Source organism: Oryzias latipes, chromosome 23 (assembly GCF_053564925.1).
Source record: "Oryzias latipes strain Hd-rR chromosome 23, Olatipes_Hd-rR_3.1".
Lineage (NCBI taxonomy): Eukaryota > Metazoa > Chordata > Actinopteri > Beloniformes > Adrianichthyidae > Oryzias > Oryzias latipes.
The window spans coordinates 8819443-9107800 of NC_136259.1; the positions used below are offsets into that span (position 1 = coordinate 8819443).

General features: G+C 40.0%; 1 protein-coding gene and 1 long non-coding RNA gene across 5 annotated transcripts; one reads left to right on the forward strand and one right to left on the reverse strand.

Moving 5' to 3' along the window:
* Nucleotides 1-7475: 7475 nt before the first annotated feature.
* tafa5 (TAFA chemokine like family member 5) lies at nt 7476-229071 on the reverse strand. Of its 4 annotated transcripts, none has more exons than XM_023952178.2 (5): nt 228601-229071; nt 106598-106747; nt 34716-34843; nt 25673-25868; nt 7476-8966 (listed from the first exon to the last, which is right to left on the reverse strand). In XM_023952178.2, exons 1-4 carry the CDS (start codon nt 228701-228703, stop codon nt 25860-25862), a joined length of 390 nt encoding a protein of 129 aa, XP_023807946.1. In that variant the 5' UTR covers nt 228704-229071; the 3' UTR covers nt 7476-8966; nt 25673-25859. The 4 variants fall into 4 exon arrangements, with proteins under 4 accessions (XP_023807946.1, XP_011489254.1, XP_023807947.1 ...); XM_011490952.4 differs by lacking the exon at nt 228601-229071 and adding an exon at nt 164555-165172; XM_023952179.2 differs by lacking the exon at nt 25673-25868.
* Nucleotides 229072-275992: 46921 nt separating this feature from the next.
* Nucleotides 275993-276414, forward strand: LOC105357042 (uncharacterized). Its single transcript, XR_911071.3, has 2 exons — nt 275993-276144; nt 276227-276414. It is a non-coding gene; the product is annotated as an uncharacterized LOC105357042 (long non-coding RNA).
* Nucleotides 276415-288358: the final 11944 nt, after the last annotated feature.

The following is a 288358-nucleotide window of genomic DNA, read 5'->3' on the forward strand; positions in this document are numbered from 1 at the left end:
CTCTTAACACTTAACATACCTCATACATCAAATTTAGCCAGGAACATCATCTCTGTTCCTCACAAATGAACATAACAGGAGGGTTAACAATATATTTATTTCAATTTATTTCTAATATAAGTCGCTGCGGAGTATAAGTCGCACCCCTTGCCAAACTATGAAAAAAAGGTCGACTTATAGTCCGGAAAATACGGTAAATCATTGAAGAAGCGCCTGTGATCGAGACTGTGGTTGGGGAATGGTGTTTTAACAAAAAAAAAGATGGGGCTTCTCCATATTTACAAAAAGACTTCTTTATATTTACTCTGGTGTCAAAAGCCTGTTTTCTGCCTGACAACTTAATGGATCAGGACGGATTTCAGCTTCTTTTTTTTGTGACAGCTTCACAAATATTCCTCAGGGTATAATGTGAAATACAGCACACAAATGCAACAAATGCTTTCTCTAAACCTGCGACAGCCTGTCATGGATCTGAGGAGTACAGGTTGACTTTTAAGAGCTACAGAGGTTGTTGCTGACGGTGCTCCGCACTGCTAGCGTATTGCATAGGGAAGCTCGTAATTTTCAGCCTTGAGAGAAAGCAAGAGCTCACAAGCTTGTTGAGGAGGAGATTTTGTCGTCTGGTCCTGGTTTTTAGAAATCTCTTTAAAACCCTTGTGCTATCTTAGATGACCCCACCCTTACATTGACGTGTTCTTCCTACCATGAAAAAAGTGGATAAAGGTGGAAAGATTTCATGTAATCCATGGACACCAGTGAAGATCACAAATCATTGAAGAAAAAAGGTTCAGCGCACTGTCTAGTGGGTCTAGATGACCCAACTCCCAATGGTAAAGTGCCTAGGATAGCACAAGGGTTACGAAGAATCAAATCTATACTTCATAATGCCACAGTCACACCGGGCTTGGAAATGGGCGTTCAAGCGACCACTGGTGGCAAATTCCTAATCTAACAGTGAAAGCTCCTACGGAGATGTTTCTGCCCAGGAAAAATGAACTGCATCCACTGCACGGTCGAAATATCTGAAAAGTTGTATGTCCTGTATTTCTTAAATGTTTAGAGAAAAATGATGCAAAAAGAAAAAACAAACAGAGGGAATATATTTATGTTAATTCCCGCGCCACTTCTAAAAGAAAGGTATTTTTTTAATTTACGTTCACACCACCCTCTGCAACATGCAATAAAGCGAACACTTTCAATGAAAAGTCTTTGCAAACGTGCAAATATGCCTTTTTCTGGCCTCTATGTTTAAAACTATCCTGTTTACATGTCACTACGCTAGTTCTTAAGGTTTTTTTTAGCTCTACATACAAAATGCACAGCCATAGAACACGTGTTGCAAATTAATACAGTTGAATTTTTTACCAATCAGGGACTCGGATTTTGGTAGTGATGGTGTCCTTTTCAAAAGTGCCAACCGTTTTGTGCGGTTTGTGCCCGGTGTAGGTACCGGATGTTCTTGGGTTGCCGGATGTTCTCGGGGTCCTTCAGGGTCCTTCCAATGAGTTATATCACTAGAGGAGACATCACATGGTTCCTCATGGGAGGAGATCACCGCCATCTTGGTCAGGTCAAGTTTTGAAGACCAAACCACTTTTATAACATTTAATAAAGAGCTCTGTTTTTGCTTTCAATCACTTCATTATATGAAAAAGAAGAATGGCTTGAAATTGCTTAGTTTTGTTCAGAAATACAAACTTCACGAGTACCCCTAACTTAACTAGTACTAGACTACTTAGATTTTTTCTATGTTCCTTGTTCCCCTATTTTATTTTACTTATGTTTTTATTTATTTGTGTGTTATGTTCATTGTTTTGTTTTTTTCCCCTCTATTCTTTATTTTCAATGTCAATATGTTATATTTGGCAATGGTGACTGATCTTCGAGGCAATATTGATTACATCGTTATTGTTCGTTGTTAACGTTAATGTCATTGTTAATGTATGATACCGCAATTGTCAATAAAGTTTTTAAAAAAACTTAGCAACGTTAACTCATTGGTCATGGCAACTTACAGCCAATCAAATAGTGTGACGTCATCACCCCGACCCCGAGAACATCCGGCAACCCGAGAACATCCGGTACCCACACCGGCTGGAATTACATGACACCAAGTTGTTCATATATCTGAATAGAGCTGTGACAGAAAAAACCTGTAGCAGGATTTGTAGCACATTGAGATTTTGTACTAACTGTGACTACATGCCCTATTATCAGGTAGCGACAGTCCAGTGAGAACACTAATTGCTAAAGTGTGAACCAAAATGCCCGTTTGGTGCGTGCTTGAACGTATATCACATCCCCAGTGTGTAGGTTGCTTAATAGTTTCTTTGTAGGATGTTTTTGTGGTTATTTTTATCAAGTGTGTTATGGTATACAGAGATGAATACTTTACTGAGTTGCCCTGTTTAGTCTCAAACTAAATATTTCACAGAAGACTGAAATCAACATGAGTGTTCTTTGTTTTCCTTTGTCCATTTTTTGCAGTATGTTTGGATGGATCTCTGTAGATTTTAGATACAGAAGAAATTTAGTGTTCGTGCACTACAGCTTGTATAGCGGCTTTGTAGTGGCTAGTGTACGGCTATGTATTTAGAGGAAAGAGGGTGGTAGTGATGAAAGTTGACAAAAACATATCATAGTGATGCTCTGAGTACCTGCGGTCCCAGTATAGCCCTGTGCCATACACAATTCCTTCAAACCCATGTGGAATTTTTCAACAAACAAGCTGTCAAAACAAAAATGTTAATCAGCTGCAAAGCTTGAGGTGAACGGCTCTCACCAATACCGCAATCCACAACCTACTGGTACCAAAAAGACTTATACACTGACACAAAGATGATTGATAAACAGGCTTTCTCCTCCAAAAGTTCTCTGATTGGCCCTTGTAGGTTGTAAATCTGATGGGAACAAGATGGAGTATATCGTTCATCATGGACTGGATTGGTGTGAGAGTGACCAAAACACCAGTAATACTACATTCACACTAGGCATGTGTTGCACATTCAAGAATGCACTCAATGTTGTTTTTATGCCACAGATTGGTTTAATGTCAGACAAAATCTTTACGGAATGGGCTGTATGGCTTCTAGTGTCTGATAGATTTTGTGTGGGACAAATTAAAATCCCAGCCAGAAAGACCAACTGGGCCCATATGGTTTAAAAGTAGGCAGAAAATGTGGGCCCTGAATGTGCTGGCTGCAGTTTCTATGGTGCGACCACCTATGTTTGCCCTTGTTGGCTTAAGTGCACACTCAGTTGGCTGGTTTGCTATGCTAGGCAGCCGCCCAGTGGACAGTGTAGCTAGCTCTGCCTGGGAAGTACCGCTTGCTCTGCCTGATCCTGGTCAGTGGACGCTCTCCACCCAGTGGCTAGCATGCCCACTTAAGCTAGTTTGGGCTAACACAGGCTGGGCCACCATGGAAACTGCGGACAAACCCATTTGAGACCCACATTTCCTGCCCACTGTTAAACCATATGGGAACCACTTGGCCTTGATGGCTGGGATGTGATATGGATAGTCCCTTAGCTCTACTTTCTATCGTCAAAGTGGAAACAGACGCCAACTTAAACCTTGTCTGAATTGTAAAGTTTTGAGGATAAAATTATACAACTATCACTATTATTGTCTTAACCCTTGAGCTATCTTATGGGGTCCAGATGACCCCACCCTCACATTGACATGCTATAACTAACATGACTAAGGTGGATAAAGGTGAAGAGGATTTCATTTAATCCATGGACACCAGTGACGATCACATGTCCTTTAATCTTCCTCCGCTTATCCGGAACTGGGTAGCGCGGGGGGGGGGGGCGCAGTCTAAGCAAAGATGCCCAGACTTCCCTCGCCCAGGTCACTTCCTCCAGTTCCTCTGGGGGGACCCCGAGGCGTTCCCAGGCCAGCCAAGAGATGTAGTCTCTCCAGCGTGTCCTGAGTCTTTCCCGGGGCCTACGCCCAGTGGGACATGCCCGGAAAACCTCTCCAGGGAGGCATCCAGGAGGCATCTTGACTAGATGCCCGAGCCACCTCAACTGGCTCCTTTCAATTTGAAGGAGAAGCAGTTCTACTCTGAGCTCTCCGCGGGTGACCGAGCTTCTCACCCTATCTCTAAGGGATCACAAATCATAGAAGAAAAAAGGCTTAGTCTTGTGGGGTCCAGATGACTCCACTCCCAATGTTAAAGTGCCTTGGATAGCTTAATATAATTATAACCATGAATCCACTGTGTTTGAAAATGTATTAGGAGTGTCTTTGCTACAACGGCAAGTCGGTCAATGGATATATTACGCAGAGCTGGTTTGATGTGTTGAAACAATTGTTACAGTGATGAGATTTTTTGAATAAAGACTGTTGGTTTTGCCTGTTAAAGGGTCTTCTGTTTTCTAACTGACTCTTTTCTGTTCAAAAAAACGTTACAAAGACTTTTGTTTTTGCTCAATTTGCTAACTTGAGGTTTCAATTTAGCATCACTGGGAACTGCTTTTGGAAGGTAACCCAGGCTTGCTTTTTTATTTTTTATTTGAAGAGGAAGATATTTACCTCTGTTTGCACTTTTTCACACGTGGGTGGTGTTTGAGTGATTTAATAATTGATGGGGCCTTTCCCTATCTTTGCCCTGTTTGGGTACCTGCAGGGCTGACAGGTGGCACCATATGGACACCTTTTGGGTGGCAGTAGGCTACTCCTGGGGGGGGGGGTGTTAGATGCTCATAACACCACTAGCGATGCCACAACCTTCTTCAGGCCCTGGTGACCTTTTTTAGGCATGGACCCTGGAATGGGGAGGGCCCAATCTCTGCCCACATTTGCTTGAGCTCTTATGTCTTCCTCTCCAGCCGTGGTTGCTCCTGTGGTGGTCCATCCAGTTCTGTTTGCTGCCTCTTTTACATTCAGTAACGTTCCTGTAAATTTTAGTAAACACTCACTTACCGGAACACATGTCTGCTTATCTCTGCACAAACTCAAATGTTTGTCCACACAATGTGTTTGACATGTGTGCATATCGATACATGCATGTGTGTGGGTCTCCATATACAACAGTTGTATTTGTGCTTCCTTGTGTTTGTATGGATGTTTAAGTGCTTGGATGTTTGTTTCAACAACAACATATCATTGACATTGTTCAGCCTCAAAACAACTTTTCCTGTCTGTTGTGTTGCTGTCTTATACTTTTCTCTCTCGTTTTGTGGTAACGTATGTTTTTTCCATGTATTTTCAATATCTCCACCAAGCTCTGGTTTGACTTCAGTTTGGTCCAAACCTTCAAAGAAACTAATACTGATAGGAGAATAATCACAAATAAAACAAATACAAAAGTGATTTATGAAAACAAATGCCTTGTTTGCCCAAAAAAGGGAGACATTCTAGCTTATTCTAACAATGAAACATATCAACCAGAGATGATCCTAATTCCTGTTTGCTCAGCTGCTGGACAGTGCAATTATGAAACAATAAATAAAGCACATAAAGGTTTAAAACGTTAAATGGAAAATAAATAAATAAAAGGGTTTGAAGTAGGTACACGTGCCCAATGCCTCATGAAAAGGTTCAGTTTTCCAGACCGTGACTGTCACTATGTCATTATTCTTAATAACTTAGTGAAGATCTTAAAGGATGAGTGAAACCATCCCCCATGAAATCTCGTCAAACCTTGGGACCAACTACAAAAGAGTCCAATATTAGAGTTCTGTATCTTTTCTCTTTCACATGATTCGATACGCATCCCAATACATTCACCAAGAATCGATATATAAAAGATTCAACTAACTTTGAGGCATTACAATACAGTCCAAGTTTTTTAACTGAATTGATGCAATCTAGATATTTAGTATTCGTTATGTATGTAACCCTTGTGCTATCCTAGGCACTTTAACGTTGGGAGTTGGGTCATCTAAACCCACTAGACAGTGCACTGAACCTTTTTTCTTCAATGATTTGTGATCTTCAATGGTGTCCATGGATTACATGAAATCTTTCCACCTTTATCCACCTTTGTCATGGTAGGGAGAACACGTCAAAGTAAGGGTGGGGTCGTCTAAGATAGCACATAGTATTCATACTGGTCCGGATTTGGTCCTGATCAAGTCCCGTTTGGCCTGTATTCAGATTGCCTTCTAGGTGGACATTAAAGTTTCCAACCGAAGCTTGTAAACAAACGCATGTGACAAAACATCTATTCAGTCATTGGCCAGGAATTACAAGGGCGGGGCAAAGCAATGAGAGAAAGAATAATGAAAGTTCTACGCTTTTTCTGGATTGTCCAGTTATTCAAACTATACTTTGCTGACTAATTTTGAACATCTGTTTCAATGTCAGGTACAACACTTTTTAGTTTAGTATGCCAGAGGCGCGCTGCAAGGCGGTTACTGAATAGACGATGAAGGAGATGCGCAGATAGGTGTCTTTGACGTCTAGATTGTTAGGAAAACAGTGTGAGAAGCAATGTGTATCACCAAATTTCAAAGAGTTGCTGTACCTCATTGTTGCTCTATGTTTGTCCGCAGCTCATCAGTTGCTTCCTTCCTAATCTGTTTACATCCCCTAATGCCTTGCTACAGTGGGCAATTTAGTCCAGTTGTTCTGCTTTAGCACTTTGGCTTAGAACACTCAGACTGAACTGAAACTTAGTCCGATTAGCGACTAACTGACACTACCTCAAAAAATGGATCAGAGAGCGCTTCCTGGTCATGGACTAAAGCCCTCTTGGGTCAATTCAAACTGAAAATATGTATTGGATTATTGGAGGAAACAAACTCTGGTTCACTAAGTGAAACCAAATGTGTCTAGTCTGAATACACACTGAAACAAAAATGCCTTTTAAAAGAGATACTCATTCTTTTCTTACTGGCACTTTTTACATTTCTCTCGAATGGCAGCTTCAAACATAAAAACCTGGTATTCTGAGTCTTTTAGACTGTTTAGTTCTTTGTGGTTAAAAAAAATGTGTGTCATGTTTACGCTTTGTCTTGAGCCATTTGTAACTGACCTGACTTGGTAGAAGAGAGATTGTGATTGGATATCTTTTTGCTTGCAACACTCATACAAAAGGCAAAGACAATAGAGAACAAAACAAACTGACATTGTTTGGCACAAATCGATTATCGACTTCACAATCGATTTTATACCTTTTTACCAACATACTTTTGTTCTTAACTGTACTTTTGAACCAATACTTGTCTTACTCCCAGTATTATTTCAATATGCATGGTATCCTTTATATCTCTATACAACATGTTTAGGTAAAAAAGTTATTTTTGTTGGACTCTTAAGTTGTGAATGTATCTACTGTTAGAATTATAGACTGAACATTTCATTTTAAGAGGGCAAACAAACCAATCAGAATGGATTTGAATATTCGTTTTCGTTTAAAGTAAAATATATTCCAGACCCTTTAAGTTTAAGTCTAAGCTTAATCACATGCGTCCTTCAGCTCCAAACCCAAAATTGCTTAAATTTACAGTTAATGACAACATTCTTTTCATGTATTTGATTTATTCTTAAAATATGTCATGATAAAAAAAAATGTATGTATATGATTTCTTCCACAGAGCTCCCTCTTCTTTCCTCTGGTGTCCTCTCTCCACACTTTGTCTCCATCGCCATCGACGATTTGTGCAAACGACTCACGAGCACAGAAAAAATAAATTAAGAGATCAAAACCCATAGAGAGGAAATGGTTCAGTATTCCACACCTTGTACAATACAATATCATAGCAAATTAGCAGATTTCAATGGCTTCCACTGACTACCATAGATTTACAATGATCTGCAGATCAGTCCTTGATAAAATTGTGTCACTTTCCCCCCCCCTTTTTTCTTTTTTTCCCCCATGAATGGTTTTGATCGAGTCGAAGATGACCATGAAAAGAAAGCAGCTACCGAGGTGTGAACAGAAAACCGGAGACTACGAGCCAGTAGTAATGAGGACGACAGCATTTGTTCACATCCTATTAAACTGCCATTGTGACCACATTATAAGTCCAGTAAGCTTCTCTACAAAGGTACAACATATAAAACTGTTAAATATATAACTTTTTAGGGCCTCTCAAAATACATTTACTGACATTTCTCTTTCCCATCCCCTTTTCCACCCATCTATACTCTCTATAGGTAACTTTCACGTCTGTGATGCAATTTCTTTCTTCTTTTGCGATCTACCTGACAGTTCCTCCAGCTAACTGTTCAGACCTACTTAAAAATGCAAATCAGATTTCTTTTTTCAATACACAGTAATATGTATGTTGTATGTATATTTCCAGTTCCAAAATACAGAGGTGGATTTAGTCTGAAAGGGAAAAAAAAAAAGATCCATAAAGTTTTGAAGGTACTCCAGTGTCTGTGTACACTTAGTCTGCCACGGGTTGGAAAAAGTTGAGTTTGCATCGGTCCACTTGTGCACCAAACGTCGGTGGGGAAAGTGGTTGGTTGGTGGCAACAAGTGAAGAGCATTTTCACCGGATGCGTCTCTCTCTGTCAGACTGAACTGTTTTGTTCTTTGGTCTATAAAAATATGGGGGGTTTACTCCAGCAGAAGGCCTATTCACAGCAGAGAGCACTCACTTCCTAATGGCCTTATCAGGTCCAAGAAGCGACAGAGATCCCATCGACGTTCCCCAACTCCTGCACCAAAGAGATGTAGGGACTTCTTTAGGTTTAATGTTGCTAGCAGCTCGCAGAACTGGGCTTTCAATGGCAAAAACCATTCAAAGGACTTAAGAAGTCCAACCCTCCGTGGCGTGAGCAGGTTGCTGCTAATTTCACAGAGCAGGCAAATGCAGTGGCGAGGAGGTGGATAGGTTGACCCAAGGACAGACAGCGGAGGGGGACAGGGAGGTCAGAAATGCGGACAGGCCGACCCCACGAGAGGAGAAGTGTTTCATTGCCAGTTTGTCAACAATCCATAGATGGGTTTGCAGCCATCACACAGTCAACTTCCCAGAGTTCCCATTTCTGACTGTTACGAAACCTGTAAAGGTACAAAAAGAAAAGGAAAGCATTAGGTAATGCATAGAGACAGACATTACTGATAAGTTACTTGTTCTTTCAATTATGACAAATAAATTATCACAATTTATTTTACAATTCTTCTTTATTAAGTATATTTAACTCTGTAAATATATTGTATATTTACATTTTATCTTTTGTTTACATGCATAAAAATATAATGTAAATATAAATTAAATAAAAAGTATGTTTATTAAACACAATAGTTATATAAAAAATTGTATTATATTTTAGTTTCTATTAGACTTAACGCCTCAAAGCCACTGGACAATAATTATTATTGTTATTTATTTTTCAAGTTTAGTTTTTATCCTTTTTCTATCTGCTGTTTTTAGTAAAGCTACAAGGTTATTTCCCCTTAGTGGGATCAATAAAGTTTTATTCAATTTTATTCTAGTCTCATTTACTTTTAAAACATGACCTTGCTACTGAGAATATTATCCAAGCAAAAGAAGGCTGTTAAGTAATTTTTGTTTATTTATAAATTACATTTTAACAAAAAAAATGAAAATGCAAAAATAATGAACCAAGCTAGTAATAATGCAGTTTATAGCATATCATCAAATTTTCCTTACTGTGTCGGGGACAAACAGATTGCATCACGAAATTTCGCGTGTAATCTTCTGCTTTAGGCACACATTTGTGTCCACTTAATTTGACACTTGTGGTCACAGAGAAAAACAACTAAAAGGTCTAAAAGATGAACATTTAAGCATGATATTTACATTTTTTATACACAGGTTAGGCAAAAAGAAGGGAAAAAAGTACTTTTACGACAATATCATATAATAAAACATGTAGACTAAATCTTTTTTTTATCTACACTTAGTGAAAGCAACTTAACTAATAATTGCAAAACCACTGCAACAGGTTCTGTCAATCCCTTTCTGTTAGCTAACTTTGTATGAAGGTACTAATGTGTCTAAATGGACGAGCTTGTGGATTTGATGTGAGAACTTGTAAAACAGAATGTGAAAACTTGTGCACCAAAAAGCTGCATCTGTGTGCAAAAATCTTCTGCTGTGAACCGACAAATTGCCATTTGCATGTGTTCATTTAAAGTTACAATGTCAAATCTGTGATCCAACTGCTCAAATGTGCTTCTGCGTGAAGCTGCTGGCGCATATCACAAGTGCGCTACAACTGCGCTCGGACTTCCGACGCAGTCCTTGTGAGAAACTTGTGTCAAAACTGATCTGTGTCCAATAATGGAACTAGGGGGAGGGTTAGAGGAGGAAGGAGTCAACCAATCAGAGTGCAGCACTCAGAGGACTCGGTAAAGTTAGAAAAGGCTTCACAGATTCTGACTTCCTGCTTCAATAACTCTTCTGATAAACGTTCAAATGTGACAAAAGTATCTCAATCCTTTTGTATTGACACAGAGAGTGAACTACAAATGCATTTCTTAAAAAAAAGGGCGTTTTTTCCTGCCTTTTAATGAGAAGTCGACCTGTACATGCAGACAGTGCAGCAGCGAGACGGCTACCAAGGGACCGTCAACAAAGTGCAACCTCCGTGAAAACATCATTCTGTAAAAATCAATCTCTCAAAAATGAATAAATGTCTACAGTTATATAAGCTAGTAATGAAGAATTGTCAGAATATTCATGCTACAATCAATATTTTGTGAGTAATTCCATCTTTAGTATATTTTATAGTAAAGTAAAGCTAGTTTTGCCAACTAAGCTAAATTTAGGCTAGTTTTAGTTGTGCTGATCGTGTGACAAAATGAAGTTAAAATTGTTCGGCTACCAAAGACAAAAAACAAAGGTATTAAGATAATATTTAACCCCATAAAACTGATGCCAAAATAACAAACAATTTTTGACCTTTCATAACTCTTAAACCATGAATGCAATCTATGATAATGACAAAAGCGTTGCTTATCAGCTTTGTGCCGATGTGCAACACCGTAAAGTTTTACATGACGGCGCAAAAGTTGCTTTTTTTCCCCCACTTCAAAATAAAGTTAAGTGCGTAAATGATTGAAGAGTTCTGGTTGTCGAAGGAACATCAACACTGGAGCTGGAGTTCCAACTTTCAGAGTGAATTTATTTGAAAACTTTTAATTCTCTTCCTCAAAAATGTTTAAGCAATGAACCAAATCCAGACTTTTGAAGAAGCAAATTTATTCCTCTTAGGAAGGAAAACACCTCTGTATTTCAGGTAGGGTGCATCTTTGTGTGTTGTGATTGCCTATTGCTTCATAACAAATGAGGATGTTAATTACGGCGCACTGATTGCATTGTCATTGTGTTTAGCAAGTCAAATGTTATCCAGTGAGTGTTACTTCATAAGAAAACAAGTCTTGTAGTGTATCCAAAAAAAAAAAGTATTTTTCATTTAAAACTTTTTTAGAAAGTCCTCTGATCATATTTGGTTGTGGAAGACTTCTTGAAATAGTTAGGGGTCCTTAACCAACAGAAGCTTAAATCTCATTCGTATGCACTGGTACAGGCGTTAACCCTCGCGGGTAGTGAAGGTTTTTGCGTTGTCTGGGCCTGTGGAGGCTGGTAGGGCTGCATCTTGAAGGGACCACTTGTGTTTCTTGCAGTTTCCTTAACCCTTGTGCTATCCAAGGCACTTTAACATTAGCCCTTGTGCTTTCTTGTGGGGTCCAGATGACCGCACTCCCAATGTTAACGTGTCTCTAAGGTTGGGAGTGGGGTCATCTGGACCCCACAAGATAGTCCACTGAACCTTTTTTGTTCAATGATTTGTGATCTTCACTGGTGTCCATGGATTACATGAAATCCTTTATCCACCTTTGTCATGGTAGGGATAACACGTCAATGTAAGGTTGGGGTCATCTGGACCCCATAAGATAGCACAAGGGTTAAGGCTCATACCACCACCTTTACGGACGTCATAAAAATGGTACGTATGATTGTCATGCATGTGGTAAATTATTTGTATGGCTAATGTAGGTTGCCCGCCACTTATAATGTATGGGTGGTGCTGTCATACATTAGACATTAGTAAGGTGCGGGTACTGGCTCATCACTGACTGTGAGCAAATGCTGCAACATGGGGTGTGCCCATTAGATCCTAAAACCGGACGACGTCGCTGCGTCTCAGCTACTTCCCCCTTACGTACCATTGCGTGTTGCCTGTTGCTCGCAGAATGCCTATGCAACAAAATATGCATGAACATTTTCACTCTATGGGTTCACCGAGCAGTCTACGACCCTGCTATTTCATGCGTACAGGCTTCCTCGTTCTTCACCTGCGGACAGCCCATATCCATCCACAAGGGCAGCTTTGACTAAAGGTTGATTTACACCGATTTGTCCGCGGTGCGTCTCCGTTGACACCCAAAAAGAAAAAAAAGGAATGTTCATCAATCAACGAGAATGTTTACATCCCTTCTGTAATGTCTGATGTCTGTCCCTCCACAAAGCAAGCTTTACACAGGAGTTCTATTTCCAGTCCGTTGATGTAAATTTTGTGGCAAAAAAACAGAGAAACTGTAAATAGCCCCTGTTCCAAAATAAAACTTTTGTTGTTCTTTCAAAAAAAAAATGTAAAAAAACGTTTATGTATTTAAGGTGACATAAACACCATGGATAACACCGTCATCCATTTTCATCGTCGACGACGAACGATGTATTTTGGGAGTACAAAAAAATGACGTCATTTATTACACAAACATGCATTTCTACAAGGACTCAGTGAAGGAGAGGGCAAGGGGGCCAGATGAACTACTCGACATGGTAGTGGCAAGACAAAACCGGTCCTCTAGAAGCCGTGGGGGAGAGGCGAAGGACTGGGGACGCAATGGGGACAATGTAAACTAACTGATGGTTGTGAGACCGACCAGTGGAAATCTACCATAAGCCCCTTAACTTACAATAATGTACTAATGAAAACAGGTAAAACAGCAGGTGACTTGACTAAAATAGCATGGATCATAGATGAAAAATTCTCAGAGAAGATTTGAACATCCTCAATGAGGCTTGGTTTAAATGGAGATAAAGATTTTGTTTCGCGTTAGAGGTTTATTAATTTTTAGCTGCTGCCTAAACTGGTGTCAGATTTCCATTTATCCCTTCTGCTATCATATGGGGTCCAGATGACCCTACAATTATGTGTTATCCCTACCAGGACAAAGGTGGATAAAGGTAAAGAGGATGTCATGCAATCCATGGACACCAGTGAAGATCACAAATCATTGAAGAAAAAAGGTTCAACTTGTGGGGTCCAGATGACCCCACTCCCAATGTTATAGTGCCTTGAATAGGACAAGGGTTAAATCCAGTTTTTGCCTGTCAGTGCCTCTTAGTGGAAAGGGAAGAAAACAGGAAGAAGCTGTAACATCCTGGAAAGTAATAGAGGAACTGCTTTGTGAATTCATTTAGGTAGGAGTGGGGCACAGGCACGGCATTGTTATCTGCGAGCTGCTGCTATGTCCACATCAGCCGAGGTGATTTTCTTGCAATGACTTCATATTCTGTTCCCACTCCTGCTCTGTGGCAAATGCCTCCCCATTAATCTCACAAGCAAATCTCATCTCAGTAAATCCAAGCCTTCCATTAAAAACAGGAAGGAATGTCAGATGAATATGAAATGAATTTGCCCTATGAATCAAGCTAAGCCTCAAGTGATTATTATCTGGGGTTTATGACAAAGTTACCTGACTTTTCCATTTAATAGCATATATAAGAGTATATTTTCCATTAACCAAGGTGCATGAAGGCTACTTTTGTTCAAACAGGGTTTTGTGAAGTGGGAGTGGTTTGTCGCTCATTCCAAGGCATAAGAAGAAGAAAATTTCAAATCTATAGGCATCCCTATTTCCCGGTTAGTGCACTATATAGGGCGTTGACCATTTTTCGGGGTGCTTGAATCTACAATTTCACAATCCAGTGCTCAGGAATTTTATAAAAGTCTGCAAAAAAACTAGCTCACTAAAATGGTGAATATAGACCACAATGCATTGCGTTTGAACAATTTGTCATTTAAAAAAAAATGTAAGTACATTTTTTTTATAACTCATCCAAGTTTTCAACATCATAACACGGTGGGTTTACAAATAATCTTTGTAAAATGTTCAATTTTTACTATGCTTTTACTTCAGTAAATGGTTGACATCATATCTGACATTGGATAGTCCTGCACTACAGTCTTCTAGGTATTAGGAAGTAGTGAGGAAATTCAGGTATACCCATGATGTTTGCCTGTGTGCTTACGGCCCAACATAATGGAGCTCTTAAAATGACAAAAACTTTAAGAAATGTATATAAATGAATACCTACCAAAATCGATACAGTAATAGAAATGAAAAACTCTTTTATATGCAAATTAAATAATTTTGGATATTCTTGAACTGTATCCAGTCAATATGAAATTCCTATAAATTCCTGCTACATATGTAATACTATATTTGTTTTAATAAATGTGCAACTTTTAGCTCTTCATACAATTTGGGATGCTGCTTAGAAAAATGGAAAAGCAGACTAAGCTGCAGCACAAGCTGCTTAGAAGCAAAAAAAATAAAGGTTAAGGAATTTTTTATTTTGAGATGAGAAAATCAAGTTTGTTTGCTGTATATCAAGCACACAGATCATCATAGACTGTAGCGAGGACTGTTCCATTAAAATGACTGTTAATGCAGGTAACATAGATGGCTTTATTTTCTGGTCCAGCAGTAACAGCCTGGAATCACTGCAGTGGAACACAAGAGAATGGAACGCATCGGGAAGTGGCTTCTCTGGATTCCTGGAAAACTTCTTTGATGGTTTTTACACAGGATGAAATATGGAAGTGTATCCTTTGAACTCTGTAACCCCAAGAACAAGCAAGCAGCCTTGATCTGATGAAATCCTCAGTTTTAAATGTGAAAACTCCAGTGTTTCATCTGCATAATAGCACTGTTTTTGGGGGGTTGGGTGGCCTCCCCCCCCCCACACACACACACACTTTTTGCCTCTTCTCATCAAACAATTCTGCGGTGCCCTTAGTAGCCTTTTTTCTTATCCCAATCCCCCCCAATTTTCCTTAGATCTTAACAAAAGCCTTGCTACAGTTGCTGTACCTTAGCCGAGTAACCTGCCGCATCTTTTGGATGAATGGTATTCGCCTGATCAATGGGACTTTTGTGAAGGAGTCCCAGCGCAACAAAAGGTCTTTCTCTCTCTCTCTCTCCCTTCCACACAGCGCCTTATCCAACACTTGACATTTCCTGGTGATCGGTTTTGATCTCTCAACTGGCTTGAAATGAAGTGGAAAAACACTTTCATCCGAGGTTGTTTTGGTTAAACGGCATGTAGAAAGATTTCTTGTCCAACGGGTTTCTTTGATGTCAATGGAAATGACATCGTCAATGGTCTAGGAAGTCGTACTATAACGTACTAGACAATGCTACGAAGACTGTGGACAAATCACTGTTTACCTTAAGATTTTTGCTTTTTCCATTCTAACCAGTATTAGAATGGAAAGTATTACTGCTGCTATAGGTACATTATATATATATTTTAAGGCTTGCTTGTGAATTCCCACCACATACAATACCAAAAATGGAATAAATTAACATATTTTTAGACTATACTTTCTAGTAACTGAAAATGAGGGAAAAAGAAAACAAATAAGGAAAGATGGAAAGAAGACAGTGGGGTAGTGGTTAGCACTCTTGCCTCACACAAGTTCAAATCCCAAGCAGGGACCTTTCTGTGTTGTTAAGTTTGCATGTTATCCTTGTGCATGCGGGAGGTAATGCATTTACCCAGGAGGTCCGGTTGTCTTCCCACAATTCAAAAAACATGTCCTACAGGTTAATTGACTATTCTAAATTGTCCCTTAGGTGTGAATGTGACTGTCTTTCTTTGTGCTTCTCAATGATGGACTGGCAAACTGTACTTGATGAACAATACATTCATGCTACAGTCGTTGGGATAGGCTCCAGCAACCCTGTGACCCATAAAGAGTTAAGCAGGTTTAAAAAAAAAAAACATTTATGCAGATAAAATCTCTTTGGATTAAAACGATCCACTGAGTTTGCTTATATTGAATGGCAAACGCCAACAAGTGACACCCCTCTCTGTTTGGTTTAGTCTGCTTTCCCAATGCATTTTGGGTGGTGGGCCAAAGTGGTTGTTTATTTTAAGACTGTATGGCCCAGGGAGGCAACAATTCTCGGTTCAAAACCGAATCATTTGTTAAATTATTGAAGAAAAAAAGGGAATCGTTGGATCTCTACTGCATACCACTAAGTTTAAATTGACACTGTCAAACGTGTTGTTGTAAATAAAGTTTTTTTTGTTAGGTACCAGGAGGGGCCAGGGCGGCCGATATTGTTTTTGATTCACTTCCTGTTTTAGTTTGACACCGTTTTGATTTTGTTGTTTCTTACCGTCCTGGCTCCAAGAATGTAAAACCTGACGCCCTCTCTTGGCAGCAGGAACTTATAGTGAAGGATCAACAACCAAGAACAGTCATACCGGCATCCTGCATTCTAGGTGCCCTCACTTGGCGGTTGGAGAGGGACATCAAGGCTGCTCAGGCGCAGGACCCAGACCCAGGTGAGGGGCCGCCTAATAGACTTTTTGTTCCCAGGACCTGTCGCAGCCAGGTTCTCCAGTGGGCTCATGCTACGCGCCTGACCTGCCACCCCGGCATCCGCAGGACCATCTCATTCCTACGCCGACGGTTCTGGTGGCCAGTCTAGCAAGGGACACCCGGGAGTTTGTTTCTGCCTGCACAGTCTGTGCCCAGAATAAGACCACCAACCAACCTCCTGCTGGGCTCCTACACCCTTTACCAGTCCCGAGCTGTCCTTGGTCCCACATTGCCCTGGACTTCGTCACCGGTCTGCCGTCCTCAGCTGGCAGGACGGTCATCATGACAGTGGTGGACCGGTTTTCGAAGGCAGCCCACTTTGTGGCCTTGCAGAAGCTGCCTTCGGCCGCGGAGACTGCCAAACTCATCACTGATCATGTTTTCCGGCTGCATGGTATTCCGGTGGACCTGGTCTCGGACCGGGGTCCACAGTTCATTTCCCAGGTGTGGAGCTCCTTCTGTGCAGCTTTCGGTGCCACTGCCAGTCTCTCCTCAGGGTTCCATCCTCAGTCTAACGGGCAGGCTGAGAGGACCAATCAGGACCTCGAGGCGGCCCTCCGATGCATCTGCTCTCGTCACCAGACCTCCTGGAGCTCCATGCTTCCCTGGGTGGAGTATGCCCACAACACCATGACCTCGTCTGCTACTGGTATGTCTCCTTTTGAGTGCTCCCTGGGTTATCAACCTCCTTTGTTCCCGGAGCAGGAGACAGAGGTGGCGGTGCCATCCATCCAACACCTTTACCGCCGCTGCAGACGAGTCTGGAGGGAGGCGCGTGCCGCACTGCTTCGCTCTTCCGCAACCAACAAGAGGCTGGCTGACCGGCCTACGGCCTACGCGCCAGGTCAGTCAGTCCTCCTCTCCACTGCTAATATCAAGTTGCGGACAGAGTCGAGGAAGCTCTCCCCCAGGTACATCGGACCTTTCCAGGTGGTGAGGGTGATTAACCCCGTGGCGGTCCAGTTACGCCTACCACAAACCATGCGGATCCATCCAGTTTTTCACGTGTCTCAGCTTAAGCCACACATCACGAGTCCCCTGCATCCGTCCCCCAAACCACCACCGGCGCCTCGCATCATCGATTGTCAGCCCGCATGGACCTTCCGGCGCATAATGGACGTCAGACGGAGAGGACGGGGCTTCCAATACTTGGTGGACTGGAAGGGGTGTGGGCCTGAAGAACGGTCCTGGGAACCGTCGTCCCGTATTCTGGACAAGGACATGCTCCGGGAGTTCCACCGGCGGCACCCTCACAAACCTGGTGGTGCGCCCAGGGGCGCCCCTTGAGGAGGAGGTACTGTTAGGTACCAGGAGGGGCCAGGGCGGCAGATATTGTTTTTGATTCACTTCCAGTTTTAGTTTGACACTTCTGGTTCTGGTCACTAGTTACACTCGTTGTCTTTACCTCATTGATTGTTTTCACCTGTTTCCACTTTAGTCACTGTATATATTCTTTGTCAACCCAGTCATGGTCACAGGATCGTTTCGTTTGTTTGTACTCTCAGAAGAATAGTCGATTAAATTCGAGTTATACGTATCCGCTGGCGTCCTGCGTTTGTGTCCACCACCCGACCCTGACATTTTTTTAATTAACTGTGTTTTTATATTACACCAGGCTTACTTTAAGCCAACTAAAAGGTTTTTCTTCGTTGTTACTTACTTAGTAGCAAATAAAAAACAACTTTACTGTTGTTGGTTTTTGTGTGTTTTACCAAAACTACACAAATCATATAACAAACCAAAACAAAACTGTAACTCAAAATCAAGGTTTGACCCAAATTGTGGGAAAAAGTGAATTGTTACATTCCTAGCTTGGCTAACATGTGTAGCTAGGAGACAAGAAACAAAAGCAGAACAAAATAAGAGAACGCAGATTGGACAGTGTGTGCAAACTAAAATAACTGCTATCCTACAATCTGCGTCCATATTTATGTCTCCAAGCATATGAAGCGTAGTTTGCAGCAACAGAGCTGGAGAGTACTTTGTTAATGTTTTCTCTGCCTGCTTAAACACATCTCCAACAGGAAAACGTAGAGATTGTTGAGTGAGACTTAGACTCTACCATTTGTGTCAAAAGAAGGGACAGATGTTGCGTCTTTTGAAGTGTTATGTTAGTGCACGCCTTTCCTTGTTAAGAAACCGGGCAATATATATATATATATATATATATATATATATTTTTTTTTAAATAGACATCAATGTATGCCCTGGAGTAGAGGGCTGCATTGGGATTGGGTCCCGCGGGACCCAACGCAAATCTCGCGGGATTGGGCGGTTTGAATTGTACTGCGGGCGGGAGCGGGCGGCAAAAAAAAACTCTGCGGGATCAGTTTTGCCATGAATATCTCATGAATATATAATAGTGGACTACGTTAGGCTGTGCGGCTGTTGGAGTCTTATGTACTGAAGCTCCGTGAAGGCACCAGGTAGAGACGCCCAATGGCCACTGTCATCTAACCTGTTGTTGGGGGTGTGCAGCGCCCCGCCCCGCCTCTTAGATATTGTGTTCTTTAAAGCCTGATACCGCGGTCGCGTATGGGCGGAGCTATCAGCTAAAGTTCTGGTCTGATCGCTGCATGGAGCGATGTGTGCATCAATGCATGGTAGACACGAAGAATGTGGAGAGATCAGGTTTATTATTTTAAAGAGATCTGCTTGATAATCATGTTTCCATGTTTGAGTTCATAGAATCATCCCAGAGAAAGTCTCTGCTTCAACTCCCGCAGTGAAAGCTGCGTCTCAATCTGACGCCGTGTTTCCATCTCTCTGACAGAGTTTGAAGCCAAAGCCCCTCCCCCGCCTCTTTACCTGCTTTTACTCTCTACCTGTTCACCTGTTCACATCCTCTGCAGCTTAGAGTTATTTTCCCCGCGCTCCCAGTGTGTTCTACACAGAGAGCGCAAAATACGGTCATAGCAGGTTAACACGTTAGTCGGAACGCTCTAGCGCAACAGAAGGATGAAAGAGCTGTCAATCTATCTGGCAACACTGCGCGGGATAAGGAAGAAGCAGAGGTTTCCTGAAAGGGACATGATGTCAGTTGATGAAGCAGAAAAGAACCTCAAACGAGGTTCATCGTGTTCAGATCTGCGTGCCAATGCCCCACTGAGGCGCAAAACAGCAAAAACGGGAAAAGGCTGAAGCTAAAAAAAGAAAAAAAGTATTTTTCCGTCAGGAAAAAATTAATTCATAGATTTTCAGCTCTGTTGAACCATTACAATGTTTTTCTTCCTGCAAATGACTTTGACCTGCATCTATCCCAGCTGGTTCATCGCGCTTCAGGCCGTCTGTCGTGGACAAACAATGTCGCGGACACACGCACACTTTTTTTACCGAACAGGATTTGTGAAAATATATTTAATGATTATGTTGCACATTACACAAAAGAGGAATGCATGAAAAGATGATACTGGAGGAGGGACATGAATCTCTTTAATAATATCAATAAAAATACGTGTTTTTTTCTGCGGGACGGGAGACGATACAAAATCAATGCATCTCTATTACTGTGCGGGACTAAATTCTATGAGTTTTGCGGGTGCGGGCGGGAGTGGACATACATATTGCGGGTGCGGGCGGGAGTGTAACGCATACGTTGCGGGAGCGGGCGGGATTGGTCAGAAATTTGGCGGGTGCGGGCGGGAGCGGGATGAAGAAAATAGTCCCGCGCAGGGCTCTACCCTGGAGCATTCGACAGCATTTGATTTCAGCTGTGGCTGTGTAGCACTTCCTGTCTCTAAGGTGTGAATGACGACGTGCTTGCTGTGGAGATGAGAGAAACTCCATTAATGTTGCACACTGAGCCTCTCTGCAGCTGACTGTATATGGAAGCAAATGCAGAACAACTTGAGGTTCCTTTATGACATTTTGAACAAGTCACTGTCATCTATGTGGTATTAAGCAGGCATGTAAAATATTGTCTTTTTGTCAGATATGTATCAACTGCAACTAACAACAGTTTTGGTAGTTGACTTATCTATCTCTGATAAATCAGGATAATCTTGGCAGCATCTACTGTATTTTAGCTTTGATTATTTTTGGAGCTAAACAAAAACCAACTAAACAGACAAAAATGGTTCTGAGTTTTTTCAAGCACCATCAGCTCCAAAACTGCAGCAGACAGGGTTGCTTCTCTAGTTTTTGGGATCTAAGACATTTTTTTTTTTTAAATCAACACGTACAACTCTGTGTATTCTGTCATGACATTTGCTTTAACATCAAAGAGGAAAAAACTTACCAAATATACAGTGGAGCTTGTTCTAAAGGTCTTCCAGCAACAACAACAATTTTATTTCTTTTAAACACTTCTTTTCATTTATTCATTTTTAAACCCGTTTTGTCCTTTTCGGGGTCACGTTTTGTATAGATATATATTTTTCATTGTTTTGTATTTTTTTCATGGGAGACATATTTCTTCATGGTACTCTGTATAATTAAGCTTGTCCACATCCTACTGAAACTATTTCTTTGATTTAGCAAAAAAAAAAAAAGGCAAAATATTCTTTGCAAATTTTTGCAGTTTTGTGTAGGTAAAACCTAAAATTATTACCTTTTTTCTCTTAAAAACTTCTACCTTAAATCAACCTGAATATATTTAGTAAAATACCTGTTCTAAATATTATTAAATGTGAGTAAATGACATTAAATAACACTTTTACTACCTTCTTAGAAGGCCCAAAGCACTTTTCACATTCAGCCACTGATCCCAGCTCCTCTGCTGAACACTGGCCCAACTTACAGTATAAACACCAGGAGCAATGTGGGCTTCAGTGTCTTGCCCAAGAACACTGCAACACTAGGCGAGAACCAAACCTGCAATCATCTGGTCAGAGGTCGACCACCCTGCCGCTGTACCTCTGCTCCATGACTGCCCAAGATTTAAGTCAGCAATCTTTGATGAAGGAATCCCATAGCCCTTTTTTATGGTTCTAATCCTTTTCCACACATATTATGTTTTCCTGTAGATGAGTTCTTAAATGACTGTACTTTGATGCCTAGTGTGACAAACCCTTGTAGCTGTAAATAATGTAACATCCCACTAGTATGCAGTTGATTAGCTAACACAAGATAAGATCCTTTTCCATATTTATGAGTCTTTTGCTCAGGAATATCATAGAAGTCTTGTGCACTCTTAGATCCCAGCCTTCGCAATAACATTCCAGATGAATATTCATGACTGAACTCGCAGGTTAAGAATGATACACAGGTTAATAAGCTACAGGAAATTGCTCATTATGTGCTGTGAAGTCAGATAATGCCTGAAGCAGATGCCGAGATCAAAATGCACGAGCGTGTAAGCGAGAGCCTCCAGACACCAGTCCCCATTCCACTTCACGGGAGGAAGTTCAAAGCTATCTATGGTATTATGTCATTATCAGCCCTTTTCTTTGCGCATGTCCTCAGAACATCAAAGTAAACACATTTCAGTCTCCATGTAGTACAACACAATAAGAGATTTATGCTCATAAAGGAGCGCTGGAACATATTTCCCCATGGCGGCACCAGGTCGTATCAGCAAGATGGTAATGTCTTGTTTTTGACGCGACCTCCCTCAAAGGTTCTACTGTGATGAATGGATTTGATCCTCTCAGCCATTACATACAATAACATACCTGCGTCTGATGTAAACCACTTTTATTTGATGTTTTATTCATAAAAGCCAAATCCGATGTTTTCTTGCTTTTATTTGTGGACAGATATAGTATTTCCCTGTGATTGACCACCCAACGTACCTTCAGAGGTGTATCTATGTATAGCGTTCGACCATATAAAGACATTGTCTGAACAGGTTTATTTTTTTCTCTAAAACAAGTATGCTGTGATCTGTGGGCCATAAATGTTGACAGTGTTTTCCAAAGCGGGCTCCGCTTTGGAAAACCTCTATATGATCATCTTTATGTCTTTTGGTCCGTTTTTATGGCAGTGTGCTTCAAATTTACCATGCGGGTACTCTATTTCCCGGTCACATGTATTTATATGGGAGTCTGCTGGGTGCCTTGTCTTCTTTGTGTGCTCAGACGCCATACGAGGCAGTCTTTTCAAAGACCCAATAAAAAGGTCTGCCAATAACAGAGCAAACAGAAAAAGAAATTGGATTTATTGGTTTAGATTAGAATTTTTTTATGTAGTAGTTATATAGTTATAATACACAGGAAGAGAATTTATGGGTAATTCAACTGGTGCAATGTTTGAGTTACCGTTTTATGGTACTGAAGCTGAAGCATAATGTCCTGCTGCTGTGTATTAAGAGAAAATTGTCTTTAGAGCTATGTACACATAGGGCCACGTGATGAAAAACACCCTAAATGGGAATTTTTTAACACGCTTTTAGCATATAGTTTTCAAACAGGTCTGTCGCTACCCGATACTAGTGCATACACTGTTGGAAGAGGCTAGGTGCGAAATTCAGAGCGGTGTCAATCTTGCTCAAGGTTTTTTCTTTCACAGCTCTTTTCCGATATATGAAAGACTTTGTGAACATAGCCTTAGGGATGGACTAATGGAATGTGTTTTTATTTTCAACCACTCTGTTGTTAGCATAGTATTATTGTGATATTGGAAATTTGCGACTTTGGTCCTGAGAGGACAAGGTACATGAAGCGTGGTAGAGAGGAGCAGCAGCATCTAAAATTTGTGTTCCGCAGTTCCTTTGAGGTTATACATCAATGGACATCATGGAATTGGAAACATCCGATGGTCACACGTGCGGTAAGTGTATCGCGAAGTATCTGTAAGTGCCCTTACGACTCACCCTAGTGGATAGTAATGACTGTGCCAATATCCCGTACACACACGGGGTGTGCAGATAATACACAAGTGCCTGTAGGACACCCACTCAGGAACTACACACGAACTACACTTTCCAATTTCTAACAGTCAGGCAGCACACAAGGAGCGGATACTTATCACATGACCAGCACTAACAGGCTCCTTCTGCAGGGTTTTCATGGGGGTTCAAACGAAAAATCAGTTTGAAAAACCTACACTTCACCAACTTTACTCTTACTCACCAGTGGTTGTGTAAGTGTTCCCTACGACCTGTTGCTCACAGCATGCCCGTAGGAAAAAAATGCGCATGAACACTTTCCCTCTACGGGCTCACCAATCGATTTACGGCGTTGCTATTTTGTGCGGGCCACCTATATGCCCTGTACAGGTTTATCCATTTATCACCTTCAGACCGCCCATATCCACCCGTGGAGGCAGTTGTCACTAAGACTAAAATACATTTAAAACCATTTGTTTGCAGTCATGTGCTGTCTGAGGACAATTGAGGGAAGTACAGGCTGTATTTTTTTGGTATAGTGTTAAAAAAAGATCAAAGTGGAAGTGCATGTGGGTTTACTTCCATGTCCTGACAAGATGCTTCAAAATGTATTACTTTCTTAATTAGATTTCTTGCAATCTAAAGGATATTCGAAATGAGCTATTTGGTAGCTTCAGGGTTTAGGAATCTGACAGTTTTTACACATGTATCTGCTCATATCTTGGTGTGGTATGGGTTAATAACCACTTTATGCCCATGTTGAAGGTTACATTTTATAATTAGGTGTCCCGACAATTACCAAATGAGGTTTTGTCCCAAAAAAAAAAGAAAAATCACAACTCAATTGAACTTTTGGTTTGGTCTTAGCATGAGGACTAAATATAGTTGAAAGTTGAAATGTTTTGGCAGAGAGGAAACAAAGAAGTCATATCAAAAATGTGACCGTTAGTTAAAATATGATTCAGCTTCTGAAATGAGCTGCAATGGATAAACAGACCAAAATGTTTCACTACACTTAAAAACAATTTTTTTCCCCTCTTTTGGTCCACAACAGTAGATCATTCTTTTTTTAATTTGTGCTACAGACTATCAACTATCAGTACTATCAATGCGTTGATAGTTGAGGACTATGAATGCATTGAGTTTGGTGTTGACAAGGTAATTGACTTCAAGCACATTGGGGTGAACGATCCTTTGAACAAGGTTTCGAGGACCCACACTTCATCCAGTGTGGGTCCTAGGGTAAGACCCTTCGTGCTACTGCCTAACTATGTAGCTACAAGGGGACCCAAGTCAGAGTGCCCCTGTGCCAGTCCCCAGTCCGGATAAAATACAGGGTTCTGTCAGGAAGGGCATAAGGCGTTAAAGTCTTTCCCAAACCACCTATGTCAGGGGTGTCAAACTCATTTTCACTAAGGTCCACATCAGCATAGGTGCTGTCCTCAAAGGGCCAGATATAACTTATACATGTAACTAAATGTAATGAAAAATAATTGTAACTACTCCTTAATGTTAAATAACTAATTATTTATCTATTATAACTTTTTAAAAGTGACAATTACAGTTGCATAGAAAACATATGTTTTCTTGTCACTCCAGCATAAATCCTTTTAAATTTGATTCTGTCAGGTTATGTTATATTTACTGTGTTTAAGTCCTAATGTATAGTTGCCCAATCCGATGTTTCAAGTCTGATTCCTCCAAGATATGAATAAATACACACCAATTTTTATTTTTCTTCTTCTAAGGAATTAAAAACTTTTATGCTCTCATACTCTCATGCCACATAAAATGACATGGCGGGCCACATTTGGCCCGTGGGCCTTGAGTTTGACACATGACCTATGTGAATCAGTGGAAACTTTGACTTTCACCTTGACTTTTCCCATGCCGAAAAGTGAACAACAACTACAAAGTACCGTAACTCTTTGAGCATTCACACAATTAACATAATTCCAACTGACACTTTACTGACATAACTTTACTAACTAACATGAAGTGTTGCACAATAAGGACACTTTTCTCCGAGTCGGAATCCACTGATTTACTACAAATCAGTTTGAGACATTCACATCGGCCTATCATAACAAATTTAGACTGTAATGCAACAGTGCAAAAGTTGCTTTTCTGAGCTCCAGAATCCGCTGTAACTACGTTAATTCCGTAAACGGTTAAAGTGTTATGGTAATTCAAAGAGCGCTAAAACTGGAGTTAAAGCTCTGATGTTAAATTCATATTTTTTCTGTATTTCACACCTTGTCAAACCGATCCAGCTATCCTATGACTATGACATATGACTATCCTAGCCATAAGAAGCACACTACACATTTCAGGGCCGTTGTCGATACCTTGTTGCTTTCATGAAGCTTTGGGTGTCGGTAAGCTGCTCGTGTTTCTTCGTGTCTTTGTGGCACCAAGGGGTGTTGATGGAGCTGCTGTGATGGTGGTGGTGTTGGTAGGTGGATTTTGGCTGTCTGTCAAGGGGTCATCAATTCTTTCCACAGTGCAAGAATGTTGAGGGGGACTCTTGTCGCGTCATAGAGCCTGAAGGGGGGAAAGAGGAAAAGCGGAAGGCGCTGTGGTTATCAAACCTTTGATTCTTATTTTGCTCGTCAGGTTTAGACACAGTCACATCCAACACCACCAGTATCACTTTTATGAGTGACTGTCTGAACTTGCTGGATTTAATGCAAAACGTATTTCATGTCAGTAAAATAATGTTGTTAAACAGAGCATATTTCCTTGTGGTTTCTTTCAGTTGCTAACAAGCCAAATTTATGTCACATATCACTTACAATTGTGCTAATAATGTAAAATCATAAAGAAGTAAGAAATCTGCAATCTTTATAAGAATTTTTAACTGTTATAAAGTATAACCGGGCTAAGTTTTAGTTTCATTTTTTTTTTCAAAAAATCATGAAAAATGAATTTACTCTAAACCTTGTATTTTGAAAGGATACTTTAAATTGTCATTTCCCGTTTCAATGGATTCCAATGTGGAGCATAACCTCTTCCTGCATAGAAGTGCAACATTACAGAGTGTTTATAAGTTTTGAGCTCAGGTTTAAACGTGGATCAAGCCGGGGCGCATTCGAGCCAATCAAAGCTGCTACCATCTGTGTGGAGCATAGCAGCTAAATGCAGCTTCACTTTGTTCAGTTCTGACCTGCGGGTCTACCATCTGACTGCTTCCCATCTCAAGTTCCTGCAGGGTTTGTACGAAGACATCAGACATGCGGTTGGACCCCACACAACAGTTAGCGGTTTTTCTTTTTTTTTTAAACATCAGTTTCACTGTGCAGCGATTTGCAAATTCATGTGATAAACCAATAAAGTATCTATTGGAAATGAAAGAAAAGTAGGTTTCACCATGTCCACGTTTCCAAAGGAAGAGTTTGTTTGATTTGCCTCCCAGCAGAAAGAAAGCTGATGGACACAGCTAACGGTGTCCTTTCAGCCAACAACTCTCCTTTATTGCTGGTTCTGGTTAGCCGCCGAATGTGTCTGACAGACCCAGAGGGATCAATTACAAAGGCTGGTACCGACCTATATCCACCGGGGTTAAGAAGTCGAGAGGCGGATCGAGAGTCTCCGCCAGGCCCAGCCTTCAACGGACCAATGCAGTTGAAATAAAAGAGGCAGGGAGCTGTGGAGGGGTGAGTGCATCGTGGGTAAGATGCTCAGCACTTGCTTAGCTTGTCATTAGAGGGCTTTTCAAGACAACTTTTACCAAAATGCAGAAAAACATGCTTATGCAAGAAGAAAAGGATCCTTCATCACCGAGCACATTATGCACACTAGAGTACCCTACTGATACCTACAGAGAGCATAAAATATGCATATTCATCCAGATGAGCTTGTGCATTATCAGATATTATAGTAGTCTCTGCTCGGCAGCAGCTCGGAGTGCAAAGTCTCTTCACTTCTCTATTTTCCACGGGAAAAAAAAACCTTGATTACAGTAATCACCTTCCTCCTCTCGGTAGGTGCCACTTTGGCTCTGGTTCACGTTCTTAACACGCCACTTAAGACGAACACAATAGAGCGAATCATTAGGAAGTGGTTTTTGGATTATCAGTCCTTCCACATGTTTGGTTCTTCCTGCAGAAATACTGTGATCCAGTAAATGTCCTCAAGGAATAAAAATGGGTGATTTGCAAAGAATAAAAAAAAAGTTACAATAGTTAGCACTGACTGTAAGGGCCATATTGTTTGTGCAATTTTTCTTTCTTAAATGCACACAGTACCGATGAATTTTGGGCTTAGTTAACAACCTTCTCCCAAGAAAATGATGACATCACAGAAGGAAAAATGTCCAAAAAATTAATAGGGCTAAAATCTCTTATGGGGCTCCAAAACATATGTCAAAATTCATAAACGAAACAAAGCACAAATGCCTGGGATATCTAAAAGAAGCTTAGAAATTAAGGGCTAGCCACAGGACCAACGGCTTGCCGGTCATTTTGTGTATATGGGAAAAGAACATTTTTGTCCGAGCGATTATTATACGAAAATTATACGAAATCTCACAGACATAGCACCAGCTTAAGATTACTACTACAACCGAAGTTTTGTCGGTCTTTGACCTCGGGGAGGTCGCTAAAAATCCCTTTAGGTACACCTACAAATTTAAAGTCCTCCTATTGCCTCAATTTATCACCTCCGAACTCCTTAAGCATCATTAGTAAGATTCATTCATTTTCTATTCCGTTTTGTCCCTTTCGGGGTTACGAGGATGCCGGAGCCTATCCCGGCCACTTGTGGGCGAAGGCAGGGGACACCCTGCACAGGTCGCCAGTCTGTCACAGGGTAGAATGTCCACAATCATACACCCAATCACTCTCACACTCACACCTATGGACAATTTAGAGTTGCCAATTAACCTATGAAGCATGTTTTTGGACGGTGGAAGGAAGCCGGAGATCCCGTGTGTATATATATATGTATATATATATATATATATATATATATATATATATATATATATATATATATATATATATATATATATAATACACACATTTGAAAATGTGTGTAAAAATGTGTACACAAATTAATGCACTAAACAATATGACATGCGTCATATAGATATCAGGAATGTGGACATGGTTAACAAAAAACTCTGTTGCCACGGAAATCCACAACTCTACTTTTGCCATTTCTTGTAAAAAGCACGTAGACCTGTTCGTCACCTTGGTGACCAAACCATGAAATGGTTGCCATGGAAATACAGCAAAATCAACAGAGAAGCTGCCATTAAAAATATATATATATATTTTTAATTTAAAAAAAATATATATATTTTTAATGAATTTGTGGTGTGCAGCTCTTTCATCTTGTTAAATTTGGTTTCCTTAGGAAACAAAGAATGAGATTGAATCTTTGTAGTTGCTACATCTCCTTTTGTCTTTCCCTCCATTGCCTTTCTTTTTTTCAGCTTTTTTCTTTTTCTTCGCGCTTTGTCTCATCCAGCAGTTATGAAAGCAACAAGATAGCTGGAGGTGATACCCCTATTCTTCCCTCTAACGGTGCACCCCATGTGCCTGTTTCTCACCTGGTTCTGCCCCCCACGTTGGCTCACACAGGGAGAGACTCCTGCCAGTCTAAAACAGTGGAGGCCACAAAACCGAACATCCTCCTCTGTGGGAAGGCAGCAATGAGCCTTTCACTCAGACTGGAAGGTAAATGTTTGAAAAAATGATTTTTCCTGGGGAAAGTCAAAGGTTTCAATTTTGCAACATGGGATAGAAAACTGGAATAACATATGTTTTGCATACTTTTTTCTTTACAGGAAAATATTTTTAAGTTTTCACTGAAAAATGTGACAGCAAATCTATATTTACAAAAAAAAAAAATATATATATATATATATACATGCATATATATACATGCATATATATATATATATATATATATATATATATATATATATATATATATATATATATATATATATATATATCAGGTTACATTTATAAGAGAAGATATGAAAAAAAATATATAATGAAGATGACGATTGAGAAACCTAATTAAATGTAAGAACCCAAAAAGACCGAGACAAATTTGTGTTTCAATAAATCCTCAAAACATTACTGACTCATTAGTTAATATAGTCTGCAATATTTTAAAAACCATCACTAGCGTGCATGTTTTGTCTCTAATCATGAGAAGCAGTGTGTTTTTCTTCAGGATATTTTTGTGGGACCCATTTGTCATGATCTTGAAGCTCATTATTTTGTTTTTATTTTATGATTTTAGTGGCTAATCCCTCAGTATTTGCTTTTTAAAGCATGACCATGAATTCAGAATGCAGTACTCCCACATTAAAATGGAATCAGAGTAGTAAAATGAGAACTAAAATATCTGATCTTGAGTAAATTCATTGTCTTTGTTGTAAAATGTTAAAAACTCAATGTGGAGGTGGATGGAACAATGCGCCATACATACTGGACACGAACCAGGTGAAGTGAATACGATTAGTCTTAGTCAGTGAAGGACCCATTGGGATTTAACCCTCGTGCTATCTAATGGGGTCTAGATGACCCCACCCTTACATTGACATGTTATCTCTACCATGACAAAGGTGGATAAAGGTGAAGAGGATTTCATGTAATCCATGGACACCAGTGAAGAAAAAGATACAGTGCTCTTGTGGGGTCTAGATGACCCCACTCCCAATGTTAAAGTGCCTTGGATAGCACAAGTGGTCCAGAGACTGCGCTGTGGCAATGTGGCAATATACACATACATACATACATATATAAATAATAATAATAATAAATATCTTTATGGACGGACACTTCTAGAGATACAAAACATTTTAACAAACACACAAATCTCTTTTTACAAGCGCAAACCTTTTTACGAACAGATAATACTTTTGCAAACAAAATCTAACTTTATACATCATCTTATTTTAAATATCTACATCTACAGATTCCATGTACAACCATTTTAATGTGGAAAATTGAATTTCAAGAAGAAGAAAAAAACAGTCACCATTTTCAGCCTCGTCCAGTTTGGTCCTTGATTTTCCGATATTAAACCGGTCCGTAGCCTAAAAGAGGTTATGGAGTACTTTGTAACTAGAATCAGATATAGACTGTCATTGGTGTCCACTGTTTGTTGCCTTTTAAGAACACTTTTTGTCACTTGTTTTTTTTGGTTTGGGGACCCCTATTCAGAGGAGAATCATGTCACCGTATAATAAATGATGTCTAGCTTCTACCTCTACTTGATAACTGTTCTCCTAAAAGTAAAACTCAATCAAAACGTCACTGTCAATCTGAGGCAATGTACATATCAATCTTTCCGCGTTTCTCCTGGGGCTGGCCTCGACTAAATCTATAGTGTGCTTTTCAGTGACAGGAATAACTGGGCACTCTTTAAAGCAGGGTCAGACTAAGATGAATGCATCCACCGGGCAGAAGGGAGGAGGAGAGACAACTGAGTGACACAGAAGTGGGGGGAAAGAGTCAAAGCATGGGAAAACACGTGTGTGAGGGAGTTATTTTTACAGATAACAGGATTGAACAGCGGCAGCTGAATGACATTCGGTAGGTTTGGGGAGAAAGTCGCTGCATAAATCCAACTTTTTCTGCAATCCAGCTCTTGGCTGATGTTTGCCAATGCTGCAAGTATCTACAACAGAGGTTGGTGGTTTTGTTTTAAAAGAGTCTACAACAACATGTCAATGGTTAAACATTGGTTTGGGAAGCCTCTTTAGGCTTTAGTCATATGAACCTGTATGCGAATTGACCCATCTGGGTGCTGTGGAGTTTTGGGTTGTCCAGGCCCGTAAAAGGTCAAAGACAGAAGGGGCTGCATCTTAAGATGAGCACAGCTGTGTCTTTCAGTCCTTTGAGCCTCATGCAGCCACCTTAAGGGACATCTTTACCGGTAAATGTATCGTGAAGTATTTACAGGGTAATGTAAGTGATGCACACTTGTAACGTACAGGGGATTCTGTCATATGGGCTCTTTACGCAACACTATTCCTGGGGTGTCCAATTCCAGGCCTCGAGGACCGGTGTCCTACATGTTTTGTAACCAACCTGCCATTGAAGCTCTTTATTGGCTAAATACTCCTGATCCAGGTAATCAACAGCAGATAAGGTAGGATTTCTAGAAAAGCAGCAGGAGCCCGGCCATCGAAGCCTGGATTTGGACACTCCATGCTCTAGTTGATAGTAAAAATGAGTGCATTGGGTCCTTACTGACCATGTGCTAATGTTTCACGCCTGGGGTGTGCAGGTGATATGTAAATGCCAAATTAGATCCACTTAGGATGCCCGCACAAACTAAACTCTGATAGAAAAAAGAAAAAATCTGTATGATGTGCCTGCATCTCACCTACCTTACCCTTACGTGTTGCGTAACCCTTGTGCTATCCTAGGCACTTTAACATTGGGTCATCTAGACCCCACAAGGTTCAGTGCGCTGAACCTTTTTTCTTCAATGATTTGTGATCTTCACTGGTGTCCATGGATCACATGAAATCCTCTCCACCTTTATCCACCTTTGTCATGGTAGGGATAACACGTCAATGTAAGGTTTGGGTCATAGGATAGCACAAGGGTTAGATGTTTACTATAACCTGACACACCTAAAAACAAATGTGCATGAACATTTTCTCTTCAGTGGTCAACGATCTTAAAATCTCCTGTTTTCCCCCTTACAGATTTGCCCAATTTTCATCCACAGATCCACATATCCGCCCGTAAGGCCAGTTGTGACTAAGGCATTATGGGGTCATGGGGCCAAATCAGATTGACCTAGTTTAGTAAAAAAAAAAAAAAAAAAAAAGCCCTGTGGGACGTGTCTCTTTGACAGCACCGATGTTTGGGCGAGAACGCCAGAGTTGGACAAGTTCACTTGACTGTGCAAGCTGGCAGTCATTCTGGAGCTACATCCAGGTAGCTGCAGATTGGGTTTCAGCTCGGAAAACCTCAGAGACGGAAATATTCTCACTTGACCAGAGGGGACTCTAAGATTTGGTTGGTTTGATGTTGTTAGTTGATTCTGTCTTGGGTGTACAGATAACAAGTAAAGAATAGGCCTTTGTTTGGTGGATCCAAGCAATTTGATGTCCTAAATCTTACAGAGTTAACCAAACTCCAAACTAAGATTGGATATATATTATACTGGGACAGTTTAAGCTGCTTAACGGACACATGTGCACTCATGCAGAACACTACAGATGAGTGGGTATGGGTGTCCAGCCGTTTGACTGGCTGTCACCAAGTTTAAAGTGGCCAAGGAGGCAAGCAAGAAATACCTGTCACACTCTGCATACTGTCAGCCGCTGAGTGCTGTGCTGACTGACACCCTGGGCGGGAAATGAAACGCACCACGGAGGCCAAAAGCCTACGAGGCCGCACTTTGTGGAAAAGCAGGGACACATGTTCGCAGTTCTGACACCCGTAAATAAGACAAAAAAAAAACTCCATAACCATCAGGTGCCAGTGACATGACCCACGTCAAAACACGCGCTTCCGACGACTCAGCGGACGCTACATTTGCATACTCAACAGCAGCCCACACATAAACTCTGGTGATTCACGTGCCGCTGGTCATAAATGGAACCAGTCTCTGCACGTGTTGGCTCTGAGGATGTGCTTGGGGGTATATCCCGCAATAACAAATTATGCTGAAGGTATCATGAAAGGCCTGTCACTATGTTTATGTGTATGCTGCAGCAAAATCTGCGTTCGTCCTACTGTAAATCACATCGGGTTCTGCAACGTCTGTTATTTTTTTTGTTTTTGTATTCCTCATTTTGCCCTTTAAGTATTCATGCCTATGTATGTATGTACGCATCTCTCAGCAAGTAAGACATAAACAAGTTTGTCAGCTGATGACTAAATCATGACAGATGCATTAATGATGCCCCACTGGTCCTCATTGACATTCACAGATAGGGCAGCAGCGTTGCGTCTGTGTTTGTTGCGCAACATCTTTCGTAACTGAAGACTCTTAAATTGATGCGTTACAGACAGGCGGAGAAGCGGCGGCGCTTTGTGCCTCCGGTATAGCGAGCGTGGGGGGTAAAAACAGGGAAAGGTGCATGATGGGTGCGAAAGAGAGGGGAAGAGTAGGGGGAGGGGGGCGCGAATGAATGGGCGACATCCCAACAAACGCAAGCTGCGGCTCCCCATCTGCTGCTATCATTAACATTAAGAGTCTCTAATTCAGGCTAATTGCTGCCAATGAGGAAGTAAACTAAGCACATACAGTTTGTGGAAATGAGTTGAAGATTAGGAGGGCATGGATACGTTATCTAAGGATCATAGAAGTGAATTTGTGTTGTTTATTTATTTTTTTTGTTACTTTTAACTATTGCTAATGTCCTTGTGGTGATGGAGGGGAAGCTAACCCAGAGTAAAAGACAGGAACAGTTGGAGAGGCTGCTTGAAAAAGTGTTTAAAGCTACGCAACACTGGACAACATTGTTCTTCCCCAACAGTGGCGATAATAGTATCATTTGTTTACATTTGCAGACAAACCACATTAGCATCTAGCTAACGAGCGCAGAAGACAACAGAAGGGGAGAGACAGAAGACGAGTAAGAACTGAAAATGAAAGGTTTTACTCGAGATTTCGTCATTATTTCGTAAAAAGAACTCGTTATTTTGTTCCCTTTTTTGCTGAAAAAGGTGTGGAGCTCACGAAAAAATCTGAACGAAAATAAATAGATTTAAATAGAATTTTATTTTATTGAGTTAAAATTCACAAGGTTTAAGACTATTCCATCACATAAACTCTCAGAAGCATGTTGCTGGAAGATATAAATAGGTTTTTCGCAAATGGTTTATGAAGAAAGGTTAGTAATTTGATATTTACCTTTATTATGCTACCATGGTAATAATAAGCAGCACAGACAGTTTTGACAGCAAATCCAATGTAAAACAAAGGTAAAAGTAAAATAAAATCACTACACTTATACAAGACATTCTGGAAAAAATATGCATTTGGGTTTAAACAAAAATATTTACGAATTTTGCTATTTCGTAGTCCTGGAGCCCCGATTAAACTTTTAGTTTTAGGGCGAAGTTGATTCTTTTAGATGAAAAAAACGTCAAATCTGTATGACAGTATTACTTTTTTTTAATGATACTTTATAGGGGGAAAAAAGAAGGTACATTAGATCTTTTTTTGATACTTTTCGTAAAAAAACAAAAAAAATGGAACCTAGCCAGGCAATAAAAGCAGCTAAAATGAGCGCCTAGAGATAATTACTGTCATCATTTGGTCGAACAAAGAAAGGAATAAAATCACAGCTTTTCTTTTGATAGTACTTTTTTTTGTTTTTTTTTTCCGTGTGTGTGTGTGTAAATGTCTGGTTGGGTGGACATTGCAATACTCGGAGCCAGAGGGGACCCTCAGACCTACCGTGGTGGTTTTGACTCGACCTCCGGGCTGTGTACAAGTCCATCCAGATTTATTGACTAACAGGTCACAGCCCTCGTCCTCCAAACACGGCACCATCTCACACCACTGCTTCTTCCGAACAATGCCAGCTGCAGAAAAAGAAAGACGAAAAAAAAATACAGAGGGGCCGTTAAGAGAGGCAAACGGGAACATCAAAGCAGAAGAGAAATGAAAGAAAAGATGGATCGATTGAGATAAAGTGAGCTGAGGAGGGACAAATGGAGCAAGACACATCTAACAAGACTGACAAATGACAGAAAAAGGAAAAAATATATGAGTGAAGCAAGAAAAAAAAAGGAAGATAAAGAATAGATTGGTGTGAGAGTTGAGAATGACAGTAGAAATGGATGAACTCTGTAAATGAAAACATTTAAAAAGCCGAGTTCAGTCAGGCAAATAAAATTAAAATGTCAATGATTCTTTTGGTGGTTTTACAACCTCCTTGCTGTCTGCAACATTTAAAACAAGATAAAATTTTCCGAAGACCGTGGAAAAAAAACATGTTTTTAAAAAAGTACACATCAGTCAAATGTTTCGAAGGATCTGACACGCTTAATGTCTTCTACCTATATTTCCACCATTTCTCACCACACTTCCTCTCAACCTTTTCTGCTTTTGCTCCATCTTTTGCTTCAGTGAGGTTTTACATTAACTTTAACAGCTGAGTCGTTCATAGCTGTGTCTGCTGCTGGCTTTCAAGCGTCCGTATATAGGCTTGCCAGATCATTTCCAGTAGACCTAAACTCTAAGAAATGTTTAAAATCAATCTATTTACCTTTATTGGAGTTCATAAAGGTTTTGGTACTATTGGATGATGGTTTGACCTTTGGTCTCTCAGCTAGACATTGGCAAAAAAATGCAGAATTGACATTTACTTAGTTAATTTGACTTGAATTACATTGTAAAATATTGGTTAAGTGAACAATAAAGGACTTTCGTCACGCCATATGCATTAAGATACAATAAGATGCAATATTTTCTGTTGAAAAAAAAAAGACATGAGTGGAGCAACTAGAAATTAGAAAATATGAATACGAAATATTGGGATGGTACTGGAACTAGACCATTTCATCAATGATTTTTTTTTCATGCATAGTGTTCTTATATTCTTCCAATTGGTTTATTACATGAGTTTGTGTACTTTAAAAAAAAAGGATTTGCCATGGTAACGCAAATATCACTGTGCGCTGTTTCCATACCGTAAGGAAAACGTTTTCTTGCAGTCGTGTCAAAGGTCATTGATAGGTTGAATATTTTTAATGTTATTGCTTTTAATTTTTTGAAGCCAACCTTTTTTATTTGAATTTTTTGTATTTTTCAAGCACCGTAGGACTTCTAAGACTACTGTGTGCATAAATATAACTGAGTTTATGTGAGGTCCAGAGTTTCCTGAAATCATCTTAAGGGTTTGGCAGGTGTGAAAGCCCTTCTAAAACTCTGTCCTGCTTGAAAACTAGATGTTTGATTTTACAAACAAGTAAAAGGAAAGGTTCCCCAATAAACAGAAAAGAAGTTACTTCACTAGAGAAAAATAAAAAGACATGAAGACATTAGAAGCCCACGGCCAATTTGAAGGTTAGGTTTATAAATATCTCACAGGTACTTGTGATTTAGTCAAGCAATAGATGCATTTACTGATCCATCTTAGTGATAGGAATACTTGGTTTTTCTAAATATTGTTTTCTTCCTGGAAATGCTTAGAAGATTTGCTTTTAGGCACCCAACAGTTTTACACCAGGCTTGACGAAATTGTTCCAAAGTGACACAAAGGATGAAGAATTCAACAGATTTGAAGTGATATAAAGAGTTTAGCTGACTTGTTAGCATCTTCTTTCTGCTATGGTTATCTAAATAATTGTTCATATGTTGCACTACTATACTAGATTCCTTCTATGCTTCAAAAACCTAAATAAGCATCAGTGTGTAACAGTGGTGAAGCGTGAATATATTCAGTCTAATATTGTTATTTATTCTGGTATGATTTGCCTTCAAGAGTCTGTTTTTGGGCCCATATTTTTGTTAATAAAGCTTCTCCCAAAAGTGCGACTTACTGTCTGAAAACAGAAGCTCTGTAATGATTTCTCATTTGAGGACCTCAGGAAAATGCAACTTGAAATGTTGTTGAGTCTAATGGCGGATGGGAGAAATGACCTGGCGTATCACTCCTTCCTGCGCTAAGGGTAGAGGTGTCTGTTGCTTAAGGAGTTTCGACAGGGTCCCCCGGGGGTGCGAGGTTTTATTCCCGATGAAGGTTAGCTTAGCAGTAAAACACGAGCAGGATACTCAACACACTAAAATGAACAAAACTCAGGAAGGTAGTTAGAGCAGAGAATTCAGCTCACTCTGCAGGTACCTGTGTTTATGAGAGGCAATGAGGCGGAAGTACCTCATCAATCTAAGATGTGGACTAAACTTGCTCTCTTAGATGTTTTTTTTGTTTTTTTTTTTTTTGCTTGGTCAACAATGTTGCTGAGGCTTGAAAGACGAATAAAAATCTCAAGCTTAGTGACAATCAAAGAGCCCTAAGGTCATGTATGGAAAGCAAATTCAGTCATTTTGTCACACAAAAGCTCAGCAGGGTTCATGAAAATTACACCTGCAGGCCAAAAAAGCAGTTAGATTAGGGAAAAAGGAATGCATGTGGGATAATGATGGAATTTTTTTGTATTATGTTAGAAGATGAGGTATTTGATCACTTTTACTAAAAACATAAACTACAAATAGACAACATAAACACACAAAAAAATCTTAAAAGACAATCTAGATATCAAATTTGGCAACTGTTGGAATGCAGAAAGATTTAAAAAAAAAATAATAATAAATTAACACTAACATGAAAATGCATTTATGGATGGCTAACACCATTCATCATTTTATAGGAGTGAAGCCTGAAGTGACTATCAGTGCCCGTGTGCCAAATTTGCACTAAGGGCACCCTCTATAAGCTGTCTCAGTCTCTGCCTGTAAATACTCAGCCGGCACTTGAGTTGATGCTAATGTCTGTCCACCATAAACACTATGTGTATTTTATGAAATGCATTTTCCATTCTTGAAAGGCTTGGCCACATAATGTAAGCAGCACGCGTACCGTGTTAGCGCAGCAAAGGGGAGAGCTTTGAATTTGACACCATTGTGAGGAATTATTATTGCTGAGTGCTTTTGCTGACGTGTCACATGCGGCTGAATTACTTGGCGCCAATGTTGTTTGCCTCAAGGCTAGCTGGACGCTATAAAACATAATCAACTTTAAAAAAAAAAAGAATGCACAGAAGTCAGCATGTAAGCTTGTCGTTTTATGGAAGGCGCGTTTCATAAATGATTGCTGCACTTGAGTCATTAAACGGCTTCAATCCAAATTTTGGCTCTTGTCATTTGGAAATTTAAACACCAATAGGACAGAAGCAAAGCCTGAGTCACAATTGCCCTTAAGGGGTGGATACGGGCTGGGTGATCAAACCTGTACTGGGCACACATGTGGCCTTCACAAAGTATCAAGGTCGTAGGTAGCTTAGTTAGACCGTAGAGCAAAAATGTATGTGCACATGTTGCTTACTGGCATGCTGCAAGTGACAGGTCACAGCCAACACAAGGGTGAAGTAGGTGAGACGCAGGCAGTGTATACAGACTACAGTTTTTGTAACTTCCCCAAAGCTCCTGGCACATCTGTTGTGAGCACCGGGATTACTGTTAGAAATGGGGACATAGGACAATCAGAATGTAATTAGCGTGGGCTAAAGGCACTTGCATGTCATCAACACACCCCGTGTTGCGGTCACTAGAGTCAGTGAGCACCTTACCAACAACTAGCATGTTGCATAAGGGCACCGTGTGACAGCACGACCAGTACATCATTAAGGGGGCTGCAGAGGTTTCAAGGGAACTGCAAGACACCCTTGAACTTCCTTTAAGATGTGGCCACTCCTCTCTAGGACCCTTGACTGGCCCAGACAACCCAAAAATCGACAGAACCTGTATGGGTCAACCCCAATACGGATAGATGTGACTAAGGCACAAGATCTTCTCCAAACCAAGAGTGGCAGAACATGTTGCTGTACTTAATAATCTAAAAAGAAGTGGTTAGTTGCTTGCAAATCCAAATTTAGGGTTTGCAAAACCATAGCAACAAGTTTAAAGTGGCATCATTTACGTAGACATCATAACACTGCCTTGAGAAATACCCAGCTTTAACATTTTCTCTAACTAGCTTTTTCCAACTGCTCCATGGGGATGCCTTTTATCTCCCCCACTGTTGCACATTAGCACAAATTGAATCCATTGTAACAGTGGTGATCACCCCACACTATGGATATTGGCAATAAAAATCCAGCAGCCAGCTGAGCGCAAACTCAGTAGAGACAGTTGCAACCTTGATATTTACATCTATGTCAAAAGTAAGCATGATTTATGTCATTTATTTAATTCCAAGTGGAATATTTTTTGTCCATTGTTAAAACTTTGTGGAAATATGTACAGATATATTTTCCTTAAAATTAAATAAAATGACAAACTGAGCAGGAAGAGATTAAAAATGCATTATCACATGAAGACCTAATTTATCTCAAAATAAACAGCAAAAGTGTATAGTAAAGTTATTTCATGACTCTTGTCAAAACATTTACCTTATTTGCTGCAGTATATAGTGTGCCAGATAATAAGGCACACCATTAATAAATGGTCTATTATTGAACTTCGGCCATAAAGCTTATAAGGTGCACCAAACTGAAGTGAGACAAATGAGTCAGAGTTAAGTCCATCACTCAGTCAGACTTTACTAACTCCGTTCACAGTAAATTCTAGAACCTTTTTGTAAACACGCTACGTTAGCCATGTTTGAGGCATTATTCACAATCCCTCTACCTCCCAACCTTGTTTGCTACACATAAATAACAGACTAATACTGCTAAAACAAATGTTTTTTTGATTATGTTAACTCACAACCTTGTTAGTAACACAGTCCGACACTGCTACACGTTAGCGCTACAAATTGCTACATGTTAGCGCTACATACTGCTACACATTAGCGCCAGACACTGCTACATGGTAGTGCTACACACCGCTAAACATTAGCGCTACACACTGCTACACATTAGCGCTACACAATGCTACACAGTAGCGCTACACGTTGCTACACATCAGTGCTACACACTGCTACACGTTAGCGCTACACCCTGCTACATGTTAGCCCTACACACTGCTACTTGTTAGCGTAGTCACAATATTACCTAACCTGGTTTGACATTTTGACTAGCACTGGGTACCTCTCAAAATCGCTTCAACATAAGTAAAATAAACCAGATTCAATCCCTATATAAGGCAATCTGGATTATAAAGTGAACTGTTGTATTCTTTTTTTTAAAGTACGGAAAATATGGTATATTTAACTGCTGTGGGATCTTTCTGTCTTCAGTTTCTGGCATGCTCACAATTCTTTTTTTGTGCTTTATTGTTGCAATGCATTTTAATTATCAAAGAAAGAAAAAAAAATTAGGTCATTCTATGAGATTCTTATATTTTTGGAATTTAGGGTTAGCATTGAGCAGCTCCTTTTAGTTGTGATAGGGCATCTGCTCATTCAGGAAACACGCTGGTAAGAAGACCCTAGGGACTGAATCCAGGCTGATGAAAATTTTAATAAATGATTAAGCAAAATAAGCTTGAAAGAAAGCAGAGGACAGTAACAGACACTAAAACCAGAACTGCAAAGAGTCTAGCAGAGAGGTGAGGAGGTGAACTCATGCCAGATAGGAAAACATAAGACATGGCTGTGCCAAAAAATTACAATAGATATGAATGCAATGTATTCAAACACTTCAGTAAAAAATATTTTTTTTAAAAATCAAACTCTATGAAACTGCAAATCTTCCCATAATTTATTTACAGTGTTAAGTAAGCAACAACAGTTAATGCATAGTTTCTTAACTGGGAATGTTCTAATTTCCTGTTCCCTATAAGTGTTTGTTGTGTTAGTAAAATAAAACATGTTTCGTGATTTGGAGCCATATGTTGTAGCCAGACATCGTCAGTAGGCGGCAATTGGTCCATGTCATTGTTTCTATGGCAACCTCTTTTTCCAATCAGAAGTGAGCTTTTTGGAAAAACACATCCCTACCACTTGAAAGCAAGCTATATGAAATCAAACGTTTCGAACGGTCAATGGGGGCCAACAGCCATCACATGCTTTTCTTGAGGTATCTGATTGGTCAAATTATAACATGACTAACTAACAAAAAATAAATCATGAAAACAATCGGATTCGCAAAAACATGTTACACATGTAAGAGCAAGAAAGGAACGTCCTGTTTGGACTGCCAGGGGGGCACTCAGTCCAGTTCTAATATACAGTAAATGGTTGAATCCTAGAAAAAATAATGGAACAAAATATCAAAAACATGTTCTCACTTACTAACCACTCCAGTACCAATTCACACTAAACATGCTAGTCTGTCGATTAGCATGCTAGCTCCTCTGTTTCATTGAAAATGTAAATGCCCAGCTCCAATCTGCTCAGTTAATATTTCTTAATTAGTCGTGATTAAAAGTATTTGTGTTCAATGTGCCTGGTAGCTTTGTTGTTGTGGGGTGGCCCAGACGCAGTGTCACATATGCTGCTACGCTAAAGATAGATGCGGTGCTGTTTAGCGCTGCTGCTTAGGGTAAAACATCAATTTATGTGAATTAAAAAAGTAAATGAAAAAAATTAAGGACTGTATGCTGACTATGTGTACTCGTTTCAGTTAGCCTATTCAAGTATTTGTGTTTTGAGTATCAGGGCCTTTAGCTTAAACAGTTTATGATCATTTCCTCTCTTGAAATTAACACCCTTCGAGTACAGCAAGTTAATTTTTGGGGATTTTTTTTATAGGTTTATTTCTGTGATGATATGAAGTGTGCCGCTGCCGTGGGCAAATTTCCATTTTATGTTAATCTGCCTCTACAACCAGCAGCAGTAAGTATATCACCGGGCGGGGGATGTGAAACGGTAAATGGTAAAAGGAAGCAGGAGAGCACAAAAGAAAATTAGAGGAGATATTCAGAACACATTGTTCACTGAGGTGAATAGAAAAAAAACGTTGGTAGATGTAATAGGCAAAGGTCTGACACTGTTCTCAAGAGTTTTTTTCCCCCCTTTCTCCTTTTGTTATTCAACGCAATGCCGTGAATTTATCTAATGAATGCTGTCAGCAAGGTCACTTATTCAATTCACTAACGGGTTTTGTTTCGGCTCTGAATTGCCATGCAGAGGGGTGACCCTCAGCTGATGAAGATGTATGGCGGAGCCCGGTAAACATCAGTAATGAGGGAATGAGTGCTGCTCCGTGTGCTCCTCGCCGCATGAGTTTCACCGATATCATTTTTGACAGTGAGATCTATGCATGCCTCCGTCACTGATGACACTTGATAGTTATGCAGGTCACATTACCCAAGTTTTAATGATCAAATAATTATGAGGACGGAAAAAAAAAATTCAAGGCAAATTTTTATGAATACAATTTTAAGGAAAATTAGTAGAAATAAGCCATGCCAACATGGTAGCATGATAGCACCATAACTACCCCATCTTCTATTATTTCTTATTCCTAATTTATTTATTACATACCTAAACAGAAATAATTTGTTAGAATTGGGAATTTTGTTTCTTTTTTTTAACTTGTCCTGTCCAACAGCTGGGAAGACAGATGAGAGCTGAAGGCCTCTTGTGTTGGACCTATTTTACTTTAACAACATGGGTTATTAATCTTCAGACAAACTAGAGGTATGTCTGAATAAAACCATTTTGTAATTGAGGCCAAACTTTATCCATTTTAATCATATTTGAAAATCTTTTGTGTTGGACCGGACGGAAAAGAAGGGAAGAAGAGAGAGGGATGTTGGGGGGGGGGGGGGGGGGGGGGGGGGGGGGTAGGAGGGTGATCATAGGAGGGGGGGATAAAACCATGAAGCAGCATAAAGCAACGAGCTGCTGGATGTTTATCATTATGGAAAGGTTCAGATGTAATACAAATCTCAAAGGGCGGGGCCTGTCCACACACACACTCAAATGTTATAAGCACACCTGCTAGCTGCAAAAATGGCCACATGTCAACATGTACACAAAACAGATAGTGTTCACACATGCATTCTTATGCCTTCAAACCAACTAGTGTAAAAATATTTCATTCAATCAATCACGCAAACTATTAGTGCAAAGGTGAGCTAACACAACTCAATTGAGTGTTTATGTTCTTCTAAAATGGATGGTGGAATGTGAAAAGAAAGAGGGGAGAGTGCCCAGCCATCCCCACACCAAGGCCATCCTCGGCCACAGTTGGAAATTTGACGAGGCCCAGCACCCGGGGGCAAGGACCAGAACCCACCCCACAGGGACACGGACACCCCCGGCTCAGGTGTGATGTGATCCTCGGCTTCTGGCCTTGCCAGAAAGCTCAGGGATCCCTCTCCCTGCGTGCAGAGAGGACCGCCGGGCCCAGGAAACCAGCACCCAGGCGACACGGCCGCCATTGCCAAGGGTCCAGTACCCCCTACCAGAGATGGGGTAGGGGACAGATGGTCCAAGGTCCCACCTTCCTTGCGAAATGCGTGTGAGTGTGTGTTTGTGAGGGTGTGTGTGTGCATGTGTGTGTGTTTATGTTGGAATGTATATTTTGAGGGGTGAAGGGTGTGTGTACTAAGTTGGTGCAGTTAAAATTGGCGGGTAGGGTACTGAGGGGACTTCTCCTGATTACTCACAGTGATGTCCCATCACCCTCCCCACCAAGGGGCCCCAAATGTCTGGGGTGCGGATAAAATTGGCGGGTAGGGTGCTTAGAGGACATCTGCTGCTTGCTGGCAGTGATGTCCAAGCACCCCCCCCCCCCCCCCCCCAAGGGCACTACATGTCTAAGGTGCAAATAAAACAGAGAGAGGGGGGGCCCACTCCATACGGCAACCATGAAGGGGGGGCACTGCCAAGTAACTCCTCCCCCCAAGGTGCATCGCAGGCTAAACCCCCCACCCCCTCACCCTAATATAAGATTATATGACGAAGGGGGTAAGTTGGGGGTAAGTCAAACAGCTGTCCCCCAGCATAGGGCCCAGGTCCCAGGTCCCCCCAGCCCAAGAGTCCCACCCCCCGAGGCGCAGACACCCCAGGCCCAGCACTACCCACCCCACACAGAGTGAAAGGAGCCAGAAAGCGCCGCCCCCCCCGGAGCAAGTCCAGGCCCCCACCCCCAGGCGCCGGCCCTGGGAGAGCGATGTGTTATCCATACCATGACAAAGATGGATAAAGGTGAAGAGGATTTGAAGTGAAGATTGAAGAAAAAAAGTTCAGTGTACTGTCTTGTGGGGTCCAGATGACCCCACTCCCAACTTGGAAGTGCCTTGGATAGCACAAGGGATAGTCAAGAACCATTTGCAACATGTCTGAGACATTCATGACTTCTCTGAAACTCATTTTTTTTTGTTTTGCTTTTCCATAATAAAACATAAACGGGCCATGTCTAAGCATTTATAACCCAAGTAAAGAAATGAAGAACTTAAACAAATTGTATTTTCATTTTTATAAATGTGCCCTGGCAGCCTATGTCAAAACTCAATGACATCTGACTTCTTCGCGCAAACTTGATGCATCCAGTAACCGAATCAAACGAAAAAACCCAGCCATAACCTATTTGTCAGTTCATCTGCAACGTCTTCCCTCTCACTGACACTATCTCACTATCTGATCCCATTTGAGCCTTTTGCTGCTGCTAGAAGGGAAGCAGCATTGATGGAAACCTATCATATCAAAAGGGATATAAAATAAATACATACAAGTCTGGCTCTAGCAAGCCAGGACATAGACAAACATGCAGCTTTATATTTATGTGTGTGAGCAACTTAAAGTGGTTTCCTTAGCGGGGAATACAGAAAGGAGAAGAGGGAGCATCGCTTATCCTACTAAAAGCTTGGCAACACTTATGTTAAACGCTAATAAAACACCTTATTACAGCCCTATTGGGAGAAAAAGATTTAAGGAAATCAAAGAAAGGTATCTAAAGAATCAAGGTGACTTTTTCCAAAAAAGATTTCAACACTTTCAGATGATTAACCGTTTCAAAGTGTTTCCAATGGCCTTTTAATTAGGATCGTGGCATTTTTAGCCAAAACCCGTTTTCAGGACACAGTTTCTGCAGAGCAGCAGTAATTCATAAGAATTTCACCTTTGAGTCATGGGTGGGACCGTTGGTGCAGAGTAACCCTGCCCAAACCTCCTGTCTGCCATCTGTTTAAACTGTCTCCCATTAGCTACAGCCTACACCCCCCAACCTATCATTACTGGTTTAACACAAATATTAAGCAACATTGGAGATTCCAGCATGTGGCCCGTCAAATGAATTATCTACATAAGAAATGCAATCCTTTTCTAACTTTTTTTTCTTCCACTCCTGATTCGCAACGATTTAAATGAAGAAATACTCAAAAATGCAATTTTAAGCTTAATTTTTTCTGTAGATATGTTCTCCAATATCAGAAAAATGCCACAAGAACATGTTAAAAAAACCCAGAACACATTTTTTTATCTAAGTACGTCTTTTACACTGTAACCAGCGACACCTAACTGACATATGCTCTTCGAAATACCGCAACTCTTTACCATTCCTACGTATAAGAATTCCAACGTAATGTGACACAGACAAAAGTCTCTGTGCATAAAAGCAAAAAAGAATTAGATTTTACGTTTATTTCTTAAATACGTTAAGTAGCGTAAAGTGTTGCGTGTTAGCGCGCAACTGCTTTTCTTTGCTTCAGACATGACGTTAATTGCGTAAATGGTTTGTAGCATTGCCAAAATTGTCGAGAAAAAATGACAACTGAACTACAGATATGAATAAAGTCCACAAGGTTTTGAAAAAACAAAACAATTGCTCTAACACAAGTAGAAACCGTTTCTTTGTTTGGATAAATTTTGTTTTTATGTTGGATTTTGTGAATTATGGAGGAAGTGGGGTGGAGTCACCAGCAAAAGAAGAAAAATGAGAAAAGTTTGGGAGCTGTGAAAGGAGGAAATAAGGAGAAAGACGGGGGCAAGCAACGAGGGACCCCAGGAAGAAATAAAATAAGAAATTATCTACCCAAGAGAAGGGTGGAAGCTACAAGCAAACACATTTGGGTGAGAGGATTCCATTTTATTTTTGGACTTACATTTTCTTGTGGATTTATATTTTTTTGGACATCTGAATTTCTCTTTGAACACTAAAAGAGGGACTAAAGAGCCTAAAAAGACTGAAAAGAACAAGAGGAATTGTTTTATTTTGTTTTAGGGAATATGGAAATTGTGTGATTATATGTTTGACTTTAGTTTGTATTGGGTAAAAAGGTAAATAACGCTAATTCCTGTAAAGAGTGTAATTGAAACAGCTTGTTACAGGTTGAACAGTTAAGGTAGTCCAAAGAATGTCAACACTGGAGCCAAAGCTCGGGCGTGGAAGGGTTAAACACCGTAGCACAGGGGTCCCCAACCCCCAGGCTGCGGACCGCCACCGGTCCGTGCCCCACTTGGTACCGCGCGGTTTCATTTATTTTCTGATTCTGAAGGAAGTTTTATTTTGGAAAACTACTAGATTCTGTTCTAATAATATCACTTTGATTGAATTTTTACAATTCAGAGACAAATTCTACAAATCAACAATTTTCCTTCACCGAATCCTCGTCATCTGCCAAATAAAAAAACTACTAATGTTTACAGATTTAAAAAAAAAATACATTTCTTATAGTAGCATTTTAACAAGAAAAATAGTTTTGCAGAATCAGGAAGCGAAAAAAAATTAAACGCCAAGTTCAGACCGGTCCGTGAAAACACAGAGCTTTATCTCCAGTGTTGACAGGCTTTGAACTACCGTAACTCTTCATTTGGTTACGCAATTTATGTAATTCCAACAGATACTGAGACGGAGAAAAGCAGTCTTGCACTGATTAGCAACACTTGACATTATGTGTTACATAGCCAATATGCAGCGCGAAGCCCTTTTCTCTACCTCAGAATCAGCCGGTTCAGGTAGATCTCGTAAATGGTCGTGGAGTTAAGGTATGTCAAAAAGTGCGCTATTTATGTGTTGCCAGAGTTAAGGAGATAACCGCTGGTCAAATGGTTAGTCGGCGCTTTTTAAAAAGAAACATTTTTAAGGTTGTTTACATTCAAATTAAGGACAAAAGTGAAATTAGCTCCTCTGAAATGTTAAAAAACAACACTTAAAAATACGTCTAGATTTTTTAAAACCTGGGCTAAAGTTGAGTGGAAAATTCAATAGGCTTCATAACCAGCAGATCAATGATTTGTAACCAGAAAAGTAAGCAATTTTAATTTATTCATTTGATTTTTTTTTAAATGTATTTAACGCAGCAATTTTTTTTCTTTTTTAGCTTAATGGAAACATTTAACTTCAGTAACAAAAGTAGCTAAACTAGCATGAAATCTTAGCTGTAAAGCACTGCACTATAATAATAGTCACCATTTTAAATTTTATATTTTTTTCATTTTAATTTAATGTAACAATTTTTTCCAGTTAGTGGAGAAATCTTTTTAACATAAGAGGCAATTAATTGGTGGACAGGCTCCAGTAATTTCACTCAAATTATTGAAGAGGACCTCAGGCATTTGCTATTTTGATATTTAAATTATTTTTTTTGCTTCTCAGCGATATTGGGGTTTTACCTCCAACAAGCCACACTTTTTTTTTCTCTCACCTTCCTTTATTTTAAAGCATTTGTCATGCACGATCCTCGCAAGACTCTGCAAAGCCTCCTACCTGCCCTACCCAGACAGGGGCGGATCTGCGTCACGCTTCCTACCCCGCTGCAAAATGGAGCCGGCACTAGCTCGTGCACATTCCTCCCTCTGCCATTCGTCACTTTGTGGCTGCACGCCGTAGAACCCTGCTAATGCATCAGCACGCCGAGGCTCAGGCCTCGCAGTCAAAATAGCCTTTTTAGCAAATTCCGTGCGTCTTCATTTTCGCAAAGTACCGCCGACAATACGTCTGCATTTTCCCTCTGTCTGGCTCCGCCACATTCCCACACTCGAGGAGCATCCACGCCCAATTTCATTGCTACTGATCTGGCCAATAAAGATCACTCAGCGCAGCACTTAATTTACCCCAGTAGGAAGTACATTATATTTTAGGATGTGCACTCACAGAGGCACGCACGCAGAATCTCTTTGCTGACATGTTGGGCAACAAAGTCAAACAAAAGACGACTTTAAGGAACTCGACTGAGCGGCGTTAAGACTGCAAGATTCGCTTTAATCATGAAAATCCCACTTCCATGTCTCGTTTTACGTTGGATCCACTATCTGGATAATTACCCGCGCTATCTGACCTGCCACGGTGGGCCGACGTTCCCTAAAACGGAACCAAGCCTTGAAGGAATTAGGAGGACGCTCTGCGGCGTGTACGAGAAAAAGAAATAAATCCCCCACGCTTTGTAATTAGCTTCCATTTCACCATACACTTCCCTCTGCTCACAGCTGAACTCCTCTTGGCTAATTTCCTCTTGTCTGTTTTTTTTTCTCCCCTCTCATCATCCTTTCCTCACAACCATTATTTTCTCTATTTGCACTCCTTTGCCCGCCTCCTGCTTCTGCTCTCTTTTTTCCGTCATCTCCTCTCCTCTGCTTTCCCTCTCTTCACCTCCTCTTCTTCTCCTTCCTTTCCAGTCTACTGCTTCGCCTGATTTTCATAAGATTATTCCACCCGTTTGGCGGCCTTGATGAGTATCTGCACACTAAAAGCTGTCAAGCCCTCTTTTTTAAAAAAGCCTGAGGTTTTTCTTTCTTTCTTTCTTTCTTTTTTTTTTGACGGAGTAAATTTGTGTCCCAAATAGCTCTTCTGCACTCATAAAACTTCAGGAGGCAGAAATAATGAGATAGCATGCTGACTGACATTTCCAGACCTCAGCCCTGTGTCTGTGTGCATACATGTGCGTTTGTGTGGGTGTTTGGTGCATGCGAGGGGAGCCACCTAATACTTTTCGAATGCAAAATGCATCTTGATGATCCCGAGTACCGGGAGAAAAAAACCAGCAGATTTTCTGTCAATGTGGCATTTAAAATGATGACACTACAAATAAGGAGCAGACGTTTTATGTCCTAAAGTTCCAGAGAAAACGAGACATTAATGTAATATTCATGACTCACATTTCACTAAACAAAGAGACTAAATCCTCAAGCTATGTTCGCTGTGCCCTTAGCAACAAACGTTCAAGTGGTGACGTCCAAAAATAGGTCTATGTAGCCACGCATTTGTGCTTCCGCGTTCAAAACTCTCGTGCTCACGCGTAGCCATGCAAGTGTTTACGATAATTTTCCGTCTTAATAAGAGCTTAATAAGAGCTACAGAGGTCTAAAAGAAAACCCTTGGAGCAAGATTTACGAGATTTGGACCGCTTTGACATTTCGCACCAAACCTCTGCCAGTTGTAGGTGCATGGGCTAGTAAGTAGCAAAATAAAAGGGAAAGAAGAAGCCCCTCCCTGCTGGTCCAGTGTAAATACCATGGGTGTACAAGAATCCACGTTAAGAACGTACGTGAAATGGCTGGTGAGCCCGTAGATTTAGATGTTTCAATGTTATAAATGATTATAATAGAAACATCGCAACAGGATGTAACAGACTGAAATTACATTTGGGCTAGAAGTGATAGGCAAAATCCGTGAAGTAGAAACCTTTTTTTTAACAATTATTATACAATTAAACCCTTCATTATACATTGAAAAGAAAGAACAAACCATTTTACAGGCTCAAGCATTTGTTTCACAAATAAAAGTACTCTAGAAAAGTTTTTTTCAACAAATAACTGCTGTACTGTACTTTCAAATAATAACTTTAATCATCAATGTGAACAGAAGGCTTCAAATTGCGGAGATTAGCCCCGCCCACCACGACCCAAGTAATTGGGGTCGCGGTTATTATCAAAAAAAATACAAAGTACAGTTGGACAAATAGTGACTCGGGTGTATTTCACTGCTCTTCAGAATGAGCCGCTGCATCCTGACTCCCTTCTGCAGTGTTTTCTTCTGTTGAAGCCCACGCTGCAGCTGTGTGTTTGTTCGGGAGAAGAACATAGTGATAGGCAGTTGTCGCTCTTTTTTCTATAGGTTTTAGAGAAACTCAAAATTGCAAAAGAATTTGCGCGTACGTAATGTAAATTTGGCAAGCTGTTTTACGTACGTGTACATATTAAACTGCAACGTTATTGACGCACAGGTAGAGAAGAAGCGGAGTGACTTTTTAGCCAATCAGAATGCAGAACACAATGCACGATGCAAATCCGTGAAGTAGCGAAACCGTGAAAAGTAAACCGCGTTATAGCAAGGGATCACTGTATATAGATAAAAACAGAGTATCTATCTATCTATCTATCTATCTATCTATCTATCTATCTATCTATCTATCTATCTATCTATCTATCTATCTATCTATCTATCTATCTATCTATCTATCTATCTATCTATCTATCTATCTATCTATATACATACATGGTATATAACAAAATAGATGTAGAGTATATATACAGATATATATAAATCGTTATTGCCGATTTTTCAAAAAACTGATTCTCGTGAGCCTGCTTCCAAGTGGGTGTGGACTTTCAACAAGTTCATTTCTTATTGGCTAGAATGGTTGTGATAAAAAGGATTAGACCAATTACTGCTTACTCCCTGATTCTGGTCACAACATGGCTGCGTCTGCATGGCGAAAGAATCCCAACTGAATTTCGATGGAGGTGGAAGCAAGTCATTTTCAATTTTCATTTTCAGTTTTCATCACACTACATCCCGTTCTCATATACAGTCAATGGTTCGGACTCTTCTCAAGGAATGACACCGCCATAGGCTCCTCCCACTCCCTAAGCAAATTCAAAGTAAACGCTGCAAAGATCAGGCATTGATTAAAAAAACATAAAAATAGTCCTCTTGTTGAGTCTTTTGACATTTAAAAGCAGCAAAAAAGAAAAACATATGTCTTTAACAAATGACTCACAACATCTAAAACATAAAAAAATGACCCTGATCTCCTAGTCTGCACTTCATAGTCACAAGTGATACACAAAACACATTTTCAACTTAAGTGCATGCAATAAAATCCTTCATCCAAAATAAAAAAGGCTGACCTCATATTTTATAAAAATGGGCTGGAAATAGATACGGCTCTGCTAAGAAAATCAGCAAAGAATTTACGCTAAAAGGTTTTTGGAAGCATTTTAGATCTAATTTAGCTTCCTGTTTTTGTTTTGCTATTCATTTTAGTCTGAAGATTTCCCGCTGGGCTGCAACTGCACCAATTATCCGCTGACAGCAAAAGCAGAGAACGTGTTCAAATTAGCAAGGATTTTTTCTTTTTTTTCTCACTGTTGTCTTAACTATATACAGTCGTTTGATTTAACAGTAAGTATGAGGAAAGAACATGACTAGATGGTGGCATTATATTTGCGGGAGAAATCTTCATCCACCATTCAGACGGGGCACGGAAAAGAAAAGTTTTATTTTTCACTCGAAAAGAAGCTTCATCTTTATATGGAATTTCCTCTGCTAGTTACGTGCTGTAATGTGCATAATGCTAGAGCTTCTGACACTGTGCTCTATTGTTTTTCTCAGTTTATTGAACAAAACAACTGAGTATAGGCGTGAAAATTGTGAATATTGGAGATTAGAATAAAATAAAGAATAGGGGATGAAAAAAAAATCTACTGGGTGCCTATATCTTCAATGGAATGCGAAAAATATAAACATATTAGAAAAAAAGAAAATGATGGCATTTGCTACAAATACATTTAATTGGTCTTTTCACCCACTCTCACCAGAGTGCAACAAAACCATTCAAGCATTAATACTTCTGAGTTAAGTGACTCATACTGTTGACTTAAAAAAAATAAAAATTCTGGCAGTCTTTTGGAACTACAAATGTCATGTTCGCAAACTGCTTCACTGAGTGAGCTAGAGAAGAGTAGGCAGGACATGTGGGGCCAATACATGCAATTGCGCTTCCTGGGTTGTCTATCCTGCTTTCACATGAGTGCTTAACCTATGCGGCTGTAAGAAAAGGGGGAAACACACATCATTTGAAGTGGGTGGCAGGAAATTTCAAGAGAATAGAAGATGACTAGCCAAAGCAGGAGGAAGCGCAGCTAAATCATCACCCACTTTACAGATGACCAATATGTAATAATAGCTAAAAATATTTGAGTCTGTATCCACAAATTGGAGAAATTTGCATCGGCACATAGAATGACGGCACTAATGTTGAAGATGGAGGAGTTGGTAAGCGAAATAGCAAATTATACAATATTGGTAGGAATGATCACCATATGTCTAAACAGTAACAAGGAAACTGGGGACAGACAATTACCTCCAATTAGTAAAGCAAGTCTTAAGAAGCCAGCTCAATGGCAAGATCAAAACCCGGGCGATAAACAGCTTTACCGATTTTAGCCAGTCATCAGAAAACCTGCAGGAGTAGTAAGGTGGCCAAAGTAAGAAATACAAAACCCTGGATGTTAAGACACATGCACTCATCACCGTACATGGAGGGTACCATCCTAAATCCAGCACCCTGAGACTGTACGGTAGCAGCAAGGAAGAAGGGCGAGGACAATGGGAGCCACTATCCAGGATGAAACATCCATGAATACATCAAGCACAAGGCCCAACTGACAGTGTGATCAGTAAATGCCTCAGGCAATGGAGAGCATAGGAAGCAGTGTTGGAAGACAGATTATCAAGTGAGGACAAGCCCTTGCATGCGATGTACTTTCGAGCCATAACCGAATTGGCTGATATTATAAGTCCTACCAATGGCCAGAAGGGGCTAGCCTACAGGAGAGCACAGAGACAGGCCCTGAGCACCAAAGCTATAGAGGCCCATATCTACCACACCAGACAAGACCCAAGGTGTAAGCTATCCAGAGAGATGCCTAAAACAATCCAGCACATTACTGCGGGGTGTAAGATGCTGGCAAGGTAAGCATGCATGGAGTGCCATAACCAAGTGACTGGAATAATTAATATACAGGAAAATGTGTGTGGAATATGTACTGGAAACCCCAAGGTCAAATGTGGCATGTGGCAATACCAAATGATGGCAACATCAAGAAGAGGGAACATGCAAAACTGGAGAAATGCTAGGGACTCGGGAAAGAAAGAATTTCCCTTCGTGGGATAAATACAGTGTACTAAAAAAAAAAAAAACTAGAGAAAACTTGGTGATTGGAGCTCTCCAAACTATAACCCCCAAACTGAATGAGTAGCCACAGCAGATCCCTAGAAAGGCCTCGGACATATCAGTCCAGAGAAGCGCAGTGCTAGGAGCAGCAAAGATATTTCACATCACCCTAGAGCTTCCACTGGTACAAGACCTACTCTTGGATGAGAAACCAACCGCAGTCAGTCAATATTTTCATTGACTGACTAACTGATGAATGATGAGGTAGAACTGTGTTTTTCAAAGGAATGGATCAAACTGAAAAATACATTTGTGTTGCATTACAGTATTATGTTGCCTTCCAGTAACAAAACCTAAAAAAATCACTGTACATTATATTTATTCAGTCTAGTTTAAGACTAATTCTCTAGGGGATTCAACTGTTTTCTCAAGGATGGATGAATTAGTCATATTTAAATATCTGAGACCCAGTTACCACATCGCTGATGCCAGCTGCATCCTTTTTCTGCTGCCTGCTATCTATGCTAGGTGCCAGTGTGGTGCATAACAGCCAGGTTGTTTGACACATCCGTGCTTGAGGCTTCTTTTTCTGTAGCTTGCATGCATACTGTGTGTGTGTGTGTGCGTATGTGTGAATGTGTCCTTTCACCAGGTACAGCTGATATCGGTCTTTCACAGATGTGTCCTGACATTTTCTCACAGCTGAACGCAGCCTGAGAATGGTGGACGCACGCTTTCACATAGAGCCACTGTACACACACATGTACAAGGATGGAGAGCCCAAAGGCACAGGCAGCCAGAGGATGAAATGTCAGTGTGAACAGGAGTCTTTTGGAAGGAGATCATTTACCAGCAGTGTCTATAGAGACGCCAGTACAGCAGCTCTGGGCCGTAAACCTGCAACAGATACACCTGGAAGCGGCTCAGGAGCATAGAATGCAATGCCCTGCAGGCTGCATTTGCATTGTGTTGGGAATCCAAGCCTTGTAAGTCTGCTCCGAAGATTAAAAGGCATGTGTTATACTGAAGCTCTGGGTCGGACAGCAGCGAAATTGTTTGACAACTGAAAGGTCAGTGCTTCAGATCCTGACCTCTTCGGGGCCACGTGTCCTTCAGCAAATCACTGACACGCTTTTGCTTTGCTTTAACTGGTGTCTATAAAAGAAAAAAGAAGTTTTTTGACCACCAAAAAAATGAATGGACAAGTAAAATGCTTTGAGTACCCACATATAATACTAATGAGTAAAGTATCTCAAAGGAAAGGGTTGAAGTGGTGTTGACACAAGAAAAAAGATTATACTAGTCCCTTAATTCTCACTGCTGAGTACCATAATTTTTGGAACCATCGTGAACATTGAAAATACTTTCCAACCATCAATCCCTCTCGGGGTCACAGTGTAGCGTAAGCCTATCCCTGCTACTATTGGGTGAAGGCAGGGTAAACACCATTGACAGTAAAATAAGAACTGGACTGAACAATCCCTTCCTCTCCCTCGTATTCCAAATAGGAAGTACCTGCCAGTTCCAAAAACCCAAAATCCTATAGACTTTATTGAGAAATAAACAGCTATTACTCAGTCATTATGTTGATCAGAATAACCATTTTTTTCTCTGTTGCCATATATATATACACATATATATACATATATAAAAACGCCCCCCCCCCACCCTCCGCGGGTGGTTTCTCCTCCAAGCTTGAGTCCTCTACCAGAGGCCTGGGAGCTTGAGGGTCCTGCGCAGTATCTTAGCTGTGAATGACATCCCAATGTCAGTACTGTAGATCCTGGTGGTGTGGATCAGGGAGTCAATGTCACGCTCGCTCTTAGCATATAGCTTGATATATCACTAGTTATTCAAGTTATAAACTGATCAATAAGATGTCTTAAAAAGTATGTGGCCTCGCAAAAAGGTTTTTTAAACCCTTCGATGAAATCCACAAAAATGTTGCAATATCATTTTTAATGAGACATAGATAATATCAAATTAGCTCCATTGGGTAATTTGTTTAAAATGTTAGTTTAAGCTGCTAAAATGATGTTGACATGAGTGTTCACGAAAATAAAACACCTTAATTATCCACTGTCTGAAATTTTATCCACACATTTTTAGCATTGTATAGTTTTTTTTTATAAAGAATCAATTGAATTGATTCTTTATAAATAATTATCCATAAACGCTATGCATATTTTAACAATATACATAGTGCTAGATAAGTTATTCTCACCACAAAGTTTAGAAAATTAGCTACATTTTTCCCACCAAAAGTCTTTCTGAGATCTCACGGAAGCAGCCATTTCGAGGAAAAGCATTCCACTGCCTCTAGTGGAATGGAGATGCACTACAGGGCAGAAAATATGGACCAAGTTATATACAATAGATTTTTAAGGAAAATTTGAGTCACGCAAATGAGATGGGGGTTTCAGAAATGGATATATTAAATATTATATGAATGATTATATACGGTTGACTACTGCAGAGATAAGCAGCTACAGAGGCCGTGAAGAAGATGGAAGACAGGGGAGGGACTCTAGAGTCTGGCTTCTTTGTTGTTATCTTGCCTGCCTGATGCCTGTCGAACAGACTTCCTGCCTTGTGTGATGAGCCAACTCTGACAGAGCCAACTTAGACTGAGTGACAAAAAAAAAGCCCCTGTGCTTATAGTGCCATTATCGGCAGCTGAGTGAACACGTCGTAAACAATGCACGGAGAGATAGGAAATGTGAAAAATGGACACAAGTGGCAGCTAGGGTTGTATAGGGCTGTGATGACGGCTGTGATCATGATGGTAATAAGGGTGACTATATTGAAGCTGATGATGAATGACATAGTGACATACTGAAGCAGAACAATAGCTTGAGGCTGCAAACACAAACAAACACTGTTATAATTAGCTTGCGTACATGTAATGTGGCATCTAAACTACTGGCGTGGACTGACATATAAGCAAAGGTGTGTGTGCGGATGAACATTGGAGGATAAGCTAATGCGCGCTGATGTTGGAGGCGCGGACCCAACAGAATCTCATTATAGCTTTTTCCAGATGTTGAGATTTCTTGTCTATTTACCCTGTTTGACCTCTAAATCTAGAGTAATCCGCCTGAAATTATACATAACCTTTTACTTGGCAGACCCCCCCCCACTTCCCATGAATCGGTTTATTCCCCATTTGCTCTCTTACAAAGCGGCATAAAGCAATTCCAATTAAGCAAGTACAGCATGAATGTTAATTCAAATGAGCAAGAACCCCAAAGATGATAAACACTCAATTATTGCTCCTTCTTTTTGTAGGCAAATCATGTAAAGAAATAAGAGTCCCTTTAATCTGGTTACTGTTTAAGGTCTACTATTTAAATTAGGAAATAATTAAATACAGTGGGTGTGCCTGTGTGAGTCATGTTACTCGATAATGCTACAGTCACAAATAAAACTGCGCAATTGGGATGCATCGGCAGAGAATTAAATGCTGCCGCCGGATGTTTTTTGAAAACCGTTGGCGTGGTCATGAATGTAGACGGCAGCCATTTCAAAATCCAGCAACATCTGGGCGGCCAACAGCAGCTCTGATTGGACGATGTGTAAATGTCTCCAGATGGCAGCTGTCCAAATCAACTGGCACCGGCCAACAGCCGCCCGGTAGTCCTAGCGGTATATAAAAAAGCAAGCCATTGTGAACTACTGGTCATTTGTAACTCAGATTCTTCTTCCTCTTCGCCGTTTTTGTGATTGTTGATCGTCTGTAACCCTTGTGCTATCTTAGATGACCCCACCCTTACATTGACGTGTTATCCCTACCATGACAAAGGTGGATAAAGGTGGAAAGATTTCATGTAATCCATGGACACCAGTGAAGATCACAAATCATTGAAAAAAAAAGGTTCAGTGCACTGTCTAGTGGGTCTAGATGACCCAACTCCCAACGTTAAAGTGCCTAGGATAGCACAAGTAGTGCAGTAAGCACAACATTCTGTCTTTGTTTTCCTTTCAGCAACAACCACAATTCGTCAATACGCAGGTCTCTGAGTCACTGTGGTGCTATCAACGCCACAATGGGTTTTGTGCAGCATCAATGCCGTCTCCCCGTTATGCAGAACCCACGGTGGCCATTCGCCAGGTTGACGTTTCTGTCATCGTCAGCCCCCTGTCAAGTGCCCTTGCTGCTACCGTACGAGATGCAACTACGATTTCTAACATAATCGTCCGATCATCAGTTGATTTAGGGCAGGGGTCGGCAACCTTTTTTACTCAAAGAACCATTTGGGACCGCCCTTAATGAAAAGAAAGCAACCGGAGCCACAGCCCGTTTTGACATCATTATATATATTATGCATGTACTGTATATATTTTTCATAGGTGCTCATCACGTCGATCGCGATCGACCGGTCGATCTTTAAGGACATGAGTTTTGATCGCTGGCCAGAAAAGATTTTAAAAAAAAGGACTTCTTAAAAATCCACCAGCCAATCAAAATCCTCACTGAGAAGTACGGGACTTGATTGACTTGGGACTTGTAAATTGGCCAATCGGAAATCCTCTGAAACTTACGTCACTGCAAATGCACATTGTGTTCTTTAAAGGATGATACTGCGGCCGCGTGTGCGGAGCTACCAGCTGAAGTTATGGTCTGATCGCTGCATGGAGCGATGTGTTTGTCAATGCATGGTAGGCACGGAGAATGTGGAGAGATCAGGTTTATTAATTTGAAGAGTTCTACTTGGTGATCATGTTTCCATGTTTGAGTTCATAAAATCATCCCAGGGAAAGTCTCTGCTTCAACTCCCGCAGGGAAAGCTGCTTCTAAATCAGACGCCGTGTTTCAATGTCTCTGACAGAGTTTGAAGCCAAAGCCCCTTCCCCCGCCTCTCTACCTGCTTTTCCTCTCTACCTGTTCACCTGTTCATATCCTCTGCAGCTGAGAGTTGTTTCCCCCGTGCTCCTCAGTGTGTCCTACACAGAGAGCGCAAAATACGGTCATTATAGGTTGACACGATAGTCGGGGCGGTCTGGCACAGCACACGGATGAAAGAGCCGGACGCAGGTTATAGCGGGGATAGAGCAGGTTAAGAAAATGAATGGAAGAAGGCGCTCCGCTGAATAAATATTCAATGGTGTACACATTTTATTATTCGTCTGAACTATCTTTTATTTTGCTAAATCAGTCCAGTACGAAAAAAACATCAACAAAAGCTGTGTTGGGGGTTTTTTGGCTGGGTCTGGCGGTTTTCAGATGACTTTTGGGCTGGAAAACTGTGACTATCTGGCAACACTGGCGCAAACTCTCTGTCATCAGAGAGTTGCTCTCTGCCCCGCAGCACGTCAAATCCCCAGCAGAAGATCACTCCGGACAACCGGAGTGTTTATTGAAGGCGTGTCTCCTCCTGCTATCAGCAGTTCTCGCCCAATAAATACGAGCTCAAAGGAAGCTGTTTTTTATGTGGCACACGCTTCGTACGGAGCCATCAGCGCCTTTGAAATGCCATGAAAAATGAACAAACTAAAATAAAATTTAATTTATTATAAAATACTCATCATTTTCCAAAATCACAGGGAGCCACAAGAGAAGGATGAAAGAGCCACATGTGGCTACGGAGCCATGGGTTGCCGACCCCTGATTTAGGGGAACTTGAAGACCTTCCCATCAGTCAATTACCACCACTGGTGCCACCGAATGATCTCCAAATGTTCCTGAGCGGTTACTGACCGGTGTCAAAAAATCATCTCGTTGACATAAAACTTGAACTTTTTCTTTGATAACGCAGTGTCTAATAACAGCAGCAGTGCAGTGGCATTTCGGGATATGTCAGCATAGTCAATTACATTGCCATTTTTTTTAGGGTGAAATGATCATTTAGGCTATTTTATTTATGCAATTGAATCTTTTTGCTAAGTTTTTTAAAATGGGAGCATTGCACAAAATCGTTAAGAGAACACAGCAGCAGATCAATGCCGGTCACACACCCTTCTAGCATCAATGCATTCAAAATCCAAACTTTGCAAATCCTCAAAGTATAACATTTAAATTCAGCACAGGAATATCTAACTCCCCCCATAATGTACACTGCTGCACAGAAAAGTAATTGGAAAATATAAATATACTAGAGTGCTATTTATGCGAAGGGAATGAATCATGTAGGATGCCGAAAAAATTGGACTTCAAGTGTTTAAAATAAATTAACTTAGGACGTTACTGGTGTGGGTAGACGATGGATGCTGACTATTAACACACATGAAAATGTATTTGTATTTCCACGATTAAAAACTTTTGGCTTCTTATGCTGTGAAAAATGAACACAGACACTCTTTTGTAATCAACTGTGTGCACATTATTTTGCTGCAACCTTATCCCACCTATTTCAAATTATTTTGACGCTCAGAAGATTATAATCCAATTTAGTGTGTATATATCTGAAACGCAAGTGCTCCTGTAGTATAAGACAGTTTTTTGTAGAATGACTTACATTTTAAATGACTCTTAATGTCAAAGAAATGACTTGCAAAACATGTTCTTGGAACACGGCTTTAAACATAGGTGTAAAATGTTAGCGCTTTCGCTGTTGCCTGGAGCTTGTGTCTTCATTTCCATTGGCGCTCCGCAACCGTAGCAAATCAAATGTCATTCTTTTGTCGCTGGGTCCAAACGTAGAGACTGCTCAGTCATTTGAGTGCGTCAACACGAAATAATTACAAAAAAAAGCAACACATAATGAAATAGTAATAGAATATGCGATGCTCTGAGCCAAAACACTTTGCCATGTAAGATAGAAGAGACTCATTAGGTGTTACCGTGAAAGTAAGAGGACAGGGACAGAACATGAATAATGCTTGAGAGAATCGAAAAATGCTCAACTAACTCATCTAAAAAAAAACTAAAAAAAAACAAGAATTTATTGCTGTCATATTAGCATTATTTTATTTTGTTTAATTACTTATTTTTCACACAGATAATTACTTAAAAGAAGCATGTTACTAGTCCCTGGTGATGTAGTGCTTCTGGGGTAAACCAGTATTTTCTGTTTTTTTCTTGTTTCAAAAAGGATTTTTCACACAAATAATTATTTACAAGATACATTTTACGGTTGTTAAGTGCCTAAAAAGTGAACCTGTAACCTGCAGTATTTTATTATTTTTGTCACTTGTTCCATCATGTATTATTTCACACAGATACTTATTTATAAGGAATGTGTTTGGAGAGCACTGTCAAATTCCATCTTTTTTACATGTATCTCTTGTTTATTAAAGTAATTCATCTTTGTCATGTGCTTTATCGATATTTTATGATTTTTAATTCTGTCTGATAAAAACTGGGAACCGGATATTGATAAATCATGTAATAAAATGGTTACAGTATAATCGGGGTGGGATTATATAAGTTCGCTTCCTCCCACTCCCTTTCAAGCAATATTTATTAATATGTCTAATTATCCTAAGTTTGATTAGTTACTGTATGCATGTATAACTGATGTTTATATTGCTGTTGTGTATTATTTCTACTTCATTGCTTGAAATAAACCATTTCAAATCAAATCAAATCAAAATTTTCTTCACTCAGATAAATATTTATAAAAAGCATTTCACCAGGGCCCAGTGTTGTAGCACGTCCTGAGTGAACCATAAACTCTGGTATTTTTGTGTGTATTGTCTTGTGTAGCAATTTATTTTTTCATACTGATAATTAGTTCTAAAATAGGGGTCACCGGTGCACGGTGGTGTGGTGTAGTGCTTCTGGGATGAAATGTGAATTCTGGTATTTTGGATTTTGTCTTTTATTTAATGAGGTTTTTTTTTTTCCTCACACAAATAGTTACAAGGTAGCACTTGTGCTATCTTGTAGGGTCCAGATGACTCTACTACCAACGTTGGGATGATAGATAGAGAGAGAGAGAGAGAGAGAGAGAGAGAGAGAGAGAGAGAGAGAGAGAGAGAGAGAGAGAGAGAGAGAGAGAGAGAGAGAGAGAGAGAGAGAGAGAGAGGGAGGGAGGGATGGATAGATGGATAGATAGATAGATACAGCCACAGTCAAGTGGCTGGAATATATATATATATATATATATATATATATATATATATATAAAGTTCGAAGAGTTACGGTAGTTTAACTAGCGTGTGTTATGTAACACTTGTGCTATCCTAGGCACTTTAACGTTGGGGGTTGGGTCATCTAGACGCACTAGACAGTGCGCTGAACCTTTTTTCTTCAATGATTTGTGATCTTCACTGGTGTCCATGGATCACATGAAATCTTTCCACCTTTATCCACCTTTGTCATGGTAGGGAGAACACGTCAAAGTAAGGGTTGGGTCATCTAAGATAGCACAAGGGTTAAGTGTTGCCGGTGACATTTCTTTATTTTTTTTACCTACTTATGACTAACGTGTTTATTTTTCAATTATATTAAATTAATGAGCATACTTCAGGATAAGTGTTTGCTCGGACAATTACACAATTCGAATACATGATAGATAATCAAAGTACTAAGGACTTAACTGATGTTTCTCTCTGTGCAACTACGGCCCCAGCTCATTAATTATATTTATTAAACTTGGTCCATGGCCTCCATCCCCAATCCCAGAAACACTGGCATGGGGGTTTAAAAACAAGATTGGGATGGAGGGGAGTACTTTATGACTACATGGTCAATGCTAACTGGTATTTACAGTAAATATTACAACACTGTTTCTCTATGTATCGATCCGGTGCTTTCTAAATTGCCCTAAATTTCCCCTCAATCCTGCTTTTGTAAAGCCTGCACTTTAAGTACAATTATTGCTGTCATTTTGTGCCTTTATTTAAAGCTACCTTGCGCTCGGTCCAGATGCTGCTGTGATGATTCATTTCTTTGAAGAGGCTTTCACTACTGAAATAATTAGGAGTAGGCTGACTGCCTTTCTTAAGGATTTTCTTTGCCCTCTTTCTATTCCTTTTAGGAGAGGCTTTCATTTAATGCTAAATAATGTGCTTTTCACTCAGTCTATGACAAATGGGAACACTTGAAAAACCAGAGACAGAAAAGGACAACAATAAATTGGAGTCGAATTTGTAGAGGAACAGGAACATAAGACTCATCGTGAACATTAACCATTGATATTTATCTGGCAAGGTTTTTAACACTGTACTCTAAACTGTGCATAATGGCATGCTGAATGTCAGGATACGACATAGCTTAAAAACTAGCATTAGCCATACTTTCTCCCAAGAAACTTTATTTTAGTAAGATCATGGTAAGGTTGTCTTAGCCTAATCCTTTGCACCAGCATGAAATTTATCATCATGTTCATGTTATTCCCCTTGTGCTATCCAAGGCACTTTAACATTGGGAGTTGGGTCATCTAGACCCACTAGACAGTGCGCTGAACCTTTTTTCTTCAATGATTTGTGATCTTCACTGGTGTCCATGGATTACATGAAATCCTCTCCACCTTTGTCATGGTAGGGAAAACACGTCAATGTAAGGGTGGGGTCATCTAGACCCCATAAGATAGGACAAGGGTTATTGTATTTTTAAGAGTGATGGTTTTTCGCATAGTTTGGCCAGAGTTATGACTCAGTGCTATCTGTCCCCTCCACCCCAGCCTTGATTTCAAACCCCACCCAGTGGTCCTGACCCAGATGAGAAGGGTTCTGTGACTGATAACCGAAGCGGAGGCCTTAGGACAAGTTTAATAGACACGATATGGTAAATGGCGCATACTTGTATAGCGCTTTTCTACCTACAAGGACAAAGCGCTTTTAGAGTCACAGACCCATTCACCCAGTCCCACACACATTCACACACTCATTCACACACTGGTGGCCGCTCCGCTGCCAAACACAGGCGCCCGCCTACCACCAGAGGCAAGGTGGGGTTCAGTGTCTTGCCCGAGGACACTTGGGCATTTGGGCAAGCAAGGCAGGAATCGAACCTGTAACCTAACGATCATGGGTTGATCGCCCTACCGCTGCACCACGGCCCTATATACAGCCCCAATATATGAATTGGGGCTGTAGTTGTACAGCAAAGAACATCAGTTAGGTCTTTAGTACTTTAGTACTGTGAATAGTGTTGCATAACGGCGCATAGCCGCATTTCTCCATGTGAGAATCAGGTGACTGATTTTTAAGAAGCTTGCGATTATTAAGAGTCACATATCAGTGCAAGCCTGTTTTATCTTTGCTTCAGAATCCACTGGAATGACAGTGTTACTGTAAATGGTTGAAGAGTTCCAGTAGATGAAAGAGTGTCAACACTGGTGCTGAAACTCCAGTGTTAAATAAGCCAATGAGCTCCTACTCTGCTGAGAGACCTACACACAAACGCTAAATGTAGTGATGACTACATCAGTACTTTTGGGGAAAACTGCCACTAAAGGAATTGGTTAAGGCTTATTGATGGTAATGAGCAGTGATATCCGGAAGAATAGACAGATGATTACAAGTCGTGGCTTTTTTGTCACCTTCCTACACGTGTTCAAACCTGTTACAATTATTTCTAACTGTTGTCACCATTGCAAAAATGTATATCATTATGTGTGATCTCCCTGATGTTTCTGCATTGTGGGTCAGTCGCATGCCTTGTGTGGGCGGCAAGTCTTTCGGAAGTGTGGAGTTCTTAACTTGACATTTGGAAGGATCTGTATGGATCAATAGGGAAAGGTCAGGGAAGCTCTAACCTCTGGTTTGTTTTGACTCGACGAACAGAAGTCTGCCTGCGGCTGGCCTGTCAACCGGCTGACGAGTTTACAGTGTGTTCTTCTCGCGTTTGGATCAAGCCTCATGGTCTGTTATGTTTAGATTCAAGCAACCTGCTTGTGGAATAAATACAAAAAAGGAAAAAAAAAATAAGATACTATGGTTTTTGTGAAATTTTGTTCATATAAATGCATTAAAGTCCTACTCTATTCATCTTCATATCCATTTTAAGAGTACTCCCAGTGGTCTATGAATTATGAATGTGCTGTATCTAGACAAAATCTAGGACATAGTTACTGCACAGTGGTAGTAGTTCAATATGTCTCTGAATTGGTGTGACCTTTGGTGTGAAGCAGCCCAAACCCCTCTTCCAGTTGCCCATACTGAGAGCTCTCTGTTTCCACTCTCTCTCGTTAGCTGTGCAACAAACTGGCGAGCCATATCAGAGCTGTCCCGCTGTGCAGTTTTACGCCAAATGCCAGCTCGGACGAGCAAAACAAAGACGTACATGGACCTAGTGGATGCATCAGAATGGAGCAGAACAGGGGGATTTTCAATGTCACAAATAGGATTTTTGTCAAACATCAAATTTTCGTCTGCTCCTGATTGACCCTGATTTGAGTAAAGAAATATTCTGAAATGCCATTTTAACCCTTGTGCTACCTTGTGGGGTCCAGATGACCCCACCCTTGCATTGACGTGTTATTCCTACCGTGACAAAGGTGGATAAAGCTGGAGAGGATTTCATGTAATCCATGGACACCAGTGATGTGAAGATCACAAATCACTGAAGAAAAACTGTTCAGTGCACTGTCTAGTGGGGTCCAGATGACCCCACTCCCAATGTTAAAATGCCTTGGATAACATTAACTAGGAGGCACGTTAACGTTGGGAGTGGGGTCTCGAGACCCCACAAGACAGGTATCGGCTTGTTCAGTGCAGTCTTGTGGGGCCTAGATGACCCCACTGCGACCTCACCGTGCCTTGGAGGCACGTTAACGTTGGGAGTGGCGACATCTGGACCCCAAAAGATAACGCAAGGCTTAAGCTTGATTTTCCTCATTTATGTCCAAAAAAATGCGACAAAAACATTTGAGAAACATCAAGAGTTTTTATGGCAGTGGCTCTTTAACATTTAAAGACTAAAAAAATCATACATCAGTTCTGGTGGGCTTTGGATAACGTGGTCGAGTCCAACGCCGTCACGAAACCTCAGGGAACCGGCCATTATGAGGTCCATCATGCACACAAACAGGGGTGTATTGTGTGGCCTAGATTGTAAACAACAAATCAATAGCTCATTTGTCATTTGGTTTGGAAGGAAACAAGTTTTTTCTTTTTTTTGGGAGGGAGAGATCCACTTCTCCAATCCAAATGAACCAATCAATCTCAGCTCTCTCCTGGGGCCTCCCTGCCAGCTTCCATGGTGCGGAAGGACCACGATAAAACCCCTCAGCTTCCTTTTTTTCTTTTTCTTTCTTCCCCCCACTCCTGTCTTATCTCCTCTCTTTGCTCATCGCTTTCTCCCATAATAGTGGCTCAGCCTCCAAAGCACCTCTCTGTCTGTCTCCTCCCCTCTTGAGTCCGTCTGCGTCTCCCGTCTTTCCACTCCCACCACCCACGTTCCTTTTTTTTCTTCTCTTTTTCCGGAGAACAGAAGAAGAGGTGAAAGAGAGTGGAGGGGAGAATAGGTTCCACTGTTCCGCACTGATGGCATTTTGTACTTAAGTGGGGGGCAGAATGTTCCTGCCAGACCACCGCTGATGCTGAACGGGACTGGCAGGTGGATTATACCCTGCGCTGCTTTGTCCCCGGACAAATTTAAAGGCAGCCCAACAACCGGGCACCATGGGAGAGAAAGGTGCGAGGCTGGATTGCTTGGTCCTTTTTCTTCCCTTGGTTTTTTTTTTTTTTCCTGGGACTTTTTGTTGTTGTCTCCCACATGCATTTTTGTTTTTTAAATCCACTCACATGAGCTTGGTTGATCCGTTAAGTTTCATCTCCGTAAATTACACAAATGCCATATCATAGCGTCTGACAAACGTTTAAACATAAGCGAGATGCAACCCCCATTCCCTGTTCACAGCACCCCCTTCTCTTTTTACATAAGAGATTGTGGGGGCTGAGATCAAGTGGCAGTGTATGAATATGATAATGACTGCAAAAGATAAGCTGGAACAATCTCTGGGGGAAAAAAACAACAAGAAGATATTCAGGAATTTGGATTTTTGCTGTGAGATTAAACATTTTCTCCATCACAAAAGTTTCCTGTGAGATGTAGCATGTTCAGGGATGAGTTTCAATGATACAGTTGAGTTTTTTTTCCCATTCTTCTTTTCGTGGGTTTAACCATTTTTTGTTTTGTTTTATGCAGCTTGCAGTGAGAGGAGGGGACTTTTCCGGATTTTGCCAAAATTGAAATGAGGAATCAGTATTTTTCCTTTCTTGGCCATTGACTGTATATGAGAACTGGACTGAGTGACTCCTCCCCCATTCATTTTCCAGAGCTGTCCATTTTTTTCTGTCATGGAATGATGAAAATTACAGCCCTTTCTTATTTTTTTTCACTTTCTTCATTTCAAACACAAATAAACACAGTAGTTGTGTGTGTTTTGTGTAGTTGTGATTGAAACGGAGCGGGTTGAAGAGAAATCTTTTCTGATCCCACCCCTTTTTTACACCTGATGCGCGTATTTCTATCTACAGATTTGTACATTCACATCACATTCTGCATGCCAACAGTGCAAAAGTGACATTTTTGGATTTATTAATCATTTCTGGCCTTAGAACGTTCTATTAGTGACTTCTTGTAGGTTTTTTTGAATACATGAAAACTTTTATTTTGTTTTAAACCTTCATCCGATCCATTCCAAAGATCCACACCATAATATAATGAACATATTTTCTTTTTTGGAATGCAGATGCACTGCAAAAAACTGGGAAAACTTGCACAATTTGTGGCTGACCAAATTATTTTTTCCCCCCACTGTATCTGTTTACATGCACTCGCGCAAGCATACAGCCCCTCACATCCCTAAACTAACATTGCCGGTGCAACAAAAATGGCGAGCAATATCGGAGCAATCCGGTACAGTTCAGACACGGATCTTTGTCATCCGCAAGTGGATTCATTGGAATGAAGCGGAGCAGGAAGCTTGAGGCCCGCAGTGACCCAACGTCATCAGAGTGATGTACGTCACAAGAAAATTAGCTAAACAATAAATAACAAAAATGACAATAAATGAATCAATAAAACCGAAAAAAAATAATCGAAAAATGTCAAGTATACAGGCTGACGCTCAATGTTTCAGGCTGTGGGGGGGTGTCAGGGGTGGGGTTAAGGTCTGTTTATTTTTGCACATAACTTAGTGCTTCATTGTATCAACAGTGTTATATAAATAAAGCTTGATTGGATTCATGTAGAAGCATTTAAAGTGCTGGTGTTGTGTAGATAAAATCAAACATTTGCGTTATTGAACTGAACATTACATAGCTGTAACTAATGAAACACAGTGTAATAATAATGTAACTACTAAAGCTAATTACGTATGCTATGTAACTACACCTTCAATAGAGTTCAGTGGATTCCATGACTCGAACCTCTATAAAACCAACGAACTTAGAAAAGTAACATTCAAAACAACAGTTAAAAAAATTTAATTAATGAATTAATAGCCTTGTTTTGGGGGAAATCGTGTAAAAACTCTGACATAAACAATGTTTTTTTACAGTTTACAATCATTTTATTTTTAGAAAAATGTCACTAAACTGTCAACTATGAACAAAAAAAACAAATCCAAACACATATTAATTAAAGAAATGTTAAAATGGATGATGGGAATAAAAGAAATCTGATTTTAATGCGGGTTTTCACAGTTTTTGAGCTGTACAAGTAGGATAAACGAGCAAGGAAAACGAAACCACAGAGATTTTGACACTCGCTTAAGTGGCTAAAATTGGTCAAGTGAATAGAAATCCCGTCAGTTTTTGTTTATTTCAGTTTTAAATATTTGCAAATCACTTTTCCTGAATGATGTTCAATTCCAAGTTTTCATATTTTCCTTTTAGTTGTGTTATTCTTAAATTTCAAAACTAACTTGGAACACCACAAAAAAAATGAACAAACATCACTTAAACAAATTACAGTTTGCTTAAAGCGCACGCAAATCAGGAGATGAATAAATAAATGGAACGCTAACTGCTTTTAATGATGTTTCTGCTCGGAACGGGTGAGATTCTGAATCTCACGCAGAGCATGCTAATGTAGCTTTGTGAGCACTAATGGACGGATTTGTCAAATAACTTGACAGATTTAGTTGTTTTAGATGCTGGTAGAGTCATTTAAGAAATTATTAAGAACATAAACACAATTAGAGAAAACATTGATTCGAATATGTACCCATGCGTCGGTCTATTAGAGATCGGAGCTTGTCTTTTCATGCAGTCACACACACACACACACACACACACAAACTAACACACAGAAGAAAAGAAAATCTCTAAAATGTCACTCCCTGATGGGTAATGGAGGGGTTTGAAAAAGGATGACAGTGAAGTCACAGCGACTACACAAACATTAATTTAGCATATAACTACCTGTCTGTTTATGTAGAATAAAAACAGCAGCATGTATCCACGGATACAGTAAACAAGCTAATGTCTGGTCCAGCTCACTTCCTCTTGCTATTTTATCCTTTTTTGGCTGTTGTTGTACACTCTTTTTTGTCTCCCACCTACCTACCCACACACACCCACACACACACATCTCGAATTCTCCACACACTCTCCCTCATCAGTCAGTCTGGCCTCCAGTGGCCTGCTCCCTGTGGGCTCTCTGTAACTCTCCATTTTGACTTTGTCCTGTCTCGAGAGATGATTTCGTCTCCCACAGGAATCCTCCTTTGCAAGTGCATCTTCCTGAGCGCATTTTACAAAGGAGGAAAAAAAAGGGCACATGCATACGTTTGCAAAGCTGTGTTTTTTGGAACATTGTATGCCTAAATCCACGCTAATATATACTATTTATATGATCTATACCCATCTTGCCTTGAATCTCAAACTTTAATGATAAATAAATAAATTGGTAGGTCACTTTTTGCAAGCTCAAACGTAAAAAAAAAAGGGAAAGGATCTTCACTTGTATATCACTTTTCTACTCATTTTACTCAAAACCATTTTATGCTATTAGTTGTTTATCAATTCGTGCAAATATATGCTCAAGCTCACACAAATAGGGGAGCATAAACCAGAAGTAGTTAAGGGTTAAATGTCTTTCTCAGTGACACTTTAGCACAACTGAACCCTAGCTACAACCTTCCTACACATCGGGGATGTGTGGCACATTCAAAAACGCTCTAAACACGGGATTTGGTATGCACTATTAGCATACAGTGCTCACACAGGTCTGTCGCTACCCAATACTAGCGCCATGTACTCACAGTTGTCGAAGCCGTGCAAATCTCAGAAATCTCGCTCCAAACATTTGCGTTGAATTTTGACAAAAAAAAAGACCTGAAAGCGTGCAAAGCCAAGCATGGACACAATAGTTTTGTCCTTGAAAGCTTGAAACGTGCGGTTGTGTTTAGACCTTCCACATAACCCTTGTGCTATTATATAACCCATCCTTACATTGACGTGTTCTCCCTACCATGACAAAGGTGCATAAAGGTGGAAAGATTTCATGTAATCCATGGACACCAGTGAAGATCACAAATCATTGAAGAAAAAAGGTTCAGAGCACTGTCTACTGCGTCTTGATGACCCCACCCTTACTTTGACGTGCCTAGGATATCACAAGGGTTAAAGAGGTCGCTTGAACGTGTTCAAGCCCGGTGTGAACAAAGCATTGAAAAGCCAACCTTTCTGTTCTACCTTTGAGATACTGCTGCATTCAACGTCTCATATTCCACGTCAGGTGTTAAGTCTGTTGTCTGTGAGACTAGACAACAGCTTAAGTCAATCTGAATAGACACAAAGCATACTGTCCAACAAGAATCCCACAGTTTGCATTTTGACTGCATTCCCCTGATGGGTAATGGTTGTGCCAACTCCCAGGAACCATTTGGTCCTTTACTCTTCCAAAAAAAGCTTTGCTTCTGAGTCTCACAAGGAAATCAAACAATCGGTCTCTTAGGCATTAGTCACAACTGCCCTTATGAGTGGATTGGGTCTGTCTCCTGGCAAAAAAATAAGGGCAAACCTGTATGCTGCACGTAGGTGACCCACATGAAATAGCACAGCTGTAGACCACTCTGTGAACCCGTAGAGTGTAAATGCTTGTGTACATTTTCATCTACAGGCATGATGCAGGCGACACGTTGGAGCAAACACCTATATAACCTGCAAGGGTAAAATAAGGGCCAAGTAGGTAAGACAGAGGCGTGTTGTGTTGACTTTTGCTTATCAACACTCCCCCTAAATCCTGTGCAAGGGGCCTGTGGAAGGTCAGGCACCGTACAAACAATTAGGTGTGGCGTAAAAGGGCAAGACGACAGGGTCATCGTACAATTTACGAATACTTCAGTAGACACTTACAACACGCGCAACAGACATGTGCTCCATTTCTGATGAGCCTCAAAGGAACTGCAGGATACATGTGCACGAAGATGCGCCATAAAGGCCCAGGCAACCCAAAAACCTGCACCTGTACTGGGAGTGGAGACAATAACTTTAGCAAGAATTATGCTTTCACGTCAATAGGTAGGAAAACATTGAAATTTTAAACAAACAAAACAAAAAATATCAAAAAATCTGAAATACATTTGACCAATATGTCGATTTCAGGAAACTTCCAAATACAAAAGATCCATGATATAGAAATAGATGTACCGTAGTTATTTATTAATAAAGCAGCTCCATTGATACATTGCACCGTTTTCCTTTTTTGATAAGTTTAACTCCAGTATTTGACCAATAGGGCAATCCATTTGCATTTACACTGTTGTGAACCACACCAAGTTTCCTTTGCAAGTGAGGTCAAATTCAGCTTTTGGATCCTAGCAGAGATGCGATGACTTTTCATGCATGCCCAGTCATAATCACATGTTCAGGGATTTAAAAAGTAATAGATTACTTATTTTAAAAAACAAATAACTTTCCCACTGTGTTATCTTTTTTTTTTAAGTATTGAACAGTTTATAAAGTCACCCCCTGATAATTTTCAACAGGATGCTTAACTCTTTGGGGGTAATTTGTTCATTGAGATAGTTGACAGACATCTGGTACTTGTGGTTCCTCCTAATGACGTTAATGATGCAGTGATTCAATGCACCTGATTTACACCAAAAAAGGTGCGGCCGGGAACAGACTGGCAGCTTGAGCCTCGCTCAAATGCCTCAGCGTCAGAGGAAAGTCTGTGAAGCGAGCAGTCAGCAGGAATAAAAGAAGTTTGTCTCCCTCCAGGATAATGAACATTCTGTTTGTCTGGTGAAAAAGCAACCACTCACTGGGATCGCTAGTGCCCACGTAGCAAGCAAACGCATCTCCTAATAGCTGCACTGGCACATAAGTTACTCCCACTTCTCCCTAATGCTCTGTTTACTTCCTTTAGACATCTTTTTTTTTTTAAGTGAATGCTTTAAAGCTTTTAAAGTTAAGGCTGGGGTTCTGAATCCTTTTTATGAACAAACACAAAAGAGACGCAACTATGAAAAGAGGCCCAAAGACACAAACAAACAATGACTCACAATAGGCGAGTGTGGAGGTATAGGCACATTCGCTGTTTCACCTGAGTGACCTCACTTTCCTGTCATCTCAAGCACCGCTGTGAACGTGGAGCTGATAAATAACACACATTCTGTCACCATAATGATCTCATTCATATTAATGTGTATAATTAGAGTCAATGATGAGGGGGCAGGTTCATTTGTTCTGTCCTCCACAGCTGGACTTGACATTCTAATAAAAAATCTACTTTACTGTAAAACTTTCTTTTTGGGAAGTTTTCCTCCAAATGAGGCTTTAGAGCTTTCTAAAACGTTATTTTGAAGCAGGATGTAAGAACTTCAGGGAACTTAAGAAAGTAAAATCTCTTGTGTTTCAATCCTATAAATAAGTTTATGTCGCTACCATGAAATAATACAAACATTTGATTTATTTATCTATTTTTATTTTGCTTTCCCAATACAAGCAAATTCTCCTTAAATATACTGCATACATAAATTATTCATTTAACTTTGAGTTAATCCCCATCTTTTCAAACGTCATCAGCATAAAAACTACAAGGACTGATGAAAACTTTGTTTTTAACATGTTCTCGTAGCATTTTTCTGATGATGGAGGACATGTATAAAAAAGATTAAGCTTAGATTACATCGCCAATTATTTCTTTATTCAAATCATTGTGAATCAGGAGCAGATGAAAAAATAGCGTTTGAAAACAAAAATGCATTTGTGAGGTAGAGAATTCGCTAGGCAGGCCACGAGCTCCCTGCTCCGCTTCATTCTCATACGTCCACTTACAGACCAAAAAGATCCACGTACGTCTTTGTTTTTCCTCGTCTGAGCTGACATTTGGCTCTAAACTGTACAGCTGAATAGCTCCAATATTGCTTGCCATTTTTTTTGCACAGGTAATGTTAGGTTGGGGGTGTAAGGGGCTGCAACCTAGTGGAAGAGGGTGTAAAAAGAAAGCACCTAGCAATAGAGAGGGGAAAAGGGGCGGGGTCTGCCCAGGAGGGGGTTATGAATCTTCTGACACACGAGGTGTATATTTGAATAAACCCGGTTTGTAATTTAGGCTAAAATATATTTATTTTTATTTTATTTATATTGATTAAATTTGTAACCTTTTTTTGTTGGACTAAATGGAAAAGAGGAGAGGGGGATGTTGGAGAAAAGGAGGGAGGGTAGAAGGAGGATTATAGAAGGGGGGGCGGGTTAAAAATCATTATAAATCATAAAGCAACAAGTTGCTGGAAGTTCAGAATCGTTGCTGTCAAGTGTAGATGTATGATAAATCAAACAGGGGCGGGGCCTTCCACAGACACAATCAAATGCTACAAACATACCTGTTGGCTCCTAAAATCTTCACGCATTCAGACCAACAAAAATTTCATTTAGTCACGCAAACTGTGACTAAAAAAAAAAAGAAAAAGAGGGAGAGTACCCAGTCATCTCAAAACCAATACCCCTGCCGAAGCAACAGTGGTAGCCAGGACCCCTAAACCTGCATAGTGTTGTAGATCGAGGAAAACTGCACGGCGGGCAATTGGGTCATCTGCCACCTAGGCTAGGCCCAATCAGGACCGCCACAGGGCAGAGAGCGGCAAGGGCACAGAGAGTGCAAGCCCCAACCCAACCAGAAGACCCACCCCCTCCCCGCCACACCCAGGGGCCCCACCCTGGGAAGGCACCCCCAGCCCCAGACGAACAGCCCACCACCACCCAGGAGTTCTGAGCATCCCCACACCTCAACCCCACGGGAGACCCACCCCATGCTCCAGGCAGTCACCCACCCAGCCCATGAGAGGTCCAGGAGACAGCAGGCAGGGGCTGCCCACTTCCACCCAGGGGGAGGACGCCCAAAAAAAGTAGTGGGGGTCCCTAAAGAGTGTTGTAAACATGGCACATCTGGGCTTACCCACAGTTGTAACTTTGGAGAGGCCCAGTACTCAAGGGCAAGGACCTGAACCCGCACCACAGGGACATAGACACCCTCAGGCTGAGAAGTGATGTGATCTTGGGCTCATGGTCTTGCCAGAGAATTCTGGGATCCCTCTCCCTGGACCGCCGGGCCCAGGAAGCCAGCACCAAAGGGCCGAGGGCCTGGCTCCCCCCACCAGGGATGGGGTAGGGGACAGAAGATCAGAGGTCCCACCTTCCCTGTATATCTGTTTGTATGTATGAGTGTGATGGAGTGTATATTGTTGTGGGGTAAAGGGTGTGTGTACTAAAAGGTGCAGTTAAAATTGGCGGGTAGGGCTCTGACATCTCCTGATCACAACTCAGAATTTCGAATGAACTCCTACTGCTTTGCAGAAACTAGGTCTGAGAAAACGGCACAATCATAATTAAAATACCACTGGGAACGCTTTTACAACAGATCAACAAAATGATTGAAGCCGGTCTTTAAGCAAAAAAAAAAGAAGTAACCTGGGGAAACTACACACGTTCCTGGCGCTGGCATTTCCAAAAGCTCACACAAAGAGTTGTCTTTGGGGCCCAACCTTTGGCCTCTGTTAAAACTTCAAGAGATTTGCAGGGAGCAAAGTTTGCTTGCCTGCGGCTGTGCATGTAACACAAAAATCACCTGACGGGAAGCCTCACCGCTTCCTGCTCCATCTATCAATCAGGACATGCCCTCTGCTCCTTCAAATCAGTCTAGCCCGGTCCCATTACAATTCAATGTGTCCATTTTTCAAAGGAACTACAAGCAGCAGCTTCAATTTCTTTTTTGTGGAAGGGATATGCTTCTAAACTGCTGTGTGTGTGTATATATATATATATATATATATATTATACTGCAATCCTTATGTTCTCTTTTAATCCTTATGTTCCCTTAAGCAATTTCTTGGTACATTTTCTAGCACGTTTGCTTTCTTTTTTGTCATATGCATTGTTTTTTTTTTTTTTTTTTTACCTCAACCAGTTGTTTAAACTGTATTGAAATAATTTAGAGACTGTTTTTCAAATACACATTTCCTCTTGATATCTTTGTGTCAAAAAATACCAAATTTTTACTTTCATTACAACCACAGACTTTTTAACCTCAGAGGTTGGAAATATGAGCTCTATTGAAGGATAATAGCATATAGTGTTTGTTTTTGCCTTACCCTACCAAATAAAATAAAACAACACAGAGTGAAATGAACGTAAAGGCATCCATAGACGTACAACAGAGAGTAAACAACTAACTAATCAAAAAAACTAAAGTAACACTTTTTTTCGTCTGTACCTTAATCACCATAGTAACAGGAAAATAAAAAAAATATAGAAATTCTTGGTTTATATGTTGTATTGTTGTAAGTGTGACAACATTTTTACTTTAGTTCATACCTAATCTTAGTAGGAGTGTAATGATTCATATCATTTGTGGTTGTTGATATGATCCAGAGTTGATATTGGTTCCTTTTGAACGATCCCATTGGATCAGATTCACTGACTTAAGATCAATCAGGGACATCTTTAGCCAAAAATTCAACCAGTGTGACTAAGAGATAAACACAAACGCAGCATTATGAGAACAATATGGTGATATGTCTTTCATCGTCAATTAATTTTTTATAGCGCTTTAAAACATTTAAATTTGAATATTAAAAGCTATACATAATAAAAATAGGTTAAATGAATAAGTTAATAAAAACACAAAACCAAAATAAAACAAAAAATTGAAGGTAAGATCATAAAAGAGAATATAAAACACAATAAAACTTTTAAATCTCATATGAGACTAAAGGCTTGGCTGAAAAAATTAGTCCTAAGACATTTAAAAATGGATTGTGAAGACGCTTATCTAATATTTAGTGGCAAAGCATTCCAAAGCTCAAGAGCTTGGTCAAAGGCTTGGTCCCCCCTGCATTTTCTTTTAGGCCTCAGTACCTCAAGGAGAAGCTGAGCAGCCGGACCTGGGCACACCGGGCTGGAGTGTAAAGAGAGAGAAGCTCAGCAAGGTAAGGCGGGGAGAGACCACTCAAAGATTTAAAAACCAATAACAGAACCTCAGAGTTAACTATAAAATGAACAGGCGGAGGGAAGCCAGAACTGGCGTAATGTGGTCGTTCTTCCTCGCTCCAACCAAAAGACAAGCAACAGCGTTTTGAACAAGCTGCAGACGTGAGAGGGATGATTGGCTGACCCTGAAATAAAGTGAATTACAGTAGTCCAACCGGGATGTGATGAAGGCATGGATTACTGTCTCAAAATGCTGTTGGGATAAAAATAGCTTCACCTTTTTAAAATGCTTCAGCTGGAAGAAGCTGGTCTTAACCCCTGAGCTGATGAGAGAGTCCAGCTTAAAATCACTATCCATTTTAAAACCCAAGTTTACAACAGACTGTTTAACATGTGGAGCCAAGGGACCCAAATCCACCTTGGAGGGGTCACAGGAACCGCTTGGACCAAACACCAACACTTCTGTTTTATGGTGGTTAAAACTTTAAAAAGTTGAGGTCAATCCAATCTTTGATGTCATATAGACAGGACAGGGGTCTTGTTTTAGAGGAACCTTTCTTGTTAATGGGAACAAATAACTGACTATTATCAGCATAACAATGGAAAGGCAACTCCATGTGTTTTTTTTTGATGGAGCCCAGTGGAAGGAGGTGTAAGGAAAAGAAAAGAGGCCCTAAAATTGAGCCCTGAGGAACCCCACAAGACAGAGCTGCTGAAGCAAATATAAATTCAGAAACACTCTCGGTTCTGTCTTTCAGATGTGATCTGAACGAGTCAAGAGCAGTACCACAGATCCCAACCACGGCACTAAGTATGGACGATAAAATATTTAGATCTACTGTATCAAATGCAGCAGATAAATCCTGTAGGGTAAGGACCACATGGTCTCCTGCATCAGTTGCCCGCAGAATTCAAAGTATTTCCTCAGATTGCACTGACGACCTGATCATTTTTAGCCGCCATCACATGTGTGTTGTCCGCTGTAAATGTACTTGGTCATTTTATAGAAAAAAACTCAAACAAAAAACAACTTTCCATATATCATATCCAAATGGTTCGATTGGTTGATTTGTTTAAAAAACTTGCCTCAGACAGATCGATCTGAGTAGGGTTAGGAATATAAATCGAATAATCGATTAAGTTGATTAATCGTTAGACCCCTGAAAATTAGACATCAAAATAATCTAGGTTTACATGTTGGATTTCCCTAAATTCCTTTTTTCATATAAATATTTTTCTTTAACTTATGATACAATGACTAAAACATTTTAATTTTTAAGAAGAACCTAAATTCCTACAAATGCTATGATCCACTAGTCATCAGAATAAGACATGGATAAATATTAACTAGATAAACAATTTAGACTTATTTATCCCATTTTGTAAGCACAGATAGTCTTTGAAAAGTCTTTACAAGCCATAACCATAATCGCAGTGTCCGCAGTGCCCGGGCTTGCATAATTCCACAAACCATTTAGTTTGGCTTCCAAGTTTAAGCATCTGTCAGCTGGTAGCATGATTAATCCATCTTTGGACAGGCTCATAATGTTGCAGTTTGTTCTTGAGTTTCATGCACTGGCTTAATGCCATGCATGTCCACATGCCCAAAGCTACATCTGGAAAATGTGAATCTAAACCAGTGTCAAATAAACATCTCTAAAAAAGAAAAAGTCATCAAGTGAATGCTTCTGAATGAATACAACTAAATGATTGAGGGAATAGTGCAAGCATCAAATTATGAAAATTAGTGCTGAAATTGCATATTGTTGTAAAAGGAAAAGAACAAATAAAAAATATCCTTTCAAGCTAATTATTTTATACTTTTGATTAAAGATGCATCTGTTTGGAAAATCTTCATGAAGCTAAAGGTGAACTACATTTTAAATAAATGAAATCTGAAGATTTCTTGTCTAAAAAATAATAGCCATTAAAAATGTTTGTAGAATTTAATATTTGGTAGCATTTGCTACTCTGCTATGGCTCCCTTAGCATTAGCTTAGCCATCTTGTTTATTTTTCCTCTAATTATCTTACATTGTACTTATCTAAGATAAAATACTGTATTATAATGTTTTGTAAAAGTAATTTAATATATTGACATTACAGTGAATAAATAAAGCTTTAGCAGAAACAGCCCACTTTTAGTAGCTTTGGAACTAAAGGCTAATGCTATTGTTATCCAGCAAACAATGTTTTAAGATTTGTTATTAATTAATCTTGACTGAGTGTCTAGTTTTAAACCTAAGTTAAGTTCTAAAGTATAAAAATAGAATAATATACAACTAAACCAAACAAAATTTATCAGCACAAAGGCTAGTTTGAACTAGCATAAATGGTATGGAATCTTTTTCTGACTAAAATTTAGGGTCAATATGTTTTGTTTTTTCTTAACAAATATTCAGAAATAATTTCATAACTGACACTGTTTACATGTGATACAGTCAAAAAAAAAAATAAAAATAAAGAATGAATACATGAGTTGCTATTAGCTAACAGGACTTGGAGCTGGTGTAGTAGCTAGTCCAAATAATTCCACGCATTTGCCAGTGAGCAATGAAGTTATTCCCAGAACTGACCTTACCTTTTAAACTACGTTCACACCGACCTGTGCAACGTGTGCTCAAGCGGCCACTTCTCATGAAAAGTCTCTGTAAAGATGCACAGACACGCGTTTTGGGCTTACACGTTCAAAACACTTATGGTCACGCATAGCAACATAAGGATTTACAACTGTTTTTGAGCTCTACATTTCAATCAGGGACTCGAATTTGGTAGTCATGAATTTATAACATCCCCTTTTAATTCATGGAAGTGCCAACCGTTTGAAAAATGGTCAAGAAGGAGAAAAGGGTTAGAGTTGCGATTTGTGCCCAGTAAGAATTAAATGACACCAGGACTTCTATGTATCGGAATAGAGTTGTGAAAGACCAAGCATGGTGCAAGAAGCCTCTGCCTGCTTGTTCAGTGTGAACACCATTGGCTTTATGCACATTCAAGAACCTGCGTTTTATGCTTTCTTCAACACGCGTCACATCCCAGTTTTAATGTATCATTAGACCAGTGTTTTTCAACCTTTTTTGAGCCACGGCACACTTTAACCTTGACAAAAATCCACACCAGCATCCAAAAAAAAAAAAAAAAAAAAGGGAGAAATTCATAGTCTGCATTGATCTACAGCCCCTCCACAATCTCACATGCATTTTTGTGATAATTATTGTGACAGAAAAAGCTGGAAGTTGCAGCTGTTTTTTTCTAAAAGATGTAATAAAAGTTAAGTTAGAAGATTTAAAAACTGTTTGATGTGTGTTCGTTGTGGTTTCAAGACGTTTAACAAGAAAGACTCATTGTGCGCTTAGACACTGTCACTTTAACCAAACGCATCATGGGAGATGCAGTGTGAAAACTGCTGCAAAAGGGCAGAAAGACTCGCGTCTCTTGCTTCATTGTTTTGTTCACTTGTTCCACGGTCTGACAGCGGATTCTGTGGAAAGCTACACCGCTAAATATGAGCTTTAGCTGGTATTTAGAACTGAGAGACTTTATGAGCTAAATCGGAACAAGGAAGTGAAGACTTTAACCACTTCTGATTGGTCAGGCTGATGACGTGTGATTAAGCCTCCAAGAATGATTGGTGTCTCCACAGTTAAGGGGGCGGGACTTTTCCGCAAGTAGTTTTTTTGGAAAAACCACAATCATGAATCAAAACAGTCCTTATGGTAACAAATCTGGCTTAGTTCTTTTGAGTGGTACACAAACAAAATTAACAATAAAGGAAGCACAAGAGATCAGTGAGTGTTAGGTTGTCACAGCAGCCTTGCAGCCAAATGGAAAAATATTTTTCTCTTGGTTAAATGCATCACTCGAGTAAAAGGGCACAATATAAATAAATACATTGACAGCCTATTTATTAGTCTTTAAATTCTGGACATAAGTACATAAACACAACTGAAAGGAAAAAAAACCCAACATAAACTCCATTTAACACCACAAATTCTGTAGGAAACAAGGTGCTGCCTTTCTGCAAGGTTACACCGTGACACCTATGTACAGAAACAAGAGTGTGAAGGTCTCTCTGAGTGGTTTATTAATACAAAAGGACGCTGTAGCTTACTTAATCAGAGGAAGTGAGTTAGGGAGTGAAAGGCAACAAAAGAAAAAAGGAAGCGAATGGGCCAGCATCTGTGTGAGACGACAAAAAAGTGGCCAAGAGAGGTGAGACAACGCGCCACATTACTCCACCTATGATTTATTCCCCCCTCTAGGTGAAGGAGACACCATTTGTATTAATTTGCCTTTTATTTTTATCCTAGATTCATCTTGCCTTCACATGCCTGTCACCGCCACGCTAATATTATTTCGGCCATCCAATGTCCCATAACTGGCTCTTATAAAAATTGCCCCCACGCGACAGCAAAGGATGACACATGGGGAACAGGGAAAGGCTCTATTTTACCTTGTTTAACCATTTTTTCTTTTTTTTTTTTACTGAGATTAACAAGTTCTCCTGGACAGAAGAGTGTGAAGGGTGGAGATAATGATGCCTCTCACGGAGGGACAGCGATACTACTGTACTGCGCAGACATCCATTTTAATGTGGACACACCGAACAGGAAGGTCTAGCTTTCTGTTTTTTAAAGTGACAAGGTGAACCGGTGATGTTTCAACGCAAGGGCAAATACAATTGTGAGCATGATCTTCCTCAAAGGGCTTTGCGGAGCTGCTCGGTGAGATTCGAGGGGGGGGGGACTGTTTACCAGGATCGCACACACAAAGAATATGAGGCTGAAGGGGATTCATATAAGCTGTACAAGAACAGTTCACTAGTAGACAAAAATTTGAGTTCATTTATGTTCTTAAATAGTCAGGTCTTTCAATGATCAGGGTAGAAAATTAGCACTTTTGCATCAGAGCTTTAGCTCCATTGATGACGTTCTTTCAACTACTGATACTGTTTAATCGTTAAGTATTAGGGAATTGTTGAAAAGAACTTTTATTAAAGCTAGCAATGAAAAAAAAAACGTAACTGTTACGCTGCATTCACATCTTGCACAAAAGAGGCGTCCAGCTTTAATGTTAATCTAATGTACAGACACGATTTGAGGTTCTGCGGCACGATTTTTTTAGTTTTCTTCGTTTCTGCAGAGCAGCAGTAAATCATTAGAATTTTGCCTCTGATGGAGCAACCCCGGCCCCCATCCCATCCCCCATAAAAGCGCCTAACATTACTGGTGCAACAAAAATGGCGAGCAATTCTGGAGCTATCCAGCCGTACAGATGCTAGCCCGGACGAGGAAAATACAGACGTACGTGGATCGACCAGTCGTCTACAAGTGGATACATCCGAATGGTGCAGGCAGCTGTCCCCTGCCCAGCGTACTTTTTCTACATCACAAATACAATCTTTTTCAAATGTTTTTTTTTTGTTTTTTTTGTCTGTTTCGGATTCACAATGATTTGAATAAAGAAATCTTCAGAAACACAATTCTAATCCTAAAGTTTGAGGTACAATATGTCCTCCATCATGACTACAGGTAGGCCCCTGATACAACCTAAAACAGTGAGGTGTCTTATTAAGCTAGTAACACTTCCTTTTACGGTATGGTACTTCCTGGGCATTTATATGGTACCTACAGAGTACCTACTGGGTATTGGTATGTCACTTAAAGTGTGTATTTACATGCAATTAATGTTGTTCCTACGTGCCACATACATAGTACCTACTGATTTTTATGAGGTACTTATGTGGTAATACATCTCTCTTGGTGGTTGGCATTTATGTACTACTATTGTGGTTCATTATTACATGTGTCTTAGTACTTACCATATGTAAGAAGAGAGTAGGTACACAGAAAGTACCATTTGAATACCTTAAATTCATGTGGTAATCTGTGTTTCATGGTACTTTCCTGGTTCAGATGAAATTGCAAAGCCAGTCAATAAAAGGCAAATTACCAAAGACAAAACTGGAAGACAACTGCGCATCATTAATGAACATAATCCTTTCTAAAAATAAAAAATGGAGGGACACAGAGTCGGAACTATCGGCATAAGACATGAGAGCGAGATGCAACACAACACTGACTACCTAATTATGCATTTTATCATTTCAGTCACAATAGAGTGGTTCTCTTCTTCAGTTGCCCGGTGCGCTCATGGAGCTGTTCCTGCACTGCTTTAATGAGGAAGATAGAGAACAATCAGAAGCATGTTATAGTTACACCCACTGACCGACAAATTGCTTCCTAATACTGCGCACAAACAGGTTTTGTGCTTGCAGCCCCTTTATATCTGGAGCCACTGCAGGGCAAAAACATGAATATAAGCAATTAGTTTGATCTTGTTTTTGTTGGTCAATTATTTGTGCTGAAAATTAGCCAACGGGAGCTAAAGCAGATAGTACGAGGCAGGCGGATAATTGCTTTTACAGTGTTCCTGCTGGTGTTGTGACACAGGAGGAACGGAGGGCCGGCTCCAGTGACCTCCCTTCTTCCCTCCGCGATCAACTTTCCCCTCACGTCTACGGCAGTCAAAGCAAGCACAGATCTTTGACTCCCCACAGAGCTGTAATATCGTGTGTCCAACTGGCACCGCAGCCGTCCGATTCCCCCCTTCAGCTTTCAAAGAAAGGAATAAAAAGCAACGTCATAAGAAGAGATGGAGGAGAACAGAGGAGATGGACGCGTAGAGATTCCGAACAGCAGTCATATGGAATTAGCAACTCCCTGTAATGGAGGTTAAAAAGGGAAAAGCTTTCCTCTTTTTGGTGCCAGATGGGCCTCATATGCGTTGGATCAGAGGGAGTGGATGAGCGGGTGAACACTTGCTGGCTTTTTCTTTTTTGTTTTTTGGCATTGCCCTCCATCGACAGCCGAAATCGAATGGTGCACGGGACTCGAGCGCCGGGTTGGCCCACCTCTTGCGAGCTTCCATCAAAAGCTGGCAGGGTGGGAGGCTTTACAACCCAGAATGTGGATGTTTGACAGAGGCTGTCACTAACTGACATTCAAGCTGTCATTTTATGAAACTAAGAGCATGCCAGAAATATTTACAACTATTGACTGCTAGGAGACCGCCACACTTCCTGATGATGTTGGATTCCCTTGTGAGGAAGTGAGGGATATATATGATCCAAAAACGGTTTCACAATAGTAGTCAGTGTTACTGTTATTGTTTTGTTTTTCATCACGCACCAGCTGTATTATGTTGACTCATAATCTAAAAATATAGCTAAGCTAAACATGTGAAAAAAATGTGCCATGACTACCAACAGATTAATTGTAAATATTTTCTTGGGGAGAAACTATTTTCAAACCAGATTAATTCCTTTTGGGGAGTCTATCCAAGGCTCTGGGTGGGGTGCACCCTAAACCCCCCCCCAGGGTCCAATTGGCTGGACACACCTGATCCAGGTAATTAGTCATGAGGTGGGCTTGGATATATGAAAATCATGCCAACACACCAACCCTCAAGGCCTGGACTTGCCAATCCCTGCCCTAACAAGTTTACCAGATCTACTGACCATGAGAACTGGATCGAGTGAGTGTGACGTCATCCATAGGAAATGACTTACCTCTGGCTCTAATGTATGGAAGCATTTGTGTAGCATAATTAAAAATAAAAGTCAAAGTCTGCATAACAGCATTTCCTCCTTCTGCGCTTCGAAGCTATCCCAGACTAGCTTTGTCTCCGGGCTAGCGGGCCGGGTTTAGCTCCATTAGCTCCGTCCGAAAACAAAGCTAGTCCAGGAGAAGCTTCGAACCAGTGTCTGTGGTCCTAAATTCCAGACCGCAGAAGGCGGAAATGCTGCTACGCAGTCCTGAGAAGCTGGAAAACATCATTTCCGCCTTCCGCGTTCTCCCCGGACTAGCTTCTTCTAACATAAGGCTACAAGCCTGTATGCACTGCTCCTAGCATGTGTCTCTCGGCAGTCGGACACACGGAGATAGCACTGACGTCATCGCCCTGCCTCCCCTCTGGAAATGCTAAGTCGAATTGAATAATGTGACAGTCTTCGCAGGGTGGATGTTAAAATGAAAATGCAATCCCCTCTTTGCATTTTCGTTTTAATTATGACACAGAATAAGTGGTTTTTAAGTAGAAAATAAAAATATATATATTTGGAGGAATTGATTTTTCATTTTAATTTTGAGTCATTTGATGCAGTTACATTTTGAAAATGAAAAAGCATTTCTGTTAATCCAGTTTAATTGTCAAATTAGACATTTCTAAATGAATTTTGCTACACATTTAACAGAGAACTTTTTGAAAAATGAAATGTCAAATACCATTTTCTTTATTATTTTAATTTAGTGACAGAATAGGCAATGTTGAAGTAGAAAAGGAAAAAGAATTTTTCGGATTGCTTTTTCATTTTAATTTTGAGTCAAAAAATGCTTTTTCATTTTGAAAATGAAAAACCATTTCTGGTTTTGACTTTTATTTTTAATTATGCTACACAAATACTTCCATACTAACAAAACAAAGTCAATTCAGTTCCATTGTTTCACGATACGGATGCCGCCATGTTTGAGTCAGATGTTGTCAGTAAATAAGCAATGATTGGTCCTAAATCTGTCAAATATTTCAAATGGTCGACGTGATTGCTTTGATACAACTGATTAGCCAATTTATAACTTAAATAACTTCCAATAAAGAAACCATGTAAAAAAAAAACATGAGAAAATTTTGATCAGCAGAGACATGCTAAAAAAGTAGCAGAGCAAGAATAGTCACTCCGACAGACATAATAACTGAGTAATAACTGTTTATTTAGATAGAAGTCTATGGGATTTATGGAACTATCGGGTACTTCCTGTTTGGAACACTGGGGGGAGGGGTCACTCAGTCCAGGTTCTCTTTTACGGTCAATTATCAGTCCATTGCACTATTCACACCCCTGGCTAGTCTAGTCTCCAGGTAACCTTTGATCCATATTTTTGGAGCCCAAAAGAAGAAGAAAAATAAACATTCCGCCTACAGGTTGAGCATAAGACATATACAGCAATCGGAAGCAGTTGAACAATACCAATACGGTCAGTAATTTCAAACTTCAACAGCTGTAACGACCCATTTTATGCTAAATATGCCAATATTTGTCTTAACCCTCCGGTCGTGTTCGCATTCAGCCCCCTACTTTAGTGTTCCCGGTCAAAATTGACCGGTCTGTTTTAACTGGTCTTAAATTAGCACACAAAAAAAATTTCACCACCAATTTTTTTATTAAACATTCTTTAGTTGAGAACAACATTTAAAAGTAGTGTCTAACGCCAATTTGTAGATGTTAACATTAAATAACATCAGTGAAAATACAATTGGGCACTGAAAATGAACTACAAAATGAACATATAATACAAAAAATAAATGGAAAACCAAACACCAAACTCAACAGGGTGTGTGTGGGTATGTGTGCGTGTGTGTGTGTGTGTTTGTGTGTGTATTCATGCACATGAATGGCATGTGACACTCAGGTCAGAGTGGGCCTTGCAAACATAAGCATTACATTTGCAGCATGTCAGGCTCGTTTTGATGTCTCTAGGGGCACAGAGGCCACAACGCTTCCTTTTCTGGCAACACTCCAGCTAAAATCAACAGACCTATGTAGGCTTGGAGGTCGACCAGGTCGATTTCTCTCCAGGTGTCCCCAAACACACGCTTCCCCTCCAGATTTGTCATCTCAAGTATAATTCCCTCAATGGACTCTGGTAAAAAGAGTTGGAAGCTGGACTTGATGTCATCCACACGAGATGCTGCATAACGCGTTGGTCCTGGTGTCATCTTTATGATGTTTTCCACTCTCGCTCTACCTCCTCGGTCCTGGGGGGATGATGACCAGAGCAAGTGTCCACTTTTGGACTGAAATGTTTCCTCAGGTGCCTGTTCTTCAGGTGCCTTTCCCTCTCCATCTGTTGACTGGTCAGTCTCCTCAGAGTCTGGTTCAAAATCTGTGATGTCTTCCAATTCCGAGACATCCTCCTCTATCTCTGGTTCAATTTCAGTGCCCTCTTCATCATGCCCAAGAACCTGGACCAGAACCTCTTCCACAGAAAAACGCTTCAGTCGTCTACTCATTGTGCTCAGAGTAAAAGGAATGCAAGGCAAACATCGAGCTATATATATTATGGGGTTGTGTAAAAATGATACATTGATTAGTCTGGAAGGTGTGGTTCACGTGTGATAGGTACAGAAGCGTGGGAAAGAAATGGGTTCAAAAGACACCTGTCTAGTCTGTGTAAACATATGATACATTGTATCATTAGGAAGTTGGTTCACGTGAGAGGATCGGCACATAAGCAGAAAGACATGTGTACCCACAAAAGAAATTGTGTGTGTGTGTGTGTGTGTGTGTGTGTGGGTGTGTGTGTGTGTGTGTGTGTGTGTGTGTGTGTGTGTGTGTGTGTGTGTGAGAGAGTGTGTGTGTGTGTGTGTGTGAGAGAGTGTGTGAGTGAGCTGGGGCAGTGTGTATGGGGATGTTTTCTGTATGTTGAATGAATTTACTCTGGATACCCATTCATTTCCTATGACGGTCACTTTTGACCGGGAACACCACAGGTGTAACAAGGTTGATTAAAACACTCAAAATTGAATGAAATAGGTGATCATCACTTTTATATGTTCAAGTACACAGTGTGAAGGATATCATAAGGTCTTGAGGTAATCAGATGTAAAACATAATATTTATGAGTATTATAAGTTGTAAAACGGTCAGATTTGACCCGAACACGACAGGAGGGTTAAAGATGTGAGTTGAGAATTTATTTACACGGTTTAAAGTTTTTTGTTCCATCCACCCATTGAGGATGTAGCATTAAGGGTCAGGGTCCTCATTTTTAGCTTGTTGTGTCCTTTGGTTCCAGATTTGTCTTTTAAAAAACATTTTCAAGATATGTTCACCTCTGGGGTTTGCGTCAACATCAGGTAACTTTTCTTCAAACATTTGTTTTTTTTAACAATAAAAAATGCTTTAACTATTGAACGATAAAGACCTTTAAAGTCACACAACGGCTGCATTGTTCAGATTGTTCAAGATGTAAAAAAAATGATTTTTCTTTATTTCAAAATTATCTAATGCTTTTCTGCATAAGCCTATTAGTAAAGCTTATTTCTACAACCTGAGCAAAACTTGAAGACATTAAAAAAATGTGTTTCATGGAAACATTGGTACAAGTAAACCGGACAGCGATACATTCTTGTTTTTCTCCCTGTTTTTCAACATTTCTGAGCTTTTTCAATAAATCCAGTGCTGTGTTTCAGTCACAAGAGGAACATATCATCATAAATAACAGAGGAATTTAAGCCTGAGGTAAAAATCCCCTTCTAACAGCCACATGATTTATGGTCACTTAGCCTGTCATTTAACACATTCAAGGTATCACTGCTGCATTATGGGTGGGCGTTATGAGATTATGCCATACAAACCATCAATGTTACGGCTTTCATGTCTTGCATTACTGTGTAATAACCTGCTGGCTTCTCCTATAAATTGATACAGACCTGTGCAGTGGTGATACATTTGATAAACAGTGAGGGTGAAAATGGGGACGTGGAGCTTTAAGGGTCCTAAAAAAATGCACATTAAGGTTTTCAGGCAAGAAAAGAAAATGCAATCATTTTATTGCAGAGGTGGATACAAGAAGTGATTTCAACAAAGGCAAATGTGTTTCAGATACTCCCTTTAGGGTTTTTCCCACAACAAACTAATTTTCATGTTTGATTTGCATTCAGTTTTCATGTTGGATGCACTTCACGACCCTACCCTGTATCTACCCGCACTTGGGACCTGCACATGGAAGCACTGGAAGGTACCAATTATGTGGTTGGATTAACCTAAGCATCTGGTACACTCAGGTGGTTTCCCATCCAAGGACTAACCAGTAAAGATGCTCACAAGTCCTGTTTTGCAAGTCAGGGTCAATTCCTAATCCTTTACCATTAGGTCAAGTCTTAAAACTTGTAATTAAAAAAATTACTGTCACAAATTGTCATGAAACGACTAATGAAAAACTTGTTGGGGCAGATAAAAGGGCAGTTGGTGTTTTCTGCACTCCTGATGCAAAGGATTTTATTCTTAGACAGGGATTAGGATTAGGCAAGGGGGCAGCAAAAAACTTTGCCCATCATTTGCCCCCCCACCCCACACACACAGTTTTTGAGTCAATATTTAAAATATTAGTAATAGCACCTCAGCAAGAAGAACTGCTGTTTTATTAATATTAACAATATGAAATACATATTTTTGATCCTTTCATTTCTAATGGCTGTCCACTCTACTAAAGTTTTCTGCCCCCCTTTTACCCAGCCATATAAAATGGTCTAGCTTCACCACTGTTTTTAGACCTGACAGCAATGACCTGCAATGAAAAAACAAGATCAAACGAATGAACACGGTGCTCAAGTCCCATGACCTCAAACTCAGGTCAGTATTCAAGTCCCTGAGGTCAAGTCTCAAGTTTCTACAAGTGAGACTTCGGCGCGACTCAAGTCCGAGTCTCAATCTCTGTAAACCGAACATAAGCCTGTTAACCCTTGTGCTATCTTACATGACCCCACCCTTACATTGACGTGTTCTCCCTACCATGACAAAGGTGGATAAAGGTGGAAAGATTTCATGTAATCCATGGACACCAGTGAAGATCACAAATCATTGAAGAAAAAAGGTTCAACACACTGTCTAGTGGGTCTAGATGACCCAACTCCCAAAGTTAAAGTGCCTAAGATAACACAAGGGTTACACATCCAACATCAGACATATGTCAAATGTAGCCCCAGCATTGTGTTAACCCTTGTGCTATCGTGTGGGGTCCAGATGACCCCACTCCCAACATTAACGTGCCTCCAAGGCACATTAACGTGCCTTGGAGGCGTGGATTTGTGAACCTCACTGATGTCCATGGATTACATTAAATCTTTCCACCTTCAGCCACGTTTGTCATGGTAGGGAGAACACGTCAACGTAAGGGTGGGGTCATTTTGACCCCACAAGATAGCACAAGGGTTAACAGTAGGTGGAATAGGTTTAAGGAACCCTGTGACGCAAAAGGAATCAGGCATGTTTGGAAAATGGATGGATGGATTCAAGTTTGTAGTGTTGTACATTATGGTGAGTTTCACTGAGAGCTAATGAAAAACCTACTATTCTGTCTTTACAATGTAATATCTAACGCCCACACATATATCATCATCTTTTTGTACGTATTGTCTTTGTCTTTTAACTATCTCTTGATGTTTTAAGGTCAGTTTGACCTCTCATCAGCTGAGAGATGAGGTCCAAAGTGGACTTCCCACCCAAAACTAAGTGATTTCCAGAATGACCCACCAACCTATCATACGTATTTTTGGATGGCAGAGGAAAGCCAAAATACCAGGGGAAAAGCTGTGAACACACTAAAAAGCCTTAGTCAGAATTCAGAGCAGGCACCCTCTTGCTGTGAGCCAAAGGTGCTAACCACCATGTTACCATGCAGGCAAAAAAACTCTGTGAATATCTCCCTTTTGTAATGTACCGATGGATCTCAATCTATCCGCCACGCTGGACTGCATTTATTTCCAAGATAAATGTTCAGAACTTGTACAAAGCCGCAGCCAGCATTATTTATGGAACATTTAGCAAATATGGTAAAAAAAAAATGTAAATGATTTACTAGCAACAGTATGAGTTGTGTAATTTCGTAGTCTTCATGATAATTAACCTCTCAAGTCCTTAGAGACCTGCTGTCAAGAGAATGTTTACTTGCGTGTGATATGAAATATTATTTAAATGTGAATACTTAGAATTCAAGCTTGGGCTAATAAAATCTATGAAAAGTCAAGGTGGCTCGTGTTTGGTTTCAAAGGGAAAGGTAACGGAGTCAAAGCCTTCCACTGACAACAATGACGACAAAATATGAGAATCCTGCCGCCAGTTCACCGTCTTTGTCCTTTTCTTTTAGTCTTCTGATTAGGTATATTCTCCATTTCTTTTTATTTTTTATCGTGTATTTTAAATAAATGTAGGTGATACTAGCAGCAGAGTTGGATTGCTCTTATCTTTTCGTTATAGACTTACCATTGAAGACTTTGCCTTTAAGATGGGTCATTTAGGCACCGTTTGGTCTCAATGTCTCAGCAGTAGTTATGTCTACAGACTCACTTGACACCCTCCTACTGCTGTAAATTGTGGCCGGGGCCCCACGAGGTTCCGCAGGAGCAGTAATTATTCATTAATTGTTCACTGCCCGTAGCCTTGTGAACAGACACAGGCCCTTGGACAGGCGTTCACGACGGGGGAACTTTTCTCTTCCAATTAGGCCAGCGAAGTGAAAAGGGGGAGAACACGGACCATCAACTGCGACGGTGCCCGTGAGGAGACCTGCGGGACATGCCGAGGACAGGCGGCGGGCATTTAGGTAAAGGAGAGCGCGTGCAGACGGATGGTGTCCTTCTAGAAGGGAAACTTGTAGGAAATGGAGATGTGAAGAGAGGAGGCTTCTTTTTTCTTTTATTTAGTTTGTCGATATTTTCGGACGTTATGACAATTTTTCTTTTGTGTGCTTGCAACGGTCCGCCTGCTTGCCTGTTCCTGGCTGTATGGTCTATTTCTGTAGTGCGGTAGGTGGCAGGAGCAGGCCATCAGGATAATTGGAGGCACAGAAGCCCAGAGCTTCCACGCTATAAATCCCTAGCCTCGCTTTGTCCGAGTGCATTTCAGCATGTCTAAAACCACATTGGACATATTCATCCCCTAACGACGAGCACACACTACAAAAAAAACAACAAAAAACCCCCACATCCTTTCACAAAATGGAAGGTTTTCTAGGTAATTGTTATTAGCTTTCGTGCTACATCTAAATCTTCTGGCACACTACATTGATAAGTCGTAGATGTCACACATGCTACAGTTTCTGCACATTTAAAAGGCCCAGATGTTATAGAGTGATTAGTGCACTGGCCCTGCTCACAGTGTAGCCCATTTGAGGCACTCCGTAATATTTCAAGGCAACAGCCCAGTGGCCCATTTGACACCCGACAGAGCCCATCAAGGCAATCTACCGAGCCAACATCCCTCTTCATGAACACTTAGTGCGGAGTTGATCATCGGCTAAGTGATTTGGTTTTAAATCAGCACCAAACTGAGCGAGGATGATAAGTCGATGAGTTAGTTTTTTTTTTTTTTCTTCCTGTACATCCAGGGCAAAATTACTCATGACTCTGTTGCTGGGGTAACACCAGACTCCTGAATAAAAGCAGTCAACGCTTAGAGGAGAAGAAAACCAAAAAATGTAGCGACTTGAAGAGCAAATCACAGAAACATATCAATCTAGGGAAAAAACTTCATAAAGATCACAATGACAATCAAAAAAAAAAAAAACAACAAAAACAAAAAAACGGTATATTTTAAAAATCAAAACAAAATCCCCCAAAATTAAACAAAGTAAAATTTTAACATTTCAGAAAAAAAAGTAATTTTCAGAAATCAAAATGAAATGTTAAAAAATGAAGCAATTGATTTGAACAGGTAGATACTATTGGACATCACTAATTAGATGAGGATCTTCATTATCTCTTCATGCCAAAAAACCTTCGGTTCAAATGAACATCATCATCAATCAGTCATGTCCCATAGTACCTATCGTTTCTACTTTTTTATCATAGTCTTTTTTTGAACATTTTGTTGAGATTTCGGGAAATTACTTTTGTTTTTTAAAAATGTTTTTTCTTGTCTACGGAAACGGGCAAAGGTAGGTACTATGGGACATCCCTGACTGGATGATGATGTTTGTCCATCATTTCAACCAAAAGTTTTATTTTTATTTTTAAAGTTTCCTGTTCCTGTGGAGGCTCGCCAGGGCCGCTCCTCTTCATGTGTCTATTTCTGCGGAGGGGTGCCCGGCCACGGTTCATGTTCCCTGTTCCTAAGGATGGTTGCCGTTTGTTACGACCCCAGGGCTTTTGGTGTGTAAATATATACACATATATATATATATATATATATATATATATATATATATATATATATATATATATATATATATATATATATATAAGTGGGGGCTCGTCCAGGATAGTGATAGGGTAATTGTTGCCGTCTACTCTGCAGTTTGTGTAGTTGGCAGCTGCACAGGTTTGCTGACGTGTCTTTGTGGCGGTTCTGTATGTGCCACGCATGCATTGCTGCAAAGGGGTGAAAACCATGGCGACTGGGCCATGGTTTTCATAACACTTGGGCAATTCCCCCTTGGCCATGTTTCCTGTTCCAGAGGAGGGGTTCTCTGATACCCTCTCACATCTGTTTGGCTGCAGGAACCTGAACTGTTTTCTGGTTGAGATTCGGTTGGACACTGCAGGTCTCTTCCTCTGGAATGTTGTGTTGGGTCTGGGCTTCTGGGATCTGCCCTTTTGGGGAGGGTTACTGTGAGTATTCTGTGGTTTAGTTTTGTTTTCATGTTGCTTTTGGTCATGGCTTGAGTTGGCCTGAGTAACCAGTATAAGGTTAATCACGATTCACAGCTGTCTTCATTTCAGTTAAATGTCTTCAGTGTCTGGTCGTCCATTTCTCCTCGTCGGGTCATCTGCTGAGTCATCTTTTTGGTTCATCGTGGTTTTTGTCTTGTTCAAGTTTAAACATCTATTAAATGTTTACATTTCTCCCAGTCAAGTCTTTTTGTTCACTCACGGTACCTAACTTTTCCAGTTTTATATTGTTTCATTTTGTAACATTTCATTTTAATTTCTGGAAATTACTTTTGTTTACTAAAACCTCCTTTTTTTTCCTGTTTCATTTCTTTGTAAATGTATTTTGACTTCTGGATTTTTTTGTTTATATTTCAAAAATGTAGTGTTGCTAAATTACAAAAGGGGTTTATTTAAATGGACACCCAGTGTGTCAAATGTTTCAGAAACTCCTATTGTAACGGTAAAATGTGTCCAACACAAGAGGCTTTCAGCTCTCATCTGTCTGCCTAGCCATTGGACAGGACAAGTTAAAATAAATAAATAAATAAATTAAAAAATGTAACGTTTTTGTATTGTTTGTATTGGTTTTTTAATTGTTGAATTAAAGTTACTGAAAGCTTTAGGGCAAGGAGTGTGCTTAAAGTGACTGTGTTTTAATAGACCGATCCGCGCTTCTGTCGCACTTCAAGGCGACTTCAGCTGCCTCATTCTCCTTCGCGCTGCATTCATTATCATAAAACATAGAGAACAACGCACGCAACAATGGGGCATCAGTAACGGCTGACGTTATCAACATCACACAACCTTGGAACACCTGGGTCCACTTCATCACGCAGCGTCTGCAAATTTATGAATGTACTGGACGGGTTCTGGGCAGAACGGATAAAGCAGCTTCATTAAGAGGGAGCATAACTGCACGCCTGAAAGCATCATCACACATCTGTATGAGCTATATCATCCGGAATATTAAACATTTATTGTTAGTGTACACACGCTGAATTATTCCAACGCACACAGCCAGACGGGTATTTATTCATCTTTGGCGACACTAAATCACGGTTCCGCGAGCTCAGGTTTTAGTGTCTCATCTAAATTAAAGGCACTTTCTACATGCACCCTGGATGATGAAACGCACAGATGTATTGCTGGCACACAGAGAAAAAAAAAAGATTTTGGCTCAAGAAGTCATATTTTTGCAGAGCTCCATTTTCCCAGAGAATCAGGTCGAATCCTTTGGGGATATGGAGATTGGACCTCAGAGTATGTTTTATCGTCTAAACGTGTGGATTGTTGCATTGAGGAGGGTTGTAAATCAAGTTTTAGTGTTCTGGTGTATCTTGCAAGAGCTTCATTAGTTTAAAATTTGTCGGCCAATTGATTCTCAGGGCCCGTCTAGAGCTCTTTGCTGCTTAGATGCTACTGCTGAAAGGTACTCCAGAAGCTACCTTTCAATAGCAACAACAGGAAGACTTGCAAAAGCAAAGTTGCATGTAAACTGATAAGTAGGAATGGGTACTGAGTCCCGGTATTGAACGAGCCCAGGGGCAACATTCTTCAAGACCGCAGTTTCGTTAACATCTGACCTCAACGGTTCTGCCATCGGTACTGGAAAAGTCGCCTTTTTTTGTGTCCCACAAGATATAAACTTTATCTGACATATTTAACTCACCAAGTCAGTCAATTTTCCTGTAATTAATGATGATATTAATTTCGCTATTCTCGCTGAAGAGGAGAGGTCTGTCTGGCTATTTGGTTGCACAGGGGGGCGGGGCTGTTGTTCAGACAGTACATGGCGCGCGCGTAAAATTAATAAAATCTGCACTGGAGCGCCCCGACTATCGTGTCAACCTGCCGCAATGATGACCGTATTTTGCGCTCTCTGTGTACAACACACTGGAGGGGCGTGGGAAATAAACGACTGGCTGCTGCAGAGGATGTGAACAGGTAGAGAGGAAAAGCAGATAGAGAGGCGGGGGAGGGGCTTTGGCTTTCAGAGAGATGGAAAAACGGGTGTCAGATGAAGACGCAGCTTTCACTGCCGGAGTTGAAGCAGAGACTTTCTCTGGGATGATCTTATGAACTCAAACATTTATTTAATTTGTTTTATATTTACATCATTGACAGCAATATGTCAAAACATTGCTGTTTATTTTTCTTTAAATAACTTCTTTTTTCATGTATTTTACTTTTCAAGTTGGAAAAATGTATAAAGTAAAATGTTTTGCTAAAAAAACATTGTTGCATAATGACGAAATAAAACACTATGTTTTTAATTTGTTATTTATTTTTCGTCTTCAAAAAGTATCGATAAGAGTATCATTAAAATACCGGATTGATAAGCAGTAAGAGTAGTAGTACCGTTAAAACCTTAACGATACCCATTCATATTGATAGGGGTAAAAATATTCCATCCATCCATCCTGATTCCCCTTCAGGGTCACGGTGTCACTAGAGCCAGCCCAGCTACTGCTGGGCGAAGGCGGGGACACCCTGAACAGGTTGCCAGTCTGTCATATGGCCAAACACTCAAACACACACTCACATGCACTAGAGGTAATTTAGATTCACCAATTGACCTATGATCCAAATTTTTGGAGTGTGAGAGGAATCCCAGAGAAACTCACACGTGTAAGGAGAGCAGTGGACCTGGACTGGATTCGAATCTACGGCTTCTCGCTAACCACTCCATCACCGTGCAGCCAGTAAAAATATCAAATTGGATCATTAATATTTAGCCTCATTGATGTATTTCTAATTTGATGCATTGAGAGCAAAAGCAGAGTTTTATAGTCAATTGGTGTCTTATGTGATTTACAGGCAAACTCTCAAGTTATCTGTTAAAAAAAGGTATCAGAATAGGTGAATATGACATGAATGTGAACAAACATAAAAAAAAAAAATCCCCAGTTTTACCATTCCAACATGAATTCACTTCTCAAATCCACTTTCCATCATCATCAATTAATTTTATTCCTCCTCATGCTACGTTCATACCGGGCTCGGAAACGTACCACTATCAATGAAGTCAATGCAATTGCGCATGAACAGGCCTTTTGGGCTTTCATATTCAAATCTCATGCTCACCCTTTTTTTTACCAGCACTTTGTTTAACCCTTGTGCTATCTTAGATGACCCCACCCTTACATTGACGTGTTCTCCCTACCATGACAAAGGTGGATAAAGGTGGAAAGATTTCATGTAATCCATGGACACCAGTGAAGTTCACAAATCATTGAAGAAAAAAGGTTCAGAGCACTTTCCAGTGGGTCTAGATGACCCAACTCCCAACGTTAAAGTGCCTAGGATAGCACAAGCGTTACGAATGCACCACACGTACCCCGTGTGTATTTAGCTTTAACTACACCTTCTTCTCATCTATTAAGTTCTTTATCCAAGCTCAACATTTTTCCCCCAATCCATCCATCCACCCTTTAATTTTGGTCCATTCGTCCATCCCGCAAAAAATCCAGTGTAGATACCTAAACAACCTCAAATTTACATTTTCCACTTATCATTCATGTGAGGTATTTATGCACTGTGTTTTCTTATAGGTTGCTAAATGTCATAGATAACATAAAATATGTTACACAACATATGAAAATTTGCCCCAAAAATTATCATCAGTTTACTTGATATTTTAAAATTATCTTTATTTTTCCAAATATATCAATTTTCACCATCTGTATTTCATCATTTAGGACTTTCATTGTGCACTTTTTGGGTACATTCTTTGTAACATTATGCTGCATCTCTGAATAAACCACCATCATTTTTGTACTCAACCTTCACAGGTTTTAATGCTACAACTGATAGGACATAAGGAAAAGAAAAAAACAATCTACATTTTTTTAGGAACTGTGAATTTGACTAGAAGTCCCAAAGCATCAAGAAAAAAAGGCAAGGTTAACACACTACAAAATCTCCATGACTCTCTACGTTACATATGGAAAGACAGAGAGTGGCACTTTGCATTATTTTTATGCTAATGTGCTCCACTTGTCAGCCGTTTCACCCTGCTGGGAAAATACAAGAGTTCCTTATATTATATTTGTGCTTGTCATGCGACAGAACACAAACCCGTATGGTATTTGCCGGTGAAGTTGTGTGAACTAACATAGAAGCTGTTATGATACCAGCCCCTCTGGAGGGTGCAATGATAACTTCCACTGAGGTACAGGGAGCAAAAAAAAAGAAGTAAGAGCCTAAAATAAGAAAGAAAACACAAAGATACCAGGCTGATTTGGGACCCATTCCTTTGTATATAATGAAACAAAAAAACAATAGTTGATTCTTAAGCTATGTTGACATCACCCTCGGCAACAGACATTTACCCGTCCACTTCCAACTCACATTCTGTGTTCAAAACTCTCGCGCTTATGTATAGCTAAGCAGGGTTTAACAACCGACTCCCAGGTATGGCGCCCCTTTTAATTCACAGAAGTGCCAACCATTTGAAAATTGATCATGGAGGTGAAATTAATATTTGCGGTTCGTTTCAGCCTGGAATTCTAAGACACCAAGTCTGGGATATATCGATGTAGACCTGTGAAGGATATTCCGTGGAGCAAAAGTCACGAGATATACGCCACTTCAACATTTCATAACAAGCCAGCTCCCCCTGTAGATGGCAGACATACACAAGAAACAGTAGAAAAAGAAGAAGAACCCCCTCCCTGCTTGTCCAGTTTGAACACCATGGGCTAAACGCGGGTTCTTGACCGCAGGTCACATATCCTGTCTGTCCGTAGCTTCAGAGGTTTATGACAGATTATACCATGGTCAAGGTGAATACTCGATTCTGATTGGCTGCTGGGTGTGCATTAAGTAAGGGTTAATGACCTTTGAAGTATGCATTATCACTTTTTCATGCACTCCGTGGAAGCCTGAACCGTCCTCTGCATTGCTTCCGCGAAGTGCATTAAAAAGTCATAATGCACACTTCAAAGGCCATTAGCCCGCTTATACCATGATCACTTACAAAAAAAAAAAATTAACCAGTTTTTAGTCCTTAATTCTTGTTTTTTTGTCCGATTTGGATCACTTTTTTCACGAAAAGCGGACTATTTGTCACGTCGTCATGGTAACTTGACAAGGCGCCGCACCACTGCTGCACCGTGCATTATCACTTTTTAAAGCACACCCAGCAGCCAATCAGAATCGAGTATACCCAGACCATGGTTTAAAAAGTGATAACGCACGGTGATAACCGCACGCCCCAAAAAGAATTTCCGATCTTAAATGTTCTGTATCACTGCTCTGGCTTCTTTAAAACGCCCTTTGGCTTCATCATCTGGTCAAAAACAAGCGGTAAGAGGTGAACTTTCTCTATGAACTGATGCTTTATTTGACCCATCGGGACGATCAGCATAGATATATCGCTTTATATCGCCAACTGCAGCGGGGGTGCCTTGTCACATTACCATGACAAGACGCCGCACCACGTAACAAATAGTCCGCTTTTTGTGAAAAAGGCAATCCAAATCGGAATAAAAACAAGAATTAAGGACTAAAAGCTGGTTAATTTTTTTTTGTAAGTGATCATGGTATAAGCGGGTTAATGGTCTTGGAAGTATGCATTATGACTTTTTAACGCACTTCGCGGAAGCAATGCAGAGGACGGTTCAGGCTTTAAAAGCGAACGTTTAAAAGTGATAATGCATACTTCAAAGGCCATTAACCCTTACGAAATGTATAGGAAGAAGAAAACAAATCTATTCAAGATGTCACATTCATCTTTACAACAAACATTTAGAGCATTATTATTGGTTGTGGGAAAATAAGATAAAGTATTTTATTTTTAGGAACGATCCGTGCCAGGCTCTTCTTAAGAAAAGAAAAAAAAATACAGAGAATATTTGACAGACAGTAAAATGTATTTCTTTCTTGAAGCATCATACTTTTATCTGCGTTTCGGAGAGGTCGCTATTTTGGGATTTCCTTGCCTTCAACTTTATTGCATAATACCACTTCAGTTTCAGACTTTATTTTCAAAAGGAAGGTAAAATCATTTATTTAAAGCCTAAATATGAATAAGTAATGTTTAATTTTGAATCATATCCTATCCTTTTTTGTATAATAAAGTGTCAGATGTCTCATTATAACCCAAAAGAAAGTTATTCACAAAATGATTAAACATATCTGACTTTTAAGCAAAAAAAACTCTGTGCATTGTATTCAAGTTTGAGGGATTCAATGTATTTTTTATTGTGCTGTCATAGCCCTCATTAAAATATTTTTCAATACTGAATGATAAATAGATTTTGTCAGTTGAGAAATGTAATCTCTAAAATGTCAATAGCACTAAACTGAATAGGAAAAAGCCAGCAAGTTAAAAGGAGATGTAGGCGTTTGAAAGCGGCATGTCCGCTGAGAAATCAATACAAAGAACAATACAAAATCCCGAGCTGCATGGCCATTTAAGGCAGCACATCCTTGGAGAACCTGCCCTCCCAAGCTCCCAAGATTCCTCTGGCTTCCTGTGACAAGGCCCCCGCCCTCAGTTGTCAAACTTCAGTTCCAGTCGTTCTAGCGAGTCTCCTTGTGAAAAAGAACGGAGAGGAGTTCACATCCAGATTCACCTTCGGATCATCCGAATCCCCTCGGAAAATGTGCTGCTAGCTATTAGCTCGTAACCGACTACTGAATATTACATGACATGTTTCCCCCAACAGACTAGTCCTCCTTCCTTTTCTCTCTGGATCACATCAGACCAGTGAGCTGATGCTGTATGATTGGAGCAGCAGGATTGTCTAATAGCCCGGAGACCCAGTCTGACGCATACTATTGTCTCTATCACTGTCTGATTCACTGGAACAATTCTCGTATGCAAGTCCACCCAAAGAAAACGCATCTGTAGAGAAGAAAACATCCACAATGGAGATGTTTTTATTGATCTAATAGTTAAAGAAAAATACTTTTTCACATAAATACATTACAATTTGAAAGTTACTTGATTCTATAAAGGAAATCCACACCCTAAAGCTAACAGACGAAAAAAGGTCAAATGAGAAATGACTGAAGACTATCACAGTCTCGTCATAACTGCTTTGAAACTTTCAAGAGATTATCTTCTAATAATTCCTAGTTTCTCAGCTAGATTAGAATACCTGTCACTTAAATCAAAACAGTCTTTTTTAAAACATCCTTTTTTAATGAGTCTGTGATGAGATACTGGAAAAATGTAAAAGTATTCTCTAATATCAGTGAATCGATGCAGAGGAAGATACAAATCTGAATAGGGGAAAAAGCTTCAGAACAGAACTACCAAGTTACAGTGTGTATATATATATAAATATATATATATAAATAAAACGCAAATACATCTCATGTGGATAATTATGTATTATATTTCGTATGTATATATGTATATATATATATATATATACAAACACATACATCCATACATCTGAATCTAATACTCATATATATATATATATATATATATATATATATATATATATATACAAACACATACATCTGAATCTAATACTCATACATATATATATATATATATATATATATATATATATATATATATATATATATATATAGACATTTTAACAGGATAAATTGAATATGTTTGTTTACAGCCTGTGTTGTACGCAGCCAGTGATTTTACTAGCAGCAGTGTTTCACTGGCCTTTTAAATGACTTACATTCCTAAATTGTAGTGTTAAAAAATCTCCAAAACACAGCAAAGAGTAATACTTTCAAGTTCATTCATTCATCTTTCCCTTTCGGGGTCACGGGGCTGCCGGAGCCTATCATGGCCACTTGTGGGCGAAGGCAGGGGACCCCCCTGGACAGGTCGCCATTGTGTTGCAGGGTAGAGTGTCCGCAATCACACACCCATGCACTCTCACATTCACACCTAGGGACAATTTGGAGTGACCAATTAACCTTTGACGAATGTTTTTGGACGGTGGGAGGAAGCCGGAGTCCCCGGAGAAAACCCATGGATGCACGTGGAGAACATGCAAACTCTAATCAGATGTTCTGTTTTAGGTCCCCCAGCCAGGACTTGAACCAGGGGCCTTCTTGCTGTAAGGCAAGAGCGCTAACCACTGCGCCACCGTGCAGCCCTACTTTCAAGTTATGTTGTCATTTATAATCCGAATCCTGAAGATATAAATGATTCTATTTAATGCCATACAAGCAGAAATGTAAGAATAAGGTGACGTTGAAAAAACGAGAGGTTTGCCTTTTTTTTTTAAATAGAACCTGGCAACACTTTCTTTGTTTCAAAGTCTACCAGAACCCCAAAGGTCTGTAATCCAATGTCATTTTCATCATAGAAGGATATGGACAAATCCTCTGCATGTGTCTGCATGTCAAAAGCTGCAGGTGAGGAAACATCCTAAAAAACATGAGCTATCATCTCCACTTTGCCTTTCATCAGCTCAAACATCTTAGTAGAAGGACATCAAACACATTCAGCTGAGACAAAGACTCCCCGTTGATCCTTAACAACCACGCGAAAGGGCTATGAGCCCCTCTGGAGTCTTCTCTTTCCTCCTGCACCATCCCTGCAGCCTGCGCCGGTGCGCAAAAGCCGATCATCTCATGCAGTCTCATCCTCCCTAATACAAATCAAGATCTGCGCTCTTAAAAGTTGCCAAGTGCAGATGCGATAAGGCTTAAGAGCATGAAATTGCAGATACTAAAGGGAATGCTTATGCAATACCAGTCTCCACTACAGGCCTCCAATGGGTGCCAAACACATAAAGCCGAGAGAGGGAAAGAGGAAAAATTGTAGTGTAACCGAGAGTGTAGAGAAAAGAAGAACACAGTACAAGCTGCCCCCCCAAAAGGAAAACGAAAAAAAAACAGCTTGAAAGCCTTAAGTTTCTGTTTTCTGAACTGGATGTCTTACCGTGTCGATGGCTTATCTTCTATATTCGCCTTCTTAAAGCCATAAACACGCAAAGCAGGTGGAAGATGAGAGGTGCACAACAATACAAGACGACTTTTGGCGCTCCCTCTGTTTTCATTACCTGCTGCTGTGTGAGGCTGCTGACAGAGCTGAAGATTATCCTGCGCGCACTGGATGACCGATGTCTGAAGCATGAAGGACACGATCATGTAGGCCAAGGCAAAAGCATATTACAACTGCAAGCAGGCCTCAAGGACTCCAGTAGATTAAACCTGATTGAAATCCCATTCGTGGCATTTGACGTTTTATCTGTCAGCTCCGTTGGCCGCCTCCTTTTTTATTTATTTTTTGAAAGACCCAGCGCTGAGAGGAGGCTGCTTCCCCATTTCAATAAACAAATAAGATTTGTGCATTACAGCTTTGGAAGGCAATAATAGCAGGCGGCGAGGTTTTGCACTGTGAAAGGCGTGTGTCACCAGGAAGTGGTATGACAAAAAGAACAGCGGAGAGAAATTATTGTAACGTTTAGGCCTACCTAAAAATCTTAATAAAAAAAAAAAAGGAATTCAACACTGTTCCTTAAAATCTGGAGGGCCTCATATAAGATTAATGCCAGTTGTGCTTCCTGATGTTGAAGCAATTTTGAGAGGCAGTATGTCAAAACGCCCATCTGATTTCTTTTTTATGAGTTGCAAATAAGGTTGGGTGTTACGGTGCATATGCTATCGCGACTAACGTGTAGCTGTGTCAGACTTTATTGTTTTTTACGTGTTGCTAAAAAGGTTGGGAGTTAGCATAGTGACAGTTACGTCTGTTTTAGCGGCACGAATCTGTTTTTTTTATGTTGCAAACAAGATTGGGAGTAAAAGATATAGTCAATATGCTAAAGTTTCTAATGTGGCTAACATGTAGCATGTGTCACAACCCATTCCCAAAAAACAAGAACGCAGTTAATAAAATCTGACTGACAAACTTTTCTCTGACTTTTTTGTCCCGTTTAACATGCGTTATGGTTTGGTGCGCCTTATATATAACAGAGTTCAAAAATAGACGATTCGTTGATGATGCAACGTCAAATGTGAAAAAATGTGGTAAAGCGTGGGTCTGTCCAAGTTTTCTGCATATGAGAACTGAACTGAGTGACTGAGATGTCACCTATTAAAAAGGGCTTTCTTCCATCCCCACTGAAATACAGTCAATTAAGTCAAAATCTTTTTGCGATCTGGACGTTGCCATGACAACGTCAGTAAGCACTGATTGGTCCGAGTTGGTTACGCGTCCATGGCAATAACTGTTGCCAATCCGAGCAGCTGCTTAAAGTCACGTAACACATGATGAGGTGAACAGAATCCGGTAGTTTTCTAAAATAAAACTTCCGTCAATATCACCCAGTAAATTAAACGGAAATAATCGAAGTTTGCGTGTGCATTTTTTTCTGTCTGCGGCTCGGTACCAAATGATACACGGACTGGTTCGCGGGCTGGGAGTTGAGGACTACTGGGTTAATCGTTAGCAATATTGCATACTTTTATTGAGGCATCTGATTGGACAGTTTGTAACTTGAATAACTTGCGCTATAGAAAACATAAATAATAAGAATTATCAAAAACGTGTTAAAAAAGATGTAAAAGAGCAAGAATGATTATTCTGACTGAGTAATAGCAGTTTATTTATACATACAAAGTCTATGGGATTTTGGCTTGTTGGAACCAGCAAGTACTTCCAATTTGAAACATGGGGGGGGGGGCAATCAGTCCAGTTCTCATATACAGTCAATGATCCAGACAATGGAGTCTCTCTCCCATACCTTAAGCTTAAAAATGGCATCGCGAGGTAAATTTAAGAAAAACACTTAATATGCTCAAATAGTTCCTTTGATGCCAGGAAATAAAAAACAACAAAAAAAAGATTATATATTCAATATTGCAGAAAATGAAGCCTCATCATGTAAGCTCCACCATAATGATGTGTAAGGCAATATTTTGCAGCACACTGCCAGGAAGCAGGTCTAAGAAGAAATTCTTCAGAGTGCCACAATTTGCAACTGATTATATGTAAGTTGGTTCCTTGCAAAAAAAATAAAATAAGGATCCCTGCACTTACGTTCCAACATGCACTTTCACATCGTTAACTTTATTTTTATTCAGAAACTAATCAAGTTGTTTTGGCTGCATGCGACACAGACAACAGGGCCAATGTGGCTCTGTGTATAAAGGATAGATTAGGTGCTTTGAGGTTCATTCACACTAGGATAGTTTACCAGACTTGGTTTGATTGGGTTGGGGGAAGCAGGAAAATTTCCTGCCTTTGTTTGGTTTAGCTTACTTCCAGAGTGCTGTGGAGCAGAGCGAAACACCTGGACACTTTCACTAGCAGGTTGTTTCGGGGAGGTACTGCATAGAACAAGAAAAAAAGGACTTTAACTCTTTAATGTGTTTTTTTTAATGCATAAAATATACAGAGAGGGTTTTTCTTAATTCAGTCGGGCTTTTGCACTAGGACGGTCTGACATAGTCACCTTAAATGGGCAGTATGAAGAATTCCACAAACCATTCTGATTTAGTTTCCTCTGATCCACTGTAATAAAGTATGCTTATAATCAAAAACGAAAAAACATATGTACATATGTCAAAAATCTATTTTTATAATGACTGTTTCTTTGCTTTTTGAGCACATGAATATTCGGACAAAATTCGATTTAGTGGGCAGCAAATACCAAAAAAATCCCACTCATGACTTATTAGGTTGCCTCCTGCAAATTGTAGTCTCTAGAACAGGCCACATAAAGCAACGATTTGAAGATTTGAAGCTCACCAGGAAGTATGCTGCAGTTCCTGAAGTGACCACTAAAGGCTGGTTTCAGTGGGGAGCAATTTCCTTTTGTCTCTCATGTTAAAAATGTATTCTTATACACCCAAAAACAACATATATATATCAAAAATTGTTTTATAATAATGTTCTCCCCGTGTTTCATTTGAAACGCATTAGTGCTGGGAGGGGGAATATTTTTTCTTTTTTAATCAGCAACTATAAGATTAATAGATTTCGGATTGGGACAGTATGTGTGTGTCTTTAATGGATCCATTTTTATTTTCAATTGTTCCCCCCATTCTCTCATTTTTCAAACAGTCAATGAAGTTTGCCAAATGGTGGTGTGCCTGAACCAATGTAGCCTTTTTTTTTTTATGGGATGAATTTTGAGCAGTGGTCACCAACCCTGTGCCCGCGGGCGCCCATGCACCCCAGAGCATCCTTTGCGGGGCCCGCAGGGAATGCTCCAAAAATAGCACTGATCATAGAGCAAATCAATATATCGTGGCAATCTTGGGGTTAGCTCCACCTTTAGCTTTTAAAACTCATGGGAAGTGGGGAATCTCGGGTGTGTTAAATCGCTCACCATAAGTGAGGGAGCTGTGAGCAGAAGTGAGGTTAATGCTGTTTGGCTGGTGGTGGGTGTGTTCAAAATAAACGGACAGATATGATCTTCCGCTAACTAATGTGAGTGTCGGTCTCAACAAACCAGGATTGTGCTTTGCATGGGGCACGGAAGTGGCGCCCTTCATACTACTTAGTGCCCATGATATAGCCCTCAGTCTCAAAAAGGTTGGTGACCCCCAATTTAGAGGCTATACATATTGTGTATATTTATATGTCTGGAACAAGCACCATTTCATTGTAATGAAATGATTTGAAGTAGAGTTGCCCTACTTTTAGTAAACTGCATTTAAGTTTTCTTTGAAAATTTACTCTGTTTGGACTGCATTTATAATCTAGATAAACTAAACTAGGTTTCATATAAAGGATGACCCAGAGCTCATCTATCAGTGCAAATCTGAGATTCTTATGTTTATTCACTTCCAGAATTCAGATTAGCCTTTTTGGGATTCTCCTTGGAAACAAAATCTAGTCTAGATCAAACATCCCAGTGTCAAAGAGCGCCCTTAAACGGATTCGAAGGACACGGTTGTGGCAGCTATTCCTCCACAACTCATTGGTCGATTACAATTCCTCTGCAGCAACGCAGAGCTGCCTCCTCACGCGCTCACATGTGAAAACAGAGGAACTGAAGATACGAGCGACAACTGTGAGGACACAGCCGGACGCAGCAGAACAAAGACATCCAAAGACATCCTGAGTTATGGCTCGCCACAGGTCCATCTCAGTAATGTGTATCTTTTCTTCACCTGAGCACACACACCCTCCAGTCCCTCCACGGGTGAAGGCTGCATCATGAGAGCAGCCACAAAAAAAATAAAATAAACCTAGTGAGATGTTGGCAAAGATGTCATATGAAGGTATAAACTGCTGTAGAGTAAGAATAGCGCCTGGAGAAAAGACACCATGGCAACCACTACCGAGCATTTTCTGCTCTAGTTCACCATTACAAAAAGTCTAACAACAGGAAGCTGTCATAGATCGTATGAAACAATTTCATTTACAAACACAAAAGAAAAACAGGTGATGCGCCGTGACCCAAGTATCCACTGTGAACTTTGAAAAACGAAACCAGGCCAACACATAAAAGTAGAATTGAACTATATAATTAAGTAAAAAAAATTAAAGCTATGAGTAAAAAGTCCATTTTCTTTTAAAATTAGGCTAAAGTTGTACATGTTTAATAAATAAGATTCAAATAAACATATTGTTTTTTTATATGGATTATGGTATTGTGGGCCTTTCCTTTGGGCGGTTTGCTCATATATTACGATTGAAAATTCATGTTATAGCTTCAATCTTCAACAGATGGCCTCAAGCTGTCTTTAAACATTCCAATTTAGGGCAGGAATCAAAGCGGAAAATATTACTCTAATATTACTGTAAATTATTTAAAACTTTAAAAAGTGTTTAGATGCGTATAGGTGCAAAGGATTTGCTCCATTCATTAGCTTTCTACAAAACTATAACTTTGTGACTTTTCTTTGCATCAAAAAACTATTGTAGTTTAGTTTACTGCGCAAACATTCGAAGGGTTAACATTGTTTGTTATATACTGGCTACATCTTTAGTGTAAAAGGGTTCAAAAGGGGCGGGGCCACAACATACTAGTTGTCCAATGGCTATTTAGACATTCCTCACAATATCATTTCTTTCCTAAAACAATTGTAAAACTTTATCCGTTTTTTTTTTTTTTTTTTTTTTATTCCTTATTACATGTATGCATTTTATAGTATTTTTCAAATTCAAATGTATGTAAAAGATGTTTTCTCCACAGCAAAAAAACAGATGTGGTTTAATGCCCACACAGCTTAAAATTTTCATAAATAATAAGGTTTTTGTCTTCATTTTAATTTGATGTTTTCCTTCTGTAAAGCACTTTCTGTTGCTTTGGTATCAAAAGTGCTTTATTGTTAAAGTTTAATTTGATTATAGTTCTTTGTCTTTTCTTTTTTTTTTAGACTTCAGTAAATATATATTTTTTTTACGCATCAAAAAGAAAACTGTTTTTGCTTTTAACAACTAAAGATTATTTAGATATCAACATAGAAAAAGCACAAAAATACCGTCTTCTCCGAAATGATTCTTACCCTAAAGCTGTGAATGACTTCAGAGGGCACACGATCATGCAAAAGTGTTGCTAGCCAATAAAAACAAATCATATTTTAATGATGTGGAAAGATTTGGTGCAGTGTTTAAGTACTCCTTCTTGGTTGATCCCCTTAACCCTTGTGCTATCCTATGAGGTCCAGATGACCCCACCCTTATGTTGACGTGTTATCCCAACCATAACAAAGGTGGAGAGGATTTCATGTCTGCCGTGGACAACCAGTGAAGATGCCAAATCATTGAAGAAAAAAAGTTCAGCGGACTGTCTTGTGGGGCCATCTGAACCCCACAAGATAGCACAAGGGTTAAAGCTACCAGTAAAAACTGAACCAACCCCTTCTTTAGGACAAGATTGTGCTTTGCATGTTTCCCCATCAAAAATGTACTCCATTTGAGTGCTAAAGTCAAGCACACATCAGGAAGTGCGTGTTCATGTATAAGTAGTTCCCACTGAAGCAAAGCTACTTACTGGAATGGAAACTACTTAAACACCAAGTGGCCCTTAAAAAAAAAAACAATGCAAGCAAAGCCAGGATCTCCCCTCCTCTTACCATCCACGCAGGCGGGCCTGGCTCTCGTTGTCCCAGCGATCTGGCCCTTCTTACAAGCGCAGCGGGCCGTCTGCCTGGCGATGGTTCTCCGCGGTTGGCTGCTGTCCCTGTCCAACGTCACAATCTCGCACGTCCCCGCTGCCAGCTGGCCTGGAAATGACATTGCACCACATGATGCGAGGTCAGAGAGATTCAGTCATAAACAGGGCAGAAGGCACTGTGCCGTCTGCGCCTTCGAATTTGTATGTTCATGTTTAGAGGAGGAAACCCTCAGTAGGCTCGGTCAGAATGATGCCTTGTTTTGTGTTTCTTTTTTTTTATGCAACACATCATTAACATAAAGAAGCTTCATCACACAGGATGATACACACTGCATTGTTGTACCGAAAGGGAATGAGTTTGACTGTTCATACAAAAAAACAGGAAGCCCCAATTTCCTTAACCTTGTGCTATCCTAGGCACTTAAACGTTGGGTGTGTGGTCATCTAGACCCCATAAGACAGTGCACTGAAACTTTTTTCTTCAATGATTTGTGATCTTCACTTCACTGGTGTCCATGGATTACATGAAATCCTCTTCACCTTTATCCACCTTTGTCAAGGTAGGGATAACACGTCAATGTAAGGGTGGGGTCATCTGGACCCCATAAGATAGCACAAGGGTTAACCAATGTCATAAAGTTGCTTTTAGAGTTAGAATTTATACAGTTTCTTCAAACCCGAGAGGTCTGGATCTATGAAGTTTCTCCAGGAACTAGAAACACTGCAATTGTCCCCCAAGCAATTGGGAAGACTTTTAAAGCAAAGAGGTAGTCAATAAATTCAGCCATCTTTAAGTTCCCCAACTAGCTATTTCCCATGAAGGCCACATCCAATCAGCAATCCTCTTTCAAAGTAATGCACCTATTACCAACGAACGAAGCGCATGAATACTGATGAAGTTTGTAATTGCTGCCAAGTCCTACCATCTTGCACACACACCACCCTCAATATATTCAATCAGGTGACCTTTGGCCTTGTAGCTGGGCCCTTGCTGCTTGCAAATTAACCTTTGTCTGTGCGCGGAGGCCCCCCTCCCCGGTGCCATTCTGGAGGGGCTTCTCTGGGTCTAATTGTGATTGGCAAGAGGATGGAAGTCGTGATTAAATCTGGACTTGAGTCCCGAACACTTGGGTGGCTAGCTTAATGAACTGAGCTGCGAGGGGTCACATCCAGGGTAATGGGGATCTATCAGGATTCATCCACACAGAGGTGCCTGTGGTGACCGCAGTCAGCGGCTGAGTTAAATATCGCAAATGCAATATTTAGCTTGTTAAACAATCATTAATGTGGCTTTTAGCTAAAATGTAAAAGGCACGGGAGCATGTTTGTTCTATCTTCAAGAAGCCTTTATCTTCTTTTTGTCAACAGAAAAGGCATGAAAATGGAACATTTGACAGAATTCAGCTCGTCTTTGGACGCATTTAGAAAAAAAGGAAGCTATTACTTGTTTTCATTTTAAAAATCGTTTTTATTTATGTACGAATAAATTTATAATCTTGTTAAAAGACAAAAAAAAGGCTATTCTGTAAAAAAAACTTTGAAATATAAGAAGCTTATGTTAAAAGTAGGTATGTCCCAATCAGGGTTTTTTGGTGCCCCGATCCGATTGTCATTTGATTTTGCTTATGATTTTTTGTTTCCAATTTTTTTTGTTTAATAAACCTTCTTTTATCATTTGAAACTTAAACAGAGCAGTCCTGTTTAGCCCTTTTTTTTAAATAATTTAACCTATTTTTAAGCAAAAATGTCAAAAACCTTGTATTTTACGCGTATTAATGAAAGTTGATCTAAAAATAAAGTAATAAATTGATTTTTTCTGATTGATTAAATGTGGTGGCAAGACAGCCTGACAGGTATGATTAATTTTAAGATTTGAAATGCTGCTGTTGTAAAAGATATGAAACTTATATACTAATAAAAAAGGCAAAAAAAACCTAACTCCTCAAAATATGACACTATTCTTTTTTAATACTGGCCCAAAAAGGCTAACAAATTTACAACATTAACTGTTCCAATAAGCAAAATTTCAGAACAGCACGGGGATCAAAACACATTTTTAGTTTTCCCATAAATGTCTGCTTTTAATTAAAAATAATGTGGCAGTGTTCATGATTTTTATTTATTTATTTAATTTACCAGCAATGTTGCAGATTGTCATCCAGTTTCCTCGCAGTCATAAGGAAACGGGATGATGAAGAGAGGAAATAGTAATCCTATTTCCTGGAATAGCCTCATGAATCGTGGGAAAAAATCTACAACTGGCAGGAGTCCTCAAACTAACCCAAAAGCTTGTAGCAGCAGCGCAGTGATTTGTCATCGCACTTATCTGCCTCTGTTGTTGAGCAGTTGTCAGCTTGGCCAGCCAAATGGCTGATTAAAATGTATGTGTGGCCACCCTAGAGTGAAATGAAAGCACTGACTGAGGCTGAAGATAGATTCATGTGGCAGAGCGTATGGCCTAATACCATGTAATGTTATTGACATGCTCCTATGCTTTATTATTTCTCCTCCCGCTACTCAGCACATCTCAATTCCTCTCCCATACGACACATTTTGACAAATGTCTACAACAGAGAAATGATTTGTCTTTTCAAATAAACCTTTATTTTATTTCATTTATCACGTATCAAAAAAAGAAAAAGTAAATAGAAACAGAACATACAACAATGCTGGATGTGATGGATGGTTGCCAAAACCCCACAAGGGACTTAACATGTGGCAACCCCCATAAGTCTATAAGCTAAACTTTATATACACACACACACACACACACACACACACACACACACACACACATATATATATATATATATATATATATATATATATATTTAAATGTCCACAGGGGGGTGCCACAGGGTTCAATATTAGGACCTCTACTTTTCATTTTATATATTAATGAACTAGGACAAGATCTTCAAGATGCTAATATTCATCTTTATGCTGATGACACAATTATCTATTGCTTTGGACGAACTCCTGCGAAAGCAGTTGAATCTTTACAGAAAGCTTTTGATAATGTGCAGCTTACACTTCTGCAATTGAAACTTGTCCTAAATGCTGAAAAGTCCAAATTCATGTTCTTTTCTAATGCCAAAAAGGTGCCAGAAGATCTCCCTAAGATTCTCACTCTTCACGGAGATGCTATAGAGCAAGTACATGAGTACAAATACCTTGGGGTCTTACTTGATGACTCCTTGACATTCAAGCCCCACATTGAAAATGTTGTGAAGAAACTAAAACTGAAATTGGGTTTTCTTTTTAGAAATAAGCTTTGCTTCTCTTTCAAAGTAAAAAAAAGACTTGTGACAGCAACATTTCTATCTGTTTTAGACTACGGGGACCTTTTGTACATGAATGCTTCAAATCATTGTCTTTATAGATTAGACTCTGTGTATCATGCTGCTCTGAGGTTTATCACCAATTGTAAAGCATTAACACATCACTGTGAACTGTACTCTCGTGTGGGGTGGTCATCTCTGTCCACAAGAAGGCAAGGACACTGGTACATTTTTATTTACAAGGCCATGCTTGGACTGCTTCCCTCCTACATTGGAGATTTACTACAGAGGAGAAATGTTGATTCATATTCATTGCGTTCAAATGATCAACTGTTGCTCAATGTTCCATTTGTCCGCACAGAACTGGGAAAAAGATCTTTTTCTCACGCTGCTCCCACGTCATGGAACACACTGCAAAAAAACTGGAAGCTCCCTGATCTTATCTTTTTAAATGATTTTAAAACCAGACTGAGAGCACTTGAGGTCAACTCCTTTAAATGTAACTGTTTTTATAATTGAATGTAATTTTATTTGTTGTCTGTGTTTGTAACTTGTTGCTGCTCCCTTGCAAAACTCCCTTGCAAAAGAGGTTTTTAATCTCAACGGGACTTTCCTGGTTAAATAAAGGTTACATTACATTACACACATATATATATATATATATATATATATATATATATATATATATATATATATATATATAAAGTACAGATACAGATATATATCTAAAGTATATATATATATATATATATATATATATATATATATATATATATATATATATATATATATACACACACAAAAATGTATTTTCATGTCTCCAGAGATCTAAATCTAAGAGGAATTAATAAATGCTTAGAGGCACACACTTGTAAAAATGCTTAGTTTAGGCTTCTGGAGTATGGTCTTAAAGCTGCAGTGCATTAGAGTCATGCTGAGATTGCACGCTGAGCGAGACAAGAAGGAGCCCTTTCCAACGTATCTTAGAGTGTCCTCCGAAATCTGCTAGAAAAAAAAAACTTCTGTCAAAAAAATGTTCTTGACAACAGTGGAAATGGAGTTTTGGTTTAATTAGCCCTTGTTTTACTGTGATGATCTTGGCAACATCTAAAAGGAAAAATGTTTTCTGACTGAAAACTAAAGATAAGTAAGCGCTAAATTAAGTAGATTTTCTTAGGTCAGAGTTGTTCATAGGCTGTGACAGCTGACACTGCAATATACTTTCTGGTCATCCCTCATGAGGATAAGAGGCAACAATCTCTGGGTAACCTATGTTTGACTGAAATCTTACCAAATATTTTAAAACAAAAAATGTTAAATTAAGAATTATGGCAGATTTTCACTGGTCCATCTGCAGTGCATCTCCATTGCATTACATTGACACACAAAAATAAAACATTCTGTAACCAATCAGGGTGTTTACATAGCCTCCGCCATGTCTGCGTTTGATCTCCGTCCCTCCGCAACGGAAACTTTAGGCAGGAATTCCATTTCCGGTCCATAGACACGTTGATTTCACGGCAAAAAGATGGGAGAAACAAAAGAAAAAAAAAAAGTCAATTTTTACTTTAAAAATAAAAATTTGATTTTAGATTTAAGGTGCCGTTCTCACGTGGTAACCAACGTTAACACCACGGGTAACACTGTCGTCGACTGCAAAATTAGACAACAAAAGTACTAAAACATATTTTTTCCACAAACATGCATCTTACAAGGACTCAGTGAGGGTGACACAGGGGTGGGAAGGGCAAATCACACCTCCGGAAGCCAGGAGGTACGGCCAGCAGACACAACAGAGACAGTGACGGTCTAAGATAAGATAAGACTTAATTCATCCCACGATGGGGAAATTCTTTTGTCTGCAGCGGCAAAAATTACATTCAAATAGCAAAAAGTGACATTCAAGCAAAGTGACCCTCAGGTTCAACAGTGCAACACCACAAAAGACCATCTGCAACCTACACAACACAGTTCATTAAATTAAACAAAAAAAAAATAAAGAAAAAACGCCAAACTGCCGGTTGTGAGACGGATTCTCCGCAAAATGCATCACGGTGAAAAGCCGCCTTTTTTCCGCAACTGAATCAATTACCTGATTTACTTTGATTGCATAATCATTCTAAGAGTACTGGCATGTCCACATTGAAAAATGTAAGTTTTTCTGACTGTCAGCATTGTATAGCAAGGTAACAAACAAAATAAGAAGGATATTTTTTAGTTGTTATATTTAAACGGAAGATCAAATGGCTAGCTAAAAAGACATTTTATCCATTTTCCTAGAGTTGTTTTTATATTTAGAACGGACAGCCTAAGCAATTAACAAATGCTGGAGCATCCAGGCATGTAGATGGAGCCCCAGTGGGCTGCCTAAATAGCATTACAACATGGCGAGACGTCAACACACATTTCGGTCATGGAGTTATGTTTGAAAGCATTGTGATGGAGGGAGCGTTTTCCTCGAAATGCTTTATCACATCTTTCTTCCTCACAGGCAGTTAGCTGACAATGCTTTGTGTGGGAGAAAGCAATGATATCGGCATTCCTGGAGCCCTGCAATCTAACTAGCAGAGCCAAAAATATGTAGCGTAAGGTGAGGAGCCTTAACCGCATCAAATATACCGTATTGATCCCAGACTTGGAGAAACAAGGATGTTGTGGCTTTTTTCGTTTCTTTTTCTGCATGCCAATGACAAGCACATGCTTATTTCTACACATAAAAAAACAGGAGCATAGAATGGCTGAAGCATTCCATGCTCTCTCCCAACGCAGACATACAGCAGCTTGACATAGCTAGAAACTGGCATCACATCTGCTCTCCTGGAGACGACTCAATGCGTGTGTATCTAGGTATGTCTGCTTGTACATGTCAGACCGAAAAGCTGTATCACTGCGGCACGCCGCAGCTGATCAGGATGAGGAAACAGAGTCTGGCTCCAAGACTGCCAGTCAGAAATCGTAATTTAGATCCAAATGCTACATTACCAGAACTTTGATGTCGTCCCTCCAGCCTGAGGCCTGGCAGGGTCGTTTTTAAATGAATCCTTTTTAGCGGGGCTTAATCAGGGACTGGTGAAGCCAACTGAGCAGCATGGAGTAACAGGGAAGGGAGTGAAGCACAGAAAATTACAGCTTTAGGTCAGAGAAAGAAAAAGGAATGGATCAGATGATATAGGGCTTGAGTGAAACCCCTCAAATGATGTCCACATGACAGAAACAATCAAGGCACCCTCTGCTTTTATTGCAGTCTTGACCCTGTTGATCAATAAAAATAGTGGGTCCTTGATGTTTCAAAATGTTACCAAAGGAGAGGTGTATAGACTGGAGAGTCATGTCAGGCCAGTTTAATAAAAATACAGAAGAAACTCCAATTAGAGTCGCATGCGTCAGAACTGTCAACCAATGCTAGACTGTGTTAGGCTAGCACAACATAATCTATTGATCTATGGTCCTGCACATGGCCTTTTCTTTTTAGTCTTTCCATGTACATGAACACGAAAATCGAACCGTATATAAAGTCCACTGTCAGTGAATTTGATTTAACTGTCAAAAAAGGAAGCATTGACGCTGTTAAAGAGTAACGCGGCATAATATACATGAATGTTGCTGTTAGCTCTATTACCCGACAGACTAACCAACTTTTAATTACCAAACAAATAAGATGGTTGGTAATAAAGATACTACGAGGATATATTTGTGCCACCACATTGAGAACAAGGTCACAGTTCTGTGGTCAAAAGGTTCTAAATCGTGAACAAAATGTTCAGTTTGAAAAACTTTAATTGAAAATAATTAAATCTTTGCTTTCATAATATTTTATATGTTTCAAAACACATTTTGGAGTACGACACAAATGTCTCATCTTGCTTTCACTCTACCTTTGTTTTTGCATTCACAACTTTCAGTTAAACGTAATATTTGTTCCACATATTTACATATGTATGCTGGATGGGCACAGAGTAAAACACGGTTAGATACCCAAGGGCAGATTGAGCTAGTATTGGGCATCTACTTTTTACCACTTTTATTACATATATTTCTCTTATACTTTTATTCTTTTTACTCTTTTTTTATGATGATTAATGACTTTTAAATATTTTTAAAATTCTTTTTATGATCCTAATATTGAATGTATTGTGTATTTTGTGGAGCAAAGGATGGATATGAAAGGACTCTCTATCTCCATTTTTGGGACAATTACCATAACAATGTCCATGATAGAGTGAAGTGGAAAACGATGATTCGCTGTGGCGACCCCTGATGGGAAAAGCCGAAAGAGAAAGACCATAACAATGGTGAGCTACTAACATATTCCAGTGAGGGTCCTTGGGCGGGTTCCTTAACGCTACTGCCTACCTCATAACCCATGAGTGACAACAAAACACATGTCATGCCAGCTCAGACGTTGCCCCGTCAAACAAGGTCTGCTTCAGGTGCTGGGGGACCAGAGCAACCTGATGGAAAGTGGGCTACTGGAACAAAATGGAAATGGACTAGATCTGAGAACAAGGTTCTGTTGGAATGCTACAATTCAAATATTCCCACGCAAACAGGCCTCTGGTAGAGGACCCGGGCTTGGGTGAGAAACCACCCGCGGAGGGGTGAGAGAGGCGTTCTTTTTAAAAGCGTATAGTGTAAGTGTAAATGTATACATGTAGATATAGTTTAGGCTAAATTTGTTTTAATATACATTTCAAATTAAGCTATACAATGCTGCCAGGTAACATTATAAAATAAACTCATTACTAGAATACATTTATTTAATTATAAACTGAAAACAACAGATATATCTTTTTTTGTTAAGTGACAAAGCCCCTTAAAACACATTCTTCATCATCAAAGTTCTGTCGACATTTCCCACAAAGAGCACTCTTTCATGGTGACGAAGGAAGACAGAACGGACCGGACAGTCTATTTTGGGTGAAGCAAGCTTGTTTCAACGCTTCGTTTCCTATGAGGAGAAAAGATTTGACTTGCCTGCTGTCTTTTTTACAAAAAATGCAAAACAGAGCAGCGATCCCACTGAAGTACGAACACTTACACACACTCGAAAGAATACACACGCATAAAAGAATACAAGCGTGAACGCAGTGTATAAATGCCAATTATAACCTCAAGGCAGGCTTTCCTCTACTCTTGTGTCAGTTGGTGAATATATGCTCATATGAACTGTAAACGGTAAAGTATTTACAACTGAATTCATAACCTTTTGCTGTTTATTCTTTTTGAATAAGGAGCAAATAGGAAATAAATAGGATTTGTTTCACTGTTTGAGTTAACTGTTAGCATGTACACACCTAAAAGAGTAACGTAAAACGGTAAAATTGAAATGTAAATCCTCAAGAGTTGACTTGTCAATTTAGAAAAACATTATAAAAAATTTCAAAGCTTTGAAAAAATGAACTTTTCTACTTTTTCAACATCTTTTCAATTTGGGCTAATTAGCTTACTGCTAACGATAGCTAGCAGTAATAGGTCCAGAACTACGGAAGCCCCCTCTGACCAAAATGTGTTTTCTGCTTTGCAGCTCAAGACACAAGAACAAGGAGTCATCAGAATTCACATATGCTTAGCAGATGTTTTGCCCCAGGTTTTAGAGCACTCTTTCCATACAGGGGATCCATTATTCAATTCTTTGCCAGTTCATATACAGGCAAAAGTATTTGGAAACAGAAACTTTTTAGCACCTTCATTTTTTAAATGAAAAATGAAAGTATGAAAAATATTTCACAAATACATAATTTATTTGCCTTGTAAAAATAAGATGTGACAGATATGTTCTTTTTACGATATTTTTCACACCAGATTACTGTCAATAAAGGGTCTATTTTATAAATTATGCCATATAAAAAGGCGCACCGGACCATAAGGCACATTAAGTAAGACAAAAGACTCAGAAATAAATCTATTAGTCAGTCAGGCTTTATTAATTACGTTCAGAGTAACTCTAAAACTTGTTTGTAACACACTACACATTAGTCACATTTTTAGGAGTTAGCAGATTTACACGCGTATTTACATATTTAAAGGCATTAGGATAATTACAATACCTGTAACATCTGACCTTGTTTGAAGCACACAAAAACAGATTGAAACCACAAAAACAATTATTATTGTGACTACGCGAACTCCCCAAACTTGATAGTAACATGTTAAAAAAAATACAGTCCGACAGCGCTACACATTAGCCCCATTAGCTCATTTATAATACCGACATGTCAAAAAAGCAGATTAATACTGTTAAACATATGTTATTGTCTACGCTAAGACCCAACTCTGTTGGTAACACATTAAAATAAAGTCCAACACTGCTACAGGTTAGTTGTGTTAGCATACGCACAATATCATTCAACAAAACATTTTGACAGTGCTGTGTGATTCTGAAAATCACTCAGAAAGCACAACCAGACTGAATTTATAAAAAGGCACTCCAGATTATAAGGCACGCTTAAAATGAATGGTCTATTTTTTTTAACTGTCAAATGCAAGGGGCACCGAACTAAAAGGCCAATTAGCAAGACAAGAGTCAGAGATAACTTAATCAGTCAGTCAGACTTCATTTACTGTAACTGCAGAAGTTATTTGTAACATGATGTATGTTAGCCATGTTAGAGGAATTTCCTGCTTTTGGGTATTCACAATATCTGTAATTCCTAGCCTTGTTTGCAACACGTAAAAATCCAGACTGGTACCGCTAAAACAAACGTCACTGTGACAACGCTAACTCCCAACCTGGTTAGTAACATGTAAAAGGAAACCTGGGCTATGTCTGAATTTTTTCACTACTCTCTCACTTCTAAAAAACTATATAGTGCTAAACTATTTAGTGCCCTGGATTTTAAAAGAAATTTGGAGAGCATGCTCACTACTTGACATATAATACATCCCTGTTTTCACGAAGTGAAAATCTAATTAATATGAGCAGGTTCCAACCTGTATTTATTAATTTACTGTGTTCTGGTGGGGGTGGGATTATATAAGCTTGCTTCTTCCCACTCCTTTTCAAGCAATAAATCAAACACTACTTATACTTTAGTTAATGATTGCTGTATTTAATTAAGCAAATGTGATTTAAGTGACGTATTTGTTTTGTTTTCTGTCTTTTTAATCTATGCATTTCATCATTTCTGTAATGAGTTTGATAAATATGTGTAAATTCTTTATTGCTTTGACTACAATGCTTGAAATGAATCAATAAATAAAAAATCAAATCAAAAACATTGATGTTTTATTAAAACATCAACAAAAAAACATTTAGTCTATACTTTGCAGTGCTGTCCGAATCTCTAACTTTAAAATCCATGGCTCTAGAAATTTTCCAGAAGTCTCTGCAAAAAACAGTGTGCATCAAAGCTCACTGATTGGCAAGTATAGACCACAATGCATTGCGTTTGGACAGTTTTTGTGTGTGTGGGGGGGTGTTTAAATGTATTTTTTTAATAAAAAATCAACATTTTCATTTTCAGAACAAAGTGGATTCATAAATATTTGTCATAAAAATTACATTTTCACTTTGTGAAATTGGTGACATAATTTTCGCAGTTTAGAAAAAAAAGCACAATATAGTTTTATAGTAATTATTGTGTAGTGAGTAGTGAAGTAATTGAGTAGTAGAGTGATTGTGTAGTGAGTAGTGAAGGAATTCGGACATGGCCCTGTTCCAAGAACGATTACACATTAGCTGTGTTGGTGTTTTCACAATAACACTCAACCAAACATTGTCAAGCACTGTTTCCCTTTAAAAATCACTAAAATGTCAGTAAACACAAACAGAATAACATATTTAACCCTTGTGCTATCTTGTGGGGTCAAAATGACCCCACCCTTACATTGACGTGTTATACCTACCATGACAAAGGGGGATAAAGGTGAAGAGGATTTCATGTAATCCATGGACATCAGTGTAGTTCACAAATCATTGAAAAAAAAAGGTTCAGCGCACGGTCTTGGGTGACCCCAACTTTGGGTGACCCCACACCCAAAATTGCCTTGGATAGCATAAGGGCTAATAAACTCCGGATTATAAGGCGCACTGCTGTATTTTGAAAAATGAAGGCTTTTGAGTGTGATGGCAAGGAAAATACTGTTTTAAAAAAAGGGAATTTTTGGCCCCACAGGTAATAGTGAAAGATGGAATCCCTCCAATAACTGATCCATTCCAGTCAGACGACTGCAGGCAGAACACGAGGCTTTGAGGTTAAAATAAATCCATTCAGTCCACATGTAGTTTTTACAAGCTTTTTCATAATGAAAGCGGTGAACATTTTCCTGCTGTGACCTTGCGTAAAGCACATCAAGAATGGAGTTTTCCCATGAGACGCCCTCTTTTTAACTGGTGTTAGTGTTTCAGAATAATGAACCCTGCTTAATAACAGGGCGTCGGCATGAAACAATGAATGATCATCCATTAAAAAAGGAAGAGATAAGAGAAAACAAATGGCCTTGGCGACCTTTAGCAACACAGAAACTCTTGTGTGCCTATTCCCTCGTACCTGTGCTACTTTATTGCTGCAATTAAGCACGTACCTCCTGTCCCCCCTGAGGATACCACCACAACAGAGCAGTGATGATAAGGTGAAGTCCCCTAAATTTTGCTATGATTTCACACACTAAAGACCTCTGGGTAAATGTGTTGGTGTGCAATAATTTCCACCTTTTTTTTGCACCCTTGGGACATGGAAGCAAGGTCTGCCAGATAGAGTTAGGCCCCATTGATGGCTAACTGGACCTAAATCTGTGAAAATCTATTATAAAGTGTTTCTGCTGCTTGTAGGCTCGGTGAGAACTAATGTTTAGGTTTTTCATTATGTTCATTGCTCAACTGTTGTTGCCGATTTTAGAAATGAGCTTGCATTTGCATTTTTCATTTTCCCTTGTAATTATTTTCGCCATCTACCGTTCAACCCCCCCTCCCCCATCTTCCCACAAACAAATTCAGTCATACGCCGATACTTTGATCATTTGCAGTCAACAACTGTCACGCTTTCAACCGACAAAACATCAGCTGACAAATTGAATTCCTGGGAGAGAGTCATTCTTTAAAGAGACCCTGGGACAATTCACCCGTGAATTCCATAAAATCTTCTAATATACATATATATATTTTAGCAGAATGCAAAAAGAACTGAAAAAGCCAGGAGAAAAACAAGCCTGACTCCTTCAGATTACGGTCACCTGCCCTAAAAGACTAGCGGAGGCATATGAGTGTTACAGAGGATCAGTACCTGTACTGACGGCACCTTCAGAGGTGAACCGCAACTTTTCAGAGAAAGTATGTGAATCCAAAGACTACAAAGACTTAACACGGAACCAACAAAATAAAGTCTGTTAGCCTGAGCCATATTCTGTTTTCGTTGCTACATGTTTTCGTGCCTGCGGGCAGACAAATGTTTAGCTAAAAAACAAAAACCCAAATGATATATTTCTAAGTCATTCTTCATGATACGATGAGGTCATGTTGGAATTCAAGTAACTAGGGGTGTAGAGAAAAATCTTAGCACAAGGTATATTTGTATCTATACATACACACATACATAGTTGGTCATAAGAAGTCTTTGTTTCCAATCTGTTACAAAGAAATCACGTAGCACTAAAATCAATGAGATGATCTATGCCGGTATAACGAGAGCTGCTGCGGTGATAAAAATGAAATTGCAGTGTTATCATCAATCTTATACAGTAAGAGGCGAAGTAGCGCCACGGCACAAGCGCGTGGCCTGTGCACTTGTGTACGGGAGTGGCGGAGTGCATGGCCCCTTTCACTGCAGCTCCATCAGCATGCAGGCTGAGGTGTTGGGGAATGCGGTGATTGGATACAGAGGCTGCAGGCCCCGGCATTGCCTTTAATCTCCCCTCCTCATTTCAGTTGGCCTCTGTGTTGCTGCTCTGCCGAGGCTCAGCTGGAGCATAAAGACATCCTCACACACACTGCCACGTCGGCCAGGTCTTCACGAGTCCTGTTCGAATCTATTTGTCCTCCTGTTGGTGTGTGTGTGTGTGTGTCTGCCTTCGTTTGGCATTGATTGGTTTTCTATTCATTTTGAAGCCTCTTTTTGTCCTCCGTCTTTCTCATAAATAAATCAGATATTTTTAAGAAAAAGAGTAAAGCTAAGGCGTAAACCCAATAAATAAAGTACTCAAAAACTGCTCCAAACTAAAGTTTCAGTCACCCCCCGGGTAGATAACTGACATCATCATATATTTAATTTAAATATTATCTAAATAATCAAACATTCAGTTTGGAGGTGGTATAAAAAGCTGCCACAGTTATTAACAGTTTTAAGCTTTTCTGACATTTTTTTCTACTTAAATTTAAAAAAAAAAAAGCTTTTATTCATTTTCCATTCAAGTAATGTTTTTGATCAGAATCAATATCTCAAAGAAATGATCTCCACTGACAATTTCAAACTCATCTGTAAATTGCTGTTTTTTATTCTGTTTTCCAGTAAACCTACCAGCTATAATAAATGTTATGGAGTAAATAGGCCGATACATTTTTGTGGAATGAGTTGATGTGATGGGAAGTACCGATGGAGGAAGACTGCAACACCACTCACTGATGTTTATTGGGCAAATTTGACGTTTTTCTTTCGTTTTGCTGCAATATTGATGGGTCTTAACAACAAAGAAATCTTTACTTGAATTGCCAAACACATGGGAAACACACATTTAAAGACCAAAAAAACCCAGAAACGCACACAGACACACACAAAAAAAAAAAACAAGGGAAAATGGAGCGTTTTATTATTATTTGTTTACTTTTGGTTTCTTTAAAATGTAGAACCCATAAATGTCTTAAATGTAAACATTTTCACAAAACAGTCCGAATTCCCACCCTAACCTATATAACTATGTAGTGCACTAACTACCTTACTATATAGTGCACTATATAGTGCGTTCGCCATTTTCTAGTGCTGTCCGAATCGTCAATTACAAAATCCAGTGCCCTAGAAATTTCCCAGAAGTCTCTGCGTAAAACTAGTGTGCATCGATGCTCACTAAATCAGCGAATATAGACCACAATGCATTGCGCCGAAACCATTTTTGCCCAAAAAATGTATTTAGATGTATTTTTTTAAATAAATGATCAACGTTTTTATCTTCAGAAGACAGTGGATTCATAAATAATTGTCGCAAAACGCTCATATTGTTTAGATTTTGACTTCATGAAATCGATGACATCATATCCGCCGTTAAAAAAATAAAATAAAATTTAGTGAGCATGGTGTCCGAATTGCTATTAAAATTCAGGGCACTAAATAGTGCTGGACTATATGGTTTTTTTGGTTTTGGGTGGGAATTCGGACACAACCAATGAGCATGAAGAGTTCTTGTGTTCTGTAAATATGAAAAAAAAAACTTAAAACTGAAATACTTTTTATTAGGTTACCTTCATTCATATTGCTCTTCACTGCACTGAATACGTTTTTACAGAATTTTCTTTATCTTTTGGCCAAAATAAAAAGACCTCTTTACATTTTCCTACAACAAATTTGACTTCATCACTAGCATCAAACAGCGTTGCCCTACACGTTCCTACATTCATAGACAGAGTTTTTTGTATATATTCATTCATCTTTGTCCTTTTGACGATGCAAATAATAAAAGCAGTAAGAATTGTAACAAATTAATTTTCTTTTTTTATGTCCATCATCAGAGAAATGCCACAAGAACATGTTAAGAACACAATTGAATTGGTTAGTTCAAAAGGGGCCCAAGTCCACAATTTTTCAAAATAGAGATATTATATGTTCTATGGTCTTCAAGGGAAAAGCTATCTGATTATGTGCAAAAAAGTCCCAAGTCCGTTGTAATGTATTGACAATGCTTGACATTTAAAAATCATTAAGTGCAAAATTCCTGGACTTGGGCCTTTATTTCATCTGTTTTGCTTTATCCCATAGATGGCAGCACTAGTTATCCCAAATGGCTGCGCCCCTGTTTAATTCAAGAAGGGCCCAAGTCCAGAGACTTTAGTTTGCTAGTCCTCTGAAATTATGAAAATGTGGTGCTCCATAATATAGCATTTGTAAGCTATGAACTGGTGCTAAATCGGGGTGATGTATCAATCATTTGGTGTAGCCTACCCTTAAAGCTATGCATTTAAAATCATTTCCTGGAAAATCAAACCTTTTGGACTTGGGCCCCTTTCGAACTAACCGATTCAATTTTCATCAGAGTAGGTCACTCATCCAATTTTGATCCTAATGTTTTATAAAATCTTCAGATTTTAATTTTGTTTGAACTTTTTTGATTGCATTCTTAAAACAAAACCACAGAGAGACATTTGCCAAAAGAGGGATGCTGTTGCCCAAAACAAAAGAAAGAAACTAAGAAAACTATAGAAAATTGCTTCTTCCATTGCTTCTATGCGATGCTTTGGCCCACGAGAAAAGTTTTAGATGAGTCTGCACCAAAGCTTTGGTGAACTTCCTTCCGCTCCCATCCATACAAAGTGATCTATCCAAAGTCTTAGCCACAAGCACACTGAATATTGAACAGTATGGGTGAGTTTTTGGGCTGTCCGAGTCTTTGGAGGGTTGCAGACACATCTAAAGGAGAGTACAGGTGTGTCATGAAGTTCCCTCATAGGCCTCCTCAAGGGACGTCATTATAAAGGGAACATTCATGTTCTGTGCGTGTGGTGAGTGTATCATGAAATGCCTTTGTAAGACTAAAGTAAGTTGCTGGCACTTATAACATACGGTTCTTAAGATGCCCTTAAGCAACACTCTAGTCAAGGGAAGAGCAACTCGAGGCCTTGAGGCCTGCATTCCGGCATGTTCTAATTGGCTGGACACACCTGAACTAGGCAATAAGCCATGAGTAAGACTTGGATAACTGGAAATCAAACAGACAGTATGGCCCTCGAGGACCACGCACTAATGCCACATACAAGAAGGTAGACATGATACGTTAACGCCCGTGGAACGCCTGCAAATCCTACACCTTGATTAGGTGTTGTTTCAAAACAATTTAAAAGAAACGTACAACATGTCTGTGTCTCACCTACTCTACCCTTACTTACCCTTAAGTGTCATTTAAATGTTCACTATGCCCTATGACTTGTTGCATGCCCATCAAAAAGAATGTGCATAAACAGAATAGTCCTGCAGAATTGGCACACTTTGAATGACTTTGGCTTGTACCAAATAACCATTTGGTACCGTCTGCTTTTCCACTCAAGCGACAACGAACCATTTTGCAATGTCACACCGTTACATTGGAAGTCATGATTAAAAAGATTATAACTAGAAGTTGCAGAAACATAAGGGGGCAAATATTTTCCAACAAACCCATTGAGTTATTGTTAACCAATCTTCAACAGATAATAATTCAGAGGTTGCACCGAAAGCAATTTTCCCCAGCCAAGTCTTTTCAAAGCAACATGGAAAATTCAGTTTGCTGACAATGGCGTAATGCTTCCTGACAAAAAAAACAAACAAAAAGAACGCAAAGGCAGAGGATAACAGTTCTGGAGTTATTAATAATTTAAAGGTGGAAGGGTATTGTATGAGAAAGCAGCTACTACAAATGTCTACTTACAAAGAACAGTACCTAGATTAAAGATTTTTTTTTATTTACCACCTAAGATGTGCAATCTTGAAAAAGGCGGGAAAATTTGACTACAGGAGGACACAATTACAATGCCAAAAATAAATGCTCCCCTGTTCTATGGGCTTTGTGGAAGAATGATGAAACAACTACTACACCTGCAACAACACGAAGCAGAGAAGGAGGAAAAGAAAGAACACTCCATCCAAAGCAATCCCAGCGAGTTTGAAGCTTCGCAAGATGAATGCTAATATTTTTGGTATCTTGCAGCAAGAAATAGGCTGTAAGCAAAACTTTGGATACAGAACACAAGAATAGAAGAAGGAAAAGAAAAAACTACAACCTATCACAACCCCGCACTTCTGTTGATGGGTTTCTGCTTTCGGCTGCTTCTCAGGTGAAGTGCTCCAGTAGTGAGCCTGAATTTACAAGAGGATATAGGAGGCAGAGACAATGGCTGATCGCATGAAGTGTGGAGCAGCCAACTATTCAGATGATACTTTGTGTGCAGTTGCATGTGTACAAAATTTTAAAAGCCCTCCCAAAAACAAATAAAAAAGAAATATTTATCCAGAATATCCATCCATCCGTCCTTTAAACCCGTTTAATCCCTTTCGTGATGGCTGAAGTTTATATTTCACTTGGCTAAGACATCTAGTCACAACATTCATTTCAATTCAATTTTATTTCTATAGCCCAATTCAAACAGCAGTCGTCTCAATGGGCTTCGTAGCAGTAATTGTAAGGTAAACACACAATCAAAAAAGATCATATATGCATAAAATTCAATTGGATAATACTAAAACTATGACTAAACAGACTAACTAAACTGGGCATCCCTGCCCTTAGACCCTCCTTCGCGTTAAAAATGCGAAGGTATCATGTTTTTCAGATGAAAAGTCGCACGGGATTGTAGAGAACAGCAAGGAAACAAAAAATGTCAGATAAGGTGGTCTGACTACACTACCCAGAATGCTTAAAAGGGCCAGGATTGGTCAGGGAGGTTGATAGGAAGTTTTTCTAGTTAATTTTGTTAATGTTCGCCTTTGTTTTCTGCAAAATTAGCAGAGAGTTCAACACAACAGATATGTCAAACTTTATTGACAATAACTCTTAACAATGTTCAGTTGAGACACATCGGCATTGTTCCCAGACACTTCCCAGAAGTCTGCGAAAAACCGCTGTGCATCGATGCTCACTAGATTGTGAATATACACCACAATGCATTGCATTTCAACCAATTTTTGGGGGAAAAAAGTGTTTAAATATAATTTTTTTTTCACAAACCATCAACGTTTTCATCATCAGAACACAGTGGATTCATAAATAGTTGTTTTAATATGCTTCTATTGATTAGATTTTCACTTCGTGAAATTGGTGCCATCATATTTGTCGTTTAAGAGGGGAAAAAAAGTAGTGATCATGGTGTGTGAATTGCTTTTAAAATCCAGAGCACTAGATAAACCTGCACTATATAGTTTTTTAGTAGTTAAAGATTAGGGAAGGAATTTAGACGGGCCTGAAATACAAAACAATAGCCTACGTGCACGATAGAACTTCCGGTTAACTTCCGTGTTTCGAGTGTAAGGCCGACAACTTCCTGTTGGTCATGTTATTGTTGTGGGGAGTTTTGTTGAGTTGCTAGTTTTGAGTAAATATGAGCGGATTTCGGGTAAAAGAGAGGCGTTTGGTGTTTCAACGCGTGACAAAGACATCACAACATTGTTGTGTACCCCTGTGTGCGAATTCGTCAAAGTACAACAGTACTATAAGATTTCATAGCTTTCCAGTAGATGTGTCGGTGAGAGCCGAATGGATGGTGAACACGGCGGGAGGACTTCACCCCAAGCAAGACGAGTCGTGTTTCGTATTTGCAGCAATCGGAAAGAACGCCTGATCGGAAAGAAAATGCGTCATGTAAACACGCCGTTCGGAATACTCTGCCCCGGTCAGACTCGTTCGGATCAAAATTTCTTTCCGATCGAGATAGGTGGGTTATACCGATTCGTTGTTCGTGTAAATGGTCATTCCGATCGTGTGTCACTACTGCTCTGGTTTTACGTCATGCATAGATGGTGCTTCGCTGAGAGAAAGCTTTGGAGCGCATACGGGACCGACCAGCTGCTCTGCGGAGGCCCCGCGCAAAGCGCCGCTCCGCTCTCGCCCCACTGGCTCTCTGTCTCTTTCACCCCTCACGAGGGAGATGCGGGGGGATGCGTGCCCACTGACGTCTGGACCCGGCATCCGAGCTCTGCGTTCGGGCTCCGGTGCCAGTGGACCGAGTGAACCTCTCTGAGCAGAGCAGCCGGATTTATTAATGTGTTTGAGGGGAGGGTGCTTTGTTACGTGTGCGTTTTGTTGTTTTGTTATGTGTGAGAATTCGGACTGCGAACCGACCCGTCGATCTGGGTTAGCGGCTGCCGGACTCGCGAGGACAGAGCAGAGCACACAGTGTGTGTGAGCTTTTCAGAGCAGAAATGTCACTCAGTCCTTAGAAACTGTTAAAAAAAATCACATGGAATTGTGTTTCTAGTTTAACCCCGACAAAATAAAGGCTGATGTTATTCCCAGAGATTTACGTGCAGCCAGGATGCAGATTGCAGCATTTCCCGCATGGTTTGTCCTGGATTTTGTGTTCATCAAATGGCTAATGTTGTTAGCCCGTTTTGTTAGCCTATCCTAACACTGGGTTCTTCTTCCAGCTCCGTACTTCTTCCACAAAAAAAGCACTGACCACAAGGTTTAAATATAAAATGATGAGTGAACAGGCACTTCATAATATTCATAACATTCATAAAAGCACGTTTGGAAGATCGCCTCGTATATTACCGAGCTGCTGCATAAATATGTGACAGCAAAGGTTTGTTTACAACGGGACACATTTCCCTTCATGTTTTTCGACACTATATTTTTTCCACACGATATTTTGCCCATGTAACCACGCACTGGTCGACAATCCTGTATATGCCGTTCACGTCGATTTTCTGGAGACCTTGTAGACAACGGGTGAAATATACCATCTTTCGCAATCAAAATCTGCCGTGTCGCTGCTTTTGAAGTCGCAAGCCGGAAATGGTCGGCCTCACACTCAAGGCGGCGGAAGTAGAACTCCTTAGTTACGTCCACGGAGCCTATACTCTAACTTTTTCACTTTGTTGTGTTGAAGCACTGTATGTCTCACTCTGCCAGACTATGGAACCCATAAACACAACCAGAATTCATACCAAAGATGCACTGCATTATAGGGGAAACTGTCTACTTCTGAAAAACAAATTTTTATTTTTGTCTGAAAATCTGATTTTCTAAAAGATTTGTTATTCGATAGATTTCTTAGTTCATTATTTTGTTTGAAACAGGGTCTTTGTGCATTATCGAATACCAAACATCTAATTAAAGAGAACATTGTAGCTAGTTTTTATTTCCTTTGCTATTATTTTTTTAGCTAGTTCCATTGTCTAGTGAGGTATTGGCCGAAGGTCCCAAAATGATCCCTCTTCCGCTGGCTTTTTGCACTGATTGTTTAGATGAATTTATAGGCAGGATACACACAAGCACGGAGCAATGCTGAAGAAGTCAGAAAACAAAAAGTAACATGGGTGATATCTTTGCGGCGCAGAGGTAGAGTGGTTGACCTCTGACCGCATGTTTGTTTTGAAACTTGCATGTGTCTAAATTGTGTTCTTGCTTTCGGTGGTCTGGTTAGAGTTAACAGCTGTGCTATCATCAGTGTGTGAACATTTGGTGAATGGGACTTATGTAGAAGCGCTTTGAAGAGCCTATATCATGCAAAATCAACTTTTTGCAGTATTTTGATCTATTCATGCATTTCTTAGAATTTATCTTAAACCCCCACCACCCCTTCCTAGTCAATGAAAACAAGTGGGTTCTCACATTGTGATGTCGCAAAGTGAGGAACCGCCCCTTCCAGGAAGCGTCTGCACTTCCATCACCGACCCCAGACTAACACACACACACACCCACTTTCTCCACGGAGCTAGCGGTTACCGCCAAAAACACTTTAATTTTATAGTCACAACAAACACATCTATCTTTGCAAAATGTCCGACGTTTGTTTCCGTGGGGAAACACCGACACCAAGCTGAGGCCGGCTCTGGGTCTACGTCATGAAAAGGGGCTCCACCCACGAGAAGCTAAGGCAGATGGCTCAGAGGAAAATGAGCTGCAAAAATAACTCATATTTCATTTAAAAATCCCATCTTTAGTGTGCCAAAGGTAATAAATTACCATATATACATATGGATCTGAAAGGCTAAAAAAAGCATGATATAGGCCCTTTAACCCTTGTGCTATCCAAGGTACTTGGACAGATGCTCCTGAGCACTCTTACAATTGGTAGGGTTGTGAACTTCCAACAAGCTCACTCCTGATTGGAGGGCGATAAAAACAATGGCTGGGTACTGACTTAGTCTGACTAACATGTCGCTGTCTGTATCCCCAAAAAAATGGCGATCTAATTGACCTCATTTTTTTGGAGCCGGAAATAAATACCCTACTGTACAATCAACTGTAGCTGGGATAGGCTCCAGCAACCCTCTGAACCTGAAAGGGTTTAAGCAGGTTTGGAAAATGGATGACTGTATTTTTTAAAATGAAAACAAAAAACACTGCTAGTGTTACACTATACAGTTTGTGATGAAAATATATCTTACACCTTGTGCTATCCAAGGCACTTTAACATTGGGAGTAGGGTCATCTAGACCCCATAAGACCTAGATAGAACCTTTTTTCTCCAATGATTTGTGATCTTCACTGGTGTCCATGGATTACTTGAAATCTTCTTCACCTTTATCATGGTATGGATATCACGTCAGTGTAAGGATGGGGTCATTTTGACCCCAGAAGATAGCACAAGGGTTAACTAAGCTAAGTGTTTTACAACTATATGTCGTCATTGTTACCAAGGAGAAGGGCTCAATTGGAACAATATGGATCTGTCTGGGAGATCAACAGAACCCCAGACATTTCAACCAGACAGATGTAAGTTGTTGATTTAACCATGATGCAATTCTCCCAAGTCCATCATCTTTTACTCTTGGGGGCCAGCAAATAGTCTTGCACGTCCAATGTGTCCAGATCCCTGGAGCAAATCCTTAGCTGTTGCCCTAAAGTCCTGCGAGAGAAGAAGCATATGTGCCACCATTCAACAGAAAGAAAAAAAAACACCAGCTCCTATAAGGCCCTAATAGGTCAAATCTGACTGTAAGAATGCTGTTTATGATTAAAGTTTGCCAGGTAGATCTAAAACATTTTTTTCATTAGTCATTTAACACCAGAGATGTCGGCAGGGACACCTAAACAACAGACGCTCTTTAACGTATTGTAACTCTTCAACCATTTATGCGCTCAGCATGAACCAGCTGATTCTGACGAAAAGTAAGGCAGCTTTTCATAGCAGCTGTGCATCACTAGTGTCACAGATACCCTTTGCACATTTCTGCCTGTACAATTTGTAATTAGCTTTTATATTATATCACCTTATTTTTATATTTTTTTTACTATTACTATTTATTCCTACGTGTGGGATCAATAAATTCATTTACATTGATTGTGTAAGCACCTCCCTATGGTAGAGTGTTGCATAGCAGCGCAAAACTGCATACTCATCTTCAGAATCTGCTGGAATTATGTTCATTGCGTAAACGGCTGAAGACTTATGTTACTCAGAAGAATGTCAAAACTGAAGCTAAAGCTCAGATGTTAAAAGGTTATAAGCTTTTGCATAAATCTGTTAAACAGTACAAAGGAGCAATACACAGACCTTAAGCCTTTAACTTAAAAGGTTGAGCTTTTTGACAGCATTTTTTAACGTATCCAAGCTATAACCCCATACGGAACAATGGGTATTTGCATGGACATGAATTATTTTGATACAGACATGAAATTGCTTTGCCAGAAATCCCTAAAAAAGATTGGCTTTTGTCACAGGATAGAAAGTCATCAGACTATGAGTAATTGGTTCCCAGACTGGATTAGGTTGTGATTTAATTTTCTAACTCTAGCGGTTCATAATGTGTAAAAACTAATCAAAACTGCTTTTCAAAAATGTTGTTTTATAAAGTACATTATTAATAATTATGTGGAAAAGACTTAAAACAAATCAGCTATTGAGAAACTGCCAAAAATTGGTTGTGTAATAATTACAGACAAATGTATTATAATGTCTCGGTTTCCATAAATGGACGGGATGGTTGTGTTAACTAAACTTCATCACAAAAAAAAAGAAGCTTTCATTTAATAAAATGTATGAAAACGTATAGCTAAAAGGTCAGAATATGCATGTATGGATAAATAATCCTTTACAGTTATATGGTCACAGGAGCCAAACCTTTTATCTACTGCTTATCTAGATTTGGGTTAAGGGGACACCAATCAAAGCAGAATGCCAGAAGCCAGAGCTCCTTCTCTCTGAATACCTTTTCTACCTCATCCAGGAGGATTTCATTCCAAAGATTCCCATTAGGGTTTAACCTGGTTCCAGTTTAATCCTCAGCATGAAAGAAAATCCTCCATTATCAACGAACATTAGATATCAAATTGTACTCCTGTCTTTTTGTCAGCAGACTGTTTTAGTAGAGAAAAGCATTACGAGTTTCTGACAAATGCTTGTAAAACAGACTTGCTTTCTCAGACGTTATGTAATTCAGGCAGGACTCGTTTTGACAAGATCTTAGATTTAAAAATAAGAATATCATATTATTTGGATCATAGAGTGGACGGTCAGAGAGTATAGAATGACTAAACTACCCAGAATGCAAATTCGGGCTAAGTGGCAGGTGATCGATCAGATGACTTAATGATGTTTTTTTTTGTAAAGTGTTGTATTTGAAGTATTTGCAAAAATGTGCCTTTGCAGTTAGAACAACACGACAGAGAAGTCAAACTTTATTGACAAGAAATTCAGCATTGTCCATTTGGAACACACAAAAAACAAATCAATTCCAATTTCTTTAGTTCCTTATGTTGAAGAACAGTATGTGTCACACTGCCAGTATTCTGACGACTCTACCCATAATGCTCCAACAACCCATCAAGCGATGGGACTTTGTAGTTTACCAGAGTTGTGCCTAAAAATGTGGACAGATTTTTGAGTGTTGTGTATCACAGAAAGCCAGTTCCATGTCAGTAAGAACAACTGGAATTCAAACATAGGACACACTGGATTTTAAGATGATTTTTTTAAGAAAATGAAAAGGTTTTGGGTGTGCCTTATTGCCTAAACAATGCAGTAGTGTTCCTTTTTGGCCACCATGATGCAGACGTAAAACGGTTGACCTCTGATCAAAGATTCTGTTCTGAAAACCTTTTGCCTTGTCGCCAATGTGTCGATGTGTCTCTGGGCAAAACACTGGAACTCACATCGCTCCAGGTATTTTCAGGTTTGGCCCCAATATAAAGCTACGTTCACATTGCCCTCGAGGACACACGTTCAAGTGGCCACTTGAAATCCAATAATGCGTAGTTCTGTAGGTGACAATGTTCAACGATGTACTTGCGCGTACTTGGGCATTTTTGGGCTGCCACGTTCAAAACTCTCGCGTTCATGTGTCGGTTCGCAAGTTTTCACAAACACACGGCCATTGAACATGCTTTGAAAGTTAAGCCTGGTTGAACTTTGACCAATCAGGGACTTGGATTTGGTAGCCTCAATAAATTCACAGAAGTGCCAGCCGTTTTGAAATTGATCATGGATGAAAATGTAAAAATTGTGATTTGTGCTTGGCCGGAATTATATGATATCAAGTCTTGCCATCTTGTGGGGTCAAAATGACCCCACCCTTAGATTGACGTGTTATCGCTACCATGACAAAGGTGGATAAAGTTGAAGAGGATTTCATGGACACCAGTGAAGATCACAAATCATTGAAGAAAAAAAGTTTAGCGTACTGTCTTGTGGGTCTAGATGACCCCACTCCCAACGTTAAAGTACCTTGCATAGCACAAGGGTTAAACTGTCTCGGAAAGGAGCTGTGAAAGAAAAAGCCAGAGATAAGATCGGCAAAGTTTGTACCACTTTGACATTTTGCACTTTGCCTCTTCCAACCGTGGTTGGTAGAAATGACCTAGAAAACAGTAGACAAAGAAAAAGCCAACCCTGCTTATACAGTGTGACTGGCATGTGCTTACGCATTGTGAATGTAGCTTTTGGCGTGAATGTATGGGTGAATGGGACTGTTACTGTAAAGTGATTTTGACCTCAAGAAAAGGTAGAAAAGTGCTGTATTATGAGAATGCACCATTTAAACATCTCAGTTGTCCAGTTGTCTTGGATTCATCTTTCTTTAAAATATTTATACAGATCCATGCTTTGTAAAGTGAATCCTTGGCATGGCATATTTCCTGATAGTCATAGCAAAATTTCAAAAAATTTCGTTCAAGTTCTTATATTTGAAAACTCTTACAATGTCGATGTTTTTTTTAAATAGATCCCTTAATTATTTTTTTTATTTTATTTTTTCTTGCAAGACAATCTTAAACATTTATAAGGAAATTGCATAGAAAATGTGTTCCAAGTAAATTTTTTGTGCAGATTTTAAGCAAATCTTATTTTGAATAAAGGGAAGCCAATGGATGAACAAAATCGTATCTTAATAGTACGAATAGATTGGAAATAAACTATATTGTGCAAATACCTTTTATTTCAAACCCTTGCAAAATCACTGATTGTCTAAATAAATGCTTATAGAAAGACAATTAAGGTAAATGTAATCAACTCACAATCTCTCATAACTATATCTGGCTCTATTTGTAGTCTAGATGTGTCTGTGTTGCACACAAACAAAACTAGAGGAAGGAATTGTGACTAAAAGGTCAGTTACCAGATGTCCCAAACTGTTTCAGGATGGAAAATAGTCGGTGCTTCTGCTGATTAGCAGCTCGTCCAATTACCATCATGCAAGCTTTCGGCGCCAATAAAGCCGAGAAGACAGCGAGGAACCATGCAGCTGTCACTTTGTTCAGCCTTCAGAGTTCGCAATTTATGTTTTCGCGTGCAGAAAACCACAGTGTCTGACAGTAAGAGCAGGAGAAAAAAAAAAAAGAACTGGCGGATGGAAGGAAAAAGACAAATAAAGGAGATAAAAGTGAGGGAAATCAAGTAGGAATACAAAGAGAAGAGGAGAAAGAAAAAAAACAACAGAAAAGCACTGATTGATTTGCGCTGTGACCTAGCTTAGCAAGTCATATTCATCAGCCCTCTCTCTGCCACTACCTGTCTGATGAGCTGAATGGAGATGATTCCCAGGTCAGAACAAAAGGACTAATCATTGCAATAATGCTTCTGACAGCTGACTGATTGACAACGAGGCAAAAACACTTTACATCAAGCACATAGCTCATTTCAGGTAGGGCTATTGTTACAAGTGGCTTTTATTTCTGTAGCCTCTCTCTCTCGCACACACACACACAGCTTTACCGCTTGCCATTCAGTGACTGCATTAGTCCACAGCCAACTGGAAACGGAAAACTAAAACATTAGGATGTTTGAAAAAACTAGGGAAAAAACAGAAACGCCCTTGTGTTATCTTGTGGGGTCAAAATGACCCCACCCTTACATTGACGTTTTATCCCTACCAGGATAAAGGTGGAGAGGATTTCATGTAATCCGTGGACACCAGTGAAGATCACAACCATTGAAGAAAAAAGGTTCAGCGCACTGTCAAGTGGGTCTAGATGACCCAACAACTCCCAAGTTAAAGTGCTTTGGATAGCACAAGGTTTAAGGTATATTTTCATCACAAACTGTATAGTGTAACACTAGCAGTGTTGTTTTTCATTTTAGAAAATACACTTATCCATTTTCCAAACCTGCTAAAACCCTTTCAGGGTCAGAGGGTTGCTGGAGCCTATTCCAGCAGTAGGGTACAGTATTTATTTCCAGCTCCAAACAAATGAGGTCAATTCGGTCGCCATTTTTTGGGGATACAGACGGCGACATGTTAGAGCCAGACTAAATCAGTAACCAGTGATTGGTGTGAGCCATTGTTTCTATCGCTCTCCAATCAGGAGTGAGCTTGTTGGAAGTTCACAGCCCTACCACTTGTAAGAGTGCTCGGGAGCATCTGTCAATCAAATCAAACGTTTGACGCTGGGACTGGCGGGTACCACATGCTTTTATTGAGGAATCTGATTGGCCAATTTATAACTTGTAATACAGAAAAAATAGTTTCTGATAAATCTGATATCACATTATATGTCATAATATGCCCACTCAGAATCATAGCAAACTCCTACTGTAACAATTTTTTCTCAGACTTCAAACCCACTTATTCTGATGTAAAAAAAAATATTTGTATTTACAAATGACCAAACTTTTTTCTGTGCTAATAGCAGTAACTCCAATAGCATTACTTTAGTTTTTATGTTTTTGTCTTTTTTCGTTAAACGTGGTGGCACCTACAGGACTAAGCATTATTGGATTTCAGTAGTGGTTTAATTCTTTCCTGTTCCCATAAATTTCTCCTTTATCTGAAATTTTTTTATTCAGAACATTTTTACTTGATTATATATTTCCTGTAATTTATTTCTGTTTTGTCAAAATATGGATAAAAACTGAAAAGCAGACAAGATTTTAGGTTGTTCTGTGAACTTGAATGACCAGTCCTGGCGTTTTAACATGCCTTTTTTTATGTAACAGCATTGTAAACCTTCACTGCAACAGACATCAGTTAATCCATCAAAGCCACAGAAAATAACCACTGACTTTGTCTTTAAAGCGACTTGATAGCCTAACATTGCTTTGTCCAAAGTGTAACACATTAAGAAAGACATTTTTCCTGAATCATCAAGGTGTTAAATGATTGTGTAGAACACAACGCCCTCAACACCAGCAAACCAAGCAAAAATGAAAGAGCAGAACACAGAAAGCTCACCGCATATGAACCATCACTTACCTACTGATTTTTAATTGAGGCCATTAATGAAAGTGTTTTCTCAAAGCCCTTTTTTTTTTTAATCAGAGACTTTGAAAGTGGGTTATCAAAATTTTATAAGCCCTTATACAGCAAAGCCTGAATTGTGTTAAATGTTTGTAAAAAAGAATAAGTGATGTGAAGGAGAAAAGAGCTAGAAAAACAGATAAATTAGCTGAAATAAATAAATTCTTACCAGTGCATTTATTTTTTTTTTTAATTAAGTTGGGTTTACAAAAAAGTTTGAGCTTAATTTTTATTCGTTTTTGTTCAAGGGAAAAAAAGTGGAAATCATTTGATTGCTGCTACTGGTCTTCAGCATTCCCTTGGTTTAGGGCAAGGTCAACAGCCAAACAGGACGCAGAACAAAGAGTTTTTAAAAAAAAAAAAAATAAATAAAAGGAAAAAAAAGCATCCATGATTGCAATAAAAAAAATCTGCAAAACAGTGATACCAAGAAAGATGAAGCATGTACTATGATTTCCAGATAATAGGGTTCATTGGATTATAAGGAGCACAGTCAAAAAGAGGTCTAATTTCAAATGTATTTCATCTATAAGGCACATTAAGAATCAGAATCAGAGATACTTCATTGATCCCACACGTGGGAAATTTGTTTGTCACCATAGCAACTGACAGCAGAGGGGAAAAAAGACTTAGAATTAAGTAAAAAAAAAAAAAAAACACAAGAAAATGTAGCATAAATACAGACATCAAGGTATAATTTAAAAAAGCTATTTACAGAACAGTGCAAGTAGAAAGATGTGCAAAAGAAATGTGCAAAATAGAAAACAACTAAATAAATAGGTAATAAAAGATGTGCAAAGGTTATTAAGCGAGACAAACGAGTCAAAGATGAGTCTGTCAGTCAGACTTTATGAACTGTGTTCACAGTAACTCTAGAAGTTCTTTGTAACACGCTACACGTTAGCGAATTCACAATACCTGTAACTCCCAAACTTATTGACAACATGTGAAACAAAGAAAGATACGCTAAAACCATCGTTACTGTGACTACGCTAAGTTCTAACTTTTTTAGTAGCATGTAAAAAAGTGTGACACCGCTATACATTAGCCGCTTTAGCATAGTCACACAACATGTAACTCCCAATTTCATTTGTAACACCTAAATAAAAAACAGACTGTTACCATTAAAACTAATGTTACTGTGACTACGTAAAGTCCCAGCAATGTTTGTAGCGCATGAACAAACACAGTGCTACACGTTAGCCATGTTAGTGTATTTAAAATACTTGTAGCTCACAACTTTGTTTGCAACAGACAAAATCAGAGTGATACCGCTAAAAACAAATGTTGCTATGTCTACGCTAACTCCCAACCTTATTTTAGTAACACAAAAAAACAACAACCACAGTCCGACGCCGCTACACATAAGCAACATTAGCCGCCTTAGAATACCAACAATAACACCCAACCAAACATTCTGACAGAGCAATGTAAGCATCTCAAAATAGCTTCAGCATCAGTAAACACAACCACAATTAATCCATAGATAAAACTGCAAATTATAAGGGGTACTGTTAAGTACGCCTTATAGTGCGGAAAATTCTGTAATGAAAAAAAACAAGCCTGCCAGCACTCTGTTATCCGGTAATTCATCCAGGGAATCTCAACCGAGGGGAATACAGTAAATAAAAAATATTTTACTTTTTATTCCTTTCAGTTTGGTTCTATCAAAAAAAAAACAGCTCACATTCAAGAGCTTTTAGGGAGATCGTTGCAAGGTCAATATTTGTATTTTTTGTGAAGGCTTCAATGCAAAAATACAGCATCAAAAATGTGGGGAAAAAATAAGCGGTTGTGTTTGACTTTCTGGAATCACATATTTCAACAAAAGTTAGCTCAAAAGCGGCCGTTGCTTTCACCACAAGAAACACATTAAGCTTTTTATGTTTTGGTTGAAAGAAAGCTCGTTGGCGTTGCATCCCTAATTTGTATGGTAATATGTAATTTATTGTTCTGTAACCCTGATGTATGGCGGCCATCTCTGGAAAATAAACCTATCAAAAGCAGTTACTCTGATCATTTTTCTTTTTGAACAATACGGCCCTAGATGTTTTTTTTTGTTCTCTTTTAGAAAGTAAAACCAAAGAAAACACCTCCGTGAAGTTATGGGAATGGCTACATTCGGACCCAGAGACATGTAGATGAATCATCCCTTCTGAAAATGCACCTCTCCACCAAATCCATTCCCACAAAATGCAGCGAAAACAAGCACATAAAGAGCCAAAGTAGGTCTTGTATTTCGCTGTTCTAAGGGATGGGGGGGGGGGGGCTCTTTGGCCAGACATTTGCTCATGAATATTTAGACGGTGCTGTTATGAATATGCATTAGGATGCCAACGCGGTGTTATAACACACAGATTTATGAGGTAATGATAAAAACGGGGAGATAAGCGCTACAACTTGTGTCGCTAACGCAGCAAACTGTAGAGTTCAAGGACAAAAATACATTTTAATGTCCTTTTTTTTTGTCAATTAAAAATAAACATTTTATAAAACGAGGAATATGGTTTGCTAATCATTTGTAATGGCCTTTTGGTAATAGAACCATATGGGACGCAAAGATTTCTTTTTTTCAGTGACCCCAAGGTACGCTTACAAGGGGAATGTCACCATTTTTATTTTATCGGTGCAATGCAGTACCTGCATGTGCGTATCATTTGGAGCATGTGTGGTGCCTCTTTAAGTGTGTCAACAGTGATAACGGACCGCGCCGTCGAACCCAACAGTCGCAGCGATATCACAATCTGGTGGCTCAGGTGCTGCAGTGCCGGGAGCAGGAAGAAAGATTCCGAAAAAATACTGAAAAAGTTGGGAATATCCCCCAAACACAAACAGGAAAAGGGGAAAGGATTGGACACTGCTATAAACCCACAGGATACAATTTTAGTTTAAAGAGGAGGATTGTGTTGTGTGGACACATTTCCTCTGGGCAGATATTGGCATTCAGCAGACGGAAGCTTAGCTAGGCAGCCGTCACTAAATAGATTAAAAACTTCTTCTTTTTTTTAAAACAAGCATTTATGAGTCTTTAACAACATCACAAAACCTTCCACCTTGTTATTAATTCCTTCCGTTTAAGTGGTGGAGTTCTTCACTTTGATAGCCTCCTTAGGGTCTGAGTGAAAATGTGTGCAAAATATGCTACAGCTAATTAAATTTGACCATGTCTGGGTGGGAACGTGTCACTTCTCATGCATATGAGTCACCGTGGAATTACTTTCATTAGCTTATTGAACCTTTTTGGAGGTAGCTGATGTGCCATCTCATAGAAAAATGCCTGACCCCAACTTTAGAAAAAATACAGCTGATGAAAAAAGATAGCATAGCTAAAATAAAGTCGATTTGAGATTAGCAGTTAGCGCTAGCATGTAGTGGGTTTTTTATAGCATAAAGTTGTTCATTCCTGTTTATCTTGGCTAATGATATTGTGCAAAAATGTAAAAGCTAAAAAAATACATTTTTATTTAAAAAAAAAAGGGAAACCTTTTACAATACATGAGCTATATTCTTAATATATGCCATGAGACTGAATTTTTTTGGATGTTTCTAGTTATAAGGAAACTAAAAAAGAATTAGTTTCTCCATGAAGCATTTTCCCCATTTTTTTAATCATTTTAGTTAATACCCTTACGCAGGGGTTCCCAAATCCAGGCCTCGGGGGCCGCTGTCACATGTTTTCCAACCATCCTGTAATCGAAGCTCCTAATTGGCTAAACACACCTGATCCAGGTAATCAAAGGCAGATAAGGCAGGGTTTCTGGAAAGCTAACAGGAGGCTGGCCCTCGAGGCCTGAATTTGGCCAATACTGCCCTAGAGCCACCTAGCAAGCCCTCTTGTGTTTGTTTGTTTTTTACATTTTTTTATTGAAGCCCAATAATATTTAGTTTTTTCTGTCACTTTAACACTCTCTGGGCATCAAGATTTTGAACGTATCTTGTAATTCCCTCACCGGAAACACAAACTGCACATCTCAGCCACAAAATAGGTAAAATGATCACAGCTGAAAATCCATTCATTAATGTGTGCTCAAGGCCATCTTTTGGGAGTGTATTCTTCCTTAACACTTTCTTTCCTTTTACTGCTGTGTGACTCACAAAATCCTCCCATGGCCCTTTGGTAAACTTATCTTTCTCCTCATTCACTCAAACATTAAAAACCAACAAATAACTACAAGTAGTTTAGACTTAAATTATATACAAACATGTGTGTTATTACGCTAACCATTAAGTCAGGGTTGTCAATCAACAAAGCCACCATTTGCTGCAGGATGTAATGAACAGCTGATGAATGAGAGCTTAACTTATCTGCTTGCACTGATAAACAATAATTGGAGGTTTACAATAAAATAACCTGGCTCCCCAGTATCTTCTTCACTCTCACATTTTGCATTGGATCAAATCAAAATTAAAACCTTGGTCACATGCACCTGGATAGGATTAACATACAGGTACCGTTAGTTTTTGGGTTGTGTTGACCCGTAGAGGGTCGTAGAAAGTCACAGCCACATCCTAACCCTTGTGCTATCGTATGGGGTCCAGATTACCCCACCATTGACGTGTTATCCCTACCATGACAAAGGTGGATAAAGGTGAAAAGGATTTCATGTAATCCATGGACACCAGTAAAGATCACAAATCATTCAAGAAACAAAGTCCAGTGCACTGTCTTGTGGGGTCCAGATGACCCCACTTCTAATGTTAAAGTGCCTTGGATAGCACAAGGGGTAAAGGGAGAGCAGGTATGTCTTGCAGCTCCCTTGAGGCTCATGCGGCCACCTTGAGGGATGTCGTTAAAATGGAATTTACCGTTGTTGTGCGTCTGGTAGGTGTATCGCGAAGCATTTGTAAGGATGTAAGTTGCACACACATGATGTATGGGTGTTGCTGTCATGCAGTGCCCTTTACCCAGCCCTCTACTCATAGACGCACTGGCTCCTTACTGACCCTGCGCAAATGCTGCATGCTCGGGGTATGCAGGTGATATGTACGTGTCCGTAGGATCTCTGTAGGATGCACACACAAACTACACTGATTGTCCAATTTTCTCATTTCTGACAGTCAGACACAGAGCACATACTTTTCACTTGAGCAGCCCTAACGGGATCCCTGTAGTGTGCACACAGTTCAGGGGGGGTGAGAAAATGTGTGCGATGAGCCCTCCATCCCCTACTTAACCTGAGGTTTTGCTTAAGTGTTAACTACAACCTGACACCAGCACCATGCCGGTAGAAAAAATGTGCATGACCATTTACCTCACAGAGATCTACGATTTTAAAATTTTCCTACAGGCAGCCTACCTGACTCATTAGGGTGTAGGTACCTAAAGTATTCGGCCTGCAATAACTGTTCGTGGTCATTCGACTAGTGATGACGTCACACTACGGTAACACCGCTTGGACAAACTACATAGCTACGTAGCGTCGAGCTAGGGCTCTATATTTTCATTTCATGTTTCATTTTGTAACTTAAAGTTCTTTTCCTTCATAACTAATAATGGCATTTTGAATTTTAAGGTGTCTGACATAATTTTTTGTTACACCAAGTGTATAATAGGGAGACACATAGGCAATATAAACTTAATTTTCCAACGTGTAGTAAATGAATGACTGTATGAGAAACAATATTTATTTATGGTGAGCAGTCTGGTTTAATTCGTCCAAATGTCAGTTTCTAACAGTTATGATTGCAAAGTTTATATTTCCTTTTTATGTTTCCTTGAAACATTAATATACAAATTACAAAAAAAAATAAAAATAAACGGCACACACACCTATTTTTTTTTTTGTTAAATTTTTAAAGAAACCAGAGCAGTGATAAGATTTAAGACAGGTGACTGGAACTTCTTTTTGGGGCGTGCGGCTATCACTTTTTAATGCACACCCAGCAGCCAATCAGAATCGAGTATTCACCCGGACAATGGTATAAAAAGGGTTAAATGTCTTTATCACCTCAGTGAAATTGCTTTGCTTCCCTCTAAAATTCTAAACAGAAAAAATAATATACAAAACTAAACTATCATAGTGATAACAAACTCACCCATGTGTCTTAACCCACTCTCAAACTATCCTTAACTGAGTTTCTAAGATTTATAGAGAGCAATATGAGACAACTTTACAAAAGAATGTCACGCCAAGAAGGGACATACTGCATGAAAGAAGAAAAAAAAACAATGTTTGTAAGCAAATGTTGCTTAAAAGTTATACAACACCATATATATTGTATATATTTAAAAGTTCTTAGGACCTCAGCAACCTTTAGAACTTAATCTTCACATTACTTTTAACCATTGACTTTAAATGACGACTAAACTGAGTAACCCCCCCCCTCACGTTTCTTAATAAAAATAAGAATATAATCAAGGAAAAAAATAATATTTTATCACTGTCATTGTGAAAGAATATAAAAAAACACAATTGTAATTTCTCCAAATGTTTGGAAAAGTAATCATCGAAACACGACTAGCACATTTTGAAAATTGTCCTAGCTGCAATGAGGAAACTCACAATGCAATGCAAACATTCTGGACCCCTTAACGCTTAACACTACCTCTAAATATTTCAATGCTGGAGGGATGAATAGATGCTGTAAAATGGCAACAACCCCGCTGCACACTCCGGGTCACTGGTGCTTCTCCTTTAGTACTAAAGAGTTCACGTCCATAAAGAATTGAAGGAACAGGAGCTCCTCCTTCAATGGAGTAAGTCGAGCGGTTGGCCTGATGACAGAGTCTGTAAAAAGCCTAAGATGAAAAGACGACATACTTCTGGCAATGCATGAAGATCCAAAAACACAACCCCCAACGTAGTATTACAGATGAAAAAAAATCAGAACTGGAACCTTTTCCAGCTGACAACCTTTTGTTGACGATTTATTAATATTTTTATGTGTTGTTTTATTAGTTTATTTTTAACTTTATTGTACAAAATGGAAGTACATTACAAAACACAATTTTATTAAAATAATTGTTAAGTATGACATGTATTTTACATAAAAACATTCAAGCTTCTACAACTGATTGAGGCTTTTAGGGGATGATACTGAGATACAATTCAATTTGTTTGATTAGTATGGGGGGGGAAATAATAGATGAAGAGAATTTGCATTTATGAATATAAAATTTGCCAAATATAATAAAAAGATTAATTATGATTTTTTTTTTATTTGAGTCCACATTTTTATTATGAAGTTCAAAATTTATATGATCTAATTTCAGAGTTAAGTTGGGGTGAATCTGTGTTTATGATAAATTGTAAACACTTTTTTGCCCACAATCTTTTTTTTTTTTTTTGCACAAAAAATTCTAATTTTAATACTAAAAAAGATGGTTAGTTATTTCTGGGTGTTCTTTGGAAAAGGTACAGTTTGGTTCAATTATTTTTAATGTATCTTAGCAAGAATTGATTGGTGGGGTACATTTTGTGAATTATTTTAAAAGAAATGCTTTTCATTTTATTATTTATCATAAACTTTTGGGTCACATTCCAGCCTTTCCTCCAAACACTGTCTGGAACAAAACGTCTTCAGTAGGTTTTGGTACTTGGTGAAGAACTGACAACCCTTTGAAACAAGGCACATATTTTTTTGGTGTTGTTCTTGTGGGTAGAGGTAAAACAGATTTTTCCTGTGGTGATGTCAGTCGTATCACCTTCTGTTGAAGACACGAATGATCCTTTTTTTTTTGCTAGCTATATAACGGTTGAACATTCATGGTCTTGCAGACTCTTATTTTTAAGACGTCCCATTGTTTTTCGTATACTGATTGAACTAAACTTGTTCACCATGGGCCTGGAATTGACTTGTCAATCAATCTCTGTGCTGTATCTTATGTCCAAAATGCATTCAGTTTGCCAAATCTACATAAATCTTTGTTTTCATTCTGTCGTACTGGACTTATTTTTTCTATACGGATATTTGAACTTTGACAGGTTAACCAAAAGATAAAACTCTTAAAATGTCTGTCTGAAGCTACGTTCATACCGCCCTCTGCAACGCAGGTTTAAGCAGCCACTTCCAATAAAAAGATCTGTGTAAAAGCGCGTAAAGAGTCAAAACTCTTGTGTTCATGCGTAGCTGCGCACATTTTTAAGACCTTTTTTTGGGCTCAATGTAATAAATATTGCTCCAATTGAACGCATGTTAAACATCAAACTAGGTCAAATTTGGACAAATCAGGGACTTGGATCTGCTAACGACATGTGGACTTTACTAATTTAATAATAATTTAATATTTTGAATATTTTCTATTTTAACTCACAGAAGTGCCAACCATTTGAAAATTGATCTAGACATTTATAGTTGTGGTTTGTGTCTGACCAGAATGACACCAATTCTTTTGTATTTTGGAAGGGAGCTGTGAAAGAAGATGCCTGGAGCGAGATTTGTAAGCTTATTCCATGTGTAGGTGCCGGGCATGCACTTGTAAACAGTAGCTAAAGAAGAAGAAGAAGCCCCACCCTGCTTGTCCAGTGTGAACACCATCATCCTACATCACAAATTCCACCTATTGCAGGTTATCTTTAGAATGTCCCACAATAAATGAGGGCAAACTGTCAAAATTACTTATTCAAACCCCAGTGCAGGCCAGTTTAATGTTTTGGAAATCCAGTTAATTGGTCGGGGGTTCAATTCCCAGACTTGTCAGTGTGTCATTGGGTTGGACACTTAGCTACCCAATTGTTTGAATCCCACAGTCCCTTGATAAACTCAGCCTCCTAAGTCTTGTACAACAATACTTTCTGCAAACCATTGCTTATTTTTAGCAGCCTATTAGAAAAAATAAATAAATATAAACCTCACAGTAGAAAGTCATGGTATCATTCAGTTGCTCGACTAATCCCATGTGTCAACATGCATTCGCTCTGTAAATATGCTTACTGCCCAAAAAAGGAGCATAATTTAATCAAGAAAACCCTCAACGGCCAAATGTTACAGAAAGAACCTGGAGTTTTATCTTTAACGGTCAGGAATTCTTTATGCCAATCACAAGGGGGGAGGTAATGGCAATTCCTACCCCCCCAAAAAAAGAGAAAAAAAACTGCTGAAAAATACTGTTGCTTCGATTGAGAGAACAGATAGATACAAGAACAGAAGATGAGTGCACGGTGTATCACAGTGAAAGCTGACACATCGTTGCTGCTATGGGACTTAAACAACGCCGCTTCCTTTTGTGCTCCCCTCTGAGGAATTCAGCACACCAACATCTGTGTTTTTTTTTTCTTTTTCTTTAAGTTCATCACAACCTGATTCTTCATTCTCCACCCTGTTTTCTGTTTCCAGCAGGAGAAACACTTACCATAGCGCTGGCGTTTTGCATAACAAAAGAGACGAGATGGAGTAAAAAAATAATAATATAATAATAAAAAAAAGAGGCTGGGAGAAGTCAAGTGTGGAAGAAGGGGGACGTTCTCTTTTCATGAGGAGATGTGTGCACATTTGGGTTGATGTGCATGCATGTCCACATTGTGTGGATGTTGGTAATAAAGCCTGGAGGCTAGAGCTGGAGCCCAGACATTCAATGTGCTATAATGGAGCCTATGTGCTCACTGCGGCACGGCATAAATGGTAAATTATTCATTGGCTACCATACCAGAGGTATCATCAGGCTGCTGCTATTAATACAAGATGATGGTCAGCTGGTAAAAATAGAAAAATGGAAAAATGGAGTGTTGATCAGAAGATAAGAACGTGACTCACTCTGATCTATTGTAAAGGTGTTCCTAGTGGTCTTTTAATTATGATTTTGCCCCCCCCCCCCTAAACCTGTCTCGTTTTTCTAGGACATAGGTTCTATAGATCTGCACCAGTTCATTAAAAAATTCCTCTTTGAATTGTGGGTAGGAATGTTCACATAAAGCAACCCCGCCCCCTCTTCCCATTACTTTTAACCATTGACTGTAAACGATGACTGAGTAACCCCTCCACCCTCATTGACTTCATCTAGTTAGAGCTGGATGAGCATCATTTTCGTTGGGTGGTGTTACTTGGTCCAGTTTTCTTGTACAGTCAAAGCCCATAACTGAGAGTTCTCTGTTTACACTCTCTCCTGCTAGTTTACACCCCCAACTTGACATTACTGGTGCAACAAAAAAGGCGAGCAATGTCGAAGCTATCCAGCTGTTTGGAGCTAGATGCCATCTTATACATGGAGAACAAAGACCTACATGGATTTAGTCATCTACAAGTGTAGACCCCATTTTAATCAGAATGGAGTGGAGCAGGGAGCTTGTGGCCCCCCCCAGCGTATTTTCTATATCACAAATACGATCTTTTTCAAACAGCCTTTCTAAAACTCTACAACTGCCCCTGATTTAGAACGATTTGAAAAAAAAATACTCAGAAATACAGTTTTCTGCTTAATTTTCTTTACATATGTCCTGCATCAGCAGGAGAAATACAACAAATACAACTGACATGCTCCTGCCTCACTGTCCCACACATTTGGGGACTGCAACAAAATCATTCCCTATTGGAAAAAAAATGTTTGAAATATTGTCTCTAATATTTAAGCTTAAACTCCCATTGGACCCTATAGCGGGATTATTCGGAATGCCAAATGCACGAATGTGTATAAACAGTAAACAAAACAATGTCTTAAGTTATGTTATCCTATTGGCTAGACGTCTAATCCTACTTAATTGGAAAAGCACATTTCCCCCCAACACATCTTCATTTGGTAAGAAACATAATGCAACATTTAAATTTAGAAAAGATCTAATTTTCATTGAGACAGCAAGAAAACCTTTTGTATGAAGCATGGCAACCATTTATTGATTTTTTTTCAACAGTATTTAAAGACGAGGCAACCTCTACTTAAACATTTAATTGTAAAGCCTGTAAATAAAAAACAAAACAACAACACAATTTTCATTGGATTATGTCACCATACTTGACTTGTTGGTGTTCCAGCAGTTTCTATGTTCTTCTCTATTCACTCCCATTGGAAAAGGTCATCTGGGTTGACCCACTGTCTTTGTATTTGTCTTTGTCCCATCTGCACACTCTATGTCTATCATTTCTCTTACTGGCTCCGGCGACCCTTGTTTCAGTCCCCCCGTCTCCACCGAAGGAGGTACCAAGGTAGTGTAATTGGTATTCAAGCACTGTCACAGCCAATGCAGAGCAACGTTAGCACACAGAGAGTGGAAACATCCTTATCTGGATTTCCACCACTGTGTGGGCCGGGGAGGGTGGTTTCGGCTCCGCTCGCTGGTCTTATTTGTGCTTTTATTCTCCATACGTCTTATTGTCCCCGTTGTTTATTCTCCCTCTGCTATCTGTGCTAATTATTGACAGGCTCTGTGCAGACTTCTGAGCAAGCTCACTGCAGGTACGCTTAACTAGTACTCCTGCACACGGAGAAGAACTCTTGCCTGCATACATTTGTGCTCAAAAACTCACGCGTGGACATAAGACAACGGCATACAGCCCCCTGGCACAGCTGTACCACATCTGCCTTGGTTGCTTTTACACACACACACACACACTGTGCTCACAGCATGTCCTCTCTTCTGTCTTCTCTGGATTCCACAGGGCCGCACTACAAGGCACATGTACTTGCGCAGCAACATTGTTGTGCTATTTTGAGGATGTTGACTAAGTGCTCCCTGCTCCTGAGTCAAAATACCGATCCAAGAGCTTTATTTCTGACAATACACTGAATGGGAATTCATTAAGGAAACATAGGAAATACGGTATTGTAGGACACACTCTGCATTGTATGCAATGGGAGGAGGTATTATTTCTATATACTGAATATAACTATTTATACTTTAGAGCAGTGTTTTTCAACCAGTGTGCCACGGCACACTAGTGTGCCGTGGGAGATGGTCAAGTGTGCCGTGGAAAATTGCCCTCATTAACTGATCTAAAAACATTAACCATCTCCAGGAAATCAGCTCTTTGTTCATCCAAACAGGTCCTGATAAAACACTGAGTAGTTAGGAATATGAAAGATCATAAAATACTTATTTCTTTGTGTTTAACTGATTCTATTAGAGACATTTTGATAAGAATGACGGCACCGCGATTTACCTGCAGCTATAACTGTTTTCTGAAAAGTCCCGCAGCTTTTACTGTCTCCACGACTCCACCAATCATTCTTGAAGGCTTAATCACATGTCATCAGTCTGACCAATCAGAAGTGTTTAAAGTATTCACTTCCTTGTTCCAATTTAGCTCATAACTCACTCATTTCCAACAAAAACACCAGCTAAAGCTCGTCTTTAGCGGTGTAGCTTTCCACAGAATCCGGTATCAGACCGTGGAACAAGTGAACAAAACCATGAAGCTCAGAGACGCAAGTGTTTCTGCCGTTTTCTCGCCGTATTCACACTACATCTCCCATGATGCATTGGCTTAAAGGGACAGCGCCTTAGCGTACAATGAGTCGTCCTTGTTACACGGATTGAAACCACAACGAACATACAGTTTGTATGTAACTTAACTTTTATTACATCTTTTAGAAAAAACATCTGCAACTTCCTGCTTTTTCTGCCACAATTATCACAAAAATGCACGTCAGATTGCCGGGGGGGGGGGCGAGGGGGGGGGGGGGGGGGCTGTAGATCAAAACAGACTATGAGTTTCTGCTTTTTTTTGGGGGGGGGGGTTGCTGGTGTGCCGCGGGATTTTTGTCAAGGTTAAAGTGTGCCGTGGCTCAAAAAAGGTTGAAAAACACTGCTTTAGAGGTCTCCAACCTTCAGGCCACAGACCATTCTCTCACAGACTACCAGTGCGAGGTGAAGTTGGCATCAGATGTGTTTTTTTTTTTTGCTTCTGGCTTTTATTAATTTTTTTTTTCTACTCTAGATTTCATGAAAATCTAGAGACAAAGATTTTTCTTTACCCTTATACATCAAAGTGGACACTACAAACCAGACGCCAACTTCTGCCTCTTTTGACTTTTTAGGTGTGGCACATAAATACCACAAAATGCAATCATACAGCCTTCATAAAACTGACGACTCTTTGTTTTTATGAAGCTTTATTAGTAACGTTCTCTTAATATTATCTTATCTTATTATATTATATTAATCTTATATTATCTTTTTTTGCTGTTATTAGTTTTTTTTTTTCCTACAGATAAGTGAATTTCCCCATCGCAGGATAAGTAAAGTCATCTAATCTAAATTAGAGAGTCAGTTGCCAGATATTTTGAAGAGTAGTCTTTATGTGTGGAAAACACTGTATTTTCAGTAGAACTCTTGTCTCTTAAATGAAGCTCTCACTGTTTTTTTAAGTTAAAGATTTGTCTTCACCTTCCTATCCTACAATTGCTTGGAGGTATCAAATTAGCGGTTAGAGCAGCCACTTTAAGAAGGTACCAAATATATTTAAGACAAGAAGACATGCGTCAAGACTGAATCATGGACAGATAAGAAAAAATGCAGAACGCGCCTAGATAGATAGATAGATAGATAGATAGATAGATAGATAGATAGATAGATAGATAGATAGATAGATAGATAGATAGATAGATAGATAGATAGATAGATAGATAGATAGATAGATAGATAGATAGATAGATAGATAGATAGATAGATAGATAGATAGATAGATAGATAGATAGATAGATAGATAGAACCCTGCCACTTAATGTTTGTCACACTGAAATTCATTTGCCCTATTTGTGTTTTGGTAATTAAAGAAATAAACATTACAAAAAAGCTGAAGTGTTTGTTACATTAATGTTAGCACAGCTATCATTTAAACAATGGAAGAAAAAAAGACACATAGCCTGGGAACAGTTGCAAGGATCTTAATGGTTTTAGAGTGCTAAAAGGCTAAAAACATTGTTCTTTTTATGGATGTCATAAGTAGCGACTCTTTAATACCTTTGTCCACCTGTCCATTAGCTACACCTCTTGGTATGCCTAATGGATCACTTGAAGGTGGAGAAGTAACTGAGAACAATGACATGAAAATAATTTATTGTTGGGAAACAGCCATTATTCTTCACAAGCAGCCATGTCTTCATTCTAGCATGTTACGATAATCAAAGGCAGTGAAAAAAAGAATTCCCTTTAAGATGATTTATGTGGTGCAGAATAGAAATAGCTGAATTCTAATATTTTATGTTAAAAAAGTTTTAAAGAAAAAAGTCAAAATTTTACTTGGTTTCAATTATGTCAAAAGTTGTGACTCATGCTAACCAAATGAGCATTTTTTGTTATCAGGAATAACAAAAAAACATGTATGGCTAAACTGATCCAGATAGACTTTTTTAAACAAAAACAAAAAGGGGGTATTTACTGTAAATATTTCACACATAGTTCATTTACAATTTTCAGTGCAAACTAAGCTGGTAGCGCTAGTTTTAAGCCCACTCTGTGGAATCTCAAATGTTGTGCAGGTCAAGCTCAGTCAATCAAAGAGCTTCATTAAAGCGCCGTGTAGCCGCAGAGAAGAGCTTGACAGGTTCTGCATTGTTCTTGCAAGACAGGATCTGGACAGACATGCTGACATGACGCAGCGCCAGCGCTTGCACAGAATGTTAAAAAGAGATGCTAGCATCAATCTTGTGTGGGCTATAACATGACAGAAATGCTAACTTCGAAGAGACATATCCAGAGAAATGAACTAATCCTTGTCTTTTAACTATTTTTTTTAGAGGTTTTATCCATTACTGGCCATACGACCCATTTTGTGGGCACTCTGTAAACCAGGAGTCACCAACCCTGTTCCTTGTGGGCTAACGCGCTTCTTGTTTTGCAGCTAATCCTGCTTCAGTAGATGCTGATTAGCTGGATTGAATCAGCGCACTTTCTTATTTATTTTTTTTCTTAACTTGTCCTGTCCAACAGCTGGGCAAACAGATGAGAGCTGAAGGCCTCTTGTGTTGGACATATTTTACTTTAACAGGGGTTATGAATCTTCTGACAAACCAGAGGTATGTCTGAATAAACCCCTTTTGTAATCTAGGCCAAACTTTATTCATTTTAATCGTATTTGAAAATCTTTTGTGTTGGACCGGACGGAATCAGCACACTTTCTGGTTGACTCCACACACTAGGTGAGCAGCAAACATCAGCTGTGTGTATGACAGCATTTACTTGAACAAAACTTCATTTTTTTTCCTTCAAACTTTGCTAAGTTTACTTTAAGACATAGCATATGATGGTCTGCTAAATCTCCTTCTGCATTACACATGACCATCACTAATACAGTCAGACTAATTGTTTCTTTGTTTTGATTTTACACTTTACAAAAGTTTAGGATTACCTGCCCACAAACATACTGTATTTTTTTGGAACATGAGGGAAATTTTAAGTCCACGGTATGAATAATGACAGAATTCGATAGAAAAACTTCCCATCAAACTGTTTGCGACCCTCTACCACCCAACACCAAACTCTTGTCCCTTATAGCCATTCTGGGTAGTGTAGTCATATCATTATCTGACTATTTTGTGCTTAATTAAGTAAAAAGACTCTTGTTTCAAGAAAAAAAAAGTCTTAATGTATGGAAAATTATCTTATCAAGAAAGTCTTTGAATAGCAAAATAATCTTAGTTTGAGGAAAAAGTACTTAGTGACTAGAATTATTTTTTTTAAACTAAGCATTTGGTGAGATCGTTTTTTGCTTACACCATTGGCAGTTTTTTAATGTTTTTTTCGCTTCCTTAATTTTGATTCAATTTAAAACTTATTTCTAGGGGGCCATTTTGTTCTACAGCATGTCTCATATTTACCAAAATACATTACATTTTTGATCATTGTTGAACATTTGCTCTTTTTTTAACCTTCTTTTATCTTCTATGATCAAAAAAAGCATAATTCTTCTGGATTATATCCTTCTAAACATCTTAAATGTGATCATTTGGTAATGGCCTTTCTTGTCTTTAGATATATTTAGGTAGTAACAATGTAAAATGGCAAACAAGTTGGAAAAGCTAAAAAAATGCTCTGACATAATTATAGTATTGGAATTAAATCTTGCAAAGATTTAAACTAAAACAGGAATTGGAAAGAAACCTTGCATTTTCCCTGCATTTCTCTCATTAGAGCAGGTGGTAGTTACTGAAACGACCAACCCATGTCTGCCGTTACCTGGGTTGCCATGGTAACCATCTCCCAAAAATAATTTATTTCGGTGAGCAGTCTGCAACTTCCTCTGTCAATTTCTTTTTTTCCAAACGACCTCCGTCTTGCTTCTTTTTCTGCGTTTGTCTCTTAGGTTGGTTCTTACTTTCCGTCAACTCTGCATCGAATCCGTCCCTGTCTTCCTCATTAGCTGTCACCGTGTGCCCATATTCAGCCATGGGGTGAGTTCATTTGCTGCCACAACAGTAGGAAGTAGTGCACCAGTTTCTACCGTTGGGTTTTCCTCTATGTTCACCGTTGGGACTACACGTGGGTCTGCTCATTTGCGTAAAAAACAACAAAAAAAACAAAAAAGCAGATGTACAGGTGTGCATGCATGTCTGCATGCATGCATGAAGCCCAATTTCCCGAGTGTGCAAGTGTTCATGCCAATTATTTCATTACTGGCTGGCAGATTTCTCTTTGCACTATAAATGCTCCCCTATCCACAGACAGCAGGAGCAACTCCAGCAGTCACACACACACACACACACACACAAGCTAGTACACAGCAACCAGTTCAGGTCCATCAATTAGGGAGGCAATTTGCTCAAGTGGTTCCACCTGGGCCAAAAAGCAGGTGGGTAGAAGTGCTCTGGTTACCTATCGGACGTTATTATGGCTGAAAGATCGCTGGTTATACTCCTGCCATGCCTCTGTGACTTCAGTTAGACATTCCGTCAAGTTGATAACACCGTACCCGTCACTGTGCTGGAACCACATGACACATGACGCTAGCTTTCTGCAGATATGATGTGTGAACACATGTTTCGTGTCAGCCTATTAAGCTGGCGGTATTTAGGAGACGAAAATGTAATGCATCTCCACCCGCGAGGGTAGTGATCTCCCTAGAAAGTACATACCATCTCAACTTTTATCGGCGTGCCTCGCCACGTTTCATCCTCTCTGGAGTCCTTCAAAAGAAGTACAGCTCTGCATTGACTTGTGTGGGTAAGTGACCCCTCTGAGTTTTGCATGCGTATGCACACACGGCTGCCACTGTGGACAAATGTTCAGAGCGTGCGACGATATTTTACCCAGCATGCCACAGCCCAAACACAGTCTGTTTTAGACTTGGAGCTACAGGAGTTTCCTTTTGCAACATTCCACAGCCAACATACGATGGCGCATATGCTCTGCCCAGCAAAGATGAATGCTTGTAGACATAACGTCTCCATGCGTAGATCCACACTTTTACACATTATCAAGCTCACACTTGAATAAGAACACAGCACCACGAACCCTTATGTCACCCTTTAGTCTTCCCACTGTTGCATTTAAGCAAGGACATTCCTCTCCTCCTTGGAAGTGCTTTTATCCTAAGGCTTATGTGACAAAGCGCAAGATATAATTTATTGTCTGTTCAGCAAGGCAAATTTGCCAACCTGGCACATTCCATTTGTGAACATACCACTATTAAAATACAATTATCAGGTGTAGATCTGACTCCCGCCTTGTTGTGAATTTCTTGCCAATGATAACTTATGGAAGCTAAAACACCCGACTTCACGTCTTAGTCACAACTCCCCTTATGGGGGAGTAGAGGGCATCAGGAGGCAAAAAATGGGCAAACCTGGAAACCCACAGGGAATATCCGAGTTATAGAATGCTCAGTTAGACCAATGAGCACAATTGTTTGTACAGATTTTCTTTTTTCAGGAATGCAGGCTGTAAGTAAGGGTGAAGTAGGTGAGACACAGGCACGTTGCATGAGGATGTTAGTGCTTTTTATGCAAAAGGTGCACGGTCCTTGCCTGGCTGTTATAAATTTAGGAAATTAGACAATCAGGGCATAGTTTGTATGGACGTTGTACAGGTACTTTCGTATCACGTGCACATCCAGTCCAGACGGCATTCGTAGGCGGTCAGCAAGAGGCCAATACTTGCACCTTACTAAAAACTAAAGTGTGGCCTAAAGGCATCGTACGACAGCATCACCTGTTCATCATCAGTGCGTGTAACTTACATAATTCTTACAAATACTTCACAATACACTTACCACATGCACAACAATGGTGCATTCCACTTTCACGACAATCCCTTAGGGTGGCCGCATGAGGCTGAAGGAAACTGCGAGACACACCTGCGCTCCTCTTGAGCTGCACTCCTCCTGTCTATGACCCTCTACAATCCAGAAACCTACAACCATTCTGGTCAACCCTCATATGTGTTCATGTGACTAAGGCATTAGGGAGTAAAGACTGACTACATCAGTGTCATGAGGGAAAGTTATGGCGCTCACACATAAATTCATACCCACAGAGGAAGATGAGCAGCACAGAAATAGATATGTTGAGATTCTCCTACAGACTTCTTCCCAGTTCTGTCAGAGCTTCAGAAAAAAACGGGATTGTTTTACGACTATATGCATCATTCCTTGTAAACTATTTCGAATAAAATGCACATATCTTTTAAGTGAACGATGTTGCTTTAAAACAAGAAGTGTATCAGCAACGCAGAGGGGAAAAAAAGCTTTCTGTATTCATGAGTTTGGTTTTAAGAGTCCCTGCAGGTAGGATAATGAAGTTCCTCTTCCCCATGTGGAATGGACCATAATGATTATGATGAGACAGAATTGTTGGGCTTCTTTTTCTCCCCCCGCCCCTGCTGTTATATCCCAAAGTTGTAAAGACATGCATAAAATTATATGAAGCAGGAATGTAACTGTTAAAAAAAGAAAAAAGAAAAAAAAGTAGGGCCTATGAATAGAGGAAACAGGTAAACAGATGCCCCAAAATTTGTCCCACAAAGACAATCTGAGAACATCTCAGATTTCAAAAGCAGTAAACATTTTCCAACACTTCTCCATCCTGGCTTCACCGTGTAATTTATACTCCATCTAATCAATCTGGCGCTGAAAGCAGGTCGGTTCTCTGCATTCCAATCGCTCACCCAATTTCAAAAGACAAAGAAGTTGCCATTGGGTAAACAAAATGAAAACATGCCGTCATTTGAATAATGATATCCCAGCAACATGCTGGAATATAATTGAAGGCCGTGATGCTTGCCAGCGACATCAATGATGTCGGAGGGAATCGCCGAGCAGCCTGCAAATCTGATGAGTTATCTTAGCGTGTTCCATGACTAACACCCATGTCAGCACGTTTGCTGCCACATGCTTTAATAGCATTAGAAGATAGATGAGTGGCAGCGCTTGTTATGACCATTGACGACATGGTTCGTCCCTTTAAAGTGAGCTGAACCCATCTGACTTTCGCTGGGGCCGGCCTGGTCGTGGTGTTGGTGGTGGGGGTGCAGAAATTGGAGACCCACAAGCAATCTATTCAAGGCAGCGACGAACTAAGAGGATGTGACGCGCCAATGTTTTTTAGTGATTTTCATTATGCGTCATTCCCGTCTAATTCATTTTCAATTGGACCATAAGAGTTGTCACCGTGAGCCATGCAAAAGACGGGAGCGAAAGGGGGAGGATCTTGTTTGGCTGCGGGACACGTCGCCGAAGAAAATAATGATCTTTATGAAATTGCTTTGGACACAATCTGACAGGCGAGACAAAGCAAGAGGCCGGTCTTGTTCGAATCGATAAAGCTTCCATTAGTTTTCTAAAGAGTAACATGTAATTTATTGCAAAGGAGGGAGGTGGGGATGGGGGGGTAGCATAACATTGGTAATATTCCAGCCATTTGTCACCAAAAAAAAACACGCTATAGCCAACCTAATGTCAAATTAAACCTACACCTCTGTCAGATGGAAATTAAAAACGAAACGCTCCGAACACACTGGATCCATAAAGCGTGACGGAGCTTGTTATCACAGACACCACATTCACGTTGCTATGTCCTAAGGGGGTGAGCCTTTGTGTAAGGCAGGAAAACCTAGTTTCCATGCTCATTTGAACGACTGTGATCGTATACGTGCAGAAGATCAGCCTTTTTAAGTAGCTATTGATCAGCCCGTTGAACACAGGCGATTGATTGAGCGCAGGGACAACCTCATCTCTACCTTTGACACAGAGTACAAATTGATACCACGAAAGGGTAAACACACTTCTCAACCATCATTTCCTTGAGAAGGGGTGGGACTATGACACTCCAGAGCTCTGGTGGTCACGGAATCGATATCCTAGGAGGAAATAGACATGGGATCTGCCTGAACTGGAATATGTCCATTAGATCATCCACGCCGGATCCTCAAACAGTAGGGCTTCCCTTCTGAGAGGAGCGCATGAACGACGGGTTGTCGGTGCTGCAAGAACGGGCCCAGCAGAATCCTCCCTTCCCTTGAAAGAAAATGCTGATCTGAGAGGATCTTTCTCCCACCAGCTGACAGGCCGATAGACAAATGGCTGTGCTCGTCTCTAACCTCTCAAACTAACAACCTCCTCCTTTTTTATTACTTGTCAGACTTCCCTGCATGCTCCAAACATTCTTCCTCTTTTATTCAGTATGTATGTGTGTGTGAGTGTGTGCGCTCAACACCCACATGACTAATTCATACAGCTGAGCTCTATCAGAGCGCAGTGACCAGAACACATTCCCTGGCTTCTGGCTGAGGTTTTAATTAAAGATACAGCTGCAGTAGCTGAAACCATCCAGTTCTTCCTGCAGGTTTTGACACCTCCCTTCCAGGAAAAAGCACGATCTAACGACCTGGGCCTACGTGCTGATCCGGCCCGCAATTAACTCCATGTGGTAGACATTTCATCGCCAGCCAGCGTCCCTATCGCAGTAGGTAACGCGCCCGAGGAAGTGAGATGTAGCGTTGCGTGTCCTTGCTGATTCAAGGTTTTACAGACTCGTTGAAATCTTCAGGCTTGGATTGGCGGGGCTCTGGGGAGTTGAACACAGTAAAGCGGGGGGGGGGAATGAAGTGTGTAAGGGGCCATGTCTTCCTGACATCACTATTTTCAAAGGCCAGCGAGAGTCTCCAGCAAAAGCCCAGGCCCCGGAGAGCCAGCTCTTTTTCAATCGGGCTTGAACTCCAGCGATTGCCATCGCTCCCCTTTTTACCGTCTCACAACCCTGCCAAAATGCAATCAATATGTCTTTAGGAAAACAGGGTGCAAAAAGTGTACACTTTTTTTTAACTAACTGCAATCAATATGAGTGATGATAAAACACTGCTGGGAGCAAAATAAAAAATAAATGATTGGAGACTTCACAGGCCGACGTCTGGCCCCTAGCCTTCAATTGGCATGAAAAAACTGCCACAGGTTTGGTCTGTGATTGATTCATCAAAATGATTTAATTAACAAACCCTTTAACTAATGAATCAATTAGGCGATTGATTAATGTGCATCGCCCTTATGGATTACGGCTGATACAGACCATTAAAGATAAACCGTGCTCAATTTAAAACAGTTTACAGCAGATTACAAGCCTGGGAAGGCGTACCTATGTGTACCATTGCTGCGAGGGATTTCAATTCACCCCGGATTTGCCAAGTAAAACACGCCAATTGTGACAATGCCTCTGTATGCTGAAGGAGCATTACTGCAGTGCTAAATACACGCACATTATCCGGTTCCAGCCTAAAGCTGTGCTCCAGGGCTAAATTCCCTAAAATCCCAGCTTTCTGCAGATTAATAATAGATACTTACAGGGGGAAGACATAATTAATGACTACACCTAGGCTCACGGAGAGCTCGCGCTGCAGTTTACCGGCTGTAATTTACCGATGTTTTCAATGTAGGTGAGGACTGGAAAACAACCGTCTGCTCCGAGACGCCCGAAGTCGTTCAACATTCTGCAGCTGTGGCACCGACTGAATTAATATTCTGACGGAAGGGTGAGGCGCTGCGTTCACAGATGGCAAAATGAAGCCAAATAGGAGCATAGAAATCGGTACAAGTGAACAAAGACCACGGCAAACTGTTGTGTTTCAGGAAGTGAATGAATATATTCAGCTGCAACGGGTAATCAGAACCTCTGCAGGACATTTTATGGATCCCACGCTATTTGACATCTCTGCTGCAAGATAACCAGACAAGCTATGTAGTCTTTTTTTTCTTTCTTTCTTTCTTTTTCAGTCTTACACATCCAATCACATTCATACCATGATGGATCTGCAGGTCATTAGCAGGTCACATCCTGAAGGCTACAGTCAAGCTAGTTTTCCTTTCCTGCTTGCTTTCAGCCGAGAGTTGTGCAACACTGACCTAATTAGGCTGAGATTCTTTTAGACCGCAACCCGATTGGCGTCTATGATTAATTGGAAATTGGAAATGGTTTATTTCAAGCAATCAAAGCAAGATAATGCAAATGAGATTAATGCAAAGAAAGAAAGTCAGTATAGACTAGGGCTGCGGATCGTTACTTTAGGTGGCGATTCATGAATCAAGATCAACGATTAACAGGTCAAACCAATATTTATGGGCCGCAGTAGTCCTGGACTGCAAGGAGCATCTTTGCTTTCGCAATTCTTCTTTTTTACTACACGTAACCGAAATCTGCACTCACCTAGTATTCTGGTTAAAATGAATTTTGAACATGGTCAATGACACCCCATTACTAAAAAATTGTCAAAAAAAATGAATGGGGCAAAATACTCTAATGGAGCTCAATTTCTTTTTTTAAAATCCACTAACAAACCAAAACACGTAAGATAGCCAAAGGACCTTTGGTTGGCAGACATTTTTCGTGGCAAAGACTGAAATTTGGCCATTTTTGCACATTCTGGGAAAAGGAAACTTTTGTTCAAGAGCTCCTCCTCCTTTAGCACACACGCCACAAGATTAAGTCTACAACTGAAGTTTTGTTGACCTTCAGGAAGAGGCCACGATCTAGAATCCCCCCGAAAAAAAACCCCCCTGTAGTGGAAATTCAAACTCATCCCAGGGATTTCAACCAATAAAGTTTGTAGATTTTGAATGATGTTAACGTGGCGATCTCGCAAAAGTGGCATTTTGCCATCGCTGGCAAATTTTTTTAATCGGAATATTGGGAAAATTTAAACACGAATTGTTGCCACAAACAAACGCAACAATATGACATAGGATATGAACATATTCGGAATTTGGGCGTGGTTAACAAGAAACCTCAGTTGCGAATGAAATCCACAATTTTTACTTTCGTCGGTTCTTCAAAAAAATGACATGGACTGTTTTATCACAGCCAGGCGACCCAAAAAAAAAAAACAATCTGGTTGCCATGGAGATAAAACCAACAGGAAAGCCACCATTTTGAAAGTGGAGGCTTTTTGTTTTCATGAATTTGTCCCATGCAGCTCTGACCAGGGTGGCAAGGGCAGAGCGGGGAGTGTGAAGCAGCTGCTCAGGCGGCAGGGGTGGGTGTGGGTAGCGCATGTGGGCCATACAAACGTGGCGTTATATGTTTGAATGGTTGCCAGTACGTATGTCTTTTGACAGGATTTATGAAAATCACAGTATGTATTTAGTCACCATCATTTATACCTCTACCTAGAATAGAAGGCAAGAATCTCTAAAACCTAACAAAAAGAAGCATCAAAATTTAGAAAAAAGAAATACTATGTGCTATTTTAAACAATGTCTCACTCACAAGTTTTTCTATTAACTTCCTGGTTTTTACATTTTTTTTAATGTTCAAAATTTTCGATAGATGACATGAAAATACTAAATGAAGACACAGCAACACCTAAATAAATATGCAATAACTAGAAAATATTCAGTCCTTCCTAAACTGACAATAGTGTTTCCAACAGACATGCTTCATAAACTGACTTTTTTCATTTTTAGTGCAAATACTAACAATTTCCCACACTTTAATGAACATTCAACAGAGGCATTCAGGTACAGTTTCTACGCCATGCTCGCAGTCGTCCCATAATTGATTACAAGACTTTTGTTATATTTGCTTATCACATATTTTATAATGTAATTTTTTTTCTATATAGTGGAAAAACAAAAGAAATCCTCCCAAACTATTGATGTACATCTGCAAATGCAGTATTGTACGGCTTCTCCGCCGTGCTTGCAGACAGTCAAAATGACCTCACATAATTCATCACGAGATTTTCGTAATATTCCTTATTTCATTTCCATTATATTTTTTACTCGAATAGTCGACTATATTTAAAATAAAATCGTTTTTTCAGAACTTATTTCTGTAAACTGAACTTCAGTTTCATTTTTTTATTTTATCTACAAAAAAAACTTGATAGCTTTATTTTAAAACTGAAAACCATCACCAAGGGTTTTATACTTCCAGTGACAGCACATGTGGTTTCTAATGGTTGGTTTAAATGCTTATAATCCATCATTATTCAGCATTTTAAAATGTTAATTACATAATTTGAAGTGCATTTATTAAAATACTTTGCTTTCTTTATAAAGATCAAAAACATCCCTCATTTTTCTTACATTTTTAATTCACTTATTCATTAAATTTGTATTTAACCGTTTTTAATATGTTTAGCTTTAATGTAAAGTGATGTGTTTCAATTTTTAATTGTGATTAAGCACTTTATAAATAAAGATGATGATGATTTTATCGTTGACAAATTGCAAAAATCCAAATTTACTCCTTACAGCCCTAATAGTACTTTGGATTTGAGAGTCCTGACATGAAGCACTCTTTAACCCTGCCTTCTCCGTGGGCCGTGTACTCACATGACAGCGAGCATTTACCACTCCTTGACCCAAATCTGCCTGAAGCTGCAGCTCTGAGCACCCCCCCCCCACACACACACACACACACACACACACACCACACACACACCTCGATGTCAGAGCACGTCACTCCAACCCGCAGCCTCTAAAAGGTGATCCCGCGGACGGAAAATCTGTCTGCGGTTAATGAAATAAGACTTTGGTCGGCGGATGTCAGATGCACCGGGTGCACACACATCTCCGTCACTTATAGACCCGCTTTTGGCTCAGGCTGCAGTCGCACCAGAAGATCAATGACTGCAGTCTTTAAGGCAGAGCAGTGGTGTGTTTGGGTGGAGCTGGAGAATGCAGAAAAAAAAGGTTTTAACGCTCCCAGCCTTAATGAAAAGTGCCCTAAAACGCATTATTTCTTTAAAAAAAAGAAAGAAAGAAAAAAGGCCAGCAACAACTGCAGTCCCAGATGGTTTTCCTGTTGGCACAGCCGATGAAGAAGCCCAGAATGTTTCTTTCTTCTTTTAAAAAAAACAAGACAAAAGTGCTCAAAACCATTTTGTTGGTTCCTCAGTGTGGTTTTGTTGCAACCTGGCTACCATCCAAAGTGAAAACAACCATAGGAATCCCAATTTGAACTAAAAACGTCAACCCCACCGCTGTGAAAAAGACTTGATTTTGCTGTAGGGGGTTTGTTACCAACAGATCCTGCAGAAATGATCCGACTGAATGTTTCTTTTTCTGTTAACTGAGAGACTTCATCCTTTTTTTCTTTGCATCGTTTGAAATCGAGACTGTTTTTTTCCCCCCGTTTTCAGGCGGTTTCTATGGTTTCCTTATGGATTGTATCACATGCACACTCAGCTGCTTTGACAAAGCTACTGACAGGACAAAAACAATAACTGCAAATCATCCACCATCAAGTTACTATTACAGTCAGATGCCATTACAAAAATGTGTTCTAAATATTTAGTAATTTTTTTTTTTCTTGATTATTAAAAAAAGTGAGTTCTTTTTGGTTTCTTTTAAAAAAAATAATGATAGAATAAAACAAAATCAATCACCCTGAGCCTTTATCCTCTGAGTGTTCTTTAAAGATTTCCACCAGGCTTTTATTTTGACAAAAATAACATTTTTTCTGTGACATTTTGGGGAAAAACAATGTAAAGAAATTATTTAAAAAAAAAAGGTTTCCAATTTTGGTTTCTTCTGGAAAAAATTCAGATGCAATGAATCATCCTAAGCCTTAATCCTGAGTGTGCCAGACATGCGGGATGGCAGCAGGGCAGCAACCACTGCTACTGTTTTGAGAAAAGTAAGAGAATGTCCCACCTCTAGTAAGTCATGAAAGTTATGAAAACCCGAAAAAAAGTTGTCACTTTCTGAACAGTAGTTTTAGGCTCTGAAAATTTGCAAACGTTTTTGCGACATTGTCCACACACTGTCTTGTTTTTTTGTTTTGTTATATCGTTTTGTTGCTTCTGTGTGTTGCGTTGCCCAATGAGGAACTTTATTCAACCCTTTAACACAGGTGATGTTTCCGGGGACACAAATCGGTTTTGCACCAATGCGCAACTCTTTGCATTGAGTCACTTTTCCACATTTGAATTATGTTAATTGCGTGAACGGCTAAAGAGTTATGCTTGTCGTGCTAAAAAATACTGTGTTAACCCTTGTGCTATCTTGTGGGGTCATCTGGACCCACAAGATAGCACAAGGGATAAAGGATTAAACTGCCCATACTTTGAAGCAACCTTCTTGTATTTTTTGGAGTATAAGTCGCATTTTTTGCATATTTTGGCCGGGAGTGCGACTTATACTCAAGTGCCACATGTGGGGTTTAGAAAAAGAATTATTAACAACCACTAGGGGGCAATGTAGGTGTATCAGTGTTAGCTACTTCATTTTTTTTAGATGCCCCGCTCAGTTTTACACCAGGTTTAGTAATTTAAAGTGAAAGAATGATTTTGTTAGTATGATCTTTATGCTAGTCACATGTTGCGCTAATATACTAGATTCCTCTGATGTTTTATTAAGCTAAATACAGTTATGGTATAAAGCGTGCAAATATTCTGTCTGTTTATGATTTGGCTTTCAAAATAAAGTGTATGTTTCTCAGGATTTTGTCCCTAAATATGTTTCTCCCCAAAATCACATGTATGTATGATTTTTTTGTCATCTATTATGTATCTTTTGGTTCTGCAACTAATAGTCCAGAGCGACTTATGTACCAAAACATATTGTACACATCACATAAACTATTCACCACAGTCTGGTTTTCACTGCATCTTTAACTATTCAAGGAACGTTAACGTTGGGTCATCTAGACCCACTAGACAGTGCGCTGAACCTTTTTTCTTCAATGATTTGTGATTTTCACTGGTGTCCATGGATTACATGAAATCTTTCCACTTTTATCCACCTTTGTCATGGTAGGGAGAACACGTCAATGTAAGGGTGGGGTCATCTTGACCCCACACGGTAGCACAAGGGTTACGAGAATTTTGAAAGTTTGAAAGACGGTTATGCCATATTACTTCATATATACTTTATAAGTCCGTTTTACTTGAATCTTTCCGGTTTAAGCTGCGGTTTTTCGGTGGCGGGGACACTTCCATGAACTTGTCAGGCCTTCTATTGCCACGTGACAAATTCCTCAACCATTCAAGAGCATAATGGGTTTTTGCTCCACGCCTTGAATTATTGAAGTGGACATTGTAAGAAATGTATGGCACAAAATCCATCCACCATCCCATGGCTTACTGTTCCAATGTATTTCCAGTCAGCCCGGTACAAATTCAGCCCACTCAATCCCGTGTTACAGTCGAAGAAGTTGATGCCCCCCTTTTTGCAATCATAGCTTTGTTTTTTTTTCTTCTGAGGGGTTTGGGGTAACCGGTGACATTCTCCACCCCCCAAGATTGTCTGTTTTCTTAAAAATAGCTGTGGTTTCGACAGGCTACCTTCAGGTGACACAGCGCCTGCCTGCAGCCGTGCAACGCACAAAAACAAAGCAGAGGTGATCAATCTGTGACGTGGCACACGGTAGGCTAAAAATACTTTTGCTCGTTTCCTCCTTGTTTTTTTTGTTCCAGGAGACAGTAGGCATCGGACGAACCGAGATGTTATTCATGAAAGAATAAGTGAGGCATAACCGGACCGGGGTCCGTTCTTTTCAGGCCTCTTGAGCAAACCTTTTCATTATCCTCATCCCCAAAAGACAGCCGCTAAACCCAGTCCTTTCAATTCACGCTATCAGTTCGGATATTAGGCCCTCCGGCCGACGATGACCTTGCTCATTCTTTGAGGTCCCAACATTTTCCCTCTTTCCCCTCCACCTCCACTCCTCTTAAGAACACAAATATGATGGTGGATTTTTCATAGCTTTTTTTTTTTTTGGGAAAAAGAGTATTTGGCTCCAAAGTGAAAATGCTATTCGATGTCAACATAGACAGCAAAGAAGCTGAAGGCGGGACACAGAACTGTGTAAAAAGCACAACATGATACAGACAAATAAACTCAGAGGCCAAGGTCAAAAATATTCCGTTGCCAGTCAACAAGCTCAACAATGCTGATGGCCTGAATCTAATGAGAACCCCTCCCCCCGCCCCATACATTAATACAGCCACCAGCAGCACTTTTTTTTGTAGTTACGTGGCTTAAAAGTCCTCTTATTGACCTCTGAGACATGAGGGAATGAGGAACTTCCATAATTTTTTGTATTCATTTGTATCAGTTACAGTGTTCACGTTTTTTTTTTTTTTCCTATGCTTGAGCTGAATAATAATATATAAATATAATAATAATAATAATATACTCGGGACTGGAAGCAAACGAGTGTGGAGCCCTGAATATGACACTAAAAAAAGAATAAACAAAATATTTATAAAATTTCCCTTCCAAGTAATAATTTGTGGCTACAATTTAGAACTATGTGCAAACAAATCAGCATTTTCTGACCACAATTTACTATGTTGTGCATACAAATTAATATTTTAGTATCATCAGTTTCTACTACTAATTTTTAACAATAAAATACTGATTTGTGTGCATAAACCCCTACTTTGTGCCCAAAAATACCACTTTATCTGCACAAAGTACCAATAAATTGCCAATTTGTGGCCTTGAAATACTAAATTGTGGCCACAAAATACTACTCTGTGCCCAAAAAATACTACTTTCTGCTAAAAATATATTAACAGAATGCCAATTTGTGGCCATGAAATACTTAATTCTGGCCAAAACATACTACTTTGTGCGCACAAAATGCTAATTTGTGCTAAGCAAATATTAATAAAATGCCAATTTGTGGCCATTTAATAGTGAATTGTGGCCACTAACCCCTACTCTGTGCCCAGAAAATACCAGTTTGTGTGCACAAAATGCTAATTTGTGGCTACAAAATACGGATTTGTTCACACAAAATGCTAAGAAAATGTCATTTGTGGCCATAAAATACTAATTCATGGTCAAAAAATGATGAAATTGGTGGAACTTGTTTTTGTCTTTTCTACATGCCATGTCCAGGGTTTCATATCAAAGTCATTCTATTGACCTCTGTGTATTGATGGAAGGGGAAATATGAAGTTGACTGAAAAGACTCTGTCCACTTTTTGTTGTTGTATAGGTAGAGGTTAGCTGTACACGGTCGTTTATTTGGCTAATGCTTGACCTGAATTTCTGCCTGAGACTGAATGCAAAGGAGAGCTTTTTCAAAAAGTCCACACAAAAGAAACAGACTGCTCGCCCCGAGGTCGCGCATGCACCAAAAGGGACCTTTTTTTTGCGTCTATTGGATTCCCGAATCCCACTCGGACTTTGAGTTGCAAGCCTTTCGGTGAAAGAATCTGCCTGCAGACGAATGGGATTTATATTTCTTGTGCTGTAATGTGGATAAAATTATGGTTGATGAAAGGCGGCGGGAAGGGGGGGGGGGATCCGTCAAGTTATGATGCGTTAAAGAACGTTCACTGCTGAATGTCATTCCATTCATTTATCCCCATCCCTGGTTGATGAAAAAAAAAGAAAAAAAAATCCCCACAATGCAACCATGTCTGCAGGCAGATAGATGACAGACATAGACGGAGCTCGGATCCTCTCTGGGAGGTGTGTGACAGATGATGGGTGGCAGAACTAAACCTCCTGGTGAACAGAACCGGGTCAGGGAGCACATAGGAAGGTGACAGGAGCAACATTAAAGCCACTTGACCTCAATGTTACCCCAAAGCTAGACTCTAGTGCCATCTATTGAAAACCTTTTCCTGCCTTTTTGCCCCTCCATTTCTGTTTCCTTACTTTTTTTTTTCTTGTACTGTCATCTCATTTCAAACATCTTTTGTGGAAATGGAGCTTTGATTAAGCAGGAGACAGACTTGTTGATTAGGCTGCAGCTTCTCCTGCGCCCCTGATCCAAAGGAAGGAGTGCGCATCCGATTGCGTCGGATCGCCTGTAGCGGGAAACTTCCCTCCCTCCCTTAAGAGGTGAATGGATGGAAGTTGGGAGTGATTTACCTTCTTGAAGGAGACGAGAGTGGATGAGCAGAATGAGGAAGCAGCAGATCGCCGCTCCGGTTAGAGCCCACGCAACTCTGAGCAGCTGCATCCTCGGCTACAGGGAGGGAGGGAAGGGTTTTTTTGGAGTTTTTTTTTTTTCCAGGCGGACCGACACGGCCGTGGAAGGGGGACTCTCCACGCAACCTCAGGCTCACACACGCGCACGGACTCCTTCCCTGTAAGCCTTTTCATTCATTGCTCAGTTGATAGTCCAGTTTCAAGCACGAAGAGGAGAACTCCGATCCCGAAAAATGGACCCCCAAAAAATAAAATAAAAAATAAAAAAGACCAGGTATGCGCGCGCGCTTTTGGTGCGCCAGAGTCGCTCCAAGTGGCAGATTAACTCCCAGTCACTAGCGGAACGGCTGGCATTTCCCCCCCTCTTACAGGAGTGTGTGAGCTTCGCTCCGCTGCGCCCCCGCGGCGAGTCTCGCTCTTGGAGTGCGCACGGCGCGCGGATGCTGATCAGCGCTCTCCGCGGCGCATTACGCGCATTTCTCCCGCTGCTGGAAAAGAGAAGGCACACTCTGCCAACCCACTCTCCACGCAGGCTCCCCTCCTCCTCCTCCTCTCTCTCTCTTTGCACTCTCTCTCCTCTTCCTCTCGCGTATTTTCCTCCCCACCTCACGCGCTCTCCCCGAACGACTGCTGCTCCATCGTTCAGTCACTTTCCTGTCTTTGTGGGTCTTTCCCCCTCGTTTTTCCTCCATCATTTAGTTCCATCCAGCTCTTGCCATTTGCAGCATAGCCATACTCTATTGCTTCCCCCTAAAAATGCGCACGAGGTTATATTTTTTTTTCTTTCACACATTTTTGTATTTTTCCCATGATGAACATGGATCGAGAAAATTCATCTAAAAGTAGCTTTTCTGGCAATTTATTTTGTTCAAATTATTATGAATCAGAAGCACGGGAATAAATGCAGTTGGATTTTTTTTATTTTTTTTTTATTTTGCAGATGTGACGTAGAAGTTACAATCGGCAATCCACCTGCTCCTTGATGAATCCGCTTCATGTACATCTAAATGTTTCTGGACCAAGCTGGCATGATCATGAATTTTCCATTATGTAATAATATTCCTGCAGAACTGTGCATGACATCAGATCTAAACAGTTTTTAAACGTCAACTAAAAACGTACCTGGCTTTAAATACTTAGCAGTTGGTGTCATCTGATTTTATTTTACTCCTTTTATTGAATTATTATGTATATGTAATTGATTTTTTTTTTGTTAATTTAATGCTGTTTATTACATTTTGTTTTCTAATCTGCTCAATTTAAAATAGTCTTTAGTACTCTGATGGTGTTGTATAGTGCTATAGAAATAAAACTTTATCCTTTCATTCTTTTGGCTCAAAACTGTACACCTGGATAGCTCAGGTATTGCTCGCCACTTTTGTTGCACTTGTCAGGTTGGGGTTAACTAGCGGGAGAGAGTGTATATAGACAGCTCTCAGTTATTGGTTTATGTTATGTTATTTAGTTATTGTCTGTTCCGTGCCAACAGTTCTGCCCACAACTCGTAGGTGAATTTTAAAATGAACTACTGCCACTCTGCCACTAGAAACTGTCCTAGAGAATGACTCCGGTTTTTAGATTTAGGCTAAAGACAGCATGTTCAAAATTACAAGACCACTGGGAACGCTTTGAAAATAAATAAATAGATGATCGAGGTGATATTTCATTTGTATTTTATGCCACTTCACTGTCTCTGCTTAGCTTTGGGTTCTGTCAGAACTCCCCCCCGTCCACCTAAAAATAAAATGAAGATGGTGCTTATGTCTGCACCCCCCGAACAAGAGCGGGGCCAAGCGTGGGCTGTAGGTGATCGTCATGTGGCGCATCTCCTGCACTTCCTTCACGGGCGCCAGAGGAGCGCCGGATCCTGCTCCTCCATGTTAGTCACGCCTCTGGGCCATTGAAACAAGCAATGCTGCTTTGATTAGCCCAGCCCCAGGCTCCCCCACCCCCACTACCAACACCACCTACCACTCAGCACCGCCTTCAAACCTCATTATATGATGACAGCACAGAAAAAAAAGATGCAAATTATCCACCAAAAAAAAAAAAAAAAGCCGCTCTCCGTTGGACGCGGAATCCATGGGAGTTAAAGCGGTCCAACTGGAGGAGAACCAACAGAACAGAACAAGGGCCTGCAGAAACAATAGCCGTGGCCCCCGCTGAGCTCCGAGCAGCTTCCAGTGATGATGATTCACTTCATTTCTGATTCATTCACTGAGCCAGTGCAAGTCCTTCTGGGAAAAAAAAAAAAGCACTGATCACCTGAAGGGTTCTGCGTCCTGGGCTCCCTGCTCGTTTTCCACCCCTGCGTCTCTATTATTCAGTCCGAATGAATGAGCAGAACACTGCAACTCACTCTGTGTTAGTGAAGTGTCAATAAGGCGGGCTCCTTCAGCTACAAGAGCCAATTAGCTCGTCACAGTCGTCTGTTTTCACAGTGCGCTCGAGTGCCGAGACTCTTCACATCTTTTTTGCATTGAAGTTCCTGGTTAGTCATGTCGCTTTTTAGCCTGGCTTATTGCTCTCTTTGAAGGAAACCAGTCCAAAATTTGAAAGGAGATCAAATCTCTATTACGTGTACATTAGGAACAGCATTACTGATTGATGCTCCCGGTGTTTGATGAATGCGGTCTGACCTCCTGTTTTATACTGGCAGTCTCTTTGAGTTGACTTTTCTAGAGAGTAAAAATACAGCATTTGTCTTGACCACAAAGGGCACCGAAAACCTTATCATTTTCTCAAAAATGAACAACATACTGCATATAATCCGATGTCCCTTAAGTATGAACTCTTTGTGTTTACTGAGCTGGAATTAACTTTCTGTGGTACACAATGCTCAAAAATCTGTTCAAATGCTTTAGTCCGACCTTGGTAAAAATAAGATGAAAAAGACAGATTGTTGGAGCATTATGGGTAATGTAGTCAGGAGTCTGGCTGAGGGATATGTTCTGTGCTTCAACATAGCGAAGTGAAAAAGTATTATTTTGTATTTGATGTGTTACAACTGAACATTGTTGAGAGTTATTGATAATTTTGACTTATCTGTCATGTTGAACTTTCTGTAAAAGCTAATGAAAGAAAAAAACGCGAAAAACAACACAGTTCACTAGAAAACTTCCCATCGACCCTTCTGACCAATCACCTGCCTCATGGCCCCTTTAGGCATTCTGAGTGTTTACATTTGTCACAAGAATGTAAACACTGGAGACACAGCTCCGGTGTTAGAGGGTTAATGCACCTTATAATCCGGTGTGACTTTCCTAGATATTCAGGTGACACATCCCCACCACTCCGATGGGGAATATATTTTTGGTGTATAGGTGGAGGAATCCTATACGTCTTATTCGACAAACTTCTTCGTTGACTATTTTATTTTTGAAAGTCCATTGTCGCAGTCGCTGGGACTCTTAAGCCGAATCCGAGTTCCAAATTACATTTAGTCCTCCAAACGGAGAGATAAAGAAAAATATTGTCTTCTAATTCGGACGTCACTTCCACTCGATGACATCATCAATAGTCGCCGGTCATTAGAACTTTTTTTTTTAACCCTTGTGCTATCTTAGATGACCCCACCCTTATATTGATGTGTTCTCCCTACCATGACAAAGGTGGATAAAAGTGGAAAGATTTCATGGACACCAGTGAAGATCACAAATCATTGAAGAAAAAAGGTTCAGAGCACTGTCTAGTGGGTCTAGATGACCCACCTCCCAACGTTAAAGTGCCTAGGATAGCACAAGGGTTACATAATAAACTTTATTGCACATTATGCCATTTTACAAAATTTCACATTCAGGTATGCAACAAAAACACTATTGCAAGCTGGTCATCCATAAGCAAGAAGCTGCCAGCGCATATCCCCATCAGTTTTTCTAACTTTAAAAAGTCATGCAAAAGAAAAAAAGAAAAAACGTTAAAAAAAACAGCCCTACCCATCCAAATGCCCCAACAGTTGGAGGGCTAAGCAGAAGCCGGAGGGGTAAGGGAAGAAATCCGATTCGTCCTTAGATTTTCACCGACTTCACCGGAGGTAGATCAGACAAGAAATACTTCCTTCTGGAGTGTGATTACTGTGTTCACACCAGACAAAAAGAAACTGGAGTCTGATTTTCAAGAACAAAAGCCCTTTTGAAAGGCCCGCCCCACCATGAAAGAACACTGCACTTTACTCTGCCATGACACGACAGCGGGAGGCTTCTGCTAAGAAAATGCCCGATTGGAACCAAATGGGAATCCTATTAGTGGGGCAGATTTAAATAGAACGTTCCCTGCATCACAAACAGAAAATTAACTGGCACAAAGCGAGGGGGGGGGGGGGGGGGGGTAACAAAAGTAATCAGCTCAGTATGTTGAGGGGCGAAGAACCCTGCAGAGGTACCAAATGAAGTGGCGGATTAAAAATGTCAGAGAGCGTCAGATCAGACTCAGAGCATGTCAGGTGCACAGCAGATACATTTCTGTTTTTATTATTACCTTCATTAATGAAATAATGATCGGTTTTAAATATGTTAGTGAAAGGAAATGTGCTGTAAAAATGTTACAAAAATCTTTTACTGAGTCAAAATAAAGTGCGATAGTTCAGACTTTAAATTCTTTCTGTTTTTTATAAATATAAGTGTAAAGTCCAAAGGAGATTAAACTAAGAAGCATTTTTATGTCAATGGCCAATTAGATTTTGATCATTTGAAAATGTTCAGATATAAAAGATAGTTAAATAAATGTATATTATATATATTATGTATAAAATATGTTAAAATATGAAAAATATTTTTTTCTGCTCTGTGAAACTACTAAATACAAACTAAAGTTTAACAGCAATAAATATGGAAATTAAATAAGATTAACATAAAATATTTTTCAAAATTTAAGAATAATCTCTAATAGGAGTCATTCAAAAAAAGATTCCAGAAGTAATTATTGTGCAGATTAGCATATCAAGTAATTAAAAGGAGTGGCTGTGGAGCTGTGGAGCTGCAGGGCGACGTGCTGGGTCGCTCGCTAACCTCGCACTGAGCGGGTGCCGTTCAAATCCCAGTTGGGGCTTTTCCGTGTGAAGTTCCGCGCTAATGTGAGTTCCAATCTGTTTTTCTCACATCGCCCAAAATCACAATTGTACATTTTGTGTTGGAGTGAATTATTGCTTGAATAAAAAAAATAAAAACACAGGATGGTCACAGACATCCTTCTGGAAATGAGTTTTTGGGTAGATTGTGCTACACAATGTTTAGAGGTAATAAAAAAACTCATATTGCATAAGATGTTCGTTCTTTTTCTTTCACAGCTCTATTGTGATACATGAAAGACTCGATGTCGTGTAATTCTGGCCGGACACAAAGTACAGTTTTTATACAGTTTCAAATCAAAAGGGATGTAGCTTTAGATGCACCAATCGAGAATATCATAGAAACAAGATTTTACTCTTTTGTTTCTGAACCTCTTTCAGGAAGAACCAAAGCAAATAGATCAACTTATGAACCAAAATCCTTTGATACTTTGCATCCATGGAGGAAAAGGCAGATTCTGAAATTTCGTTAAGTTTCCCTTGTTTCAGTTTCTCTTAGAGGAACTTCACGAAGTGCTGATATTTCTGATTTCATCAACACATTGTCCATCCATTTATCTTCTGATCCTAGTTCATTTTCGATTGGGGCTAAGGGGTTGCTGGAGCCTATCTCTGCCACTGGGCAACTTTACACTACGTTGCAGGACCACACAACCTCCCACAATAATATTCACCCCTAAGGGATAAAAAAAAAAAAAAATCACCAATGAACCTATAAAGTTCACATGTACGTAAGCTCCACTCAGATAGATCCTAGATAGGAGTTGAACCTGGGCCTGCATGGTGGTGTAGTGCAAGCCCCCATGCAGGCCCAAGACATTTGCATGAAAATTATGTTTACTGCTTTTTCTGTTTATAAAAAAGCTGTTAAAAAAATCAAATATACAAATTTAATAGCAAAACAAATTATTAGACATCATTTGTTGCTTAGACGATTGCGCTTGCTCATCGCCCTTGTGCTATCCTTGGCACTTTAACGTTGGGAGTTGGGTCATCTAGACCCACTAGACAGTGCGTTAAAACTTTTTTCTTCAATGATTTGTGATCTTCACTGGTGTCCATGGATTACATGAAATCTTTCCACCTTTATCCACCTTTGTCATGGTAGGAATAACACGTCAATGTAAGGGTGGGGTCACCTAAGATAGCACAAGGGTTAAATGACTTACTGTCGACTCCAACTAAATAAAGTCAATTCAGGTGCCATTTCTTTGCGATACAGACATCACCATGTTGGAGTCAGACGACGTCAGCAAGCAGTGAGTGATCCAAATGAGTCTGAGCCAACATTTCCATGGCAACCACTTTTGCCAACTAGGGGTGAACTCGTTAGACCTACTCACCCCTACCACTTGAATGCAGGCTACACAAAATCTGTCAATCAAGTGTTTCAGATGCCTCAACTGGGAGACCAGTTTATAACTTTAATCATTTCCACTACAGAAAAAAATGTAATTTAAAATTAGGATTACTAAGAACATGTTAAAAAAAAGTTAGCAGAGCAAGAATAGATATTCTGACTATCAGAATGACTGACAAATAGCTGTTTATTTCTCAAAAGAAGTCTATGGGATTTTGGCTTCTTGGAGCTGGTGGGTACTTCCTGTTTCGAATGCAAAGGGGGAGGGATTGTCATTCCAATTCTCACATACAGTCGATGGTAATAGGTCAAGGCGACATTGTTGTCAAGTCATTGACACCAAACAAAAATGGTGGTTTATTAGAAGGGGACCAATCAGACGAAGACAACAGCCAGGATCATGGATGTATTGTTCAGAGCCGAGGAAATGACTGTAAAGCCTGTAATCATGGTCACATTATCTTTATTTGTGATCCAGAAGTAGATAATTGAATTAGATCTGCTGGTTTAGTCTGTCTTTTACAACAGTCATTCACTTTGAAGTCAGAAATAAAAAAGACTTGAAATTCTTGCAGCCTTTTTTTTAAAAGAATAAAACGATGTCCACACCTCACCTCTACTAGTGTCCCTTCTTCCTCTTCTCCTGGCCTTTGTTGCCATTCACTCAGTGCTTTGCATTTCGGTGCCAGAAGCCCGGAGAGGCGTTACTTGCTTTGTCCTCTGTGCAGGTCACTGGCTGGGGGCCAGACAGAGTCTACGCCAATAAAAGCCATGAGTAATGGCCTAAAACCTCCACGTTCACTATGTTTCCCATTATTTCCCACGGCCAATAAATCTGAAGGAGGACTTAATCAAACGAAAAAGCCAGAACATACGGCCCATGTCCAGTAGGGTGTCCTGCAGTTAGAGCCCAACAGTTTAATCAAAGATAAAAGTTAAGGCTGCGTCTCCCCCCACCCCCCAGGACGGCTTATCTCATGACCCACTTTGTCTTCTGACAGGTGAAGCCACTATTGTGTCGGCAGATGAACACACTGCCGCTGTCATGAAACAAAACTGCCTCTGGGCCTCTGAGTTCAGACTGACACTAAATGAAGTCCCTTAAGAGCCCAATAAACAGATAACTGAATAAATGTTTCAAAATCCACAAATTACAGAGGAAGGAAGTCACGGCAGGATAGAGCCTCCTTTTTAATGTTTTCAAGTGTCTTATAGAGCAGTCCAGCCAGCTCTGGGAGGATCATAAAAAGGCTCTCTTCATCCTTATGCATTTTTTAAACACAATTTTACAATCTAATAATAAATAGCTGGAAGGCAATTGGGCAAAGTTCCACAGCAGTAAGATTCATGGTAATCTGCAGTTAAAACTTTTACACCATTTTTGGAAAAGCTTCCATGCATCAAAGCGCCTACAAACCTGCGCAATTTAATTTCTACTTGATTCCTTTTTTTTTTCCCTTTTGCTGGAGGACATTTTTTATTGATCCCAAATAGAGTCTGTTAGTAGGAGTTACCACTGATAGGTCAAGGCATCGTGAAGGTGAGCGCCCCCTGGACGACAGAAAGCTACAGTTGACTTCTGCAAGCTTGCTTCACCCTTTGACAACAGGGGATATAGCTCCAGTGCTGACTAGGAGTGTAATGGTACATGTAGTTGGACCGAACCGTTTCGGTACGGCAATTTCGGTTCGTTTTTTTTTTGGGTTTGTTTATTTTTTCCCCCCAAATGTATGAACTGTGCGCCGAGACGGAACTTATGCTAACCGCTACATTCCGGCGAGACGCTCAAAGGTGTTTAAACTCGCGCGTGTGTTTAGGAAGGAGGGGGAGCACAGTGTGGCAGCATGCAGCGCAAGAGTGTGTGTGTGTGTATGTGTGTGTAAGCACACGTTCAAGGTGTGCTGCTCAGTTCACCGGAATAGTACTAAAAACGGTTTCCTCCAAAAGAACGGAGACTGGTTCTTTTATTGACCCGCTCTGGAGGCTCTGAGGGTCCGAACGGGGAAGTGAACCCCGAAGGAAGAGGGCCTCTCCTACATTTTCATTGCAAGAGGTTCAACAGCTAGTAGGTGACGGAGGTGACAGTGAGCATGTCAACAGTATCATGCGGACACAAGGCCACAGCTGGAGGAACACCCCCCCATCTTACGCACTCCTGGTTGGGAACACTTTGGATTTGTTTGGATGCAAGGAAAAGACAATTGGATAAGTTGAATGCTGTGTTTTGACATTGTTAGATGAAGAAAAGAGTATGCCACAGTAACACATCTAATCTGTTAACGAACTTAAAACGGCGTCACCCAACTCTAAAAATTGGTTCTACAAGAAAAAAAATGTGCAAGTTAGAATGTTTTTGTTTTTCTTCAGGCCAGTGTTAAGTATCCAAAGTTTTTGGTTCCTGACAGCTAACAGTTGTATTATTTTATATAGCAGATAACCTCCATTGGTTAATTTTATTACTGTTTTGTAAAACCAATAAAGGCATTTTGCAATAAAAAAATTTCTGCCTTTTTTGTACCGAAAAAATTCCGCAAATGTATCAAACCGAACCCTATAAATTCTGAACCGAACCGAATTGAGATTTTAGTTTACCGTTACACCCCTAGTGCTGACATTCTGTCCATTTTCGTAACTCTTCAACTTTTTAAAATTAGTGTAACTCTAAAGCGGAGAAAAGATGCCTTTTGCTGATATGCCTGTTAAAATAGTGAAATGTTTAGGTCATCAACATTAATCAGCTGATTCTGATGTAGACAAAGGCAGCTTTGCGCCATTTTTTATGTTCATAAAGTGTTGCATAATAGTGCAAAGCTAATTCAAAAAGCCGCTTTGCTCCACGGCAGAATCAGCTGATTCACGATGCGTAAACAGTCGAAGATTTACGGTATAACAAAAAGCGTGCATTACTTAGATGTCGTCCACGACACCTGACAATAAATCACACGCTCTTTGCGATACCATAACTCTAGGACTGTTCACGATCAACGTAAATGTTTGATGTAATGTATGATCAATGGATTTTGTTGACTCTGAAAGGTTTAAGAAAAAACTTGATAGGCCCATTTAATTCGATTAAAAAAGATAACTTATGAGGAACGAACGCCATTTAATTTTACGTTTTCTAGTGTGTTGTCTTCAATTCTTGAGTTCTTCAGTTTACATGGTCAAAATAGTTTTTATTTCAAATATATCTCAGATGGAATACATTTGCTCTTCAGGCTAATCCCTACATACTTGGCTTCTTGTAGAAATTGCCTGCAAGGTTATGTGCAGTCATCAAATACAGGTAATGACACTTTCATAGATTGCAATCTAAACAGCTCTGCTTCTTTTTTAATTGGAAGCGGTGTCAGTCTTACCGACTGAGCAATAAAGTTATCACATTATTCATTATGCCACAATTTACACATGGAATCAATAGCTATTACAAGGCATTCGATGGACAGAGCTGACCAATGATAGCCACACATTCTGCGGAGGTTCATCATACATGTTTTTGTTTGTTTGTATTTAAATAAGCATGAAAAAACAACAAGAAAAAAGCCTAAACTGTTTTTTTTATTTGAACAAAAGTTAAAAATCCAAATGTTTATTCGTTCAACCAGACTTTTTTTCAAGAACTGTTTAAAAAAAGAGGAAAATGTGGACAATCACATAAAAAAAACTGATTAACCAAAGTTCCTTAAAATAGAAAGTATAATTAAAGCAATTATCTACTTTCATCATTCCACTAAGAAAAGAAAATGACAAATAGCACTGTCTTTACTGATGACACAAATCAAAAAATATATTTTAAAGAGACGCCACATATTCTGAACAGTAGGCCTGCTCATTAAATCGCAAATTTATCGTTATCGTTATATCAAGCTGTGCAATACGAATATAGCAGAAGACAGAGAAAATAGCAATAAATGGTCAACTTAAATGTGCTAAATACAATCTTATGGCAACTTTAAGAGTTTAACAAATCAAATAAATCCCTTAATGCATTTAAGCAATCGGGTGGACTCCTTTACATCATTGACCAATTGGATCGAGCCATTTTTTAGATGCTCTATCTCAGGGGCGTCAAACTCATTTTCCCCGAGGGCCACATTAGCATAGTGGCTGTCCTCAAAGGGCCAGATATAACTTATAGATGTAACTAAATCTAATGATAAATAAATGTAACTACGCCTTAATGTTAAATAACTCATTTATTTATTCTAACTTTTTTTTCCGCAATATTGATTACTAACATCGCAAATCACAAGTTTTTCTCATGTTGTGCAGCCCTACTAAAGATTTAGATTTTTGGGAACTGGAATGTTTAAGAGTAAAAATAATAAACGTTTTTTGTATAGCACCTTTCAAGATAAAAATCATTAAGTGCTTCACAATAAAACACAGAATATAAAAAAGAATTATGAAAAAGCGATTTTAAAAACACAGGTTTTTAGTTGCTTTTTAAAAGAAAACATTAGCAGTTATAAAATAAAGCAGCTAGAACAAACGTTTTTTTAAACAATTTTGTTTAAAAAAAATTAATTATCTTATGAGACATAGATAAGGTCAATTAGAATCCGTTGTGGGGGGGGGGGGGGGGGGGGTTTAGTTTAAGATCCAGAAAACTGTTTTCACAAAATAAAATACTTTATTCCTCCCTATGTCTCAAATTTAATCCAAACATTTTTAACATGGTGTAACGGCATATTAAAGAATTATTTATTAACAAATTTTGCATTCTTTATAAAAAAAAAACTAAAAATAGACAACTTTTCAGTTTTTAAAGTACTAACTAAAACCTTTCCCGCCAAGTGTTTTTGAGATTTCATGGAAACGGCCATTTTGAAATGATGATGAAAAACTCTTCTACTGCCTCTAGTGGATTGATGATGAACTACAGTGCAGAAAACAGGGACCACTATAGCTTTATAAGGAAACTTTGGATCATGATAATCAGATAGGGGTCACAGAAATGCCTGTGGCAAAGTATGCTAATGGTAAGGGTTAAAAAATGTCCCCAAAAAATGGCTTTAATGAATCAATGTAAAATTGATATGGTTAGATTAACCCTTATTTAATAGTTTGCACTTTTTCCAGTATTTGTGTAAAAATATACTAATAAAAAGCATTTGAGGACAGTACCAATCTCTTGTAGCCCACTTTTAATCCACATAACTCAGGAGGAAAGCTGACTCCATCATTTCACTATTGATCAACCTGTGTAATAAGGATGTCATATTCAATCTGTTTCCATGTAATTAAAAATCAATATTCTATCAACTATAAATGAACCACTTTTTCTGTGTTACTCTAAATTGGTAGGGAGAAAATTAATAGACTCGACTTTCAATTTTCATATCAATCTTTAACGTGCGAGACGTCCTAGCTGGTTTTCATTGAAGCATCCTTTTGGCACATTGGGGAGGAGAGCGCTAGTGACACTCCCTGTCAGGGGGTTCAAAGAAGGGATGGGAAGGGGAAAAAAAGAAAAGAGAGTTCTATGTGAGACGCACACTAGGACACAGCAGGAGAGTGAAAAAGAGTGTTAAACGTGTCTCTCATGAAACATTCAGGTAAATGTGTCTTCCTTGTTTGACACACTGTTGCAATGTACAGACTTTTCTGTAGGATTTAGAGGTGAAGACAGTGTTATAGGTGGCAGGAGCAACCCTTAAGCATGTCCTGATCTGTAAAGATCTGTGGCTTGACAGAAATGAGAGTTTGGTTAAAAGCGCGTGGGGTATTGAGGAGCGCCATCCTGATTGGGATGGTAATGGTTGACACCCATCCAATAATTCCAGTGTTAGTGTACTTTCGTAGAAGCTATTGAAGCTCCATATTGGCTAAACACCTAACCCTGATAATCAGCGGCAGATACGGCGGGATTTCTTGAAAACCAACAGGAGGCCAGTCCTCGAGACCTGGAATTGGGCACCCCTTCTCTAAAGCTCCATTCACATCAGGCATGTGGGTTCAAAAACCCGCTGAAAGAGCATTCTTGAACGTGCCTCTAGGGTGTTTAGACTGGACTTTCACTACCTGATACTAGCACATGCACTCACAGTTGGAAAAAAGTTTGGTGTGAAATGTTGAAGTGGTGCAAATCTAGTTCATCTTATTCCAGGTTTTTTCTTTCACAGCTCTATTCTGAAATGTGAAAGACTTGGTGTTGTACAATTCCGGCCGGGCACAAACCCCAATTATTAAATTCTCCTTTATGATCGCTTTTCAAATAGTTGGCACTTCTGTTAGTAGTGACCCATATGTCACTACCAAAGTTCAACTGTTCAACTAACTTTCACTGTCGGTGAGTTTTGTACATATAGTAGAGCCCACAAACTGAAAACTTGTGTAGCGTCCCAGGAACACGAGAGCTTTGAAACGTGTATATGTGCGTGTTTACATAGACTTTTCATTGGACGTGTACGTTCGAGCGAGCCTGATGTGAACGTAGCGTTAGAGGGACAGGTTGTTCTTTTTGTCAGCTAATATCATTACGTTATCATTAGAGTCAAAAGCGAGATCATATGAAACTTCCTTGCCTAGCTTACCAAATCTCCTAAAGCAAAGGCTTTCCAATCCTGCAGTACCAAAAGATCGCAGTCCGTGGCAGCAGAGCCACCATCGGTGTGTGAATGTATAAGTGAATGGGACTTTTAGTGTAAACCAGCTCAGTGGCCTTGTGGTAGAGTGTCTGCCCTAAGACTGGAAAGTCATGAGTTCAAATCCAGGCCGAGTTGTACCAAAGACTCTAAAAATTAGACCCAAAACCTGCCTGATTGACACTCAGCATGAAGGGGTTGGGTTGGAGGGTCAAACCACCACATGATTCCCGAGTTTTACTGTGTCTGCAGCTCACTGCTCCCCTAGTGGATGGGTCAACTGCAGAAAACTAAATTTCACACACCTAGGTTCGTGACAGCTTGTAGGACTTCAAGGAAGTTAGTAAAGCACCACTTACCATTTACTTTTCAATGATTCCAAGTGTGAAGGGGTGTGGTTTTGGGAATTGTAGTTTTTAGTGAATTCAAATGTTTGACTGAACATTTTCTTTCTTAGGGAGTAATGTGGATAGACTATGGGCAAGGTGAGACAAATTCTCCTGTGATTTTATAGCAAAACCTAACAATTTCTCATAAAAAAGAGGCACATTTTTAATGTCAAAGGTGTTCTGATCTTTAATTCCAGTAAATTAGCAAGTGGAACTGAAAAGAGCCCCACTTTTGTAAAGAAGCCTGCACATGATAGTGCACTGGCTGATGCATGACTCATGCACCTGCATGAGCCTCCACTTTAATGGCAAATATATCAGTCTGCTTTCTGCAGACTCAACAATGTGCTCTTTGAGAATTCCTTTTATGTTCCACTTTTCTGAAAAACAAACAAGCGTGTGTCCAAATAAAGGAAAAACACAAAAAACCCTTCATGCTACTTTCACACAGGGCTCAGACACACGTTCAAGCAACCACTTTCAGCCAAAAGTCGAGACGCATGTATCTGAGTGTTTCGTTCTACAAAAACTCTTCACGCATCGCAACACAAACTTTTAAGTCAATTTTTGGGGGTTCTACATACAAAACACATCAGGGACTCAAATTTAGTAGTGACATGTGGGTACTGTCCTTTTTCAAAACACGAAAGTGCCAACTGTTCAAAAGCGATGATTAACCCCTTGTGCTATCTTATGGGGTCAAAATGACCCCACCCTTACATTGACGTGTTCTCCCTACCATGACAAAAGTTGATAAAGGTGGAAAGATTTCATGTAATCCATGGACACCAGTGAAGATCACAAATCATTGAAGAAAAAAGGTTCAGAGCACTGTCTAGTGGGGTCATCTGTACCCAACATTAAAGTGCCTTGGATAGCACAAGGGTTAAGGAGAAATTAATATTTCTGTTTGTTCCCGGACACCAAGTCTTTCATGTATTGGAGAGGGTTGTGAAAGAAAAAGTCTGGTGCAAAATTCGTGAGAGTTGCACCACTATGACATTCGGCACCAAGCGTCTTTCAACTATGAGCACACACACTAGTTTTGGGTAGCGACAGACCTGTGTCTTCACCAATCGATGGCTGAAATACAAAACCTATTAGAAAAATTAAAAAATATTCAGGAAACAGGAAAAACATGTTTCAAATATGTTTTTCTTGTTCTCCCCATTTAATGTTAAACTCAAAATCTAAAGAAATTGGCAGATGGGAGGTTTTGTAATTTGGCCATTGATATGCTAAATCCGCATTCAAAAACCCATGTTCAACACCGTTTTGAACACGCCACAGGTGTGAACGTAGCATCAGTTTATGTGCTTTCTAACATCAAAACACAATTGGACTGTTGAGACAGTTTTATTGTTCAATCATTCTAGCGTTCACTATGGAAAAATATTCATCTCCAGTGCTTTACTATTGAAGACAAGTTTGTAGATTCATATTATTTTGTAGATTTGACTCAGGAAAATTTCTTAAAAACGGTTCATTAGGAACATTTCTAGACATCTCCGTCAATGGAAACACTACAACTGGGTTAAGCTTGAGTAATCACACTTTGCCTCCTTCTGACAAGTTAAACTCGAACCTTCAGGCAACCGTGTCAATCACAAATATATCTCGAGGTAATATTTCTTCTTGCACATTTTAGTACACTCTGTATGTACTTGAGCGTAAGGGGAAGCCCATTCTGAATAAATGATGTAGAGCAGGGGCAGCAGTGGAATGAAAAAGCACCACACAGGAAATTGGAAAAACAGCAATAGCCTTCAAACAGGAGAGGCTGCCGGTTCTTTGACCAAAACCAAATTCCTCCGTGAAAATAGATTAGATTTTAATATTCGGTGGCAGCAATGTGGGGTGTGAGGGACAGATAAACAAGAAACAAAAAGGAAACAAAGTCTCCTCGGTATATGGGGATAACCTGAAATCACCTCGTCATGGCAGCAGTTGCCTGTGAAAAAAATAATTGACAGGCATTTATAGAACTATGATTATTAGATGACGGCATTTGTAGACGAAAAAACAGAAAAAGAAGATAAAGCAGACCAGGGCTGCAGAAGAAGAAAGAGTGAGACATGGGAAAAGTAATTTTTGTCTCCTGGGATTTGAGGAAGACAGCCAGTGAAGCTCATGGAGTGACATGAAGGGCGAGATGACTCTCAATTGTGCAGCAAGGGCTTCGGCAAAAAGCCTGACACTAAACACAGCCTTCCTGTCACAACAGCATGTTGACGGATGATGGACAACTCTTCCCCTAACCTTAAACTCACCGCTTTTCCATAACCAGTCCAGGAAAAATGAACCATTTCACATTCAAGATCAGTAATAAAAGTCAAAATTGGTATGTTCGGTATGACTTGAAAAGGATTTAAAAGAATTTAGAGGGTGACAAAAAACACTGAAATGAATGCAACCAAAGAGTTATAAAAGTAGTCCTGTCTTGTTTTCAGCTTCCTTTTTTTAACATTCCTTTAAATTTTATCTTTAAATTTGATGAAACCCATAATATTCTTCAGTTTTAAATGAAGATACAGTGTTTTCTGCACTATTGGGCCCACCGTCAATGAATGGTCTCTTTTCAAAATTATATCATACAGTAAATGCCTGGTTTGAAGAGAAGACAATGGTCTCCTTGAAGAGCTGGCTGTAGAAAACCCAGATCTCCAAGGATTTTTATCTGTCCATATACTAATACCATAACACTTTACTGCTGGGATGGTCATTTCAATAAATCTGAAATGTTCGTCTGATGTTGTCATTTTATTGTAATAAATACAGAACCATTGAGTATTTTACTGTAAAATGAACCCCATTTGTCCATCGCCTTTCCAAATAAAAGCTGGTCTCCAACAACTGCAGATTCTTGATTAACACAAGAATGTCTGAAAAATTCTTTTAACGTTGGAAGATATATGGTACTTCAATGTTTGCTTTGGCTTCCCAGACTGAAGAATGTTTGAATTAAACGGTTATCCTTGTGTTCATCAGCAGTGGATGCAGTTTATTTTTTTTAAAGACGAAAACGGGGCTGTGAATCTGAACATAAATCTGGACGTTAAGCGGAACCTATTGTCAAATATTTTTCATTTAAAGCTGCAGAACAAATGATTTTCTCAGCACTTCACTAACAAATATCCACTTGTGTGTTATGCATGGGAACAATATTACATACCTGTCGGATAAAGTGATGTAAACACCAGGCAATTGACGTAAACGTGAGAGTTTTGAATGCGGAAGCCCAAAACACACATAGTCACATATTTACATAGACTTTTTATTGGGAGCTGTTGCTCAAAAATGCGTTTCCAAGCCTGGTATGAAACTAGCATTAGACTATTCAAAAACAGCCAGAATTAAGTAGGAGTAACTAAAAAGAAGACTCATAATTTAATAGAACTTTTTTTTTTTAACCAAAATAAATATTTCTTGTTTATGTCGACTTAAACAGCTCAGCAGGGCTTCTTAAATATTAGGCATAATGCTCATGTTGACAAACGATTACTTCATGAGTCACACGGAATTATTGGAACAGATTATATTTAGAAAAGAAAAATAGAGCAAGGAAAAATGAGGAACTGGTGAACGGGGACAGAGAAAAGAGAACAACATCAATTCCAGGTAAAATGTAACAGTATGACATCTGAAGAACCTTGCAGCGCCATCTTCTGGGCGTCGCAGGACTCAGACTTCCACTAAATAGACAGGGATCAACGCTGAATCCAAACAGGCTTTGGGTCTTTACACTGTGAAAATATGGCCTGGAATCCCATTATCCGCAGCTATAAAGATGTAACAGTTCCATCTTCATATCTTACTTCACTGCGCAGAAGGTTTTTGCAGCACCTGCATTGTGGATGAGAGATTTAATAAAATAAAAATAAAATAAAAAAGGCTGAGCCATTTTTTTCTGGCCTCCAGAGGCTTTTTAGTTGAAGGACAAACAGTTGAGAGTGGATGACACTCATTTTAAGCAACAGAGGTATACATCTCCTGCATACCGATTAACACCTAAAACCAAACAAAAGCAGGATTTGTGTCCCAGTGTAGCAGGTCTACACATTCGCACATTTCAGGTCACTTTCCCTTCACACACACAAACAACAGAATTGGTGACAAGAACTAGATTTGATTTCATACCCTCCCTGCCTACTTTGCTCCCCTCGGGGTCTTCACACTGCCTCCCAGCAGCAAAAGTAGATATGAGATTAGTTTTCCAAGGTGTTACCCGGCGACACGTGTTTGCTTGCGGCTCTGCCTCCCCCTTTTTTTTTTTTTTTTTTTTTTATCTGCCTCGGCCTCTGTGTTTGTGTGCACGATGGAGCTTTCATAAACACAATTTATAGATCAGAGCCGCCGCTCAGGATGCAAGAATGCAGAAGCATGCAAGGTTGCATCCTGTATGAGTCAAAGGGAGCCTCTAATAAATTCATCATCACATCCTCCCACACAGTCACACACAGCGTGCGCACGGACACACACACCCACACAAATGAATCACCTTACTCCCCAATAATCATCTCCTTCTGTACCTGCCAAGGGCATCGATGTCTGCTCTTGTTTTCGTTGCTGGCGGGTGATCCATGAAAGTGTCAAGGTGGAGTCAAATGGGAGTCAAACACATGAGTTTGCGTGTATAAGATTATTTTTCTATGGAACGCTGGTGGGTTGACATAAATCCAAGGAAAATGAATTTTGGGTACTGAATTGCAGCAGTTGTAAATAAAGCTGTAATTCACCTAATAGCCACTAGGGCCTAGTTCAGCTAGGGGTGTAACAATTCGTCATAGCAATGATTTGATTTATATCATAATTCGCGGTTGCCGATTTAATTCATTGTTGATTATGGTTCATTTTGAACCATCCCATTCGCTGACCTAAAATTGATCTTTAACCAAAAATTTCAACTAGTCTGACTCAGAGATGTGGCTCAAATGCGTGCTAGCAACAGAAGACGAAAATGACAAACGTCTTCAAATATTTTTTTAAGCAAGTCTTCTCAAGAAAACAAATCCATACCTCATTATCGCAGATGATAACAGAATAAACATTTTCCTTATTCAAATCCGTGGGAAAATAGTGAAGCTTTTTTTTTAGGAGATGTGACCCAAAATCATTTGATCAACTTGTGTTAAGACTGTGGCAGCAGGTTTCTCAGCTGATGTGGACATGTCACCTACACTACCGTATTAAGAGAATTATAAATTGCTTTAAAGTCACGTCCCAAAAGTGCGATTCATATTTATATTTTCTTCTTTTTTTTATGTTTTTTTTGGCTACTGTTACTTAAACTCTGGACCAATTTATAGTCTGAAAAATAAGGTTGATAAAATTAAACGAGTGGAATAGGCATAGGTACCTTCAGGATTTTATGCAGTGCCGGTGCCAAACCAGTACTTTTAAAACGGGACTCAGACCAATGCATCAAAAATGAAAAAAACTGGCTGTGACAAAGCACTGTCACAGGGTGAACGCTGTTTTTTTATTGTGCATAAGATCCTTTATTTCCTCCTCCATTAAGGAGTCAACACATTAATTTCAACAAGTGATACCACATTTTGTAGCTGACATCACAAACAACACAGTTAATGGCATTTGCTTAGTGAAACCTTTCTAAAACCAAAAGCTTAGAGGTCAATTGAAAAACAGCATCTGAGTGGGATTTTGATGTCAAATCAGAATAAATGGCACAAATTCACCACCACTAGGGTTGTCATGGTTACTGAATGCATCTACAGAAATAAAAACACATTTTTTTAAAGGCTGACTGCAAGCATGTCTGTTTTTATTTGACCACCAGTAGGGAAGTTTCCACATATTTATTTATGTTGGAAGGGAAAAGGACATGCCTTGATTTTGTTACAAACCTCTAAAAGTAGTTGACCAGAATTTGGATCCTTTGTATTTTAAAAGATTAAAATGGGAAATGCAGGCATCGACCCCATCACCTCAATGCAAAAGCAAGGTAGTCTATACTAGCTTTAGTGAAATGTAATGCAAAAACAAACATGGTTACAGTGAAGGTTGCATTTGGCACAAAAATGTTGCTACTTTACTGTTATTTCATGAAATACTTTAAGGGCCGACTCAGATAAAAACTGTGTTTTTGGTGTTTTTAACATGTTCGTGTGGCACTTTTCTGATGAGGGAGGAACATCTTAAGATTTTTTTAGCTTAAATTTGCATTTCTGAGTATTTATTCGAATCACTGTGAATTAGGAGCCGATAATAAACTTCCATTTGAAAAAGATCGTCTTGGGTGACGTAACAAATACGCTGGGCGGGTCACAAGCTCCCCGCTCCCCTCCATTTACTTGAGACGACTAGATCCATTGATGTTTTCCTCGTCTGAGCTTTGCATCTGGCTCAAAACTGTATGGCTGGATGGCTCCAATCTTGTTCACCATTTTTGTTGCACTGGTAGTGTTTGGCTCACGGTCTGTAAGGTAATTTTTAGCGAAATTATTGTGAAAAGAGAAAAGACAAATGACTCCGAAGAAATTAAAAAGTCACTTGAAGACTTGACTGAGGGCGTTACAGTCATGAAGAATGAGCTCATGCCAGTAATGTTAGGTTGGGGGTTTAAAGGGCTACAAGCTTGCGGGAGAGTGTGTAAACAAAGAGCTCTCAGCAACAGAGAGGGGGACGGGGTTGCACGTTGCCAAGGGTTCCTCCCACAAATCGGAGGCAAATATCTGATGAACTAGAAAACTACACTGTTTTTTTTTATGTGGCTAAAACAGCATAAGCCTAATTAAAAGACCACTAGGAACGTTTTAAAAATAGATCAGAAGATGATCAGAGTGGGTCTTTAATGTCTTTGGAGGAAAAGTCTTTTGATTGACAGATGACTCCTAACTAATCAAAGCTACAAGCGTCTGGTGAGTGTGTTCTAACAATTTTGTTTTATAATCCCTTTTGCAAAGCAAAGCTTTAGTGATGTCATTTCCTGCCAAGATGGCATCAACGGGTAACTCAAAACTGCAATCGAATCATCCGAATACAAACCAAGGGGCCACAGGACCGCATGTACCTTCCAACTGTTGGACGCTTGTTGCAGAAAAAGAGGATTAACTACAGGGTGATGTGGGAAAAACCAACAGAGAAAAAAGGGCAAATGATACGGCTGTCATGATGAAGAAACAAAGAACGAGTAGAGGAATTAGAGTGCATGTCATTAAAACTTTCCGGGGGAGAATGCTCCCATGCAAAGCTCTGTCTCTGATCGTTCATGTGTTTGCATCCAAAGTAGGCCCCAAAATGTTTCCCAGCACCACCGGGCATTTACATATTTATCCACCCGGATTGTGCCAACAAACGCACATTTTCTCTTTTCCCACACGTTTGCATTATCTATTGATTGATTTAAGGGCTGTAAGCATGAAAAAAAGAAAAGAAAATGAATAAAAATGAGCTGAGGAGTGTGTTTTTCACCCCCCCTCCTTCTCTTTGGAAGCTGATTTGCATTCCATCCGCCTCACATCAAGCAGTTTTGCACAAATAAACCCTCCTCATATATAGGCAAAATCCTTCACACGCACCCACTGCCACTTACACAGACGACGGGAGGTTCTCCAAAGTCGTAATCCATTGTTCACATGCGCACTCACAAGCCCTCACATTCTGAAAATTGCGTCTTTCGCACACATTCAGCCTGCGGACGGCTCGGCTGGTGCAGAGCGATGCTAGGGGGAAGGAGGAGGAGGAGGAGGCTCCATCTGTGCAGGGAAGTTGGGTGCCTGGCAGCCACCTCGGACGCTCCTCCATCCATCCGCCTCATCTATCCGTCCGTGCAGCACCTCCCCTCCCCCCCTCTTCCACCTCTGCTCCCTCCCGTTTTCTCTGCTAACACTTCCACGGCGCCTCCTTTCATGGGAGGAACAGAAGTGCGCACGGCTGTTGTTTGATACAGTGGCCGCATGGAGCCTAGCTGCCTGCTTGGCTGCACACACAGGCTCTGGCAGCTTGACCGGACTTCACAAGCTGCAGCCCGTTGACAGTCCAGCTTCTCTTTCAGAAGGCTAACTGGTTCATCATTTTGAGGACCATCCAAACAAGGGAATAAAGTAAACACACAACGGACAACAAAATCACTTTGATCCAACCGTCTTATCATTCCACACTGTAGGGCACACCGTCAATGAATGGACTAATCTTTTGTCACATGTAAGGCGCATCAACTATAAGTCAGAGAGAAATCCATCTCCAAAATCCATGCGGTCACACTAATTCTAGAAATTGTTTATGACATGTTTGCCATGTTAAAAGCATTAGCCATGATGTTGTATTTCCAATACCTGCAATTCCCTACTTTGTAAAAAGCATACCACCAAAACAAAAAGCTAAGTTTACAGTGACTACGCCAACTCCCAACCTCGTTATTGACACGGAAAAAAAACAAAAAAACAATTCACAATAAAAGCCAATCGAACATTTCGACATAGGGGCCGTAATTCTCTTAAAATTGCTTTGAAATTAGTACTATTTTAACCACTTGTACTATCTTGTGGGGTCAAAATGACCCCAGTCTTACATTGACGTGTTCTCCCTACCATGACAAAGGTGGATAAAGGTGAAGAGGATTTCATGTAATCCATGGACACCAGTGAAGATCACAAGACATTGAAGAAAAAAGGTTCAGCGCACTGTCTAGTGGGTCTAGATGACCCAACGTTAACGTGCCTTGGATAGCACAAGGGTTAAAGATCTCCTGGCTAAATTTAAAGCCAAGCAACACATAAAAAAACATTTGATATTGAAAGAAATGCACATACAGCAGGTCAAAATTCTTGAAATACGTATAAAATAATGTAGTTTCCATCATTCTTGGGGAAAATAGATAATAAAAAATAAGGAAAAAGGTTTCAAATTTTGAAATGTTTATGGACTAACTATACCAGGAAAGTAAAAGAATCTGTGGTCGTTTGATTACAGCACAATAGCAGGATGTTTTTAGTAGGGATGGGTACCAAATCTCAGTGCCAAGTTGGTACCGGTACCGACGTATACTGTACTACCAGAATCAACATGTACAATACTACAGGTACCTATAGATACACTACTACTGGTATCGTATAAAACACGGATTTCTGTGCTTACTCCTGGACATATCAATCACTTGTATTTTAATCAGTTTTGCAGTGCAGTTCTAGCCAATCATTTTACCTTTTCAGCGTTCGTGGGCGGGCTCCAAAAAGAATGGTTAAGGCCATGAGGGGGCAAGTTGTTTGATTTGTTTGACTGAGCGAACGTTTGGCTGTACTTCACATCAAATAGATTCTAATTCAGTGACCTGATGGATAATTGTGATGTGTACAACGCTCCAAAAAAGACAGTGGGGATGAGCGGTGAAATACGTATCTACTTTAGTATGTGTGAAAAAACAGATGAAGCGCTGCAGTGCAGAAAGAATGAAAAAAAGCATTTTAGGGGCAAATGGAAGCGCTCTCCTTCACTCTGTGACGGTGCTTCTTCACATTTGTTTTTGGAAAAAAATCGACATGTTTTTTTATTTTATTTTGAAGCATTGATACCTGATAAAATCTAAATGGCACCCATCTCTAGTCTTAAGTTGGCATGTTCCCCTGTATAAACCTGAACGTCCTGCTCAGGCTAACAAACAGGCTGGGCAGGCTAAGTTGGACTATTTTTCAAAATGTATGAGTTCTTACATGCTATCATCAATCTGGAAGAAGTATAAGTGAGATTGAACAATCTTCAAAAAAAAAAAAGAAAACGTTTCTGTTGTTTCTCTGGAATGCTTAAAAGCCATGTTTTGTCACTATATGGTCTACAAATGGTAAATGGTGTACACTTATATAGGTCTATTCTATCTTGCTTTAAGGCCCGAAGTGCCATACAGTCACAGTGCCATTCACCCATGCACACACATTCACACTCTGGCTCTGCTGTCTAACATGGTGCCAACCTAACTACCAGTAGCAATGTTGGGTTCAGTGTCTAGCCCTAAAACACATAACGGGAAGCAAACCTGCCATCTTCAGATCCAAAGCCATGTATTCTCTTCCAGAATGGTAATGAAACCATTAACTAGGACAATACATGATTGCATTTAACAAGTCAAAGGCCCTTGTTGAAAGTTTCACCACTACATGTTATATCACCAAACACCGTTTATGAGTAGAGCCTAAGAATGGGCGAGAAAAAGTGAATGGTGCCACTTAAAATTCCTCTAAATCCTCCTTATGGGTGAAAACATTCTGTATTTAAAAGAAAGAACACCTTTTTAAGAGTGACAATACCTTCACTCGACTGCCCAATACTTAATGCACATCCTTGACACACACAAGTGGTAGGCTTTTGCATTTGCTGAACATTTTCCATCGTAATAGACCAAAATCTACAGGCTAAATAAGTTTAAAATATGCAGTAACCGCCTCTCCTTAACAGCCCCTCTGCTTGGTGTGGACTTTAGGCTGTTGTGGTGGAGACAAAAAGAATGTGTCCATCATTGGCTGTGAGAGCTTCCCACTCCATCCCACCATAATGAAGCAGCAGACTGTTGGTCAGAGGCAGTTTCCTGTCACAGAGCCACTCTATAGACAGATTTAGGAGGGCATTTGTCCATGAAAGCCATTAGGCTCTTCAACCCTGATGGTGTGGCAAAGCTAGGGACATGGACATTATGGTCATGTTTCTAATTCATAGGCTTTACTTAAGTATTGCACTACATTGCATATACGATATTTATGTATTTCATCAAGGCTGTTCTTGTATTACTAAAAGCCATAAATGATGCAGGTGTGTTTTAAACCGTTTATTATCAATTACTTTCTATCTGTTCACAGTGCCATCTAGTGGTCAGGTACCACAGTTCTAAAACTATTGGACAAAAGTTAAGCTCAGATATGGGTTTCGATGAAAGGTAAGTGCCAGTGCACATGTATCTCGTGGTGTTACAGTACGTTTGAGAGCGCAACTGCAAACAGGTTTCATTGCTGGTAAATAAAATTTCAGTTAACAACTTGTTTTAATGCAAGATGAAGCTATTAGAACATTATTTGAGTTTTTGTTTAACTAGCCATTATGTGTCAAGTTGTTTAAGATGTTTCAAGATGACATGTTTTAGTAACTTCTTCATTGACAATCCAGTCTAGAATGTATATTTTGTTTTACATGTACTAATTTTGATTGTATTATTTGTTTTGATTCAATTAACACCCTTTTGAATATCAGTAATTTCTGCTGACAACATTCAATGGTTTCCGGAGTCGTGATATTAGAACGGTGCACTCGTAACAGCACAAAGGCTATTCTTTTCAAAACAAAAACTATAAAAAACTAGCTCTGCAATGTGCATAAATGTAAAAATTATATAAGAATCAAAATATAATATATTAATGTATGGCTTATGAAACAATGGGATGGTAAATGGCATATACCCATTGAGTAGGCAAGGGAGGAATCAAACTTGCGATCCGCTGATTGGAGGTCAACCGCTCTGCCTCTGCACTACAGTCATCTTGTATCATCTTATCATGTCAATTTATGTTTTTTTAAGTAATTTACAAGAAAATAATATATTTAAACATTCAAAAAAGTTTTTGAAATTGGGCTGTTAATCCATTTGTAGTGTAAAGTCAACCATCTGAAACCAGCCCCAAGTGGCTATTTGATGAACTGCAACATGTTTTACTTATTGACATAAAAGTCAGGAATTCAATGGACGGGCCCTTGTAGAAAAGCATAGACTGTCTATAGCAGGGGTTTCCAATGTGTTTTCCAACCAATCTGCCATTGAAGCTCCTTTTTGGCTAAACACACCTGATCCAGGTAATCAGCAGCAGATATGGCAGGATTTCTGGAAACCCAGCAGGAGGCCCTCCAGGCCTGGAGTTGAACACCCCTGGTATGTAGTCACAGTGTGTGCGACCTTTTAATGTCATCCACACTGCTTTCTGACAGCTTTAACTATCCAAGGCACGTCAACGTTGGGAGTGGGGTCATCTGGACCCCACTTGACAGTGCGCTAAACCTTTTTTCTTCAATGATTTGTGATCTTCACGGGTGTCCATGGATTACATGAAATCCTCTTCACCTTTATCCACCTTTGTCATGGTAAGGAGAACACGTCAATGTAAGGATCGGGTCATCTGGACCCCATAGGATAGCAGAAGGGTTTTAAGTTTTACAAGGCTACAAATAAGTCTGGAAAAAGACAATATTGGTACATTAAAGCAATAAAACCCCTCGGTTTTAATATGTATCAACTCCTTTTCACATTATATTTGTTTCTTTGCCCTGCAACAAATTAAAAGTGTGGACAATTTAAAAGCCTAGCAATTCTGTCCTTGATCATAGTTACTCTGGGCTGCTGTGTTTAGACTTAATTATTTACACTAATTAGCTACTCACTTTGCTGGTGAGCGTTTATAGACCAAAGATTCGTCATCCTGTGGGATCAGTTTCAAAAAATGACACCAAACAATCACGAAACCATCATGAATATTCACATTTTCGCACAGACTTCAAAGCGGATTCCCTCTTATCCGTACCTAAGAGTATCTTCCTGACGCGCGGGAAATGTTATTGTTGACACTCAAAGTTTGGATCACTTTGCTGCATAACTAATGTCACAGCGAATGGTCCCTTTGACACAAGCTCTGCAATCACGCTACTGAATTATTTTTGTCTTCTGAAAGGCTCGGAAAAAGGCTGAAGCCAGAATTCTGACTTTAGATGAAAAGAAAATGATTTAGCTCTGTTTCAAAGTTAACTTTTTTTTCTACCCGCACTCCCCGCCTTGTTTCTTCTCTTCACAACCTGCAGATCCCAGCGGCCCTCCGCACACCCACTCCCCCGTGCCCCCTCACTCTGAAAGCTAATAGTTAAAGATAGAATGAAGGAGGCCTGCTATGAGACAATCGATAATAGGCAACTCCTGCTCCATTACTATCGCGCCTGCCAGGCCCTTGGCTAATAGAGCACAGGCCAGTCAACAGGAGGAGGATTGACAGCTTGGGAGTGGAGCGGGTTCGAGGGGAGCGATTTTGATGAGGTCCCTCTTCAAAGCTCGGACAGGACTTGAAAGCCTCTCTCACGTCATTGATCCCCTTTTGATTCTTGACATCAGAATTTCCTCCTATTCTCCCCGTTTAAAATCTCTGCCACTTTTATGTTTGAGGCTACCACCAGGCTTCCTGATTGACTATTTGCTTGCTCTGGCCTCTCCTAATCTTTCAAACAATCATTTGGTTTCTTTTTTTACCATCTAAACCATTGGTGGGACCTATCAGTGTGTAAAGATGAGGGCGGTGCAGGGGAATGTGGTGGGCAGATGATGGGGGCAGGGGGCACCGGGTCAATGGACAAAGTGACTTCCACTGTTTCATTGATTCACACTAATCAATACAAACAAGCAGTCTGCAAATCACAAACTCGATTATTTACCCCAAAATTAGATCAGGCAATTTGCTTTTGAAGCATCTGATAAAAATCCAGTTGATGTGAATATTAATATGCAAATATGTTCAGTCAGTCACACTAGGAGACATCAAAAGGGACTCTATGGAACCAGTATTTTGTCAGCAAATACTGATATAGTCTTTTGAATAACACACCTTCTATCCATCCATCCATTTTCTGAACTTGTTCAATCCCCTTTGGGAATATGGGGGTTGCTGGAGCCTAGCCTGGCTACAATTGGGTGAAGGTGGCGTGCACCCTTGACAGACCGCCTGCCTGTTGCAGGGCACACCACCAACACACGCAAGAGGCCATTTAGAATCATCAATTAACCTGCGAAGCATGTTTTTGGACTGTGAGAGGAAGCCAGAGTGCCTGGAAAAAACCCACAAATGCTCGAGGGGGCCATGCAAATTCTACACAGAAAGTACTCCGTTGGGATTTGATCGTGGTGAGGCGAGAGCGCTAACCACTACACCGCCGAGCAGCCCCATGCATTTTTTGATTTTAGTCCTATTTTAGCTGTAGTCTTTTAGTGTCATGCTGCATTCACAGGTGCTTTCTTTGTTTGATCCTACTTTTGAAAGAAAGAGGGTCTAAAGCTCAGTTCACGTGGGGCATGTGACCCACATTCTTGAACTTGCCCATGGTGTTCACACTGGTCAAGCAGGGAGGGGCCTCTTCTTATTGTTTCTTTTTTTACTGTTTACTAGCGCATGGAAAAGGCTTGCTGCAAATTTCGCGACTCTTGCTCCAGGTTTTTCTTTCATTGTTCTATTCCGATACAGAGAAGACTTGGTGTCATATAATTCTGGTGGGGCACAATCCGAAAATATTAATTGATCAATACATAAAATCTATACATCACTACCAATATCTAGGTCCCTGATTGGTCAAATCCAACCTGAATTAACTTTCAGCACGCATACAATGGATGTGTGTTTTGTCGATAGAGCCAGCAAACGATCATAGAATTGTGTAGCAGAATATAAACGTGAGAGTTTTGAACATGTTAGCCCAAAACCTGCTTTTACATAGACTTTATTGAAAGTGGTCACGGAAACGCGTGTTGCAGAGGGCGATGTGAACGTAGCTTAATTCACTGTTGTATCAAAAATAGCTGATTTGGGACAAAGAGTTCTTTATTTGTCAATCTGTGATTGATGGAAAAAAAACAACCCTAACACGACACATTTTGAAACTTTAATGAAATAAAAAGATGGGATATAATAAAGTTACCTCAACACAGGTGTCATCAATCAAAAAATATATGAAAACCGTTTTTAATGTGATTAATGTAAATCTGATTATTTAACTTGACAGTCACTGGGAAATCGCTCTTTCCTGACAACAACCCCTAGTGGTTAATTGAGGAACTGCAACTTGGTGATTGGCTTCGGACAAGGAAACGTAAGTTCAGACAACTTTGTGTCTCATTGGACCACAGAAACGGTATAAATGTTCACCAAATGGACCTGGATTAGCTAGAGTTGTCTGTTTTTTGTCGCCAACACACATTACCCATAATAACTGATAACTAAAAAGTCAAAATAGCGTTTATTGAGCGCGTTCCTTCTTCTTTTTCTCCTCCATCAGATAGATTTCTGGTTCTCTTCATGACCCATTCCTGTATGCATGCTGGGAGCCACGACCTGCTCCTTTATCAACACAAGGCCAGGTGCACTCTGGGAGCTTCCTCCTCGCCCTTTATCAGCGCAGGCCACTGATTGTGTGAGTGTATCTGTCGGACACAGGGGCAGATCATATTTATTTCTTTTTTTAGGGGGGTTGGGGGTCCATGACTGAACAGGAGCAGATTGTGAATGCACCAATGTGAATATTTCTGTTTTGGCACATCCATGCAGGCAGGAGCAGTGGGATCTGATCCCAGGCCTGTTCCTCTGGACTCGTGTATGGGGGTGGGGGGTGGGGGGGGGGTGTCACTTCAAAGGGGCCACAGCGGCCCCCCCATGCCAGCGCAACCGCCAAGGTGGGAAATCCTGTTTATGTGAAGGGGCTGCCTCGGCAGGAGAAAAAAAAAACAGTCTGGCATTTGCAAACGCTGCTACCCCCCCCCCCCCCCCCCCTTGCAGGTTTAAATCCTGGACCTCACTGTGAGCCACAATACGGTCCGTTTTTGCACTTTGTGAGGACACAAATCAAAAATAAAGAGCATAATATTCCCAGAACCATTCGATTTGAGACCTGAAACTTGCTTAGAGGGAGGTTAAAGCCAGATAATAAAATAAGAAGATATCTTTTTTCTTTGTCTGATTCAATGATACAGTGGTATCTGTAATGGTTTACATGGTGGCCTATTCTGCCTCACGCTGTGCTAAAAAAAATAAAGGAAGCCCACTTCTGAACCCTTGGTACAAACAACAAAAGAGAAGAAAGGAGGGGAGGAAAAAAAAAGCCTTAAGCCTTCAAAGTGGCTGACTGGGGAGATAGAGAGGAAAACAGCTTTGCCGTTAAAACGTTTTGAACACTTTTATCTCATCAAGCTTGGCTGATCACAAAGAAAATTGATCTGCAGCAGGGAAGAAGTTCTTCAATGCACTTTGTAGTCCTCTGTGATTTGCTTGACAGGTTCCTGCTGAGGGACTTCGTTTTAAAGAGGATTTTGATGAAGTTGAGGAATGAGGTTGATGCGATGTTAATGTTTTTACAATTTTCATAATGAGCTGAAAACAAAATAATAATACTATGGGTGTCAAATTATCGCATTAATCCTGTTTTTTAATTTGTAAATATTGTCGTGTTCTCACATTTAAAACAAGGGTCCAACTGTTCACTTGGATGAACATTGTTTTTTGCTGAAAAGGTGTCTTACATCACTCTCTGTGTCAAGCACCCATCACGCACATCTGTCTAAGGCAGGGGTTCTCAAAGTGCGGCCCAGGGGCCAATGGTGGGCCCCGGGGAGATTTTTTGTGGCCCTACATAAAAGAGAGCCGGAGCAGGTTCCTACCCCCCCCCCCTTTTTTTTTGGGCCCTAACCCCCCCTTCTCTAACATCGCTGTTTTCTCCCAGTCCAACAATAAACTCACACAAATATAATCAATACAAATAATAATACATAGAAAATTACATAAGGGGTTTAAACAACTATACACCTTGCGTGAGATGTAAAAGTAAATACTGGAAGTCTTTTATAATGAAAAAACTTCAAAAAGCCTTTCTTTTAAGTTGTTTTTTGATCTTTTACTGCACCACTATGTCACAAACTTCAATGAAAATACCTCAAAATGTTGCTTTTCACAGCAATTTTTTTAAGTAAAAAAAAAAATGATGAATTAGATTCTTTTTCTTCTTCTTCTTACTGAGACGCTTAGGACAGCAACGAAATCTTTCCACTTCTGAGGGTCGGGGGCCAGACGAATTAGATCAATAAACTCATAATTATTTAATTGCACACAAAAATAATTATAGTAAACACAAATTATTGGATTTTGCCATATTTTTTTTTAGGAAAGAAAACATCAATTGTACAGTGAAATGAGCCTCGACTTCCTTTTTGACTAGCCCTAGTTTGCCAAACTGACTTTCATATATCTTAGTAAAGAAAGCATTCTTGGAAAAACTGTAATATTTAAAAAGAAGAAAGCAATAAGGCAATGAAGCCCCCTGCAGTGTATATTAATAGTATGACCCAGTAATGTCATGCAAAAGCTCGAAGCTGGAGTTGCAGTGGGGGGAAGAGAAGTCCTGTGTGGGTTTTTTTTCCCTTTTTTTTGTTATGGAAAAGAAAACATCTGCAATTTTAAAGGGACAAATCAAATGGCACCAGTTAATGTAGTCAAACGTAATGAAGAAAAACACATTCAGCCAGCCCACATGAAGTTAATATATCTTTGAATATCAGATTGCGTCTAGATTATTACAATTTATCGCCGAAGGGGTCAGCTGGGATTTTCTCCAAATCCTGTCTTCATTTCCCACCCGTTTCCCTATAAATATGCAAAGCGCACCAGGACGGTCTCAAGGCAAAAGCCGTTGAATTGAAACCGTCTTCCTCGACTTCATCAACCTTCTGCCGTCCCCCTGACATCTCCAGGGCGCAGTGACGCCGCCTCCGGCAATAGGTAAAGCAACTCAGGTAGCGCTAAAAAGTCTCACTAAATTGCTCTTGTAGCGTCATGAAAATACCGCTTTCACTTTAAAAAACCCTTGAAGATTTGAAGAAAACACAAAAGGACGAGAGCCGGGATCATAAAGATGCAGATAAACCCACTTTAAAACAAGGAAGTTGCTCGTAAATCAAAGTGCCTAAAACAATGAAGAATCCGGCAGGACTAACAGAACACCAAGAAGCTTTTTAATACACCAACTCGTCGATTCAAAAGTAGAAAACAGAACAAAAATAAAACCATCTTATTTCTTTGGAGCCTACTTTAGTTGCAATATTCCCAGATTCTGTAGCTGCTTATGAACCTCATCAATATTCAGTGGTATCTTTATTGAACTTCTACTGCATATCAATGTGCTTAAGTTTAGAATATGCCAAGAAAGACTCATATGATCTCGGGGAAAAACTCCACTATCTTGGTAATTTCATGGCCACTACTAAGTTTGGGAAGAAACCCAGACCATGATACTTCATCCAACATGGTTGAAATGAAGTTTCAAATCAACCTATGACGCTTACTTGATTTTTTTACTATGGTATTGATAAATGGGAGTCTTGTTTTATTAAAACAAAGGAGCAGATGTGTGCAGAGGTGGCTCAGGCATTCTGTCCCAGCATGCCTCTTGGTCCCCCACGGGGACCCCCGAAGACATTGGAATAACTACGTCTCTTGATTGGCCTGGGAAAGCGTCATATGGTCAATAAGGAGCCAATGCTCATAACCTTACTAACGAGTTAGATATAAGGGTACCAAACGCCAACAGCATCCATACCTCACAAGTGCATGTACATTATTTTTACAAATACTTCATGGGACGCTTACCACACGCATGACAATTGTACGTTCCAATTTCTTGACGTCCCTTAAAGGTAGCCACACAAGCTTCAAGGGAGTTGCAAGACACAACTGCGATCCCTTTAACCCGTGTGCTATCATGTGGGGTCAAAATGACCCCACCCCTACAATGATGTGTTATCTCTGCCATGACAAAGGTGGATAAAGGTGGAAAGATTTCATGTAATCCATGGACACCAGGGAAGATTACAAATCAATCAAGAAAAAAGATTCAGCACACTGTCTAGTGGGTCTAGATGACCCAACTCCCAATGTTGTAGTGGCTTGGATAGCACAAGGGTTAAGATGCGCTCGCTCTTGACAACTTTCACCTTTTTTGATATAATCAGAAAAGAAAGCTTGTGTTTGAGCAATCCCTGGCAACCTCTGCAATCCCTGGCAACAGAGGTTGCCAGGGAAATCCAAAAGTTTACTCTTGCCAAAGCTTCTAAAAATGCCCTAGATCTGTTTGTCAACCTAAGGCAACCAAAACGTAAAAGGGTTGCTGTTGAGATGAAACCATCGGAAAAGCTGCCATCCCCCCCCCCATAAATTTGTCACATGCAGCTCTGACCAGGCTGGTAGAGAGGCAGAGGGGGGGGTAATGGCAGGTAGAACAGAGATTATGGGGGGGGTATAAAATATTTTGCAAATTTCCTTAAAGTTTTACTTCAATCAAATCAATTTGAGAGTTTTTTTAATCAATACATTTAGAATGTTTGATGACTATGAGAGAACTTAAAGAAAAGTAAATTCCAAGGACATTTTTATTTGTAGATAATTACACATTTATCATCACGTTCATGTTATTTTGTGACTTTTGTCCAACTAACTGAATATTTTACCCTTATTTCACTTCAAATAAAAAATTCCAATATTTTAAAGTAGTTAAAGGTTAAGGGTTAAAAAAAAGGATGATGGTGATTTAAAGGACACGTCCTGTCCTTTGAAAATTTGTATCCTTGTTTGGATGAGAGGGGAGATAAAGACAGGAGAGCATCAAAGCTAAACCAAAAGTGACCATTTTTATCTTTTTTATATTAAAGTTCAGGTTCAACAACTGGTGTTTTTTGATTTGTGTAGTTTTTACTACATGATCTGTCAAACATTGCTCGGCATTTTTGTTCCACCTGTATTGTTAGGGTTCTGAGGAGCTGTAAGCCAGGTGGAGACCGGAAGAACGCATTAAAAGAGAGCTCTCAATGATAGGTGATTGGGGGGGGGGGGCAGGGGCTGCTCCGTGCCAGCAGTCCCATCAACAACTGGGAGGTGAATTTCTGATGACCGACTGCCGCTCTGCCGTAACTATGTCCTAGATTTTGGTTGGAGACGCCATAGTCATAATTAAAAGACCATTGGGAAAACAGATCAAAAGATGATCAGACTTTCAGAGTTTACTGTAAACCAAAGCTATTGTGCTGCTAGCAAGAGAACAAAGGATGCTTTGGTGGAGGTAAAAGAAATAAAAAAATTCCCCTTAGAGAGGAGTAGAAGGAAGTCACATGATAACGCAAAGACTGTGCATCAATTATACTCCCCAGATAATCATATTTCCAAAATCTGCAAGGTGAAACCAATGATTTAAGGCTTTGGTTTTGCTTCTAGCTACCACCTTTACACGATACCGTCATTAGGAGAATGTGTACAATAGTGTGCCTTACTTTGCCTTGGAAATGCTTATGTTCCTTCCTTCAGAATGCAAGGTGCTCCACGCCAGTATACGCGCCATTCTGCAGCACGCTTCATAAAAAAAGTGCGGCATGCGGAGTTCAGAGTTCATGCAGATTGAAAGCAGAGCGCCTTTGTGCATCTGCTTGCTCTGCAGCACCAACCCAGCTGCTTGGCCTGCCCGCGACTCCAAATGCATGTATTCCCAGGTGCTGTCAGTCAAGGTAACCTAACACACATCTATGAGGGGAGTGTTTAAAGAACAGCTAAGCACTCACAGGGGAGCAGCTGGCTCAGGCACAGGAAGCAAACACAAAGTCTCCTGCTACCAACCAATGTGCTCCTGTCCCTTCTTTTGTCTTTACAATGAATCAAATAGAAGAAATTTGCATTTTTATTTAAACACTTGGATTAAAGTACTTTTGTGTGAAGGTATTGTCTTTTCAGAGAGAAAGTCTTTATTTTAAATTCTTATTTTTGATTATATTGTTGTCAAAACGTGTTATGTTGCATTTACACCAGCCTTACCAACTTCTCTCAAGTTCAAAAATCAAGTTCAAAAATCGTGTTGACACATTTTTATGTAAGCTTTTAATTCTGTTTCCAGGGTTCTACGCACAAAACACATGGCCATTTAATGCGCATTGTAACTTTGGCCAATCAGGGACTTTGAATCGGTAGTGAAATATGGATGCCGTCATTTTTTATTCACGGAAGTTCCAACCATCGAAAAATTGATAGATGAAGGAGAAATTCATAATTCTGGTTAGTGCCCAGCTGGAATTATCTGACACCAAGTTTGTCACATTTCGGAATAGAGGGCGGCAGTGGCTCAGGCGGTTGAGTAGGTCGTCCAATGATCGAAGGGTCGGCGGTTCGATCCCCGCTTCCCCCAGCTAGCTGTCGACACCTCACCCTCCTTGCCTCCAACGTGGCTCCACTGGTGTGTGAATGTCCCGGTGATGGTCAGAGGGGCCGTTGGGCAGACGCTGCTGTCAGTCTGCCCCAGGGTAGCTGTGGCTACATCAGTAGCTTACCATCACCAAGTATGAATGAGGAGTGAATGAATAATGGACACATTGTGAGTGCTTTGAGCGTCTGGAAAAGCGCAGATAAATCCAATCCATTATTATTTATTATTAGAGCTTAAAAGACAAAAAAAAAAAAGGCTGGAACGAGATTAACATGATTTGCACCGTACATAAGTACTCAAAATGTATTTGGTAGTGACAGACCTGTGTGAACACCGCATGCCAAAAGCATGTTCAAGAACCCACTCTTTAAATCTCCTAAAAACATCAGTGAACAAAACTAGAACCATCAATATATAAGGCACTCCGGATCATAAGGCTCACCATTGTTTTTTTCAGAAAAAAATTAAAGAAGGCTTTTAAGTCTGTCTTATAGTGCGGGAAATATGGAAAACGTTTGCAACCTTTGTTGAATCTCATAACAATTACAAATCTTTTAACTAAATGGTTTAAATAATTTGTTTTTACAGGTGTCACAAAACCTCAAATGCAACAAGATTTTTACATTTATATTACAATTGTAGGTCTACTAACCCTCTAGCCCTTTTCATGGAATTTAAGGTAGGTGACCACAAAACCCTTCTGGTTTGGTCTTTAAAGGTTGTCGGTGTAGATTCTCAGTTAACCTGCTCATGATAAAATGAAAAGTTGTAGAAAAAAATTGAGAAATTGTTCAAAGTTCTTATACTTGCTAGAAACAGCTAGAGAAAATAAAATCTATTAGATATGCAGAATCTATATTTCTAAACATCCAGATTCTTTTTACATACCAATGAGAAGTATGAACCAAGCACACACTTGTTACCGCCTCACTGCAGCCAAGTGCGTCCCTGGCGCCAGCGTCGGTCCCTTCCCACTTTACCATTTTACTGCGAGCACGCCTGTTCAATAAAGATGCTTCGGGGAGCTCTGAGAAGCTGGACGGAGAAAGAGAATGAGCATTCGATTCTGCCTGAATTCTTCCCCGGTCTGTGAGGCCGGCAGCACAACTCAGAGGAAGGAAAACCTTTAGGCGTCCCTTAAAAGCAGCGCTCCGACCCTTTTTTTCCCCCCTCAGTCAGGGACCTGAATTTTGCATGTTCTTGAGGGAACAGCCTCTGAGCTTTAACAAGCTCCGCAGAAGGAGTGTGACAATGCATGTTGGGGGTTTCTTGTTGATTCGTCAAGATGGGAAGAGTAAGGCAGCGGAGATCGGTGGCAGCTGGAGTGTGTGTGTGTGCGTGTGTGTGTCCTCGTGTAGCACTGGAAGCTGTTTTGATATAAACTGCAAAAGAGAGGTCAGGTTGGTTGGTAAAGCCCAACAAAAAGGGGGATTAAAGAAGCTAACAGAGGAAAGCTATAATGCTCTGATAGTCCAGCAAGTATCAGAACACCAAAATGTATTCAAACAAATGTCACAAATAAACAAAAATAGTTATGTAAGGGATAATGCCAGATGAGGTGTCCGTTGTCAGATTTTTGTGGATGACACAGAGGCGTGAATCGTCCGATGCAGAACGGAGAGCGGTCGTTTCTGCAACTCCATACATTTCTGATAATGCAGAACTAGAAATAAATATTAAATCAATTATCACTGCTTTAACCTTGCTTATTTTTTTAAGTTTGAATAATTTTTCACAGGAACCTGATTATTTGATACAGGATGCAGCGTATGAAGACATGACCAGCAGAGGAAAATGGAATACAAGTTAGGTGATACAAAGCATCACTTCAGATAGAAATGCTTGTTGTCGTTTGTTTTTGTTGAGATAATGAAGCAAAAATTTGTTTAAAAAAGTCCACAAATTCCCCTAAATCGCTTATACTGCAGGAAATATCCACTAATTATTTCTGATGATTAAATGTGGATTAAAAAAAACTATTCATTTCATTAAGTCTTAGTCACATGTGCCCATATAATATGTCCATTATCTGTTTTGAATAGACACACTGCAGCCAATCAGAATTGAATATTCTGTACTATGGTAGGAAAAAAGCTAAGTAAGCCTTGTTTTCTTCCAGGTTTACACGAAATAGCTTCTTTTAAGGAAAATAGTGATATATACTGGTGAACTTTTTCTCAATTTAGCACACAATCACCCCCCCACCCCCACAACAATCTGGAAGAAGCCAGCATAATCATTTTGTCTACGCTGTGATATTATCTGCTAATGCGCTATTTTACCATACAGTTAAACCCGGGTGATAAATCTAGCGGCGCTCCCTGCTAATAGATGCGGGCCTTTGCTGAATAATGCGTGCATTAGATTAGCAGCACTACAGAAGTGAGCCACCGTGGAGAGAGAAATACACTTAATCTCTCTTGGTGGTTCCCAGAGGACAAGAACTTCCCCCCGTGCGAAGGCGCGGAGAGGCAGTGGAGGGAGGTGGCGGTGTGTGTTTGTGTCTGCGAGCGAGGCGCAGAGAGAAGTGGCGGAGGAATATCAACGCACGCCTGTTCAAAGGTGCGCTTTCTTTTTAGGATCCCGATCATTCATTTCAGTCCCACAGGGAGTCCGTTTCCTGCAGACGAACCGAAACAGAACCGCTTTAACCGCACAGTTAAGGGATCTTCTTCCCGACATACTTTCACATTCCTTTTTTGTTTTTTCTCTCTCCTACAACCTCCCTTCCTTGATTTCCGGTGACCAATTTGAGGTGACCTTGTTATGACAATATAAGAAAAAAAAAGAACGGGGTTATGTTATTAAGAAATTCTATTTCCACACCTCTGCACATCTATCTCTTCACAATATTAAAAGCGTGATTCATTATTTGCAGACGATTTAATGAGTTTGAATACCCTGCATGGATTATGGAGTGAGTGTTGTGTCTTTGCGGTCAAATAAGCGAGTCATAAAGAGTGTGTGGTTATCTAAGGCTGTGCAATATGAGGAAACCTTGGGGTGTGTGATAACAGTGATCAATATTGCGATGACGATATTACGTGTGCTGCATGAACATTTTGCAAATTAAAATAGAAAATCATTGAAATTATACCCCAAATGACCCTACAGGAGCCATCTAGCATAAAAGGGCTCCATTCAACTGGCCAACGACATGAAGGGATCCATCCGATTGGTCAAGTTCATAAATTCCGTACAATTTGATCAAATTAAGATTTGATCCGTCAAATACTTCAAGCTCCAATGAGATTAGTTTAGCATGTGTATAAACATTTGAGGTAACCATTTATTGCAGTTTACGCTATCGTTTGGGATATGGTGGTGACAGCCTGATCACCAGCCACCAGCAGCTCTGATTGGACGATGAATGAATGTTCCAGACGCAGACGTCCAGATCAAATGTCACTGGCCGCCATCTGTCCGGGGATACGTAAACTGTCAATTTGCTGTCCCTGCAACACTCCGCACTTCAACCACGCCCTCGTCCAGCAACTTCTTCTTTGGTCTTCTTGTGCATGTTGCTCTTCTTCTTGATTATGATTATTACAGCAAGGACAATGTTCTACCTTCTTTGTATTCTTCTCAACAGCAACCGCAATTTTTAAAATGCAGGTTTCAGAATCACTGTGATAAGTTTGGTTCAGCCTTGATGCCATCTTCCCATGTATATGCAGGACCCACCATGGCCGGGATCGCCAGATTGACATCTGGTCATCGCCTTCGCCAAATGCCATCGCCATCGCCATATGCAACAGCTCTCGTCGAGCAGCCCGCATTGCTACAGATTTCTAGACACGGCCCCCCAAATCGTCACGTCAGACGATTTGGGGGGCCTTGGAGACCCTCCTATCAGTCAATTATCACGGGGCTGCCTTCCTGCCACATGCCTGTCACTGAATTGCCACTGCGCCAACTGGAATCTGCCTGGGCAGCCACTAACCAATGTCAAAAAATCGTTTGGTCGCTGTTAAATTTTAACGTTTTCTGAAAACCTTCATGGCCGCCGCACGGCAGGAAAATATGCGACTACCGCCACCCACCGAATTTGCAATTTTTTGTTTCCGCGCTGTGGCATTTTGGGAAATGTGACCTTAGTGGGAGAACAGGAGCTTTGTGGGGGAGTGCGTTAGGGGCCGTGTTTGTTCATTGCGAGGTCAATTGGCCCTTTAACTCTCTGCCCAAACCTTTAAAACAATACTAGGCATATATTTAAATAGCGCTTTTCTACTTAACCTGAAAGTCCAATGCGCTTAACAGTCACAGGCCAGTTCACCCATGTACTCAAATGCAAGTCAAGTCCAGTTCATTCCACATACCTGATGGGCTGACCAAGTCCTAATCACTGCCCACCCAGTAAAAAAGTGAGAATACAGATCCATTTCTTTTTGTAGGAGAAACATCAGAGTAGAAGTTTGGGATGTGCTGCACAGTGGAAAAAGACTGGAGGTGAAATCAGGGACAGAAGGATCAGGAATAAACTGGTTTAATCCTGTTAGAAGAAGCAGCAGTCAATGGGGAAATCAAAGATCGAAGGGTCACATGATTGACTACACAAGCTGCATGCTTATAACGAGGTTTAGCGTCTTCCAATAAACTCTGTCAATAGTGTTTTCTCAGTCTTAGAAAATTGATCTACATATATTTTGAAATATTTTCAGTTTACAAAAGTACAGTCAAATAAAATAAAGTAGTGACAAAGCAATGCTTTGATCTTCACTAATCGCTACTTAGTGCACTATATCAGCGGTTGCCGCCCCCAGGCCGCAGACCAATACCGGTCAGTGGGTCATTTGGTACCGAGACGCACAGAAAGAATAAATAACTTGCATTACTTCCGTTTTAATAATAATAACAATAATAATAATTATATACTTTATGTATCCCACAATGGGGAAATTCTTCTCCGCATTTTGACGGGGGAGCGGTGAGCTGCAGACTAGCCCACTCGGGGGGCTGGGGAGAGCGTGATCGATCCGCCAACTCTTCGGTTGTTGGACGACCTGCTCTACCGCCTGAGCTAAACTGCCGCCCAATTTTATTTGCCGCCTAATTTTATTTATTTTGGAATCTGAAAGATGTCTTATTTTGAAAAATTGCCAGATTCTCTGTTACATCCGTCTATGTTACTCTTGACGCAGACCAAGGCGCTCTTCTCAGTCTCGTGATAGGTTACCCCTAAAATAAAACCCAGGAGCTAGCAAAATGAGTAAAAAAACAAACAACTTTGGAAAGTGGGGAAAACACCCAGCCAGGAAACAGAAGAGGAGCCTTCTACTTCCAAAAAAATGAAAGCTACATTTAATAGACAGTACTTCTTTTTTGAACCATGAGTGTGGGAAGGGGAGAGGATGATGACACCTGTGCGATGTACAATGTCATGCGTGTCAAAGTAAAAGCTCAGGGTTTGTTTTGTCACTTCTCTGTTCCTCCTTCATTGTAGCGTTGCTACAATAATCATCCGCCTAGATCTTAAGGACCGGTCTGTGTAAACTTTGTATACCGGTCCGTGGCGGTTAAAAAAGGTTGGGGACCACTGCACTATATAGTGTGTTCACCGTTTTCTCTGGGTCGTGGAATCTACAATTCCAAAATCCAGTGCCCTGGAAATTTCCCACACGTCTCTGGAAAAAACTAGTGTGCATTAATGCTCACTATATCGGCACGGTGGGGCAGTGGTTGGCGCTCTTGCCTCATAGCAAGAAGGCCCCTGGTTTAAGTCCCAGCTGGGGCACCTGAAACAAAACACCAACGGGGGACCTTTCTGTGTGGAGTTTGCGTCTTCTCCCCATGCATGTGTGGTTTTTCTCCGGGGACTCCGGCTCCTCCCACCATCCAAAAACATGCCTCATAGGTTAGTTGGTTACTGTCAATTGTCCATAGGTGTGTCCATATGTGAGGGCGAGAGATCTGTCCAAGATGTCCCCTGCCTTCACTTAAAAGTGGCTGGGATAGGCTCCAGCAGCCCCGTGACCTCGAAAGGGAACAAACGGTTTAGAAGTTGAATGAATGAATAGACCACAACGCATTGTGTTTAAATAATTTCTCAACTAAAAAACGATGTAAATTAACCTAAGTTTTCAGAACACTGGGGATTCATAAATAGTTTTTGTAAAAGGTTCATTTTTTTCTAAACTTTAACTTCAACAAGTGGATGACGTGATTTAATTTTATTTTTAAAAAGTTATAATTTGTCGGAATTGTGTTAAAATCCATGGCATAGTCCCACACTATGGGATTTTAGAGATAAGGGAGGGAATTTGGACATAGCTTTAGACTTCTACTTTTCAATGTTATTCACAAAACAATAAATAATGCTTTACACTTTATGCACAAGAATGTAGCGTTTGGCTGATATTGGATTTTAAAAATCCTATTTGTAATGGAAAAATGATGAATTATGTTTACAAGCGGATGCATCAGAACGGAGCCAAGCAGGGAGCTTGTGGCCCCTATCCAGTGTATTTTCTACATCTCAAATGCAGTCATTCTCAAACGCCATTTTTTCGTCTGCTCCTGATTCACAGCAATTTGAATAAAGACACACTCAGAAATGCAATTTTATGCTTAAATTTCTTCAAATATGACCTTTGTCATTAGAAATATGACACAGAACACATTAAAAACACCAAAAACATGATTTATATTGAAGTGGGTCTTTAAGTCAATAAAATGGTCTCTGCAGGGAGCAGTATCCAGGATTCCAAGTGTGTGACATTTCTGTAGGGATAAGATTTAATTAAGTGAAGAGTCTGTTGTTATAGCTGAATTTAAATAAAGGGCAAAATGTTGCAATCCCATTTTTATCACTTTAAGACTCCAAAAGTTTTCAATTTGCCAACAAAGGATTGATGTTTCTTAAGAAAACTGCAGGAAGAACTGCTTTAAATCTTTTTTTCTCTTTGCTTCCCTACATGTATATCATCTCTTTGAACTTAGCAAGAAACCTGAGCTCATTTTACAGTTTTTTTTTTTTCTCTTGGGAAAAAACTGCTCCCAAGACATTTCTTCCTGCAGTTGCTTGAGCACAAATGGGTAAAAAAATAAAAATAAAAAGGAGAGAAAACTTGTCAGACACGACAGATCTTGTAATTGACTCAAAAACCAAGAAATTCAAATCTCAAAATGAGCAGTTTGTTTGCTGTTTTCTGTCATCTGTGTTAACAGATGTAAATGACTAATTTTGTCTCACATTCCACACTTTTACTATTGCTTTTTACACATTATGCTCATGATTAATTCTCCCGGGTTGAAGCGCTTGTAAATGGTAATTTATAATTAATTAATTTTCTTCTGCTTTTTATTTATTATTTTTAATTTGGGAAAAAAAGGAGAAGAATCGGTTAGTGGGAAGCACGGATTAATCAAAGTTTCTTTTTTTAACAATGCTTTTTTCCACTTGCTAGCTAAAATAAAAAGCAGCAAATGTTAGCATTAGCATGCTAAGTCAGCTTCAGCTAGAAAAAAAGAAATTCTAATTTCCCCTTAGGAATTCATTAAGTTGAATAGCAAATTTTACAAAAACTAGCTTAACTGCTTTGCAGTTATATTTTTAAGTGAATGCTTTTTAGCTGTTGTCTTTTTTGACAAATACCAAAATAAGCTCTAGAAGAATAATGGCTAACTTCAAAACATTTTTTTTTCATTTTTTTTTTTTAGAAAGTTCTAATTATTTCTTTTATGAAAATGTATGACAATAATAAAAAACTTGAAAATTACGTTAACAAGCAAGGGAATTTTCATAAAAATGTGTTTTCTTTAAAGTGATATTTAAAAAAAATGGCAACACATCCAATTTAAAACGCTTTACCGACTGCCTAGAAGCTTCTTTATAAAAATATAAATATAGGTTTAGACTATCTTAAAAATAATCCTATCAGATGAAAATATTCCTGTCATTAATAAAATGTCTAGACTTAAAATATTCATGAACAACAACACTACACTTGTTTTATATCAAAAACATACAAACTTCATTAATACTTCACTTTCCTTTGATGCACAGAAAAACTATGGTTTTTTATTCACCAAAAGGAATGAAACTATAGTTACATGTTGATGTTTGGCGATGGCGTGAAAAGTGTGTGACTCACTTCAGAATCCCCTCTGTGCTGATTTGGATCAACACAGAGGTGGTTTGCAAATAAATAAGACTGTTGCTGCTTGTTTACAACCACAAAACCAGCAGAAACCAGCGCATCTTTGTGCGTTGTTACCTCGATTGTGTGGAATAAAAAAAAAACAAACACGCACACAAAGTCCCCATCCATTCTGCTGCCTCTGAATGCAAAGAAGCACTTCAACGTTGCCCTAGGTTTCGTTAATTAGCTCGGCAACATCTGTCCTCTTAATGCAGAATGGGATTTGAATACAAAAGAAAGTATGCCCATCATGCAATCACCACCTTTTTTCCACAACAACAGATGCTAAACGCCCCCCTCCACCTCCATATCCAAATTGCACAGACAAATTTTTTATGTGATCTCTCTTTAATTGATGCTAGCGACGATCCTGAATAATACATGCTCTTCTTTGAGTAAAGCTGCACAGCAATAAATTGTGTATGTCTATTTGCATGTGGGTGGATGTAAGAGTGGGACCCATATTCTTTGATGTGAAGCTGGTATTCCACATGTATTGTCCTCCACACCAGTGGTCCAGAACCCCCAGGCAACAGACCAGTACTGGTCAATGGGTCAATTGGTACCAGGCCACACACTCACACACACAAAATAAAAACGAAATCAGTAAAAGGATCTGATTCTGTATTCTGTCCACCTCATTCATCTATGATGGGAAGTGATGGCTGACTGACATCACGATGGAAAGACACCATCCTGATGCCACGCTCCCGCCACGCTGTGAGTCGACACCAATAGCTGCGTTTACATGTGGAAAATATCTTGATCGGATCAATGGTCGGATTAAAATTCAACCGTGTACATGGGCCCAGAAAAACGTTTTCCAATTATATCAAACGTTCACATGGGTCACACTTTCGGTCGGAATAAATCATTCGCACATGCGCAGTAGTGTTTGAAATACCGGAATAGGAAATGAGTTCCCCTGAGAGGCTACATACATAGATATCTGGCAGCTCAATAATATACGAGATGATCTTCTATACGTTCTATACGTGCTTTTATTAATGTTACGGCTATTATGAAGCGCCTGATCCCTCATCATTTTAATTTTAATCCATGTGGTCAGTGCTTTTTCTGTTGAAGAACGGAGCCGGAAGAAGCCAGGGCTAGGAGAGGCTAACACGGGCTAACAACATTTAGTCTTTGATGAACATAAAACCCATGCAGGAAATGCTGCATTCTGCAGCTTGGCTGAACTTAAATATGTGGGAATAACATCAGCCTTTATTTTGTCGGGATATGACTGGAAACAAAAATCCACGTGATTGTTTGAACGGTTTCTAAGGACTGAGCGACATTTCTGGTTTAAAAAGCTCACATTCCACCTCAAAGCCGCTGTGTGAGCTGGAGGTCCGAGCTCTGCCCGGACACACACTTTTACGGGAAGACCGGTTCTCCTGAGTTCGGTAGCTCGTTCACCTAGAGCGGCGGGACGGATCGCAGTCCGAAGCCTCTACCACATAGCGCACACGTCACAAAGCATCCTCCCTTCCCCTGAAACACAAAGCTGTAAGTCCGTCTGGTCAGTCAGAGACACAATCGCTCGATCCACTTGACTAATCAAATGCAGGAGCGGACTACTTCTTTTCTATTTTTTTTTTTTGTTTTTGTTGTTAAGGTCACTTCCCTCAGTTTATACTGGACATTATTTTCTCATCGCGGATGAGTCATTAGTTGGGAAATAAAATTAATAAAGTAAAAAACAACATCATCGTCCATCGCTATGTTTTACTGTAAACATCGTCAACTGCCAATTTAAGGGACATCGCCCAACCCTTGTGACTTGTTGCATAATGGTGCCAGAATCAGCAGACTTATGTTGAACAGGTGAAAACAATCAACCTTATTTTGTTGGATTCACAAGTAAATTAGTATCTATGGGTAACGTCACACTTGCTCTGTCCCATTCTCTTATGGAGTCAATATGTTGATCGTGTAAATTGTCAGAGAGTTACGGCATAATTATAATTAAAAGACCACTGGAAACGCTTGGAAAATCGATTGAGTGGGACTTTAAGGTGTTTTTTAGAACATTTTTGGATTAATAACATGAAGACTGTATGATGCTGTGGAGCTGAATGAGAACATTATAAAAAATAAATGCAAGCTGTCATGTTTATTTATTTATCGTAGTACTGCAGTCTAGTCCAATTGATCAGAGACCTCAATTATGCAGATTGTTAACTAGCTTTTAGGAAATGATGGAGGCTGATATTCTTGTTTGAATAGAAACACAAATGGTTCCTCTGGAGGTGAAAGATCAGAATCACTCATGTCATTCTTCACAAATAGCACCTCTGTACTTTTGTTTTGTTGTTATCCCATCTTAAAGTCCCACTCCCATTCATTTTTAAGCCACCCAGTGCCGTTTTTAGCCAAAACAAAAAAATTGTTTTCTAGGACATATTTTCTGTGAAGCATAAGTAGTATATTGGATATTCACCTCTAAATTGTGGGCGCGAAGTAACCCCCTTCTCATCACCCATAACTGAGTGCTCTCTGTTTACATCCTCTCCTGCTAGCTTACAGCCCCCTCACACCCCCAAACATTACCAGTGCAACTAAAATACCGAGCAATATCAGAGCTATCCAGATTTATAGTTTTAGGCCAGATGCCAACTCGGACGAGGAAAACAAAGACCATGACCCCAGTGGACCAGGGGGGCATGTGGCCCCATCCAGTGTATTTTCTACATCACAATGTATCTGGATGTTATTTAAACTGCATTTTTTTTCATCTGCTCCAGATTTACAAAGATTTTTAAATATATATATATATATATATATATATATATATATATTTTAAAGCTTCATTTTCCTAATATTTTGAGAACAAGGCCACAAGAATATTTTAATCACACAATTTTCATCAGAGTGGGTCTTTAAAGCAAATAAGAGTAAAATGTTTGGGTGGGGAAAAAAAAAGAGCATGAAACCAAAAGCAAACCGTGTCCTACGTTTAACGCATCACACACACGCAAACATTGGTACCCTTTAAGAGTTTGTAAATGAGTTTTATTTTTCACGAAAGATCCAACAAGAATCTCATGAAAGAGGGAATTTGCATAAGTCATACCAGTTGTGCAACATCACAAACACTACGTTTATGCCTATAGGGTCCCCCGCTGAGAAGTCATAATGAGCTCTTCAACCTTAAAGAGGCAGACTCGCATGTTCTACTGTCAGTGTGACAATTGAAGGGTTTAACACTGCCAAAAGGCTTGGGAGGAAGTGTGAGGGGAGGTGAGGAAGACAGTAGGCACCGTTGAACAGAAAGACGGAGATGGTAGGAGTACATGAGAGAAATAACAAAACGCCTCCGGCCTGGCATGCATGCATAACTGAGACATGTTTCAGCATGTCTGGGAGTATCAGCTGGAGCTTGGTGAGCACTTTCAGGCGACATCTCTGACTGCATCCCTCGCAGCGGGGTTACCATTCTCTCTCACCCCTCTCTGCCTTCCTCCCCGGCATTTCCTTTTGCGTCTGTATTGTTGCATCTTGCCCATCACTCCCTCAGAGTGTCAGGAGGGTAAAAAGAAGAAGAAGAAAAAAAACAGACAGCAGGCAGACTTCAACCCCCTTTACACAACAGAGCCCAGAGGTGATGATTGACAGAGGACTATAAAATGGCACAAACCACAGAAGGAGGATTTATCCATATATTTTCATCAGCGGTTGGAGAGGAAGGAAATAGCGCTACAGAATTGTTTCAGTGCCTCTCTGCAAACTAGACCTTCAAGCATTAAAATTTGATGCTTTTGGAGTGTTAGCTGCATCGTCCTGAGTCACAGAAGTACACAGCTTGTTAAAAGCATCAACCTTGTACCCAAAAGAACTACAGAAATTTCTGCCTCAGAAAACCTCCAAAAGAGGAGAGAATAAAGTGGCTTCAGCTAAGATTTTCTCATCACTGACTTCATACTGAATATTGGTGCTACAGCCCAAAGCTGAGATGATGTTATTATGTGTTGAACACATTCTAAAAACAACCTTAGCTGCTTTTTTAAGAATTCTTCAAAATACATATAAAATAAGTAACTGAATAGCTTAAATGATAAAAGACACATTGCAAAACCTCATTGCACATAGCTAAAATATTTGGACGGTAAAATTTGAGCTATTGTTTTAATTAGACAGAAAGCCGACAGTGCAATTAAACTGCTAGTTAGTGCTAACTAATGTTAGCATTTAGCTACCAGTTAAATGCTACTAACATTAGCATTTACAGATTGGAAAATGTTTCAGAAAATAATTAATAAAAGTTATGAAAGCAAGGAAGTTTGGTGTGTGACCCTTGCATTAGCCATAACAAGTTGAATTAACAGAACAAATAAAATAGATAATCAAAAAAAAGAATCTATAAAGGTTAGCATGCCAATTTACATTGTTTTTGTTTATCCTGCTAGCATGCAAACGAAACAACTACAAACTCCTTGGCATGAGTACTTTTCATGCTTCAGTTGCTAGAAAAAAAACACAAAGAGCACAGAGAAGGCGCAAAAGGAAATTTGGAGACCAACTGAGTAACCCCTCCCCCCAGGCGTTTCAAACAGGATGTGCCCACTGACTCCAAGAAGCCATAATCCCATAGACTTTTATTAAGAAATAAACAGGTTTTACTCAGTCATAATATCTTTTTACATGTCCTAGGACATGTCAAAGTAGGACAGGTATCATTCAGACATCTAAAAAAAATTTTCTCCCAACCCCACTTTCAAGTGGTTGGGATGTGGACTTTCAACAAGGTCACTCCTGATTGGTGAGATTTGTTACCATAGAAACGTTAACTCAGTCCAACTCGGACCAATCACTGCTTACTGACCCCAACATGGCAGTGTCCGTATCACGAAAAAGTGGGAACTAAATTAACTATATAGTGTATGAGCCGGGGGTACACCATTTTTTATGGGTAACGTCACACTCACTTGGTCCACTTCCCATAAACAGTCTATGTGTATATCGTGTAACATTCCTATGTGCATTCTCTGTTCAATGCCAAACTGACTTTGTCACCCTTGGCTGCAGGATTTGTTGACACCGCTATTTCCCTCTAAAATGGCAACTGTGAAATTGTATTTCTCCACAAGCTGCCAGAAACAGGCCGGCAAACATTTGAAGTGATGCTTGCCAAGTTCCAGATCTACTCCCTGGTAGTCTTTATTGTTGTTTGACATATGAGCGTATGGAAAGTGTCAAGGGGAACTAGAAGTAACTGGAATGTCATACACTGGCAACACTGTAGTGCAGCTAATTAAAGCATATAAAAAAAGATGAACTCTATGCACTTGACTCAGACTGTTAGACCGCTCAGGCGTATATTGTTTATCACTGGTCACACTTTAAGGAATATAGAATGGCTTTCTTTGTGGTTCTATGGCTCAACTTACTCTTATATTTCCAATCAGAGACCTTCACATAAGAACTATTGGAAATCAGATTGTTATAGATACAAAAGCATGTCAGGTGAAGTTTATTTCCAACACATTTTTTTCTTATCCATAAAAACAAAAGTAAAGTAGTGCTACTTTTTCTATAGGAATTTTGAAACAAGTCTTTAAACTATGGGCTGTTGACCAAATTTACTTGATGAATTGATATAAGCTAATATAAAAACCTCTTGAAAAGTTTTCAATTTGGCAGTTTGTTAATTTGGACTGCTCAGTGTGGTGCACTGCCAAGAACAAATGACATCCCCATTCATCTAACTTATAGTTATTCTTGTTATGAAAGCTACAGAGAGAACATTTACAATTTAATGATCAAAACTGAAGTCCATCAGTTTCCAATAAAAATTACCATTTAAAATAAATAATAAAATGAAAAAGAATCAGGCAGTTTATAATCTTCATAGGAATAAACATCCCAGTAGTAATGGTCAGACTTAATCAGAACTGATAAACAGTTCAAGTAGATTGTAGCTCCACATCTCAACCTGTCGCTTCCATTTTAACTTTTTTTTTCCTTCACCATGACTCAAAAGCACATTTTATTTTGAAAAGCTCTAGAGAGTCTGTATTAGTATAATTTAATTCTTTACCAGCTGAACTTCAGCTCCAGTTTTTACACTCTTTTCACTACTGTAATTTTTCCAACTGTTTACCCAATTCTGAAGTGGATAAAAGCAGCTTTGCGCTGATATGCAACATATATATATATAACATGTACTAATGTGTTTACATATCGGTGCAAGGCCAATGAGCAAAGTTGCTGAATCCACTGATTCAAGCTGATCGATTGAACGGTCGGGGGGGGGGGGGGGGGGGTACGTGAAGAGAATATAACGTTCAGTGATTGAGTCAGAGTTTGAGTCATGGGATATATTTGGTAAGATGGAATCATCAGTGTCTGAGGTGGTGGACTTTGATCCCCAACCTATGTGGTCAACCCAAGTTCTAAGGGAACTGGGATTCTCCAGGAACCCATGAACATGAAAAAATTCCTTTCAGACCAAATCTGACACCCAAAAACAATTTTCCTATCATATCAGGCCCACCACAGAATAGCAGGGGTACTGGTACTGGAGGGTTGGGCATAATTTAAATAAGGAAACTGGCAGAAGCAAATAGTCAGATCTTTAGACCTAAGTTATTTCAGTAAACCAAAGACTGTTGAGAAAAGCTGGGCTTAGATACATGTAGGTTTTGCGTGACAGGATTTCTTTTTCTAATATTGGTTGTTTATGTTAAGCTGGATGTGTGTACATGTCCATTTGAGATGTTTTTTTGTCTGCGTCACTGTGCCTGACACAATTTAGTTCAAACTGATGTAAGAGAAATCACAAAGGGCTCATTGCCAAGTACTGATTTACATTTATGTGTGTACAAATGAGGACATTAAACAGTTTGAGATCATAAACATGGAGCCCTGCCTAACCTGTGAATTGTCAAGGACATTAGGACATGTCCAATGGAAATTTCCAATGTAGTTTTTCGTCATGTACTTTCTTCATTCGCGTCATGAATGCATCTCAAGAAACTGAGGACTAACAAACTAGAAGCGTAATTACTTTTTGAAAGACTAATTGTCTCTGCTTCAAGAAAAAGTGAAATTTTGTTGTCCCTGTACTTGTACCATCCATCCATCCATTGTTGCCTTTTTAAGATAGTACCAAAACTCTAAGAGAAAAATGGAGTTAGATAGTGTTATCTCAATTTGTAGACTGTTTCAGTCAGAAGATGCATCAGAATACAAGGATCAGGCAAATGATATTATGATATGTAAACTATCATGCGCATTTGGAGTTTGAAATCAAGTAACTTTATAAAGTCTGCAAAAATGATTGAGTAAAACAAGTTAAATGGTATGTAGTGTATACCTATATAGTGTGATACTATCTATCTTTACGGCCCAAAGCACAATCTCAGCCCATTTACACACACATTTACACGCTGATGGACCATCCAGTAGTGCACTGGAATTACAGCTCTGGTATCTAATGCTATGTACACACTGGACAAGTGATGCACATTCAAGAAAATCTGATTGCGGGCTTTTGAATGTGCTTTCAGCACACTGGACTATTACTACTTGATGCTAACGTATGTACTTGGTACAAAATGTTGAAGCGGTGCAAATCTCGTGAATCTTTCTCTAAGCTTTTTCTTTTACAGCTCTATTCAGATATATGAAAGACTTGATGTCATAATTACGGCAGGGCACAAACCGTAATTACTCATTTCTCATCCACAACATATTTACAAACGGTTGGCAGTTCTGTGAATGAAAAAGGATGCTACCCATACGTCACCACCAAAGCCAAGTCTAAGCTTGGCTTAACTTTCAAAACTTGCTTTCGAATGATTGCACATTTTGTATGTGGCGGTCAAGAAATGGACTTAAAACCTGCTGAGGGGAACACGAGCGTGAAAGTCTTAACCCTTGTGCTATCCTATGTCCCCACCCTTACATTGACGTGTTATCCCTACCATGACAAAGGTGGATAAAAGTGAAGAGGATTTCATGTAATCCATGGACACCAGTGAAGATCACAAATCATTGATAAAAAAGGTTCAGCGCACTGTCTTGTAGGGTCTAGATGACCAAACTCCCAATGTTAAAGTGCGTAGGATAGCACAAGGGTTACATGGAGAAGCGCATAATGTGCATATAGGTGCTTTTACATAGACTTTTCATTAGAAGTGTTGTAGAGGGTGCCTAGAACGTTGCATAACACTGTGGGGTTCAGTGTCTTAGCCGAGGACTCTTCAAGACATCGACAGGAAAGGCAGAAACCAAACTTGAGATCTTGCGATCAAAGGTCAATTGCTGTTACAAATTAACCATAGCCAACACTCAAGACAAAGGGGAGAGAAAGCTATGGTGTATTTCCACAGGACGACTTGATGTGGCTGTCCTCTAATTGAATGTATGCCCACTAGATGGATGCTGTAACTTCAGTTTTTGCTGGCTGTTAAAACCAAACCTAGAGAGTGGTCAATATGTATGAACCCGAACTGACCTCATTGTCAGAAAAGGAGGCGTTTGTCTGACCTTACCATGAAGCCACTTACATTGAGGTGGTAGGTGAGGTAAAAATGCAGCTCTATTACCTAAAAAACTAGAAAACATCTTAGATTCACTTACACTTGGATACATTTACCACCCTTGGTGGTGTATTGATGCATTCCGTGTGGCTCAATATTTGTTTCCTTTGTGGTTCTAGACAGTGTGTTGTGTGTGACTCTTTCATAGATCCACTAGATGTGTTTTTTTTCCATTAAATTGGGGTGTCTTCATATTCACAGGGTTATACAGGGTCTCAAATCAAATTTTTACTGTAAATCCCTTTTGCTCTTGGAAACAGCAGTTGCAAAATTAGTTTATGGTGCATGCATCCCAAAGTGGTTATTGTGAGTAACAGAAAGCAGCGCTGCGAGATGAATGAAGGCAAGCGCATTGTAATTTCCATATCAATCATGAGAAGCGTCAGCGGCTTAAGGTAAGGAGGGAAACAAAAAGGAAAGCTGGATAAAAATGGATGCTTCAGATCGAGTCCAGCCATTTTTTCCCTCTTTTTTTTTTAATGAAGCCCGTTCAAACCGGGGGCAGGGTAATGCACCTAAGGGCTCAGAGCCAAAACGTGGGCTGACAGGGCCAGGTGGCTGACTGATAATGCATGAAACTGCTTTTGAACCTCAATTGTCTCTGACATGTGGGCGCGGACAGGTTGCAGCTGTCATTTAGGCCTTAAATGTCGAGCAGATTTATCGTCCGGCGACATTAACATTGAATCGCAGCTGTCAGCAACGATGTCAACGGTGGAGATGGTACAGCTGATGAGCTGGCAAGAGGTGATCGAAGGAGGGAAAAAAAAAAAAAAAGAAGGTTGACAGGAAAAACAAAAGGCTCCTTAAGGCAGCGTGAGAGGTTTTTAAGAGTTAGTCTGGGAAAACCATAAGGAAGTGTAGTGTTGTTAAGACGGTGGAGTCACCGAAGGACACGGCACAATTGATTGAACAGAGTTGACTTTGGCACAACTTTCTCTTTGTGCAGACATGCATCGCCGGCCGTAGGTGTCTATATTCCGCAGCTTAACTACCTTTCAGGTCTTCCGCAGTGACAAATGGCTTCTGTCTCTTTTAATGTAATATTTGTTTTCCACTCCTAAAAGCCTCTCGGCTACTCTGTGGCATCTGTCTGCCGACTGCCTCATTGCGTTAGCCGACTTGTATCACAGACTGCTGGACTGTCTGTCCATCTTTTCTCAGCACAGACTTTTTTTTTTAACAGGAATACCTTTTTTTTTTTTACTGTTTCCTGTCTCCGTCCTTTTCTCCCACTTTCCACTTTATCTCTGCATCTTTGCTCCAGATGCTCACTGTCTTGGCTCCATGGGCCCGCGTCTCAGTGACGGGTCCCCTCCAGGAATTCAAAGCACCATTCTGGCATTTGCTTCCAAGCAATTGCTTTTTTTTGTAGTAGTAGTAATAAAGGAGGAGTAGCTTTAGCATTTCCCTCGGAATGGGCTCACTGGCCTCAGGCAAAGACAAGCACAAGCGTGCATTCGCCAACCCCCTCGAGCCCGGGGGACATCGTCAGTCTCTATCCAGATTCCTACGCAATTAAAGCGTCTCATCCGATTTGCAGGATTGGTTTCCAAAAGAACCCTAGCATTAATCAAAAGCCTACAGTAAGGCTTCTTCTTTGTGGTTCACTACATGCATCTGTTTACGTTGTAATCTTAAGAAGTAAATAACATTTGCATTAAAACCCTTTTTAATGGAGTTTGACCTGTTGAGCCCTGCAGCCATAAGCTACTAATAAGACCAAACATACATTTCAAACTTGTGGTTTTAATAAAAATCAAAGTCCCATTGACACCAAATTAATTCGCAACGCTGTGTTTTCACCATGGAGCATTTAAAGCACAATTAGCCATGGAAGCTGCTACAGGGAGACTCTGCCTAACTGCAAACACCAAACACTCTGCAATTTGTTTTTCACATTAAGCAAATATCGCACATATTACCATGTGATGATAGCACATTTTCCTTAAACTGCAGTGGGTGGTTACAAGAGTGCAGGTGGTGGAGCCAAGGAGTAAATGAGTGAGAAAAACAAGAGCTTTGATGCCACTCAGGCAATCAACAGAATCGTTTGGTTTTGTTATGCATGACGAAGAAAGAAACTTGCACGTACGTAAAATATTATCATTTTTAATTGATCCCAATTATTGGTACATTTGATGTCCTTAAAGAGAAGCCTTGAGATGAATGGTGGTAATATTTAAAGGAGAAATAGAAGAAATCAAATCAAAATGTATTGATTGACGAGGAAACAGGAAAATATATTACATCTATTATTGCTAAATATTTTTCTCCCACAACCGCATAATTCTTTGGAGGAAGCAAGTTTGTGACCTTTAAGCGCAAACTATTAAAGTCAAAGTCCACATTAGTTATCACCATTGACTATAAACGGTAACTGGACAGAGCTAGTGTGACGTCACACATAGAAAGTGACCAGATTCCGGGTTCAACAAAATGAAGTCCATGTACAGTCATCATTTCTTTACGGAATAGATGCCACCATGTCGGAACCAGAATTCATCAGTTACCAATGACTGGTCAACAATTTTTCATTTGATTTTGATTTGAAACGGTTTATTTCAAGCTATCAAATAAGAATAATGTACAAAACAATACAATCAGCAGTTATACATTCCTACAAAGACGTATCAAACTTAGGACAATTAGACATTTGAGTCAACATTTCTCTGGAAACCACTCTTGCCAGCCGGGAGTGTTCTCGTTCTCATTTTTAGACACTTTGGTATGCCTCGACCGGGATTTGAACCCACCACCTTCCGATTGCAGGGCAGGCACTTCACCCCAAGGCCACTAAATTGGTCCACAGGCCCATTGATTTAGCCATTGCTGGTCTACATACCATGATTATATCTAGCCTCAATGGTTCTCTTTGTTCTCTTGTTCAATAGGTTTTATTTATATGGCGCCTTTTTAAATACTCAAGGTCACCTCACAGAAGTGCAGTAATAAATCAAAGCATAGGAAACAACAATAAGATTAAAAAACAGTTAAAATATCATATACCGGCACTGAATGCAAGGCGAAAACATTTTTTCATATGTTTTGAGAACTGAGAAAGTGAGTCCATATTTTGTGGATCAGAGGGGAGTGAGTTCTAGAGTTGTGTTAGTACTCTACTGATATGTAGAACTGAAAGGATTGTGATCATCCAGCTTTTAGTTATGGAAGTGATTCTGTAGCATAATTGAAAATAAAAGTCTAAACCAGAAATGCTTTTTTCATTTTCAAAATGTAACTGCATTTTTTTGACTCAAAATTAAAATGAAAAAGCAATCCGCCAAAACGCTTTTTCATTTTCTTCTTCAACACCGCTTATTCTGTCACTTAATTAAAATGATAAAGAAAATGGTATTAGATAATAAGTTTTAAATGTTATTTACTCACTTTAACAGCCCATTTTAAAATTATTTTATAATAGGAATCTTGTTAACATAATGTAGAGATGCTGATTTATTTATTTTTATATTGTAATGCCTCTGGTTACCTGAGTGAGCAGCGCACGAACCTCTGATCATTAAAGCCTTAGTCCCAAAACGGGAGCTGCAGATTTTTGGCACCGACTTCCTGACCGTGCACAAATGCTTTACGTACGGGACGTGCATGTGATACACAAATGTCTGCTGGATCCCCATAGGATGCCCACACAAACTACCCTTTGAATGTAATTTCCTCATTTCGAATGGCACTGACTGGCTTTCTGCACAATACGCAGGATGGGAAGGGTGGGGAATGTTTCTGTTTTGTTCTGATTCTGTTCTTTTTCCTATCGTGTCTTTCTTCCAGCACTTTTTGGAAGTATGGCAACAACTTTCATTCTGTTTGCTTTTTCCCCTTTTGTACAACCGCTACGATACGCTTTATTGAGTCACTTTTTTTTAAAAAGTCTCTTCAAATCATTCAATCTCTGCTAGGGTTGCTAGATAGTCATGTTTTTCCAGCCCAAAAGTCATCTAAAAAACAACAGACCCCCCAAAAAAATGCTACAAATATGAATCGCTTATTAATTAGTCATAATAATCAGTAATTAATCATCCATAACTCATTGCTTCCGGATTTGATTGGAAGTCTAACTTCAACACATTTTTAATCATTTTCCATCGATCTGCCATTTTTGCAGTCAGAGAAAAACATGAAATAATGGACTGTTATTTAACATTATCATACCAACCACAAATGTTTTTTCTTAAATATTAAGAACAATCAGAAGAGGAAAAAAGAAGGAAAGGGAAGGAGGAGTTTTGGTAAAGCTTATTAGCCTGTGATGAACATATGTGGAAACTGTTCTTGCATTTGTTCTTGTCATCCTTATCGGTGAGGTAAAATATAAGTAAATCTCTTTTTGAAACATGTAAAGAAGGGTTAAGGAAGTATCAAATAAAACATTAAGAACTAAATCAAAAATCACCTGAGATGACTCCAAAAAGTATCTTGTGTTTTTCTAGTTGTGTACTAAATGGAAATTTGATGCAACACTAACAGTAAAACTCCTTCCAAAATGTATATTTGCCTTCATAAAACAAATGATCTGTTGGTTTTATAATAATATCACAAAAAGCACACTTATTTTCCTGTCTCATTCTGTATTATAGTCACAGCTACACATCTGATCTGTACACTGAATAAACGACAAATGTATTATAAACGGTAAATACTTCTATTGTGCTTTACTTCCCTCTTAGAAGGCCCACAGCGCCTTACAGTCTGAGTCCCATTCACACACACATTCACACACTGATGGCAGCTCCGGCGCCGAACACTGTCACCAACCTGTAGCCACCAGGAGCAAAGTGGGGTTCAGTGTCTTGCCCTAGGACTCTTCAAGACACGGACACATGAGCGGCCAGAGCGAAATTGAACCTGTGATCTTCCAATTAGAATTTGACCGCTCAACCACTTAACCATGGCCGCCCTACACTGCCTTTGGAATGGAAAATAAGGGCATTTAATAAAAATGTCAAGAATGTATAAAAAATGAATAAAGCGTTACTTTATTGGCATCAGTCAATCCACTTCAAATAGGATTGCGCAATCCATGAGGCAGACCTTTCATTCATTGTACATACCAAGGCAAAACAGAACACTCCTACAATCATAAACATTACAAGAAGAAACGGCATGAGGGGCAGTTGGAAGCATCGTCAGTGGTTTCTACTGCATCAGCTTTTTAAATAAAGTATACATAAAGTATAAATAGTCTTAGTGATAGATAGATAGATAGATAGATAGATAGATAGATAGATAGATAGATAGATAGATAGATAGATAGATAGATAGATAGATAGATAGATAGATAGATAGATAGATAGATAGATAGATAGATAGATAGATAGATAGATAGATAGATAGATAGATAGATAGATAGATAGATAGATAGATAGATAGATAGATAGATAGATAGATAGATAGATAGATAGATAGATAGATAGATGACTTTATTAATCCCACAATGGGGAAATTTCATTCATCTGTGGCAGCAACACGACATTCAGAAATAATCTATATAATATAACATCAATAAAGGACATCACAAATTACATTTTTATTAGATAATGTTAGAGTCCTGATGGTTTGCGGGAGTTCATTCCAGGTTTTAGTGAATGTAACAGAATAAATGAGAATCCACTTGCCACAGAAACTATCATTATGTTTTAATGGGCTGTTGGGCGCCCCCTGTCGGTTCATGTCTGTGTTCTATGTGTAGCAGCAAAAACTTTATTAGTTGTGACACCGACATGTCAGAGGTAGGTCGCATTTTTCTTAAACCAGCCTTCATCAAGGTTGAGCTGGTTACATGAAGACAAAAAAGCAGTAACTCTGTTTGTAGGCGTTGGTGGTAAAGGCAAGAGTCCATTTGCGGTGAATCTGGTGGAAACTTGGATCTGAGCTTTGGAGCCATTGCAGTGAATGCTGCTGAAGTGTGACCATTTAAACATTTGTAATACGGTTTGAGTCTGTGGCCATTTATAAAATTCTGAAACATTAAAGATTTTGACAATGATAATACAGAGCGATGGTGAATTTAGCCAGGGAGCCTATGATGGATCTTAGGCACAATTATTTCTTGTAAGTGACCAAACAGGCATACAGTAAGATACAGTAGACATGATGACTGCATTCGGATATTTTTCAGAGACTAACAGAGAAAATGTGGTTTGATTATGCAAAATATTTAATGTAATGTTTTAAACAAGATTAAATTATCCTGTCAATGCTATTGTTAATATGTGCTTATCTTGATTATGTTACTTTGTTAGCATGTTGTCAATACTTTTTCCTTGTACCTCAATGGTATATCAAGTAAACATAATTTTTTTGCTCAAAGAAGTCTGTGTTTTAGGCTAATGGAGACTGCTTATGGTGCTTAAGGTGATTATATTAAGCTGTTAGCATGCTACTATTAGCTATTCATGGCTAATGGAGTTGTACAACATAAGCTAATAACAGTAACAGGTTTATCATGAATATATTAGCCTGTTTACATCATTATCAATGTGTGATATCATTCTCATGATGACGTGAGCGCCTTTCACTGGTAATTTGGTAATGCACATCTGGAGTTTATAGATATGCCACAGAAGTGTCTGTTACCTTTGGTTACCAGTGTCAACACAAGAAATAATCCTGACTTAGGTGGTCTTTTTACCTAAACAGCAGACATTTTACATGTTGAGCTAAAATACTACTAATAAATAAATCAGGTGGTGCAGAGATATACAGAAAAACATAATAACTTGATTTAACCCTTGTGCTATCCAAGGCATGTTAACGTTGGGAGTGGGGTCATCTGGACCCCACAAATTAGTGTGCTAAACTTGTTTACTTCAAGGATTTGTGATCTTCACTGGTGTCCATGGATTACATGAAATCTTTCCACCTTTATCCACCTTTGTCATGGTAGGAATAACACATAAATGTAAGGGTGGGGTCATTTTGACCCCATACGATAGCAGAGGGGTTATGTCTTTTTCAATACTAAGGCCGAATCTGAATTCTTCCCCTACCCTCTACGGTTTCTCCCTACCCTGCCAATTGTAGAGGCATTTGGAAGGGTAGGGTTATCGGAAATGTTTTTTTTTTTTTTTTGTAAGGGCTAACCCACGCGGCGGAGGGATGGCGAGCTCTCCACTGCGAGGGTGTTTACCGTTCCATTGCGCTGTGCTGCGGAGAAGAAGCGCTTAACATCACGTGGGTGTTTTAATGACTTTGTTTTAGCATGACCTTTTTAAAGTAATAAAAGCGATGTTTATATGTATTTCTGAGTGCTAGCAGCTACGCACTGATGTAGCTGACTGGTGACTATTAATGATGTCTTTGAGTGGGAGGAACGTCCCAATTTGAAGACCCAATTTTCCCATAACTCTCCGTTTGGAGGGCTAATTGTAAAGCATAAAACTGGCTACACTAAAGAAGAGTTCCTGATGTAAGATCGTGCAATAAAGGGCAGCGGTATACCCAGAAGTATCCATCACAATTTCCATATTGGGGTCTACACTCTTCCTATTCAACCACATAACAGAAGCAACAATAACCAAACAGTAAAATGTTGCAGAAAAACCCCCAGAAGAAATAAAACTACTCAAAGCCATGGCAGTGCCAGCTCCACACAAACTTGAAAATATCAGTCTGCAGCATTGGGATGTTGTAACAGATGTGTCTACCTTTGATTTAGATAGTCACTTCGACTCAAGTGTTTAGTAATGCACATGTTAATAGACAAAAGCTCAGGCAAATTTCTTTAGGGTCCATACAAAATATATTTGTTTTTTTTCAAAGGGTAAACAGTACTACATCAATGACGTATCATTTTAAGGCATCCTTTAGGCAACTGCTTAACCCTTGTGCTTTCCTAGGCACTTGAACGTTGGGAGTTGGGTCATCTGGACCCCACTAGACAGTGCGCTGAACCTTTTTTAGTCAATGATTTGTGATCTTCACTGGGGTCAATGGATTTCAGAAAAACTCTGTTGTCCTTTATCCACCTTTGTCATGGTAGTGATAACATGTCAATGTAAGGGTGGGGTCGTTTTGACCCCACAAGATAGCACAAGGGTTCAGATGATCCTATAAAAATAGGTCTCCTTTTGTGCTAAAAATTGCGAGAAGATATTCTAGCAGATACATTTTGAAGTTTTTGGTGGAATTCCAATACAGACCCAGCCAGTAAGCCAAGTGAGTCCCACATGGTTCAAAGGTTGGCAAAAAATGTGGGCCCTGAATGGGTTTGTCCACAGTTTCCATGGTGGCATCACCTGTGTTTGCCCACATTGGCTAAAGTGGGCACTCAGTGGGTGGACTCGCATAGTGTAGCGGGCTCCGCTGTCCAGCAGAGCAAGAGAGCAGTGGTGCCCAGGCACCGGCAGCGCACGCTACGCTGTTCGCCGGGTGGCTGGCTAGCGTAATGAGCCAGCCCACTGAGAGCACACTTCAGCCAATGTGTGCAAACACAGGTGGGGCCATCACGGAAACTGCAACTTTAAACCAGTGGCCAAAAAGCCGGTCTTTCTTCCCAGCCAATCACAATCATATTCTTGTCTTTAAATTCATGAATGGTTGTCTCTCTCTGCATGCCACACAGTTTTCCATCCCTCTTCCCCCCTGTTCTCCACCTGGAGAGATGCTTTGTGATTGCCAAATCTAACCCATGGGGTTTCTACATCTATCGTCCAATTTCATCCCAACACGTCATTGGCCCAGAGGGTAACCACCAAAAGACTGTGGTCTTATTCATGCACATTTTTTTGTAACAAAAATAAATCTTCAGTAGCATTCATAATACCCCTCCTTATTGAAGTAGCATCCAGTGCACGCACTGTAGCATTCACCTGCTACTCAAGGCTAGTTGAGTTCCATTTCCGCAGCTGATAAATCAGTGTGGCAACTTTCTCTGCAGAAACTGTGCTTCCAGACCTTGGTGTGATTATGCATTTCAAGCAGTTGAGGCGACAGGGTGAGACACCCCATCTTTCCTCAGTGGAAGCCCCCAAGCTGCAGTTCTCAGTAACAGTAAACCATGTATCGATTCAGCTGCAGAACTACAGCAACTCATAAATAAATGGGGAGGAAACACAGGAGACCATGCTGGGAATGGCTTTAAGTGGCAGCAGAGAGCTTTTTTAGTCCCTGACAGCAAGAGAATGCTCGCGAGCGTGTCTAGCCTTTCAGCATTGTTAGAACCTAGAAAGGGGCCCTATGTTTCTCCATGTGCAAGCAGGTCACGTCTGTGCTTTGAAGATCATTAAAGTCTCCCAAAAAAATGTGTTTGCTTTGCTGGCGAGTTCACCAGAGGTGCATTTCAACATCACTTTAGCTGCAACAGGAAGGATTCAATAATTGCCAGACATGCAGCTAAAAAATGATGGTGTGTGAACTCTTTACCTTTCATCCCCTGCTCCCCAACTTCCATTTATTCTCCCTACATGCTTCCTCGTCCGTCTTTGTACTCTTTCTCAGCAGTTTAGAGCAGAACTGCAGCCGCGCTACAGTCCTTGGCTGTCCCGAGCCAAGATTAGAATACTGATTAGCTACCCTTTCAGGCTCCCTTATCCGCCTTCCTCTGAGATCACGAGCATGGCTACAACTTCATGAATACATAATTGTACCGTCGGCAAACAAATCCATGGCTGAGAGCTTCCAGACGAGGGAGCCAATGCACAAAAGACAGGGTTGTTGATGTTGGGGTTTGTTCTTGTAATCAGAGGGTGCTGGAGCATATTTGCTGTGATCACTGTTTTGTAACGCCGAACCTGTGTTATGAACAGCTCAGCTGTTCAGGGGCTTTATCGTTTCTTATTTGTTGTTGCTGTTTTAAGCTCTCCTCTCTTTACTTCCAAACCCAGCTTTCCCTCTTTTGAATCTTCCTCTTCAAACCTGGATGGACGATGTAAGACCATCTCCTACCTTTTTTCTCACATTTCATCCGTTGCCTTTTTTGCACTCTCGTCCTGTCAGAAGCTCCAAAAAGAGAGTTGATGTAACTAAGAATCAAGTTGGACGTTGATTTTCGTGGACCGTTACTGTTCCTCATGGACATAATTACTGTCCTAACACACCTCCTACAATAAAAGCGAATGACAAAGAAGGTCAAAGGTGTACAGCAGCAAACACCAAACATTTACAATTAGGAAATGAATCAATGTGATACAAGTAAAAAAAAGTATACGTTTTGAATGTCGCTGCTTCTCCAATGGGTTTAGCATCTTTTAGCCACAGGGGGACGTAGAGGTTGGTGCTAGGATTAGTGACCCAGAAGCAATGGTGGAATGCCGACAGGCACGAACCAACATTGCCATCTTTGTGGACAAATTCTGGCATTTAGCCATGATACCGTTGCATTGGAGAGATTTTAAAATGTGCTTTGAGCCCAAGGTTTAACTGTAGTGTTTACATTCTCTTGAGTAAAATCACTCTTCAACTTTTGAAGCAATTACCATAATTCTAGCAGATTCTGACGTGGAGAAAAGCAGCTTTGCACTTAAATGCAACACTTTACAGTTGTATAAAGCTTATGGAATCAACGTAAATTAGCCCTAAGCCGATATGCAAAGCCACTTTTCTGCACGTCAGAATCCATTGGAAATATGCCAATTGCATAAACGGTGAAAGAGTGTGTGGTGTTTAGGTGTTGGCAGTGACATGTCCGGTCTTAAAGGTTTACACAAACTAGCTGGAAAGGTTTTAAATTTCAGCTGGCTTAACCCTTGTGCTATCTTAGATGACCCCACCCTTACATTGAGGTGTTCTCCCTACCATGACAAAGGTGGATAAAGGTGGAAAGATTTCATGTAATCCATGGACACCAGTGAAGATCACAAATCATTGAAGAAAAAAGGTTCAGAGCACTGTCTAGTGGGTCTAGATGACCCAATTCCCAACATTAAAGTGCCTAAGATAGTACAAGGGTTAATGGCACTACCGAGAAGATAGCCTTTTGACTTTTTGCACTGAAACACATTTGAAAAACAAAACAAAAGAGGCAAAAAAGAATTCTGATGATAACCACTAGCTGAGGATTCCTACACAAACAAGTCAAACTCCAGTTACTCTGATGTGGAGGCAGTCATTTTTCATATTCAATATGTATTACATGAGGATACTACACAAATATATATTATTACAGTTAGTAATTGATTCAGCAGGTATTTAATGTTTTTTACCATATAAAGTACAACGAGACAAATGTTTAACACGTGATAAAACATAACTCCCTTTGGACTAAATTTTATTTTGAAAATTCTCTACAGGTCCAATTTGAAAATTAAAATCTTTCCTTTATATATTCCATTAACTAATCTTCTAGATTGGGCTAATTTAGAAGACGATCTGTCGGCAACAGAAATGATCATCATTAGCTGCAGAAATAGAGACATTAAGATTTTAGTGTCTGGGCCAACTTTTGTATGTCTGTGGGGGATAAATGGATTTTTTTTTTAAATAAAGACTTTTTTGAAGAAAATAACGTGTTTGGTGATCAGCTGAAGTGAAGGAAATGGAAGGGGAAAAAGGCAATTACCTTATTTCCTTCATCATTGGGCGCACCATCAATGGTTGATTTTGAATGTATGTCATATATAAGGTGCACCAAACTCTGTGTAAGGCAATAGAGTCAGAGATCATGGCTAAAACGAATGCTCCTGTGACTACACTCACTTGTTAAAGTTAAAGATGAACATCAGATATATGAGGAGGAAAAATACATTTGTGATTGTCTTTATGGAAGTGCAGGGGGGAAAAAAAGAAAGTTGGAAAGTTAGGGAGAAAGAGGTTCAGGAATATAGGAATAAAAAAGGGAATGCAGCATAGAATCCGTAAAGGAGATCAAGATGCAACCACACGGGGGGCTTTAGTGTAAAAGTTTCAGAGGCGAAAACATGGAGGAGCTTTGTGAGCGCTTCGGGGAAAACAAAACAAGAGTTCTCAGGTTAAAGGTGGAAGAGAGAAAACCGAAAGATGGATGAGTGCTCAGATTATTAACTTCCAGAATGGAGGAGGTGTTGGTTAGGCGGGGAGAGGGGTGTGTGGGGGTTGGTGGAGGTCCACACGCGACAGCGGATGGGGGCTCGAAGACTGCTGACTGAAACAAACATCCAAACATCATTGATTGGACACAAGCAAAAGATCAATCGACACGACCAAAGGCGGTGTAAAAAAGGAAGGGAGGAAAAAGATAGAAAAAAAAAAAAAGAGACCCCCGCTTTTCATTCTCCTTATCCATTCCTGGCTCTATACTCCCCCCCCCCCCCCCCCTCCACTCAATTCACCCTTCTCATCGATTAACCCGGCGCTGGTGTGATTACAAAGCAAACTCAATCATCTGGCTGCTGTAAACAGAAGCAGAGCCGCAGTCGGTCTGTCAGCGTGAGGAAATCGGAGGATCCTGTAATGAAGCTGTTAATGACCATAAAACACCAGCAGAGCTAATGTGCTCAAAGGCTGGATGATCATATTAATCAATTGCCGAGCAGCTAATGAAATACCTGCCCCCCCTCCACTCCCCTCTCATTTTATTTATTTATTTGTTATGGTTGTCTCACATTGTTCTCAAAGTAGACTGAGGAAGTGAGTTTTTAAGGGAATGCCAAAGAAGGTTTTGGATTAAAGTAACCCCCCTCATCATCATCATCATCTTCAAACACGAACATGTACACGCTCAAAACAAAAACAAAAAATCATTTTTCTTTTGGAGGGGGGGGGGTCACGAGAGACCCTATTAGACCACTGACACACTTAAGGTAATCCCTCCATCCTTCCTGTCCGGTCTTCCCCGAAAGACATTTCATTTTTCCCTCCCTCCCCAATCCTGATGTTGAGTCTCTTAAGCCCCCCCCCCCCCCCTTGCCGGGGGTGGTGGTGGTGACAGAGATCAATACAGCTGAGAGCGGTGTGTCACGGTCACGCCGCCGCGCGCCCTGACGCGCGGACTTACCGCAGTAGAGGAGCAGCAGCGCGCTCAGGAGCAGCGCAGCCCACAAAGTTGACGACATCCTCGGCCAGCGCGCGGCATCTTTGCGTCTGGATACCGGAGCCATGGATCGAGGGGGGTGAGGGGGGGCAAAAACAATTACAAAAAAAAAAAAAAAAAAAAAAAAAGAACAGTGATTTCACAATCCAGCGCGTACCTTCCTGTTTAATTCCATAGAACAGAGGGGGGAAATCCTTTTTTTATGTGATTAAAGAGAAAAATATATATTCTGGAAAAGTAAGACGTTGTAAAAGTTGTAGATCCCTCCTTATAGAAATGTTTTAGTCATTTGATGCTCTCAGTTCAGGTGTTTGTTCCGCAGAGCCGTGACGCGTCTTCACCTGTGGTAGGTCCCCGAGATTCTCTGCCTCAGCAGTCCGACCTGCTGAAAAACCAGAGCAAAAAAACAAACCCACAAAATAAAGAAAAGAAAAAGGGAGCTTCAGAAAAGATTCTTCAAACAGTGCAAAATCCCAATCCAGTGGGTGATGGAGGAGGGCTGAAGCTCGAGAAAGAAGGGGGGCAAAGCCGGAGCATCGCAGCAGGGGCGCAGGATGGAGCGGAGGATGCGGAGCGGAACCAACCCCGCGACTGGGAGAGGAGAGGAGAGCGCGCGGATCAACTCCAACTGATTTTTGTCCAAAGTGAAACATGCAGGTGATCGATAGTGCGTCACAGTTTAAGGAATCTAACAGGAGTGATCCGAGCTTATTTTTTTATACTCCCATAAGACACTTCTCCTCTTTGGCAAAGATCGTTTCCATTCACAACCAACAAAATACCCCCCAAAAGGGTAGAATGAACTGTCTTAGTCCGTCTTTCCTCCTTATTTGACTTAAGCAATATCTGGGGGTGTAATATATATATATATATATATATATATATATATATATATATATATATATATATATATATATGATGGGGGGTGGGGGTAATACTGCCATCTTGAGCAGAGTTACCATCACTGATCGATCTGCGCTCACAGTAAAAGCAATTATTGTTCCAAACAGATCGATTTCCGCTTGTGGAGTTTCTGCAGTGAAGATAGGATCGCTGACCGACACTTTGAGGTGCAGCCAAAGGAGGACTGGGACAGCCTGGATCTTTTATTTCTTAACTTTTTGAGGAGTTTCCATTTTTTACATGTATTTTTTGTCTGTGTCATTTAGTGGCACTTTTAACCGTTTTCCAACCTTTTAGGGTTTTTCTTTCAGTAAAAGTTGATCTTTTTTCAATTGTTTTAAAAAAAAAAAGCAAAATATCAAAATGTAGGTATTTATTGTGTTTTAATGAAGCTTCCACTTTAAATTCTATATTTAAGTACTGGATGTCAAAAGGGATTTCAGTACCATGGATAGCACACCTGCCTTCTGTCAAATAGATCCTCTCTGTGGATCTGTCCATGGTGCTGGAATTCATCGCTCCAGATGATGACAACATATCTTTGAAAACAGGATTCAGACGTTTTTCCAAATACCTGGGCCAACCCCTTTAACTTAAGAAATTGCGGGGGGGAAATGGAGCCAAATGCAGTTCAAAAAGTAGCCACCAGGGGTCTGGTTACACAATGAAAACTTACAAACTGGACCATTTTTAAAGTTAGGTAATGCAAATGTACTTTAAAAAAATATCATTTATTGTAACCAGATTTGCTGTATGCTACTAAATGTTGCTGCTATTCCATGTAACCCTTTAAAACACTGTGTAATTTTCTTCTAAATAGTTCTTGCAGAGTGGCAGTAGTTCCTCAGAACATCACCTCTGAATTGTGGGCGGGACAGTAAACCCGCATCCCTTCATGCATCCGTTTACACCCTAGCTTACAGCCCCTTACACCCCCAACCTTCCACTACCGGTGCAACAAAAATAGCGAGCAATATTGGCGTTATCCAGCCGTCCACTTCAGAGCCAGATGCCAGCTCAGACGAGGAAACGAAGATGTGCATCTTTTGACCAGCATACACAATTACCGTAATTCCAGCTGATTAGAGAGAAGCAGCTTAGTGCCGCTATGCAACACTTTACATTAGTAAGGTGTTGCATAGCAGATACTCAAAGCCACATTTCTCTGCATAAAAATCAGCTGATTCACCTTGATTGTGTAAACGGTTGAATATTTATGTTATGTCACAAAGCCTGGGTTATTTCCGTGTCGCTGACAACATCTCCAGTTAAAAGGATGAAGCTTCTAGAATACAGCAACTAATTACCACATTCTTGAATTTGCATGAGTTATGGTGTGGAAACAGCTCTGCATCTTCGCTAAATGCCTTTGCCACCAGTCTTCCTTTACTGTCTTGTGCTTTTCTGTGTCTCAGCCCTGATTTTAAAGGCAGCTGTGAGCCCTATCTTGACCGAATGCTGCCTCCCACATAGTGTTGCATTAGCAGCTGTCAAGTCCCAAACAGGGTTTTCCTGAACACAACAATCCACACAAATCGCCATTAATTTCCAGAACCAACTTTGGATGTGAGTCCCACAAGTCGCTGCACAATCACTGCACTTACTCCTCTAAGTCACACAGTCGCTCTTGCTGGCGTTCTGACATAATGCATGCGCTGTGGCCTACATCTGTTCTCCTCCCCTTCTATATTTCACTCTTACTAAACAGCATGAGCGACACGAGGCATGAAAACAGGCTCGGATGTCGCTTCAAAGGCTGCAGAGTTGTACAAAAAGACACCGACTGCCCCCCCCCCCCCCCCACCACCACCACCCCTCTTTCCTTGTTACATTTCCCCTCTCTCAGCATCAATGAGCATTGTGGCACTGCTCTGCAGCCTGTCTGTGTTCACTGGTGCTTAGCACCGGGGTCTGGCCTCTGTTGGAGTTCAAATGGATTTGAGAAATATCTGTTGGAGTTAAAATGCCGCTTCAATACGGGGAGGAGGATTTAAAGAGCAACATCCGCAAGCTGGCGCCGACTGAGGCAGCTTTGCAAAATCGAATAAACATGCTCCTTTTTTGGTAGAAATGTGTCTCTCCGTTTCAGCCGGAGTCAGGGCTTTGGGGCTGTAGAGGGCTCAGCCTCACAGGGAGTCAGGAATACCTGTAATCAAAGCATACACATACTGAAAAGAGACCAGTGGGAATGTTTTCGTCATTCCAATGAATGTTTTTAAGGTCAGAGTAAGCATTCAGTTGATGTCCAAGATGGAAAAATCACATAGAATAAGAATAATGTCGCCCCATCCTGGTCCACCAGACCCACCTTCCAGTCTGTTTTCCTTTGTCCCTCCTCTACCAGATGTGCATCAGCCAATAAGTGAGTGGGGCAAAAAAAAAGAAATGTGACCCAAATAGACAGAAAAAAAAGACAATCAGTCATAATAAAATGACTTTAATGGGACTTTCTCATTGGAGCAGTCGTGCAGGCTTGAATGGAGTATTTGGTTGAGGCTAAAACACTTGAAACCTTCACTTCTTTCTCTGTTTATAAGCCCACATCCCCCAATATGGTGTAAAAAAAAAACCAGCATCAATTGATCAAACAAACTGATGAGAAAACAGGATTTCCCTGTGCATGTCTTGAGACTTGCCATTGCTGTGAAAATGATGTTTATTGTTATTATTGTATTTTTATATATATTTTTCTGGACAAAATAACTAGAAAAGCTCATTTGAATGGTAGAGTTCTTTAAACAAATGGATTGAATCCAAAGAAAATAGGGGCACAGTTCCGTTGATGCAGCGGTAGCTGCTTCAGTCACTCTAAGACAGGGGTGGGCATTTATTTGGACGGGCGGGCCACAAAGGGTTCTAAAACTGGATAGAAGGGCCGGACCAGGAGCAGATACGTGGAGGGAGAAAGAAATAACATGGACTCTGGATGAAAACATCAGGACTGAAAATTATATTTTCAAACAGCCTTTTAGGGTTTTTCGGTTCAAACTTTTGGTCTCATTTTAGAGCCCATTGTACCTCGTGTAAAACGTAGAGAAATGCTGCGTTCATGCGGTGTTTGAATGATAGGAAGAATGAAAAACAACAAATCCTCAAACACCACATGGATGCTAGAGCGGGGGCCCCAACATGTTTCTTGTGAGGACCACAATAAGTCTTTTTCATTAAAACTTTAAACTTCTTTGTCTTTTTTTGTAAATCCCTATAATGTTTTATTCATTCATGATCCTTTTAACCCTTGTGCTCTCTTAGATGACCCCACCATAACTTTGACGTGTTCTCCCTACCATGACAAAGGTGGATAAAGGTGGAAAGATTTCATGTAATCCATGGACACCAGTGAAGATCACAAATCATTGAAGAAAAAAGGTTCAGAGCACTGTCTAGTGGGTCTAAATGACCCAACTCCCAATTTTAACGTTCCTAGGATAGCACAAGGGTTACTAAAATAAATAACACTGTTGATGAAATAAAAATGACCAAATAACTCTGACTGTGATTTTTAAAGACAAAAAGTCAGGAAAAAACATGTTAATACATACTGGCTCCTCTCCCGTCATTTTCCCGCTGCAGCTCCTCACACGTTTCAAAGTTTGCACTAAAACTGAACAGCTACGCTGTGTCCTGCACGTCTGTTTCTCATCCAGTAATAAGCAAATGTCTATGTCTTCTGCTGCAGCTACGCATATATCTGTGTTACCTTTTCACCAGTACAGAGTTCCCTCGTTTATTGCAGGAGTTACGTTCTTAAAAACAACTGTGATCGGTGAAATCCACGGAGGATGCTTACAGACGTTTATGGGAGTAAACTTTCGACACTTTTCTCAGACACACATGAACACTTTCACCCTTTTCTCTCGTTTTAATTCTCAAACCTTCATAGAAATTAGGTCCAGGATCTTAGAATGAAAACAAAGATCTGATCGTCACAGATTTCTGATCTGAACAGGAGACACGGCACAGGGGAGATTGATTGACATGGTCTCCAGCCAATCAGCACACAGAACAGGGTGCGCCATTTAAAAAAAAGCAGCATAATCGCTCTACAAGAGTGAGCTAAACCGTAGAAAGGGAAGACTGTCTTCTGTTCTGTTTGACAGAGATTTTAGAGTTTCAGGTTGGAGCACAGACTGCAGAAGGGGGGAATAAAATGCCATGTTCTATGCGGGTCTTGATCGTGTGGCCAGATTAAAAAACAAAAGAAAACATGGGTCTCTGATATTGTTCTGTGGGCCGGACCAAACATGGAGGCGGGCCAGATCCAGCCCGCGGGCCGTAGTTTGCCCATCCTTGTTCTAAGAGGTTATTGCTTCAGTTGGTCACCAGATATCAGCATTCTTAGACTAAAGCAGTAAAATGTATTATATATTTTTTTAAATTAGATTTTACAGAAGCTTGCTGGGCTGTCACTCGTCTTATTTTCTGGTAAAATCTTTCTTTTTTTAGCATTTGAATGCACCACAGTTACAGGGACACGGTGATTGGTTGAGATGCATTATGGGATATGTGCGATGCATGGTGGGATACGTAGCATGTAGCCTACTAGCCTTGGGATGTTAAGTGACTGCTAAAGAGTATGTTAATAAAAGACAAGTCCTGAATATTATTATTCCCATTCGACCCTAAACTACAATATCCGTTGGCAAAAGAGCTCCGCGGGGGGCGGGAGCTCGTAGGAGCTATGTCCGGTATGGCGAAGCAGCAAGCTTGGGCATCCTAAATCTTATGATATGTTACTTATTTTCATCGAGTCAATAATAAGTAGGTCATTGTTGTTTTTATTTTTCCCCTGTTGAACAATTGTGGGTCACAGAGACACGGAAGTAGCAGCTGAAAGCGGCTTTTGCAGCAGCATGGAATGCGTATGTGAAGGAATCCAGACACGGAGACCTGATTACCGATGCTTTTGTGCTTTTTAAAATAAATAAATTTGATCTCTAAACATCCTCTGTGTCTTCCATGCAATGTAATGAGACACACACAGACAGAAATGTGAAGGTATATGCTGTACATCCAACCATTGCTCACATCAGTGTTTATGAAAGACTTGTGACGTGAATAATTATTTCGTTTGCACAAATTACTTAATGTGTTGAAAGGGAATATTTTTTTTGTGGGAACAAGATATTTTGTTCGCAGAACTTAATTATTGCGTGGGAACGAGATAATTTGTGGGAATAAGTACAAATGTGCTAGTTAGGGGGGGGGGGGGGGGGGGGGGGGTCTAAGGGCAGGGATGTCCAGTTTAGCTTTGTCAGTTTGTTAGTTCAATTTGGTATTTTCCTGTTGAATTCTATGTATTTATGATCCTTTTGATTTTATGTTTAACTTTTTTAATTACCAATACGTTGCCCATCGAGATGAGTGTTGTGAATTTGGGCTATACAAATAAAATTGAATTGTAGTAGTGCTGAAATTATTAGTGCTACTAATATTAATAATACTAATAATATTAACGCAACTACTAATATTAGTGCCAATGGTAGCACACTCCTTAGTTATGTCCTAATTCTGATCAACTGATAACCTATATAGTGAAGGACTATCTAGTGTCCTGAATTTTAAAAGTAATTTGGACTCCATTTTTTCTACTTTCTTTTTTTATACAGCGAAAATGACGTCACCGATTTAATTAAGTGAAAAAATCTAATCAATATGGTTGTCTTACAACGACTATTCATGAATCCACTGAGTTCTGATGATTCAAATGTTGATGGTTGGTTAAAAAGTGCATTTAAATAAACTTTTTTGCATATATCGTTCAAACGCAACACATTGTATTCTCTGTAGGTTGGAACAGCAAAATGGCAAACGCACCAGATGGTGCACTATGTAGGGATTACTGAAGGAATTTGGACAAAAGCATTGTGGGGAATATGCTAATAGTTGTGCTGAAATTACTAGTGCTACTACTATTAGTACTACTAATAATATTAGCACGAATGCTAGCATAGTAATTACAGAATACTTTGGCGGACGTAGAACATTTTATATGGGGGGGGCAAAAGATTTTTGATGGGTGACAATTGAAAACAGCAGAGTGGAAAGCCATTTAAAATGAAAGGATCCAAAATGGCAAACGTATTTCAAACATTTGTTGTAATTGTTAACATTTAAACTGCAGTTGCTTTATTTGAGGTGCAATTTAAAAAAAAATTGTGTAGAAATTCTTCAAAGATAAATATTCTAGCACAATAAGAGATCAATTAAATTCAAATACGCGCTCCTGTCTTGTGGCCTGGGGGCCGGACACTGGGTTCGCTTGTGCCTCTGGGCATTGGGGGGGCCCCTGTAGGGGGGCCCTCTCTGTGCCTGGCTGGTGGGGTGGGCGGTCCCCTCCTCCTCCCCTCCCGGGCTGTCTGGGTCCGGATGCTGGGGATGCTTCTGGCCTGGGGGGCTCTCCTCCCCTCTCCTGGTCTGGCTGGTCTGGCTGGGTAGGATCTGGCTCCCTTTATGAACACACGGTTCACGTCGGCAGCATGCATGTATCTCCACCCCCACGTGCACGTGCACACTGCCACACTGCTCCCTGTCTGCTTCATCCCTCCTCCTTACCTACAGTGTATTGATGGACAGATTTTTTTCGCTCATCTTAGTGTCAGATTTTCACCTTTTATGTAACATTCGTCTTTCCAGCAGATCTGGTATAATTGTTACAGCTTAAAATAATAACTTATTCAAATCAGTGCTTGTATCCCCCACCTTTTCACCTTTCTTCCTTTTACTCTCTTCCACCCTCCCCTCACATTCTTCCCCTCTCCCTCCCCACACACAATAAATGTAACAAATAAATAAAAAATAATACGACAAAAAGGGGTTTATACAAATCTACACTCTAGTTTCTTGAAGCTATATAACCTCTTTTTGTGATAGTAAAACCTGTCCAACACAAAAAGCCTTCAGCTCTAATCTGTTTGCTCAGCTGTTGGACAGAACAAGTTAAAAGAAAAAAAAAAAATTCAAATACGGAATCGGTACAACAGCAGGAACAGAATTATGTGTCTGTCTTTGAGCCACTGCGGGCGGAAGTGGCTCAGGCGGTTGAGCGGCTCGTCCAATGATCGAAGGGTCGGGGGTTCGATCCCCACTTCCCCCAGCCAACTGTCGCCGTGTCTTTGGGCATGACACTTCACCCTCCTTGCCTCCAGTGTGGCTCCACTGGTGTGTGAATGTGTATGAATGATCCTGGTGATGGTCAGGGGCCGCAGGCGCGAACTGGCAGCCACGCCTCTGTCAGTCTGCCCCAGGGCAGCTGAGGCTACATCAGTAGCTTACCATCACCAAGCATGAATGAGGAGTGAATGAATAATGGACATACTGTAAGCGCTTTGAGTGACTTGAAAAGCACAAATAAATCCAATCCATTATTATTATCATTCTCTAAACAGTTTTTTTGAGTATGAATTTCAATTAAGCCTGGACAATTCGCAAATTTATCGTAATCGCACATTTATCGTAATCGCGATTTCAAGCTGTGCAATACCCATATCGCAAAAGTTGGCAAAAATTGGCAAATATCGCAGAAAATGGTAAACCTTAAATGTTACAAACAATCTTAAAGCAACTTGAACTATTTAATGAATTGAATAAATCCCTTTCATTCTTTTGACCAATCAGATGGAGCCCTTCATATTGTTGACCAATCCTATGGAGCTTTTATGTTAGATGTTGCCCTCCTAATTTTATTAGGAGAATAATTTAAGGTATTTGACTCTTATTTAAATTAAGCCTTTGCAGTGAAATGGAAATGTTTGTCGTTTTTGCCGTTTGTTCATTTATCGCAAGTTATATCATCACCGCAATATTGATCTCTATTATCGCATATCGCAAGTTTTCCTCGTATCGTGCAGCCCTAATTTCAATATTCATTTAATGTAGGAAGTTCAAGAACAACGTTTTTGTGTCTATTTTGGAGTGCTGCATGGTGGTCCACGCTGGGACCTTTCTGCGTGGAGACGGCACGTTTTCCGGTTCCAGGCTCCTCCCACGGTGCAAAAACATGCTTCACAGTTTGATTGGTTCCTCTAAAGTGGGCGGGTGGGAGTGATCGTGTGACCTCTGCCCAACAGCAGTCAGGACAGGAATGGAGTGGGTTAAGAAAATTGATGTTTATTTCATGCTTTTATTGTTCGTTAAAATGGGACATCGAAATAGATTGTGCGAGGGGAGGGGGGGTATTTTAGTCAACAAGAAAAGAACAAAAAAATGTCACTCTTCTAATTCATTTAGGCCAACAAATATTTACATTTAATTTATTAAACAACAACAACAAAGAGTTGAGACTGACACATAGTTAACATGTCTCATCATTAGCATAAGTAACCAAAGGCATGCTATTAACCCACTTTACATAGGATTGCATAATCCTGCTTTGAGGCTTCTTCAATCACAGCCTGCGCTGTGATTGAAGAAGAAATATGCAAAATATGGAGATTTTTGATTATGGAAATGACTCAAATGGTTAGAATTATACATAGAAATTGTATTTAAAGCACAGATTATTTCATTATTAGTTGCCCATGCTGGCAAAGACGCTGACAGGTGCAGCACTGCCTCACCAGACCACACGTCCCTGGTTGAAGGTAATTCAATAAGGACCTAAAAACCGCCAAACTGAGCCCAAATGGTGTCACTCCGCCCAAAGCTGTTTTTAGTCAGAAGCAAAACCACCTGACTGGAAGGGAAACTGCCTGAACTGGCAGCATTGGAAACATGTTTTTGACAACACGAAAAGCACAAAATAAACATAACATACAAACAACCAATTTCATCTTTCTAAATAATGGGCAAAAAATAAACTATTCATCCATTAAACAACAACAAAAAAAGACTTGGGACTGAAAAAGTTTACCGCATCTCACAGCGGTAACACGGTTATACTGTTCACTGCTGAACTGGTTACCATGGTGAGTTCAGGGACAGTGGGACATATCTACAGATATGTTAGATATGATTTGTCAGAATTACATAAAACAAAACAACTTATCTTTTTCCTAAACATCACACTGATTCTCGCATGCAGAGTCTTTCTGTTGCTCCAGCAACAGCATAAATAAAACAACCTGGGTAAAACTCAGAATTTCTTCCGATTCAGTAAATGAATTAGGCCATCAACTATGATCCATGGCATTTAGCAAGATATGTCAGGACTATTTTCTTAAAACAGGAGTTTTCCATAAAAAAAATGTCTTCTTGCCATTGCAAGGACTTAGGCTAAGGTCAGGATGTTGATGGTCCAAATGTATCCACAATTCAGTAGCGTAACAAATAATTTGAGGGGCTCAAGATTTCATCTAAAATATTGCTTTTGCTTTCTTTGTCAGTAATGAGACTTAAAAAGTTCGGGGGAGGCGCTTTTTGCTGAAGGGGCAGCTGGACCCCTTGTCTCCATGTAGCTCTCAGTCTATTTGTCCTTGTTTTAAAGCCTGGTACCTCTTGCCCAATGGCATCGGCACAAACAGGGAATGTCCAGGAAGGCAGCTGTCCATGCTGATGGCCCGTGCTCTTTTTTATAGACCAGGGGTGCTTGTTACGTCGATCCCAATCGACCAGTCGATTTTCAAAGACATGAGGGTAGATCGCAGGCCAGCAAAGATAAATAACCACAAAAAAAAAATCTAAAAAAAAATCCATCAGCAAATCAAAATCATTACCAAGAAATACGGGACTTGATTGACGTGCAGAACGGCCAATCGATCATCCTCTGCTACATACGTCACTGTTTAAATACACTGAGCGCAAATTCTTTCATCAGAAAGTCGCTACTTGCCCCGTGGCACGTCAATTTCCCGGCAGGAGACAAACTGGACGACTGAAGCGTTAGTCCCCCCTTTCCGTGAAATACAAAAGTTTCTCTGTGTACTCTTACTGTGTAGTTTATTTATTATCAGTACATAAACAATGTAATGTATTGATTGTTCATAATATTATGTTTATTAAACAGTATTTTAGTCTTAATTACCATATATACATATATATACATATATAAATACATATATACATGCAGTATATACACACACACACACACACACACACTCATACATGTAACAAGTTTATTTCAAATCAAATCAACATTTACCTGGAAAACAATAAGTCTACACACGACTTGGAAAATGGGATTTGAAGGGGGAATGGAAGAAGCTTATGCTTATAAAAATCCAAACCCCCACTCAACAACACTCATAACAACAAAACAACAAAATTAAACATTTGACATAATAACAGTAACATATGAGAAACACCTGACGACGACAGACAGACGAGACCAAAAAGTCCGACCAAACACCAAACCCCCTATAAAAAAAAAAGGAGGAGGAAACAAGATGCCTCAGCTGAAAAAAGAAAGCAAAACAAAACAACAACTTTGGTAATGATCATTCCATAGTCCAAGAGAATACACATACTCCTCAGTCATTCATTGCATCTTGGTATGCATTCATTGTGTATCTTTTAAACATACCTTTAAAATGAACAACATTTTTAGAAGTTTTCATGTCGTCTAATAAATTGTTCCACAGTGTGACACCCTTTACTGAGATACACATCGACTTTCAGGTTATCCTTATTTTAGGATGATAGAATTTGTTGATTCCTCTTAATTTATAGTTATTAACAGCATCTCTGTTTTGAAACAAAGATTGATATATATATATATATATATATATATATATATATATATATATATATATATATATATATATATATATATATATATATATATAGTTCTTCAAAACATTGTCGCCTCAAAGGTAGTTCACATACCAAAAAAGTGTGAGCACCCCTGCTTTAGACCCTCTTTGCACACAAGGGTTAAGAACAACAAAGAAGCTACATGGCACAAAAAACAAATCTGTTTTCATATCCATAACATTTACAATAAATATATTTACTTCTGTCTCTTTTGTTTTTAATGTTAAGGAAGAACTTCCTTTTTCCCCTCTTTGGTAGAGCTTTCTTAAGTGATAGAGCTTTTGCCGATTGTGCAGAAAAAAATACCCACTCTGTCCACATCCAAGCGTGATTCTTAAAGTCTCCCCCTTATTTGGCACTTTGCAGTTTTGCAGCGTACGTCTGTCTCTATCTGGGGTTTTGGATTGGCCACAGCAGAACTCAATTTTCAGTTCAATATGAAGTCAGCCTTTCCATTTAAAGGTTTGCCTGCAGAGAAGACGACTTTACACTGTGGACGTCTTTGGTCCTCTCACATTACATTCCTTTTAACCCTGGAAAAGCAAAAGAACTGCTGAACAGTTGGGCAATTTGTCTCCTGCGACACGATCAAGCCTCTTAGTGGTTTAAAAGTTACAGATGTTCACCACAATCCATTCATAACCGGAAAAAAAAACAAAAACGTTTTGTGTTTTCAATTCAACTTGAGAAGAGGAATTTAAAATAAGAAAATATTTTTCCCCAAAGAAAATCAGAACAAATGCTTCAAACAAAACCTAAAAAAGAGAAGGTATGGAGGACTTCATTGCTTTTCCAGGAATTCATTCGCTTCCATCTCATCTTGCTTTCTGAATGCTATTCACTAATACTAACTACCCTCATCTTCCCTCACTACACCCATGAACCTCCTCCTTGCTTGTCCTTACTTCCACTTCCACTGCTCTGTCGCCTGGTATTTTCTGTTCTATTACCTGTTTCCCTCTCTACTCACAAAAATATATTATGGATGAGAAAGGTAGGTGTTATAAAAAGATTCTACAAATGAAGAACAGAGAAGATAACGTATAAACAATAAGAGTAAATAGAAATTCCAGACATTTCCATGGATTTGTGTTAACTGTCTAACAGGATGGCCATGCTATCAGTTCACATGAAAAAACTACTTTGTGTTCACTGACAGGCCCAAGAGGCCTTGGATGTAAACTCCATTGTCCACATTACCATACCTCTACTACTTCGCTTTAAGCCTTGTGCTATTCAAGGCACTTTAACATTGGGAATTGGGTCATCTAGACCCCGCTGAACCTTTTTTTCTTCAATGATTTGTGACGGTTTCCTGTGACGTCATTTCCGGGTGAGCTATTCCCAGTGCTAGTCGTGTGTGACTGCTGTCCTCTTGTTTGGCATTAGCCTTACTACTATTGCTTACTCTAAGGGTTATCTGGGTTAATATTCACATCTAGTACCTTTTATTAGCGAATTCACCACTGTTAAACCGCTTGCTGTTCACTTTCTCATTTTGCTAAATAGACCACTTCTCTTTACCTAAACACCGCTAGCCTTAGCTTAAAACCTAGCATGGCCACCACTCCTTCCGCCTCTCCTCCTCTCTCCTGCCCCATGTGCCATATGTTTAGTGATGATCCTGCCTCCTTTAGTGAAAATAGCGGTAGGTGTGTTAAGTGTAGTCTTGTGTTAGACTTGGAGGCCAGGCTGGAGCAGTTAGAAGCGCGGCTCCGCACAGTGGAAGCTAAGCTGGCTAGCCAGCCCTGGTAGCGCGGGCCGCGCTACCAGGGCTAACTGAGCTAGCACCCCAGCGCCCTCCCAACAGCCGGGAGACAGTCAGGGGTTTGTACCGGTTGGGAGGAAACATAGTGCTAAACGCAAAATCTTAGAGCACCCGAGACTCCACGTTAGTAATAGGTTCTCCCCCCTCGGCGACTCACCCGCTGAACACTCAACTCTGGTTATAGGCTCTTCTGAAGTTAGAAACGTGGAGCTCCCAGCGGCTGCAGTCAGGTGTTATCCGGGGGCCAGAGTTGGTGACATCGAGGGGAACCTTAGGATGTTAGCTCAGAGTAAGTCCAGGTTCCGTCGAGTCGTGATTCACGCAGGCGGTAATGATGCCCGACGGAGACAATCAGAGGTGGTTAAGTTAAACGTAGCTTCGGTGTGTAAACTGGCTAAGACGATGTCCGACACTGTAATTTTCTCTGGTCCCCTGCCGAACTTAGTCAGTGATGAAATGTACAGCCGCTTTTCATCATTTAACCGCTGGCTTTCTAGATGGTGCCCAGAAAACGGCGTTGGTTTTGTGGATAACTGGAGCGCGTTTTGGGGGAAGCCTGGTCTCATGCGGAGAGACGGCGTCCATCCTACTCGGGACGGTGCCGTTCTTCTTTCTAGAAACATTTCTGCTAGCCTTAGTCTGTTAACCTGACAATCCAGAGACGAGACCCGGGCGCAGAGCAGCAGTGTAAAACGCTCCTCTGAGCCTCCCTTAGGGTTAGTGCTGGTGCAAAACCCATGCAGGGAAAGTCAAGCAGGTCCTAGCTTTAGCTTATGTGCTGAAAGACAAATGAAAGGAGCGCGTCATAGAAACCTTAAAGTGACAGACAGCAGTTCTCACAAGCAGAATTATGATGTCATTAAATGCGTATATTAAACATTAGATCCATTTCCTCCAAGTCCCTCTTAGTCAATGAGTTAATCATTGATAACAACCTTAGTCTTTTAGCCTTAACAGAAACTTGGCTCCAACAGGATGACTATGTTAGATTGAATGAAGCAACCCCCCCCCACTTATGCTAACTATCAGAATTCCAGGATTTCAGGTAAAGGAGGTGGTTTGGCAGTAATATCACAGTCTAGCTTACTTCTCAGCCCTAAAGTTAAAAATGCTTATAATTCATTTGAAAACATATTTTCTTTAAGTCACCCAAACAGGAAAACTCCAAAACCTGTTTTACTCATAATTATTTATCGCCCCCCCGGCCCATATTCAGAATTTTTAACTGAGTTTTCCGACTTCCTATCGACTATTGTCTTAGATTCTGATCAAACTATAATATTAGGGGATTTTAATATTCATGTTGATGACCCCAGTGACTGCCTAGGAAAGGCTTTTGCAGCTTTATTAGATGATGTTGGTTTCACCCAAAGTGTGAATGAACCCACTCACTGTCATAAGCACACCCTGGACCTTGTTCTAACCCATGGGATAGAGATCAGCCAGCTGAGTGTCCTTCCTCTTAACCCCATCATTTCTGATCACTTTATGATTACCTTCCAGCTTACACTGGAACATCCTTCTGCACCAGTGAATAAGAAACAGCTTAGAAGAACCTTAACTGACCGTTCTGTGTCTGAGTTTAAACACACAGTTCAGCCAGTACTTAGTGATATTCTGAGAAAATACTCTGAGACCAGCTCCCATAGTATCAGTCCTAATATAAATGACCACTTTGTTAATGATGCCTTACAAGCCCTCAGGAGTACACTCGATGTTGTTGCCCCCTTGAAACCTAAGTTCGTCAGACAAAACCGAGTAGCACCGTGGTTTAACGCTGAAACTCGTTCTCTTAAACAAGAAACCCGTAAGTTGGAAAGAGAATGGCGCCGCTCCGGTTCAGAGCAGTCTCTGGATATCTGGAAACATAGCCTATTAAATTATAAAAAAGCTCTGCGTAGAGCTAGAAGCCAGTACTATTCAACCTTAATATCAGAGAATGGAAATAATCCAAGATTTCTTTTTAGCACTATTGCTAAATTATCTCGCAGTCAGAGCTCAGTAGAACCACATGTTCCTGTTTCTCTCAGCTCTGATGATTTTCTTACATTTTTCGACAGTAAAATCAAAAATATTAGACATAAGTTAAATCAAGTTATTCCTACTATCAGCCCAGAACAGGCTGAAACGGTAGAAATGGAGGCATCCATAGAAACCTCTGTAACATTGGACTGCTTCACTGCTGTGGATCAAGCGGAAATAACATCAATTATTACGTCCTCCAAATCCTCAACGTGTCTGTTAGACCCAATTCCCACTAGACTTTTTAAAGAAACTTTTCCCCTAATTAATGATCCCATATTAACAATGATAAATGCCTCTCTGGAAACGGGTTACGTGCCACAGTCTTTTAAATATGCAGTTGTTAAACCTCTTCTGAAAAAGCCCAGTTTGGATCCTAGCATCTTGGCCAACTATAGACCGATATCAAACCTGCCCTTTATTTCTAAAATCCTAGAAAGAGTTGTAGTTAAGCAGCTTTACTGCCACCTACAGGACAACAGCCACTTTGAAGACTTTCAGTCGCGTTTTAGACCCCACCACAGTACGGAAACTGCACTAGTTAGAGTCTCTAATGACTTGTTATTGGCCTCAGAAAAGGGACTACTATCTATTCTGGTCCTGTTGGACCTCAGTGCAGCCTTTGACACTATCGACCACGGTATTTTACTCCATAGATTAGAGTAGGACATAGGGATCAGAGGATCTGCTCTCCAGTGGTTTAAATCCTATCTGTCCGATAGGTATCAGTTCGTTAATGTAAATGGCCATTCCTCTCAGTGCACTCGAGTCAACTATAGAGTCCCACAGGGCTCAGTCTTGGGACCGATCCTGTTTACGCTTTATATGCTACCCCTAGGAAACATAATCAGGAAACACAGCATTAATTTTCATTGTTATGCCGACGATACGCAGTTGTATTTATCCATGAAGCCTGACCAGAATGACCGGATAGAGAAACTGAACGCCTGCATCAGTGACATCAAGACCTGGATGACAATTAATTACCTCCTCTTGAACCCAGAAAAAACTGAGGTCATTATACTTGGTCCTAAAAACCTCAGAGATACTCTGTCTGCTCAGATAGTCTCACTGGATGGCATAAGTATAGCCCCCAATTCCACAGTTAGAAACCTTGGGGTTTTACTTGACCAGGATTTATCATTTAAGGCTCACATATCTCAGGCGTGCAGAACTGCCTTTTTTCACCTGCGGAATATTGCTAAGATCAGAAATATACTTTCTAAGAGTGATGCTGAAAAACTCATCCATGCATTTGTTACGTCGAGGCTGGATTACTGTAACTCCTTGTTAGCAGCGTGTCCTAAGAGTTCCTTAAGAAGTCTCCAGCTTGTTCAGAACGCAGCAGCTAGATTGTTAGCTGGAACTAGCAGAAGAGATCACATCACTCCTGTGTTAGTTTTGCTCCATTGGCTCCCAGTTGATTCTAGAATCAAGTTCAAGATCCTCCTGTTAACCTATAAGGCCTTACATGGAATGGCCCCGTCCTATATTAAGGACCTCATAGTCCCTTACCATCCAATGAGAACACTTCGCTCGCAAAATGCAGGACTGCTTGTGGTTCCTAGAATTAGTAAAAGTACGGTTGGATGTAGAGCGTTTAGCCACCAAGCCCCTGTCTTATGGAATAAACTCCCAGCTCATGTAAGAGAGGCCGACTCAGTTTCTACATTCAAAGCTAGACTGAAAACATTCCTCTTTGGACAGGCTTATTGTCAGACTAGTTAGTATTCAGAGATTATTTAACTTAATGTTAATTTGTTTAAATTAAACTTAAGTAAAGCATGAGTCGTCAGAAGTAGTTGGTGGTTGGGCTCAGTGCTGGATAAATCTTGCTTGATTGGGATGACCTTGGACCAGGTGAAGAGACCCCAAAGCCCAGATGCTGATGGTGGTGATGGCCAAACCACGCCAAATCAAAGAGCCAGGAGAAAGAGGCGGAGGGAATGTCTGGAATGTGGATATACAAACTTTAATGACTTGTAAGGCAGGAATTTGATTGCGATTGGCTGTGAGGAAAGTGAGTCAAGACCAATTAGGTGACGTGTGAGTGATGAACCAGCAAACCCAGCATACTTGGAGATGAGGTAGATTCTCCTCATTGAAATTCTGCCAAAGCTTCAGTAATTTGATTAAATACTTCAAGCTGCTATGAGATTGTTTTAGCAGTTGTGCTTTTTTCCGATTTAAGCTTTAATATTTTTTTCCTCCAACTCCTGACACTTTTGGGTTAGGGTTAGTTGTATAATTTCCACTAAGGGTCAGTGATGTCAGGTCCTTCTCATTTTGGACATCATACTACCTTACTCTTTCAGGCAATTTAAGGCTTTTTTTAAACTTTAGAGTTTTAATGATGTAGCTCCTCTGCGTTTGTGCGTATACAAATAAAAAGGTGTATCAGTGATTTAAAAAAATAAAATAAAATAAAAAAAACGGTTGTTTTGGTGTTTATAATGTGTCCAAAGATAATGGAAAAAAGGCAGCTTTGTTTCAAGCTACTACTGCTTAACACTTGGTTTTCTTTCATCTGGTGTAATAATGAATTAGGTTTAATGAGTAAAATAACATTTCCCTTAACATGAGCTCAGTGCTTTTTGTAACTGTAATAGAAAACCTGGTGGGGAGCGTCTTCTTTTCTCAGAGGTGCTTTGTTTTTCTCACCGTGGGAGCGTCTGAGACCTGACCTTTCGGTTGCTTCCTCCCTTTGATCTGTCCAGACAAAAGCTACTTCCTCTTTATTGGGCCACTGAGGAGGTCTTTGAACTTGGCTTGCCACTCAGTGATTTAAGCGAACAAAGTCTGCCGATTGGCTTGGCAGCATGCCCCTCTCCTTGCCGTCATGGATTAAGTGAAAGGCAAGAAAAGTGAGAAGCCCTTTCAGCCCTCTGTATATCTGTAAGACAGTCATTCAAGAAGCACTGAAGAAAGAGATGTCAGAAGAAAAGCTGCGGCTGAACTGCTGCATGGAGTCAGCCAGTTAATTGTTCGGCTGATAAAATGTCAGCATAAAAGTAACATTTCTCCTTTTTGCCTTTGGCAGTAGCAATAGACTCCCATTACAGCTTTCAGTAGAGCAACAACATAGAAGCTTTGCAGAAGAGATAAAAAAACAATATGCCACTGTCATTTTTCTTTTGCCATCAGTTGGCATGTTTCTGTTAATGAAAGGAGTTCTCTTCTTGTAAATCAAAAGCCAGTCAAGCACGTAATAATCTAGTTGTCTTCAAACGAAGAATCATATTAATAACTCTCTTAGGGGGTTTTTGGTGCAGAACTTAGTTTAACATTGGTGCATTTGAAAGACGCAAATTTCTAAAGTTGTCTGTTTTAGACAGAGGGACCAACATGGATCATATAAGATGAAATACTCTTGGTCAATCCATCTATTCATCCATCCATTTATCAATCTATCCATTCAAATGAATCTAACCATTAATTCATTCAATCATTTACCATCCATCTGTCTGAATCTATCTATCCATGCATCTACTTATTTATCTACTTGTCTATTCATCCGTCCATTGATTCATCCATCCATGCAAATTCATTCAACCGTCCATCATTTTATGCATCCATTAATTATTTGCTTGCCCAGCTATATATCCATACATCTTTGATTTTATTCTTTCATTTGTTTGTTGATCTATTTATCTATCCATCTACCTTAATTTACAGATTATAAGGTGCTACTTTTGTCACACGCTTTCAACCCTGCGGCTTATTCAATGATGCAGCTAATGTATGCATTTGTTAATGGCCACTTGGGGCGCTCAAGTAGAAAAGGTAAGCGTGGGAGAATACGGTATATGTGTGACGCAAGCTAAATGTGGGTTCCCGCTCAAGTGACTACACTGAAAGGCTGTCCGTGTCCCATACACCGCACAACTCCGAACAATCTCAGAGAGGAGGAGGCAAAATGAGGAACTGAATATCTCATTACCGGCATCAAGCCTATTTATTTTTACACACCCACAAGCAGCCAAACAGCATGGACTGTCACTTCTGCTCTTGGACCCCTCAGTCATGGTGCAACAAAAAGAAACACCCATGCTCAGCCCCAATTTGGCCACATCCCACAATCCCTTGCTGCCATTAGATCCAACGTGCACGTGACCGCCACTACAATTTGACGCAGCCTTAAGTTAAAAGCAATCGTTAAAACCGCACAAGCTCAGGAGTGAATTTGCCTCAGAGTGACACTGACAGCTACAACGAAGGAGAGACAGAGAGAGTGTGGCAAAGAATTTCTGACACTATTCCAATCCGACACCGAGGAGGAAGACTTCCATGGTTTCAGTGCACAGGAAGAAGATGAAGAAAGCTCTCAGGGACTTTTACGTTCATGTTTTTTTAAACCAGCCCTGTTAGCGCTGTGTTATGGTGTGTCACTGTAGTGGAAGAAAACTTCCAGCGCTGCTCAGAGGCACGTGCCGTGCTCATCCTGGACACCACTGTGAACTCTGATCTAGGCACTGTTTGGAAAGAAAAGCTCAGGTATATTATTATTTGAAAACTCTGTGTACCAACTTTCTTTGTAAATATATCATGTGTTGAACCTTTCCTGCGATTACTTTTTTTTTTCTTTCCTCTCCGCTGAAGGCGGATCTTCCTCAAGTTGTTCACTTCCCTGTTAGGACCCTCAGAGCCACCAGAGTGGGATAATAAAGAATCATTCATCTTCTTCTGGGGGAAACCTTCTTTTATGACAGTTCTTTCACTCTACATGACAAACATAAACACACACTCCCAACACACTTTTGTTGCTCTCGCTCCCGCTCCCTCTTAAAAAATTTAATGGGTGCGGCTTGTAATCAGGTGTGCTCTATAGTCCGGAAATTACGGTAAATCTATCCATCCAAGCATTCATAACCTCACGTGCCCATCTATCCATCCGTGAACATCAGTCAAACCATCCCTGCATCTATTCGTCTGTGTATCCATGCAAATCCATCCATCCAACTGTCCATCTATCAATCCAAATCTGTCCATCCATGCCATTGATCGATCCATGAATTCATCCAACCGTCCACTCCTTCCTGCAATAATCCAACAAACCATTCATCCATCCATTCACTTATTTGGTTGGTCTGCCATCCATCCAACCATTCATTCATCTGTCAATCCAATGCTATCCGTCCATCCAACTACTTCTCCATTTGTCCATCGGTTGATGAGTTAATTCATCCATTCTTCCCTCATTCCTACCAACATCCACACAAAATCATCCATCCAACCACCCCTGCATCTATCCAACCAGCCATCCATCTATTGGTCCATCAATGAAAATATTTCCATTCATCCATTTTTTCAATATTTGGTTATCGGCCATCATCCGTATATCGATTCATTATCATTATCATTAATCCTCTTCACCCCTGTCGGGGCATAGGGCGTCTACTAGGTCTCTCCAGCCTCTCCTGTCCTGGGCCGCGGTTTCTATCTGGCCCCATGATAATCCAAGAGATTTGGCTTCCGCCGCCGTTGTTCTCTGCCATGTTGTTTTGGGCTGTCCTGGATTTCTTTTGCCTTGTGGGTTCCACTTTAGCGCTTGGCGAGTGATACTGTTTTGTGGTTTTCGGAGCGTGTGTTCGAGCCATCCCCACTTTCTCCTTTTGATTTGATTCTCCACTGGCTCCTGTTTGGTTAACTTCCAAAGGCATTCGTTCGTGACTCTGTCTTGCCATCTGATTCTAGTCATGGTTCTGAGACATCTATTGACGAAGGTTTGGAGTCTATGGATTGCGGATTTGGCCTCCGCCTAAGCCGGTCCCAAGCCCGGTTGAAAAAGGAGGAGGGTTGGGCGAGGGGCCAGCAACCCCTCCCCGTAAAACAAACCTAGCTACAGAAACGTCTAAAAGGATATTATCACCATCCGTATATCAATGCTTCTGTCTATTTACATCTGTGTATCCATTTAAATCCATCCGTTCATTAATCTATACATTCATTGATTATTTGGTTGGTTGGCCATCCATCCATCCATGCTTCTTTTTGTATTCATTTGTCCTTTCCTCCAATTATTACCATATTCATCCATTCACCCAAATCCATCCAACTCTCTTTCATGCAAGAAACAATCTGCGCTTATATCTACTCATCTTTTCTCCTTTCTATCCATTCATTAATTTTTTCTTCCATCCATTTATTCATACATTTGTTAATTCATCCTCTCTTCAGCATATCCATTAATGTATCCTTTCCTCCTATCTATCCAACCATCTATCCATTTATATTTTCCATCCTGTAATGGATATATTTCTAATTAATGATTTATATTTCTAGTTCACCTGTCTAATCATTTTCTCATCCATTTGTAACAATCAGAATTAAATGAGAGCACTTACAAAAAAATTAATGACGGATTTTCTTCTTCATGTGCTCGTTTCTTTTCCTCTATTTACACCAAACAAGTCCAACACAACAAAATTATGTTTCCCAGTTAATTTCTTAGTTTTAAAATATTCACATCACCCAAATACACCCAGTCTTTATATTATTTACCCAGTACTTTAAAGTTTCTTTGGCATCTTTTGTCTCCTTGGACAAAGCAGTCTCAAAGATTTTTTAGGGCCTGTGACGCTCTGTTCGTGTTCAGATGGACAACGGCTTCTTACCAGATTAGTTGATTCCGATATCGTAACACTTTCCAAGAAAAGGGAAGACCTTTTAAAGAGTTCCCGGATATCCTTAGACTTGTATCCAGAGAAACATCAGTTGTTTTTTAATCCCTTCCTCAAGCGGCAGTGATAGCGTCACACAGAAAGTTTGTTTCTCTCCTTCCTCCTGTTAGCTTCCATCCCCCTCCTTGTGCTGTAATTAGTTTTAACCAGTCACACACCTGAGAAACAGGAAGTCACTGGCAGGAAGTCTCTTGGCCGCCATATTTGTAGTTCCCAAAAACACTGATTTACAACATAAACAGTCTAAACACAAATACACAAAAATCAAAACATAGTGTGCTCACATGATAAAGAAAATGACCATCAATAGTATTGGTGGCTTTGGAATGAAATGCATTTATTGTCTATGATCCCAACAGAAAATGACAATCCTAATTTTATGTGGCACTGCTACACATTTATTCTATATGTTTGTGTTTTGATCCAACAGGTTATTCATCCACCCATCTATATAGCCGTACAATTATTCATCAATGATTCCATCACTGGCCAATGGTTTGAAGAGAATAAGTAATTGAACTTTCTCAAGACTTTTCCCTCTTTGCCGTTTGGATGTGTCCACATGCTCTGGGCAAATAAAACACTCCCAACCATAACCATTCTTCATGACAAAGGATCAAATACTTTTTACTTTAAATGTATCCTTGGGAGATATTTACCAAATAAAGTTGGCAGTTGAAATAACAATTTTATGCTAAAAACTAATGCACAGTTTGCAAAGCCAAACATTTGATCTCTCAGAATTTGAAACAATCTGTTACACTTTTTCTCTACACTCTTAATGTTGAACGCCTGTAAATATCAGTGTCACACATCCGTCCAAGACACCTACATTGTACTCATTGTATTAAAATCCCTGCCTCATCCACAAAAAAAGAAAAGTTCAGAAAAAAATCACAGAATAGGTTCAGACTGGATTGAAGGCATCCAGCTTAAGCCTATTTGATGGCGAGATGTAATCATGCACTCAGTGTAATGGAGATGTGCAACTGCAGTCAGAGCGCGTTCCATTCCAGCACCTTCTACCGACATCTCTGATTGCCCGAAATCCCCCAGGTATGGGCCACCTCCACGATAAATGTGTGCACACGTGCAGAAGCCTGCATGCATCTTCTCTCCCAATCCGAACCTGACAGCACAAATGATGGCGCTCACCTGCGATGATCACACACACACCAGATAAATGCACCAGCCCCTCATTGCTCAGTCGAGTTTGATGAGAAACCTTTCACCTCGTTTTTTTTTTTTTTATTTCGTAGAGCAGCAAATTATGTCTCAGTAAAGATTTTTGACTAATGTGAGTAGAGGTAAGGAATGTCACGCTTAAATCAGCAGAGTCCTGAGGCTGACAGTGTCGTGGGAATGGAAGAACCATTGACTCTACAGGAACACTGGATTTAGTGGCCCCTCCCCTTTCGCGTTCCAAACAGGAAGTACCTACTGGCTCCAAGAAGCCAAAAACCCATAGACTTTTATTAACAAACAGCAACTATTTAGTCATTATAGTTCTTACCTCACTACATGTTTTTAAAATGTTCTTGATAATTGTATTTTTTTTATTCATATTTTTTCTTTAGTGTAAGCTTTTCAAGTTATAAACTGGCCAATCAGATACCTCTAAAGTGATGTGGTCTTATGTCGAATGTTTGAAACGTTTGATTGACAGATTCTTCCAAGTCCACTTTCAGGTGGTAGGGGTGTGGACTTCCAGCAAGCTTGATTGGCAAGAGTGGTTGTCATAGAAACGAAGACTCAGACCGACTCGGACCAATCAACGGCTAAACAACAACATTTAACTCCAACATGGCGGCATTTGTATTGCAAAAAACTGGTAACAGAATTTACTTTTTTCGTTGGAGCCAGAGGCAAGCCATTTTTTACGGTTGATCTCACACTGAACCTGCCTCTTCCTCTCTTTCTGTTGTCCACAAATGAATGATGGGTACATTAGTGCAAGACCATTATCCAAAAGCCAAAGAAATAATTAAATGGAAAAGACAAAAATTCTAAAATTTGTGATTAAACTAAAGAGGGAAGCCATATTTGTATTTGTAGGTGTTATGGATATAAAACGTTCAAAGAACCAAATAAACTTGTAAAAAATGTGAAATCCCACACAGAAATCTTTGAGTTATTTTTAGAGCGTTCCCAGTGGTTTTTAAATTCATATTTTCATGATTTTAGTTTTTCCACAGGAACTTTGTACAGTGATCTCCAATAACCCCTCGGCGTAGACCCTGTGCCAAAAATTTCAGTCCACCTTGACAAAATGTGGGAAATGTGTGCGTTACCGTAGCAGCATTGAAATCATAACAGAATATTGAATAATATAAAAACAAAATAAATGTAACAAATAAGGTGGCATAATCTAAAAGCTATTTTACGAACAGCACAGGCAAAAATGTGCAACAATGTGCAAAAGTTATCTGTTACCCTGTGAGTTATTGTAAACTATTATTGTATTGGGTAGGAAGGATCTGGCAGTTTTGGAGCGGAGCTGTCTGAGCCTCCTAGCCCTTGTACTATAAAATATCCTATGACCCCACCCTTACATTGACGTGTTATCCCTACCATAACAAAGGTGTATAAAGGATTTCATGTAATCCATGGACACATGATTACAAAATCACAAAACATTGAAGAAAAAAGGTTCAGAGCACTTTTTCGCGGGGTCTTTATGACCCCGATCCAACTCCATCCAGACAACTGAGGTCCGGATAAACTTCTTAGGATCTGAGTAATAATTAGTCACTTCACCTTTTTTTACCATATGAATCATTGAGAAAATTGTTTATGTATATAAATCCTCTGCGAATCAGCCAAGGAGGTACAGTCTGAGTCTGAGTCCCATTCCATATCCGAGGGAGGAGCAGAGACAGGCTGAGCCACTGCTTCAGTTCCCACCTTAGTGACATCAGCAGGCACTTAACTCTTCCCCCGTCACCTCCCTGCCCGACACTCCTGGACCGCGCCAGACTCGGCTAGATCATGTCCAGCAGCCTGCTGTGATGCTTCGTGTGGACTCTGGCGTAACAGCAAGAGCAGTGTCCCTCTCACGAACAATAGTTCTGGCGCTGCAAGCAGCTGAGGAGCAACAGCCCTCCCCAGGATCAGGTGACAGCAGCCAGGGGGCTGTCCCCCTCGCTTGCTCGCTCTCCCCCTCCCTCGCAGTCGGGGCCGGTGTCAGCTGATCTGTGCGGGCATGGCGCAGCACTTATCCCCAGTGTCTCCACACTGGAAACACTTCAAACTCCCAGTGCTAGCATTAAGCATGTGCTGTCTGTCCTCGTGTTTGACCCTAAAGGAAATTTCGAGGCTCTGTCCCGCCAAACGCCTGTCTGTAAATTGACTGGACGTAAGGGCTGCACGATTAATCGCAAAATTATCCTTATTGCGATATCAAACTGTGCATCACGCATATCGCAAAATACGGCAAAAATTGAGATAAATGGTCATTTGGAGTATAATTTAAGTTACGTTGACTCTTATTTAAATTAAACTGTTCAGCTGCAGTGAAAAGGAAATTATGTTTTTAGTTGTTTTGCTATTTGTTCACGTATCGCAAGTTATATTGTCATCGCAATATTGATCACTGAGATCGCACATAGCGAGTTTTCCTCATATCGTGCAGCACTGGTCGTGGTTCAGTTTGTCGTTCTTACAACTGAGCCAGACGGTGCAGAACCCATTGGCTAATTTCCCATAGTGCTGCTTGAATCCCCCCCCTCCCCACCATGAGGCAGCTCGCTATCAGCTCTACGGCAAAATGATCCTCCGTCAGAAACACGATTACCCCTTGATTATTGCGGGACGCATAGGCCAGGTTCTCATGACCCACCAAGTCCCCCACAGCCAGCAAGGACATCTCCACAGACACCTGCGGGTCGGGCTGGGGGGTGCAAACCTCGTGGCTCGGGGACAAGGACGGTGGGGAGGACGCCCCCCACACACACACACACACCGGGTTTGGCCGACCGCAGTCCACCGACTCTGACAGCAGAATAGTCAAAAACTCAGAGGAACCACCGCGACTAAAAAAGAAATTGAAAGAAAATCAGGATCTTTAAAAACGAATAGTAAAATGCCACTTTACCTGATAAACACCCAGTAAATTATTTAGCGATTCACCTAAACTGAACTAATTTGCACTCCAAAGCAAAGATTCGCTGCTGCAGCAAAGCCGCCAACTCATTTTTTATTTTTTTTTTGCTGTGGGCTGTTTGTCTGACACCTGCCTCTGACCCCCATCATGCTGGATCGCAAATTATCCCAACCCTGATGAGCCGGCTGGCCTAGATTTATAAATAATTCCACAAGTCCCCATTCAGAAACGTCATTCATTCTTATCCTAAAACAAACAAAATGTAAGCCCCCCCCTCCCGTTTTCTATCCACTCCATCCATTTGATTCGTCTCCACTCGCAGATTTCTCCTCCCCAATCCCCGCTAAGTGGAATCTCGCTCGGCGCCCGTCGCAGCTGCAGGTTGCTGATTTGCATAGATTGTTCAAGAATGGTAATTGAATGGGGTGCTCTCAGAAATCATGTCGGGGATCATTTTCTGTTGCTTTGTTGTGGCTAACGCTCTATTCACGGCGGATGAAAGAGGCTTTATTATCCCATTATGGTTTCCATGTCGCCGAGACGTGATGGCTACCACTCCTCCTGAATGGCATGTTTGACTGCAGGGGGAAAACTTTTTAATAGGATCCATACAATGACAATTATCTGCCGGCAATTCCCCCCTTTTTTGTGTGAACGGGGTCCCATTAATTGCGTTTACACACTAAAATGAAGTATGGCAAACGCTTTAAGTCAACTACTCCCAGCCTAATTTGCATGGTAATGAATTCATTTCTGTGGGAATCCGAAATGATCCCCGATGAGTTCTTTTGGAAGCGATGCTACAGAGTTACTTGGAAAAGAGGAGGTGATGCAAAGGCTCCAATCAATGACATTGTGTGTAAATTTCTCCGCTGGTGTAAATCTGCCAGGATCAGCCCAAAGCCTGAACAAAACCCATTAAGACAAGCAGCGCTGTGACTCTTCACAGACTGTCTGCAGATGGTTACTGCTTCATCATCGTAAGACTCAAATCTATTTTCAAAAAGAGCTTCGGCCGCCATGACTGAAGAACATTTAGAAGTCTGAAATTGGAAAAAAGAAAAAAAAAGAAAGCTGGTTAGTTCTATTTCATACACTGATGTGTTTAAGCTCCGGAGCTCATGAGCAATGGGACCTAAATGACACACGCTTTTGAACTACTGTAATTCTTTGACTGTGCAATTATTGTAATTCCAACAAATTGCAGACTAGCTGTAATAAAGAAAACTCTGTAGCTGGATTTTCTATAAACCTGCTTCAAAAATCAACAGTTGTAACTAGCCAGGAGTCTGCTGAAAAAACAGCTGAATCTAGTGGTTGAAATGTCAACAAGTCAAATAAAATAAAATCAGACCTTTTTTAATGAAAAAATAAAAAAAAAGTGCATCTCATACCTTGCACAACTCGAAACTCTTTAAAATTATATTAAAAAACAAAAACAAAACAAAAACAATATGACAATAAAATACCCAACCCACCCTTCCCACTTCCCTTTGTCAACACGTATGACACATGACCCCACACACAATACATACTATAAAAGTAACTTCTAAAAGAAATTTATGGCTTGGCTCTGCTGTGAGGAAACAGTATTGTGTAGTAGTAATTGTGCGTTCTGAAGTCGTTGTGCAGATCAGTTGAATACCAACTCATGTTTAGAACAAAGTTAAACACAATTAATTAACAGGGGTGTGTTAAGAGGGCTTATTTAACCTTTTAACACAAGATGTTGCCAGTGACACCCAAATAAAACACGCTCACTAAACTGTCTTACTTCTTTGTACAAAAATGTAAATCAAATTGATTGCAGACCAGTTGTAATAACTGAACTCTGTAGCCGGATTTGCCATAGACTTGCTTTGTAAATCAAGTTTTGTAGCTAAAAAAAAAATAGCTGAGTTTACAGTTTGGATTTGCAACAACTGGGTGTGTTTAAGTCCCTGTGTAGGTCAGTTCTATACCAACCCATGTTTAGGCTTTTTTAACCCTATATCACTAGAAATGTGGACGGTGACCACTAGCTAATTCTCTGTGAACTAGCATAACCCTTCAACCGTTTAGGACAATTGTTTGTGTTCCTCACCTCTGGCTTGTCTGTGCTCCTTGGGATCCTGGCTCCGGCTCGTCTCCCGCCCCCGGCCGTCCCCCAACTTCATCTGGATGAAGCTCGTCTGCTGGACTTTAAATATGTAGTTGTAGAGTTTGATAAGCTAATTCCTCTCTATGAGTTCTGGTACATCGCCTGTCAGTCCTGGGGGAGGATCCCTTGTTCATGTGGGCACCCCTAAGGTTTCTTCATTTTTTTCCGGATTCCATTTTTTTTAGAAGTTTTTCCTTACCGCGAAGGGGGGTCTAAGGGCAGGGATGCCAGTTTAGTTCAGTCTGTTTGGTTAAAGTTTAGTATGATCCTTTTGATTCTATGTACACTTTACAATTACCTGTACAAAGCCCATTGAGATGACTGTTGTTGTGAATTTGGGCTATAGAATTAAAATTGACATTGAAATTAAACATGATTCCAGTGGATTCTGACCGTTCTGTACAGTAGCTTCTCTCCACATCAGAATCCAGCTGTTGATTGCAGAAACACTTCACTACTGTCAGGTGTTGCATATGAATGCCAAGTTGCTTTTTTCTGCTTCACAATAGAGTGGAAATATGTTCATTGCATAAATGGTTAAAGACTTGCGGTAGTCGAATGAAGGTAAACACTGTAGCTAAAGCTCTGGTGCTGAAGGGCACAATAAATCAGTAGAACAAAAACTATACATATCAGACACATAACCCTTGTGCTATCTTAGATGACCCAACCCTTACTTTGACGTGTTATTCCTACTATGACAAAGGTGGATAAAGGTGGAAAGATTTCATGTAATCCATGGACACCAGAGAAGATCACAAATCATTGAAGAAAAAAGGTTCAGAGCACTGTCTAGTGGGTCTAGATGACCCAACTCCCAATGGTAAAGTGCCTAGGATAGCACAAGGGTTACATGTAGGTTAACACAAAGTCTTTAGTTGATGATCAGTTAGCAGGCAGGTTCTTTTTCGCCTGTTAAAGTTTCCTGTATGTGTTTGGAAAGTGTTTCCTTTTTTGTGAGTTTTATTTTTGCTTTAAAAAACTTTGTTCTTCACCACCAAAAGTTCTCTGTCATCTTTTCCATTTATTGCTCCCAGCTGAACCCTCCAGCTTTTCTTTGTCATCACTTCAGGGCATGTCTCTCCCCAAAGCCTGCCGCTATTCCTGCACCGACTCCACGCCAGCGTCTCACTCAAACTCTCTGGTCTCCTTAGTTTGGCTGCTTCTTTTGCAAATTCTGCCGGGGATATTTTTTTGGTTTTATCTTTTCTTTCTCCTACCTTATCCATGGTTCTAAAGAATAAAGAAAAGGTATGAAATCCTTGCAGTGGATTTATGGATTTTCGACCTAAAGTTGGGCAGGAGGCCCATTCAGCCAAGAAGGATCTGTCACTAAAAGGCTAAATATATATATTTAAAAAAAAAAAAGGATCAAAGGATCCTAGGGCATCTTACAATCTCTAACCGCTGGAAAAGCAACATAAAGTAATCTCAAGAGATAACAGCTCACAAGAGGGAGGTACTGGCAGTTTGGTGGGTTTCTCCCAGTGCTTGTAAAACATAACTCGACCCAGAATTGCTTTAAGAATGCAAATGCACGGGTAAACGCTCATGCTTGTTTTCAAGGAAACTAAATGGAAAATTGAGTTTAATCCGAAGGGCACGGAGCGACCCAGACCCTGTGTTTGTGTTTGATGTAATGTGAAGAGGCACAGAGAAGAAAAGAGTCGCTCTGTAATCGACTGCACCTCTCTGGTTCAGTCTATAATACCCCTAAAACGGGCTGCAGCGCTCAGACTCTGAGCGGAACTGCCCCATTTGGATGAGGGATGCCCTCAACGTAACAACCACACGGGTCAACACAAAGCGAGGTTGAACTCACGTCTTTGGTCTCAATAAAACAAGGGACAGCGTTTGAACGTCAGATCTGCCAATGGCTTCCAAGCACTTTGACAAAATTGGTCAACAAGCCACCAGACGTCCAGAGATTCCCTTTAGGACAAAGGCACGCTAAAGTCAAACACTTCACAGTCAAAGGAATGATTCCAGGAGAAAGTTGGAGCATCACTGCATTTTTCTAGGCTCCTAATTACTCCAATGATTAATGACCGCCATCAAGAGCTTTTATGGCATCAGAGATCATCTCGCAGAAGCTGTGGAGTCTGTTGGCAGTTTGTCATGGGTGAATGATTGACATTCACGCCGTGTTCAGCCAGAATTTACAATCAGTTGTTATTAATGTGGGAACCTTCTTGCTATCGTTCCTATCGCCGCATTGCCAGAACATTCTGTTTTGCTTCCTGAAAAAGTGGCGAGGTGAGTCACCGAGCGTTAGCTGCTCAGCAGGAGCTTTATTGAGGAGTCAGGGAAACACAAGCGTGGGCCCTGTGAGAGCACATGACGTCTTTTCCACTTTCCCCTTCATCTATTAAGTTTTAGGAGCAGCGAGTTCATTGAGAGAGCCTCATAATCAGAACTCATAATCAGAACCCGTTGAATCACGGGGTTGCTGGAGCAAAACCAGCTACTAGCCGCGGTTCCATGTGCAAAATGTTTTGACCGGATCAAAGCTCGGATTAGAAGTCAACCGTGTACATGGGCCCAGAAAACCTTTTTCTGATTACAACAAGCGTCTACATGGGCCACACTTTCGGTCGGAATAAGTCATTTAGACATGCGGAGTAGTGTTGAAAATACCGGAAGAGGAAATGAGTCTCGCTGTAAACAAGCCGAACTGCTACATACATAGATATCTGGCAGCTCGGTAATATGCGAGATGATCTTCTAAATGTGGGCTGCACGGTGGCGCAGTGGTTAGCGCTCTTGCCTCACAGCAAGAAGGCCCCTGGTTCACGTCCCGGCTGGGGGACATGAAAACTACATCAATGGGGGACCTTTCTGTGTGGAGTTTGCATGTTCTCCCCGTGGGTTTTCTCCGGGATCTCCGGCTTCCTCCCACTGTCCAAAAACATGCTTCATAGGTTAATTGGCAACTCTAAATTGTCCATAGGTGTGAGTGTGAGAGTGCATGGGTGTGTGATTGTGGATGTTCTACCCTGCGACAGACTGGCGACCTGTCCAGGGCATCCCCTGCCTACGCCCAAGTAGCCGGGATAGGCTCCGGCAACCCCGTGACCCCGAAAGGGACAAAGCGGTACAGAAAATGAATGAAATGAATGAATCTTCTAAATGTGCTTTTATTATTGGTATGGTTATTATGAAGAGCCTGTTCACTCATCGTTTTATTTTTAATCCGTGTGGTCAGTGCTTTTTTTTGTGCCGGAACGGAACCGGAAGAAGCAAAGGTTAGAGGTAAGCTAACACGTACTAACAACATTTAGCCTTGTTTAAACATAAAATCCATGCGGGAAATGCCGAATCTGCATCTTGGCTGCACGTAAAAATGTGGGAATAACATCAGTCTTTATTTTGTCGGGACAAGCCTTGAAAAACAAATCCACTTGATTGCTTGAACGGTTTCTAAGGACTGAGCGACATTTGAAAAGCTCACATACCACCTCTTAGCCGGTGTGTGAGCTGGGAGTCCGAGCTCTGCCCGGAGACACAGTTCTACCGAGAGACATGGTTCTCCTGAGTCCGGCAGCTCGTTAACCCAGAGCGGCGGGACAGATGGCAGTCCGAAGCCTCCCACACGTAACAAAGCACCCTCCTTTCCCCTCAAGCACAAAGCTATAAATCTGGCTGCTCTGCTCAGGGACATGGTTCGCTCGGTCCACCGGCAGCTGATCCTGGACCGCGCCGAGGCCACAAAGCGCTACTCCCCGGCACCCCCTTTTGCGAGGTGTGTAGGAAAAGGAGAGAATGGAGAGGAGATAATGTAATATATCATGTAAACCCAGATTTAATGTTGACCAATAGTTTTTTTGTTCGGACAGACTTTGTCTTCATTATATTTCTGGTCTTCAAATCAGAAGTTAACACTAATTTTGGTAAAAATGTATCCAATTTTTTTTCTGTTCTTTGTGAAAAGATAAAAAATACCCATGCAAAAAGAAAATCACAAGTTCATTTGTATTTAATGTCATTATAAAAGGTTTAAAGATTATCAGGCCAGTTGGTTGTCCCTCTTTGCAAAAAGTTTGGACACTCCTAGTTTAAGCAAAATGCAAAATGTTTGTACTCAAAGATTTTATCCCGTAGCCTTAAATTGTAGATCAAAAAGGGTTCAATCTTGTAAAGGGGCTAATCTTAGATAAATGTACCTTTTATCTTGCATTGGATCTGGGACCTTGTACATGTCACAAACAGATTTTGACTGCTTCTCTGTTAATTACTTGCAACACAAACAGACGATACCCCACCCACACTAAAACCTTGATTATACAACCACAACCAAAGTTCTCCCTTTATGCTATTTCCAATTTGGCTCACTGTTCACACATGATTCAAATGTTGAATAAGCTCTGCTGAGAGCTGCTCCGACTGTAAGTCAGGGGTTTCGTCAACTTGTGGAATGCGGAGTATGAAGGTGTAGAAATGTAATGGTGCATATCCACTCCTTAGTCTATGACTACAGGCCATTGCAATATGTTGTACCATACAAGTGACAGATTATTAAAAAAAATGAGTCTGAACTGTAGTTCCACATACTGAGCATGCAGTCGGATGACTGTGATGAGGAAAAGGCCCTTTAATAAAATGGAATAAAAGACAAAATCTGACCCAGTCAGGACGACGGTGGGGTCAGAGAGAACAAAAAACAATGGAACATCTGTAAAAGACAAAAACGTCACTCCATCAGCAACACATACGCATTTATGGGGGGTAGAAAATAGAACAAGCAGTGGCATGCAACTAGCGCTCAAAGGATGAGCAAGTAGTGCACACTTATCATATCACTTATCACAACACTAATAGGCCCCTTGTGTAGCGTTCATGGAGTTTGAAAAAAAATTCTAAGGTGGCACCTGCCACTCGCAGCATGTCCGAAAAACAAATGTGCAGCAACATTTTTGCTCCACGGGCTCCTAGAGTAGTCCATGATTTTAAAATTTTGTCCATTTTTCACCCACAGACACCCCTTATCCACTGTTACGCCCCCCCCCCTTCTAGTGGCCCAAAAAGGACGCAACACAAAAAAAATGAAGCCCCATCTCCCTCCAGTCTCAAAAGCCAGCACACTTAAAGCAAGTTAAGAGATTTATTTTGATTGAAACATGAGAGCTAGAGTATTTACTTCAGAGTGGACCTAGGCCAAAATAACAAACAAAAATTGACCTACCTAACAAGAACCCAAATCTTACCTAGTAAAACAACATAAACCAAAAGACAACAACTTACCTCCATAACATAACATAAACATGAGAAAACATGAGTCAAAGTAAATGGCAGTCCACTCCTACATCTCTAAACTCTATATAGCTGGTTTTGGGAGAGGTGGGAAATGTCAAATAAGCCTCCTTTGGTCTTCTTCCTGGTTCCTTTTATAGCAGGTGTGATTCCAGGAGTGACTTTTGGCAGCCAATCCACTTCCAGTGCTGGAGCACCACACCAATCACAGTCCGGCACCTGCACACTGACATTTGCAAGACACACAAAAAGAAAACCACACAAAGCAAAACGTCCTGGGACGTTTAAGGCCAGTCGTGGCTAGGCCTCTCCTTTCTATGACCCTTCTTGGACTCAGACGACCCAAAGAGAAAACCAGCACCCAAATCTTGAATCTGACTAGTGGATGCAAGATTCAAATCAGTGTTTACTGATTGTATTCTAGTTTTTCTTTTGGTTAGAAAGCAGTTTTTTGTATTGGCAATTTCAATTTGAAGTGAGAAGTACAGCAAACACCCCAGGTTTGCTCATTCCGAATTTTCATTGCTCACTGACTGATTGATTTCAATAACGGAGCAGATAATATTCTGATCTGGCTGAGCAACCTGCAGCAATTTTCTTCATTTCTAAACATTAGTTTCTTTGGCTGTCACTCTTCCCCACACCTCTTTGTTTCAGCTTTGACCTAGAAGACTGACATCCGCTCCTCTTCGTCGTCCACACGGAAGCCTCAGAAGTGTGTTGACGTGTCCGCGAGCACATCTCCAACTTTTTACCAGTCTGTGGACGGACAGTTGATGGGACTCTCCTTCCATTTCACGCGGCCCCCTCTTGACTGTGTCTGTTTTTGTATCTCAGCCTAACGACGCAGACATGCACACACACACACACACACCTGACAGAACTGCTCCAAACTGCATTTCAGAGCCTGAGTACATCTGTTTGCGCATCAGTTTGGCTTTGTGCCGGCCTGTCACTGCAGGGTAGCTCCTTGGTGTGAAGAGGGACAGTCTTGAGGCTGACAGCCCTCGGAGAGAGTCGTTTGGAGGGTTGGGTGTGTGTGGTGGGGGGGGCAAATATTGTTCAGTGAAAGGGTGGAGCTGTCAGGTTATTTTCCCTCTGCTAGCCTTTTTTCTGCCCTTCACAGCTCCCTCTACAATTTGGTCTCCGCATCTCTGTCTTATTGTGCATGACACCTCGCTCCTCCGGCATCAGGGGTGCCTGCTGTGCCCCCCAGCCTTGGATCTTCTACCTGAGGTGAGACGGTATCTGGAATATCAAACAAAGGAGGAAGGAAATCGGATCGCTTGCTGCTTTATAATCTGTCGGAGTTCGTTCATGTGTGCCTTTGTAAATGTCTTTTCCGCAAATATTATAAGACAAACTGCCAGGCAAGAAAAAAGCATGCTATAACATTGCCAGCCTTCTGGACCCTCCCACTTTAGACCAGCTGTGTTTCAATTGGCTTAATGATCACCACTGTCTTCTTAATGAACAGAAAACAGATCAGACAAATATTTTTTACAGTGGAAAAATAACAAAGTAATCTTCATAAAACATATAATTTAAGGCTTCTAAATGTCAAAAATAAATACACTAAAATGACTTTTTTTTAATAAAATAATACGTTTTGAAAACGCAAACTGAGAGAATAAATGATGAAAAGGCAGCGGTGCATGGCTCTGCGGGGCCATGTAAAAAAGTTCAATTTACTTTTTCAAGGTTTTGTTTTTGAATGTGTACAAAGAAAGACCATTAAGACTCCCAATAGATATTTACAATATTACACACCTAAACCAGAGGTCAGCAACCTTTACCAATCAAAAAAGCCGTTTGGATCAGTTTCCCCCAAAAATTAAAACAGAGGGAGCCAAAACACCCTTTGGAAAACCCAGTGCTTCCAGTGAAAGGCATCATTTCATTCGTTTTTAAAGTTGGTGAAGAGATGTTCTATTTAAAGCGTTCTGATGAGAACTATTTCTCCGATAGTTTTTTGTCAACAAACCACTTTTTTCCCGTCTCAATCAGGATGTTTTTGGGCAAAAGATGGGTGTTTATTTTCGAACACCTTTCCAGATTTGAGACTGTTGTTTTCTAATGCCTCATTACATATTAATCATACTGGCAAAGTTGTTACAAGTAAACAAATCTGTCCAGGTGCCATTAAATGGACTGTTTTCTTTTTATAAATCATTTTATAAAAAATATTAAAACCTTCAATATCACTTTTAATTCAATTCAATTCAATTCAATTTTGTTTGTATAGCCCAAAATCACAACAACAGTCGTCTCGATGGGCTTCGAAGTAAAACATGAACTCAAAAGGATCATGAAGACAAAGAGTTCGACAGGAAAATACTAAAATGAACTAACAAAATGACTAAGCTATACTGGCATCCCTGCCCTAAGACCCCCCTTCGCGGTAAGGAAAAACTCCTAAAAAACCGGATTCCGGAAAAAAACGAAGAAACCTCAGGGGTGCCCACATGAAGGAGGGATCCTCCCCCAGGACGGACGGGCGATTTACCAGAACTCTTAGAGAAGAATTAACTTATCTAACTCTACAACTGCCGCTCCCTGCTCACAAAAATACAACAGCTGGTCGACAGATGACCCAGAGAGGTTCTGCATGATGAGGCTTTTATACATTTGTCATTTAACCTCATTCAACATGTATTGTCTTTTTAGAGGAACTTTTAATCCCATAAAAAAAAAAATTACAAAAAACTCTGGTCCGCGTTCACAGCCGCAGACACGCCCCCTCCTCACATTCACGCTGCTTTCTTCCACCTGTCCACTGACACATCCCAACGGTGTTAAAGGCACCACAACAACCTTAGAACATAATAGTCATTTTAAAAAACCATAAAGAGCCGCAGCACAGGGATGAAAGAACCACAGGTTGCCAACCCCTGACCTAGAACAATGACAGAGTGCTACTGTTTTGGCCGTCTGTTTTCATTTTCCGGGGGAAAATTTTAATATGGTGCAATTTGGTGCATTCTGGTGAAATCTAGCACTTATTTATACACTTTTGAATGACTAAAAATAGAGCATATCAAACTTAAATCTGCTATAGTCTGTTTCAGATGTTTTGAAGAGAGCGCTGCAGTGTAGTAGTTAACACTAGTTAAGAAGTTTTCATGCTGCTTCTAATCACTGCTATTTCACATTTGTTCCTAATCAATAGTTAAGAAGTTTTATTGACTTTTTTGCCCTGACTGCCTTAAGGTTCTGCTTTTTGTTACTGTTGCAAAGTTACATTTACTTTTTAGTTACTTTAGTTACCTAATTAAATTAAATAATTGAAAAATTAAATACAATTAAATTACTGAGATCATTCAGCTAACTAGAAATACTTACTGCTTACAGTGTTGTAAAGAAAAACAAAATTAAGTAGTTTGACCTTATACTCCATTTGAGTCTGAGATTCAGGTATTTTGAGTTGCCTTTGATTCTTTGACATTCAGCTTAAAGCTTAGTGCATACAGTTTCATCTTCAATGCATTCATTAAATATCTTGCTGTCCATAGCACTAATTCCACCCGTCACTCCATCTAACATATTCATATCTATTCCTGCCATGTCTTCCACATCTCTGACATGCTTCAGTCTCTCTTCAGTGACGGTGTTGAATTTATGATCATCGCGGTGAAAAACCACCAGGGGGCGCGCTGATATGTGTGTCAGTTTAAATATATCTGCCTAAAATGTAATAATAACCCACTGGCTTGTTCCTTCGTTGTTGCTGTTTAACATTGTTTAGTATTGAATTGTTACATTCAATAAAGTTTGAAAAAAAAATTGAGTGAGCGCGTGCCGCGTGGTGCTCGGCAGTGACAGCCGCGCGCGCAGGCGGGAGAGGAGGAGAAGAGTGATAAAAGGTTTCCCATAGAAACCCTTGAAGTCTGAACACAGGACTAGCAGAAAAAGTGAATTATAAAGACGAGGTAAATCTACACGTTTTCGCAAAATATACTTTATTGTAAAAGGTGAAAAATGTATTAATTGTTAGATATTTTAGTGGCCCGAGCGGACAAGTAAAAAATAAAGTCTTGTGGTCCGCACTGCTCGAAAAACAGGACCGGGCCAGCGGACAAATGGCTATGTCGAGCCCTGAACCATCTCTAAGGTTTACAGGGAATGGTCAACAAAAGAGAAAATATCCAATGAGGGGCAGTTCTGTGGGTGGAAATGCCTTGTAGATAGATGCCAGAGGTCAGAGACGAATGGCCAGACTGGTTCTAGCTGAAGAAAGGCAACGGTAATTTAAAAAACCAATAGTTACAACCGAGGTCTGCAGAAGAGCATCTCTAAATGCACAGCATGTCCAAGAGGGGTTACAGCAGCAGAACCGTGACCATAAACCCCAACACACGCTACTCCTGGCCACTTACAGATCGCGCACAAATGCCACATGCACGGGGTGGGCATGTGATACGTCAGTACCCATAGGACACCCAGAGGACGCCAACACAAACTAAGCTCAAACACGACAGCGTCTCACCTACATCCCCTTTACTTACCTTTGCTCTTACTCTTGTTATATAAGTATTTGTTATGAGGTATGAGTGTTCGCTACGAACCATCACCCCCCAGCATGCGCTCAGAAAAGAATGTACATGAACATTTTTGCTCTACCGGCTCACTGAGCGCTCTACAATCTTTAAAGATTCTGCGGGACCAGGACCATTGAACCCCATATTCACATATTCATTGTCCTTGTATTCATATGAGGACAGTCAAGACTAAGGCTTTAGGTGTCGTTGGCGGCATCTCCGGTTTCAAAGTGTTACGGTATAATATGTTTCAAACTAAAAAGAAAAACTGGGCACTTATCCATTTCAACCAACGGCAGTGCTCTTGGTGGTTCATTAAGCTGATCTCCACAGAGTAAGGGCCATAGGTTGGATGATGGGGCATCGGAAAGAACCTGAACGCAGCTGGATATTGGAATCGGCAGTGGGAGCCTGAAGTATTGCTCTGCAGGTGCAGCTAATTGAACTGATTAGGAAAAGTGTGATAAGTGACTGGTCGCTGCACGGTTAAATGAAAGGAGCACAAGCTGCATGTTGCCCTGATTAGATTACATTCATGTGAACGGAGTTTCCTCTTAGCTTTCAGTTTATGGAATAATAAGGGGGCAGAGCATCATAAGGGAAACAGAAGATGTTGCGAATGGAAACAGGTAATATTGTGAAAAACAGTTTGGACTATCTACCAAAATGATTTGCTAGGGAGGGAGCTGATTATAATCATTTCCTTTAACATGGAGTGTTTGTTCAATTTTTGTTATAACCACGCTGTGATGCATTTCATATTTCGCAGTAGGTGCAATTTTGCATGCTTTTATTTTTTTTTATTTTACAGCGCACCATGTTCTGAAACCTGATTTGCTGTTGACCATCATAGTTCAAAGTCTTCTGTTCTGGGAATTCCGAAACTCTTAACTCTAAAAGCAATCGCCATAACTCAGACCGATTATACTGTAAAGCTGAGAAAAGCAGCCTAATGCTAATATGCAACACTTTACAGTAGTAAAGTGTTTCTGCAGTTGATGTAAATCAGCTTTCTGTGTTGCAAAGAAAAGCTGCTGTGCACAGTTACACAACACTTTACGTTAGTAAAGTGTCGCATACTGGTGCAAAAGATTGCTTTGTGCAAGTAATGTGTCGCATGGTAGTTCAAAGCCTTACGCAACGTTAATAATGTGTCACGTATCAGTGCAAATCACTATTTTACGTTAGTAATATGTCGCATTTCGGTGTCAAGCATTACCATACGTTAGTAAACGTTTTGTGTATCGGTCCAAAGGAATACTTTACGGTACTAATGCGTCACATATCGGTGCAAAGGATTACTTCACGTTAGCAAATGTTTTGCATATTTGTCATGGTACCCCCAGGAGTCCTCTCCCCCCTCCCTTTGCTTCCATTCCTCCCACTGATTGGACCCAGCTGCTGGCACCTCCATCATCAACCCTGCACTATATCAGATGGTCGGTTTCCAGTATTCATCGCCAGTTCGTTGCCAACTATGGTGAACTACCTGGTCTCATGTGTTTCTCATGTTCCTCGTTTTCTAATGAATCTCTCATGGTGAGTGAACTATTGAGTCAAGTTGTCATTCCTGTCTTTATGACAAACCTCATCAACCAAACGCCTGCCTGGGTCCAATTTCCACCACGATCACTCCAGTCATCACCACGCCAAGCCCTCCAGCCTCGCCAAGCCACGAGCCACACTCCACCAAGCTCCGCCAGATCTCCGTGACCACACCTCAAGAACTCCACTACAACGAGAGGGATACTTACCTCCCAGTCAGCTCCTCGTCACAGACACCTTCGGAACTCCACGGATTCCCCATTCATTTTCTGGAACAATAAAATCCTTCATTGCGAACAGGATTCGAGCGTGATCTTTCCGGGTTTCAGCGTCTGGGTCTGTTATAGTCATTGTCAGTCATGACAACATTGGTGCAAAGGATTACTTTATGTTAGTAATGTGCTGCATATCAATGCAAAGCAGGATGCACGGTGGAGCGGTGGTTAGCATTTTGCAAGTCCCAGCTGGAAGACCTGAAACAGAATCACCAATGGGGGACCTTTCTGTGTGGAGTTCTCCCCATGTAGCGTAGGTGTTCTCCGGGAACTCCGGCTCCTTCTCACCGTCCAATTTACTTACTTTAGGAATGTTATTTTTTGTTATTATTTATTATTTACAGGTATTGTTGTTATTATTAGTTATTAATAATTTGTTGCATATCAGTGTGAAGCAGTACTTCACGTTAGTAAATCTGTGGCATATTATTAGTAATGTGTGGCATATTGATGCAAAGCCAATACAAAAAGAAGCTTTTTAAGATGAGCTGATTTGCGTTGATTCCCTAAAATGGTTGAAGAGTTATAGTATGTTAAAGAGCGCATGTTTTTTAGGTGTTGATGGCTTTAAAAGGTTTAACAAGTGTAAAAATGTTTAAAGTTTGTCTGAAAAAAGTGTACAAAGTGTGTAGTGAGGGGTTTTAGAGCCTTATAATATCCATAAATTTGCTGTGCTTATTTAACCTCTTGCAGGTTTTTTTTGACGTAGCCCTAGGATAAACAAAGGACCACTGTATTCCCAGTATTTCCAATCTTGTGTGTTACTTGACCTAATCAAGTCTTTATATTCGAGCATTTTTGTCGTTTTTAAGATTTTATAGAAATCTGCTGAATATCACTTTTACCCAAAACCAAGTGTCATTGTAAAAAAAAAAACTGAAACTTTATAAAAATGTAATACGTTCAAACATTTTAAAAAACAGTTACTGATATTGAAGAAAAAAATCCAAATTGCAACTTCGTCTGAAGCATTTAACACCTTTTAGTTCATTGATTTTTATTTCTTTGCTGGACTATTGAACTCATATCAGGAACACTTATATTCACAGCTAACACGAGTTTTCAGAAAAGAAAATTGATAATTATATTTTTATGCATGCGAAGGGCCTCTAACCACAGGGATACAAAAACTGCTGCTTACACATACAAACCCTCCGCAATCCACTTTAATACTCCGCGGTCGACCAGAGGCAAACAGCAGGGAAGTTGCAGAGTAATGGGACAATCCATCACTAGGCGCTGCATGCCGCTGCGTGGTCTTAGTCAAAAAGACCCACCCATGGAGACAGCCAGGCAGAGGGTTGGGATGAAGACAGTAGAGGGTAGTGAATTAAAGACCAGAGTTGATAAGTGGCTAGTGTGAGGTGGATGCAGGACTGAATTGCTAAAACTCCATAGTATGATCACAGGGGTACATTTCTGTGAGGGCTAGTTGTCTTGGGGTGTTGAAATTTAAATTCTTTGGTAATTTTGTTGCTTTGTGCTAGAAAGATTAATAAGACATTTTAATTTGTTTTTTTTTTGTTATTTTTTGTTATTTTTCTTCAAAGCACCTCCCGAAAAACACTCGCCTGATTGACCTTCATTTTTTTAAAGGAAAAAGGCACTGAAAAATATATTCATAATAAAAACTAAAAGTCCTTGATGTCAAAAATACCCATACACTTTAAAAAAAAATATATATATTAGTATTAAAGTCAATTGGGAAAATCTCAAACAAAAACATTCGATTGTGACCTGAAAACACAATAAATAAAGTTGAAGTGAAGTTGAAGTTGCCAGATAAAAAATTGAATTGCTTTTCATTGGCCTTTTACATCGCTGCTTGGTGCAAAATAAAATAAAAAACAACAACCTGAAAACTTTCTGTTTTTCAAGCGGAGTATTTTGTACTAGAACAAATAAATATGTAAATTAATTTGTTGATTCAGTTTTAAACTTTAAGGTTAAAAACGTTGGGGGGAAAAAAAGTTAAAACCTAAAGGCCCGTACACACCGGGACGAATTTCGCGCGATTTTCGCCGACGTTTAACGCCTCGTGACTAAACTAAGGGCACCAATGAGTGTGTGCACACCGACGCGAAAAAACGCCACGCGTCAAAGCGTCAAAAAAAACAAAACGCCTCCGGTTCGTTTTTTTTTTTTTTACGCGTCGAAATCTATTCGACCAATGAGAATGGCGCTTTTGCACACATGTCTGGAGCTTCTGAAGTTACAGTAAAACACAACTTGGGGGCGCTCAAACACAAAACTGCCTTGCTGAGCACACATACCAGCGAAGAAGATAGACGCCAAGTAGCGTCTGCACTGCCGCAAAGAAATAATGACGGACATTCTAAAATATCCCCGAAATATTCATGTTTTCTTTGTATGATTCTGACAAGCGCGTAAATACTTGCTCTCTTCTTCTGAGTGAAAAGCGACTTTAAGAAGCGTAAAGTTGCGCAGCGCCACCTTGTGTACAGGAGTATTTCTGTTTTACATTAAGCGCCATCTAATGTCAGGGAATGAAATTGCATCTTCACTCGGCTCATCGTCAGCGAAAATCGCCTGGGTGTGAACACAAAAAACGTGGCGAAAAACGCTGGCGAATAACGCCTGGCGAATATTCGTCCCAGTGTGTACGGGCCTTAAGGAGGATGCCAGACTTTTGGAGTGGTTTTAATTTGACCAGATGATGCACCTTTTATTTATTTATTTTCTAAATGTTATCATTGCACATTATTTCAATGTATAAATGATTCACTAAGCGATGAGATTTTTTGCTTTTAATTTCATTGTACCAGTGACATTGATAAATGAAGTAATATCTACTTGAGCATTTAGCTAGAAAAAAAAGGGGGAGGAATCACCGTCTCCACAAAAATCCCCCCCCCCCCCAACTTGCCCACAATTTTTGAGTTAATACCAGTATCATTATTGTCAACAATAAAAATATGTATCAATAAAAGCTTCTTTAAGCATTACAAAAATAGCAATTCCTTTTAAAATGGTATAATAATTTAATGGTAATTTTAAATAACAAATATTTAACATTAAATTAAGATACATTCTTAATATTGTATTGGAGAAAAGAGAAATACTTTTATTCCAATGGTGCCCCTCCTACTTTTGTTAGTTTTTTATGCTGCTGTTAGGGTAATAGCTGAAAACTTGTAAAAAGTTTTCAGCTATAAGCCCCGCCTTTGTGTTTTTGTGAGAGCAATACATTTTGTTTGCCCCAGTACATATATAGACCAAAAATTAAAGAAAAGATCTAAAAAAGCAACTGACTTGACAAGTTCTGGTCCTAACATGCTTAAATGGTTTTTAAAAGAATAAAAAAAATTATAATATTACACCTCCAATATCCTAGCACTGAGCTAGCAAAGCGTGCTATAGAACTAAAGCACTGAGCTAGCAAAGCGTGCTAAAGAACGAAAGCAATAGCTCTTGGTACCAAAGTCTGCATTTTTAGCTTCCGAATACTTTTTCATTTAGCTAAAGCAGGGGTGTCAAACTCCTTTTCACCGTGGGCCACATCAGCACAGCGGCTGTCCTCAAAGGGCCAAATATAACTTATACGTGTTACTAAATGTAATTAAAAATAAATGTAACTACTCCTTAATGTTAAATAATTCATTATTCATTTACTAGAACTTTTGAAAGTGATAATTACAGTTGCGTAGAAAACATATGTTTGCTTGTTACTTTAGCAGAAATCCTTTTAAATTTGATTCTGTCAAGTTAGGTAATATGGACAGTGTTTAAGTCCTAATGTATAGTTGCCCAATCCGATATTTCAAGTCTGATTTCCCTTAAATATGAATAAATACACACCAATTTTTATTTTTTATTCTAAGAAATTAAACTCTTTTATGCTCTCGCGGGCCACATAAAATGACATGGAGGGCCACATTTGGCCCCCGGGCCTTGAGTTTGACACATGTGAGCTAAAGGATCAAGCTGTTTTTGTAGATTGTAAACTCATCGACTAAAGCACAGGCAATATAAATGTAGCCTAAACTTAGTATCAACACGTACATCAAAGCTAAGGTTGTTTGCAGAACAGCAACGACAGACACATGGTTTTATAACTATTAGCCAACTGTTAAGTTTGTGTAGGCTATCTTGTTTCTTTGTGTGGTAAAAACAATAATGGGGAAGGCTAACAGGGAAAAATAAATGTCCAACTGGATCAAAAACAAAACGATAAGAAAAGCTAACAGGTAACAAACATGGCAGCTCAAAAACCCAAAACAAAGCCTGTGGATGTTTAGCATGTAACATAAAAGTTTCGATAAACTGGCAGAAAAAATAAATAAAGATTTGATGTCTTGGTTCAGTAGATATGGTGTTGATTGTATATGGGCGCAACAGTGAGATGATAAATAAACATGGTAAAAACTCTGGAGCTCTAATTGGTTCTGTCAGAAAATGATTCGTTTTAAATCATCACAGGCAGGAAGAACATACAAAACTGCCTTTTTTAATGCAATCAAATCAAATACACATGTTACCATGGATATAAGATAAATGTTATCCAGTTAGAAGCCAACATGCCTTGATCCAATTCAATCTAGACCACCATGAAACTTCCGTGCTGGAGACATGTGGCCAAATCAGCGAAGAAAATGAAATTAGGGTAGATTTAATAGAGCTATACCAGGCAGTGAAAGGAGCCATCATGACATCAGGGCTATGTTCATGGTCCAAATGAAGACAGGTGATCGGCCATGATGCTACCAACAGATGCAGTTCACAGATGGGTGGCAGAAAAAAAACAAAATATGTACCTGGTGGGTTTTTATAAGAAAACCGAGTGTTGAAATAAACGCGAGTAACAGAGAGGAATCGCATGTGTGGGCAGTTCTTTGCAAACCCACACAGGCACATCCCAGACACACTCATCTCACCATCCTTACACATTCATGCCACGAACGTAAAGATCGATTTCTAACCCGAGGATTCAATAGTAACCACATTAATCCACCCCTGGGCACAGTCGGTGTGTCTACCAGACAGGCTCTCAGTCAGCCACTCTGCTGCTCGGGATCAGTATTGGTTTACAAAGGAACTGAGGGAAAGCAGGGGAGGAATGGGGATGAATGAATGACTGCAATGCCAAAATGTCACTATGTTCTTTCTGCCTAACCTTTTGCAAAAATGCCTGTTTGTGGGCACAAAGTCAAACTATTGTATCTGCCAAAGATCATGCAATCAGTTTACTGGGTCTTTCTAGATTTGCATTTCTGTTTATGGTCCACACTGCTGATTCATAAAAACACAGCTGCTCCCAATGACATGGTGTTCATAATATTTTGGACATTGAAATTGACCTGTTGGCTAACAAGCGCCCCCTTGGGGTTTGGCGGAGAATTTCTTTGTTGCAATCATTGAAAGTAATTTTGCTTAAGCGTTATTGCGGAATTAGAGTGGTTGAATGCCATTACAATATTTAACATATTTATTTGCATTCTGCAAACATATTGGTGACAAAACAGAAATGGTACGTGCTACGGTGCTACAAACTTTCCACAAACGTGGTGTACAGGTGATACGTGAGTGCCTGTAGGACACCTACACAGACTACATTCTGATTGCCTAATTTCCTACTTTCTACATGTGCAGTGCACAGGGTTTGGGGGATTTAAAAAAAAGAAAGTTCTCTATGATACGCCTGTGTCTCAGCTTTTTCCCCTCTACTTTTGCTACTGCTCTATGGGTACATTGAACAGTCTATGATCCTAATGTTGTGTGCCCCTTGTGCCCCGTATGGCGCACAGACTGCCTGTATCCACCCGTAAGGCCAGTTGGGACTAAGGCATTTCCTAAGAAGATGCAATATTCCCTTTGTTCTCTTGTAAACTTTGCTGCTTTTGATTGGAATTACAAACTCCAGTTTAGTGAGTTTTGATAGCATGAATTCAAGAGCAGCACATGCTTTAACTGGCTTTGGAGACACAAGCAAATCCGCTTTTCAAGATGGATTACATTTGAAGATCATCAGCTTTGCTGGTATGCATGAGTGGGCTTTAGCTAATGTATGTGTGTGTGACTTAGCCTATGTGGGCAGGACTTTGTGTGGTCCTCTGGGGTCTCTCCTCACAGCACAGAAGCTGCATCCTGACCTATAGATTTCTGCGAAAGTAGCTTACCTGCACAATCACACAGCACACACTTACACACACTCCAGTCTGTAGTCAAAGGGGTGTTTTTAAGCTTTTTTTTTCTCTCCTCTCATCCTCATTTCCTTCCTTTCTTTCTCCTTAGGGGTTGTCACATTCTTAATTCATTGCGAATGAAAAATTTAGCAGTCCAACTGCTCAGTGCCATTTCCACCCTTAATCAATGCAAAGATATAGAGCAAACAAAACATAATTCATGAATCATTTCTTTCACTGAGTCATCTTATCAAAGCCACAGACAAAGGCCTGGCCACAGCAAAGCTGCTAATATGCTGTAATAGAGAAGTCCCTCACAGCTAAGAAGCAGGTGTTTATAGAGATTAAAAATTGTCTTTCATACTTCTAATGCCTTCAAACCATGTTAAAATTGCACTGAGTAATAAGGCTGTTCCGTTCTATATTCATACTTTTTTTAAATTATCAGTGTGATATCTAATAAACAAAGGCTGTGGCACATAGAGGAGGTAATTACTTATTTGGGGGCTTGAAGGACTAATGAAAATTAGGTCCCATCATGCGACAATACAGAGCCACGAAAGATAAAAGGTCTTGTGGGTTTGTCTGTCCTGGATTTAACAGTGCTTATGTGGAGCCAGCCTCTGCAAATCACTATGTTCTTAAGGACAAATTTGAAGACTAAGAGAGGAAAAACTAAAAGCAAAAAGTGAGTTAAATGTTGATTTAAAAAAGAAAAAGTAATACAGGTCCGCACCTTTTGTTTATAAATTTGTTGCAAACCGGTGTAGTACCACTACAGACCACTGGAGTAAGGTTGCAAAATGAAGCGATTTCCCGTGGTTCTTCGTGCTAAAAAGCTAGATTTTACATCAAAAATTAATGTATTTAATGTCTGATTTCTATTATGTTTATGTTTCCTTCCTATTCATGGCAATAATACAGATGTGTGACCCATACAGAGCTCAAATATCTAATTTGTATATTTACGCAGGAAAAATGTTTTGAAGATTTGATGTGAAAGCACTCATTGGTCAGACATGTTTATATTCAGCAAAGTTATTTTTCCTCTGCAGACCTTTATCAGTCCTTTAGATTTCCACAAATGTTTTATATTTTTTATATCTAGGTCAAACAACAAAGATTCATAACCAGCTTTATCAATGTTTGAGTTTGCTCTCTGACCCTTTTGGCCTTGGATCTTTGATAATCTATATACAAGTGACTTTAAGGAATTCAACTGGATGAGTGATTGGACTATTTTTCAGGACAGATCAAAAACTATTTTTTTGGAGGAATGAGAAGTTTTTTCTGCTGTTCCTGTCATGTTGCCTGTCGGACTCCTCCCCCTCCCAGCTCTGCCTGCTTCTCTGCCTGATTGCCACCAGCTGACTCCACTCTCATCATCATCTGCTGCTGCTGCTTAAAAGGAGACTCCTCTCCACAGTTCATCGCCAGTTCGTTACCCCTTATGGTGACTAGCCCTGGTCCAAGTCATGCTCAGAAACTTTATGTTATGCTTCGTTCTCGCTCTAAACCTCTGCTCCTTGTCTCAGGATCTTCAACCACCCAAGAGTGAAGTCAGCGTGGATCATCCTCTCAGCTACACAGAAGCCTACAAGAAACCACAGCCTACGCCAACCGCATTAAGCCCTCCAGCCACGCCATCAGGCTCGTCCACGTCACCACCAGCCACGAACAACTACACATCTGGAGAAACAATAAAACTCTTCTTACCTCTAAACTCACCTGTCCTTGTTCTGGGTTACAGCATCTGGGTTCCACCCCCCACATTATCATGACAGTTCCTTTTCCGAAATAACTTTACAAATCTGGTAGAGATACAATAAAGACGTAAAGGTGAACCAGATTCATATGTTTTGAATACTGAGGAGAACCTATTTGGATTCAAATAGGTTATATCTTGTTATTGGTCTTTAAAAAAACATGTCATCACCCTGCTAGAGCTCGATTAGCTAGTTTGGAAGAATGCTAGCTTAGAAGACTGCTCTAGAAAATTAGAAGAAATTAATGGATGGAAGGATGAATAAATGGATGGATGGATAGGTGGTTGGATGGAAGGATGGCTGTTTGGGTGGATACATAAATTGGTAGATGGACAAATGGTGTATGTATGAATGCATTTATTTAAATGGGTAGGTGTTTGAATGGATGAATGGGTGGATGGATAATTGATGAATGGATGGATGGATGGATGAATGAAAGAATGGATGGATGGCTGGATGGATAGATTCATGGATTGGTGGATGGATGGATGATGTATATATGGATGGATTTACAGATAGGTGTTAGAATGGATGAATGGGTAGATGGATGTTACATTCTGAATTGCCAAACTTGGTGGATTCACGTTGACCTACAGTAAAAGGGAGCCTGCTTTAGAGATGGCAAAAATAGAGAAATGTAGAAGATCCAGTCCTCTGGGCTTCATGTTATGGTAGGTTGCTGTGATTGGTTCCAGTCCAGTGCTGCCTGGGTCTATTTAGATAATAAAAAGGCCCACAGTCTTGGGACTCGGTCATACAGATGCAAATGCTGTGTCTGCACACGTGCACTGAGGTAGATAGGAAGCATGACAGTACTTTCAGAGGCTGATATTCACAGACACTGATACATTGTGTATTCTGCTCAAGCCTCTTAGAATAGCAGTATGTCACGAACAGATGGAGAAGTAAAAACAAACAGTAGTAGTTCGAAACAGCAACATTTATTAGTTACTCTATAATCAGATCATACAAATTATCATATTAAAAACAAAGAATTGTCTGTTTCACTGGCTCAACCTGGATTTGAACTAATGATATTCCAGTCACAGGGTGGACACTCTACCACAAGGTCACTGGTCACGATTGTGAGTTATCATTTATCATTGTAATTAGTAAAATAGACATGTACTTGTTTATAGCGAGTATTGATTAGATATCGACAAAAAGAAAAAGGGGTTACTGTGTTTCTTTCTGTTCACTTTTTAGGGTATTGCTATTTCGTCAATTCTTTCAGTGCAATTCTGCATGCTTCTTTTTTTTTAAATGATGCATTGTGTTCTGCATCCTAATTGGCTGTTGACCTTGTCAATCAATCTCATCTGTGCCGTGTCTCCAGGACAGAATGCAAATTTTGGAACATTTACATAAATCTTTCTTTTCATTCTATAAAACTGGACTCATTTTTCTATGAGCTCTTCTTTTCTGTATTAGGTGTGTAGTGAGATGTTTTACACCCTTAAAACATCTGTAATCCCACTTTGTGGATTTCAACCTATCACAGGTTATTTATAGAACATAACTCATGCGATAAATAAGGGATCACTGGATTCATGCATTTCAGGGATTATCTTTATAAACTTTAACTGTTCAGTTAACTGTTCAATACAGTAAATTGTTTTCAACTATTACACAAAATAATCAAAGTATAAAAATTTTACGCAACAGAAAAAAGTAACCTGTGTATCATATTTATAGTAAAAGTAAAGATTTAAGTGACAAAGTGTGTTAAAACACTTTAAACAGTGGTATAGCAAACATCGGGCTTTGCAACTCCATAGTAATAAGGGGGTTTAGGAGATAGATGGTGAAAAAAAACAAGCCAAGTTCAAGGGTAAAATGTATTCAGTCTAAATACTCTATTTCAGGGGTGTCAAATACAACAAGAAGTCATTTTTGGAAAATGAATAGAGATATTATATATGATATAGATAGATATATGTTAAGTTATTATCACCATAAAGTTTTGAAATTAGCTGAAAATTTCTCACCAAAAGTGATTGAGATTTCATGAAAGCAGCTATTTTGGAAATAACAAGAAAAGTCCTTCTACTGCCCCTAGTGGAATAATAATGCACTACAGGGCAGAAAACATGGACTAAGTTAAATACAATGAGTTTAAGATTTGGTCTTGTTATTGACATAGGGATCTTAGAAATGTCCGTATCATATTTGGTACAATTGGTTACAATTGAGTTAATGAATAAATCTTGCAAACTTTGGTTTATTTTAAATACCAATGTGGTAACTTAATCTTAAAACTGTTTTGACTACTCAAAGAAATCTGACAAATTTGTTTTCATTTCAATTCATTTCATTTTTCATCTTGTTTGGAGCCACCCAGGATGACCTTTTGTAGTACGTCTGTGTTTACCTGCCAGCCACTGGACCATTGTGAAGTTTATAGGGCGTGCAGCTCCTACACACACTGTCAGGTAAGGCTAAGGTCAGGCTGAGTAATTTTCCCCACCACTGAGTGTGCGACTGGCCTCGTACGTTTCCATACAGTGGCGTGACATATCTGCACTAATCTCCACTGATTGGTAACACACAGAACCTCCATTCCCATCTGGTCATATGAAAGCCGAGATGAAAGATGGAGATGAAAGTCATTTTAGTTTCCAAATAAACTACAGTGAATCACAAAAAGTAGATTATTTGATTTATTGGTTGCTCAACTGGAATTTCTGCATGTCTTGGCATCCAATGCCTTAAATACCTTACAGTATTTAAGTAGTCTGAGGGGTTTACGTGCAATAAAAGCCTGTGGGGTATCGTCAAAGTGGTATACAAAAACCGCCAATGGAAAGATACAGGTCAGATGTAACTTTTATAATGGCGGCATTTATTTGACATTTTGCTGAAAGCCTTCGCTCGTGTCCTAATGAACTCTGAGTGTAACGCTTTAACCAAAACCACTTCATGACAACCGTGCCTCTTAAAGTGTAGGCAATCGCAGAAGCCAGGCACCCCTTCAATGAGTTGGAGTCAGGAAGGAGACCAAAAAAATAAAATAAAAAATAGCCTACAGGTTGCGAAAAAGCACTGGATGTTCCTGGAAAGTGAAGTTATACTCACACCACTCCCACTGATTATTTGCACCTTCGTATAGGGTTCTTTGGCATGAACAAAATACATTTCTGTAACATTTGAAATACCTTTTTTTTTTTCCAAAGGTAATGGATGTGAGGTCTTTCGCATTTAGAGAAGTGTAATTACCGAAAGTGTCTAACAAGCGAATGTATCATCCAGGATTCACAAGTGGGTGCCTGTTTAACCCCCTACACCACCACCACCAGCACACACACACACACACATACACACACACACACACACCTTCAGGTGGCTAAGCTCCTGCACACCTACCATCAGGGGAAGCCAGCTCCATGAGGCCTCTTCATGTCTCAATGACTGTTCTCCCGGATGCACAATAAAACAAGCTCAGGATCAAACCAAGACATGACCCAGTTAATCCGTAGTGCTGCTATTTCGTCTTGTCTTGGATCGTCATCCTGTAGCTTGAGATTTCTTTTGTGCAGCCCCCCCATCCCAGTAAACAAAAGTTTTAGTTCAGTTCGGGAGACAATCACATCTACAAAACTTTACTGGCCAGGGTGACATTGGATTTACAGTGTCTGTGTGTATTATTCCTTATACCTTAATCCTCAGTCACGCACCCAAACAGGTGCTGCAGGTTTTTGGATCATCCAAGCCTATAGAGCAAGGGTGGCGAAAACGTGCATGCGGCTCTTGGCTCTTAGCGTCTCATCATATTTTCTATATACTGTGACTCATTCTTAAACCATACTCAAATCCATCAGAGGGTTTAAAAAATAAATAATAAACAATAATCAAAGTTATTCGGCAGTGAGTGTGTTTTTTTTACGCTGCTCCCGACACATAAGTGACCGCCAATCATTTGTGCGGGTTACGCCCAATGCCGGAAAACATAGGTGAAGGTTTAATGTGCGTGGAAACCATTACCCTCATGGCAAAATGGCAAAATTCAGAAAATAAAGATAAACACAGGACGTTTCTGGAAGAATGAGTAGATTCTTACTTTTTTACTGAACGGTATAGCAAGTCACTATGTTTATTATTATGAGCTTTTGGAAGCAGTAAAATTGTTCATGGCAGAAAAAAAAACAAAATTAAAAACTCTTCCTGATCAACACAAATTGTCTCCTTTATGAACATGTTGAAGCTTTTCAAAGTTCACCTTCCAAACGGCCATCATTCCACTTTCATCTTAGTGGAGCTCACAGCACAAGACTGCAATCCAAATAAATAAAGCGTTTTGGAAAACGGAAAAATTCCTGTGTGTAAAAGAGCCGCTCTCAAGCTGCTGTCGACATTCTCCTCAATATATGTCTTCCAGTCCCTGTTTATTACCTTGAAACACGTGAAATCAAGGCATCGGTCCGTTCTGACCGACGCTCACGTAAAGGAACCGATCAGAGAGGCTACGACTGAATATAAACCTGATCTGCAGAGGATTACTAGAAACAAGAGATGCAAGAAAATCCCACTGAGATCATCATCCCATCACTCCAGCAAGGTGAGACATTCTGAGAGGAAGTTGGAGAACACACCTGACTGAGCATGCTTGTGTGAATATTTTAATATCAATTATCAGTTTTTCATGCAAAAAGTCAATCATTAGTTTTTAAATTAAAAAAAAAGTTCTAAAAGTATTTTTTTACTGAAGGTAAAAATTAATGTATGTCACACAAATCTGAAATGTAATGTATTTAATGTGTTTATTGTGAATATGAATTTCTTAGACACCAGAAGGATGCTCTGTCCAGATGTTTGTGTATTTGTTGGTGTAAGGGTCATTGAAAGAAGAATGTTGAGACACAAAGAATTACCAGTTAAATGCTGTTGGATGAAAAGTTAAATATTCCATTTTTATCATCGTAAATCTGACTTCAGAGGAGTCAGTGCCTCACCAGCATCAACCTCTCCGCCCGTCACTGAGTAGTTGTGTGTGTCCTAGAGAGGCAGAGAAAAGAGTGAGATAGAGAGAGTGTCTGTGTATGTGTGGGTGTGTGTGTGCCTGTGTGTGTGGAGGGGGCATCTGACCTCAAGGGTTAACTCAGTTAACTCTGGCTAAACTCCATCTGATGTGTGTATTGAGGGTGGACACTTTCCTTGAAATAAACACAAGTACAATACTTGCTGTTGTGTTGTAGAAAGAGGAATGTTTTATGGAAAATAGTACGGCTTTAATTGTGTGTTTGTATGTCTTGGCAGGTCAGTGCGTGGTGTGGCTCTTTGACTCTCGCAGTTAAAAACTTCAGCTCTTGGTGTCAAACTTGTTCGCCACCCCTGTCATAGAGGGTCAGGGGGGGTGCGACCACATCTTAACCCTTGTGCTATCCTAGGCACTTTAACATTGGGAGTTGGGTCATCTAGACCCACTAGACAGTGCGCTGAACCATTTTTCTTCAATGATTTGTGAACCTCACTGGTGTCCATGGATTACATAAAATCCTTCCACCTTTATCCACCTATTTCATGGTAGGGACAACACTTCAATGCAAGGGTTGGGTCATCTAAAATAGCACAAGAGTTAAAGGGACAAGAGTGTAATGTTGTTCCCTTAAGGCTCATCATGAAAATGGAGCTTACCATTGTTCCGTGTATGATAAGTGTGTTGTAAAGTATTTGTAAGGATAAAATAAGTTACACGTACTTCTGAAGTACATGTGATTTTTATCAAGTGGTGCGCTTAGACAGCCCTCCAGCAGTTAGTGAGGTGCGCACTGGCTTCTCACTGACCATGCACAAATGCTGCACACACGATATGTAAGAGCCTGTAAGATGCACGCACAAACTACGCTCTGATTGTAACTGCATTTCTAACACAGTCTGCACGCATGGGGGATCTATTCCCGTATATGTAATTTTGGTGTCATATAACTCCGGCCGGGCGAAAACCGCAATTATTCATTTCTTCTCCGTGATCAATTTTCAGTAACGCTTTCTTTAGTACTTACAGTGTACTTAAGTGGTATTTGCAGTGTACTTATGGTGTAACTACTGGGTACTTTCAGGGTATTTACATTGTACTTCTTTATGGAATTTACTGGGTACTTAAAGTGTGTTTACGTTGTACTTTTTATTGGACTTACTGTGTACTTACATGGTATTTTCTTGTGTCTACTCTATACTTACGTGGAACTTATTGTGTTTATGTGGTACTATTTGGTTCATGCTTATGTGGTACATACTGGGTATTTATAATGTACTTACTGGGTATTTACATGTTGTGCAAAGAAACTGACAAAGAGGCTTTGTCAATTCTGAAATAGCTGCTAAAAGAGCTGGTATATCTGCGCTCATGGGGGAGGAGTCAGTGTCATGATCTCACAAGGATGAGGAACCCAGATGCTGCAACCCAGAACGAAGACAGGTAAGTGGATGATGAAAAAGGATTTATTATTTTCTCCAGAGGTGAAGATGGTTGGTTGAAGAGAGTCCAGACTAGACGTGGCTGTGGCGAGGCTGGAGGGTTTAGAAGCGGTTAGCGGGTGCCGAGGGTTTCCGATCTCCTGAGCCGTAGAATGAAAGGTCCGCGCTGCCGTTACTCGTGAGAGGTTGGATCCTGAGACAGGGAACATAGAATTAGTAGAAGCCAGAGACTTTGAGCAAAGCAGTAACAAAGCTTAGAACCAGAACAGTCACCATAAGGGGTAACAAACTGGCGTCGAGTAGTGGCGTTGGGTCTCCTTTTGAATCCACAGAAGATGATGAGGAGAGTGATGGCAGCTGGTGCCATCAGGAACATCAGAGCAGAGCTGGAGGGGGGAGGAGACTGCCAGGCACCGTGACAGTCAGACCTGAAACTTGATGGTATTGTCGACTTAGCCTACATGGTTTCGGGTTGTTAACAGTCCTTTCTCCTCAGCTGGGGGTTGGGGAGCCAGTGACTCCCTCCTCAAACTGGTCATCTCTTTCAGCTGTTAACGATCCAGGCGGAACTGGGTTTTGGTTTGTTTGGGTTTGAGGACACTGCTGTAGATGGATAGAAGAATAAACCTGAGACCACAGTTCTTATTAAGAGACGGTTTATCCTTTTTGATAAAGATGGCTTCTTTCACTCCTTGCTTAAACCATCCTTTCTCTCTGGCCTTAAACTCGGACTTTACTATCCTCAATCGAGTGGTTTGTGGCCTTCAGGTGGAGGTCTACTGCAGACTCAGGTCCTCTTGAGTTGGCTCTGGGATGTTGGTTAAGCTGCTTGTGTAGAGGTTGTTTGGTTTCTCCTATGTATTGGTCATTGCAGTTCTCTTTGCAGTGGATAGAGTACACAACGTTGCTCTGTTTGTAGCTAGGAATTTTGTCCTTTGGATGAACCAGTTTTTGTCTGAGAGCATTAACAGGTTTGAGATGAAGTGGGATGTTATGTTGTCTGAAAATCCTTTTTAGTTTTTCAGACATGCCTGAGATATGAGGAATTGAAACACTGTTCCCTTAAGGCTCTTGGTCCTTCTTGTCTTGTTTTCTTGTATATTGGGATCTGGTGAATGCCCAGTTGGGATATCCACAGGTTTGGAGGGCTTGACGGATATGTTGCTCTTTTCTCTTTTTTCCGTCAGAGCTTGTAGGCACTTCCTGGGCTCTGTAGCTTCAGTGTTCACTACGACCTGTCGTCCACATTATGCCTGTAGAAAAAAATCTGCACCAACATTTTCGCCTTACAGGCTCACTGAGTTGTCTACTATGATCTTAATATTACGTGCTTCATACCGATTTTCCCATATTTTCCCTCGCAGTTAGTCCATATCAACCATAAGGGCAGTTGTGACTAGGGCATTAGGTTTATAATTCATAAGCCTGCAAATGTGGATCTTCAATTGCAAATAAATGTTGTCAACTTTCTACCGATATTAAGATTCAAGAAGATTCAAGATTCAAGAAGAACTTTATTAATCCCCGAGGGGAAATTTAGTTGCAGTAGCAGCACTAGGGAAAAGGGGGGGAGGGGGGGGGGGTAAAGACAAACACAGACACAAAAAATACAGAGAGTAGAACAGGACAAAAATTGAGTAAAATACAATTTGAAAAGTGTAGTCTGTGACTAGAAACTAGAATTTTAGTCACAGAGGTTTAAGGTTGCTTCTTTGAAAGTTTCAGAGCTTTTCGCAGGTTTAATGTTTTTATATGGTGCTAGTCTTTCTGATATTGTTATGCAACATCTGTCTCTTTGTATTTGGCAAACAAGCACCTATCCAACATGTTTTTATTCTTCTTTTTGACAATCAAAGTTCTGTTTTTGTACCGAAACCTTTTCTATGCCACTTGTCATATCATTCCCTATAACAGTAATGAACTAACAGAAATTTGTTTAAACTTTGTTTAAAAAAAAGGATGTAAGAAATGCAATGTCTTGAAGTATCTGGCCTTCTATTAGTCTGCTTCAGATTTTAGCACATCAACCGCAGAGCAGCGTGGATCCTGCTGTGCCGTCAACGGTGAACCGTGTCGACATCAAATCAAAGTCAGGGAACCCGACAGGGAAAGTGATGCCGGTGGCTGATGTAACCGTCTTGATGTCAAATGAAAAACAAAGTTCCAAGCCTTGTTTAGAATAAATCAAATGTAACGCATCTATTTTACACAAGGAATGGATTGGTTTAACTTTAATTATTATAAATTCACGCCACTTTTGTGCACATCTATGAATCTGAAGTTCAGTTGAGACGTTTGACATGGGATATGACTCTCCCTACCCCTTCATTTGGGCAATATCCCTCCCAGTTACAATGCAGAAACAAAATAATTTCTCTCATTTTGTGTGAGCAGCATAAAAAGGAAATGTATCCCGAGTGCAGCCCCTGGCTGAGTAATAGTAATTACTTTTCTATTGATTTTTCTTAGTTTCCTTTGATTCTTGTCAACATACAACAAACGTCAACATGAGTTCTGGCCCAAAGTCTACATTAAAAAGTGTACAACAGTGAAAGGAGTCAGGAAGAAAGCCCTTAAAAAAGACAAGCAAAGCGATGTGGAGGCGTTGTTTGCTTGCAAAGCCTGGTGTGGTTTGCCTTTGTATTGGGACAGGACATTTAGCCAAAATAATGAATCCAGATGCCCTGCATTTAGAGCTGATGAATAAAAACAAAAAAAAAAACTTCAAAGATTAAACAGAAAAAACTACATGCGCTTGTTGTTAAATGACAGCCAGAGGACATTTTGCTCTATTTTCCTCTCATGTATACTAGTTGGTTGGCTTCATTAGATTTAATTTGCAAAAAAGAAGAAGAAAAAAGGTACTTTGAGTGTTTTTTTTAATATTTTTTTTATTTGTGGCTGTGATTTAATAATTTAGTCCAACAATCTCACAAAGTGGCTGCACGGTGGTGCAGTGGTTGGCGCTCTTGCCTCACAGCAAGAAGGCCCCTGGTTCAAGTCCCGGCTGGGGGACCTGAAAACAGAACGACAACGGGGGACCTTTCTGAGTGGAGTTTGCATATTCTCCCCATGCATGCGTGGGTTTTCTCCGGGGACTTCCTCCCACCGTCCAAGAAACATGCTTCTTAGGTTAATTGGTCACTCCAAATTGTCCATAGGTTTGAATGTGAGTGTGCATGGCTGTGTGATATGTGTGACCCTGCGACAGACTGGCGACCTGTCCAGGGTGTCCCCTGCCTTTGCCCACAAGTGGCTGGGATAGGCTCCTGCAACCCCATGATCCCAAAAGGGACAAACGGAAGAAAATGAATGAATATCACAAAGTAAAGTGAGAGGTGAAGTGTCCTTCCTATCCACATTTCAACACATGACTGGGGAAGATGGGAATTGAATCACCAACCCACACAACTGCTTGACCTATAAAGCTATGTTCAATGTAAAGTCTATGTAAACACGTGTTTGAAACTGTCACATTCATGCGTAGCTAAGTAAGATTTTCCATTTTATTTTCTACAGTACCTGTAGGCCATAGTAAAGTCGTTGAGGCCATATTAAAAACTCCACAGCTCACCTTTTTCTGTAGCAAAATAATGAGTGATAAGACGTTTATAGGATTAAGTTATGATTAAATGAAAAATGAAGCAAAGATAAATCACAGAAAAAGAGCAGAAAGAGCAGAACATGAATGAAAGAATTTTAGCTCTGCAGGAGGTTAAAGACTAATATGCTTTTCTAAACAAAAAGGAGGACATCTGAGATCTGCTGCAGCAAAGTTCGGTCATTTAAAGTATCACTTCATTAGGCTGTATTATGCTGCTGCTGATTCATTTGTTGCTCCAATTTGGCTTTAAAATAACAAATATCACAGTGAATGGAGAGGATGTTCGATGCGCAGGGCAGCTGCAGATAGAAAGGAAAAGTGGGAGATTTTACCGCCTCCAACAAAGCTTCAGCTCACGCAGACTTCATAAAGTTTTGGTAATGAGCAGTGATGAGAAGTGGAGGACCGTCCAGTGATTCAATAAAAAACAATTATAGGAGTGTGCAGCTGAATGCCATTAAATGGGTCGAAGATGCTGCACAAATAAATCATAATTAACTGCATCTTTCCTCCACAAATTGCTAACCTTTCAGGAGTTTAATGTGTTATAAAGCGGCAGGTTTGGGGCCTTTAGGCCATTCAGGAAAGAACTTATTAGAATTAACTGCAAACTGAATTATCAGTGTTATGCACTGATGCTTGATGTTTGTGAACCGTTCAAGCTTCAAGAAGAAGACAACAGATGGAAATGAGTAGGAGTTACAAGTCCATCATTTACATGTTGATGGTAAAATTAGACAAATAGCGTGCTGTTTAGCCAAACAGTCTAAGCTTTTCCCTTTGTGTTTGAGAGAAAACAAGCAATTTACACATCGATGCTTTTGATAAACCAGCATCAAATGTGTTCTAGAGCATTCAATTATTTTGTTTAGATTCCAGGAGTAATGCATTCCATTAATGATTTTGTTTTCATGCGTTCAACCATTTTACAATGATTATCTGATTAGCCGAAAAGCAATCTGAAGCTGCAGATGCAGCAGTCATGTGTTATTTCTCCCACTGCCGTTCAGCTTTCCTGTGTAACTTGAGCTCAAAGACCAACTCTGAGGGAAGTTGTATTTTGTTTTTTTTTAATATGTTCTTGTAGCATGTTTCTGATGATGGACAACACATTAAGCAAAAAAAAAAAAAGAACTACAAATTGCATTTCTTAGTCTTTCTTTATTCAAATCGCGGGCGGCCGTGGTGCAGTGCTAGGGCAGGCAACCTCCAATTGTAAGATTGCGGGTTCGATTGCTGCCTTTCCTGCTGCCCATGTGTCAACGCCAACCTTGCCACTGGTGGAAGGTTGGCCCCAGTGTTCGGCAGCGGAGCCGCCACCACTGTGTGAATGTGTTTGTGAATGGGTCTGTGACTGTAAAGCGTTGAGGGCCTTCAAGAAGGTAGAAAAGCGCCATATAAGTATACGCCGTTTACAATTTACCACGAATCAGGAGCAGATGAAAAAATGCAGTTTGAAAAACTTTGGTAAACGGACACGCTTCACTCCTCTGTTGTCTGCTTTACATTGGTTACCTGTCAAATTTCAAATTGATTTTAAAATTCTACTTTTAGTTTTTAGAGCCTTGCATGGTCAAGCTCCAATGCACTTATCTGACCTTTTAACCACATAATCTTCGGCCCGATCCTTGAGGTCTTCCAACCAGAATCTTTTAGGCATTCCAAAAACCCGCTTTAAGACTAGAGGAGATCTGTCATTTCAAGCCGTTGCTCCTCGTCATTGGAACTCCCTCCAACTGTCGTTGCATCAGTTCGACTCCGTTGATTGTTTTAAATCTCAGGTCAAGACGTTTTTATTTAGGGGAGCTTTTAGTTGATTTTAGTCCTTGTTTTACTACATTTTACTGTGTTTTGTTTTACTATTATTATTGTTGTGTTTTATT

What these genes read in the sequence shown, in the direction of transcription:
- tafa5 (XM_023952179.2), bottom strand. Translation starts at nt 228,703, where the DNA reads ATGGCTCCGGTATCCAGACGCAAAGATGCCGCGCGCTGGCCGAGGATG. An exon ending in GCTGCTGCTCCTCTACTGCG is followed by an intron (nt 106,748 to 228,600) that starts GTAAGTCCGCGC and finishes TGTCATTTCCAG; the next exon opens with GCCAGCTGGCAGCGGGGACG. An exon ending in CAGGCCCGCCTGCGTGGATG is followed by an intron (nt 34,844 to 106,597) that starts GTAAGAGGAGGG and finishes CTTTTTCTGCAG; the next exon opens with CTGGCATTGTTCGGAAGAAG.